At 42.9% G+C, this 288358-nt stretch overlaps 4 protein-coding genes, 2 long non-coding RNA genes and 1 pseudogene across 9 annotated transcripts in view; 3 read left to right on the top strand and 4 right to left on the bottom strand.

Annotated features, from left to right (window-relative positions):
• Positions 1–7354: 7354 nt before the first annotated feature.
• Positions 7355–29427, bottom strand: CNOT7 (CCR4-NOT transcription complex subunit 7). 3 transcript variants are annotated; one of them, XM_007495620.3, is made up of 7 exons: positions 29257–29427; positions 24783–25001; positions 23268–23461; positions 18454–18615; positions 14495–14639; positions 12027–12137; positions 7355–8979 (listed from the first exon to the last, which is right to left on the bottom strand). In XM_007495620.3, the coding sequence occupies exons 2-7, from the start codon at positions 24897–24899 to the stop codon at positions 8851–8853; spliced, it is 858 nt and encodes a 285-aa protein (XP_007495682.1). In that variant the 5' UTR covers positions 24900–25001; positions 29257–29427; the 3' UTR covers positions 7355–8850. The 3 variants fall into 3 exon arrangements, with proteins under 3 accessions (XP_007495682.1, XP_001364122.1, XP_056659379.1); XM_001364085.4 differs by lacking the exon at positions 29257–29427 and adding an exon at positions 28948–29110; XM_056803401.1 differs by lacking the exon at positions 29257–29427 and adding an exon at positions 27453–28405.
• Positions 29428–29531: 104 nt separating this feature from the next.
• Positions 29532–65524, top strand: VPS37A (VPS37A subunit of ESCRT-I). Of its 2 annotated transcripts, XM_007495621.3 has the most exons (12): positions 29534–29866; positions 35400–35474; positions 40718–40832; positions 41799–41896; positions 46109–46331; positions 47052–47122; positions 59541–59668; positions 59749–59807; positions 59889–59957; positions 62559–62702; positions 63571–63650; positions 64199–65524. In XM_007495621.3, coding segments are annotated over exons 1-12 (1218 nt in total). In that variant the 5' UTR covers positions 29534–29711; the 3' UTR covers positions 64200–65524. The 2 variants fall into 2 exon arrangements, with proteins under 2 accessions (XP_001373789.1, XP_007495683.1); XM_001373752.4 differs by having other exon boundaries at positions 29532–29866; positions 63571–65524.
• Positions 65525–67888: 2364 nt separating this feature from the next.
• On the bottom strand, positions 67889–191816 carry MTMR7 (myotubularin related protein 7). The gene is made up of 14 exons (XM_007495622.3): positions 191377–191816; positions 146842–146964; positions 144523–144685; positions 119486–119643; positions 108172–108300; positions 106864–106998; positions 94554–94686; positions 86373–86482; positions 85634–85759; positions 83684–83733; positions 82447–82647; positions 81199–81339; positions 73245–73371; positions 67889–70404 (listed from the first exon to the last, which is right to left on the bottom strand). Exons 1-14 carry the CDS (start codon positions 191398–191400, stop codon positions 70051–70053), a joined length of 1974 nt encoding a protein of 657 aa, XP_007495684.2. The 5' UTR covers positions 191401–191816; the 3' UTR covers positions 67889–70050.
• On the top strand, positions 70396–82613 carry LOC103103826 (uncharacterized). The gene is made up of 4 exons (XR_001622738.2): positions 70396–70693; positions 77974–79266; positions 81082–81305; positions 82480–82613. It is a non-coding gene; the product is annotated as an uncharacterized LOC103103826 (long non-coding RNA).
• On the bottom strand, positions 139692–143789 carry LOC103103946 (roquin-2-like; annotated as a pseudogene).
• Positions 191817–278951: 87135 nt separating the features above from the next.
• On the bottom strand, positions 278952–283968 carry LOC130455131 (uncharacterized). Its single transcript, XR_008913054.1, has 3 exons — positions 283526–283968; positions 281823–282022; positions 278952–280920 (listed from the first exon to the last, which is right to left on the bottom strand). It is a non-coding gene; the product is annotated as an uncharacterized LOC130455131 (long non-coding RNA).
• Positions 283969–284002: 34 nt separating this feature from the next.
• The window catches only part of SLC7A2 (solute carrier family 7 member 2), a 65396-nt gene continuing 61040 nt past the window's right edge, over positions 284003–288358 (top strand). The window contains exon 1 of the mRNA XM_007495618.3: positions 284003–284185. The gene's annotated coding sequence lies outside the window, so the exon portion shown is untranslated. The remainder of the gene's footprint in view (positions 284186–288358) is intronic.

Genomic DNA, 288358 nt, shown 5'->3' on the forward strand with positions numbered 1-288358 from the left:
CCTAAATCCTCCTCCCCTTCTACCATCTCCAGGACTGTTGAGGACACCACTATCTTCCCCTCCTTCAGGTTCATAACCCAGGAGTCATCCTGGATCCTCACGATCTCTCACTGGGCACACGGCCAATCTCTACTTCTGCAGCATCTCTCCAATATGCTCCCTTCTGTCCTCTGACACCACCCCCATCGTGGATCACGGTGCAGGTCTTCACCCTCTGACACCTGGATTATTACAGTAGCCTCTGGTGGGTCTCTCTGCCCCGAGTCTCTCCCCACTCTAGAGCATCCCCTACTAAGCTGCCATGGGATTTTCCTACAGTAAAGTCTGATCTGGCCATGTTGCTTGCCTGCTCAATAAACCAATGGCCCCCTATCCCTTCCATGACTGGATCTGAAGCCCTCTGCATTCAAAGTCCTGTAAAGCTTGCCCCCAGCCCCCTTTCTAATCTTTGTACAATGTACGTGCCCTACGTATGCTGCAATCCCAACGACACTGGCTTCCTTGCCCTTGCAGAACGTTTTCTCTGGCTGAACTCCATACCTGGGGCCTTCCCTCCTCCACCCCAACCCTGTTCTCCTGGCTTTTTTCAAGTCCAAGAGAAAATCCCACCTTCTGCAGGAAGTCTTCCCTATGCTCTCAATTCCAGGGCGCTCCCTCCATTACATATTTCCTAATTTATGCTATCTATGCCTGCCTGTTTGCATGTTGTCTCCATTCAACTGTGAGCTCCTTCTTTTGCCTTTCTTTGTATTCCCCATATTTAACACAATAACTGACACATTGTAGGCATTTTTTCTCTTTAGAAAGTATTTTATTTTTTCTCAATTACATGTAAAACCATTTTTTTACATTTAAAAATATTTTTCAGTTTCAAATTTTCTTCCTACCTCCTTCCTCTCTCCTCTTTATGAGATGAACAATTAGAAATAGATTATATATTCAGTCATGCAAACATATTTCTATTTTAGTCATTGTGAAAGAAAACACAGGACCCCCCCCCCCCCGAAAGCAAAGCCAAGACAATTAAATAAAAAGTATACTTCAATCTGCATTCAGATTCCATCAATATTTTCTCTGGAGATGAAAAGCATTTTCATCCTAAGTCCTTCAGAATTGTCTTAGATCATTATATTGCTGAGAAGTCAAGTCATTCACAGTGGATCATTGTACGATATTGCTGTTACTCCGTATGTACAATGTTTTCCTGGTTCTGCTCACTACACTTTACAGTGCATCTGTCTTTCCAGATTTTTCTGAAGTCACCCCCTCATCATGTCTTATAGACAATAGTATTCTATCATAACCACATACCACAAATTATTCTACCATTCCCTAATTAAATGGGCATCCCCTCAATTTCCAATTCTTTGCTACCACAAAGAGAGTTTCTAGAAATAGTTTTTTACATATAGATCTTTTCCATTTGCAAAAATCTCTTGTGGATATAGCTTTAGTAGTACTATTACTAGGTCAAAGTATATGCAGTTTTATAGCCCTTTTAGGCATAGTTCCAGATTGTTCTCCAGAATGGTTGAATCAGTTCACAACTCTAACTTCTTCCTGTTCCAATTTTTCCACATCCCCTCCAAATTTGACATTTTCCTTTTCTTTCATATTATCCAATCTGATAGATGTATGGTAGTATTCAGAGTTATTTTAATGTATATGTCTCTCATCAATAATGATTTATAGCATTTTTTCATCTGACTATAGATAGCTTCAATTTCTTCATCTGAAAACTGCCTGTTTGTATCCTTTGACCATTGATCAATTGGGAAATTACTTGTAGTCTTATACATTTACCTCAATTCTATCTATGTAAGAAATGAGGGCTTTATCAGAGAAACTTGCTGTTAAAATTCTCCTCCCCATTGTGCCCCCACCCCTTCCTGTTTTCCTTCTGATCTTCTGGCTGATCTTGGCTGCATTGGTTTTGTTTGTGCAAAAACAACTCATTTTTTGGGGGGGGGGTCACAAATTCTTCCCTTATCCAATAGATCTGACAGACAAACTATTCCATGCTCCCCTAATTTGCTTATAGTGTCAATCTTTATGATTTAGAAATCATGTAATCCATTCTTCTATCTGCTTCTATTTTATGGGTGAATTTATCCCATTCACAGTTGATATCTGTATTTCCTTCCATCCTACTTTCCCCACCTTTTATCCTCTCTTTCTTCACCCTATCTTTCCTCAAAAGTGTTTTGTTTTTAACCACCATCTCCCCCAGACTGTCAAATATATATGATGCAGCATCTCTTAATTCAATCAAACTCATGGTATCATATTTAGGAAAATAATGTTTGAAAAAAAATTTAAGTGTGATGTGCATCCTTTCATAAATTGTCTCCTTACATGAGATACAGACTCTTCTGTGTTTATTTCTATGCCCATTATAGCTTCAGCCATCATAGACAGGTGATCAATAAAGGAAGCTGGATGTTCTCCTTTATTTTATACTAATCTGTCAAATTTTCCCCTAGCATTTGGTTTTGAGCACCACATTTTTATGGCTTGGAGCAACTCCTCCACAAATTTCCATGATGACAGGATTAGAGAAATCAAAGTCTTCCCTTTGCTCCTCTGTAGGTCAACTTGTCAGGGCAGTTTCTGACCTAGTCCTATCAATGAACTGGCGATGCTCATGGGGGCTAAAAAGTTCTGCCAAAAGAAATTCCACATCCTCAAAACTGGGTTCAAAAATTCGGAAAGCACGTTTCAGCTCCTTGTGAGTTTTATAGGGTTCATCAATAAACTTTGGAAACCTTTTCTTCATGGAATCTAATTTCTGGGTAGTAAACTGCCTAAGAACCTTTGAATGCAACACACTAGTTGTGTTAGAAATCTTGGAAATGTTTTTGAGAGGAAAGATTTTCTCAGCTTCACTATTTGCCTTAGTATCCTTGTCACTGTCATTGCCCTGTGCACTGGACTTTGCTTTCTTGGCCTTTCTGTCTTTCTCCTTAGTTTCATTGTCTGCCTGACCATTTTCTTTATCCTTTATCTGATCTAGCCCTTTTGCCTTCAGGAATTCTTCAAACATGTTCTTAACTAATGTCTCCAAGTTTGTATCCACTACCATGATCTGTGCTGTAGTTCTAGGAATCACACATCTGTAAATGTTTTTAAGATAGGTCACAGTTTGTATTGCAGCCATGGAAATGACATAGATCTGTGTCAGAATTTGCCAGAGAAGGTTTCTTTTTGAAATGGTATGTTGAGAATGAACATTGTAGTGTTGCTTATGTATTCTACAGAATCTACAATCATATTTGTCATTTTGCTATAACAGGATGTTGTTTTTTTATTTTATAGTATTTTATTTGATCATTTCCATGCATTTTTCATTAAAAACAAAGATCATTTTCTTTTCCTCCCTCCCCCCCCCCCCCCGTGGCCAACGCGTGATTCCACTGGTATCATATGTGTTCTTGACTTGAACCCATTGCCATGTTGTATAACAGGATATTGTAAATCCAATAGCCTGCAACAGCTGCCAGCACATCTACCCCACAGATCACTTGCTTAAACATCTTTGCCTTCAGGAATTGTGAATTCAGTCAGTTTGGGTGCCAAATTGTAGTAAGGGACTATTTTGACTGGTAATTGATAACTAATAGATCAGGTTGTTACCTACTTTTTCCTCCCTTTTCCTCCCCTCCCCCTTCCTTCTTCTCTCTTCTTTCTAAATCAATTCAGGGTGAGTTTATGATGTTTCAATTGAAATACTCTTTCTCTTCTTTATCTTATGTAAGGGGTTTATTTGGGGAAGACAGGAAAGGATAAAGAACAGAGGTAAGAGGGTTGGGGATTTCCCTAATACTGCAATGAGTCTCCATTTGGAGGATGGTGGAATATTTCAATTGGGAGAAATGGCTGATAGGTCTGGAAGTTCAGTCACTCCCACAACAGAGCAAATCAGAGAGAGAAAGAGAGCTGGTTTTTGTCCTTCTTTCTTTTGTCTTCAAAGGCAAAAGACAACCTCTCCTTTCTGTCATCAAGGTTAAAGACCTAACCCTTCAGTTGGTCTGTTCCTTCCTCCAACTGCTTTTCCCTGTCATATTCCAAAAAGAATACTCTTGTTTGAATGACAGCTCATCAGTCTCAGCTTTTCTTGTCTTTTTGCAAGCTTTCCCAATTTCTCTTGTCCACAAACTAATTGTTTTATTATCTGGAAGATCCGGACATTTTTGTAACAAAGGAGTTGGTAGATTTGGGAGAATTAGAAAATTTAAAATGGGAGAGGTTGGAATCAAGGGCACACAGTGCCTGGTTGACCTGGCAAGAAGTGCCTTTTCATTTTCAGAGTCTGTAGGAGAAAATGGGCGATGATGTTGAAAAGTTCTTAGATGTGAAAAGGAGGAAACTTACCATGGAAAGTCTTTAAGTAGTTTCCAGAAATGAAGATATTTTAGTTGGGGGGTGGGCAGAGGGGGCTGGGAGGAGCAGTAAGGGACTGAAGTGTTGGGGTTTTCCCCCCAAAGCTTACACAAAGTCAAAGAAAAGCTTTCCCAGAAAAATCTTGGGGTAAGGAAGAAGGCTGGCTTCACTCAGCACCCAATTACAAGGTTTGTCCTTAGTAAGAATTCTGCTAACCACAAAACACAAGGAGCTAACCCATCTGAATTTCTTCTATTAACTGCTGTGCCACAAATCACAGTTGAACATTGTTCTAGAATGCTGGTGTAAAAGAAAACCATTTCTTCACCAGAAAACACATGTAACACTAACATCTTCAATGTGTCCATGATCTCAGTGGTACAGATGTACTTGCATCCATTCTCTAAGGGCAAGCAAGAGGAAGGGGCGTGGAGGGCGTGGAGGAAACAGGAGAAAAGGGATATAGCACCCTACCAATGTTGGAGGTCCTTTGATCATAATTGGGCAACAGCTGAGCATCAACTAGCTCTCCACCTTTCACTACTACCTGGCCAGGTCCTTTCCAAATCACATCATCTACTAGAAGGTATCTTTGAGGCCACCTCTCTTGGGCTGGAAGTGTTTGGCCTCTTTACATCAACCACACACCTCCATTATCCACTGGATTGCCTGCCATTTCAATTCACCAGAGATTATGGTGTTTCATGATGTGTATTTGTTAAATCATGAAAGAATCTTGGTATTCAAAACATGAGCCTTTGCTTCTGTTCTAGAAGCAGCCTGGGATCAAAGGGGTTGCAGTTTCCCAAATACAATCTAGCCCATTTCTTTTCTTCCTCTGGCTCATTTTGGGTAATTTTTTTTGCAGTAACCATGTTAAGAGGAGTACATAGATGGATCATTTTAATGATTTATCCCCTCGACTACATATCAGTCTGGACGATGGGCACTTTGCCCATTTGTTTTTCTTTGTGGAAAAACTATACTGTTGAGTGGTTATGGATTACCTTAAAATTCTGTGGCATTTGGAGATGTGGGGCAATTAACGTACAATGCCATCGGTGTACAAGAGTACCTCATCATCTTTATGGAATGTTGCTGTTATTTTTGGACTACATACTGGGCACATTCCATGACAGCATCTTTATCTCTTTTGTGAGTTCGTCTGCCAAAATTTTAAAATCCTAAGATTAATCTTTCATCATTATTGCCTATGGAGGAATCTTGGGCAACTTTAACATATTCTCAGCTTCCTTGTTGGAGAAGTGCCATTAAGCCAGAATTGTGCACTACTGAATCCACTTTAAAAAAAATAACAGTAAATACTTGTATTCTCTGTATCTCAGTCAATTGTGTAATAGTGATGTTTGCTGTATGAAGTCTCATTTCCTTCTCAGTTTTATCAATATACCTTCATGTTGGGATATAGACTTATAGATGAGAAAACAAGAAGAGTTCCAAGTTAACTACCGCCTTTCCTTAATGGTGCCATGCATGCTTTTGCATTTGTTTGGTACAATTTCTTTTAACAAAGGACCCCTAAATGCTTCTCCCATAGCACTGATTTCCTCTTCTATATAAACTTGTGCATATACTTCAGTCGCTAGTCCTGCTGTATCTACTACCCATCTCTACTTCAATGTTTGGCCAGTTGGGGCCTGAAACTCAAGTGACCAGTAAAGAAGTTACAGAAGTGTTGAATGACCTATTCCAAGTAGGGGCAATTCCTTGTCTTTCCTGCTTAATATTTAATCTCTAGATGATCTTGCTGTTAACCTATTGCATCGTCTTGGGATGGAATCCTTATCGTTACTGTTCACCATGCATTGTAAGCTTTGGCAAGAGAATTCACCATATAAACTGTCAGCCCTGGCAAGGAAAGCAAGTGTTTGCTGAAGGGAAGGATTTGGCTATTTTCCTGAAATTTGCCTTCACTGCTTTTACACTGCTGGCAGCCTCTTAAATCCCTTCCTTCCAATAGGAGCTTAGACATGATACCAATGACTTTCTTAATAAAGAAATGTCACCCCATCTGCAATGCATTTAAAGAAGACAATCATAAAGGCCATCATAATACGAGACTCCAATGAGATCTACCAGTCTCCGTTCCTCCCACTGGAGGCTACGTTCTTAACTCAAATTCATTTGCTCGATCCCTTTACAATTCTTCATCCCATTCTGTTCTGATGTCCACTTCAGAATCCCAGGCTCTCCTGCCAGAGGAGCACCACCAAGATCTGTCCTAGGGGCACGGGCCCGACACCAACACATGCCAAATGCGAGAATGCCTCATGGTCTAACCTCAAGGCTTGGCTACGACTCAACAATGGGATAGCAGTGCTCCTCTGGTTTCTGGCCCCGCCCACCTACAAAGGGCAAACCATCTTCAAGGCTGAATGAAACGAACGCCGATTTGTGGGTTAGACGCCGTGAGCTTGACTAGGAGCTCTGATGTTCACCAGCTATGTTAAGCTCGGCATGTCATGTCTCGTTATCTGGACCGTGGTTACGTTTGCACGAGGCCTCATCACCTCTCCTCATGTCATGTCAGACACCCAGTCACAGCGGGAAGCCATAGACGTAGAATTAGACATACATGTATATATCTAAAATTGTTTAGCCTTGGTGTAATAAAAGCCTTCTGGCCATGGTATTTAGAACCATCTGGTGACTGGCAATGTAGTGTACGGTCCAGTTGATGAGCACTGGTACTCCAGATCTTCCAACAGTACTCTTGGCGATTTGGGACCAAGTGTCCATTCTTTGGGTCTTGGACCTCCCTCTCATCCAAAAGAGGAGAGGTGGACTGACTTGGAGGGCCGACTGTTAACATATAGAAGGAGGAAGGCTACCGAGAACTTTTTTCACCAGGGGAGTGGAAGTGTGTGGCTAAGGTTTGCAAAAGGTCCCTAAATATCAAAAAGAGTCCCCCCCCCCCCAAAGGCATTTGTAAAGAAGACCACCAGTCAAGTGATAGATGTAAGAAAACATTTTTGAAGCCTTTATTTACAAAAGCTTTAAAAACAAATAATACCTTCTGTTTTGCAAGTAACTTTTCTGAAGGACCACCCAGTTACAGCATCGTAACTCAACAAGAATAGGATGTTAAAGTACGAGGGAACAAGCCAACCTGGCAAACAGCTAATACGACTCGAGTTAAGTGCAGGTAACACACACACAACATGACTTGCTGTCGATCGTCATTTCTGAGTAGCCTTTAAGTTACCCATTACCAAAGTATTCCTTCCTTCACATGCTCTGGCCTGCTCACATGCTCCTGTCTACATGGCTAAGAAAGTATTTCACAGTTATTCTGTCAATATATAGAAAATATATTGCAAAGATATACACACAAAATAAACAAGCATTACACTCCTCAGGTGACTTTATTCACGCTAACTTGTCTTGTCGTTTTGTTGTTTTACAACAAATCTCTTCATCATTTTCGTCTTTGTAGCAACTACAAAAGCATAATCTCGTCTCTTCTAATTTAATTTGGTATAAGACATACCTAAGGTGACTTGCTCTCTTTGGACTTACTGACTTGTGGAGTCGCCAAAACAAGGGCTCGGTAAATAAGACTCTATCACAGGGAGGGGGGAGGGACAGCTGAGGGGTTGGGGAGGGAGAGCGCGCGAGGAAGCGGACCAAGGCAGAGGCGCAGCTGCGCCACGGGGGTGCCGGCAGCTCTGGCCCGTGGGTGGAAAGCTGCCGCAAAGCACTTCTTCAGTCCCAAAGCCCATTCAGAGTCCGAGACTGATCCGAAACCCACCAGGCCCGGTGAGCAGGGTTCGTGAAGCCCCAGGGACAGGCAGCGAGCGGGGCTCGACTCTTTAGGAGCCCCTCTTCCCTTGTGGGAGAACTTTGCCGAGTCAACATTTTGCAGCACAGTAAATTGACTCTGTTCCGTGGGTCCAAAACAAGAGAGTGCTGTGTAAAACTGGCAAATGATCAACTTTCAGGCTAACAGCAAGGAAAACCCAAACTTCTGCTAAAACGGTGGATCTGAGTCACTCTCTAAAGTGCAAAATTGATGGTCCACAATCTCAAATAGCTAAAACTCTTGCATACTGGAAGGGACAGACATGAAACAGGGCAATAAGTTACAGTCAGTGCTTGGTAATCTGGGAATGGGGGAAGAGGTGTGGGGTACAAACTAAGACCAACTAGATATGTTTACCAAAAGATTGAGTATGATACGGATGTTCCCCTTGGCCACACATGCTTGCTAACAGATGGATTAATTACACAGCCAAATTTAACCTGAAGACTCTTCTACTTATCAGGATCTGTGGAAGGAATGGTCATAATTAGTACTGAAAGACAAAAGAGAAAACGGTTTGAGAAGGCAGGGTAAAAAAAGAAAAAGCCTTATTGTCTACTGTCCAAGGGATTTAACTGGAGATAAAACCTATATACAAGCACATGTGTAGCTCCAAACTCCAAGGCCTCTTGTCCATCCATTTCATGTCATGACTGCTTGCTGGCCTCCTCTTCATAAGCATTCCCCGTACCATTCTGCACATAGGAGGAGCCTGAACCAAGGCCGTACAGGTGTCCACAATACTTGGCATCGTCGATATGATCTTCAAAGAACATCTGAAGGGGAATGGTGAAGAAAAGGACAGCTTAACCCAAACCGCCTCCCAGCAGCCCGTTTCGGCAGGTTTATTCACTACTCACAGTCCGGGCCAGCTACACAGGAGGCTACCATCTGGGTAGCGCAACCCAGCCCCAGTCTGCAAGTGAACAACACATTAGGTCCATGAAAGCAGACAATGGTGCCCTCAAGGGCCTGGAGGTGCCAGGTAGCAAGTGAGCAAGGGAATCTTGGAAAGGGATGACTCCTGCCCAGCAGCAAGGGGGGGCTGCAGAAAAGCTGGTGTGTGGCTCAAGGAGGGCAGATTTTTGACAGGGTTTAGGCAATGCTGCCAAAAGCACTAGGAACTTATTGCAGAGCTGTCTGGGAAATTTAATGTCAAATTTGTAGGCAACTACAAAGGAATTTGCAAGGCTGAGTTATACCCTTCATTAGTCCCAAGAAAGGCCCATATTTTCCCCAAGTGGGCCTGCAGTAATCTTGAGAAGAACCTAGACTGTGTTAAGTACAAAAATAGATGCTCTCCCTCTCTGCCCCCTTCATAGAGATCTCATTAAAGGGGTTTGGTCTAAGTTCTATCCAATTCAGTCACTTGTTCAGTATCACTCATTGACTGCTTCTTGGTAAGAAAATCCACCATATTTGTGTCAGGTTTCCCATTCTTTGGTAAGCTAAGAAATTTAAAGCAACCCAATTATTGTCAGAGAATCACCATTTTAAAAAATTACAAAAATGAAACATGAAGCAACACTAAAGAATATGGTGATTATGCAAACCTAGTGGGGATATTTTCAGTCAGAGGTAATGTGGGGAAATGGAAAGAGCAAAAGACCCAATGCTATTAGTCAGAGACGGTTAGGAAGTTCTGTACCCCAAATTAGGCTATAGTTCCCTCTTCTGTAAAGCAAGGAAAGAAATATTTATAATACCTACTTCTTAGGGGGGGGCAGCTGGGTAGCTTAGTGGATTGAGAGCCAGTCCTAGAGACGGGAGGTCTTGGGTAGCCTCCGACACTTCCCAGTTGTGTGACCCTGGGCAAGTCACTTGACCCCCATTGCCTAGCCCTTTCCGCTCTTCTGCCTTGGAACCAATACACAGTACTGACTCCAAGACGGAAGGTAAGAGTTTTAAAAAAAATACCTACTGTGAGGGTCAGATACTTATAGCCCAGATCTACAAATGAAGACATTCAACTTAAGGGGTTAAAAGACTTGTCTATGACTATACATGCCAGAGCAGAATTTGAACCTTATTCACACTGCAGTGTACATTGCATTGGAAACCCTACACAAAATAAGGAATCAGAATTATCATTTGACATTCTTCCCTTAATCCCAAAATAGACAAAAATTTCCAGGTAGAGATGGTTTCCTGAAAAATTAAAGTTAAAATCAAATCAGAATACAACTAGGGCAGGCAGCTTCTTAGGGGAAGCCTCTGGCTAATCTTTGTGAGAGATAGAACACCATCAATTGACTTGAGGGCTCTGGGGTTTCATCATTTCCCAATGTGAATGGTCCTTGGACTAGCACAGAATACGCTTTTATCCTTCCAAGGTTTTTTAAACAGTTCATGACTTTTTTACAAAGCTATTTAGGCTTAGATTTTTATCCACATTCACATCTCTTGCCAAAATGCCTTCTTACCTGCCTTCCCAATGTTAAGAAGATAAATGTGCTAATTTCTTTTCGTGGTCCTTTTAAATGAGCTCTCATTTGGCTAGTTGGTGACTATGATCTGATCCTGTTTTACTTCCCCCTCTTTGTCTCTTTTCTCCTTCCTCATATACTGCTGAAAACAGCTTGGAGTTAAGAAACCATGCTAATGAGATGCCCTATAATATTCACCCCCCATGAGGCTCTCCCTGCAGCAAGTCAATCCCTCTAGTCCATACTAATTAATTCTCTTTTCATTCAAACAGAATTTTCTTCTCTCCTCAAATCTTCCAGCCCAAGTCTTCTTCTGTTCTTTCCATTTGCATAAAAGCCTGGTCCCTTAATATCTTATCTGATGACCTCCTTTCCAGACTCTAAAAGCAACCCTTCTCTGCCCAGACCCCTCTCTCTAGAGGCATCCTCAAACCCACTCATTCCCTTTAGTCTTCTCTAACAGATAATGGCCCTCTACTATTGCTCTCCAACCTCTAATTTTAATCCTAATATTTAGTACGTACTGAAACCCTTCTTCATTTACCCTTCTGCTGAGTACAAAAATGATTTCCATGACCTTAAACAGCCCCACTAGAGCTTCCCATCCCTGCTAACGGTTCTTTCATTCCCTTTCTTCACTTTTTTAAACATTCCAATCTGGCTCCAAATGTCAGGTTCCTTTTACAGTGTTCTAATGGCATCAAGTTTCATCTCTCTACTGAAGCTGCTCTCTCCAAAGTTAGCAATGATCTCTTACTTAATTCTCCATGGCTTCGCAAAGGTAGTCCTTGTTACCCAGAAGCCCCCACCCTTCCCCAAATCCCTGGCCACCTTTAAGACTCAGCTCAAAGATGCCTTTCCAGGTTCTGCCTGCTGCCAGGCAGGTTACCTTCCATTGACTATAAATATATATTGATTGTGTACTCTTTACTTATATACATTTTATCTCTTTCATTAGAATGTAAGCTCCTGGAAGGCAGGAACTGCTCCCCTTCCCCTCTCTGGGTTGTTTTTCTAATTTACCAAAGGAAGGCATCAGACTAGGTCATGTTGTTTTTTGTTCTGTGCCCACTTGATGGTGAACCTTTTGAAGACTGAATGCCCAGACTGCAACCCTCAGGGCTGCATGTGAGCCCCCCTCCCCCCTTTAGCCCTGACAACAGGGGAGGGATGAAGCACTTGGATTGGGCTGCTGGGCAATGAGGCAGATCATGTTGAGAATCAGGTGCAGTGGAGAGGGGGAGGGGAGCAGCCCCTCCAGCATGTGTGTCATAGGTTTGCCAACAGGGATCAAGAGCAAAGTATCTGCTCCCCATAGGAAACATTTGCCAGGGAAAAAAAGGATTTGAGATGCCCAACAAACCCAAATGAATAAAAAGGCAGGGAGTTCTTCATACTTCTCTCATTTTGAAAAAAGCCATTCCTGTCAGTAAGGAATCAGATCCTGCCTGGTGCTGTGGGCCTATCCGCTCCAACTCAAGTTGCTCAGCGACTTCCTGCAGTCCACCCTACAAGAAACAGAATGGCGGCTGTCAGCAAAAGAGGCACATTCACCACCAGGTGCCTGACACAGAGACCCACTCAATGAAGGCTGCAGGTGAAAAATAGGAGAGTGGGTGGCCGATTTCCTGAGTTCAGGATCCAAAGAGAATGACTTACCTGCACGTTTACAAAATATTTGAGAGTGATAAAGACAAAGGGCACTTGCATTGTGACTGACCTTCCCCCAGCACTTGAGGCAGCAGAGCTGTACTGCCTGAAAGACCCAGAATTCTGATGAACACAATAACCCCAAACAATCCCAATGAACTTGCTGCCCACCTCCCAAAAAGAGAAGCAAGGGGGATTTAGTGCAGACTGGGACCAATGTCGGAGTTTATTTTGATGTTTCTAAGGGATTTTTCTTACTTCCTCAATGGGAGAGAAGGGAAAAGGAAGGGAGAGAATTCAGATCTGAACACAAAATCGAGAGTAGAAAAATTAGTTACCATGACCCATATCTGCAATGTGGTCCAATGGCAGTGCCCTTCTCCATAACAGGATGGATTAATATTTAAGAACACTAGAGCTGGTGTAAGACTGCTAGGATTCAAATCCTAACTCTCCCATTCACTAGCCAAGAAAACCTTCTAGCTCTCTGGACCTGTTTTCTCATCCATAAAACGATGGGCTGGTACCAGATGACCATCCTAAGGTCATATCTACCTCTTAATAATAAATAATAAAACAAGGCTGGTCCATGAAATCAGAGGGGGAAGCTTACATTATCCTCCTGGGTAATCTACGACACAAGGAAGCACCAGAAAAGAGAAATGAACCTATTGGTAGCCATTTCTGTCTTTCTTGAAATACAGCTTCCTGCTAGAAAAACAGACATACATTCAAGGCTACTGAGAGATACCACAAAATGCTGAGAAATTGTTAGTGACCCTTAGAGGCAGCAGGTTTTGATAAAGAATATATTGCAAAATATGTGAGAGTGAATGTGGGGGAGCTATAACAGAAGTTCTAAAGATCTTGGCCCTGCCTGTCCAAATCCCAAAGTTTGCCTTGTCCAATCCTGCTGAGAATGAAAATAGTCCCACAAAACGATACCCTGTGGGCCCTGACTTATACAGCACAGCCATCAGGAAACAGAAACTCCTCCCCCCTGGCATTTAAAACCTACAGTAGGAACAACTAGATAGCACAGTGAATACAGTGCCAGGCCTGGGATTGGGAGGACCAGAGTTCAGCAATGGGCAAATCACATAACCCTATTTGCCTAGCCCTTGCTTGCCCTTCTCTCTTAGAGCTCTTAGAGGATTTAAAAACAAAAACAAAGCCTATAGTAGCTGCTCCATCCTTTTTCTTTAAGAGGACTGGGCCTCTGAATTCAGGGAGAATACTGAGGTCCCATGGGCTTTTGCATGTAGTAATCACATTTTAAATGTTTCTTTCATTCACCTGCTACCAACTCTTTTCTCCCCAATACTTCTAAAGTGCACCCCCCCCACCCTTGTCATTCCAGTCTCTAGGGAAGAAATGGCCCTGCAAATGAGAAAATGTTTGCAAAGCAGTGAGTACAGTGCCTCGAACCCAGTAAAGACCAAGTAAATCCTTCCTTCCTCTTTGTCAAGGCCAACCCCTCAATACACACCATATTTTCTGTTTCATCTTCAATGTCCCTTTCCTTGTCATCTACAAACATGCACCTCAATTTGCCTCTGCTATCTCTCTTCTCTGCCATTCATAGCTGTAGATTTACTGGGAGCCCTAAGGAGCCACTGTCTTCGCACCCCTCTCCTGCCATCCCTTCTGAACCTCTCAGACTGGTTTCTGAACAGACCACATTGACACTGTCCTTTCAAAGGCTGTCAACAATCATGGGTTTACTGAATCCAACAGCCTTTTTTCTCATCCTTCTTGCTTGCTTTGGACACTGAAAATTTTCTCCTTCTCTCATGACATTTAACCTCTCTTGGGTCTCCTCTCCAGTTTCTTGCTATATCACCGCCACCCTTTGCCTCATAGGTCTGAACTGGGGAGCTGCTCTGGCTCTGGTTTTCTCTCTCGGGCTCTCCCCTTCGTTCCCTTAGGTTCAATCACAACCCCGATACACAGAACCACTAACTATATTTCCTTCCCAGACTGCTCTCAAACTCTAAGCCCCTGCCACTTTCTGGGTGGCCCTGGCCCATCGCCCTCCATATTCCTGGGCTGGGCTCCCAGCACAAGTACGTGCAGGCAGGAGCACCTACTAGCAGTTTGGGGTCTTCCTCAAAGAGCTGTGTTAGGATCCCTGCTGGCCAGGACCCAGCAAACTGAGCTGAATGGCCAAGAGCAGACTTTGAGCATCACGCTGCCCCTGCCATTAGGAGCTCACCTTGAGGTTCTTGCAGCTCTTCATGAGGTACTTGACATCATAGATGACTGGGAAGAACAATCGCAGGATCTCAAAGAAGTCCAGCTCTTCTTCAGGTAGGTTAGAGTTGGTCAGAATTTTGATCAAATAGCCAAAGTCATAACCACTGCAAAAAGGCCCAACACAATAGATGGAAAAGATGAATCCAAAGAATAAATGGGAAAGCTCCTGTAAGTCTGCCTCCCACTCACAGACTTTTGTGATTTGGTGTCCACACCCACCCCAACTCTCCAACTTCAGGATTTGCTGACCAGTCTGGGGGTGAGCTCTTCGGACCTCAGCTAGGATGGTGGTCAGGTCAGTTGGTAGGGCTGGCCTCAGTAGGCAGCTCCCTACCGGGGCCTTTGAACACATGTATAGCGTGGAGAGGTCCTGTGTGAGACCTCAGAAAAGAAATGTGTTAAATGGTTTTAAGTGAAAAACTCTAGAATTGAAATCCTCCTGCAAGAAGGTTCCCATTTCTGATAAGGTTTGTTGTATTAGGCCACTGGGGATTCATTCTGCAGACAAGCCTCATCAACAGTCACCTTTCTCAGCCTCATTTCCTTGTTATTAAGTGAAGATGCAGGAATAGATCATCATCTCTAAGGGTCCCTCTGGCTGTGGTCCTGGGAGAATAGGGCAGCAGGTAGCTTACAATAAAGTAGCCTCTCCACTCTTTCTCCTTGCCTGGAGTCTTTCTAATGTGTAATCTGCCCATCTGACACATTTTTAATTCCTCTTCCTATAAAATTTCCTGCCTTCTTACAATCTACAAGATGAAGGCCAAATTCCTTCAGCGTTCAAGGATGGTTCTGAATCATTTCATCAACTGCCTTCTTGCCTTCAGAGCTGAGCTTTCTATGTGCCATCATCCTAGACTCTCCCTTTCGCTCATTTGCCATCTTTATCTCCTTTCCAAGAATCTAAGTCCAACAGAATCTAAGTTTTGTCTCTCATCATGACCAGAGAGGCCTTCTCCAAAGATTTGTAGAACAGAGTTTTACCCTTTCCTGGCACTTTTGGTAACACTATTCAGAAGGGACAAGCTGCCCACTAAGACCATAGGGGTCCTGATGGAAAGGTGTAGAATGTTCTCTCCTCCAGTGCCTTGCACAAAGCAGGAATTCAAGCCACCTATGAAGATCCTGGATACTGCTTTTTTGGACAAAAAGTGGCAAATATAACTGATGTTGGTTTATAAGGCAGTAAAATTTTGTCATCTAACTGGTTGAAATATAACAGCACTTACTTATTTTTCACTAATGAAAGAAAATTATTTTCCTGGCTAGATTTTAAAATCTAGATAAAATAACAGAAATTTATGACAGTGCCTTTTTGCAATTCAAAAACTATAGATTAGTGAAACATAATACATTTTATTGAAACATAATAGCAAAAAGTCCAAATAGGCCTATCTCGTAATAATCTCTAGATTTTTCATCTTCACATGGCTACTATTCCATCCACTACAGTTGCTAGTACTCTCTCACTGCACAGTATAGGACTGTGAGTCTTGCCCTGACAAATGGGTCCAAATCCAGAACCCTCCTTTCCCCCAGGCCCCTAAATCTGACATCCTATCAGATTCTCAGAGTCATGTGCAGTGTGGCTTTTAGTGCTTGGGCCAATACACCTCCTTCTCCAGGGTTAAAATACTATTTCCCAAATCTGGTGCCCTTGGCTTAGGGTCCTCAAAAACCATGCTAGTGCAGATAACACAAAGGAATAATTTTATTATTCAACATACTTCGTCTCTCTCCTTCAAAGCTCAGACAATGCCACAGTTCTCCAAGTGACTTATACTAGCTGCACTAACTAGTGTTACGAGTTTGACCTGGAATGCAGACCTCCTGTATCCCAAAATCAAACTGGAGCTGCCTCGGAGACAGCCCAACACAGATAGATGGAGATAAACAAATATGGACCAAGCCCATGACTGCAGTGTCACAGACCAACAAAACATCTGAATAAAAAATTGACAGCATTCAGAATATATTATTTAAAATATGGACACCTCAGGCAAGGCTTCATTTTACATACAAGTTCTCATTTTGCAGAAATTTGCATTACCCAAACCTGACTTAAATAATTCTGGAAGAAATCTACACTCCCCCAAACTACCAATCTTCCATAGAATACTGTATGTTCTCTCTCCATCCCTGCCCCTGGTCTCCATGCTCTTTGCCACCCCTCACCCCCCCAAAACCTTCCAAGTGAAAGCAGGACAGTTGTGTGAAGAGACCACCACCACCACCACTACCAGATGGATGGCTTGCTTCTGATTTCTGGTATGGAGAGAAGAGATCTTTCCCCCTTGCCACCTACCCAGGTCAGTCTTCTGTCTGTGTTCAGGTACCATATATGCCCTGCCCCCAGGCCTCTGAACCATGTGCCAGCTACATGGGCAAATTCTCTTTACATAAAAACCACTTTCTCAGAGGCCTGAGCAATGACCAGTCTACTTATGTAAAGCAAGAAACTGTCTATAACACCTCTGTACATCTTCCCCTTCACTTTAGAAGCATGACCTAGACTTGAACCAAGAGATAACATCAAGACTGTGTGCTTGAGGAGGTGCCAATTACAAAAGTACTTTTAGTCCTAAAGTTATTAAAGTATTCAATAGTAATTGGAAATGGATAGAAATGAAGATTATGGTAGAAAATTACCACAATCACCCCATCCCCTTCCCCTTCCTGACTTCACTGGCCCAGATACTATGAATCATGGTAGTTTCGGATCCACACCATATCAAACTTGGCTATCAACAATGCCCATGTCCATGGCTAGACACACATGCCTTTTAGTCAGGATGCTGTCCTATGGACATTTTAGGTGTATGTGGGAGACTGGATCTTTTTTTTTACACCTCTGTACTAAAAACCATGTTAATTTGGTGCAGTTTCTGAATTTCCAAAGTCATACATGTTCTGATGGCTGCCTGCAAAACTGCCAATTAGAGGATGGGAATGTTCGGAGACAACTCTGAGGCTGATGGAAGGATTCCAAATGACTACTTGCTTGCTCAAGGGAAATTGATACTGAGCAAAAGAAGGCAGCCACCCAAATTTCCAATAATATTTTTTTTAAAAAGGAGACCTGAGTCATGCAGAATGCATCCCAGAAAGACTTTCTTTTCTAGAATACAAAAGGAAGCCACAGAATGTCTTCAAACTGTGAAAAAATGCAATCACTGAATGTCTCTTTATTCCCCCCTATAAGAATAGTATTATAAATAGTGGATGGGTTCCCACAGGAGCCTTTAGCTCCTAATACGTGGCTGAAGTGCAGCAATACTGAACCTAACCATCATTCTTCGAAGGAGGAAATTCTGTCGTCCCCAAGGTATGTCCTCTACCCTTTAGAAACTGGCAGTTTGAAAGACATCCAGGAAATTATGAACTAAGAACGTAGCCTCTCCAGAGGACAGCACAAAGGTAGCCAATTGGTCCTGTTTTTGCATTTGTCATATGCTCATCCCCTTTCCTATGCAGATTTCTAAGTCTTTGGACACAATCACTTCTAATCAAGCAAACATTTTGTTTTTTAAGGTAGAAATTTGGAGCTTATGTCTATATTTTTAGCACTTAACCCAAGGATTGGCCTACAGTAAGACTTCAGACAGATTTACTGAATTTGATTGGTTCAGATGACCTCTGCAGTTTGAGTTGGCAGCTCTTCCCATGCTAACAAATTGAATCAATTCAATAGGAAACTATCTATTCCCCTTCTCCCTGGAAATCCGCTGCAACAATCTCATAAGATACTTTTACAAAATGGTACCTTGATAAATATGTTTATGGAGTTAAGTTTATCTCTTTGGATGAGGGGAAAGGGAAGAGGAGGAGAAAAGGGAGAGAATGAGAGGTAGAGAAGAAAGAGGGAGAAGGAGATAAAATGGAGGGGGAGAGAACTGAAATTTTCCAAACTAACTTTACCTGTGAAATGAAAGCCACTTGACCCCCTCACACAGCACAACACCAGATGTCATGAGAAGTTCTGCAAAATACTGTGTTTCAATCCCTTCTTCCTCATGCTTCTTAAACTGGATCCCTGATGTTGTCAGAAGCTCAATGGAGTCCTGGGCATACATGTCCTCCCTGGAGGGGAAAGAACAAGCCGTTTCAAGTGTGATGATGCTCAATACCACATTCATCAATAAATACAATTTAATGATGGGCAAAATGGGTTTTTGGCTTACGGCCAACTATTTCAAAATACACAATAGAAATGGAAAAAGTACAAACCAAATGTGAAAGCCATTTTTCTATATTACAATAGCAATTGAAATTTGTCAAATAAAAAGATCCTACATTTTGTCTCTGAAGTCAGAGGATCTGGGTTTGAATCCCATGTTTGACCCTATAACTACCTGTGCATAAACAATCATTTTTTGTTTTTTCTTTTTATTCTGAATTTACATATAGAAGCATTTCCATATTCAGAATAGAACACAATTGTATACATAAAACTAAGGATCTTTCCTTTGCTTGCTTTTCAAGTACCTAATGTCATCCTGCAGCTTTCAAAGATGTCCTCCTGCTGGTCTGTGCTTCTTTTTGGCCTTCCTTCTGTTCTCCTCTCTGTATTTTTAAAAAAGATGCCTCAATGACCTTTTCTTCCCCATCTCTCTTTCCCTTCCTCTACCCTAGCTTTATTCTGTTGATCCTCCCACACTGCAGAAAAAGAAAACAAAAATTCAAGCTTATCAATTAACTATCTTCCTTCCTTATCCAAAGTATGGGTAGACTAATCTTCCAGGGGGAGGGAGGGAGAGAATGGGCCTTAGATATTTCTGTCTCCTCCCCACACTTTAGGTAAGCAGGAAGAAAGAGTCTCCTAAGGGAAACAGGAATATGAAGTAGAGGCAGGTGGACTCAATCCTCCTTGTCAAGATGTTGGTACAGAGAAGATAAACAATTAGTGCTTACAAATGGATTTGGGGATGGACCTTGAGGACAAAGCTGGATGCTTCAAGGAGAAAAGAAGCTGCTTGTTCTCTCAAGAACGTGGCTGAAATGTCCACAGAGACTGCTAGGTGTTTATTCCAAGATGCCAAATATTTATGGGACCATACATTGTAGGAGCCAAGAACTGGAAATAATGCACCAGAAGCCCCCCAATCAATCATGGAATGGATAAATGAGTTGTAATGCACAAAGTAATCACTAGAGAAGCTCAGAAGGACCTATCTTGTCAATTTGATTTACATACCGTTTGCAACCCCCCAGCCCCGCTCCCACCAAGTATCACAACCACCCCATACCTTCTTCTTGGCCTGTGATAATGGTCTCCCAAACAGTCCCTGTCCTGTTCTCCTATCTATCCTCCACACAGGTGCCCTCTAGTCATCCCCACTCTCTCCATCTCTGCTGGTTCTTTCCTACCACCTATAAACATGCCCACCCCCACCCCCAAATTCTGAAATAACTCTCAGATGACCTTTCTATTTCTGCTATCATCCTCCACCTCTTTTGCCCATTTTAGCTAAACTCCTCGAAAAGGTTGTCTCCTATTAATGCCTCCACTTTCTTCTCACTCTCTTATAACCCCTTCAAATATGACCTAGAACTTTATCATTTCATTGACTAATAATCACTTAGTTGCCTTTTATCTCTTTCTCCTACACTTCTCTTGTAGCCTTTCGCAATGATGACCACGCTCTCCTCTAGTTTTTGGGACAGCCCCCACCCCCACCCCACTTCTGCCTCCTTTGCTAGTTCTTCCATATCATGCCCACTAACTGTGAGTGTCCGACAGCATGGATTCAATGACCATCTCTATGCTGATGATTCTTGCATCTATTTATCCAGCCCTAACCACTTGGTTGCCTTCTATCCAGGCTTACTTCTCCACTTACCTACCGGATATTTACAACTAGATGTTGGATAGTCAGCATAAACCTGGCATGTTCAAAACTCATACACTGACACAGACACAGACACAAGAGCCTTCAACCAACAAGCATTTGTTAAACATTGTCTACGAGCCAAGCATTGTACAAATACAAGATCGAGAAAAACCTTTTCTCAAGAGTTTGTATTCTACTGTGGCAATAAAATGTAAATGGCACAGTGGAAAGACCACTGATTCCGGAGTAAGGGAACACAGAGTAGACATTATAACTGGCAAACTATTGGAATGATGAGTCAACAATAATACTGAAATTTATACCTTGAATGTTGTTCAAAATGGTGTATCTTCAAAAGAAACAGAAGTCTGGAGGAGGGTGGGGTTTGGAGAAAATAACAGTGAACTTGGTGTTGTGCAAGTTGAACTTGAGGGCAAAACTATATGGGGCAAATTGGTGACCAGAGAGATGAATGCTAGATAACAAGGAGACATCTGATGAGAGATGAATTTAATGCACAGAGCTGATTAAATCACACGTGCAGAAGAAAGGAGGGCATGGAACAGAGTTCTGGGACTCTCATTCACAGGGAATGCAGTATACATGATGGCAATGGGTCAAGACTGGAAAGAGCTGAGAAAAGAGCGGGAGGTAAGGAAACAGAAGCAACAAGCATTCTATAACTTTTTCTGAAGGATAGGAGGTCAAGTGAAACCTTCCCCTGTTTTTTAAAGTGAAGGAGATCTAGGTCCATTTGAAGGCAGCTAGGGAGGAATAAGACCATAAAGAAAGACAATTAGGAAGTTGGGGATAACTGAAGTTATCCCTTGGACAGAAGCTAGTGTAAGGAGATAAGCAGAGAGAAAATTGACAAGGGAAATAGAAATGGCAAAAAATCTTTCTCAGATCCTGAAGCAAAAGAGAAGATGAGGAATGATACTGAAGGGCAACTAAGGGGTACCATAGCGGATGGGGTGTTGGACTTGGATTCAGGAAGATATGTTCAAATCTGGCCTCACCCCTACTAATTGTGTGACCCTAGCCAAGAAGTTACTTTATCCTCTCCTATAAAATGAGAATAGTACCATCCTCCTAGGATATAATGATGAGATAATATTGATAATATAAAAATGCAGTTCTTACTATGATGTTAAGGTGATTCAAACATGGAATTGAGGTGAAATGAGAACTCACAAAAGATGGCCTCAATGTATTCAGTAAACTATAAATTGAGTTTCTCTATTGAGATCAAATGGGAAGTTGTTATGGTTTGAGAAGCAGTTTGGAAAAGTTCAGAATGCTGAAGTTGGTCAGAGAAAAGTCAATACTGGTATGTGGGTAGCCAAGAGTTGCTAACACAAATCCGTCATCATCTGGAGTGCAGTTTATAGCACATCTTCCACCCAGGGCTGGGTTGTAGAAGAGTATCATTTATGACAGGATGAAGGTACAGGGGTTTAAGAGGGAGCTAGATCAGGGACACATCCTGGCTAAGGGAGAGAAAGGGAGACTAGAGGTTGTAATGAGTGTTTAGGAGGATAAGGCACAGGAAGAATTAGAAACTAGAACAATACTGTTTGTCCTGGCAAAGAATGAGAAGAAAGGAGGGTGCCAGTGGACTAGCATCTAAACAAATTGTGGCTTACAGATCTGAGAGAATATGAACAATCTAGAGAAACCCAAGAAAACTTTGACAAACTAATGAATTCCAGAGGAATCAGAGCCAAGACAACAATTTATCTGATCACAATACTGTAAAGGAAAACAACAATCAAATCCTCCCTCTGAGAGGTTCAGACAATAACAGTAAAATACAGCAAAACCTACTTTCTGACTCTTGGGATTGAGTTGGTGGGTTAGAGGTACAGAATAAGAAACACCTCAGATGAGACTAACAGTTTGATTTGTTTTACTTACTTGTTTTTCTTGACTTTCTATTTAAGGAAAAAGTAAGGGTAAGAGGTAGGAGTCATTAAAACTATGTCTTTAAATAAAACAATGAAAAAAGTTTTTGCAGGCAGCTTTGAAACATCAGGTAAAACGTCTTGCTATTTATTATGAAGCATTTCTTTCTCCACATGGAGCCAGAGATGGAGTATATAGTTTATGTTTGATTCATTAGGAATCTATAAAGATAAATACAGTGTATTTTGGAAAGACTGTTTCTAGTGATGACTAAAGAGGAAAAAGGAAAAGAATTATTTTTATTTTTTAACAGACTGAATTTAACTCCTCTTCAGAAACATGAGGAAGATTAAGGATTTTCAAGTGGACTGAATGGTGAAATTGTATTTCTTTAAGTAAAGAGGAATCATCTGCTATTTTACTAAGCACATGAAGTGAACGGCTTTGAATTTTTTATAGCAAAAATTTTGTAGTTATCTATGCCTTTATTATTAGTTTTGTTGATAATTTGCACAAAACTCTTGGGGTTGTCTCCCCAATTAACTAAATGAATATTTAAGGCAAGGAAATATGGATTTGATAAAGTTTACTAGTGAGAAAAACATCAAAACACACTTCAGGATTGCTAGACTTCAAAACAACAAAATTAAATAGACGAACAAATCAAGTGATAGGTTAAGAGGTGACATAAAAGTAAGGTTGGTAGATTCTATAACCTTTTGAAGGGTCATCCAATGTAACTGCTATGGTTGTGCTGAGTTGGCTTTTTGGTACTCTTAAAGTGCCTACATACTTATCTAAACCTTAATGAAAAAGTCAGCTTCAGTTTTGAAGTTCTATTTTCTAAAGAATTTTAGGATTATCAGCCTGTTCAAGTTCAATTATAACCTCCAAACCAAAACCAATCTCCCTCACTCCCACAAAACAAACCCCCCAAAACCCAACCAAACTTCCAATAACTAAAAATCAAACCTTAGGTTAGTTTTTAAAACTTACGTTAAATTAAACTTGAAGTTGAATTGCCATGTAGATGTTCCTGGAGGGTATTCTCCTTGCTCATTCATAAATGTCAATCCAAGCTGAATTATCTTTAGCAAGTCTACATTACATCTCAAAAGTTGGTACTGATAGTCAGCATTACTTCTGAATTCTCCAATGGGTCTTGCAACCACACCTGGAAACTCAGTGTCCTGTAAAATAGTTTAGAAATTCACGATTTGTTAAAATGATCCAATCATTCTTAAATTATTTAATCTTTAAGTAAAAAAATCCTTTTTAGGTAATACTTTGCAATTAGGATGCACACGAATGCTTTTGTCAATCAATGAAATACTTAAAACCTCTTTAAAAATTTTTAATAATGGAGAATTGCATCCTTAAAAACCCCAAACGAGATCTTTAAGGTTCAATTTCTTGGGACTTTACTATTTCACAAAATCTCATGGAGAAAGCACATAGGATATTTGTCAAAGATAATAAAACATTCAATAGTTGAGGAGGGGAGGGAAAAAAAAAACCACAGTTCAAATCTTCAGAGGGTTAGGTGAAACTAGGGTCATTTCCTACTACTGTACTAAGAACCCAGTTCTTTCAAGCATTAGGGCTGAACGCCAAAGGGTCAATTCATTTTAAATTTCTCATCCCTTTTCAAGGTAATGCCTAAGTTGGTATTGCTGGCTCTCCTTAAATTTTCTTTGGCTAAAACAGCATGTTTTATTCCCCAAAAAGAACAGTATAAAAAGCATTCCAATCCCACCCACTCAACTCTGTAGGAAGTATGTCTTCTCCCATGTTCCCACTCCTTACTGGTGAGGGAGCAAAACCTGTTTCACGCATTAAACAGTGGGTTAAGTCTCATGCAGGATTGGAAAATAACTGAGTTCTGGTAATCTTGAAGCTTGCATTTGTTATGTGAAAGAAAAATCATTTAATGTTCTCCTCCCTCTCTCTCTCTGCAACGTCGTGGGAAATAGAGATATACTGCATATCCATCTAAAAAAATCAAAGAGCTTCACTGATGAGCAGAATACAAGTCTAAATGATATATTCCTTCATGCTAAGGATTAACCAAGCAGTGAGATATTTAAAGAATCAGAGAAAAAGGTCTCTAACAGATTGGTTCCTCTATGGAAGATTCAAAGAAAGATAAGCATCAAACAGTTGATCTATGCCTTTGATCTATGGAAAGAACAGTAAGATCAAAGAACCATCAAAGAAAAGAAATTTCTAATTGTTGAGGATTACAGTTTAAGTAACAACAACAAAAAGCACTACACTTTTTTTATAAGCAGAAAAGCCATTTGGATAATTTTCACTTAAAGAACATCTAAATGAAAACAAAATGAGCTGTGACCTATGTTTTAACATAAAATTCCAACACTTGAAATTATTCTCTTTTCTACCACTCACATCATACACATTAAAGAAAATATACAAGCCTGACTGACAAGCAATTTTATCAAAACAGAAATAACAAAAAACATGCAATAAGAAATTGGCTCACGAGCATACCATGGCAACATAATTATACTTCCGTATAACTTGACGAATTTTCTTCATCTCGTCATCCAGGTTGCAAGCCCAAACTTCACAAATTCTTTGGCTATGATCTACGGTCGCTGCTGGCATAGTGGGAACGCAAAGGGTTTAGATGCCAACAAGCATCAAAATATTATACTTGATTGAAGAGTCGTTTTATAAAATAAGTTTTCTTATCCTTTATTTTTGTACCTAAAACATTTAAAAGAGCATATAACACAATTTCAGTAAGCGTTAATAAATCCTGGCCCAAAAGATATCTTACCCAGTAAAGCTACTGGAATAATTCTACTTATAAAGACTACCCCTAATCAGAAATAACCTAGATTTTCCCTGACTTGCACCTCCCAACTGTACGGAATGTTCACATTCTGATAAAATTATACTAACTAGCTATGTGACCTTGGACAAGACATTTAACTGCTTCAATTGTAAAAGGAGAAAGGGATGGGCTAGGAAGAGTCCAGTGAATTAGAATCACAAATAATATTGAGAATTCAGAATCCATCTGGAAGTGAAACCATGGAATATAAAGGTTCTTAACAAGGAAATGCTCAATTTCAGTTAGAGGTCAGTGAAAATCAAGTTGGCATTTCCTCACCCACCCAGGTCCACAGAACCCCTTGAAATCTATCCAGACTTCAAACAAGGTTTCTTATCTGCCTGTCCAGGGTTCTTTCCATTATACCAGTCAGTCCATAAGCATTTATTAAGTGTATACAATAAGACGTGATGAACTAAACATTGAGGACACAAGAATTATAGTCTTAAGGAGCTGTAGCCCTCAAGGAATTTGTATTCTAATGATGGGGGGAGGGAGAAAAAAAATACAGATAAAGTATAAATGGAAAAGTAAACTCAGCTGGAAGGCAAGCAGTGGAGGGTGGCTGAGGGAGCACTAGAAAAGGCTTCTCTCATAAGGTAGGATTTGAGCAGTCTTAAAGGAAGTCAGGATGTCTTCTAAACATGAAGGACTGCCAGTGAAGAGGCACAGAGCTGGGCCATGGCTCGTTATGTATGGGGAACAGTAGGATGGCCAATGTCACTAGATATACATGGAGGAGGAATAGAGAAAACTGGAGAGGTAGGAAGGGACTAGAGGCTGTTAGTGGGCTTTAAAAGCCAAGGGATTTTGCAATTGATTGTGAAGGTAATAAGAAACTACTAATTTCCCGAGTAAGGGGTACGAGATTTGGGTTTTAGGAAGATTGCTTTGGCAGCTGCCAGGAGGCCAGACTATAGTGGGTAGAGACTCAAAGGAGGCAGGGAGACCGACCAGCAGGCTCTAGCAAAAGCTAAGATGTGAAGAGACAAGGGCCTACACCAGGGAGGAGAATGCATGTGTGAGATCTTACAAAGGTAGAAATGAAAGGGTTAGTGAGGGAGGCAGCAAGGAGAAAGCCATGGTTGTAAGCATGGGGAAGTGGGAGAGTGGTGTATCCTTGGCAATAATAGGGAAGTGGAGGGACTTGAGGCCTGAGACTTGCTTCCCGTCCCCCTCCCCCCCAACCAGTTACTAAAACTCTTTTTTAATACTAATTTCATTTCCAACTTTCTAAAACAAGGAGGTTCAATGTGGAAAATTTCAAGGACCCCTTCTAGTGTCAACACGGAGAGTCACAACTAGGAAGATTTAGCTCACTAAAGAAACATAAAATTTGGACCATAAACTAATTTGCAGTGTTCTGGTTTTAAATAAAGCCATAGATAAAAGGAGATAGGTCACAGGATATTTTATTAAATGGCTAAACATGAAGACCTTGAATGAGAGATGATAGGGGCACTTAGGTGGTAGAGAGAACACTGGGGCCTGTACTCACAAAGACCCCAGGTCAAAGCCAGTCTCAGACACTGCTATGTGATGTTGGGTAAGCCACTTAACCTGTTTGTCTCATTTCCCCCAACTAAAATGGGTATAACACCTACTCCCTCCCAGGGTTTTTGTGGGATCAACTGAGACAATACTTAGCAAAACTTAGCACCATGCCTAGCACAAAGAAGGCAGTGCATGCTAACCATTGTTATTAACTGCTCTTCCATTTTTGAAAGTGACATTGCTTCATTTCATAGAGAAACAGACAAATCTCTTTAACCTAACAGATGAACTGAAAATTAAAAGTAACATGGAATACAACTAATTCTGCAAGTTACTCTTCCAGGTACATATTATTAAAATCCCAGAATCTCACAGCTGGAAAGAACCATGGACGTTGCATCCAGCCTGACCATTTGGTCATTTCTATCATGAGAAACTGAGGTCCAGCAACCACCCAGCTTTTTGTGCTAGACATACCATTTAGAAAACTAGGCCCCCAGACTCAGCTCAGTGTCCACCACATAAATGAAAGGACTAAAGGACATTTAAGATATGGCCTGTTCAGGGAATGACTGCTCACTTCTCCCGGAAACAAAGGCCTACCTTTTTAACCCTTACAATAACACCTGCAGTATCTTAAGAGCAGATCACTCAAAACTGCAATGGGGAGACACCCTGCAGCACACTCCCAGGAGAAAGTGTACACAGGGGCAATAAAGACCTTACTGAAGGCATGTCTAACCTGAGAAAGAGGGTCCCAGAATGGAGTACCGCAGAGAGAAAGCCCAACCCCCCCCATCCACTAGGGCAATAGGTTGGGGTGACACCTTTAGCGACATCTGTACCCATCCAAGGCAATTGTTCCATACAGGAGGAGTGCAGAAATATGTTACTTTTAAGTCTGGGCCATTCAATCTTAGTGATGACAAACGAGGAGTTAAGTTCTATTGAATTCATCCAAATATTATGCTTAAAAGTAGGCTGTTGCCTTAAAATAAGACCCCTTTGAAAGGGGGGAAAAAACCCCAACCTAAGGAAGTGAGCATTGAGGTGATTCCATTGGACTTTTAAAATGGTTTGATTTCCTTATTTTTTAAAAACATGAACGTTTAGGAGAATCACAAAATCTGAATTGGAAGGGAAGCTCAGAGGCCTCGATTCAGTTTTGAACTTGCAATCTAGTTTCCCTTTTGATCTCTTTTCTTGGATGCATTTAGACAGGATTCTGAGAAGGGCTTCCCAGGAATGCTCAAGGTGTGCCTTCCTCTAGTCCATCCCGCCTATGTCCGGTAAACACTAGAAATGGTGCGAGTGAGGTTAGCACCGGCGTTGGCCAGGCCCTCAGTCCAGATGGAGTGACGGAGAAGAGCCCGCGAATGCTTGAAGAATTCGGGTCTTTTCCTCCCAGGCTTCAAACAAGGCCACGTTATTCCCCTTCTCCGGTCTGTGGCCCCAGATGCCTCCGGCTGCAGGGGTTTCCCCTTTACCGGCCTCTCGGGTGCACCGGCCCCTCCCCTTCCATCCCAGGCCCCTCCTCCCGCCTCTCTGGGGCCATTGTCCGTTTCAGTGAACGGAGGACCAGAGACGCCCTGGCTGCACCGATCCCCAACCAAGAGCCGAAAGCTCCGGGGCCGGCAGGATCCACCGCAGAACGAGAGTCCCCTCCCCCTTCTCTCTCTTCAGGGAGTACGAGCAAGAACTATTTGGGGAGGCTCCGACATTAGGTCTGTCCCGGCCCCACCCTCCCCAGTCCAGAAGCGCCGACGTGTCGGGCGGGGGCCCGCCGCAGCGGGGAGGGAAGCACCGCCCCTTGGGGCGGAGCCGGAGGGAGGAAACGAAGAAGGTTCGGGAAGGAGGGAGGGGGGAAAAGGCAGAGGGGAAGGCTCGGGCACACCCACCCGTCCCCCCCTCCCCGCCAACAGTCATAAATAACCCCCACTCCCCGGCACCGCAGCCTCGGGCCAAGGACAAGGGACAAGGACGGGAGGATCCACCCCCCCACACGCCGCGCGCCACCGCACGTGCACCCCCCCAAAAAAGAGGGACGGTTCTCCCCATTGCCCCTCTTTATAGGCGGGGAAAACCAAGGCGCGGCGGGGATGGGGGGGGAAGAGGGAGGAAGTAGCCAGTTCACGACCCGGGAGGGTCTCCCATCCCCCACTTGGTCCCGCCCTTCCCCCCACCAGGCGCGTCCGCCCCCGCGCGGTTGGGGGAAGGGAGGCGGGGCAGGAGGGCCCGCCCTACCCACGTGGCCCCGAGGAGGGCTTCCCGGAGGAGGCGGCGGCGGCGACGGCCCCCGCTAGTCTCTGATCTGAGCTGTACCTGAACAGGGATGCCTTGGACCGCGGCCTCGGCCAGGAGCCATCCAGCCTCCGCTTGCATACCTCCAGAGACGAGGGGCTCACCTCCCGGCCTGGCCGCCCTCCGCGCCGGGCCCAGGCCCGCAGTACAAAGCCCTGACGTCATCGGCGCGCGCCCCCTCCCCTGCCGGCTCGCTCCCGGGCCCTGCGCGCGCCCTTGCTCCACCCCTCCCCCTCCCTGGTGCCCGCGCGCTCCCCCCACATTACCGTGACCCTCCCCCACCCCACCCCGCCCCGCGTGCTCGCGCGCCGCGGCCCCGGGCGCGAGGACCTCCGCTGGTGCCGATGCGGTCGTCGTGCTCCTCCGCCTCGTCCTCGCCATAGAGTCAAGCCTCAGCGGCGGCCCCATAGACGCCTCTCGCCGGCCCGGGAGAAGGGGGCGCGGGAGCCGCGCGGCGCCACCTCTCCTCACAAGTCCGGCGAGGCGCTGCACGATGACGTCAGCCCGCAGCGTGCAGCGCGATCCCGAAGCGCATACACGCAAACACGTACGCTACGCGCTGCTGCTCACCCTACGGGCTCGCACGCACGGGGTCGGCGCAGGCGCAGGAGGAGGCGCGGCGGCGAGTGTGGGTGGGGCTCAGGCGCAGGAAGTGGCGGCGCAGGCGCAGGAGGAGGCGCAGCGACTGCGGCGGCCCCCTCCCTGAGTGAGCGAACCCCTGGGCTTGACATGCCCCGGCGGCCCCGGCAGCCGCCTGTCCGAGCTCGCGGGGCCTCGGCCCAGGCATGAGCTGGCTCTTCCCGCTGAGCAAGAGCGGCGCGTCTCCCGCGGCCGGAGGCGGAGGCGCGGGGGGCAGCGGCGGTGGCGGTGTTGGGGGACTCACCAGCCTTCAGCAGCAGAAGCAGCGGCTCATCGAGTCCCTCCGCGCCGCGCACGCCAGGTGGGCTCGGGGCACCGAGGGGGCAGGAGGGCGGGCGGGCCTGGGGCAGATGATCGGGGGGACCGGATCTAAAAGTCACGACGAGATTGGGGGACGTCGCTCCCTCGCGAGCCAGGGAAGGCTGTCTCAGTTTCTTTTTCTGTCAAATGAGGGGTTCAAGGCTGGACCTCTGGAGAACGGGGGTAGGTGGCAGTCCTTGGCCACAGGCTTGAAAACTCGGGGTTCGGCCCCATACAGGCCGGGGGAGGATCATGGATCCCGGACAGGACGCGGGCCGCGTCCAGGCTCTTTTCATCTTCCTTGGGAAAGGAGTGAAAGGGTCTGCAGCCAAAGGCAGCTGCTGGGGGAGGGGTGGCAGGTACTCCCTCCCCCTGCCAAGGAGTTGGGCAGGCTCATGTCCCCTAGTTCAAGTCGGGCCTCATACACTTAACGACCTTGTGACCCTGGGTGAGTCACTGCCTACGGTGTGCCTCAAGTTCCTCACTGTCACGGGAGCTGGAGAAAGAATTGACCAGCCCCTCCAGGATCTCTGCCAAGGAAATCCCAAATGGGGTCCCAGAAAGTCAGGCAAGATTGAACGACTCCCAGGGCCTGCCCGCCTCTGGAGGCTCCTCACATAAATGAAACACCGCTCCTTTAGCTTAGAAACAGCTCCTGGGAGAGGGAGGCTGGTGGAGCTGAAGCCCCAGGGATTGGCCATTGGGTTCCCCTTCTTGAGGTTCTTTCTGATGAGGACCAAAGGGCAAATCAGCAACGCTGGGGGGAGTCCCAGCTTTGGGCTTTCAAAAGGAGAAGCATTTCTTTCTTTTCTGTAAAGCAGAGGCAGTGAGAGAGGTGGGTTTTAATATTAGAAGGAAGGTACAATATGGCTTGATGAAATTGTGTCAACATTAAATTTGCTCTTGGTTAGCACTGAATTTAACAGCCAATAACAGTATTTTTGTAGTATTTTGGGCAAGGTTTGCAAAGCTCTTTATGTATATAATCTCCTTTGATCCTCAGCAGTCAACAGAGGATGTGTGGGTGCTTTGATTCTCCTCATCTTACAGGGAAGCAGAGAGGTTAAGTTACCTGCCCAGGGCTACACAATATAGTGTTCCAGGCAGAATTCAAACTCATTTCCTCCAGACTGTCAGATCTCATTCTCCATCTCCTTCACCTGAGATTCAGTTGTTTGTAGAGCATCTTGTATAATAGTTTGGATTCTCTGGAAAGTTTCCACATTCATGCTTTGACTGTGCACCTCTCAGGACACTTGGGCCTAAGTCTGGTCAAGAAAAACACCCTGATTTTGGCTTCAGAAGAAGACAAGTGGCTCCTTAAATCAAGCTTCCTTCTGTTCTTCTTTGCAGGGAAAAGATGACCTTTTCCACCAAGGCCAGCTCCTGTGTACCTGCTCTCTAGCCTTCTGCCTCCAACCTACTTGATAAAACCTCATCTCCTTAAGAACTTTTGTCCTGTCAGTCCTCTCTCTCCTCCCTGTGCCTCTCTATCATCAGCCCCTTCTCTGGGCCTCCTTCCTCTCTTAATCTGGCTTGGGCCCTGACTACATCTCTGCAGAATGCTCTGATCTTCTTAACTACTATGGCCCTGGGCAGAAGGATGAGCTCTCAATCTCTGGGGTTGTCTGAATGTCCCATTCTGCTCCTGCCTGTCTGACCTCTCTTGTAAACGTCTCAAGTCCAGCACTTCCCATATCATCTTTTCCCCTAAGCCCACTCCTCCCTGTAACTTTCAAGGATACCACAAGACTTGGACACTGGTGGCCTGATTGGCATGCTGGACTTCTCACTCACCCCACAAAGCCCATCAGTTGCCTTCATCTTGTTTCTCTCCACAACTGCTCTTGCATACATCCCCTTCTCCGTCAATGCACAGCTGTGATGTTATTCGAGGTTCTTACTACCTCTTGTTTGAATTGTTGCTTCTCACTTTCCTTTCTCCATTTTCCATGTAGTCCCCCAAGTGACTTTCCTGACACCCAGGTCTGACTGCATTACCCCCTTCCTCCTCAGATACTCCAGCCTCTCCCTGTCACCTTTGTGGTCAAGCACAAAATGCTCCTGCCTGCCATTGAGAGCTCTTGGTGTCTTTTTGTACTTCTTAAACATTTTGCAGACTTCTTAAACATTCCTATCCACAGTTTTTGTTGTCTTTGCCTTACTGACCTTGTCCCTCACACCAGACTTTCCATCTCCAGGTCTGGTTTCTGCATTGCCCATACCTGGAATGCTCTCTTCCTCTCAGCATGGAGGAGTCACTGGTTTCCTTCAAAATTCCCATGCGATCTACTTGCTCATCTTAGTTATGGCTTTCCTTCCAAAACTACCTTGAAATGATTGTGTGTGTGTGTGTATGCAAATGTGTGTGTATACATATTGATGGCTCCCCAATTAGAATAGAATCTTCTTGGGGCAGCTAAATGGCTCAGTAGAGAGAGACCAGGCCCTGGACATGGAAGGTCCCAGGTTCAAACTTAACCTCAGACAACCCCAAGTGTCTCACCCTTCTTGCTCCTAGGGAAGGGTTTTTTAAAAAAGAAAAAAAATTAGAAATATCTAACCCTCTCGAGGGCAGGGACTGTTCCTGTCAGTTTTATCTGGTACTTATCGGTTGTTACTGATTTCTTTTTCCTTAGTTGGCCCAAAAGACAAATTAATAGCTTTAGCAATGTTTTCAGCAATAGCTGCCTCATTGAAATGTGTAGACTCTCAGAATATGTCTCATGCCTTTTGACATATTTCTTTTTTTTTATTATTTAATTATATTTTATTTGATCATTTCCAAGCATTATTCATTAAAGATATAGATCATTTTCTTTTCCTCTCCCCCTCCCCCCATATGACATATTTCTTTTAAGAAGGAACTTTTAAAAGTCTCTTATGTTATATCAGCTATGACACCCTTATCAGTCATCATTGTTCTCTGAGCTGTCGCCATGTGCTCAGTAAGCTCAGTAAATAGACCCAGAGCTAAATACCAGAAATACACAGTAAAGGGAAAAGAGCCCCTACAATCTGTTGGGGAAGCATGAATGTAACATGAAAATAATTAGGAACATGTGTGATCTAGAGAGGGGACCAACAAAGGCCTTCTGCACAAGGGACATTTTGCACTTGATTCTTTTTTTTTAAACCCTTACCTTCCATATTAGAATCAATATTATGTATTGGTTCCAAGGCAGAAGAGTGGTAAGGGCTAGGTAGGCAATGGCGGTCAAGTGACTTGCCCAGGGTCACACAAGTAGGAAGTGTCTGAAGCCAGATTTGAATCTAGGACCTCCAGTCTCTAGGCCTGGCTTTCAATTCACTGAGCTACCTAGCTGCCGTGGAGACTGATGGATGTGAGAAGGGAGACCATGCTAGGAATGAGGGGCTAGAGTACAAAGGCATGGAGGAGGAGACACAGAATAAAAAGTGTGTGGAACAGTGTGTTTGTATTGTGGAGTATGTGGAAGAGAAGAACAGGAGGGGGCCTCTTGCCCCCTCCCCCCCAAGTTTTTACATTTTATCCTCGAGGCAATAGGGAGCCACTGGAGTTTATTGAGGGATGGAGTGACATGATTAGACCTACAATGGATAAAATAGTTTTGACAGCTGAGAGGTTGGTGAGGAGAGGGATCTAAGAGGGAGGGGAGCCACCTTTCATTAAGCACTGATTGTGTGCCAAATGTTAGGAGTGCAAATACAAGAAAACACTCTGGAACCTACTCAGAATGTCCTTGGACTCTCCCAGGGGAGACAAAGCAGAGGCAGGTGCTGAACTAGGATTGTGTCTATAAGTTGAAAAGAAGAAGTTTTACACGGGGATATTGTCAAAATGGAAATGATGCCTTGGTTTGGGCAGTGAACCTCCTGGTCCTAGTGCCTGGGCTTCTGGGAGCACCTTGTAAGGTGAGGAGAATGGGGGAGGTTCAGAAGTTAGTTGTTGAAAGGGTATTGATGCTCAAAGGAACATCTAGGGTAGGCTGAGCTTTTACAGAGGGAAAAGAAAAGAGAAACTAGGACAGAGCATTAGTAGGGACACTCATGGTCAATGAGTGTCTAAGAATTTTTTTCATGTAACTCCCCACCCCTAAACACCAAGGAAATGGGTAAAAATATTCCTGCCCTCAAAGTTCTACTCTTAATGTATAAACAGGAAAACCAGTAAAAGAAAACCAGTAACTGCCACTTGGATCCTTTCCATTCAGATTTACATTATCTAGTATTTGCCCACGGTGACTGCTCCAAGCCTCTTCTCTCTTCAAGGTTTCCATCCCAGACCTCTCAGAGGTCCCAGATCTCTCAGAGGAGGTCCTTGACCCAGACTCAATTGAGAAAATTGATGCCATTTGCCATTGAGCTTTCTTCTGTCTTGATGACAGCTTGACCTTCCCTGTGCTCTTCTCTGACTGGCTGCCTAGACAATCATCTGCTCGAATCCTCTAGTCCTTCAGGCTCTCCTACCTGATATTCACCTGCTTGATGCTCACCCAAGATTTGGGAGTTTCAGAGTATGCAGAGGGACAATAGGCAGGATCCCTTGAACTAAAAATCTGTGAAGGAACCATCAGAGGGTTGGGATACAACCAAGACTTGGGTCTTAGGCTGAAGAAGACAGTGAGGAAGGAAAAGGGCAATGGTCAGAGAGGACCAGTATGGATGCCCAGAGAACACACCAACCAGATGAGATGGTTAGATGACAAAAAAGATGGAAACGAGCTGGTGGTGAATGGATATGTGGCATGCTGTTCTGAACATAGACAGGTGATCTAGAATGTGAAAGTGGATGGAGAGGGAGACCAAGCAGGAATGGCCACAAGGATTTGTGTTTAGCTGTGGTGAGAAGAGGAGGCTAAAAGATGAAAGGAATGAGATGGTGGTAACTGATGAAAGACAGAAGCCAAATGTGTTCAGTGCTTACCTTGTCAGGAAGTACAGGACATGCAGATATATGTCTGCTTACTTTCCATGCCCTCACACGAGGAACACAAGGTACTTTTGTTGAGTCTTGAAGGAAAATGGGGATTTTGGAGATTGGCAGATTGTTCATGTTGACACATTTGACTCTTGCACCACTGTTAAAAACCTTTAGGAAACATGAGCAATGGGAGAGGGCCTGCAGGGTAGAGAAGAACATATAGAAGACCCTTCTTTCAAACCCTAGGCCAGTGAGCTTGATTCAAATTCCTGGGGAAATTCTAGAGCATATTAAGTCAAACAAGTTAGTGACTAAGAAGAAGGTATCATGTCCCCAAAGATCTGCTGGGCTTCATCAAGAGGAGACTCTACCCTGAAGTACCAATTGCCTCTTTTGACAGACAAGATTAGGAAATGGTTAAAGGAAAGGTATAACTTGGATAACTGGACTGGGTTGTTCTTTCCTAGACTGTTATCAAAGTTGTGGACAGTCAGTTTTTCATTTGATTCTTATAACCAGTCTTGAAGCTAGTTGATAATAGAATGATTTCAGAGCCAAGTAGCTTGGCCAAACCTCATGGATTTTGCTTCTTTCCAGCATTAATGATGTTTTTCTGGCTTTTCTTCAACAGTATAGCTGAGATCCAGAAGGATGTGGAGTACAGATTACCCTTCACAGTAAACAACCTCACAATTAACATTAATATGTAAGTAATCCATTAGAGTTCCTACTTGATTTTCCTTTCCTCTTAAGTGGTGATTTCTGCTAACATTGAGTATTGGGGGTGGGGGGTGGGGGGTGGATGTTGCTGACATTTATAGGTCCAATGTTTTAGATGAGTTTGTTTGAAACACAAAAAGACTTGTGGGGTAGGTGCTACAGGAATTGCCCCCAATTTACAGATGAGGAAATGTAGTCCAAAGATTGTTACTTGTCCTTGGTCATATAGCTGGTAAGAGATTTCAACTCCTTGAGAAGTCTCCAATAGGTGCTTTCCCTTTCTCTCCTCACTCTCTTCTCAGGCCCTTACAATCTGCTTTCATTCCATTGAAACTGCTTTCTCAAAAGCAACCAATGATCTCTTAGTTGCCAAATCCATTGGTCTTGTCTTTCTGCAATCTTTGATGCTGTGGATCACCCTCTCCTCCTTGATGCTCTCTTCTCTTTTGTCCTTTTAGGACACTCCTGGTTCTCCCCTACCTCTCTGACCACTCCTTTTCTGTCTCCTTTGCTGGATCTTCTTCCAGGATATGCCTGCTTACTGTGGATTTCTCAGGGCTCTGTTGTGGGCCCTCTTCTCTAGACTGCTTCACTTGGGTATCTCATTGACTCTCATGTCTCCAACTGCCTTTCAGACAGCTGACTGAATGTCCAGTAGCTGTCTTAAGCTCAGCACATCCAACATATTATTCTCTTTCCCCCTAAGACCCGACCCCCTCCACTCCCTTTTACCTTCCCTGTTATTGTTCAAAACAGCTCCCCACTCCCAGACTTTTAGGCTCTCAACTCAGGAGTCAGCCTGAATCCCCCCCCACCCCCCTTAGATCTAAACCATTGCCAAGGCCCATCAAGCTCACCTGGATACTCCCTTTTCTCTTCTGACATTCTTCCTCCCCACCCCCAAAAGCAGGTCCTTATCACTCCTATTGAAGTAGCTGCTGGGAAGGTGTTTTCTCCTCTCCAATCCATCCTCTGTTCAGCCACCAAAGTGATTTTCATAAAACATAGATCCAAAGACATCACTCTTTACTCAGTAAACTCAGTGGCTCCCTTTCACCTCCATGATCAAATATAAAATGCCTTGTTCACTAAGCCCCTCCTCCCTTTCCAATCTCTTTACCCTTTTCTCCCTGACACATTCTTTGATCCAGTGACACTGGCCTCCTGCCTCTTACACCAACAAGATCCTCATTCTTTCAGATCCAGGTACACATGGGCTGACTCCTATGCTCTCCCCCCTCATCTCTGCCTCTTGGTTTCCTTCAAGTCCCAGCTAAAATCCAGCCTTCTTCAAGAAGTCTTCCCCAGTTCCTTCTGATTCTAGAGCCTTCCCCCTCCTAATTATTTCCTGTTTTCCCCATCTCTAGTTTGTTTGTGCATATTTGTTTGCATGTTGTCTTCCCCATTAGATTGTGAGCTCCTTGAGCACTGTCTTTGTCCACTTTCTGTATCCCTAGTTTTTAACATAGTGCCTGGCACGTAGTAGATATGTAATAAATGCTTATTGATTGACAGATTTGAACTTTGGTCTTCCTAACTTTAGGAAGCAGCCTTTGGTCCTGTCTACCATGCTATCTCCCATGTACTTAGACTTACCTTGTTTTAAAATTGAATGTAAAAAACTTATTAAATGCTTACCGTCAAGTCCCAGCTAAAAGCCCAGTTTCTGGCACCAGATCCTAACATTTGGTAACTTCGGGACCACTGTTAGCTCCCTAGGACCTTGTGATTAATCCTGGTGAAAGAATTTCCCCTAAGATGATGAAATCACAAATGAGCCTCAGAATGTAGCTGCCAAGAGGCCCGGCTCCTGCCCTCAGGAGCTTTGTGATTTTGCAAAAGAATCAGATGTCCACAGATCATGGATCTAAAAATTAGTATGCACTCCTTATATACAAGAAAGATCAGACAAGAAATAAACAATTGCAGAAAAGGAGTCAGGGAAGACTTGGGATTTGAAGAGACAGCATCAGTATTCTGAGATGTCAGAGAGTTCTGTAGACATTAAGGCCAAACTTGTCAGGTGCATGCTGGGAGGAAGAAAGGCCACAGCTAAGAACTGAGGAATGTCTCAGTTTGCCTGGCACTGTACGTGGAGGCTTAGGTTGGGCCCTGACAGAGGCCCTTCAGAGAGCAAAAAATATTGGTGTTTTTGTTTTGTTTTGTTTTTTTATCATGTAGGAGGTAGGGAGCCCCTGGAGGTCTTTGATCAGAGGTATGTATCTGGAAGATGACTTTAGCCTCTGTAGGAAGGATGAATAGAAAAGGTGGAGAGGGAAGAGGAGCAGAGTGGTTGGTTTGAATGAGAGCCTCCTCCAGGTGGTGGCATTGTGAGCAGAAAGGCTGATAGAGACTTTAGAGAAAGAATCAACAGGGCCTGGCATCCGGTTCCTATTTCCTCTTCTCTTTCTGTTAGTCCATCAACAACAACTATAGGCCCAAGGGTTACTTTTTAATGGAGACAGCCTAGACATAGTCAATTATACACAGAATGTTGGTGAACCTATGGCACCTGTGCTGGAGGGGGCTGCTCCCTTCCCCCTCTCCACCACACCTGAGCACATTTCTCCCATCACCTGCCCTTCTGTCCAGCAGCCCAGTGGGAACACTTCCTCTCTCCCCTGTCTGGGGTAAGGGCGAGGCTTACTTGTGGTATTAGGGTTGTAGCTTGGGCACTCAGGCTCTAAAAGGTTCTCCATCATTGGTATAGATGGAAATAGAACACCTACAAACACATACTGTATGGTTGAAACACAAGGCACAATGGGAGCAAGGGCATAAGCAGTGGGGGAGGAACAGGAAATGTCTTGTGGAATTTGGAACTAGGAATTTGGCTGAGTAGAGAAGTTAGCTGGTCAGATTTGGGCTTAAGGAAAGCATTTCGGAGGACAGATTTGGACAGGGAGGGACCAAGGAGGAGGCTATTGCCATGATGCTGGTGAGAACTGCCCTGGGCTTAAACTAGAGGGGTCTCTGTGCAAGGGGAAAAAAGGGTCTGTTGCAAGAGATATTGTAAAGGTGGAAGCTCCAGGATTTGGCAACTGATTAAATCTGGGGAGAAGGAAGTGGGAGAAGTCTAAGATAATGCCTAGGTTAGAACTCTGGAGGTTGAAGCCTAGTGGTATCCTCAGTTACGAGAAAGGGTGGGGTAGGTTGGAGAATTTAAGGCCCATTGGATTGATGATGTTTCCAGGACATCCAGTTTGAAAGGTTCAGTAGGTATGTGGGGATGCAAGACTGAAGCTTAGGGGAGAGAGTGGGGCTGGATATGTGTGGAAGTCCTCTGCATAGGGGTGCTGGTCAAACCTAAGGGAGCTAAGAGCCTTAGGGAAGACCCCCAAGTAGAGGGGGTGATTGGAAGATGAGCCAGCAGAGGAGGAGAGTGTGATCAGCAGTGTCAGAAGGAGTAGAAGCATGAGGCCTGATAGCTCCAGAAAGGGTAGAGATGAAGTGATGTCATGATGTGCACATCCTTAACAGGGCAGAGGCCAACAGACAGGCAAGTGTTGGGAAAGAAGAGGAAAAGTTCAGTTTTCACTGTATTCAGTTTGAGGGGTTGGCAAGTCAACCATGTAGGAATGGCCAGTAGAAAGCTGGAAGCATGGGGCCTTTAGCTGAGCAATAATTCCCCCATTAACCACGTCCCAAAATCAACCATGTCTCCAGCTGGCCTCTGTGCCCATCATTTCTCCATTAGGCAATGGGCATCCTGCTTCATCCTGAGATCTCTGGAATTGTGGCTGCTTGTTGTGTTGGAAAGCTGGCCTTTTCCAAGAAAGCCATCGGAAGGATGGAGGGAATGCAGATCGTAATCAATGGGATTCTGGATGTGTGTCCTGGAATGGAAAGCCAGATGTCCTGGGTCCAGCCCTCTCATTTTATGGCTGGTGAGGCTGTCTCGCTTTTGTGCCCTCACCTTGAGACTAGAGGAGGGCAAAGTGGGGCATGCCCTCCCCCATCCCCCCATCAGAGCTGGTTGCCTTGAGAGATACATGGGACTTCAATTTTTACTTCTTGCTGTCTGGGAAATCCTTCTAGTAAGCTTCAAAAAGACTATTAGGAGTCGTTTGACCTCAGTGGATGCATGGTGGTTGGGCCTGTACCTTGCCGGTATTTCCTATGTGTTTAGGGCACAAAGAGGTAGGTGAGCCCATCTCCTTGGACTTCACGATTCCCTTCATTTACCTGCAGTCATAGATGACCAAGAGGAAGGCTGGCTTAAAGCAAGGGCTTTTAGCCTTCACTGAGTAAAGGAGCCCAGGGGCCCTGTTTCAGAATCATGTTTGTAAATGCCTACAATAAGCACATAGGGTTTCCAAGGAAACAGCAATTCAATTGAAATAGTTACCAGTTTTTTTTCTTTAAACTCTTTCTGTCTTAGTAACAACTCAAAAGACAGAAGGACAAAGGGTTGGGCAGCAAATAAGGTTAAGTGACTTGCCCAAGGTCACATAGCTAGGAAGTATTTGAAATCAGATGTGAACCCAGGATCTCCCAACTCCAGGCCTGGTGCTATATCCACTGGGCTACCTAGCTACCCCTCAGTTATCAAATTAAATTAAAAAAAAAAAGTTCCCAAACTCTTGGCCAAGGCTGTTAGTCCTACAGTTGACTGAGTTGACATTCACTGCTGAATCAGATGGGATTGACAATTTTACCCATATTTGAAGACAAAACCACAGACCTCTTAAACTATTTATTGGTAGGTTTAATAGCCATACAAAACAGGGAGCAAAACATTACCCCAAACAAAGAAAGGAGTCAAAGCCTGCCCTGCATTCTCCTCCACTTTTGTGCCTACAAAGTGCCATTCTTTAGCTTGGACTTTCGATTTAGGTCTTTCAAGTAATCCAATTAATGAGGGTCAGTTTGGCCAAAACTTAACCTTTCCCACATATTTTTGTTTTTTTGGTACATTGAAATATATTAGTAAAACCCTTTGGCAAATAGCAGAAGTGCTTGTGTGCTGCTGTTCCCAGAGCAATGCCTGGCAATGGAAAGTGCTGTCAATGAGCTGTATGACCTTGAGCAAGTCACTAACCTGGAAGCTTTGGTTTCCTCATCAGGGAAAGGAGAGTGGAACTAGTGGGCTCTGACTGCTCCCTTAAACCTTACTTTCTTCCAGCTGTGGCAGGCCAAGCTGTATTGTCATTGATTAGCTCTAGGAGCTGTGTGTGTGTGTTGAATGTAGGACTTACCATGTCTTTTTCTTCTGTTCCACCCCCCTAGCTTGCTTCCTCCTCAGTTTCCTCAGGAAAAACCAGTGATCAGTGTTTACCCTCCAGTACGACATCATTTAATGGACAAACATGGAGTGTACGTTACCTGTCCATTAGTAAACAATGTAGGTATACGGGATTGGTTAATCCAAATGAATAGGGAAGTCCTGTTAAATAGTGATAAATCTGAAATGTGTTTAAAATGTGGCATTTATGAAATTGGGGCTTTGGAAGGCTTTGGTTGGGTCTTAGTTCTACTGTGATGCTCAAACATTTGTATAAGTTTCATTTCCATTTTGCTGTCTTCCTTTCACCAGTACCATGGTGGCAGGTGATTCTTTCTTCTGCACCTCTGGGTCCGAGAGACCCTTTTTTTCTTGGAAGGATTGGAATCAGGTGGTCCCCTACCATAATTTTAATATACCTTCCTGCACAGCTAACTTAAGGAACTGTGCCTAGGGTACATCTCCCTTATCATTGAATCTACCTTTGAGTTACTAGAAATAGTTGATTAGCTCTTTGATTGGTTTTTGTGGGATGGTCTAGGACCTGCCCAGCTCTTAATGACTTATCTGAGTTCCCAGCAACTGGCTGACAAACCCACTTTAAACTGCAGCAATCTGTGAGTTGTGGTCAGCAATCATGACTGCTTTTGACCCTGCATCTTGTATTTCTGTCCAAACGAGTCAGAGGACAAACATGTTGCCCTCTCTGGTGTCTCATTGTCTGTGGATAGAGTCAGGGTCACCTGTGTTCTTCTGGGCCACAAAAGTACAAGAGTGGGCTGGGTCTACCAACCTGGATGTATGAGTGGTCATAGAGGCCGACTGTCCAAGGATTAGCCTGGCAAGGCTTATAAGGGGGAAAGGGGTTATGTTCTTGACTGACCACCACAGCTCTAGAAGACTACTAGAGAGTTGTGTCCTTTGCCAATGAGGGAAATCCCCACCCTAAGGAGATGAGGTTCTTAAAGGATAATCTGAACTCTGAGGGAACTTCACTATTTTGGTGACTGAACTTGGGTAAGCCCTGCATGATCTTTCAAAGATATTGTCTAAATCCCCTAAAATATTATGACACTTATCTTTCAGTTTACAATGCACTCAGACCTTGGAAAGATTGTTCAGAGTCTCTTGGATGAGTTTTGGAAGAATCCTCCAGTTTTGGCTCCAAGTTCAGCATTTTCATAGTAAGTATTAAAAAAAGGTCTATTATTATCTCTAACAAGTTTGGGTTTTGGCAGGTTTTCCGCTGCATTTGGAAATGTATTTATCCTATCCCAATAGTCCTCATCTTTTAAATAATTTTCATGGTAATTAAGTCTCCTGCTGGAGGAGAATCATTGCTTTTCCTCTTTCAACCAATTTTTCGATTAAAGCAAAACTCCAGATGCAATTTGGTGATGGGCGCAGGGTTTTCTTGGTGTTGTTGAGGCTGTTTGACTTTAATAAGAAAGCTATTTTTTAAAAGTTTTTTTTTAATTTAACTTTTTAATTTCAATAAAAATTTCCACATAGGCTTTCCAAAATTATATGATCCAAATTGTCTCCCTCCATTCTTCTTTTCCCCTTTCCTGGAGCTGGCAAGCAATTCAATTTTGTATTATGCAAAACATTTCCATATTATTTGTTTTTTTAAGTGAATAATTTTTTAAAACCAAAACATTTGTCCAAATAAATACTTGAAAAATCATATGTTTTCATCTGCATTCCTACTCTTTCTCTCTCCTAGTTCTTTCTTTCTCTGGAGGTGGATAGCATTCTTTATTGTAAGTCCCTCAGAATTGTCCTGGATCTTTGTATTCTGTTAGAGAAGCATCACTCTTTAAAAAAACAGGTGTGAACCCATTTTTTTCTATATCATTTCATCCAGAGACCTTCCCTCCCATATGCACCTACCCCAGTAAGGAAGAAAATCATGGAAAACCTCTCTTCCTGAAACTTTTGGTCTTGAAGCATTCAGATTAAGTAGATATTTTCAATGCAGGCAAAAATACATTGGGCACTTCAGGTCTGGCCATTGCTTAGCAAAGTTTATTAAGCCGTTACTATGTGCCAGCTGTTGGTACTAAGCACTGGGGATACAAACAGAAGCAGAAAGAAAGATTATCCTGCTGATATTAGAATCAATACTGTGTATTGGCTCCAAGGCAGAAGAGTGGTAAGGGCTAGGCAATGGGGGTTAAGGAACTTGCCCAGGGTCACACAGCTAGGAAGTGTCTGAGGCTAAATTTGAACCCAGGACCTCCCATCTCTGGGCCTGGCTCAATCCACTGAGCCACCCAACTGCCCCGGATGCCCTTCTTAATCAGAGATTCTGGGAGGAACCGTCCAGTCAAAAAATGAGGTTGCAGGAACAGAGGTTTTTCTGTTTCAAGAATTCCAGGGCTGGAGGGCAGAGTGCCCAAGGGTTAGTCCAGCCCTGAACCTGCTAGGGAATAAGCAGCAAATGAGGGTCAGGGTCCTTGGATTATATTTTCTACCTTGAGGGTGGGATTCCAGGTCCATGCTGAATCCCAGGGTAAAGGAGTTAGAAGAGACAGTTTCCTTTAGGGGGATTTCTCCCTGCCAAGGGCCCAGAGGAACTGTGCAACACCTGGAGCAAGTCAGGATGGTTGCCTTTGGAAACATGTTCTCCTAGATCCAAGCAGAGGAACAGTACTGTTCCCCAATATTAATTAAATGACGTACTTGGGAACTTGGTCACTGCTGAAGTCACTGAGACTTGTGGCTGACCTCCAGTGGTGTCAAACTAGATGCAAGAATGGAAATGGGGGGGGGGGGGACTGTGAGGGGGACTGGCTAAGCAGCAGAGAGGTTGTTGGTGTCCTAGGAAGAAGACCACCTGGGCCCCACTGATTTGCTATTATCATAATCTTTAGATTCCGTTTGGCTGATTTCCAGTTAGTGACCATGATTCCTTTTCAGTCATTTAATCAGCAAACCTTTAAGTGATTTTTATGACTTGAGCATGGTGCTTAGCACTGGGATTGCAAATAAAAAATATTTCCGCCCTTATGACATTTATTTCTGTTGGAGATGATAGGATGAAAGGTGTATATTAAAGTTTTCCTGTGTATCAGGAATAATATCCAATAAACTCATAATCTAGGTGAAATGGGCGAATATTTACAAAAACATAAATTGGCCAGATTAACCTTATCTTAGAAAAAGAAATTGAACAATGCAAATGAACTCATAAGAAGACCAGATAGATTTACAAACATTCTATCAGACATTTAAAGAGCAATTAACTCCAGGCCTGGATCACTGTGTTGCTGAGTGTAGCTAAATCTTTTACAGTTGCTCATTGTACACTATTGCTATTGCTGTGTACAGTGTTCTCCCAGTTATGCTTTTTTCACTCTGCATCAGTTCCTGTAAATCTTTCTGCTTTTTCTGAAATCATCCTGCTTATTTCTTTTTTCTTTTCTTTCCTTTTTTTTAAAACCCTTACTTTCCATCTTGGAATCAATACTGTGTATTGGTTCCAAGGCAGAAGAGTGGTAAGGACTAGGGAATGAGGGTTAAGTGACTTGCCCAGGGTCACACAGCTAGGAAGTGGCTGAGGCCAGATTTGAACCTAGGACCTCCCATCTCTAGGTCTGGCTCTCAATCCACTGAGCTACCCAGCTGCCCCCCTCCCCACCCCTTTATTTTTCTTGCCTTTTTCTCCCTCTTTGGAACATGACTGATAGTGCAAATATGTTTTGCATGACTTTGTATAGTGGATATTATATTTCCTCTCAGCAGGTGGGAGGAAGAGAATGTGGAATTGAAAATAAAAATAAATCTTTAAAGAATATCAAGAAATCTGTTTCTCTATATCATACTTTCTCTCCTAGGAGAGATTCTTAACCTGGAATCTATAAATATTGATGCCAAAAATATATTTATCTTTATCTCAGGGTAATTGATTCTTTGTTTTATTTGTTTAAAAAGATTATGAGAAAGGAGTTCATAGGTTTTACCAGTCTCCCAAGTGGGAAATGTAACCTGGAAAAAAAATGTAGAACCCTGCTCAAGGAGAAAAAGAGATGACATCTCTGGAATCAATGACTGCCTTTGCAAGCTCTTAGAATAGACAATGTCAGAGTGGCATTGCCAGCTAGAGGGACAGGTAGTAGTAGTAGTAATAATTAGCATTTTTACAGTGTTCCTATGTGCCAGGCACTGTGCTAAGCATCTCACAAAATTTTTTGTATTGTTTCTAATGTGTTTTTTTCCCAATTCAATTTTTCACTTTTGTTTTCTAACATTGTGCATTCCGTATTCTACCTCTCCCTCCTTTCCCCCATAACTGAGACTAGTAAGCCAAAAGAAGAAAGAAAGTGAATGTTCTGCTTCAGTCTATGTTCAGATTCCACCAATTATGTCTCTGGAAATGGATAGCATTTTTCATCATAAATCCTTTGGGATTGTCTTGAATCCTCATATTGCTGATAATAGCTAATTCACAGTTGCTCTTCATATAATATTGTTACAATGTATATTTTTCTGGTTCTCCTTACTTCCTTCTGAGTCAGTTCATATAGGTCTTTCCAGGTTTTTCTGAATTGCTCATCATTTCTTTTAGCACAGTGATATTCTCTCACAATCATATATCATAACTTGTTTGACCATTTCCCAGTTGATGGGCATCCCCATAGTTTCCAATTCCACCATAAAAAAAAAAAACTGCTATAAATATTTTTGTTCAAGTAGGTCCTTTCCCCTTACAACTTAAAAATACTATCTTATTAGATCCTTATAACATCTTTGGAAGTTGGTGTTATTATGATCCACACTTTACAGATGATGAAACTGAGGCTTTAAAGCTAGTATCTGAGATTGGATTTGAAGTCGGATCTTCCTGACTCCAGGTCTGGTACTTTTAACTACTGGACCACCTGGCCAGCTTTCATCAGTGAGGGAGTGATGAAAGAAGACTGGTCCTCAGGCCATTTCTCTTCTCTGTGAATTAGGATGTTAGAATGATGCAGTCTGTTTGTTCAAGGTCTTTTGTTGGATAGGGAAATAACATCCACAATAAGGCAGAGGGAAGTTGCTAGTAGAACCTCAGAGTTGGCTCCCTGCCTTGATCACAAAGTAATATTCATCTTCAGAGAATCATATTTTTTAGTGTGCAATTAGTCCACTTTGTGCCTATTTAGAACATCGAGTTATCAAGAGATTGAGTTGTTTCATTTTTCTGGCCTAAAAGCTACATATTGTATATTATCATCTGTGGCTGTCTCTCTTGGATGGTTTTGCTACTTTATCCTTAGCTAGAATGTCTCTTGAGAATCTACCATCTTATTTGATGTCATTTTGATGGAGTCCAGAAATAAGAATTTTAAGGAATGGCCGGATCAATTTATCTCTAAATTCTAACCTCATTCTTGGTCTTGGTTTCCCTCCAGCCTGTACAGTAGCCCAGCAGGAATGCCTCCTTATGCTGCTCAGGGTTTTCCATTTCTTCCCTCATATCCTCCACAAGAAGCAAACAGATCTATGGCTTCTGTTCCAGTTGCTGACACTGTTTCTTCAGCCTCAAGTTATTCCACACCCAAACCTGCTGCTCCTTCCTTTGGTTTCCTCTCCAATCTGCCATTGCCTGTTCCCACCACAGATGCTCCAATGCTGGTAGGTATCTCTGACTACCATGTTTCTCCAGTATCCTGACTTGTCCATTGAAGATACGTAGAATTCCCGTTGGTTTGGAAGTTCTCCCCCAACCATATAGTGACTGGGATTTTTAAAAATCACTGATTGTTGTGAGGTTTCTGAAAGTAGAGATAGGAAAAGCCAGAATGAAAAACAAACAAACAAACAAAGCTGGGCCCAGGAGAAGAAGTCTTACATTCACTTATGTGCCCCTTGAGTGAAGCTGCAGCATGCTAGGCTCTACTGCTCCAGAATCTGTGGCCAAGGGCCGATATAAAGTGAGATCCACCATTCCACAAAAGAAGCTATGTCTGAGAAGGCTTGGAACTTTTGACCATTGGACTTAAGGTTCATCAATCCTAAAGCACTGGGTCAGCACCAGTTGTTAAATCTTTTAGCAGGTGCCAAAAAAGCCCCTCAGGTTTCAGTGTCAGCCTTTCTAAGCCAGATTGTCTTTGGTGGTGGTAGGAGTCTCTCGGAAGCCGAGGATGACGATTGTCTTTGTGCGTGAAAAGATTTAAGTGGGAAAGTCGATGCACAGAGACAGTCCCACTCTCTCGGCGTTGGAAGCCTGGGTCCAGGGGCACGAAAAGTCGTTACACCTGGAGACTTCCTCAGCTGCATTGAGCTCACAGTAAAGCCCTGTAAAGCCCTTAGCAGTCCAGATTGTCTTTAATGGCACTGTAACCTCTTTTTTAGACAGGCCAAGATGGGTGTGGTTATAAAATGCCCGAGATCCCTGATGCATTTCCAGAACTCTCTGAACTCAGGTAAACGCTTCAGACTTCTCATTAGTCATTCTATTATGCATTAATACAAAGCAGGTCTGTCTTGAGTGAGGCAGGAGAAATGGTCTTCACTGTCTGTGTCCTATAACTTAGCAGAGTCAGGGCTTTTTCTGTGTCAGGCACTGGTGCTAAGGTCTGAGGCAAAAGCAGTCTCTGCCCTCCCAGAGCTTCCAGTCTAATGGGGGAGACAGTCACAGAAAGAAGGCCCTCACCCTGAGAGGGACGGGGAAAGTCAGGCCTCCCACAGAATGTGGCATTGAAACAGACTTTTGACAGAAGCCAGGGGTCAGTCCAATAATTGGCCTTTTATAAAATCAGTGTTTCCTTTTAGTAGGCATTATTAGTGCCCATTGCTGACTGTATTCTGGTCTGTATACCTTCTGTAGTTACCCAACTTTACAACATACAGTCATTAAATACCTACTGCATGCTAGCTCCTGGGCTACAGTGTAGATACAAAATGAAGAAAAAAACTATGTGGAGGGGGAATCCGGAAAGGCATCCTGTAAGAATTGGCACTGGGCCTAAAACTAGGGAGTCCATTGTGTGTCTTGGGCGAAGAGTAGGAGTGCTGGAAGGGGAGTCATATATGATTCCACAGGTGCAGTGACCTAGCAGGCTTTCAGTGCCAAACATAGGGGCTCTAGCTAAATCAGAGATTTATCGGAAGGGGAATGAGCTCTGGTGGGGCCTGGGGATGATGATGAAGATGATGGGGAGAGGGAAGAGACTTGAGGCAGGGAGAGCAGTTAGAATTAGGCCACGGCAGGAATCCAGGTGGAGTGATGAGAGCTGTGTATTAGAGAAGTTAAGGATGACTTTGAGGTTGTATTCAAAAGACAAGACAATCTCTGCTTTCAAGGAGCTTCCATCTTAATAGGAGAAGACAACAGAAACAGTAATGATGGCCGGGAGGGTTATGGTCAGGGATGCTGAGTGTAGCTATGGGAATAAAATTAAAATTATCCATATTTTTCAATATTTTGCCATGTTTACATGATTCATTTCCTTTCCCCCCTCCCCCATTCGACAAGCAATTCCACTGGGTTGTACAAATGTTATCGCTCGATACCTATTTCCATATTATTCATTTTTGCTATAGAATGATCTTTTAAAGCCCAAACCTCAATTCATATATCCATATAAACAAGCGATAAGTCCTATGTTTTTCTTTTGCATTTCTGCTCCCATAGTTCTTTCTCTCAATGTGGATAGTGTTCTTTCCCATAAGTCCATCTCCTGAATTATTGTCCTGGATTATTAATGCATTGCTACTAATAGTAAAGTAAACTTCTACAATGTTTCACTTTCTGTGTACAATGTTCTCCTGGTTTTGCTTATTTCACTCTGCATCAGTTCATGGAGGTTCTTCCAGTTCATATAGAAATCTTCCAAATCATCATCCCTTATGGCATAAGAGTATTCCAGAGCTATGGGGAATTGAGATTGGATTTCAGTTTCCAGAAAAGAAAAGGGAAATGCACTGTGATGATAGGAGAGCACACCTAAGATGGCAGTCTGGGAATAGTCGTCTGGGCAGAGATGACTCAGCTTTCAGCAGAGAGAGAATGTAAAGGGAAAAGTAAAGAAGGTCTAGGGCAGAGCCTCAGAATAGACCCATGGGTTAGGAACAAAACCTGGGTGATGACCCAGGGAGAGACACTAAGGAGGAGGAGTAGTCGGGCAAATAGCAGAACCCAGAGAAGATAGGAGAGGTGTCGATCTGAAGCCTGAGGACTTTTTATTGGTAATGTAGACAATAAATGGAATCCATTGAAAATATTCTGATCTGAATAAAAGGTCGCAGTCATTCATGGAATACCCTTGGGCTTGATAATGTTGAGTGGTGGGCATATAAAGACACATGAAGTAGTTCCTTTGGGAAGCCCCTGCATCGTGCCAGGCCCTGGGGGATGCCTCCAGCGTATCCCATTCTATCAAGGGACATAGATAGTTTGTGTCTACCAGAGGATGAGGCGGAACCCATAAAAGCCCCTTGGAAAGAGAAGCACTAGCCAGCTGTTAGCAGGATACAATCCAATAGACATTTATTAAAGGCCTTTGATAGCACTGTGCTAAGCCCATGGGGAAACAATTAATAAAAAGAAAAACAGCTTTTGCCTTCAAGAGCTTACAATCTAATGGGGAGACGATATATGAAAGGAGGCAGGAAGTGAGGATGTGGAGGGGGCCACAAAGCAATACCCTAGGTACCCAGAACAAGGGCATCTAGTTTGATGGAGTGGAAACCACTTAGGGTAGCTGATGCAGAGTGGAATGCACTAAATTCAGGGTATTCCCTGTGTAAAGGAAGGCTTTGGGAGGAGTTTGGTATTCCACCCTCCAGTTGAGGGGAGAGGAGGCTGAGGGTGATAATGTTATTAGTCCAAGTATGAATTGGCATAAGATCAGGAAAGGCTTTTTATAAGAGTCTTAAAGTAAGAGAAGTTTATACTTTTTCCTTTTTCACATTCTCTTCTTGCCTTCACATCCTCTCTCTGATCCATCGAAAAAGCAAGAAATATTGATACCTGTTATACATGTATGGGCATGCAAAAACGGTTTCCTTATTAACTGTGTCTCTTCACCCCTCAAAAAAGACCAAAAAAAGGGGGGAGGGGTGAATACACTCCAGTCTGCCTCTCTCTCTGGAGATGGATAGCATTTTTCATCCTGAGTCCTTTGGAGTCAGAATGGGGATCATAATATCGATCAAAATGATTAAGTTTTTTCCAAGTTGATCATCTTACAATATTGCTATTACTGTGTATAATGTTCTCCTGTTTTTGCTCACTTTACTTTGTGTCAGTTCATCTAAGTCTTTCTAGTTTCTTTGGAATCATTTGACTTCTGTTTTGTTAGAGCACAATTGTCTTCCTTCACAATCATATACCACAACTTGTTCAGCCATTCCCCAATTAATAGACATTCCCTTAGTTTCAAATTCTTTGCCACCACAAAAGAGTATTTTTGTACATGAGTTCTTTTCCTCTATCTTGGATCTCTGGGTTACTAACCTCATAGTGGTACTGCTGGATTAAAGGGTCTGCACAGTTTTATGACCCTTTGGGCATGATTCCGGCTGTTCTCTAGAATAGTTGAATCAGTTCATAACAGCATCAACAGCGCATTAGTGTCCCTAGTTTCTCTCATCCTCTTCAGCATTCATCGTGGCATTTCCAATTTTTTGTCTACTTTTCCAGTCTGGTGGGTGTGAAGCAGTACCTCAGAGTGGTTTTAATTTGTATTTTCTCCAATTACTAATGATTTCAAACATTTTTTCACAAAATTGTAGATAACTTTAATGACTTCATTTGAAAACTGCCTTTTCATATCCTCTGACCATTGATCAGTTAGGGAACAGCTAAGCATGTCAAGGATCCTAATAGGTGGGAGGTAAAAGGGAAGAACCTTACAGGCCTGGAGGACAAAAAGGAATGGAGGTGGAGGGACCTGTATGTAACAAGACCACCAGTTTGCTTGGACCATGGAGTATGGAAAGGAATGATGTAGGAGGTCCTCAGAAAGCTTCTTTTCTCTTGGGGGGCAACCATCATGTGGACACAAAGTACTAATGAGTAGGTAATCATTTTTGCTTTGGGAAGTGGTGCAGGGCCATGTAAGAAGTGGTTCTCTTCTGACAGCCTTGAAGGGATTTGGGAGGTCTCAGGAGGAGGGAGATAAAGGGAGGAGCATTCTGGCCTGGAGAATGGCTTGTTTAAAGTTACAGGTGATAGCTATATTGCAGGGACCTCAGTGGCCATCTAGTGGAATCCCCTCAATTTACAGATGAAGAAGCTGAGGCCTAGAAAAGTAAAGTGATCTGGTTTTTTGCTTTTCTAATTTGTTTGAGATGTGATTTTTTTTTGTCTGTTATATCTTCATTTGGTCTGTGGTATAAGAGGTTAATCTAGATTTGATTTCTGTCCACTCATACTAAGTCAGCATGCATTTATTAAGTGCCTGCTCTGTGCTGAATGCTAGGGATCCAAAGAAAGGCAGAATATGGCCCTGCTCCACTGATGGAATAGGGGAAGACAGGGAGCTTATCCTCTATGGGACAAGCTGGGGATTAGCCCAGAGATAAAGCAAGGCTCTTGCAGAAGCCACTGTTTTCCCTAAGACTTAAAGGAAACTGAGAGGAGATGGACAGAAGGAGGGAGACAATCAGAATTGGGATGGATGGATCATCTGATATGAGGAGCAGCAAAGTCCCTGTCACTAGATCATAGAGTTCATGGAGATGTATGAGAACTGGGAAGGAAGGGCTTTAACTGCCATGCAAAGGGTTCTCTGCCTGATCCTAGAGTTAAGTGGAAACTGCTGAAGTTTATTGACTAAGGGGTGATTTAAGCAGCTGAGGAGAGGATAGCCTGGAATGGGGAGGAGCTCTGAGGTAAGGTGATGGCAATGCCCTCCCAGGAGGGGGAATGAGAGCAGGCTGCTTTCTATTTTTCCAAGTGGTTTTGACCTTCCTTTCCCCAGTGTTAGGGTCTTTGGGTTTCCTCAGACACTATACTGTTCTGTTTGTTTGCTTCCCTTGAGCATATTTTTAACCAGTGCCATTTAACTTGGTATGGCCCTTTTCCAGGTCACTTCTTTTTACTATTTATCTTAAGTTTCTAGATAGTTCCTCTAGATAAGTTTTATCACTGTTTTCTCTCCTTCCTTATTTTTTTCCCCATTTTAAAAAAATTGTCATGCACAACACATTTCCATATTGGTCATGGTTGTAAGAGCAAAGGCATACCTAATCAAAACCCCAAAATAAAACCAAAGATATGCTGATGAGAAAGACAACTCCAACAGATCTTTCTCTGGTGGTGGAGAGCATTTCCCACCAGGCTTTCAGGATTGTCCTGGATCATTGCATTGCTGAGAGGAGCATGTTTTCACAGATAATCATTGTCCAGTATTGCTGCTTTTTGGGTACAGTAAACTCCCAGTTGTGCTTATATTGCTCTGTATCAATTCCTACAGATTTTTCCAGCTTTTTTTGAAATCATCTTGCTTATCATTTCTATTAGCACAATAGTATTCCATTACCAGCACCTACTACTGTAAGGGGTAAAAACAAAAGGGTTGGCCTAAATTTATCAGAGTGTGGTCTCTAGGAATTAATTCATTCCAAATTATTTTTTAGCAATTTATTTATAAAATATAGAAAGAGTGAGAATAGAAAAATAAGAAAGAGAGCAGAGTAAGAAATCTAGCTTAATGAGCTAGACTATTTGCTCAAGCCCTGGCTTTACTCTGGCAGGGAACCAGAAGCCCAGCCGGAGGGCCTACGGGTCAATTAAAGAAGGGTTTTAGCCACAAGATCAGGGCCCCCTCTGGAGGCTTGTACCTCTCAGAACAAACCAAGGAAGGGAGTCAGCTTTTTTCACTCACCCATGTGGTAGTCTTAATAAAAAGCAGTCCTCAGCTATAGCTCCTCCAAGGTGAAAGTCCCAGCTTGAACTCAGAACTCCCGAAGCATGAAGAACTGAACTCACAGGAAGTTGTAACTACTTTTAAAGATGCTTCTTTGCATCACTTCCTGTACCTTCCTCTACTTTTATGTGGACCAATTATAGTTTTGCTTAGGACTGCCCAGGGGGCAGTCAGTGGGTTCTGATTAATCACCCACTTTCACATACATGGGTCACAGACTTCCCTGTAAAGATTAAAATTTAGGGGAGAGGGGGAGACTGAGGCAGGTAGAAATTAGTTTCTCTCTGCAAGGAATATATATTTTTTTAGAGGTTTATTAAAGGTTAAAGATTAAGAATATACAAGTAAGAAACATGTGCCTAGGCCAGAGGCCTAGACAAAATAACCTCACATCATGGAAGAGACGCCTCTGCTCCAAACAGAAGTCCAAAAAAAAGCCGAGCCCTTCAAAAGCCTTTGCTTAAATATCTTCTCGATCTCGGCCCAGGTGAGATTACAAGGCATTCTGGGGAAGTGGAGCAAAGGCTCATGGGGATTGTAGTCCTGTATTCGAGTCTATTTTTTACATCCCCCCGTGTGATCATTTGTGGAAAAATTAATTTTTCCCCAAAAGGATCATAAAAACATAATAAACTTAAAAGATTACAATAGTGTGAGGATAAGAGAAAAAAGAATAAAACCAATAATTTCTGAACACATTGACAAAAAGCCATTAGGGGGCAGTCCCCTTTGGCATAAAAGTATACATACAAATAAATGTTCAATCAACCACACCCAAAGTTCAATTTTGTGCAACTTGTGGTCTGGAGGCTTCTTCATGGTGGCTTCTCCAACAGTTCAGTTCTGGATTCAGAGAGGTAGCATCTTCTTCACCTAAAATTCTTCTCAAAAGGAATTTAAACTTTGCAATTTAAATAATGATATTTTTTACATTCCCCCGTGTTGTGGGTGATTGAAAGATTCAGAATCAGTTAGGGATGCATGGCTGAGGTATGAGGTATATGAATCAATTGGCAAGAGATATTAAAAAGACACCAGAAAATCCAAAAGAAAAGAAAAATTTCTGGATGAAAATATAGACTATCAAAGTCTTATGTGTAAAAATTCCAAGTAGAAGAAAAATAAATCTATAACAGGTCCTTGAATCAGGGCCCAATTAAAATGATCTAAGCAATGATGCATTTATCCAGTCAGTAGCCAGGACTATAGAAAATTACCACACTATGAGAGGCAGAAAAAGGGACCAGATTATAGAAGCCAAGTAGGAGCCAAGGTTCCGGGAGCCAAGTTTGAGGTACTTGGTAGAATGTGGAACAAGGAAGACCTGCTTTTAACGCATGTTAAACAGCCGCAACCTTGAACCCCAAACACGTTCAAGCCCTCTTTGTCTAGGCTCAAAGTGAAATCAATTTCACCAGGATTGGTTGGTCTCTTTGACCTTATGCTCTATTGGCACTATGCAGTGGCTCTTTTGTGTATATCTTGTCCTGGAATCAGACAGAATCTTTAAGCAAAGTCCCATAATTTATTTAAATAATTAGTGGCATCATTTTTATAGTCACAAGCTTTTTTTTGGGCATGCATTAGCAAATGTATCTTAAACTTGTAGCACTGAAAATCAAAGGGTTAAAGAAGATCTTAATACTGGTGACATGTGCTTCAAATATAAAAAGGAGAGAAAAAAATAATTAAAAAACTGAAAAAGTATATTGCACATGTAAGAAAAATATAATAATAAAAGAGCTTTAAAAAATTCAAAAATATAGCTTATAACCATTGACACTCTGTGTCAGTTAAGAAAATATAAAATACAAGGCTTTCTCACAAAAAATGAGATCCATTTCCTCTTTGTATCTGGCCATGATCACTGTGAGTAGAAGGCAAATGAATTGAACAAGGTTAACAATTTTTTTTCATCTTTAAAAATACAGTAGTAGATATCAAAATCCCCAAAATTCTCAATAGCCCAATTAATTACAATAGCAAACAAACACACTTTCATATTTCACATAAGTTGCTGTATGACATTTTTAAAACCTATGAATTGATGGACATTTGTCACAATTTTTACAAACATAGCAATCCTTCAACCTTGGTATTTAAACATATTTTTTAAACAAAGTAAAACTCATCTTGGGTTTAGAACATAATCAAGAAATCTATATATCATTCTGGTAGAAGTAAAATAGTGAGCTAAAGAGCATAAATAAAGGTGCTCCTTTTGGAGGCTCTTTAAGGGTACAAATGCCCTGAAATTAACTGCCCAACTTCCATTCACATGTGGGAAGGTTGGGGTTTATAAAATACATTTCACTTCAGCTAATGGGCCTTACCTCGTGGTAGGGGCAGGCAAAAATAACCAGATTGTTAAAAAAAATTCCAAAAATCATATTTAAAAACCCTTAAAATCAAATCATTTGAGGTATTTAGCACATTAAAATTCCAAAGGTTGTTAATACAATTATAACCAGTTCTGGAGTCCATCTATCCTCAGCAAAGTAGAAAAAAGCTGTTTTTTCATATATGGGCTTATTCACAATATTTGTTCAACACAGTTATAGGGGAAAAACAACAGAATTTCAAAACTCAGTACATTCAAAATAAATTCAATCAACCTTCAGTTCACAGAATAATATTCAATCCAGTAATATATGAACTTAAAATCACAAAGTTAAACCTTAAACAAAACAATGCAATAGAATACAGAGATGTTTATAAACCATTGGAGTCTGAAATGCCTTAGAATGTAGCCTTTAGTCTCTTCAAAGTTCCTTGGGTTGTTTTTTCTTGTTTGTTTGTTTTTAATTATCCATTTAAATGTCTATTGTCCGAAGGTAGAGTAGTAAAGGCTAGGCTATGGGGTTCAAGGGATCCGTCCAGGGCCCCATAGCTGGGAAGCATCGGAGGCCAGATTTTAACTAGAGACCTCCCAGCTCTGGGCCTGGCTTCCAGTTCGCTGGGCCACCCATTTTCCTCCCCAAAGTTAAAGTTGAATCTTTGGGCTGAGTCTGCTCCCAGACAGGCAGGTAAAATCAATGAAACTGCCAGAAGAGTCAAAAATCCTTTTAAACAGCCCATTGTTTTTAGGTTTCTGTTTGAAAAGTCTGTTTCTTCTCTCTAGTCTTTTCTCTCTTTCCCCTCTCTGATCCCGCAGTGGCCAATACCCCCAGCCACGTGGTGGCTTAGCCTAAGGGAAAATTACGGTCTCCTTTCCCTCTGGTCTCTCCCCTCCGCCCACGTGGCCAATACTGTTACCAGCTGGTCGCAATGAGTCCTCAGGGGATCTGCTCCAAGGATCTGGGTGATGAGCCGGCTGGGTCGGGCTCCTGGGTCTGGGGCACAGAAATAGGCAGGCAGCGGCTGGTGAGAGGCCAGGAGCAGGAGCGGCTGCGGGGGTGGGCAAGGCCGGGACCAGGTACCAGGTGAGGATGATCAGGGCTGCAGGCTGCAGGCAGGAAGCGGCGGGGCCGCTTTCTAGGTACTAGCTATTAAAATTGAATTTAAGATCAGAAAAGAAATCAGAAGACTGAAAGTTCTTTTTCCCATTAGGTCGCCATAACTGTAAAGATTAAAATTTAGGGGAGAGGGGGAGACTGAGGCAGGTAGAAATTAGTTTCTCTCTGCAAGGAATATATATTTTTTTAGAGGTTTATTAAAGGTTAAAGATTAAGAATATACAAGTAAGAAACATGTGCCTAGGCCAGAGGCCTAGACAAAATAACCTCACATCATGGAAGAGACGCCTCTGCTCCAAACAGAAGTCCAAAAAAAAGCCGAGCCCTTCAAAAGCCTTTGCTTAAATATCTTCTCGATCTCGGCCCAGGTGAGATTACAAGGCATTCTGGGGAAGTGGAGCAAAGGCTCATGGGGATTGTAGTCCTGTATTCGAGTCTATTTTTTACATCCCCCACTTAAGGATAAAGTGGGGTATATACATTTCTGGTGATTAAATCTAAAAACGGGCAGGGGAGAGTTAATCCCATCTTCACACCACAATTTGTTCAGTCATTCCCCAGCTGATGGACATCCCCATAACTTCAAATTCTTTGCCACCACAAAAAGAGCAGCTACAAATATTTTTGTACAAGTGGGTCCTTTCCCCTTTTCTATTATCTCTTTGGGAGACAGCCCCAGTAGTGGTATCACAGGATCAAAGGGTATGCACATTTTTATACCCTTTGGGTGTTGTTCCAAATTCCCCTCCAAAATGATTGGATCAGCTCATATCTCCACCAACAATGCTGGGAGAACTAGCAAAGGGCCTCTCTTGGGCATGGGGAGACATAGATATTTATGGATTTGAGAAAGTTAAGGGTGCAGGGCTTAGGTAATCTGGGACATGTCTCATTGACTGTTCCAGGGTGGGAAGTAACTGGTTCCCATGATTGTTTAGTTCCTAACATGATACAGACAGTATAGGTCCAGAATAGTAATCCATCATGGACCTGTTGAGGTCACAGCAAAGGAAGTAGCAGTGTCCGGTGAAGTGGAGTTCCAGTGGGTACAGAGGAAATGGGGAAAAGGAGTTTAGGCCTATCAAGACATCATTCCTGATGACCTGGAGGAATTCCATGTGAACTGGAACGACCTCTAGGAATTGATGCAGAGATACACTGTGGCACAATCGAATGTAATGGACTTCTCTACTAGCAGCAATGCAATGATCCAGGACAATTCTGAGGGACTCATGAGAAAGATGCTATCCACACCCAGAGGAAGAACTGTGGGAGCAGAAATGCAGAAGAAAAACATGATCGATTATGTGGTTCGTTGGGGATATGATTAGGGTTTTGATGTTAAAAGATCACTCTACTGCAGATAAGAATAACATGGAAATAGGTTTTGAACAATGATACATGTATCACCTAGTAGAATTGCTTGTCAGCTATGAGGGGGGAAGGAAACAACATGAATCATGTAACCATGGAGAAATATTCTAAATTAATTAATTTTTTAAAAAGAATTATCATTCCTGCTTTGTGTTTTATATAAAAAAGGAAAAAATGAGGATAGAAGATGATGAAGGGAGGGAGGTTTAGGAGAAAGGTCATGAGTCCAAGGGGAAAATGGGTGGGGGGGTTTTTTTTTGTTACTTTTTTGTTTTTGTTAAACTGCTTCCTGCTGAAATGAGGCATTGTTTGTTAATGGGGTCTCATGATTCCTTCTCCATCCCCCAGTAGGAGTTGATATAGATGTTGCCTGTAAGATCTTAATAAACTAGCCACTAAAGTGATTGTATGATGTAGGAATTGGGTTATTAGTGGGCCCAATAGTAAGGAAGATTATTAGGGTAAGTAAAGGTATAATAACCATGGAAACTTGTCCCCAGGAATTATGATTAGGTATTGAATCTTTTTAGGCATGTAGCCCTATCTCTTGGATTTAACTGTGGCTCTCACTACTCTTGTTGTGTTGATAAAGAAGCATTTAGAAAGAGACAAAGGTCACCTGTGTCCCAATTTTGTCACATCCCCTCCAACATTTACCATTTTTCCTTACTGCCATATTGGCCAGTCTACTAGGTGTGAGGTGGTACCACAGAGTTGTTTTAATTTGCATTTCTCTAATCAAGAGGGATTTAGAACATTTTTTCATGATTATTTTTTTTAACCCTTACCTTCCATCTTAGAATCAATACTGTGTATTGGTTCCAAGGCAGAAGAATGATAAGAGTTAGGTAATGGGGGTGAAGGGACTTGTGCAGGGTCACACAGCTGGGAAGTGGCTTGAGGCTAGATTTGAACCTAGTACCTCCCATCTCTAGGCCTGGCTCTCAATCCACGGAGCTACCCAGCTGCCCCCTTTCATAAGATTATTGATGGCTTTGATTTCTTCATCTGAAAATTGCTTGTTTATATCCTTTGACCATTTGTTAGTTGTTCTCTCCCTCTTTAAATGAATTCTTTGGTAGTTTGATTGGTAAGGCACTGAATACATAAGTTAATTTAGCTTTGCCATTTTTATTATTGGCTCAGGTCAATTAACATTAAATTATTTACATTTGTCTTTATTTCCAATAAAGTACATCTTGGAAATGGTATGGAGAGAGGGCAGCCCAGGGCAGAGCTGTTTGGATTAAAATTCTCTGGAGACTGTATCTTAATTTATAATTATTTATTTATTAAGTAATAAAAAGTGGATCCGAGAAAGTAAAGACCTCTAGCTATGTGTAGTTTGCATTTGCCTTAGCAAGTCTCCAAGAGCTGGGTCATACATACCTTCTCATTGTCCATTCCCAGCCCCCAAAGCTCTTCCATCTTATTTTAGTGATGTCCCTTTCCAAAGCCCCTCCAATTGGAGGACTCCTCACTCTGGGGAGGAGTTGGGTCTTCTAGATGCAAGGGAGTCAGGAGTGCTTTTGAATGCCTTCAGAATGTGCATGCCCATTCCTCTCTACCCCCACTAATTTATTCCAAGGGTGGGAAAGCTGCAACTTAATTTAATCAGAGGATGACTTCAAACTTAATGTCAAAACTCACCCTTTTAAAAATCCAAAGTTAATCTTGGGGCTCCAAAGAAAAGGGTACAGGCTAGTGTTAAATTTTCACAGAACCTTAGGGGATACCCATGGTTGGTGAGCAAGAGTTAGAAGAATTAGGGAGAAAGAGAACCAAGCGAGGGCAGCAGTGTCCAAGGCTACAGAGGGGAGGGAGAGGGAGAATTAAAAGGTAGCCATTAAATTTGGCACCTGGAGTGGGAGAGGTGCTAGAATAGAGCTTGGGGGTAGCTCCATGAAAGGCAAGATGCCAGTGAGAGAGAGCAGTTTCATAATTATTCAGAGAACAAGGGGAAAGGCTGGTACATGGGATCAGAAGTTCAGAAAGCTCCCCGAGATGGATGCTCAGAAAAGACCATTGCCCCAGGGAGTCGTTGGGATATCCCTAGTGGCTAGCAAAGGAAGGATTGGCTAATCTACTTACCCAGAGTGGGTCATTGGTCCTGATGGGTTTTCCCTGTGTGCTCCCAGCCTGTCACAATTAACAGATATGAATGAACAAGAAGAAGCATTCCTGGAACAGTTTTCGACTCTGCCTCAGTTGAAGCAAGTCATTACTGACAAGGATGACCTGGTAAAGAGCATCGAGGACCTTGCCCGTAAGTCTGGCCTCTCCCCACATTTGGGCTTCTGGAAAAGTGCATTCCGTGCTGGCTTAAACACTGGCTTGATTTTGCAGGAAAAAATCTCCTTCTAGAGCCTAACCTGGAAGCTAAAAGGCAGACGGTCCTAGACAAGGTTAGTTTGTTGATTTTCCTGAAGAAAGAAAGGACAAGAAAAGAAAACAAATGCCCAATACGTTTTTCTTTGTTTCTTTAGTATGAACTCCTCACTCAGATGAAAACGGGCTTTGAAAAGAAGATGCAGAGGCAGCATGAACTCAGTGAGGTACTTCTTTACCTCTCTTTATCTGTTGTCAGATTTTGGGTTTAAGACGACTGACTTCAGGCCCGTTAGCCTTCCTTCCTTATCATCATCAGAACGTGTTATGGTAGCCTGGGAAGAGGAGTGGTGAACATTTTCAGCCAATCTTGAAATAAAACAAAGAGGCAAAGCTCCAAGCCAATAACAGGTTATTGAGAGAGACCAGTATCCCTCAGTAGAGCTGGGTCATTCAGTTTCCTCCCACCTAAGACAATTGAGTTTTCGTTTATCCCCTAATATTACATCATTCTAGATCCTATCCCCAGAGTTGACCACCAATCCTAGTCTCAATGGGCGGGTGATACAATTAGAGACAATGGAAGGTAGATATATTTTCTAGCAGTGATTGGGTGTTATCTTCTTGGAAGAGGTGCCTTGGCTTCTTATTGAGTCTTGGTTGGTTGGGATGGCCTTCAAGTTGACATTTTAGCAGTGTCCCTTGGACAAGAGTTCAGCACATTTCCAAGGCCTCCACCACTCATCATCTGGACATGCCTTATATAAGCTTCCACTTACTTGATGAATCACATCCTATTGCAATGCTAGCTTATGAGAAAAGGAGAAAGTAGCTAAATTTACTGCATAATTTAGGCTTTTTCCTTACAAAATACAATTACTGGATTTCTATTCTTCTTAATATAATTCTCACTAATTACGCATTATCCCAGATTAATCACTTATTGTATCTGAATACTAATTGTGATAACTGGGGTCTTTCTTAAAAAGAATCAGGGGGTAGTAATTCTTCCTCTTCAGATGAAAGCCCCTCGCCCTGTGTATCGTAGAAGATAGAGTTTCTCCCTTTTTTTCCTTTTTTTTAAACCCTTTCTGTTTTTGTAATGACTCTTAAGACACAAGGACAAGGTTTAGGCAAATGGGTTTAAGTGAACTTGCACAGGGTCAGGGAGCTAAGAAGTGTCAGAGGCCAGATTTGAACTCAGATCCTCCCAACTCCAGACCTAGCTTTCTATCCACTGAGTCATCAAGCTGCCCCTTGAGTGGCCTCTAGAGTTTCAGCAGACCTTCACCACAGGCAACCTGTTATGGCATTTGGTCTGATGCCAAAGTCTAGAGTATTGAAACTCTGCTAGTGAGATCCTAAAGGGCAGTGTGCAAAGGGCTACCTTGGGGCCGTGGGATTTAGAGTTAGAAGGGACCTGAGAGACAGCAGAAGTGTCCTGATGCTTCTGAATAAAGTAGACCTGTTCATAGCCATGTCTGATCTCCAGAAGGTCTCATTCCAGCAATCTTGGGGATCCCTCAGCTCAAGGGCTACATTTAGCGTGGGGCTCTTTAAGACCTCGACCTTCCATCCCATCCCCTAGTTGCTGGTGCCTTACTCCGAGGTTTGCTTGTGTCTACACTGTGGGTCTGGATTTGGCCAGTGTGTATGTGGTCTCTTGTTGTTCTGTGAGGCCCCAGAGGGCAGTGGCTTTCACTTGAGCCTTCCCAAGAGGTGCACTCACTGACTGACGACCTGATGCCTGCTTGGACACTTTACCCCCTTTGGAGTCGGGAGCACTGTTCTTCCTCAGTTGCCCTGGCAGTGCCCTTTTATAGTCATTGTCTGAGGCCTGCTCACTCAGTGTGAGCAAGCCTGAGGCTGGGCCCACTTCCCTTCCTGATATCTGCCTTCCTTGATGGTCTGACCAGCGCTTGTTGGCCCAGCTGAGTCTCTGTGGATGGCAGACACATGTAATGTGTGTGTCCTACATCTGTGTGCACGTGTGTCCGACCCTACCTGGCCAAGTGAACATTCCTACCCACATAACCTGGGAGTGTGTCAGACTCCTAGTAGCCAGGATAATCTTGGAAATCTGCCTGCAAGCCCAGCTTGTTTGTAGCCTTTCCTGTTTCTGTTTATGGCTCTGCCTTCATCATCTTTAGCTTTTCATTTGTCCTAGATGTGTCTAGCCCATCGGGGCTCCCTGCTGTCCAACCTGGATTTGGAGGCCTTCCTCTCCTACATCCTCTTGACATTCACTGGACTCTGTTCTGTTGGCCTTCCATGGCACAGCCATCTCTTCTCCTTCCTCCACAAAGCCTTTCTAGAAACCCCCTCCCAGTTGACTAGAGCAGACATAGAGCTCCCTGAGATCTCAGTGGCCCCCTGTCTGACCTCCTGTTTTATGGGGACGGGGGGGGTATTTCACATGTTTGTATTCCCATGCCATTAATGCTTCCTTGAATCCTTGGCACCCCATCTTGGAGTTAACGTGACAGCAGCATTGCCAGTGGCTTTTGACTCTTCTTTCTGGAAGGTCTGTTCTCTGGTCTGGAAGGAACATGCACACCTGTACACAAACCCCTCTGGGCTGTTAGATACGGAAGGGGTCAGACCTTCAGGTCTAGGCGTTTGAGACTAGACGACACATGGCGTGAGATGTGATTTCCATCCTGTCTCACCTTTTAGAGAGCGAGGAGCAAACAGGGTCCAGGTTTGGAGAGTCACTGATACTGCCACCTGAGAGGCTGTCTACCCACCAGACCTGGGCTTCCACCCAGGCAGGGAATTCTGGAGAGGAACCTCAGCCCAGGCACTCTTCTTTGCCATCTCTCTTGCAGAGCTGTAGTGCAAGTGCCCTCCAGGCGAGACTGAAGGTAGCAGCCCACGAGGCCGAAGAAGAGTCCGACACCCTTGCGGAGGATTTCCTCGAGGGCAAGATGGAAATAGATGATTTTCTCAGCAGCTTCATGGAAAAGCGAACCGTACGTACCAGTGTGCCACCATGACCTGGTAACCAAGGATCACTGGGCTGGGCTCTGAGGGACAGGGAGGGGATGGTGTGTACTTGTGAGTCTGGCAACCTCTGAGCCCCCTTTTGAAGAAACCCTTACAACTGCTTGATCACATGGGTCGATGGGTGTGTATGATTGGGGACGCAGACTAAACGATCACCCTAGTGCTAACGTCAGCAACATGGAAACAGGCATTGATCAGTGACACGTGTAAAACCCAGTGGAATTGAGCGTTGGGAAGGGCAGGGAAAGAACATTATTCATGTAACTGGAAAAATATTCAAAATTAAATAAATAAATAAATAAATAAATAAACAAACTTTTTAAAATATTGGCAGAGGCTAGAGGGGTGATCCATTCTCTCCATCAGGGCCCCCTGTGTTGAATGGAAGTCAGACATTGCTGACCTGGGATATCTTCAAGAACTTCCCAAGTGAGCTTGGACTCCTCCCTGTAGTTTACATCGAATGAGAAATAGGCCCATCAACCATTCCCCAATTGATGGGCATCCCCTCAGTTTCCAATTCTTTTCCACCACAAAAAGAGCTGCAAGACCTGTCCCCTTACCCCCTCTTAATTGACTCTGCAGGGGGAAACAAGGTTTGCCTTCATCTTCATAGTGGCAGAGAATCACTTATGTTCATTTTAAGCACACAGAGGCTTGCAGAGAGGAAGAGGAGAAGGAGGTTTTTCTCCTCTGGAATGGCAAAGGTGAAGGGATGATCACCCTTCACACAGCTTCGAAGCACATCTATTGCTTCTCCAGTTTTGGGGGGCCCGAGCTGTCATGACTTAGGGATGGGAAAGATGACAATGGGTCTTCTGTGTTTCCCTTTAGATTTGCCATTGTCGAAGAGCCAAAGAGGAGAAGCTTCAGCAGGCAATGGCTACACACACCCAGTTCCATGCTCCTCTCTAGTAAGTGTTTCATCCGGTGCTTTCCCTTAGGCCCTCCCACTGTTGCCTGTCTTCCAGAGTGACCTCTGACTCTGCCATGCTATCCTGTTAGCATGGCTGTGGGGCAGTGGCACAGGGCATTGGAGAGAAAGAGAGGAGAGACACAATGGACTGGGGGCGGGGTGGGGTGGGGGGTGGGTGGGCTGTGGCCATACAAAGGGGTTTTTCCTGGGCTCTGAACAACCTCATGTTTGTGTGTATGGAGGGAGAAGCCCTTTGGGTTGTACTTGTTTCTTCCTGTCAAACATGCCCCCTCTGCTTCCTCTTCCTCCCTCCCCCCCCCCCCCCCCACACCCAGAGGATTCCGGAGCCCCTCCATGTTTCTGTCTCCACTAGAACAGCCCCAGGCCTACCCTCTTGGCTGGCCACAGGGCTTTTGCCAAGAGGACATTCACTAAGTGCTTCTGGGTTGTTGGAGAAGGTTCTTCAGGAGAGAACAAGCTAGTTGCCATCCATCTCGTTTTGTGAGTGTCTTGTCAAGTACATTTTAAGGTTTTGTTTCTTTACAGATCTTCCTGAACACATGAATTGCCAAGAGAATAATGAACAATCCCAATTAAGCACATTTTCAATCGATGTGATTTTCAAACAGGCATCTCATCCTAATGGTTGTATTGTGTTGTAGAGATTAACTGTAGCCATTGTGTAGAGCTGGGCCTGATTCTGCACCAATTAGGATGCCTTTTATTATCTTGGTTTGAGAAATCCTTCTGCACTCTTTGCACTAAAAATATCCTTTGTATTTATTGTTGATAAAGTCTCTTATATTTAAGTTTCTGCTGCTACTCCCTGCTTATTAGAGATTAAATACCTATGCATGGAATTTTGGATAAAGGCGAGTGTTTTATAAATTCATATTCTTGTAAATTCATATTTTTAACTGAAATGGACTGGTTTATTTATAAAAGAAATTCCGGGACTTTTTTGTTTTTTCCTCTTATGACCTTTTTTTTTAAGTTGCTTTTTGGGGGAAATGGTCATTAAAAAATCCTTATTGGAAAAATTTTGTTCCTAAATGGTCATGCCAGCTTTTAATCAGTATAGAACCATCTGGCAGGTCACAGTGGCATGGTGGTAACTCTAGTTTGGAGCATGAACTCCAATGGCCCCTGCTCGGAGCCAGCCCAGCCTGACCCTGGCAAGGCAGCTATCCCTCAGTCCTCCAGGGATCAGCCTCACAGAGCTACAAGAGGTGGCTCCTCCTCAGAAGGCTGGATGCCCCCTGGATGGCTGCTTTCTCTTTGTGTTGGGTGCTTCTGGCCAGGTATGATCCGTGCCGGAGCAGGAAGAAGGACCCACCATACCTTTGAAATCCCAGAAGAGCCAAGGAATGATTCTGAAGCCAGTATCTCCTCTGCAAATGTATTGGTTTGATGTTCTATAGGAAAGCTGTGGCCAGGACAAAAGCCCCACGCACACCCCATATTCAGGAAGCCTCCAGGATGACCAGCCAGGCTGGTTTGTTTGCTTTGAGGGCTTTGTGATGAGACACTGCTCATTTGGAATGAGTCTTCTAGAAGGGACCCTCTGGACATAGACAGGCCAAACATTCCTTCCCTAACCTCTGTCATCAATGAGTTTTACCGCTAATTGGAGACCGGGGGGAGCCATGCGGGGTGGCTGGCAGGCAGGGGATTCCTGAATTTGAAGCCAGAGGAGCCGAGTTCTTCCCTTGGCTGGCGCGGCCTTGCAGGATGACCTGGAGTCAGGCTCAGGCCCTCTGTGGGCCTCACTCTGTAGAGGACGTGCCCACATGGATAAAGCGAGAGGTTGGACTCGAACCTCTCGCTCTGTGATCCTGAATGAATAAAAATCATGTATACTTTTCTTATAAAGGATGACTAACTGCATTTGTTCCCTTTTGTCATTCTCAGCCCCAGGGCTACACCATGAAAGTGGGCCTTTCAGCCTTCACTGTGCTGTCCCTGGGACTTCTTGTGGAGCAATCAGGCCCACTGATAGATTGTAAGAGGCGGTGTGTGTGACCCCACAGCCTAAGGGCCTTCAGCAAGAGGGGTGGGGCTTAGGGCTGGCAAAGTGACGTGCCTTCTGCATGGACCTCAGGTGGCAGGGATGGGAAGGCCCTTGGCTTCATGCCACGCCACGCCTGAAGAATCAGAGCCCAGAGCCTACGGTCAGCTCTGGTCTCCAGAGGGCAGAACCAGGAACAGGAGCAAGAGGTGCAAAGCAGCCAACTTAGGCTTGGCACCTCGGGACATCTTCCTGGCTCTTAGAGCCATCCACGAGGGAGATGGGCCGTCCGTAAGGTGCAGGGTTCGAGTGCAGATGGGATGAGGGGTGATAAAGAGGAAACTCCTATTCAGGGCTTTTGGGCCTCTTGAGCTTCAATGGATGGATGGATAGATAGGGCAGGAAAACGATGGGTTTGAGCATGAATGAGCCTCCTGCTGCCTTGCGTCAGACCTGTCCAGAGTGCCCCCTCAGCCCTGGTGTGGTCGGGCTCACTGCAGGCCAGTTCTAACTAGGGGTAAGTGGATTGACTGATCCTATGATAGTGCTGCCCTTGAGAAAGAGCTGTTCTCAGCCCTGGGCTCTGGGGAGTGGAGGCACTTGGTCTGGCCTCCCTTCCTCGAGCTTGCGTTTAGCCATCAAAGCTTCACAAGAGTTCGGCTTCCTGATAGCCGGTGAGCAGAAGTGACCAGAGGCTCTTGGCCACTACCAAGAAGGGCCACATTAAGCAAGGTGCCCAGAACAAGTCTGTAAGTCTTCGCAGGATTAAAGGCACATGGCTTATTGTCTTCAGTGGTTTCCCATGAAAACATTGCTGGGGAAGGGGCCAAAGAAGATGGCCATCCATTGCCTGATACCATTCACCCTCCACAGCGGGAATCCTTCAGAGGAGAAATGTCAGGCTGGGTCGAGGTTCATGAAAGTCACAATTGGGGTCTTGGGCAGCTCAGGACAACTTTTATTGTTTAAACCCTTTCCTTCCACCTTGGGATTGGTACCACGGATCTGTTCCAAGGCAGAAGATCGGCAAGGGCCAAGCAATTGGGTTGACTTACTCAGGGTCATGCAGCTAGAAGGTATCAGGCCTGGCTCTATCCCCTGAGCCACCTAGATGCCCCTAGGGGACCACTTCTAAAGGCTGGCTGCAGGGGCGAAGACTCCCTGAGCAGAGCAGGATGGACCCTGTCTGAACATCCCTGAGGCATGCTTGGATTTAGGGGGCGGGGGTTGCACTGCTGCTGCTGATCCATGGGGCTACTTGGAAGATGAGATGAGGGGGTCAGGCCAGTAAGGTGATACTGCCCATAAAAACAGCACAGGCCTTTGTGCACGTTTCATTCTCACCAGTGGAGTTCTGAGAATTGTGGGAAATTTGAGCTTTGGGGAGGATGCTCTTCTGAGGAATCACTGCCAGGCCATGGCCCTTTCCCCATGCAGCTCGTCCTTCACACAAGACTTCTTAAGTTTCCTGGCACGGACAATTTAACTTCTTCATGTAAAGTACGCCCCAGAAGCCCTTTGGGGGGCCTCCATTTGAATGGTTGCCCTCGCCAGCTCCTGCCATCCTTACACAGCCTCCTGAAAATCACTGACAACCCTGAATGCAGTTTCTGGCAGCTACCTGGCCTTTTGGCTTTGGGCCTGGAAAATCAGTCTCAAGTCTGCCTAGTGCCGCGCAGAAGTAGACAGCGGGACTTTGTTGAGAAGCTGAGTCTGTTATCGGGTTCCAAACCTGAATGCATTAAGAGTGGGCCTGCCTGGCCTAATTGCTGAGGAAACTAGAGATGGCATCCAGAGGGTCCTGGCTGCCAGGTTGAGGCAGGAATAACCTTCCCTCAGAAAAAGGGGTCCTTGGCCTGCCCAGAAAATCGAGCATCACCCTGGGGGATAACGTGGGGCCTCGGGTGATCCAAAGGTGTCAGTGCTTTCAGTGTCTCTTAAGGGTTAATGTAGAGCACAGGATCCATGCTGCATACATCACCAGCCAGACATTTAAGTTAACCAACGTTCAATCGACCTTTAACATTTGGGAATGGCTCAGAGGCTTATGGTAATGGCTTCATGGGAACAGAATACATCTGGGGGTAAATAAAGGTTTCCCTTAGTCATGGCTGTCTCATTGGGCTATTTCCTTGGGCCTGTAGTCCCATCTGGCCTTTAAAAAGGCGGGTGGCCTTCACGATTTCTTTCCTTTCAATTTTGCAGATTTATTTTATGTAGAAATAAAAAAGAGTGAACTATGTCTTTAATGCAATTTAAAACATCCACCCAAACAGCAGCTTGCCAGTCAGCATTAGAATTACCCAATCTGCGGAAGTGAGACTCCCAGCATTCTGAATCTACAATTCACATTTTTCTCTGTCGATGACCCTCAGTGAAAACTTGATGAAGGGCTACCTTTTACAAACGGATCATTTACCGATTCTGACACTTCAGTAGGACTCAGGTTGATCCTGGTCTCCAAGGAGCTCTTCACCTACTAGGCCGGATTTTAGAGTGAAGATGAAACAGAGCAACAAAAAGGACTGAAAAGCATTCTGCAAGGGAAAACCAAGAGAGTCGGCGGCGTCTGGGGGAGCCCAGAAGACGCGTTCCCATGCCAAACTACATCACAAGAGGTAGAAAGCACCCAGGGATGGAGTTTGGGGTTAGGAAATAACAGCCGAATTGGGGATTGCTGCACTGTTCAAGATGCGTCCAGAATGGAGAAGACGGCCCCAGAGCCCCTCCCGGGGGCCAGGTAAGCCTTGGGTTCCTGAAGCCAGCACCGACCACATCGACATGGCGCTCCTGGCTTCCGGGTGGTCTACGCAACCCCTCCTGGGATCCAGGGAGTCGGCCAGGCCCCGGTACCATCCCTTCCGACACCCCGGCTTGGCTAAATCAAGCACCACCTACTACAGTGGAACTTCCTGGCGGCTCTGCCCCCAAACTCTTCCCAATACCTAGAATTCTCGAAACGAAAGAGCAGTGCCATTCACCGACTGTGGGTCGTGTCTGCTCCCTCCAGATGTAGGGTGGGAAGGGGTCAGGGCGTCCGAGGTGCCTCTGCCAGGTTGCAGTTGTGCCACTCCGAAGCAGAGCCCTGCCACTGAGGTAACTTCACCTAACTGATGGGGTGGAAGAAGCTTCTCCAGGGTCTGGGGTTAATCGTGGCATAGAGTGATGCGGCCAGACAAGTAAGGGAGGGGAGGCAAGCTGCTGATTGTCACTTCAGCGTGGCTGTTCAAGTCATCAAATGCCTTCACCACAGAATCCTGCTTCGGGCCAGCTCCCCCCGCCAGCCCTTCGTCCCTCTGCCCCTGGGCCCTGCTTTAGGCAGCCACGTACGAGCAGGGCTAGTTTAGAAGAGGAAAGTGGCTCTTGCTAATAAGCTCTGGGCAGGATTCTCATCCCGGACTCCCTCCACCATACAGCTTCCCCCCGACGTCACAGGCCCTTCTCAATCTCTTGCCTGGATTGCCCCCTTGTGCTTTCTGCCTCTCCATTTTCCACCCAGCTGCCAAAAGGCTCCCCAAAGCACCAGGGTCCTCGGCTCTAAACCCTGCTCTGAATCCCTGTTGCCCCTAGGATAAGAATACACATTCCTCCACCTAGCATTTAACTGGTACCCCTAAGCTGGTTCCAACCCACCTCTCGCAGCCTTATTCCCACGAGCCCAATAAACTTGATATTCCATTTTCTGCACCTGCATCTCTCCAAACGCAGTCCCCATTCCTGAAATGTATTCAAGGCTCAGCTGTGGTGCTACATCCACCAGGAAGCCTTCCTGGATTCCCCCTCCCTAGGTGTTAGGGCTCTCTTTCTGCTTCAGTAAACTTCAGTTTGCTCACTTGCTTAGAGAGGGCTCCCTATTAGTCGGTTGTTTGAAGACAGCCCTCGTGCCCTGTAACCAACAGACATTTAATGTCTTCTCTCCCCCCTCAAAGTGCCCCCCCCCCACTTTGTGTCTGTTTCCTCTCTTGTTCTCCATCAGGACCTCTGGAGAATTTTTCAAACGATCATGATTGTTTCTTCGAGTTGTTTTCAAGGGTTTTAAAAGAAGTTTAAGTGCACGTAACCTAGAATTTGTAAATCAAATGTGAGACGGCAATTACCGCGGGCGTTTTCTACTTTGAATCCCAGTTCCCAGAGTACTATGATTTATGGTTATACATTCATTTCTCTACCTTGATTTTCATTTGCTACCTAGAAGGGGGAGGAAGGCTTCTGCCATCTGGAAAGGCCAAAGGCGATTTTCTATGCTCAGACAGCATAGAAACCTTAAAGTTTGCAGCCCTGGCTGCGGGACCCCATTTCCCGCTCTCCTTGGCCATTCCATTTGGGATTGCACAACTCCCCTCTTGCAGGAAATGTTTCCTGTTTCTGGCAGTCCTTTAGCATCTGGGACTCAGGCAGTGAGGAACACGGCCTCATCGGGATCAGGGTCCTTGCCGCTGTCTTCACTGGGTAAGCACTCGCCCCCACTCGGGGAGCGACAGCTCAGGTCCTCTACGCCAGACTCCTGGTCACTGTTGGTGGAGAGATCAGGATCTGAGCTCTTCAAGTTCTCCTGCGTGAGAATCAGGGCGGAATCATCATCTCCTTGGGAAGGGCTCCGGGAGGGCAAAGGCTTTAGATGGCCGCCGGAATCCTGAGGGGTGTTTACTACAGTGGGGGTCGTCAAGGCAGACAGCCCGGAATGTTTGCTGTCTCTCTTCCCGGGCATGTGGCTCAGGGGAATCTTGTGGATTTTTTCCAGCCTCTAAAAAGAAAAACATTTCAGTTGGGGTGACGGGTATTTTCCCTTTCTGCCTATCCACTCTATCTGGCTCAGGGAAAGGACTAGAAAGGACACCTGCCTGTCACAGTCACAGAAATTCAGCCCAAAGGGTTGAACCCACAGCAGCACACTTCCCCACTTGCCAGCCAGCCTTGACTCGAAGATCTAGGACTGCTCACAGCTCAGAAACTTGTCAACAATACGACATCCGGGAGAGGGGAGGGAAGATGAGGAGGAGACAATATGGATCCTATAACTTTGGAACACTTAGGTGAGATTTTGTTATCAAAATAATTTTAAAGAGTAAGCTCCCATACGACATCAAGCGCTTTTCCTCCCTCCAAAGAGAATGTCAGATTCTTTTCGTACATGGCAGCCTTCCAAGTATTTCAAATCGGTGCCTTTTCTATTTCTATATAATAGCTAATAACAATCTAGCATTTTTCAAGAACTTGAAGGTTGGCAAAAAAAAAGCACTTTCAAATATGATCTTATTGGATCCTCATGGCAACCCTGAGAGATACTGTTATCATCCCCATTTTACAGTTAAGGTAACTGAGGCAGAAGTTAAGGAACTTGCCCAGAATCACTAGTAGTAAGGAAGTACACACACACAGACATACACTGTTCCAAGAGTATATTGAACAACATTCCATGAGATTTGGGGCCTCCCTCTCTGACTTATTTGGGGAAATTCTTATTGGTTTCCTTATTTCTCAGAGATATTCCAACAGGGATGCAATGCTTAAAGGCTCAGTCAAGAACTGATCCACAGACATGGAGCACCTTTTACAGGTCTGGACAAGTACCTGCTTCCCTCTAGGAGAGTCCTGGCAAGCCTTGGTCATCCGTACCTCTAGCCCTTGATAAGTTTTACACAGGCTTGAGCCTCTCCCTTCTCTGCTTCAAAGCCTGTCTACAGAACAGCCCATTTTGAGGGCATTTGCTAGCCAATGGAACCCAGAGGTCAGCACTTCTCCAACCTCTAAAAATTAGTCCCGGAACAGAAGCCCAGGACTCCCAGGGCAGCCTGTTCTACTTCTGGTTAGCTCTAGTTGATAGGTAGCCCGTCTTTCTATCAGGCTTAAATCTGTCCTTGGAAATTCCCCTCATTGCTCTTGGCCAAGCACGGTGAGCTTCACATAAGAGCAGACTTTTACAAGTGTATCTCTGGCCAATCCTCTGGAATCTTTCTTCCCCCAATCCTCTGAGAGCCTAACGCCACCCTAAAGTATGTGTCTGTGTCTCTTTCTCCATTCGGTAACAAGCCAGCAGAGAATGGAAGCCTCCTGGGGGCAGGGATGTTGGCATTTTGGTCCTTTCTATCCCAGGAGCTTGCCCATAGTGAGTCCAGGATAAATATTGACTGAATTGGTTTTGCATTGTATCCAGCTGGTGCTGGAGGGATTCTCTGATTCCCTCTGAGCAGACAGAAGCACAGACCACACAAGGAGGAAGACTATCCCCAGGCCTGAAATTACTTTCAGTGTCAAGTCAGCAAATGTTCATTGAATACTTATTGTGTGTGTGTGTGTGTGTGTGTGTGTGTGTGTGTGTGTGTGTGTGTGTGTGTGTGTGTGTGTGTTGGGGTCAGGAAGATATGGAGACAAACAAGGAGCAGTCTCTGCCCTCCAGATGCTTACATTCTAAGTAAGGAAACACAAGATTAGGTAGGAGGGAAGAGCCTCAACCCCTAGAAGGGCAGGAATCAGGGAAAGCTTCCTGAGGGAGGGGGCATGTAAGCCCAGCCTTGAAGAAAGCTAAGGGTTCTAAGAATCAGCAGCAAGGAGGGAGGACATTGCCAGCCTGGGAGGAGCCTCTACAAAATTAGAAGCTCCAAGTCCCCTACAGTTAATGTCAAGTAGACCAGCCTGGCTGCAAGTGGAGAATCCAAAAGCACACATTAAGGGCCCACTTTGTGTCCTGCGCTCTCTAGGAACTGGGGACACAAAGACAAAAACTGCACATAAAGCGTGAGAGAAAAAGTAATGGACGACCAGCCTAGAACGGTGACTAGAGACAGGCCCAGAAGGTCTTCACTTCCAAGCTGAGGTGTCCCTTTGATCCTGGAGGCAATAGGAAGCCACTGAAGATTCTTGAGCAGTGAAGGAGCATGATCTGGAAGATGATTCGGAGAGCTGTGGGAAGGAGGAATTAGAAAGGAGAGGAGAGGAGGGGGATGCAAGGATCTAACCTGAAGAGTCAATAGAGATCAGGTATGGGGCAATGGGAGCTAGACTTGGTTAGTGATGGGAAATGAGAGGTGAGGAAAAAGAAGGATGACTCCAAGATTGAGAACCTGAGTAACTGCAGGGATCATCTCACCCTCAAGAGAAACAGGAAAATTAGGAAGGGGTGAGATTGGCTGGTAATACAGGACTGGAGCTTGGGCAAGGAAGGAAGAAGGAAGATGTCAATTTCAGTCATTAACATAGGGATGATGATGACATCACTGAGAAAAAGGAAGAAGGAAGGGAGGCAGGAACAAACGGTACTAAAGTGTCTGAACTGGGGTTTGCCATATTGGTGTAACTGATCAGTCGGCAATCACAGAGTGAGTGTGGTTGGGGATGGGGAGAAGGAATGGAGAGTAAAGTCAGATAAGAAGGCTGGAGAGGCAGGATGAGTACATGACTATCCCTAGGCAGGCAGAGAGGTCACCAGTGGGATACAGCATGCCCCGAGACAGCAGCCTTGGAGTGAGTCTCTTGGTGGCATACAGAATGGAAGGAGGGCAGACAAGGCCATGGAGAGGCTGGTTGGCCATCCACAAGAGAAGGTATCATGGCCAAAAAAAGCCACTGGCTTCAGGTCCGTGTTACCTCTTCTAAGACCTGTAGCTCCTCCTCCAGTTGCTGTGTTTCCTCTTTCACAGCCATCAGGTAATCGGTAACTGACTGTCGAGGTTGCATGCCCTTTTCAAAGCGGTTATACATTCCGCTCCAAAACCTAGAGAGGATAGAAGAGGTTCAGTGGTTATTGCCAAGACATTTTCTGGTTCAAAGTTCCATCAGAAGCATCTGAAGGCAGTTTCATGCACCAACTATATATTTGATGGAAAAGAAAGACTTCCCACTTTTTGAGAAGCTCCCTGGGGGAGGAGTGAGGGATTCTGGACTTGGAGAAGGAATGCTGGGAGAGCTGATAGGCACGTCTCTGGCACCTTTTCTCAAGACATTTTGAACAAGTCTTAAAAATAGACAGAGACCAACAATTCACACCATATGCCAAGACATACTGCCAAGTGGTCACTTGATTTAGACCTAAAAGATCACATTATAAATAATTTAGAGGCAACTAATGAAAAAATATGAAGGAAGGAGATCTAAGCATGCCAGTTCTCGAATTATACTATAAAGTGATAATCATCAAAACAATCTGATACTGGTTAAGATATAGAGTAGTAGATCAATGGACTACATTAGGTAATCGTCACATGATAGTTAATGATCATAGTAGCCCAGTGTTCAGTAAACCCAGAGGTCCAAATTTTGGGGGGAAGAACTCACTATCTGACAAAAACTTCTGGGAAAACTGGTAAATAGTATGGCAGAAACTAGGCACAGACCAACATCTCATACCATATACCAAAATAAAGTCAAAACAGATACCTAGGGGGCAGCTGGGTAGCTCAGTGGATTGAGAGCCAGACCTAAGGATGGGAGGTCCTAGGTTCAAATCTGACCTCAGACACTTCCCACCTGTGTTACCCTGGGTAAGTCACTTGACCCCCATTGCCTAGCCCTTACCACTCTTCTGCCTTGGAGCCAATACACAGTATTGACTCCAAGACGGAAGGTAAGGGTTTAAACCCCCCCCCAAAAAAAACCAGATACCTACTCTAGGAATAAAAGGCAATACCATAAACAAATCAGGGGGACATGGAATGGTTTACCTGTCAGACTTATGAAAAAGGAAAGAATTTATTATCAAAAAAGGCATAAAGAGCCTTGTGGAAAATGAAATTAATACTTTTGGTAACATTAAATTTAAAAGGTTTTGTACAAAAAACCCCAATGTAACCAAGATTAGAAGAGAAACAACACATTGAAGGGCAGGGATTTATTTATAGCACGTCTCTGACAAAAGCTCTCATTTCTCAAATATTTAGAGAACTGAATAAAATTTATAAGAATACAAAGCATTCCTCAATTGCTAAATGGTCAAATAATATGAACAGGCAGTTCTCAGATGAAGGAATTTAAATTATCTATAATTGTGTGAATAAATGCTCCACATCACTATTGATTAGAGAAATGCAAATTGAAACAACTCTGAGATACCACCTTACACTATCTAATTGCCTAACATGACCAAAAAGAAAAACGATAACTATTAGAGAGGATTTGGGAAAACTGGATCACTAATACACTGTTGGTGGAACTGTGAACTCATACAACTAATATGGGGCCATAAAACTATGCATGCCCTTTGACCCAGCATTACCACTACTAGGGCTGTGTCTATCTTACCCCCATCAGAATGGTAAAGTTGAAAATAATTATCTAGCTTTTATATGGAATTTTAGGTGCAAAGCACTTGACATGTTATCTTTCTTGATCTTCATAACAACCTTGAGAGGTAGATTCTACTATTATCCCTATTTTACAGATGAGGAAACTGAGAGAGATAGAGGTTAAGTGACTTGCTTAGGGTCACATAGTAAATGTGTGAGGAAGGATTCAAATTCAGGTTGTCCTGATTCTAGCTATTATGCCAGATTTTTGAGGTAACTGTTGTTCAGTCCTTTCAGGTGTGTCCCATTCTTCCTTGACTCTGTTTGGGGTTTTCTTGGCAGAGATACTAAAATAGTTGGCCATTTTGTTCTCCAGCTCATTTTATAGATGAGGAAATTGAAGCAAACAAGGTTATGTGACTTGCCCAAGGTCACATAGCTAGTTATTGTCGGAGGCTGGATTGGAAGTTGGATCTTCCTGACTCTAGGCCTCACACTCTTTCCACTGCACCACTTAGCTGCCCATATTATGCCAGCTAGCTGCCTCAAAAAAAGGAAAATAACAAAAGAAAATAACAAATGTTGGGAGGGCTGTGGGAAAACAGGCATACTAATGCATTGCTGGTGGAACTGTGAAATAGAGCAGCCATTCTGGAAAGGAATTTGGAACTTTGCCCCAAAGTTACTACTAGGCTATGCACACCATTTACCCCAGCAATAACTGCTAAACTTATAACGCTGAGAAGTCAAAGAGGAAAAGGATCGATACATACAAAAAGATTTATAGTGGCTCTTTTTGTGATAGTAAACTGAGTGGGTGCCCATCCCTTGAGGAATAGCTGAACAAATTATGGTCTATGAACGTGGTGGAATACCACTGTGCTGTAAGAAATGAAGCAAGAGATGATTCCGAGAACCCTGGAAAGACTTGTATGAACTGATGCAGAAGGAAGTTAGTAAAACCAAGGGAATGAAGTGAATACAGCGAAGTGAAGACAAATTTGAAAGACATAAGAAGTCAAATCAATGCAACCAATAATCATAATATTAGGGGCTTCATGAAGGCAGCATGTTTCCTGACAGGGAGATGGACTCATAGTGAAAAATCAGCCTTTTAAAATTATTATTAAAATTATTTAAAATTATATTATTTTAAAATTATTATGACCAGTGTGGGAATTTGTTTTGCTGATACAAAAGCTCTTAAAAAATTTTTTTTATTGGAGGTGGACTAAGAGGGAAAGAAAATACATGCTTGTCAATTAGGGGGGGGGAAAAGGTAAATTGAAAGTATATGGTCAATTAACTGGTAAGCCAAAGAGAGTACTGAAAAGCCGGATTTGAAAGTAGAATGTTGATCAGCTAAAATAAGAAGCCAGCAACTGTTTCCTAATTTTTTATTTTGTTTTCAGCTCAAGCTAATTTGCTTTGTTTTGAAGCAGCCACACAGGAGTCTCCCCATCACTTAGGCTTAGAGGAAAATGCCCCGGATGGTTTGTGACATGGGTCACTTGTACAACATCCTTCCTCTTCCTCTCCTGGTTCCTTAGAAATTAATTCCCATGAAAACAGATGGCCAGGGCTTGACCCAGAACATGTAGCCAAGGAGCTAATAAGCTCGAATGTATCTAAAGCTTAGGATACAGCTGAGTGGGTTTAAAGGGATTTTAGCCAAACGAGCCAAAGGTGCTGAAAATCGAATAAAGTAAAACATTCTCAAGGCTGCAGCCCTCCTCACGCCCATGACGCTGTGTGTTACTGGAGCATGTGCCCTGGTGAGGTCTGCTGTCCAAGAACATGGCAACCCAGAAAACAAAGACAGATTTAGCACATCTCTTGGTCCTGGACAGAGTATGCCGTAGATCACCCAGTTTCTAGAGTATAACTATTAACAGAGGTTGGGACTTGTGAGATGCCAACGCAATTATCTACAAACTGCTATATGTTGGCAGGAGCAGGATCATAGTGACATACTCTGTGGACAGAGAGTGGACACAATAGGGTTGGTCAGGAGACACATTCTAGACCCATCTCACACACTGGAAGAGCATGGACAAGTGATTTTTCAAGTTGGGGCTCTCAAAGCTTCATTAAAAAAAAAAAGACTAATGATGCTTGCATGCAGTGGTCATCATGCAAGCTGCTGTGAAAGGTGGGTGTATTTAGCCAGCGGATACTTGATATTCATCACGAACCTCTCCTCCCTACCACTTTATTTCTGTGGATTTGATCAGTTACACTCAGTCATATCAATTAGTTGAATTTTTAAACCTAGGAACAGGTTTAATATTTTAAAATAATGTTAAAATAAAAAATAAAATAAATGTTAAAATAATTTCAGGTCACCAGGACCCCTTCCTTTGCTCTTTTATTGAGTTTATTTTAAATAAAAAGTTAGAAGTATAATCAAATAGCTCAGAGCCCCCAGTTAGGAAAATTCCTACCATTTAGGCACATGTTTGGTTCTCTGACTTCATTTAAATTTATCTCTAGATTACCCTACTCTTTGTGACCAAGACAAAAATTCAGGTCGCCAAAAAAAGGGGGGGGGTTTAAAGATATAAGTAGAGTATATTATAATGTCTGTTAATGAACAGACACAGGAGAGGATTTGGGGAAGGAGCATACCTTTTCTTGAAATTTCCCTCATTCTTAATGAAGCGCTTAGGTAGTAAAGTAGATAGAACCTTGGATTTAGTGTTAGGAAGACCTGAAGTCAAATATGGCCTCAGACACTGTGTGACCCTAAGCAAGTCACTTAACCCTATTTGCCTTGGTTTTTTCATATATAAAATGGGAGTCATAATAGCCCCTACCTCCCAGGGTTCTTATGAGGATCAAATGAGATAATAATTATAAAGTGTAAGCACAGTGCCTTATACATAGTAAGCCTATATAAATTTTTATTGATGATGATGATGAAGTGGGTATAACTTCAGCCAAAGCCTTCTGCTCTGAGATATCCATAGGGACCAATGGCTATATCTCTCCTTTCCTCACCCTGGCTCAGCATCCTGTGCCTATTGCCCCTGTGCCACCAACTATGGGCTCAGGCCTGGAGGCCCCCTTCCTTCTTCTTGGTCTTTCTCTTAAAGGCTGTCTTGAAGAACTCTGGAATGAGACTCACATTTGTCTTCTGCCTAAACAAGTTGATGTTCCCAAATCACTCTGCAAATTGAGAGGGGAACAATGGCCCCTCCGAACTACCAAACCCAAGATGTTGGCTGCTCTCCACTGCTATCAGGCTCCCTGCTCCATGGCAAACGGCACAGCACATCAAGGAGTTTGTCTAAAAAGTCGGGGAAGCCACAGTGACGAGGAGAGGCAGCTCATATCCTCTTCGAGAAGCAAATGAAGGATCTGTTTGAGTTACTCTTATTCTATAGGCTCAAAGGCTGCGGCAGACATCAGTTCAAAATAAATAAATAAACCTTAACAAAGAAACATCATTTTATGGAGGATGCTGTAGCTGCAGCCCAAACAACCTGGTTCAAACCCTCAGTCTCTCTTAGACTAGCCACACAGCACTGGGCAAGTCCATGACTCAGCCTTACCTTCTGTCTCACAATCAATACTAAGTATCTACTTCCAAGGCCCAAGAGTGGTGAGGGATAGGGAAGGGGGATTAAGGGTCACACAACCAGAAAGCATCTGAGGTCAAATTTGAACCCAGGACCTCCTGACTTCAGGCCTGGCACTCTGTCCACTGAGCCACCCAGCACAGACTTGTGACCTTTCATTCAAGCTCCAGCCCTTGGCACAGTGCCTGGCATGCAGAAAGCACTTAATGCTTGCTGATTGTTCCCTGATTGTCCTCATGACAACAGCAATGTTTCTATCAGAGCCTGTGTTACACTCTCTGTGGCATTTAAGCTCCACACTGTAAACTTTAAAAACTACTCCACCCTACTTAGACCATTCTTTAGGGGAAGATAAAGTTGTGATCTCCTGATTGAACAATGAAAGTACTTAGTTCTCACCTTATAGTGAAGCTAGAACTTTAAGCTAAGTCTATTTTTAGATCTAATACAAAAAGGTGTTAAGTAACTATAAAGGTTAAATTAATCACAAAAAGGTCAAGTAACTCACAAAAGGTGAACTTAACAAAGAAGTGTTAAGTAACTCTAAAGATATAATCAAATCAAAGAAGGTGAGAACTAAAAGTATGGGCAGTTCTGGAGAAAAAGCTTTTAATGTGATTGGTAGATGTGAAAATTTAGAGGAGGAGACACAAGGATGAAAGGTATGTATATTTGAAATTTTTCGTCCTTCAAGGGGACTCACTCTCTCTCTCTCTTTCCCTGATTGGCGGTGGAGAGTTAGCTGAGAGTTGTGTGCTGAGCCTTTCGGCATCTTAGCATGGCTACAAGCTATTGTCCAGTTTGGTGGTGAGTTTCTGGCTGAATTTTTCTCCTTTACTTTCCAACTTTTTCCTCTCAGAAGCTTTTAATCTTCTTCAGAGACCTAGAGGCGAGGAGTTTAAAACTCCCCCTGGCATAGGCCAGGTAGGAGAAATCTTATATCCTCTTTCCTCCTCCTTAAATTCCTTCCTTCTATATTAATTAAATTACCATAAATTTCCAGGTTGACTTGGGTATTTTATTTGGTGACCATTTAAATCTAGATTTAAAGTCACAACCCTAAAATTATCTGACAAACTGATGCTCATCCTTCAGGCAGTCCTCCCTCCCCCAGACCTCAGAGAAATTGGATCCTCTCCAAACAAAGGATGTCAAGCCTCCTGATGGGTGATAGCATCCCCTGGTCCCAACATCTCCACAGCCTAGACAGAGCCCTTGCTGGCTGGTCTGTACCCAACTCTAAGCCCTCTAGGTCTGGGGCCATGATCAAGCCAGTTCTGCCATTGTTCCTGGATGGGGTATGTCAACATACATATCATCCTGTTAGTAACATTCCTTGTGCACATCCTACACTAGCCACCATTTCCCCAGGAACAAAAGCTCCTTGCAGGCAGGGATGGTCTTCACTTTTGTGGCAGAATCCTCAGTTCTAGGCACAGAGTAAGCCCTTAGTAAATGCTTTTTTCTCTCATTCATTCATTTTGTTAATAATTGTTTTTATTAAGCAGGTGTGTGCCAGGCACTGTGAAGGCCTTAAGCCTAAACTGCTTCAGACCCAAAGAAAGGGGGAAACAGTCCTTGTCCTCAGGGAACTCATAGTCTACAATAAGCAAACACATAGGCACAAACAAGTTAAACATAGGATAAAGAGAAAATACTCAGCAGAGGGAAGAAACTGGCATTAAGAGGAATGAGGGGGTGGCTCAGTGGACTAAGAGTCAGGCCCAGAGATTGGAGGTCCTGGGTTTAAATCTGACCTGAGACACTTTCTAGTTGTGTGACCCTGGGCAAGTCACTCAATACCCATTGCCTAGCCCTTACTGCTCTTCTGCCTTGGAATGGATATACAGTCTTTATTTTAAGACAGAAGGTAAGGGAGAAAGAGAGAGAGAGAGAGACAGATAGAGACAGAGGCAGAGGTAGACAGAGGAAAAAAGAAAGGAAGGAAGGAAGGAAGGAAAAAAAGGAAGGAAGGAAGGAAGGAAGGAAGGAAGGAAGGAAGGAAGGAAGGAAGGAAGGAAGGAAGGAAGGAAGGAAGGAAGGAAGGAAGGAAGGAAGAAGAAAGAAAGAAAAAAGAAAGAAAGAAAGAAAGAAAGAAAGAAAGAAAGAAAGAAAGAAAGAAAGAAAGAAAGAAAGAAAGAAAGAAAGAAAGAAAGAAAGAAAGAAAGAAAGAAAGAAAGAAAGAAAGAAGGAAAGAAAGAAAGAAAGAAAGAAAGAAAGAAAGAAAGAAAGAAAGAAAGAAAGAAAGAAAGAAAGAAAGAAAGAAAGAGAAAGGAAGGAAGGAGGAAGGAAGGAAGGAAGGAAGGAAGGAAGGAAGGAAGGAAGGAAGGAAGGAAGGAAGGAAGGAAGGAAGGAAGGAAGGAAAGAAGGAAGGAAGAAAGAGGAAGGAGGGATGGAGAGAAAGAAGGAAGGGGGAAGGAGAGAAGGGAGGAAGGAAGAAGGAAAATCTTCTAAATGAAGGTGGGATTTTAGTTAAATCTTGCAGGAAGTCTGGGGAGCCAGGAGGCACAAGTGAGGCTCAGGGGACAAATAGTGAAAACATAGAGTCATTCATTCTTTTGTTCATACATTGATTCATATTCTGTATCTAAAGCTGCATTTACATTTTTGTGTCTCCCTGAGTTCTACTCTGAGCTCTACTTTAAGTCTCCCCAGAAGCTAAGCCTGGTGCCCAGCTGCCAACAAGTACTCCATAAATACTACTTCTGCCTAGAAACGATAACGGAGGAGTTTTCATACTTGTACATGAAGTTGCAGGGGCTGGTTGGGGGTCGAAGAGTCCCCTGAGCCTGGCTGTGGTCCGCTCGGAATAGAGGATTCAGGTAGTCAGCCCGATTCTTCCACAGGTGAGCCCATAGAGAGTGTGTCCGTTCTGGAATCCTGAGACAGAATGAAGAAAATCCACCTGAAATCCTTCCCAGAGGGCAGGGCATCTCCAAGACTCAGAATTCCTGAGACGGAGGAGAGACTTTCAAGGCCACTGAGTGCCCCCCTGATTTTACAGATGGAACCCCTGGAGGGAAAGAGGCCACACTTTTCTGTGACCACATAGTCAACTAAAAGGCAGAGCCAGAGCCAGGCAGAGAACCCAGAGTTCCTGACTGTGTCCAAGGCTCTTCCCAGTCCAGGCTGCTTCAGGCAGAGGATGCTAGGCATTCTGGGGTCCGTCTTCCACTGAAGGGTCTAATGAGTTCTCTCAGAGGTCCCAAAATAACTAAGCTTATCAGAAGCATACAAACATGCAGTCACCAGGTTTCATGTGAAAATATGGCAAAAAATGGCTTTTGTCATGTTTCATAATGTGAAAAATATATAGGGAAATAAATAGAGGTAGTATGACCATACTACTGAATAAAGGGCTGGCCTTGGGAGGAAGAAGTCCTGGGTTCAAGTTCTGTCTCTGGAACATACTAGCTAAGTCATCCCAGACAAGACCTCTGAGTGTTCTAGACAGTTTACTTTTTAAAAAAGTAACCGATTTTTATTGATATCTTTTTATGTATATCATAAATGTTTATATATTGTAAATATATATGTATATTTAGTTTTTACATCAACTAAATCTTCTCCTGTATCTTTCTTCTTTCTCCATCAAATTAGTTAATAAAAATTTTCCCCATGACTTAAAAAAATTTTTTTTAAAGAAAAATAGGAAGAGGGGAGAAAAATCAGTAAACTTCATCAAAACATTATAAAAATTCTGGGCAACTTTCTAAAACCATACATGAAGGAGGAGAGGCTGATCTGTATCACTATGGATACAGATCTCACACTCGGACTGCCCCACTCTCACCAAATTACAGGTCTGGATTCACTTACTTGCTCCTGTCACCAATAAATATTGGCCGACCTCGTCTAGTCATGCTGCCTTCCATTCCAACCCCAATCCTCCCCAAAGGTCAACCTTGACAGGGAGCCAAGAAGTCTTAAGCACTTAATGGGGGCAGGCTTATTGGGTGGCTCCCAGAGGAATCCCAGGACACTTGCCTCAGCTCCTGTCTCTCCTTCTGGTTGTTACAGAGGAAGGTCCCGAACTGGCAGGAGTAGATGTGATGTTGAATGTGCACCAGAAACCTTTCATTGAACTCAAAGGCGCAGGGGAACTGCTCCATGAGCTGCCACACGCACTCAAGGAACTGGTCAATGACTGGAGAGATCTCCTTGGGGTCGCCATCGAGGTGGCCGTATCTGCAGAGACACAATGGGACATGCTGGTGTGACACACAATGGTGTGCCCATTGGGGAGAAGCCAACGAAACAGAAAGGAAGTGCCCAAAGCTGGCAAAGGGTAGACTCGCCCCAATCTTGTCTCCCAGAGCTCCATTACAATAAGTGAGCACCCAGAAAGAGAGAATGGCTGACGCTTCCCCTTCCCAGAGTAAAGTGCTCTTCTCACCACTGTCCTGTGGGGTCTGCAGTGCCATTATCATCATTCCCATTTCTGTATCTGGGAAAAGTCACTAAGCCTATAAGACAAGAGCCCTGAAAGCTAGCACAGCCCATAAAAGTGGAAATTTTCTCATATCATGTACAGTGCCGCATGCATCAAGAATGAAATTAAACAAAAGGTTTCTGAAGGTGCCACACTTATGACTCTACTATGCTGACCAGAGGAATGCAGGCCACAGAGCTTTCAGAGCCCCAGTCACTTTAGGTATAAAGCAGTGGGAATAAAATTTGCACGATTTATACAAAACTTGCATTTTTCCATGCCAGGGAGTCGTCGCAACAAGAAGATTCTTAATCTGGTCATAAAAAAGGACAGACATTTTTGTCCTAGATCCTCCACTTTCAAAGGAAAAAGGATCTTATAGTCTAACACCCTCACTCTTTGGCTGAGGAAGTGAGACTCTCCCTGAGAGGTGGAATGATTCACCCAGAGCTCCCCAGGATGAGTAGGTATGGCTGAGTCATGAGCAACACCAGTGGGGGCTCTTCCACCGTGGGCTCCAGCATCCCCAGAAAAACCAAATCTATCGGGCTCTCTGGCTAATTTTGGTGCTAGCCAGAAATGGGACTTTTTCCTTCCTGTGACAACCATGTTCATGACAAATGTTCTCTATACAGCATCTGCAAGAAGGAAGAACGAGCATCCTTCCCCGTGACAGAGAAGGACCCAGCAAGCCCTGCTATGGTAGGCTTTCAGGGAAGCATCTCTTCTCACATCTCCAAACAATGTCTGGTGTTACTGTTGATAGAAATCTAGGCAAAGGCAAAACCTTACCTGTGATTAAACTTGTGTCCAAAGGAAATCCAGTCTTTTTCAATTAATACCTATGACAGGAAGAAGACATAAGGGTCAGGCAGGGTGCAGGGCAGAAAAACATGGCATTGTATGTAGCCAGGTGAGTGTTGAAGGGATACTGAGTAGGTGACACTCACCCTGTAGCTCTTTGGGAAAAGTGAGACACCGAAAGAAGAACCCTTCCACTCTGGGGCAGGAGGATGCCCACTCTTAGCTCAAAGCAGGGCAGCAAGGTGGTCCTGAGATCAAATCTGGCCTTACACTTACTAGCTGTGTGACCCTGGGCAAGTCACTGAATCCTAGTTACCTGTTTTCCTAATGAGCAGCAGAAGGAAATGGCCAACCACTCTAGAGCCTTTACCAAGAAAATCCCAAATGGGGTCACAAGAGTTGGACATGACTGAAAAACTAGGCAATGATACCAGTGGAAGTGCAATTCTTTTTTTTTCCTCTAGTTTTTTATTTCAAGTTGTTATTTATAAATCTTATAATTATAATTCTTGAGTTATTGTATATTCATTTTAATTCTCACATTATCTTAAGAAAAGCCCCATTTATTCCTATTTCTCTAATGTTTTTTTTTTAATTTTAAACATTATTTTATTTGGTCATTTCCAAACATTATTCACTGGAAACAAAGATCATTTTCTTTTCCTCCCCGCCCTCCCTCCCACCACCTTTCCCTCTCCCATAGCCGAGGCACGATTCCACTGGGTATCACATGTGTTCTTGACTCGAACCCATTTCCATGTTGTTGGTATTTGCACTAGAGTGTTCATTTAGAGTCTCTCCTCAGTCATTTCCTCTCAGCCCCTGTAGTCAAGCAGTTGCTTTTCTTTGGTGTTTTTACTCCCACAGTTTATCCTTTGCTTGTGGATAGTGTTTTTTAGATCCCTGCAGAGTGTTCAGGGACATTGCATTGTCCCTAGTGGAGGAGTCCTTTACCTTTGATTGTACCACAGTGCATCAGTAGAAGTGCAATTCTTATTACAAAATTAGGAGCTGGATTTGAGTTTCTGTCCTCCAGCCAAGTCTTGAGCTCATCATTTTTACCTATATAAGCAATATAGGATGGGCCCACAACCATGGCCAATCTAGTAATCAAAGGGTGGATGTCACAGAGTGAGGGAATTCATTCCAGTAGGAAGCACCTTCAGGCAGTCAGAACTATTCTAAAGTGGAATCGCCTACTTTGATAGACAGTGTGGGAGGGACGGAGGGAAGAGAGAAAGAGAGGGAGGAAGGAAGGGAGAGAGGGAGAGGGGAAGGGAGGAAGGGAGGGAAGGAAAGAAGGAAGGAAGAGAGAAAGGGAGGAAAGGAGGGATGGAAGGAACAGAGGGAGGAAGGAAAACAGGGAAGAAAGAAAGAAGGAAGGAAGGGAGGGAGAGGTGAAGGGAGGAAGGAAGGAAGGGAGGGAGGGAGGAAGGGAGGAAGATAGGGAGAGAGGGAGGGAGAAATCCGTCATCTATACAGCACTTATTATGTACTAAGAGGGGATTCCTGTTCAGATATCAGCTGAACTGAATGTCCCCAGAGGCCTGTCCCTAACAGTGTTGGTACCTTGCAGGGTCAATGGCCATACTGAATGGGTTAAGAGTAATGTGTACAATTAGAGAAAGAAGTGAAAACAAGTTGTGAGGCTGGGATTGAGGAGGTGGCTTAGGGTTCCTAGTGCCTCAGTAGCCAGGCTCTGGCTTCAGTGAGAGAGAGAGAGAGAGAGAGAGAGAGAGAGAGAGAGAGAGAGAGAGAGAGAGAGAGGAGAGGGAGAGAGACAGACACAGACACAGAGAGAGAGGGCAAGAGGGAGAGAGAGAGAGAGAGAGAGAGACAGAGACAGAGAGAGAGACAGAGACAGAGAGAGAGAGAGGGGGGGGGTCACGGTGGGTTTCCAGGCCTGCTTTTGGTAGCCTTCTGGACAGCCAGGCTTACCATGAAGCCTTTCAGGGTGCGATAGTGAGGATCCAGGAGGAGGCTGGCCACTGAGCACACCTGGGCTGTTCGGTCCCAGCCATCTGAGCAGTGTACGAGAACGCTGGTCCCTTCCTCAGCCACAGCCTGAAAGTGAAGACAGGTGGACACAGTCATCTAAAGGGGGCGGGGGTTTGGGGCAGTGCTATGCAGAGGTGGGGAGCACCCACTCTGGCTCAGAGATGCTGGGATATCTAGAGAAGGTGGCTAGTTCTCCCCCTCTAGCAGAGAGTTCCTATGGATTCCTGAGGATGTATTCTGGGCTGGACGACGATAAGCTGCTGGCAGCCAGATAGTCAGGGCAGGAAGGGTTTTCCCCTCCTCTGGATGTCATGGGGGCTTATGGGGACATACCCCAAGCTTCTATATTTCTGATGAGAAATAACTGCATCCAGAACTAATCCTCCAGAGAGGACCACCCTGGTAGGAGCCATCACCCCTTCGGGGTCAGGCCTCCACCCATGCTGATTTCAGTATCTCTGACTCCTTAGTATATCACCCAGGAGGGCAGCAGACGCCACACAACTCTCCACTTTTGGTGGGCCTGGTCCTTGGATGGTGGACACAATCAGCCCCACACCAGGCTGTGGTTTAGAAGGGCCGGCCGATTTCCATGTGTCTATCCCCGTCTCCATGACCCCCAAGGCCATTTGCCCATGTGATTTCATGCAGGATGTCCATGACTGACAAAATCACTCACCTTGGCAATAAACACTCCTGCATCCAAGATGGCTTTGATATGCCTCAGCCAACCAGAATTCTCCAGGCCCCAGAGAAAGTCACTCATGGAAGGGGATCGCAGCTCACACACTAGAAAACAATCAGGTTATGATAAATACCAGGGTACCAGTAGCCCAGTTTCCAAAGGGAGCTCACTGCCTGGTGAAGTGGGAAGCTCAGGGACTGCTTCCCCATGTTACACATGAGGAAGATGAGGCACAGAAAGGCCATGTGATTTGGCTATAGCTGGGAGAGTTGAGAGTCAGGTCTTGGAGTCCAAAGACCCCGAATGACCTACTTCCAACTGAGCTATTCAAAAACCCTAAAAGACGATGCTGTGAAAGTACTGTACTCCACAAGTCAGCAAATTTAGAGAACTCAGCTGTGGCCATGATTGGGAAAAATCAGTTTACATCCCAATCCTAAATCAGGGTAATACTTAAGAAAGTTCAAATTATCAATTAATTTGGCTCATTTCACTTGCCAGCAAGGTTATGCTTAAAACTTTGCAAACTAGCCTTCTGCAGTATGTGAACCAATGCTGGTTTTCTTAGAGGCAAAGGAACTAGAGACCAAATTGCCAACATTCACTGGCTTATGAAGAAGGCAAAGGAGTGCCAGAAAAAACATCTACTTCTGCTTTATGGATGCCACTAAAACCTTTGATTATGGGGACCACAACAAAATGTGGCAAGTCCTGAAAGAGATGGAAGTGCCAAGTCATTTTCCTTGCCTCCTGATGAACCTGACTGCAGTCATGAAAAAAAAAGAAAGATGCTTGCTTCTTGTAAGGAAGGCTATGGCAAATCTGGACAGCATGCTGGAAAGCAAAGGTGTTGATCACCTTGTGATACAGATCTGTACAGTCAAAGCTATGGATTTTCCAGTAGCATTGTATGGTTGTGAGAGCAGGACTTTAAGGAAAGCAGAGCATCTCAGAATCAATGCTTTTGCACAGTGGTACTAGAGAAGACTTTTGAGAGTCCTGCGGACAGCAAGGAGACCAACTCAGTCCATACTTAAATTCAGACTGCTCATTGGAAGGACAAATACGGAAGCTGAAGCTTAAGTACGCTGGCCACATAATGAAGACCCTGATGTTTGGAAAGATTGAAGGCCAAAGGAAGAGGGGGTGGCAAAAGATGAAATGGAGGGATAGTGTCATGGAAGCAATGGAACATGAACTTAAACAGACTTGAAGAGATAGTGAAGGTCTGAAGGACCTTGCCCATAGGGTCATGAAGATTTGGGCACGACTGAACAAATGAAGAACAAATGAAGAACATATTACATATTAGAAAGTAAAAGTGATGACATTTTAAATATATTAACTCATTTAAAATTCCTCATTATGTTGACATAAGTAATATTTTAATGAAAATTTACTAATTTTCAAACAAAAAAACAGTGAGAAGAAATTGTTTTATGTATTTTTTGCAAGTCTTGAGTGCCTGGTTTAACAGAAGTAAACCAGATTCTCATTTCTTTTTCTGAATTCAATCTGTTCTGATAATATTGGTTCAGCTGTAGTATCAAAAGACAATCCAGCCATACAGAGATATGTTATTAGGAAAGGGGATTGTGTTTAATTGGCCAATAATGTCTTGATTTCAGGTCCGCATCAGGGACTTCAGGGTCCACAAACCACATTCTAAGAACCAGTAGTGTAGTCAGATATACATAAGACAGAGTCATTGGCTCAGTGAGCATTAACTGTTTTCTTAGTGTGCTTTTTATTGTTGTTCAAATTTATTTTGCACGTAAATCCAAAACGCATCTCAGGACTATTTGACCCTAAATTATATAGTTATTTGTAGTAGAGGGCTTTGATTTTCACCCTACAAAAGGACCAAAGACTTTTTCTTAGCCGGGTTCCTGTTATCTGGGTATGACTGCTATGACTAAAGAGTAACCATCCCAAGAGACTCTAGCTACTCTACTATACCCTAGTAGACTGTAGCTGAAATGGCTTAGGTGGTCCTGAAGAAAGGAGTCCAAAAGCCTTTTGCCATCAATTGGGTCTTTTGATCTATGAACAACGTTTGATTTGACTCCAAAATGTTCATTGATGCGTTATGTGATCCACCAAAACCAATCCTCTCCATTTTGGCTACCTTCTCCCAGCAGCTGCAGACCTGATGCTGGATACTGTAGGGAGCTAGGCACAAAATACATCACAATCTTTCCCATCATTTTTGTCCACAAGGTAAGGAGTGGAGAATGAGACTGAAAATAAAGTTGGCTGCTGGAGCTGCTGATTTTTCCCATTGTGATAAGTCAATGGAACGGCTACAGAAGCCAGGCCCAAGATGTAAGGGAGGAAAGAGGATTTAAAGTGGGCCAAGAATTTAAAGACGAAACGATACTCAGAGATTATCTCAGTCCCACTCATTGCCCAGAAGAGGAAACCAAGGGCCAGAGAACTGCCAAGAAATGCCAAGATCCAAAAGCAGTGTCTCTGACTCCCTTCAGAATTTCCTCCATTGCCCTACACTGCCTGCTCCTTTTCTCCTATAGTCCTTTAGTCTGCAAGTTCCTTGAGGTCTGAGACAGTCTTGTCTGTTTTTGTATCCACAATGCTTATCACAGTGCCTGATGCACAGTAAATACTTCATAAAGATTGACTGATTGATTGATCGATTGATTGATGGTGTGCTGGGCTCTGACCTAGGCAATGGCGACTTGTTTTCCCTAAAAGTAATACCTGCTTTCACCTTTTTTAATCTTCTTTTCAGAAACTGATATTAACATGTGCATGGGAAGCCAACTAGGTCCCCAAGGTTTTCTAATGAGCTTATTTTCAAGGAAGCAGCTGAAATGACTCCACCTTCTACCCAGGTCAAAAGATAACACAAAAAGCCAAGCTGGTCAAATGATTAATCCCCACAAAACAGATGGGCGCCCCCTGAGATTGAGCTGGTAAAACACTAACCTTAAGAGTCTGTTTGCATGTACTAGCCCAGGAGCAGTCAGAAAGGCCCATTTGTTTGTTCCTGGTACCAATTCAGGACCAATATTTACACACCTTTTTACTGAACAAAGTCCATCTCAGCTGTCATCAGAGGCACACATGCCTGCCCACCTGATGAGGAAGCACTCCTGTTGTCAGCTATCATGAAGACCCAGTTCTATTAATATTTGCTTTAAGAGCCGAGCTGACAATAACTGTAAGCCTGAGCCTAGACACAACATGGAGTAAACATTTGGGCTATCCACAATTGCTGCCTCTCAGTAAGTCTACAAACATACCAGAATTCAGGACAAAGAGGACTACTGAGCAGTTTGCCCATCTTTTGACTTGCTCCTGGGACCACTGGCCCAACACTAGAGTCAAGTCTATTGGTCCTCTCCCCTTGGAGAATCAGGAAGGAAAGACAAACAAGGATTTGGAAGCAGTGATGTCCATCTCCTTTGAGGCCTAGGAGATGAGAGACTTAGGTTCAAATCCTGCCTTTCACCCATTATGGCTGTGTGACCCTAATGAGTCCTTTCACCTCTAGGCAATTCTCTAAGCCTATAAATGACCAAAAAAAATCAGCCTGAACTCATCGAGAGAGCATCCTCTTGCACCCAGTTAAATCACACCTCCACCCTGACTAGGCATTATTCCAAAGGCCATTCTGAAAAGGGACTTTTCTCAAGAGTTTCCATGAAGGCTATGTTGGCCCTCTTCATTGTTGACTCTGCCTCCACCCTCATGACTCATGACAACCTCAAAGCTGTGTCAGGAAATGGCCTGAGTGTTGCTTTTTCTCCTACTCAGGATGGTATCACTTCCTTAAAAAAAGTTGGAGAGGGTAAGGGGAGAAGAGATAGAAATAAGCCCCAGCATGACTATCTTTCTCCCAGAGACCAAAGATGGGTCCTGGACACCAGACCCACCAGATATAGATGATCAAATGACCTTGACCAAAGTCATTCTCCAATGTCCCATTGTAGCCAGGAGGTAAACTAGAGTTCTCCAAGGCCAGGGAAGGTACTACCAGACTAGAAATCCTCCTCCTTCCTTTTCCTCCACTTGGCCTCCAGAAGATCAATAGAGGCTGTATCTAGGGCTAAGAGTAGAACATTTAGGGTAGCGGTTCTCAACCTGTGGGTCGCGACCCCGGTGGGGGTTGAACGACCAAAACACAGGGGTCGCCTAAAGCCATCGGAAAATACATATTTCCAATGGCTTTAGCTGCTGAGAAATCGTGCTACTTTACAGCAAGATCTCGGAAAGAACGGGGACCCTGCTGCTCATACATTGTACTAATATTAGTTACCTTTCAGCAGCCCTACCCCTATGAGGGGCGATGGATTTACCCTGTTGCCCGGAGACTGGACTCCAACAGAGACCCAGAGAGAGCACCGGGGAACTGGCTCCGGAGGATTAGGAATGAGTCCTTGAGCGGATAATGGAGTCGAGTAACCCCAGCAAAGTGAAGCCTCAGCGCAAGCTGGAGGGAGATGACAGGAAGAAGAAGGCAGCATCTGCGGACCCCCTACCCAGGCAGGACTTATCTCCCCCAGTGCTCAGGCTGCCTCCTGCTGGATTAATATTTCTCAACATATAATTAAATATTGTTTTTGTGATTAATCACTATGTTTAAATTATATTTGATTTGTAGCAACGAGAATACATAATGCATATCAGGTATTTACATTCCGAATCATAACTGTAGCAAAATTACAGTTTGGAAGTAGCCACCGTTTGGGGTCACTGCAACATGAGGAACTGTATTGTGGGGTCATGGCATTAGAAAGGTTGAGAACCACTGATTTAGGGCCTGAAAAGCTCACTATCAGTAAGCAGGCCCCTGGCTGGTGAAGTCATTGGCCTTGGCAACCCATGAAACCAAGACAAGTGCTAGATGGCCCTTAGCCCTGGGTAGCCTCTCTTCTGCTCTTCTGGTGACCAAGTAGAAGAAAAAAGAGAGGGCTGAGAGCAATCATAATCCCACAATTTTTAGATCAGCTAAAAATATTAACCATTACTTGTAAACATAAGATCTTGGTACAATGACCAGTCCGTGCTGCCAGAGGCATGAAATATTAGCTTTGGTGGCATTTTTTTCTATAACAAAGCCAGTCCAAAACAAGTGGCAACTAATTCAAAGTTCTTCTTGGAAAAAAAGTCTGGGGGGTGATAGGGAAGGTTTTAATATGAATCAATAGAAAATACCACTTCTGGGGAGACTTGGTCAAGAAGGCCACTATGGGGATCATTGTAATGCAGGCATTAATATACCCCTGAAAAGAGGAGAGGTAAAGAGATTCTACAAAGAACTCAATAATAAGACCCTCCAAATTGTATTACATAGACCTTCCTCTTGGGGGCTTGGATGCTAAGATGGGATAACAGAAAGTGGTGAAAAATATGCTTCAGCAAAGAGGTCAGAGGTTTGAAGATCATATCACACTTATAATATTGTGAATGCTTTCTTTGAGAGAAGAGACAAGAGGCCCTAAATAGGGGTGGCACCCAAAAATGACATAAAGAAAATGAAATGGGAAAAATTAGTAAATTTTAGATGGTAAATAATTAGTTACTGATATAGTGATTATTCCTAAACCAGTTATCCCATGTTCAGTCAGACCTTTGAACTGTTAGAACAAATTTAAAAGAGATGAAAAATTGGAATAAAGATGTTTAAGAAACATTGTTTCTGGGACGGTGTGTAAAATGGCCTGGAGAGGCAAGACTAGAGGCAAGGTAGGGAGACCAGGGAGGAGGCTGCTGCAATTATTGGGGGAGAAATGAAGAATGAAGGCCTGAATGAAAAGTGGTAATTGTGAGTAGGATCTGACAGATGTTGTGGAAACTGAAATGACCAGACCTGGCAGCAAATTGGATATATGGATATGAAGAGGGAGGAATTGGCATAATACTGTGATTTTGAACCAAGCAGGCTGCTTCAACAGTATTAAGAATACTTGGAAAAGAGAAGGGTTTTGGTGGAAAAGATAATGAGTTCAGTTTGGGACATGTTGAGTTTAAGATATCTCTGTGACATCCATTTCAAAATATCTAATAGGAGTTGGTGATCTGGGCCCGAAGCTTGAAGGGGAGACTGAGGCTTGATCTGTAAATGTGTGCATCACTTGCTTAGAGATGAGGGCTAAACTCCAGGGCACCAAGAGAATGCATGTGGAGGGACAAAAAAAAAGGGGGGACAGAGCCTTAGGGAACCTCCACAGCTAGGGAGTGTGAGATGGATCATGAACCAGGAATGGATACTGAAAAGGAATGGTCAGACAGGTGCAAGGGGGGTGAGTGGGCAGGGAGGGATATGAGTCATGAGAGCCCAGAGGAAAGATCTGGGAGGGCAGCGTGGTCAGTTGTGTCAATATAGCTGAAAGGTGGAGATGGATGAGGCCCGAGAAAAGGCCATCAGATGTGGCAATTCAGGAATCTTTGGCAACGGAGGGAGTAATTTCTATGGAATGATGAGGTTAGAAAGCAGATCTTCACAAATGAGTCTTCTATCAGGCCATACCTTCACAGTGACACAACTGGAAGGTACAATGAATCCAAGATCCCATTGAATTTCATGTCTATGGATGGCATTTGAGTCAGGGGAGTAACAAGCAAAGACTGACATGTGGGGAAATCATGCAAGATTCCTCAACAGATACAGAACAAGAGTAACAAGCGAAGCCTGACATATGGGAAAAATCATGCAAGATTCCTCAACAGATACAGAACAAGAGTAACAAGCGAAGCCTGACATATGGGAAAAATCATGCAAGATTCCTCAACAGATACAGAACAAGAGTAACAAGCGAAGCCTGACATATGGGAAAAATCATGCAAGATTCCTCAACAGATACAGCACAAGACATCACATTGTTTGATGATCCCCTAATTTTTCATTTTAGCCCAAAGGCATCCACCTCTCTAAGGGTACTGAGTCTCTGGGTATAGATAGTGAACTGCAGATAAACCTGTTTGTGAATGCCTCTGCCTTAGCCCCAGGTTATGGCTGGGCTTCCTAGATGAGACCACTCCAGTTTACGGGTCTCCACAATGACTCTTCCAACCCTGTTCTCCTCTCCTCGTCTCTTCCTTTCCTTTACAGAGACAACGAGGCCATTATTTTCTGTTAAGTTCCTTCTTCAACCTAATCTATCCCCAAAAGATATCTCTGGGAACTTTTGTTCTGTCTTCCTCTGCTTCAGTCTCTAGGGAAGGTGCCTATTCTCCTTGCTAAGGCCAACCTCTTTATTTGTGCACTCCATCCCTCTCTTTTGGGAACTTACCTCTTGTATCCTCTGAGAGCCCCTTTCTCCCTTCCAGACAGGCAGAACTCTATTCTCTATTCAAAGGTTCAGAGACACTGAGAGGATGCTGAGAGATAGACGACCCTAGGTAAAATGGTGTCCCTTTCACAAGACTCCTGCTATGGTGATATGGTAAGGGATAACCGCTGCTTTGTGGCCTTGTACTGGCTCTCCAACTTTGCTGACCTCTCTGTTGGATCAAGAGCACTTTGGACAAGTCCCTAGCCCTCCCTGGGCCTCAGATTCTGCATCTATAAAATGGGAGAGAGTCATGGAGGCACTGGAGTAGATGTCCTCTAAAGTTTCCTTCAATTCAATCCATCCATAATCCCATAATCCAATATATTCCCAAATAAATCCAAAGACTAACAAATGCAAGCTGAAAGGGGCCTCAGAGATCACCAAGTTCCTCCCTCTGATTTAATAAATGAACAAACTGAGATTCATAGACTTGCCCAAGGTCATGTGGCTAGTAATGAACAGAGCTGGGATTTGTGTAGTTAGAATTTTTTCCCAGCATCCCATCTACGTATTAAGCTGATGTACTAATGTAGGGAAGATATAAGTTTTGTGTAGTTCCTCCCTTGCTCTCTTTCCCTTATGTTAGTATGGTTAGCATAAATATGCAAATGGGATGCTGGGAAAGAGAATCCTGGGAAGCATATTCTAATTACATAGATTTGAACCCAGGTCCTCTGACTCCAGAACCAGGGTTCTTTGCACTGTCCAATGATGCCCCTAAATTCTTATTCCAGCGAAAGTACTAGAACCACAGGGATACCCTGCTCACAGGGCCCTGAGGTGATGAGGCCCTGCTGGGGACAAGGCCAGTGACCCACCTCCCCAGGAATCTCTGGGCCTCTCTAGGCTTGGGGAGGGCAGGGAACAGTGGGCTCACCTTCCAGCATTTTTTGCAGGCTGCTCCTCATGACATGGATGTTCTCAATGCCAATGAACTGAAACTTGATGTTGGCATAGTTATCCTCATTTTCATAGCCCTTGCCTGCTGCACGGTTGGCCATGGCGTTGAGCTGGAAGCAAAGCAACCCTGGTTACACTCACTTGGTGGCAGTGGTGGCCCTGAGAGGAGGAGCTCCACATGGACACGTGCATGTAAAGGTAGCAAACAACAAGGATACAGCTGAAAACTGGTAAGAAAAGGGGATGAATATTTAGAGGAAAGATTCATCTTTGTGGATAATGCCTCGAACTGGGTCCTCCTTGTAATCAGAAAAACAATCAAGCAAAAATCACGAGTTCCAGGGATGGTGCTTTGCCCATCTGTCTGCCCCTGCAGACTGTTGCTGCCTACCTGATAGCAAACAGAGGTATGTCCCTTTGTCCCTTCTCCAGGGAGATTCCTGGAGCTCCCTTTTCCTGTACGGTGTGACAGTTTATGTAGTCCCACAAAGCCCACTTACTTCTCTGAGCATGAGTTCAGGCAAGTCTTCCCACGCTCCTCTGAATTAGTCATATTTTGGAATTTTCAGAATTAATTTAAAAATTTTCCAAACAAGGAGATTGATCACCACTTTGTGGTTCTTCAAAGCAGCTAGATTCTATTTCTTTTAACTTAATAGTATTTTCCCTAGTCATCACTGATGATGATGATGATGATGATGATGATAGCTAGCATTTATAGAGCAGGTTAAGATTTGCAATGGGCAGCTAGGTGACAGTAGATAGAATGCCAGGGCTGAAGTCAAGAGGACTCATCTTCCTGTGTGACCCCATGGGCAAGTCACTTCACCCTGTCTGCCTCAGTTTTCTCAACTATAAAATGGGCTAAAGAAGGAAATTGCAAACCACTCCAGTATTTTTGCCAAGAAAACCTCAAATGGGGTCACCAAGAGTCATGAACAAAGAGTTGTTTCATGACTGAAACAACTGAACAACAACAAAATTAAAGTTTGCAAAGCACTTTACAAATCACTCATTCAAACCTCATAACACCCACGAGGGTAGGTGCTATTATTTTCCCCATGTTGCAGGAGAGAAAACAGGCAGAAGTTAAACTACTTGCTCTGGAGTCTGAGGCTGGATTTGAACTATTAGTTGGCCTGCCAGGCTGGTACTCTGTGCACTGTGACTCCTCCTAGCTGCCTCTTGGTAGTGGGTGAGCTCCATTTCCTCCGTGCAATGGAATGAAGCCATATGGCCACACAAACTGGCTCAGCTTCATCAGAAGGGTGAAGGGACCCTTGAGTCCTTTGAGTCATACATGCTCTTTCTTACTTGAAAGCTTCATTCTATTCCCTCTGCCAGGATGGAAGACCTGAAAACCTCCAGTGATTAGAAGGCACCTCCAATGGTTGTCCAAAGTACCTAGAAGAAGGGCTGGTGACATGGAGTAAAAACAAAGCCAAGCCTTAATGGCTTAAAGGGAGATGTGCATGGAAGAGCTGGTGCTGGGAAAAGCCTTCAGCGGAGGGCACGTAGGGACTCATGCAGTCTTTGTTTCGGAATGTCTGAGGGCACCACAATTGTAAACGCTAGAACTTGTTCATGACTTGATATGCAGATCCATCTCATTGCAGTTGGCTGCTGTGTCTTCACTTGACTACCAGGATCCTCAAAGGATCATCTCTTGGAGCCAAAAAATGGAAAAACTCTGCTTTTTGCCCACTCCACAACTTATGTGCCTAAAGCACAAAGCAGCACGATCTACCCCTCCCATCCTCTGAGAGAAGAGAATGGGAGGCCTGCAAGTTACAGCATGACAAAATCAAATGGATTTCATCAACCAATGAAAAGAAAAGCAGACTAAACTGGATGATTACTTGAGGGTCAAGACCTTTCATACTGCACACCAGAAGGTGGCAGTATTTCACCTACCATTGGAAGGATCCCAGTTGAGTAAGATGGTAGTGCCTCAGAGAAGAGCTTCATGGGATTCTAGATCTGGAGCTGGAAAGCATCCAAAGGAACCAACCCCTCATTGTATAGAGGAGGAGACTGAGACATGGGAAGGGCATTGTTTCATCAGTCTAGAGCTGGAAGGACTTCCAGGGACTCTCTAGTCCAACACCTAGCATTTACAGAGGATGAAACTAAAGCTTAAGGAAATGAAGTGACTTGGGCCAACACACACTATATATCTCAAGCTGGAAAATATAAGACCCTGGGAGGTGCAATAGCTATCACTCACAGATTCACTTTCATGTACTAATTTTTCATTGTTTCTCAACTTTTTCCTACTATTTTTAATAGCAGTCTCTTTCTCCCTGTCTCTTCTATCTCCATGTACCACACTATATACTTTATAGACCTGGCTTCATAATTCTTTCCCAACCATGTCTGAATACTTAGGTTTGGCTCTAGAATTAATGGTGTTTTGCATCTCTTCTAAATCATTTGCTTGCTCAGTAGATTTTAGCTTACAATGAGAACAAGTGGAATTCTGTTTTTTTTAATCTATTTTATGTAGTCTCGTTGTCATTGACTTCATATTACTTCTTCAAAAAACAGTCTTTTATCAAATGTCCTCTCTTATGGCAGAAGGAGCATTGCCTAGTCTCTCTAGTTTCTCTCTGCACTGGTTTTGGTTTTGGTTAGCTAGATTTTGTGTAAGTCCTAACCATGTTGAGTTTCTTGATTTCCTCTATCTCTTTTTCTTTTAGATTTTTCTCTGTTGTCTCTAACTTATCTTTTAAGTCTTGCATTTGTTTATGCTGTTCTGTATGGTTATCATGGAGGTAACTAGCAGTTTCGTTCTATCAGACTGACTGTCATATTTAGGAAAATAGTGTTTAAAGAAGTTCCTTAAATGAGGGGTGCAGCCCCTCAAAAACTGTCTCCGTATGTGACTCAAAAACTCCTCACTATTTGCCTCTAGACCCAATATTGATTCTGCCAGTTCTGAAAGACGATCAATGTATGTGGCTGGATGTTCCCCTTTGTTCTGCATGACCGTATCAAATTTAGCTCATGAATTCAGCTTCCAGCAACATTGCTTAATAGCCTGGAGCAAGTCTTCCCTGCATTTCCTTAAGTAGGACATGCTAGTGGGGTTTGCAAAATCTAGATCTTCCCTTTGCTCCTCAGTGGGCCTACTAGTTAAGTTATTATCAGTCCTGGTCTTTTCAAGGAATTGCCTTTGCTCATGGGGGCTAAACAGTTCAGACAGGAGAAACTACATCTTCAAAATCAGGGTCAAAGATCCTAAAAGCACTTTTCAGTTCCTTCTGTGTTTTGAAAGGTTGTTCTATAAATTTTGGGAAACGCCTTTTTAGGGATTCAAGTTCCTGTGATGTAAATTGTCTATGGACTTTAGACTGTAGTACACCAGTTGTACTTGAAAGATTGGTGATCTCTTTTAATGAACAAATCTTTTCTGGTTCACTATCAGACATAGTGTCCTTGTCACCTTCATTTCCCTTGGCATTGACCTTATATTTCTTTGCCTTTCTTTCAGTTTCATTAGGTACACATCTGCCTGTCTGTCCTTAACCTGATCTAGTCCTTTTTCCTTCATAAATTCCTCAAACGAGTTCTTAACAATGTTTTCCAAGTCAGTATCAACCAGTATCTTTTCTGCCTTTTTGGGGATAACAAATCTATAAATCTTTTTCAAAAAGGTTAGAGTCTGTAAGGCTGCCATAAAGATAACATAAATCTGAGCCAAAATTTGCCAGAGTATCGGTTCAGTTTGAAAAGGTAATTGCAGTATAAACACTGTTGTGTTATCAATGTAATCCAGAGAGTCAAATATCATGTGGGTCATTTTGTTATAAAGTATGTTGTAGACCCAGAATCCACAGCTCCACAGATAATCTGCTCAAACATCTTTCTTACTCATCTTTCTAAGGGATTTTGTGGTTCAGTCATTTAGGGGTGCCAATCTGAAATAGATAGTAAATCTGAGGATGTATATTGATTGATTCTGGATAACTAATGGATCAAGGTTGCCTACCCTCCTCCCTATTTGCCTCCCTTTTCCTCCCCTCTCTTCCTTCCCTCTTTAGAAGCCTTTCAGCTTCCCCTTCCCCTTCCTTCAGTTTCACTCAGTGTGAACTATGATGCTTTAGAGAATATACTCTTTTCTCTTCTTTAACTCAAGTAAGGGTTTATTGGGGAAGACAGGAAAGGATGAAGAACAATGTAAGAGGGATGGGGTTTTCCCTATTATATACAGGAAGCCTTGGTTTGGAGGATATTGGGGAAATGGCGATTCTGCCATAACTGTAAACAGAGTCATTCAGAGAGATATGAGAACAATTGTTTGTCTTCTTTCTTCTTCTGTCAATCAGCCAGATAAGTATCAGAGATACAAATTAGCTTCTTCACCACCATCAGCCACACCAGCCAAAGCCTCAGCTTCTTCTCCACCACTCTGTCAGAAGTCGAAGGCTTAGTCCAGCCTCTCAGTGGTTGGCTTAGTTCTAACTGTTTTTACTGGTAATATTCCAAATGGAATGTTCCTTTTGACTGACAGATGATGTCCTTTGCATGCATGTATATTCTCTCTTTTACAGAGGCAAAGGGACTTAACCCAAAATCATATAGGCAGTGAGTAGAAGAGGTGGGATTTTAACCCAGCCAGGTCCTTGGACTCCAGAGCCAAGCCTCTTTTCCTGTCCTCCCAGGCCATGTGATCTGTGGGTTCCTAAGCTCAAGAAGATGGCAAACCACACCAGTATCGCTGCCAGGAAAACCTCCAATGAGGACAAAAAGAATTAGGCTGAAAAAATGACTGAGTGGAGCTCCAGATAGTCATGTGGCAAAAATTAAATTCCCCAACCCAGAGATAGAGTCTGAAAAAAAGAAGGGGCAGTTAGGTGGGAAAGGTTCATGATTTATAGCCAGCCTGGGCATAGCGTGTCAAGATAGTGGACATGGCAGCTTGCCCTGTCCACATACTGGAAACACCAATTTCTCATTCCTCCTCCAACTCCCACATTCCAAGGGTCTATGCTTTGTTGATCCTTCTCCCAGAGGAGGACCAGAACCCCTCCTAGGCTCACAGCATCACCTCACAACTTGTTATGATGAGAAAACCCTGATGGGGAGTCTCTCAGCATGGAGGTAGGCTGCTTCTTGGATAACAGACCCATTCAAGGCAGATCCCTAGCCCAAACCATTCCCATCTGGTAGGACCAGGCAAAATTTGGAAACTCTTCTCCATACCCCAACAAGATGTCATGTTTAGTTTTAGCAACAATTCTCACACAGTTACCTGCAGTGACCTACCCAGGCAGATTTTCCTCAGGCCCAGGGGCAATCTGGGGCACCTCAAGTTCAGAGAGGCATGGGCAAAGTCAAATATAGTAAGAGCAAGGTAACTAGGATGGAGAGGGGCCTGGAGACTACATCCCTTCATGAGGGAAAAGATTCAGGGGAGACACTTTGACTAGGGATCACTTCTGCTTGACTTCTGAGAGCAGAATAAGAAGCAATGGAGGAAAGATGCTGCATGGCTCCCTGATTTGCTGTATATCCCAAAAGAGAATGGGTAGCCTTGCCTAGCAGGGACTCAAGGTCTTCCAGGAGCAGTGAGGTGCCTCCTGCTTGTTGGAGATGTTGGAGTCTGGTCTTTGGTCAATCTGTGAAGTAATCTGTTATGATGCCCATTGTGTAGATGAGAACAGAGCCAGAGGGAGGGCCTCAGAGCACCAGCCCCACTTTTCAGTTATACCACAAAGCTTCTCTCTAGGCCATGTATGCCTGCTTTCTTAGCTATTCACATCTCCACAACAGTCTTGGGCACAGGTTATCATCTGGGACCCACCTCGCTTGGAGGATACACTCAAATCCATCAGAAGACACAGACTTACTACCCAAGATAACAGGGAAAGACACATGTCTTGCCTTCAAGGAAATGCAATCAAATGATAAGAAAGAAGCATGTTTCCTTGGCACACAGGAAACTTTAGTTCAAATCACTCAATTTGATATGTACTTAGTAAGCACCTACTGGGTGTCAGGCCCTGCTGGGGCCTCAAAGACAAAGAATGAGTCAAGCTTTGGTCTCAGCAAGTTTACACTCTGACCAGACCATGTAAGATAAGCTCATGTGCTGTCTCTGGAGTCACAGGGTCTAATACTTGGGAACTGTGTAATTCTGGGCAAGTCCCGAAGCACCTCTGGGCCTCAGTTTCCCTACCTGTGAAAGGAGAAGGTTGGCCTGGATAACCTACAAGAAGTTCCCTCTCAGTGCTTTCTCCAGGATACCTTCAAAGCAGAGGTGGCAGGATCAGCAAGACAAGTCCTAGAGGGGTATTCAAGGGGTCACCCATCTCCACCAAACCTGGACATAAGTTGACCTCAAGACCCTGGAACCCTGCCTAAGCCAACAGTAGAGCACCTCACATCCACCCCTTGAAGTCCTAGGCCTTGGCACAAACCTGCAGGGAAGCCAAGTCTTGGCTTGTTCAAGCCTGTGGTGAGGCCCCAAGCTCCATCATAGGGCAGTCCACAGTGCACTAGGCTGGAGTAAGCCCAGAGGGAGGCTCTGAGCTTCTGCCCAAGCCAGTAGTGAATACCCAAATGCCAGGCTAACCCCAACACAAGACAGTATCTGCCTTGCTGGTGCTAGCCTAAGAGGAGGCCCAGAGCCCTGTCCAAGCCTGTACTGAGGCTCCAAGCTCTGAGTTCTACAAGCTATCAGCAACTGAATTGGCAACGGGAGGTAACTAACTAAGCCCACAGGCCATCATATCTCCTTGGAAGAACTGAAACTTGCAGAAAACCAGAACTAGAACTGATGGTAGCAAGCAGCAAGGAAAAACTGAAGTTTAAGAGAGTTCTCCCTCTACCATGGGAACAGAGTTCACCTTTAAGATAAAAGTAAAAGTGAAGAAGAAAAGGCTGAAAAATGAAACACCTAACCATAGAAAATTTTATGGAGACAAAGAGGCACAGACTAAGTAGGGGACAGTGAGATCAAAGCAGCCACATGAAAAACTTTGAAGAAAAATGGGAGTTGGTCTTGGGCTCTGGAAGAGATCAAAAAGGAATTTAAAAATCAATTAAGAGAGGCAGAACAAAAATAGGGAAAAGAATGAAAGTAATGCAAAAAGAAAATAACAGTTTAAAAAGCAGAATTGACCAAATGGAAAAGGAGGTTCAAAAGCTCTTGAAAGAAAATTATTTTTTAAAAATCAGAATTGGACAAATGGAAGCTAATGACTTCATAAGACATCGAGAAACAATAAAACAAAATCAAAAGAATGAAAAAATAAAAGACAATATGAAATATCTCATTGAAAAAATAAATTACCTAGAAAACAGATCCAGGAGAGGCAATCTAAGAATTACTGGACTACCTGAAAGTCATGATAAAAAAAAATCTTAGGCATCATATTATAAGAAATTACAAAAAAAAAAAAAACTGCCCTGATATTCTTGAATAAGAGGATAAAATAGAAACTGAAAAAAAAATCACTGATCACTTCATGAAATAATATAATTCCCAGGAATATTATAGACAAATTCAAGAGATTCCAAGCCAATGAAAAAATACTACAAGTAGCCAGAAAGAAACAATTCAAATATCATGGAGCCATAGTCAGGATTAAGCAGCTTCTACATTAAAGGACTAAAAAACCTGGAGGCAAAGGAATTAGGTTTATGACTCAGAATCACCTACCCATCAAAATGGACTATATTCTTTCAGTGGTGTAAATGGTCTTTTAATAAAATAGAGATTTCTGAGCATTCCCAGTGAAAAGATCAGACCTAAATAGAAAAGCTGATGTCCAAATACAAAATTCAGGAGAAGCATAAAAATATAAAAATTAAAGAGAAAATTTAAGGGATTCAATAAGGTTGAATTGTTTATATTCCTAAATGGAAAGATACATGGTACATACACAAAAAATTGACCATGTAGTAGGGCATAAAAACTTCACAACCAAATGCAAAAAAAGCAGAGATAATAAATAATAAATTCATATTATGATTTCATAAAACTCAAGGAAAGACAAATTAAAAATTAATTGAAATCTAAAATAATCTAATTCAAAAAAAGGAGTAGGTGAAAGAACAAATTAGAGAAACAAACTATGATTTCATGAAAGAGAATGATAATAAAGAGCCAACATATAAAAATTTATGGACTATAGCCAAAGCAATACTTATGCTTATAGCAATAAAACAGGGGAAAAGGAGATTGATAAATGGGGAATGCAACTAAAAAAATTAGAAAAAGACCAAATTAAATCCCTCCCAATTAAAGACTAAATTAGAAATCCTAAAAGATCGAAGGAGAAATTAATAAAATTGAAAATAAGAGAACTATTAAACCTAATAAATAAGACTGAGTTGTTTTTATAAAAAATAGAGCATTCATTAATTTGATTTTAAAAAGTAAAGCTGAAAATAAAATTATTAGTATCAAAAATGAAAAGAATGAATTTACCACCAAATGAAAAGTAAATGAAAATAATCATTAAGAGCTATTTTCCCTAATTATATCACAATTAGAAATCAATGAATATTTTAAAAAACATAAATTGCTTAGTTGAACCAAAGAGGAAACAGAATACATAAATAATCCCATCTCAGAAAAATAAATTGAACAAACCATCAATGAACTCCCTAAGAAAAAATCTCCAAGCTCAGATGAATTCACTAGTGAATTCTAACATTTAAAGAACAACTAATCCCAATATTATATAAACTATTTGGTAAAATAGACAAAGAAGGGGTCCCACCAAATTCTTTTGATGACACAAATATGGTGTTGATGCCTAAGCCCGAAAGATCGAAAACAGGGAAAGAAAATTATAGACTAATGTCTTTAATATTGATGCAAAAATCTCAAATAAAATACTAACAAAGAGACTATAGCAATAAATCACAAGGATAATTCACTATGACCAGGTGATAGTTATACCAGGAATGCAGGACTGGTTTAGTATTAGGAAAACTATCAGCATAACTAACCATATCAATAATCAAAGTAACAGAAATCACAGGATTATAGTAATAGATGCAGAAAATGCCTTTGACGAAATACAACATTCATTCCTATTAAAAACACTAGAAAGCATAGGAATAGGAATAAATGGGCTTTTCTTTAAAATAATAAGTAGTATCTATCTAAAACCAGCAGTAAGTATCCTCTGCAATGAAGATGAGTTAGAAGCCTTCCCACTAAGATCAGAAGTGAAATAAGGAGGTATTAATCCCGAAATGCCATTAATTTCCTTTCAATAGAGACCCACTATGTGCAGCTGTTGTTCCCACAGGACAGACAGCTTTTGCTCTCTGTCTCTTCATCTTCTATGGGAGTGGGCACCCCCAAAGGTGGGGCCTTGGGGCCCAGACTAGGGCACTGGCAGGCCTAATCCACTCTCAGTTCTGTCTCTCACATAGGAAACATTCCCACATTTTCTTCCCAAAGATGGAGACTTGTACCAGGGCACCCTCCCTCTGGTCAGCTCAGTTCCTCAAGGAGGAGAATCTATAGGGGAGCTCTTTAAATGGACTAAAGTCCAAGCAGCCCCCAGGGGGCAAGTGTGCATACCCAGAGGGGAGAAATGGGGGGGGGAGAGAAAAGGGAGAGGGGAAGGGAGCTGAGAGTGAGGGACAAAGGACAAGAAGGGGGAAAGAGGTAAGAGAGAGAGGGGACATGAAAGAGGAGAAAGAAGAAAGTAAAGGAAGGAAGGGACAAAAGAAGAGAAAGGGAGGGAGAGGGAACAAGGAAGAGAGAGAGAGGGAGAAGAGAGAAGGAAGGAGGGAGACAGAGAGAGATGGAAGGGGGCAGAAAAGGGGAGTAGAGAGGGAAAGAGGGGGGAAGAAAAAGAGGGAAGAGAAGGAAGGAGCTGGGCAGAAAAGGGGGAAAAGAGGGATAGAGAAGGAAGGAGGGGGCAGAGAGATGGAAGGGGGTAGAGGGGGAAGGAGAAGGGCAGGGGGGGCAGAGAGAGAGGTTGGGGAAAGGAACAGAAGGTCAAGGGCATAGTTATTTGGCTCCTTAATGAGCCAGCATCAGAACTGTTATCTATCACTAAGAAGAAATAATCCCACAGCTAAAAATACTCCCCCAATCGGTGCCTCCTGAGGAGCTAAATCTGGGATTGGCCCAGCTCCGGTTGGCCCAGCATTTCCTTGAAGGTTTTCAGAGAGGAGCAACCTTGATGCCTGCCTGGCCCCTTCAGCTAGTTGCTAAGATGTGTTAACTGTACTTGTCCTGAACCAATTCTGACAAAACCCTCCGGACTCCAGGCCTTCTCCCTGGTGCCCAGAGAAGGCTAAAGTAGGCCTTCTCTGTCTCTGTCTATCTTCCTCTTTCCCCAAATCCTCCCCAACAGCCTCGACTCTCTCTCCCAGGGGTGTCTGCTAAGACGAGGCCTATTTTTCTACCCAGGAAGGCGATTTTTCTCTCTAGAGTTTTAAGAAAATCCAGTCAGGGTGCAGGGTTGGGGCAGCAAAGGAGCCTAAGTGGGAAGGGGCAAGGAGACTGCCCCAATTAGGGCATAAAGTTCTGGGTCAGTAGGGGAGGCCCAGGCCAAAGCAGGAGGGGAAGCTGTCCTGCTCTGGGGCTGGGCGACTCCTTCCTCAAGCAGGTCCTCTCTGAAAGGCCTGAGGAGAACTGCAAGCTTCCAGGCTCATGTTGATGCCCCAGAACACCCAGAACTTTGGGCCAGTGCAGAGAGAGTGGGGAAGAAACTGAGGCCTGGAGAGAACCAAGCTTATCAGAGACCAAGCGCAGAGAAGGGAGGGGCAAGAGGGCTCCTGGCCCATTGATGGACCCCTAAGGTAGACAGACAGTGTCAATATCTTATAGGAATCTGGTACTCACTCCCAGAGGATGCAGGTTATGCGTCTCCTGTAGAATCTTTCTTCCTAACTCAGCAGATCGGAGAAGAGCAGACCTGGGAGGGGTGGTGGTCCTTAAGCATCACCTCTCTCATTTTAAAGAGGAACTTGAGGATTAGAAAGAGGAAGGGACTTGCTAAAGGCCACACACTGAACAGGAGTGCCACACTTTAAGCCCAGGTCCTCTTGCCCCAAAGTCAGCCTTTTTTCCCCTTGAGCCAGAGTGGAAAATGTATCTGGTCTGTCCTAACCTCTACCTTCCTTGGGAGACAGCAGACTATTTGCCTTGATTCATAGGGAGAGCTATCCAAGTCAACAGCAATTCAAGCCCCCCTGGCCTTCCTTTTCTTTCTTCCTCACCCCTGCCCTAGGGTCATGGTATATATGTATGGGGGAGACTCAGTTTTTCCTTCCCTCCTCAATCTGGGCTGCCCAGACCCATCAGGCCCAACCATCAGGCACAAAGAACAACAAAGCTGTTCATACCACTTAGATGAGTTGGGCATCACCCACTACAAAGCTTCAGATGAGTTGGAGGACCACCAGGCCCTACCATCTGCAGAGCATCCTAAAGACCTTACCGTCTGCCCTGCTGCTACATCCAGGTCCCAGGTCTGTCCATTTAATTTGCCTGTGAACCCACCTTTCCATCTCCTCTTCCACTCATGTGTGTCTTGTTTCCCTCATTTAAAGAACAGATTATCTAATCTTTTTTCTTTATATTCCCAACATTCGGGACAGTGCTTGGCATTTCATAAATCCTTTGTCATCCTTCCATCTATCCTTTTATCCCACCATCCATCCATTGGACTCTTCTAGCCAAACATGCCTTCTGTGCCTCCTGTGTGCAGAGAGCTATACCTGGGGCCAGGCACACAAAGAAGAGCTTAGAGTCGACTTCCTGGATAATGGCTCTACTCTACCAACTAGAAGATGGTCCCAACCCAGTGATCTGCTGCTGACTCTGCTCCCAGGTGCTTCTGGGAGGAATGTCAAGTTCAGTGTTGGAGGATCCTAGGAACCAAGGTGGAAAGCTGGGAGGCTCTCACTGGCCCTCCTGTTCAACCCTTCATTTTACAAAGAAGGAAACTGAGATCCAGAAAGAGGCAGGGACTTGCTCAAGGTAATAAAGATGAAAAACAGGTCCTGGTCCTTTGAGTACACTCTCCCAGTGCCTCACTGCCTCATGCAGACTTCTTATCAGAAAGCAAGGTCCAACTTCTAGCTCCAACATCGAGCAATGGCCAGCTCCCTTCAGAGAGGATGGTGGCCCTCAGTGTGGGCAGCTGTGGCTACATTTAGGAAGTCATAGGTCCTGAAGTGATGAAGGAGCAGAACTCCAAGCCATTCTCCTGGGGCTGGACCATCTTTGTCCGATGAGCCCCCAAAGGGATGGATGGGCACTGTCCCCCCCTTTCATGAGCCCTTTCATGGATTGCTGTCCTCACCTTAGGCCGGGTGTCCACCACGTACATGAAGTCACTCCCTGGGTTGGCTCTCCTAATGGCCTGCAGCATCTGTTCATCCTCAAGACAGCGGGCACTGAAGCCAGACAGAGGCTGGCTGCTCCGGCAGATGGAGGCCTGGGGGAAGGAATAGAAACTCAAATCACTGAGGCTGGGTTTTGGGCACTGGATGAACCAGATACACATCGTACCTGAGTTGCCTCCTCATGAGCATCAAGGGGAACATCACTGGGAGAAGAATGGGCTCTGAACCAGGAGACTCCTGGGCTCCCATCCAGCATCTGACACACATTTACTGTGCGTCTTTAGGTGAGTTATCTCCTTCTCCTTTCTGATGCACAGAAGAGTACAGCAGCCTGGGAAATAACCCCACTGAGGAGTGCAAAGGGGTCCACCCTCCAAGAGCCTACGTGAGATGAGACTGCCAAGTAATTAAAAGCAAATACTCATCCACCAGGAGGAACGGTCTTCTGAGTGGCCTAAAGAGGCTGCATGTTTGTTCTGAAGGCGCTACCATCTTGGAAAACACACATGGATTCCTCTGCTGGGGCAGCCACTGGAGCAAGTTTAGGGCTCCCTCCAAATCCATCCCATACCTCACGGTTTCATTCAACATTCACTACCAGGGAGTATCAGCTCATCTGAACAGGGGGAATATCCTGTTTGTTCAAATCAGTCAGTGAGCTTTGATTCAGCACTTACTATGTGTGAGGCTCTGTGCGAAAAGCAAAGCAAAACAAAACAAAAAGGCAAAGGACTTGTCCAAAGGCACAAAGCTTGGGAGTGGCAGGGCCAGCTCTTGAACCTGGGGCTCCTGGCTTAAAGTTGAATGTTCTTTCCATTGAGCAGGTCCTTTAGGGCTTGGGACTTTTCTGATCATTTCCACCAATTCAACCCACCCTCCATGGACACCATCTTGGTCACTCTGAAACTCTCCTAAGAACCCAAGAACCCACTGCTTCTCTGGGAAGCCTGAGGAAGACTCTAGGAGAAGGCTCCTGCAACACCACTGGGACCTATTCATGGTCTCCCGGGGACCTGTGAAGAAAGCCCACAGCTCTCAAGTCTTTCATATTGGCCAGGGGCAAATGGAGGGTGGAGAGGTGCATCACCTCAGGTGGGCTACAAGTCACCAGGACACACACCTAAGTCCATCTGGGCCAGGGGTCTGGGTCAGAGCCCAGCTGCTCAACTAGGATTGGGATGACAGAGTCCAGCTCTGAGAGGAAGGAAAGGGGGAACCAGGACACAGCAGAACAAGGAGAAGAAAGCCTGGGACTCAAGACTCACATTGGTGTCTTTACAGTAATAAGACAGGGCAGGAAACCGCCGGCGGCTTCGGAATTTCGAGCTACCCACGATGATATGTGCAGTGGCTGACCTGGGGACATAGACGTCAGTGGGATACGAATCACAGACCTGTCCAACAGAACACAAAGATGACTTTAGGAAATCTACTTGACATCTGTGCGCTGAGACCCAAACATCAGGTCTCGGGATTTCTAAGTCATGGCGGCTGGCGGTGGGTTGGGACAGGAAGAGAGACAGAGACAGAGACTGAGAAACTAAATAAAACCTTGTAGGTCATTTAGTCCAAGACTTTCATTTGACAGATGAAGAAACTGAGGCTCTAAGAGGTTAAGGAACTTGCTGTAGGCCACATAGGTCACACAGCATTACCTGTGAGTTGGCCCTTTGTCCATCTCCAGAGGAAGGGCTAGCAGCAGACAATGGCTTGTTTTCTGGAAGAGTGGCTAGTTTATCCTAGAACCCTTCTTGTTGCTTTGACCCTGGAGTGTAGAGGACTCTGAGCTCATTCTCAAAAGCTGTGCCAGGACAAGGCCAGCTGAGACAGGTCTCTCCAGAATGCCTAGATTCAAAGTCCAGGCAAGGGGATATTTGCATGTCTGTGGTGTGAGAACCAAGCTGGCAATGGATGGCATGCCCCTCACCAAAGTCCTGGACTTCCAGTGAGGATCCCTTTGAGCCACAGCAATATAGGAAGGACTCTGCCAATAATAGCCCATGAAATCAGGGCTTTTTGGAAGTAGAAAATCAAATGTAAGGAAATATTCCTCTCAATGGAAAATGAGAAGCCATGAATTCTGAGTCTCCTCCCCACCTTCCCCACACAGATCATGCTCACTCCAAGTCTTAGGAAATCTTCTCTTTTCCAGCATAGTTCCCAATTGCTTTCCAGATTGGCTGTTCCAGCTCCATCAACACGGCCTTCACATACTTACTTTCCCACATTCCCTTCACCACTTCCCCTTTTGCCATCTTTGCCAGTCAGATTGGTGTGGGTATGGGGTAGAAACAGCATTGTTTTAATAATACTCTTTCTTTGTCCCTAAGTGTCTTCTTTTCTCCTTCCCTCCATCTACTCTCATCTTGCCCATCCCTCAAGGCCCTCCTCCTCCATAAGACCTTTTCAGACAAATCTAGCTTACGGGGAATTTTCTTTCTGGATTTTTCCTTCCCTTAGTTCTGATTTGCAGCTTATTCTCTAGAGTCATTAGGTGTTCATTTCCCCCTCTCATTTCATGGTAAGCTTTTGGGGAGCAGTAACCAGGTCCTACACTCCTTTTACCTCCCATAGGACCAAGCACATGGCAGCTGCTTAAGAATTAGAGTTCCTAGGGGGCAGCTGGGTAGCTCAGTGAATTGAGAGCCAGGCCTAGAGATGGGAGGTCCTAGGCTCAAATCTGGCCTTAGACACTTCCCAGCTGTGTGACCCTGGGCAAGTCACTTGACCCCCATTGCCTAGCCCTTACCACTCTTCTGCCTTGGAGCCAATACACAGTATGGACTCCAGGATGGAAGGTAAGGGTTAAAAAAAAAAAAGAATTAGAGTTCCCTCACTATTAAAAGCAGGACAGCTAAGGGATGCTCCATTTGCTACAGGAGAATTTTACTCCTTCAAAAGGTGGAATAGGGGCAGCTAGGTGGCTCAGTGGGCTTTTAAAAAAGGAAAGAAAAGAAGGAAAAGAAAAGAGAAAAGAGGAACATTTCATCCCAACTAACCAATTCATTAACCAAGACTGACTTTAAACAAAGTGCTCTTCACCCACAGTCCCCCACCTCTGCCAAGAAAAGAGATGCAGTCTCATTCATGCCTGTCCCTCCGAGCCAAGCTTGGTTATTATCTTTGTCACATTCATCCATGGTCATTTGGTCCCTGGCCCTTCCATTTCGATCATTGCACTTATTGATATTATTTTCCTCATTCTTTTTTATTAAATTTTACTTTTTAAAATTACCTGTAGAAAAATATTCATAGCTGCGCTCTTTGTGGTGGCCAAAAATTGGAAAATGAGGGGATGCCCTTCAATTGGGGAATGGCTGAACAAATTGTGGTATATGTTGGTGATGGAATACTATTGTGCTCAAAGGAATAATAAAGTGGAGGAATTCCAGGGAGACTGGAACAACCTCCAGGAAGTGATACAGAGCGAAAGGAGCAGAACCAGGAAAACATTATACACAGAGACTGATACATTGTGGTACAATCGAAGGTGATGGACTTCTCCATTAGTATCAATGCAATTTCCCTGAACAATCTGCAGGGATCTAAAAAAAAAATACTACCCACAAGCAGAGGATAAACTGTGGGAGTAAAAACACCACTGAAAAGCAACTGCTTGACTACAGGGTTGGAGGAGATAAGACTGAGGAGAGACTCTAAATGAACACTATAATGCAAACTCCAACAACAGGGAAATGGGTTCGAGTCAAGAACACATGTGATAACCAGTGGAATCATGCGTCAGCTATGGGAGAGGGAAAGGCGGGGGGGGGGGAAGGGGAGGGGAGGAAAAGAAAACGATCTTTGTTTCCAGTGAATAATGTATGAAAACGACCAAATAAAATAATATTTAAAAAAAATTACCTGTAGAAACAATTTTTGACCATTTTTTTCTGACACTTTGAGGTTTAGATTTTCTCCCTCCCTGAGGTGGAAAATAGGTTGATACCGGTTATATAAGTGCTTTTGTGCAATACATGTTTCCATATTTCCCATGTCAAAACTGAAGACACATATCCTATATACCATAAAAAATTTGTGAAGGATGGAGTGCTTTGATTTGCAAAAATCTCCTCATTCTTTGTACTTCACTTTGCATAAATTTCCTTGAAGACTTCCAATGTGTCTCTGAATTTTTTTATCCATCATCTTTTAGAGTGCAGCCATATTCCACAGCATCTATACCAATATGTTTTGAGCCATTCCCCAATCAATGGGCATCCACTCCATTACTAGTACTTTGTGATGAGCAAAGATGCTCTTCTAAATATCATGGTGTATAAGAGGACTTTATTTTTATCCCTGACCTCTTTGGGGGTATGTATTTAGCTATAAAATATTAGCATCAAAGGATATAGAAAAGTTAGTCCTTTTCTTAACATAGTTCCGACCTGCTTTCCAGAATGGTTGGGTCAATTGATAACTCCATTCACAGGGTGTTAATGAACCTGATAAGTCAAAACTCTCCCACACTGAGTGATCCCAACTTTGTTGTCTTTGCCAAGCTGCTGGGTCTGAGGTAGAACTTTCGAGTTGTTCTGATTTTTATTTCTTTTAACCTTAAAGATTTGGGGCATTCTTTCCTATGGTTATTCAAAGTTTGTCAATGTTCTTTTGAGAATTGTTTGTTCACAATCTTTGTCCATGTTTACATTCTGGAATGGCTCTTGATTGTAAATATTTGGGTTCATCCCCTATATCTTGGATATCATATCCTTACCAAAGATATTTAAGATAAAGATTTTTTTCCCTTAAGGGACGGCTTACCTTCTTATCCTAATTGCATTGATTTTGTTTGTGCATAAACTTTACAATTCCATGTAATCAAAATTAGCTACTAAATCTGTTGTGATTGCCTCTACCCCTTGTTCAGTTAGGAGCTCCCTCTTTAGCTACAGAAGGTAATTGGTCTGGTTCTCTTCTAATATCTTTTTTTTTGGTCTCACCTTTAATATTTCAATTGAGTGTACATTTTGAGATTATTGTGGTATGACATATTTTCCAGTTTTCCCAGCAGTTCTTATCAAATAGGAAGTTTGCCATGAGTAATTTATTTTATTTTTTAAAATGTATTTATTTGATTAATTTAGAATATTTTTTCAATGGTTACATGATCCATGTTCTTTCCCTCTCCTCCTCCCACCTTCCTCCTGTAGCCAATAAGCAATTCCACTGAATTTTACATGTGTCAATCCAGACCTATTTCCATATTATTACTATTTGCAATAGAGTGATTTTTAGAGTCTACACTCCCAATCATATTCACATTGAACCATGTGATCAAGCAGTTGTTTTTCTTCTGAGTTTCCACTCCCACAGTTCTTCCTCTGAATGTGGATAGCTTTCTTTCTCATAAGTCCCTCAGAATTGTCCTGGGTTGCTAGTAGAGAAGTCCATTACATTCGATTGTACCATAGTGTATCAGTTTCTGTGTACAATGTTCTCCTGGTTCTGCTCCTCTCATTCTGCATCAATTCCTGGAGGTCGTTCCAGTTCACATGGAATTCCTTCATTTTATTATTCCTTTGAACACAATAGTATTCCATCACCAACATATACCACAATTTGTTCAGCCATTCCTGAATTGTAGGGCATTCCCTCATTTTCCAATTTTTTTGCCACCACAAAGAGTACAGCTATGAATATTCTTGTATCAGTCTTTTTCCTTATTATCTCTTTGGGGTATAAACCCAGCAGTGCTTTGGCTGGATCAAAGGGCAGACAGTCTTTTATTTTTTTTTTAATTTTACTTAGTCAATTTAGAACATTATTCCTTGGTTACAAGAATTGTATTCTTTCGCTCCTTCCCCTACCCCTACCCTTCCTGTAGCCAACACACAATTTTACTGGGTATTACATGTGTCCTTGATCAGAACCTATTTCCATGTTGTTGATGTTTGCACTAGGATGATCATTTAGAGTCTACATCCCAATCATATCCCCCTCGACCCATGTAATCAAGCAGTTGTTTTTCTTCGATGCTTCTACTCCCACAGTTTTTCCTCAGAATGTGGATAGGGTTCTTTCTCGTAAATCCCCCCAAGTTGTTCAGGATCACTGCATTGCCACTAATGGAGAAGTCCATTACATTCAGAATTATCCTGGGTCACTGCATTACTGCTAGTAGAGAAGTCCATTACATTTGATTGTGCCACAGTGTATCAGTTTCTGTGTACAATGTTCTGGTTCTGATCCTCTCACTCTGCATTACTTCCTGGAGGTTGTTCCAGTCTCCATGGAATTCCTCCACTTTATTATTCCTTTGAGCACAATAGTATCCCATCACCAACATATACCACAATTGGTTCAGCAATTCCCCAATTGAAGGGCATCCCCTCATTTTCCAATTTTTTTGCCACCACAAAGAGCACAGCTATGAATATTCTTGTACAAGTATTTTTCCTTATTATCTCTTTGGGGTACAGACCCAGCAGTGCTATGGCTGGATCAAAGGGCAGACAGTCTTTTATCATCCTTTGGGCATTGTTCCAAATTGCCCTCCAGAATGGTTGGATCAATTCACAACTCCACCAGCAATGCATTAATGTCCCGACTTTGCCACATCCCCTCCAGCATTCATTACTTTCCTTTGCTGTCATGTTGGCCAATCTGCTAAGTTCCACTAGTGATTTATTAAATACTCTTGCTGTAAATTTTTTTTCAAACCCTTAGAATTCTGTCAGACTTCTGCTTAGAATCACTACTGTATATTGGTCCCAAGGCAGAAGAAAGGTAAGGGCTAGGCAATGGGTGTTAAGTGACTTGCCCAGGGTCACACAGCTAGGAAGTGTCCAAGGCCAAATTTGAACCCATAGCCTTCCATCTCCAGGCCTGGTTCTCTTTTCACTGAGCCCCTACAACTTATATACAGAAGGTGGAAACTATGGTAGGTTTCGTGCATGGCCTTGCATGAATAACCCGGGGAAAAAAAGTGAAGAATAAACTGGGCCTTGGGAGTAGAGATAGCCTGTTAACTGGCTCTTCAGGGGTGTGGGGAATCTGCACAGAGCATACTTTTAGATTTAATCTATATTATTAATATTCTGTCCATCACCTTTTCAAGTCTAGACAATCCAAAAAGCAACCAAGTTCTGGTTTCTGATTCCTGAGGTATAAATGTTCCTGTTGAACACTGAACACTTGGCTCTTAGGTGCTGATGTGAGCTGGGCTCCAACAGAGCTCTGCTTGGGAGGAAATGAAAAAGAGCCAAAAGGCTGTGAGTTATTTTTAAGGTTTATTGGAGCCTGATTGGCTGGGATGCTATCAGAGCAGAAGAGATGGTGAAGCTGGTCAACTCTTTTTTTCCTTTTTACTCAATATCTCAGCCAAGGAAAGTGACCTTTGGCCTGGAGAGGGCGGGACAGAAGATCTTCTGTGGAGGGCCTCAGTTATGTAGGATTGACCTTTTATTTTTATTTTTATATTTTCTTTGTTGCCTTAGAGAGATAGGGCTGTTTTTGGCAAGGTCTTGGCAGATTGGGACATGAGATGGAACTGAAGCAAGATTAACATATAGTCAAACTTTGGTCCAAAAGACTAACTTTAGCAGAATAAGATGAAAGGCAGCTGGTTATACATTAATTCATCTAAAAAAGATCTGAGAGTTCTAGCGGGACACGCATTAGTATCAGCGTCATTGTAATGCTAGCTGCCATGTCTAGAGTACTTTAGGGCAGCTAGGTGGTACACTGGATAGAACACCAGGTCTTAACCCTGTGGGTGTCAGTTTCCTCATCTGTAAAATGAGCAAACTATTCCAGAATCCTTTTCAAGAAAACCCCCAGAAGGGATCACAAAGAGTCAGGCATGACTGAAAAAACCTGAAAAACAGATAAAGCCCTTTCTCATTGGGTCCTTACAACCACTCTGGGAGGTTGGTGCCACTGTTCTTCTCATTTTATATATGAGAAAACTAAGGCAGAGAGACATCAGAAGACTTGCCCAGGGTAACTCAGCTAGTAAGGGCCTGCGGCAAGATTCAAAGCCAATGTTCTATCTACCCACCTCTTACTACTGGACACATATCCCAAAGAGGTCAAAGTGGGGAATTAGTACCTCAATACTCCAGGATATTTAAAGCAGCATCTTTACGGTAAGAAATAGCTGAAAATAAGGTGTGTGCCCTTTGGTTGGGGAATGGTTGAGATTGCGGTGGGTGAAGGAAATGACTGTCGTGTCACAAGGAATGATGACTGAGGAATTCCATGAAACACAACAAGCCTTTTCTGAATGGAGAAAGATCAAGGAAAGTCCATGGGCTTGCATATATGTCATATGCGAATCAGTGGAAGGAACTGGCAATGATTTTCCTCAAGAGGAAAACAAAATCCTCAGGGTGTTGTGAATTTTAGATTTACTCCACCCTGCTTAGTCTAGCAATCAGGAATGTATACACCCCTACTTAAGGATTAAGTGTTGAGAAGGATGGCCTATGACAGACATGTGCTAGCAAATGACAAATCAGAAACAACTGACAGACCCCCTGGGCTGTCCTAAGTCAAGCTTAAGCTACCATTGGTACATATGAGACGCAGGAAGTGATATAAAAAAACACTCTATATATTTCATGTCACTTCCTCTCTCTGGGCATTTTCGTGGAGAGGTGGCTCTGGTCTTTCTGGCAGTGGTGTGGCTCATGGCAGCATTTTGGCATTTTGGCCTGGGTCAGGTGAGGTGTCTTTCCTGAGCTCTCTCAGAGTTTAGACTGATTCCTTTTTTTACCCTTTACTTTTCCTAAGACACCATCCTCCTAGGAGGCCCTTCATCTCAGAGGAGGCCTCATGGCTGGAAGGTCTCTGAACTCCCCTTGGCTCAGGCTAGGCCAGAGAAATCTTATACCCTTCCCCCACCTCTCTTCTTCTTAATTCCTTCCCTCTATATTAATTAAACCACCATAAAATTCCCAAACTGACTTGAGTATTTTTATTGGGATTTAGAAATTAAAGTCCTGGTGACCAATTATATTTATATTTAGTCTCAACCCTAAATTTACCCCTTACAATGTGCAGGGGCACAGGAGAACCATTTTCCAGTGTTAGGTCTGTGAGACAGAGGCAGAACTGGACTTAATCTGCTTGACCCCAGAGGGTAGAACAGGAGTAGTAATGGGGAAATGGCCAAGAGGCCAATGTAGGCTTAATGTTGGGACAAATCTCCTCACACTGAGAGTCATCCAAAAGTGGAAGAGGCTACCTGAAGGGGTGATGAGCTCCCCATCCTTGGATAGCTTTAAGCACAGGCTAGGTGGCCACTTCTCAGGGATATTTGCATGGAGATTTATTTTGGAGTGGGGTTTCAATGACCCCTGAAGTCTCTACCAACTCAACTTTGTAATTCTGTAAAAGAACTGTCTATCCAGTGACAAGAGCAGTAGTAGAAAAGCCAACACTAAAGTCAGCTGAACTATAGTGAATTGTGATGGCCAATCTTGGTTCCAGAGGACAACCAGTGAGGTTCACTTTCCTACTTTGGGTCCAGAGGCAGGAGATTATGACTGGGGAATATGGCATTCCCCATCAGAAGAGAGAACTGTACCATCTGCATTTGCACCCCCTTTTCCTCTGTTACAAGAAAGGGTTCTCCTGGGCACTGATTGAGATGTCAAAATCCAAAGGTGAAACAACAAACAACAACCATAAAAGAAAAATATTAAGCCCCCATGAGCAAGTCATGGGAATTGACCTGGTTTATCCTTCAGTAATTGTTCCCTCTGCCTGTTACCACCCAAAGGGATTGATTTCCCTTCTAATTGATTTTCCCTCTAATCTAGACATTCCCCTCTAATAGAAGAGTTTGAATGAATGAGGTCTTACTCACTCCAGGCTGCCATATTAATCTAGCTCAGGGATCCAGCCACATCTCTCTACTCCAAAGCCTTTGTTGCCTTCTGCTTACTGTAGGGAATCCAAAGTCTTTTTGGTGACATTCAAGGCCTATTTTTTCAGAGCTCTCCACACTATTCCCTCCATCCATCTAGATCCCCCCTATCCTGTAAACATGCTGCCTTTTCTTTCTTTAAAAAAGGTCACATTAGGTGGAGTCAAGATGGCAGCGTAGAGACAGTGAAAGTTCAGACCTCTGAAAACCCTTCCTTACCAATTACAAACTAAATGCTCCTAGAGGACTGAAAATCAAACCTAACAACAAGACAGAACCAAGAAACCCTCCTGCTGGACTCAATTCAAAAGGTACGCCCTCCAAAAGTCAGAACTTGAGAACACTCAGGTTTAAGGGGAAGAAAGAAGGAAGGTCCTGGGACTCCTCCCCCACCTGGAGCGCTAAGCCTCCAGTGGCAGTGGGAACCTCTGGGCAGGCAAAGGTGCAGGTCTGGAAGGAGTACCTTGCGGGCAAAACTGTGCCAGGCTCAGAGCGTTGAACACAGGGAGTGGGGAAGGAGCTGGAGAGGGAGTGCAGAGCAGGCAGCCTGGTCACAGTGGTGGAGACCCTCTATATTGCCCCCGCCTTCCAGGAGGTTTTGGCCTCAGAGCACATCCAGCCCAACCCAGCTGGACTTAATCCCATGAAAAGTCTTCAGAGGTCAGGGAAAATCAAGCTTCAACACTCCTCCCCCATAGACTGCTGGACTTTAATCCAAAAAAAAGCTTCCAGAGGACAGGGAAGCTCAAGCTCCAACACCCCTTCCCCACAGACTGCACTGAGAGATCTTCTGACAAAGCTCCAAGAGGGGAGACTGACAGAAAACCCCAAAACCAAAAAAAAATGAGAGGAGCAAGCGCACAGACAACTGCAGGGAGTAAAGAAGGGGTAAATATGAGCAAACAACAGAAAAAGAAAAAAATACAATTGACAGCTTCTATGCCGGCAATGAACAAAGAGCAAATGGAACAGAAAAGAAGGATGGAACATCAAACAATAATACAGAAAATCCAGTGAATTGGATACAGGGTTTGGAAGAACTCAAAATACAATTCAAAACACAATTAAGAGAGGCTGAAGACAATTGGGAAAAGAACTTAAAAACTAAGATAAGTCATCTGGAGACAGAAAATAGTGTCTTGAAAGCCAAAATCAACCAGCTGGAAAATGAGGCAAAGGAGATGAAAGATAAGGCAAAGGAGAAGAGAGATGAGGTAAAGAGAATGAAATATGACCTCCAAAGAAAATCAGACCAGAAGGAGAAGGATGACTTAAAAAGGTCACATTGTTATTATTATTATTATTATCATTTTAAATTCATGATTAGAACTACCAGAAAGTTTACACTGAGAAGAGTCAGATGCTCTCTGTGCCTTCCCAGTGGACAACAACAAGATTCTATTCTCAGGAATGAGTTTCCAGAAGGTTTTCTGCCTTTGTTCTTGCCCAGACCATGCAATGGATGCTTTGGAATATTTACCACTACATTTACATTCAATATTTAACTCTCCACATAAGTTTCAGAAAAGCGAGGACCAGATCTCCTCAGAGCCCAAATCTACAGAAACTTCTCATTTATTTTTTAAAATTTATTTTTAAAAACAAATTTTTATCTCTCTATTATAACATTCATTTAAAAATTTTTTTGAGTTCTGGATTCTCTCCCTCCTCCTACCTATCGCAAAGACAAGCAATATGATCTCAATGATATATATGAAATTATGTAAAAAATATTTCCATATTAGCCATGTTGAATAAAAAAAAGCAAGAAAAATAAAGAGGAAAAAGTAGGCTTTAATCTGCAGTCAGATTCCCTTAGCCCTCTTTCTGGAGGTGAACGGCATTTTGAAACAACTTCCTATTAAAGTTTAAGCAAACTTGACATTATTACTATCACTCTAAGAATCTACAGAGTGAGGATTTACATCCCAGAATCTTCAGAGGAGATTGTCCAATCCAAATGCCTAACTTTTGGAAAAGCTGAGTTTCTTTTGTTTTGTCTTTGAGAAGGAGGTGGGCGCGGACATGGAAGTGGGTTCATTTTGTTTCTTTTGTCCAAGGTCCCAAAGCAGAGCTGGGGTGGAAGCCCAGGTCTCTCTCTGACTTCTAGTACTAAGCTCTTTTCTCTATGTAGCCCTGTGTCTTCAAGTTATTATTATTATTATTTTTAACCCTTACCTTCCATCTTAGAATCAATACTGGGTATTGGTTCTAAGGCAGAAGAGCCGTAAAGGCTAGGCTATGGGGGTTAAGTGAAGTGACTTGCCCAGGATCACACAGCTAGGAAGTGTCTGAGGCCTGATTTGAACCTAGGGCCTCCCATATCCAGGCCTGCCTCTCAATTCACTGAGCTACCTAGCTGCTCCCTTCAAGTTATATTTTTTAAAGGATGGAATAGATCATTCTCTTCCCTAAGAAGAAAGTAGAAGATCAACCACATACGTCTGGGAGAGAATAAGCATTTTTATAACAACTACTATGTGCATGAGAACACTGGCTACCTTGGAATTGGATGAGCTGTCCAAAAAATGCTCCAACCAGCCTTCCTGTCCTCCACTGCCACATAGCTCTTCCCCATAAATGCCTAGTTTTAGAAAAAGCAGAGGGGAGGTTCAATCAGAGAGCTGGGGGAGCCCTTCTCAAAGGCCTCCAAATGGTGGGCCTTCTTCATGACCCCTGTGCCCACCAACCTCTGCACTCACCCGATAGTCTCTGTTGACGTCACTGAGGTGCCAGCAGCTGTTGGGGATGCCCATGCGCTTGTACTCCTCTCGGAGATCCACCAGCCTCCAGCCTTGCTCCCGTTCTTCCTTATCCAGCTTGGGGTTGAAGGAGAAACAGAACAGCTCTTCATATTTCACTGAAAGACAGAGGTCAGAGTGTAAGACCCAGGCTGCTCCAGGCCCAGTATCCACCATGATGCTCTTGTTTTCCCATGAATGCTTGTGAAGGGCTTCCCTGAGGAACTGTTCTTCTCCTTCCCTCGCTCCCCTCTCTGAGGCCCTCATGAGTCCCATATTGATAGCCCCCTTCTGGAGCTTCCTTCCTTGCTTCATGACTAGTGTAGAGACAGAAATAAGGTCATTACACAAACAGTCTCCAAATTTTGAGGCCCTCCTAGGCATTCCAGGCCTCTTCCCATGTCTTAGAAAGAGCACTCCTTGCCACCCAGGCTTGGTGTCAGAGATCATCCTTCCTCCCTAGTCCTTGACAACGTCCAAGTCCTTCCCTTCCATTGAGCTCCATCCTGGCTGGAGCAAAGGAGAACCTAGTCCCCTTGGCCATGGCCCCCAGTGCTGGTCATGCCTTCTCCCTTTGGGAACTTGAGCAGTCAGTGCTCATGACCACTCTTGCCTGCTCCCAGGGGATACTGATAGCTTGTAATGAGTCATCCCAGGGACTGGCATCCTTTCTTTCACTGGAGCCCCATGAGCCCTGCTTAGAAAAGGGGAGCCTTGCTAACCATGAGACCTTCCCCCCTTTCACAGGAAGTATCCCTAGGTAAAGGAGGGGATACCCGGGCCACTAAGCCTGCCTAAAGATCATTGCCCCCATTCACCAGACCCAGAGACAGATGGAAAAAACAAGAAAGGACACGGGTAGGACAATGACAGTGTCCTCCCTGGTCTGCCAGAAGCTTCGGTTTCGAAGGAAAAAACACGACCCATGGGAGCCTAGGCTTCGGGCTGTAAAGTACAGGAGGCCATAGAGCCTAAGCCCCTTATTCTGACCAAGCATCTGTGAAGATTGGATTTGGCTATCTCCTCATTGTAACAATGAAGGTACTTAGCTCTTCCTTGACAGTGAAGATAAAATTGTAATCCCCTGTCTATTTTTAATCCCCAAAGTGTTAACTCAGTATTTAAAGTAGATCTACCCATTTTAACTACAAAAAGGTGTTAACTAACTACAAAAGGTGACACTCATTTCATACATTGAATGGGCAGTCCTGGAGAGGAGTGTCTGCTGTGACTGGTAGATATAAAATTTAGGGAAGGTGACACAAGAGAAAAATGTCTTTAAATAGAGGAAACAGAGGCACACGGAGAGAGATCGAAGGATCAGCCACTCGGAGCTGGACTGGAGATCAGTGACTTGGGTTTGGAGTGAAGAACAGTCACTTGGAGGAGAGACTGTAAGACAGACACTTTAGGAGAGACTGGAAGACAGACACTCAGACTTGGAGTGAAGACACGTGGCTGTGGAACTGGACCTCTGGAGGAGCTCATGCAGGAGACCTCAGACTGCTTTTCTTTTAGATGGTCACTGTGGTGAGTGTAAAGGCTGACTTAGTTCCTTGCCCTTCCTGGAGGTGTGAATCTTTGAGAAAGGCCCATTGTCTTGAGACTCATTCCCCTGGCTGGGGCTTAGAATTTCTACCTGGCTCAGAGGAGTTCCCCTGGCTGGGGCTTAGAATTTCTATCTGGCTCAGAGGAAGCCAGAGCTTTCTCTCTCCCCTTTTCTCTCTTCCTTAATATCTTCCCTCTATTGTAAACAAACTACCACAAATTACATTTTACTTTAGTAATTCATTTTGGGATTTAGTAATTAAATCCCTGGCAACCACCAATTCAATAATTCACTCCAACCATAAAAAATTTAACACGCCTTTTTAAGGGGGTTTTGGAGGGCAGGTCAGGCGATAGCTCACTTTGTATGGATCTAATTAGATGGGGAGCTCCTCCCAGGCAAGGCCCATCCTCTTGTACTCTTAGTGCTTAGCACAGCTCCCTGCATGGAGGAGGTGCCTGATTCTGTGCTGTGAGAGAGGACTTGGGCAGGGGGTTAGTCAGAGGGGAGACCTTCATCCCAGCAAAGAGCATGCCCAGGGCAGGTGGGAAAGCTTGGAAGATAGGCCTGGGGTCAGGAGGATAATCAATTATTTCTGGTGAGAGCCTCAGGGCTCTTCAGACACCTCCTCTGCTTTCTCCTCACTCTCTGGCCTCACCCTCGCTGAATTCTCTAAATGAAGAAAGCAAACTCAATCTTGCAATTGTCCTGTTTTTCTTTTGCACTGGGCCTGTGATTCCTCGGGGGTAGGGAATTCCTTGGGAAGCCAGAGCCTTCTATCCCAAAGAGGAGCATCTGCTGCTCTCACAGGCACAATATCAAGGAGGTTTGCCTGCAGCATACAGACAGTATGATCAGCCTGAGGCAGGACTTGAATTCAGGCTTCTGTCACTCAAAAGTTAGCTCTCTAGTTACCATGCCAGGCCTGCCTGTCTTACCCCTCCCATCCCCAAAGTAACAGCCCAAGTGTTGGGAATTCTAACAAGCAAAGCCCATGTTTCAGAGAACTAGGAATTCAGCTCAAGCTGGAGATGTTTTGGTTGCTTTCTGAGCCCCCATCTGTAGTGTTCTCTCACACTGGGCCAGAAGCCATGACAGCACCATCATGGAGCCCTCACCCTTGTAAAGATTAAAATTTAGGGGAAATGGGGAGACTGAGGCAGGTAGAAATTAGTTTCTCTCTGCAAGGAGTATTATATTTTTTAGAGGTTTATTAAAGGTTAAAGATTAAGAATATACAAGTAAGAAACATGTGCCTAGGCCAGAGGCCTAGACAAAATAACCTCACATCATGGAAGAGATGCCTCTGCTCCAAAACGGAAGTCCAAAAGCCCCCCAAAAGCCTTTTCCTCAGTTTAAATCCCTTCTCGATCTCGGCCCAGGTGAGATTACAAGGCATTCTGGGGAAGTGGAGCAAAGGCTCATGGGGATTGTAGTCCTGTATTCGAGTCTATTTTTTACATTCCCCCGTATGATCATTTGCAAAAAAATTAATTTTTTTTCCAAAGGATCATGAAAACATAATCAATTTAAAGATTACAATAATGTGAGGATAAGAGAAAAAGAATAAAACCAATAATTGCTGAACACATTGACAAAAAGCCATTAGGGGGCAGTCCCCTTTGGCATAAAAGTATACATACAAATAAATGTTCAATCAACCACACCCAAAGTTCAATTTTGTGCAACTTGTGGTCTGGAGGCTTCCTCATGGTGGCTTCTCCAACAGTTCAGTTCTGGATTCAGAGAGGTAGCATCTTCTTTACCTAAAATTCTTCTCAAAAGGAATTTAAACTTTGCAATTTAAATAATGATTTTTTTTTACACCCTGAAGCTTTGGTATGCTTGAGAAAAACACAAGAATCAAGGGGCTTTTAGTCATCGACGGATTTGAATCCTCTCAGATGGGATACAGGGCCAGAAAAAAAAAGAACTTTTCTAACTTTCTTTAATGCTCTAAGATCTTCCAGGGCAGGAAGTTGGTTTGTTTTGCTTTTTAAATTGTCACCTCCTTGCGCTCTTTGTGGTGGCCAAAAATTGGAAAACGAGGGGATGCCCATCAATTGGGGAATGGCTGAACAAATTGTGGTATATGTTGGTGATGGAATATTATTGTGCAAAAAGGAATAATAAAGTGGAGGAATTCCATGGAGACTGGAACAACCTCCAGGAAGTGATGCAGAGCGAGAGGAGCAGAACCAGGAGAACATTGTACACAGAGACAAACACACTGTGGTATAATCGAACGTAATGGACTTCTCCATTATTGGCGGTGTAATGTCCCTGAACAATCTGCAGGGATCTAGGAGAAAAAAACACTATCTATAAGTAGAGGACAAACTGTGGGAGTAGAAACACCGAGGAAAAGCAACTGCCTGACTACAGCGGTTGAGGGGACATGACAGAGGAGAGACTCTAAACGAACACTCTAATGCAAATATTAACAACATGGCAATGGGTTCGAATCAAGAACACATGTGATACCCAGTGGAATCACGCATCGGCTACAGGGGGTGGGGGGAGGAAAAGAAAATGATCTTTGTCTTTAATGAATAATGCATGGAAATTATCAAATAAAATACTATAAAATTTAAAAAAAATCGTCACCTCCTAGGCCTTGCCATGAAGGCAGGATGGGCAAGTGGACAGAGTTCTTTGAGGACAAAGTTCTTCTGCTTCCTATCTGCATAAGCCAGGGCTGAGCCCTTCATCTTGTGGGTGGCCTTCCTTTGGAAAGAAGGAAGACTGGGGACACGAGGAATAGCTGGCCTCTGATCCAGCTCTAAAACTGTAGTACCAGGACACTCCTAGCAATGACTCTTACAAGAAGGCTCTCTCAGATGCCTCAGGGCATCTAACATAGATGAAGGCTGCCTGTACAGCTGGGGAGTATCCTGGGGGGCACCTGGGGCCCTGCCCTTGTCTGAGCACTCCCATGGGCTCATCCTGCTCACTCTAAACCTACAGAAAACAGGCTTTTACTTTATTAATTATATATAATTATTATATAAGTTTATCACATAATTATAATTTATTATACATAATTATCGAATAATTACATAATCATAAATTACATGCACAATATATAAAATATAAATTTAATATAGAATTATAAAATAATTATGTAATCATAAATGATATGTAAATATATAATAAAACTAAGTATATGATTCTTAAATAATTATATAATTAAATTATATGTAAAATATGTCTATAAATCTATAAATAAGTATATAGTTATAGAATATTACATAATCATCAATTATATATAAATAGAAATATATAATTATAGCATAATTACATAATCATAAATTATGATTGGGGTGTCTGTCATATATAATCTCTCCACCAGGTGGTACAATCCTTAAACTACCAGCCAAGGGACTGATTCCAGCAGAGACTCTGAGGTGTAGCCGTGTGTAGTTGGGTAAGCTGGTGTGCCTACACCAAGGGGCTTTCCCCTGCTCTGCTCCTGGTCTGGCTATTTCTGGGGCCCTGGTTTGTCCCTGACACTGGTGTAGTCACTGGGCTCACAGCTATGGCCCAAGGCCTGCTCTCGACTCTCCCACACACATCAGTGGGTCCTGACCATCGGCCGCTCGGGGGGTCCAAGTCCCCAAGTCTTTTGCCATTTGCCCACATGGCACACTCTGCCACAGGCCTCTCTATTTTTGTGCCCTCCAAAATGCAGCTGATGAGAAATCTCTCTGGGCCACTGTCAGGGAATAGGGAACTCCATCACATCACTTCACTGAATCTCAGGATCCAAGAGTTGAGGGGCTCCTCAGTGGTCATGCCGTCTAACCAATGCTTGAAAGGAGTCCTCATTATCCCATAGGTAACATCTCAGAGGTTGTGCTTGAAGGCCTCAGAGGTGGGGGACGCTCAGCCCCTACAGGCCTTCCTCCCTAGTGTTATCACTTTGGGACAACCAGAATTTGGAGTCAGAGTGGCCTCTTCGCTGGTTCTGCTCCCTGGGGCCTCACAGAACAAGTCTAGTCATTTCTTCATAGGACAAGGATCATGGCTCCCTCCTTTCCTCTCCTGAGTCCTCTTCATCTTCCACTCTTTACCTGGCATAGATGCAAGACCCATTACCATTTGAGTTGCTTTTGCTGGACCCTCTCCAGCACATCTCTGACCTATTAAACTGTGGCCCCCAAAACTGAGGCCAGTATTCAAAACTGAGGTCTGGCTGGTGCAGAATAGAGATCGTCTGTCTTGCTAACAGCTCCATAGCCTCTTGATGCAGCCAAAAGTCCTTTCTTGGGCTTTGCCTGTGTGATCCTTCTGAGTATGTTCCCAGGACTGGGGAAGTGTGGACTATGTGCAGAGCCCTGTATCAGCCTCAGGGAAGATCAGAGGAGCACAGAGAGAAGAGCAGAAAGACCCATCAGGATCAGTTAGTTAGGACAAAGGGTCTATCCATGTGACCGTGGGCAAGCACGAACCCTCTAGGGCCCCAGTTTCTTAATCTATAAAATGAGGGACTCAGACTAGATAAATTTCAAGTTCCAAGATCCCTTCCAGTCTTAGCTGTATGTTCCCATGCCCTTAGAGAATATCTATTGAAACATCTAGAGAAGGAAACGAAGGTAAAAAGACATGTTTAATGTCACAAAGAAGGCGAATGGATGTCACATAGATGGTAAGTCAAGATTCAAAGCCGGGTCTTCCAATGCCAAACCTTCTCCTTCAGTCTTGTACCAGTACTCATAAGAAGCTGGCATGAGCCCAAGGAACCTTTCCACTGGGATAGTGAGAGACTTCTTTGGATTCCATCCAAAGACTAATAATCTTGAACAAGTGGTACAGGTCTCACCTTCTTTTTCCCAACCTCTATTTTTTTTTTTTAGAAATAAAAAGAGAAGTTTATTTTTGTTGCTGTCTGCAGCCACAAATTAATATATTTGGGTTTTTTGTTTCGTATTTTATTTTATTTTTTCCACTTGAATTAGTTTATTTAGTCAATTTAGAACATTATTCCTTGGTTACAATGATCACATTATTTCTCTCCCTCCCCTCCACCCACCCTTCCCACAGGCCATGCACAATTTCATTCGGTATTACTTGTGTCCTTCATCAGAACCTATTTCCATGTTCTTGTTTTCATTAGGTTGTTCATTTAAAGTCTACATCCCCAACCATATCCCTTCGACCCATGTATTCAATTAGTTGTTTTTCTTTGGTGTTTTTACTCCCACAGTGTTTCCTCTGAATGTGGATAGTGGTTTTTCTCCTAGATTCCTCCAAGTTGTTCAGGGTCATTGCATAGCTACTAATGGAGAAGTCCATTACATTCCATTGTACCACAGTGTATTAGTCTCTGTGTACAATGTTTTCCTGGTTCTTCTCTCACTCTGCATCAATTCCTGGAGGTTGCTCCAATCTCCATGGAATTCCTCCACTTTATTATTCCTTTGAGCACAATAGTATTCCATCACCAACATATACCACAATTTGCTTAGCCATTCCCCAACTGAAGGGCATTCCCTCATTTTCCAATTTTTTGCCACCACAAAGAGCATAGCTATGAATATTTTTTGTACATGTCTTTTTCCTTATTATCTCTTTGGGGTACAAACCCAGCAGTGCTATGCCTGGATCAAAGGGTAGACAGCTTTTAGCACCCTTTGGGCATAGTTCCAAATTGCCCTCCAGAATGGTTTGGATCAATTCACAACTCCACCAACAATGCATTAATGTCCCAACTTTGCCACATCCCCTCCAACATTCATTACTTTCTGTTGCTGTCATGTTAGCCAATCTGCTAGGTATGAGGTGATACCTCAGAGTTGTTTTGATTTGTATTTCTCTGATTATAAGAGATTTAGAACACTTTTTCATGTACTTATTAATAGTTTTGATTTCTTTAACTGAAAATTGCCTATTCATGTCCCTTGCCCATTTATCAATTGGAAAATGCCTTGATTTTTTGTACAATCGGTTTACCTCTTTATAAATTTGAGTAATTAGACCTTTATCAGACATTTTTGTAATGAAGATTGTTTCCCAATTTGTTGCTTCCCTTCTAATTTTGGATGCATTAGTTTTGTTTGTACAAAACCTTTTTAATTTGATGTAATCAAAATTATTGATTTTACATTTTGTGATTTTTTTCTAGCTCTTGCTTGGTTTTAAAGTCTTTCCTTTCCCATATATCGGACAAGTATACTATTCTGTGTTCACCTAATTTGCCTATAGTTTCCTTCTTTATATTCAAGTCATTCACCCATTCTGACTTTATCTTGGGATAGGGTGTGAGATGTTGATCCAAACCTAATCTCTCCCATACTATCTTCCAATTTTCCCAGCAGTTTTTATCAAATAGTGGGTTCTGGTCCCCAAAACTGGGATCTTTGGGCTTATCATAGACTGTTTTGCTGAGGTCATTTAGCCCAAGTCTATTCCACTGATCCTCCTTTGTGTCTCTTAGCCAGTACCAAATTGTTTTGATGACCACTGCTTTATAGTATAGTTTGAGATCTGGGACTGCAAGGCCACCTTCCTTTGCATTTTTTTCATGATTTCCTTGGATATCCTTGATCTTTTGTTCTTCCAAATTAACTTTATGTTTTTTTCTAATTCAGTAAAAAAGTTTTTTGGTAGTTCACTGGGTATGGCACTAAATAGGTAAATTAATTTGGGTAGGATTGTCATTTTTATTATGTTAGCTCGTCCCATCCATGAGCAATCAATGTTTTTCCAATTGTTTAGATCTAGTTTTAATTGTGTGGAGAGTGTTTTGTAGGTGTGTTTATATAGTTTTTCTCGGCAGATAGATTACTAAGTGTTTTATATTGTCTAGGGTGGTTTTAATTGGAATTTCTCTTTCTAATTCTTGCTCCTGAAATGGGTTGGAGATATATAGAAATGTTGATGACTTATGTGGGTTTATTTTGTGTCCTGCAACTTTTCTAAAGTTGTTGATTATTATGACTAGCTTTTTGGTTGATTCTCTAGGATTCTTTAAGTAGACCATCATATCATCTGCAAAGAGTGATAGCTTGGTCTCCTCATTGTCAATTTTAAGACCTTCAATTTCTTTTTCTTCTCTAATTGCTACTGCTAGTGTTTCTAGTACAATGTTAAATAATAGAGGTGATAATGAACATCCTTGTTTGACTCCTGATCTTATTGGGAAGGCTTCTAATTTATCCCCATTGCAGATGATGTTTGCTGATGGTTTTAGATATATACTGTTTATTACTTTTAGTAAAGGCCCCTTCATTCCTATATTTTCTAGTGTTTTCAATAGGAATGGGTGTTGTATTTTGTCAAAGGCCTTTTCTGCATCTATTGAGATAATCATGTGATTTTTGTAGGTTTGCTTGTTAATATGGTTAATTATGCGTATGATTTTCCCAATATTGAACCATCCTTGCATTCCTGGTAGGAATCCTACCTGGTCATAGTGAATAACCCTTGTGATGACTTGCTGGAGTCTTTTTGCTAGTATCCTACTTAAGATTTTTGCATCTATATTCACTAAGGAGATTGATTTATAGTTTTTTTTCTCTGTTTTTGACCTGCCTGGCTTTGGGAACAGTACCATATTTGTGTCGTAAAATGAATTTGGTAGAACTCCTTCTTTGCTTATTCGGTCAAATAGTTTGTATAATACTGGGATTAGTTGTTCTTTGAATGTTTGATAGAATTCACTTGTGAATCCATCTGGCCCTGGGGATTTTTTCTTAGGGAGTTCTTTGATGGCTTGTTCAATTTCTTTTTCTGACATGGGGTTGTTTAGGTAATCTATTTCTTCCTCTGTTAGTCTAGGCAATTTATATTTTTGTAAGTATTCATCCATATCACCTAGATTGCCATATTTGTTGCCATATAATTGGGCATAATAGTTTTTAATGATTGCCTTAATTTCCTCTTCATTAGAGGTGAGGTATCCCTTTTCATCTTGGATACAGTCAATTTGGTTTTCTTCTTTCCTTTTTTTTAATTAGACTGACCAGTAAGGATATTAGTCGGTTTTGCTGGGTGGTTGATTCTTGGTTGTAGACCTAGTTCCCTTGCTTTCAGGAAGATCATATTCCATGCCTTTCAGTCCTTCAGTGTGGATGTAGACAAATTCTGCGTTATCTTCACTGTGGTTCTGTGGTATCTGAATGACTTCTTCTTGGCAGCTTGTAATATCTTTTCTTTGGTCTGATAGTTCTTGAATTTGGCTATAACATTCTTGGGTGTTGTCAGTTGGGGATTAAGTACAGGAGGTGATCTGTGGATTCTTTCAATCTCCACTTTTCCCTCTTGTTCTAGGATATCGGGGCAGTTTTCTTGAATAATTTCCTGTAGTATGATGTCCAGGATTTTTCTTTTGTCATGGTCTTCTGGTAAACCAATGATTCTTAAATTGTCTCTCCTTGAACGATTTTCTAAATCCTCTGTTTTGTGAATGAGATGCTTCATATTTTCCTCAATTTTTTCATTCTTTTGGTTCTGTTTTATAGTGTCCTGTTGCCTTGTGAGGTCACTTAATTCTAGTTGTTGTGTTCTGGTTCTTAAAGACTGGATTTCATCCCTGGATTTTTGGTCATCCTTTTCCTTCTGGTCTGATTTTCTTTGGAGGTCATCTTTCATTCTCTTTACCTCATCTCTCATCTCCTTTGCCTCTTCTTTCCTCTTCTTTGCCTCATCTTTCATCTCCATTGCCTCATTTTCCAGTTGGTTGATTTTGGCTTCCAAGACGTTTTAGTTCAAGTGCCTCTGTTTCCAGATGACTTATCTTAGTTTTTAATTTTTTTTACCAATTTTATTCAGCCTCACTTAATTGTGTTTTGAATTGCATTTTGAGTTCTTTCAAAGCCTTTATCCAAATCACTGGGATTTCTAATTTATTGTTTGCTGATCCCCCCCTCTCTGTTCCGTTTGCTGAATAGAAGCTGTCTATTGTAATTTCTTTCTTCTTTTTCTGTTGTTTGCTCATATTTACCCCTTCTTTGCTCCCCGTATTTGTCTGTGCTCTTGCTCCTCTTATTTTTTTGGTTTTGGGGGCTCTGTCAGTCTCCCCTCTTAGAGCTTTGACAAAGGATCTCTCAGTGCAGTCTGTGGGGGAGGGTTGTTGGAGTTTGAGCTTCCTTGTCTTCTGGAGGCTTTTGACTGGATTAAAGCCCAGAAGTTCTTGAGGGAGGGGTGTTGGAGCCTGGGCTTCCCAGAGTTCTGAAGACTTTTGATGGGATTAAGTTTAGCTGGGTTGGGCTGGGTGTGCTCTGAGGCCAAAACCTCCTGGAAGGCTGGAGCAAATATGGAGGATCTCCACAGCTCTGACCAGGCTACCAGCTCTATGCTTCCTCTCCAGCTTTTCCCCACCATCTGTGTTTGATACTCTGAACTTGGCAGAGCCCTGCCCGCAAGGTACACCCTCCAGACCAGCTCCTTTGCCTGCCCTGAGTTTCCCACTGCCCCTGGGGGCTTAGCACTCGGGGGGGGGAGGGAGAAGGGTCCTGGGACCTTCCTTTTGCCTTCCCCTTAAACCCAAGTGTTCTCAGATTCTGGCTTTTGGGGGGGGCATACCTTTTGAATTGAGTCCAACAGGAGGGTTCCTTGGCTCTGTCTTGTTGTTAGGTTTGATTTTCAGTCGCCTAGGAGCATTCAGTTTGTGATTAGTAAGGAAGGGTATTCAGAGGTCTGAACTTCTGCTCCTTCTAGGCTGCCATCTTTGAAATAAAAGAAATGCTTCTCCCCAACCTTTATGCAAAGTTTTCTCAATGAGGAAAACAAGATCAAACCAAGGAAAGCTGTGAATGATTCATTATTGAGAAAGAAGGAAACATGATGTGAGGTCGTACATTTCCCAAGGCCATCATCAGGAAGATTTTGAAATGTAAAAAGGGCAATCCTAGGCTTTTTGTTTTTTTTAAACAAACATGGGGAAATCCCAAAGATTGTAATCCACTTAGGGAAATGCTGTGAATGAGAAACTAGGAACTTCAGGAGAACTTTAAGGGAACATGTAATGTTTTGACAGCATTTATAATGAACTGTTATTCTTGGAGCCAATTAGTGGGGACTGAAGAAAAAGAGAAAGAGGGGGTTTCTCCTTAGCTGAGACCGGGGACAGGAGCTGTGGGGTTGACTCCTTAGGTCAGAATTGTTCCCTAGCCCCTCTGTGTTGAAGGGATGGGTAAATGGGCACAGACAGAATAGCTGGTCTTAGTGAAAAGGGCCACCTGGGCCTCAGAGGCAGGAGAAAGCAGGAGAGAATTGCAGACACTGGAGAGATGGAGAGGGAGACAACTCAGCCCCACTGGCCTCAATATTCTCAGGACAGTAGGAGGCAAAGTCCTTTGTTGAAAGCCATCAATTGATAGGAATTTATGGAAGGAAGTTGGAGATAGCACATTGTACTGACCCACCATTGTCCTACTCTAGAACCTCAGAACCTCCCAGGTCAGAAGGACTTCTGAGACTTTTCATCCAAGTCACATAAGGATCTATTCTAGGATACACACTGCACCGATGGTGATTCCCCCAGTGAGGAGAAGGCACCCACCATGTCTGGATGTGATCCATTCTACATCATGGTTAGGTAGCTTTTCCTCACTTCGAGCCTCAGTGCTCCTCTTACACCTTCCAGTTATGGTCCAGGCAGTCTAGTTATGACTCCTCTTCCCCACGACCCCTGAAGCCAGACAACACATGCCACTCCACCCCCATGTTTGTCCCCAGGCCCTCCTAACAACTCTGTTGGAGCATGACCATAGGGCTTTTCAGTGTCCTGATGCTCAGAGTTTTTGATCCTTTATTTTACAATAAATGTTTGCTGAGAGTTCTGTTTTTGTAGCACCTTCATTTCCCAGTCACTGGATGTTCCTTTATCTCAATCCCTCCTAAGACTGGGGCCTCAAAATGAGAACAGTACTGTAGAGTCAGTCAGATGGTCAGATGGAGGTCAAATGAAACTAGGCTCACTGGACCTCTCTCCTCTGACTACTACAGGGGATCCCAGAGCAGCCCCAGATCTCCTTCCTGCTACCCACCTGCTGATACCTGCCTTGGGAGCTGGGAGTCCACTAATACCCCCAGATCATTTCCAGATGCACTGAGGCTAACCCTCATCTTTCCCAACTTGGTCCAAGCAAAGTAGATCTTTTGTAAAGTAAGTTTATTCCTATGTTTGATGTTATTTAATTAAAGTCAGCCTAACACTCTAGCCTGATGAGTTCCTTCTGGCTTTTGCCTCTGTCACTGGGAGTATACACAATCCTTCCTAACTCTGCCTCCTCTGTAAATTTGACATACTGTGCTTGCCTCTATCTATATCACTGATAAAACTGCTCAGTAGCATAAGACAAAGCCCAGAGATAGAGCTGAAAGTCATCTAGACTAACTCAGAGGAGGAAACTGATGATAGAGTGATGGTCACAGAGGCAGGATCTGAACCCAGAGTGGTCTTGCCACTGGACCAAGCACCTATTCTCTCTTCTTTGAGTTTGACCCTTCCACCAGTTCTGACAGCCCACACCTCTCCATCTTGTTCACACAAACGTCATTTGCTTTGACTTTTTGTTGGAATTCTGAAATTCCTTACAAAACAACTTCTTTTCCATCTGAACATAAAAAAAATGAGACAACAAAAACTCTCCAAGTCTTCCCTTTTGCCAAGGCTTTCTGCTCAACTCTACAGGGACAGAAAGAGCCCTAACCCAAATGCCTTCTCCACAGAAACTGCCCTCAATCTTCTTAGGGATTGCTTTTCTCTGGGCAAAGAACAAATCCTATTGAATCAATCTTCGTCAGAAAAACAGGTGAGATCCCACATCATATACCAAGATAAGGTCAACGTGGGTACATGATCTAAATACAAAGAGTGATGCCATAAGCAAATTAGAGGAGTGTCAAATAGTCTACTTGTCAGATCTATGGATAAGGGGAAAATTTAAGACCAAACAAGGGAGAGCATTATAAAATGTAAAATGGATACTTTTGGTTATATTAAATTTAAAAACTTTTGTACAAACAAAACAAATGCAACCAAGATTAGAAGGAAAGAAGAAATCTGGGGGAAACATTTTTTGTAGGAAGTATCTATAAAAAAGATGAATTTCTTAAATATATAGAGAACAAAGTCAAATATGTGAAAAATGAAAGTCATTCTCCAACTGAGAAATTATCAAAGGATATGAATAGGCAGTTTTCAGATGAAAAAATCAAAGCTGTTTATAGTCATATGAAAAAAATGCTTTAAATCACTCTTAATTAGCAAATGCAAATTAAAACAACTCTGAGGTACCACCTCACATCTGTCAGATTGGCTATAATAACAGTAAAGGAAAATGATAAATGTTGGAAGGGATGAGGAAAAAGTGGGACACTGTTGGTGGAGTTGCATGATCTGATTCAACCATTCTGGAGAGCAATTTGGAACTATGCTCAAAGGACACTAAAACTGTGCCTACTCTTTAATCCATCAATACTATTACTAGGCCTTGATCCCAAAATGATTTTAAAAATGGGAAAGGACGTATTTGTACAAAAATATTTATTGCGTTCTTTTTGTGGTTAAAAAAAGAAATGGAAATTAAGGGTTGCTCATCAACTGAAAATGGCTAAATAAGATGTGGTATATGATAGCGATGGATATTATTAAGCTATAAGAAATGACAAACAAGATGATTTCAGAAACATCTGGACTTATGTGAACTGATGCAAAATGAAATGAGCAGAACCAAAAGAACATTGTACACAGTGACAGAAATATTTATTGATGAACAACTGTGAATGGCCTAATTACTCTGAGTGATACAATAATCCAAGATGATCCTAGACATTCATGATGAAAAATGCCATCTGCCTTCGAAGAAAGAACTGGAGTCTGAATGCAAACTCAAATGTATGTTTCATTTTTATTCTTTTTTTTCCATTTGAGAACTTTCCCACCAAACAACAAATATGGAAAAATGTTTCAAGTGATTAAACACATAAAATCTGCATCATATTGCTTACCATCTCAGTGACAGGGGAGAGAATGGAGGGAATGATGGAGGAAGGATCAGAAGAAAGGAGAAACTCTGGAACTCAAAATCTTTTTTTAAAAAATGCTACAAAGGGCTTTAAATGAATGCCTCCTCTTTGATCCAGCCATTAATTGAGAAATGGTTGAATAAATTGTGTTATTTATTGATGATGGAATACTATTGTGCTGAAATGAATAATGAACTGGAGGAATTCCATGTGAACTGGAATGACCTCCAAGAATTGATGCAGAGTGAAAGGAGCAGAACCAGGAGAACATTATACAGAGACTGATAGGCTGTGGCACAATCAAATGTACTAGACTTCTATATTAGCATCAATGCAATGACCCAGGACAATCCAGGGGAACTTAAAAGAAAGAACACTGTCCACATCCAGAGAAAGAACTGTGGAAGCAGAAATGCATTAGAAAAATATATGATCAACCATGAAGTATGATAGGGATGTGATTAGGGTTTTGATGTTAAAAGATGACTCTACCACAAATATAAATAACATGGAAATAGGTTTTGAGCAATGATATATGTATAACCCAGTGGAACTGCTTGTTGGCTTTGGGAGGAGGGAGGAGAAAGTGGGGGGTGAGGGGGGATCATGAATGATGTAACCATGGAAAAATATTATAAATAAAATTTTTAAAAATTAAATTAAAAAAGTTCTATGTAAAAATTCTAAAAATTGCTTTTACATGTAATAGGGGAAAATAAAATATTTAGAAAAAAAGAAAAATAGGTTAGAGGCACAAGAGAATAGAGAGGAAGCAGTCACATTGGGCCACCATTGTGACCAAGTCTGGAGACTATAGATGGCTATTCTGGGCCCTTTCTCCAAATAGATGGAGGTTCTGGGCAGAACTCACCAATGGGAGAAAGAAGAGAGCAGGGGAAAATATAAATGAAGCATGGGAGCAAAGTCCAGAGAGTAACTATTTATCTTGTTAAATTTAATTGTGGTTGGACTATGAATATTTATATATGTGGTTTCCAGGATTTAATTTCTAAATCCCAAAATGAATTACTAAAGTAAATGGAATGTATGGTAGTTTATTTACAAAAGAGGGAAGATATTGAGAGAGAGAGAGAGAGAGAGAGAGAGAGAGAGAGAGAGAGAGAGAGAGAGAGAGAGAGAGCGCTCTGGCTTCCAATGATACCAGTTAGAATTTCTAAGCCCCGGCCAGGGGAAAAGAGTCTCAAGATGATGGGCCTTTCCTGGAGGTTTCATGCCTCCAGAAAGGTGGGGTCACTAAGTTAGCCTTTCACTCACCAATGGTGACTGTCTAAAAGGAAAGCAGTCTGAGGTCTTCCTCCAGGATTGAATTCCTCTTCCAGTCTCATCTCAAGTGTCTGTCCTCCAGTCTTTACTCTGAGTCAGAGTTCTTCCATCTAACTTGAATCGAATCCCTTCCATGTTCCTCTTTTTAAAGATCTTTTTCTCTTGTGTCACCTCCCTTAAATTTCACATCTACCAATCACAGCAGACGCTCTGCTCTAGGACTGCTCAGAAGGCAATTAATTGATTCTAATTCGTTACCCACTATCACACAGGTGGGTCACAGACCTCCCACCTCATGATTAAGTGGGAGATTTATACCCTTGGTGATCAGATCTAACATGGGCAGATCTTCCCACTCAACTTCAAGTACTGTGCTTACATTTCTGGGGATCAAATAGGGGATTACAATTCAGTCTTCACAATCAATGAAGAGCTAAGTATCTTCATTGTTACAATCTGGGGAGAGCTAAATCCAATCTTCACAATCTTATCTTCCCCCATGAAGCCATTGTGAAATTTGGCATTCCATGTGCTTGTGAATTAAATGAACCTTCCCAATAAAACCTACTGTGATTAGCTGGACCTGGGGAATTCCCATCTTGACCTTGGCATTCCCATAACCATCTGTAGCCATTATAGGATTTAAATTAATGTCCAACACTCCAGGAATTATATTTTTTAGAGTTTGTTAATAATCACTCAAAGTAGAAGGATTAAGAAGTAAAAAAAACCTAATTATTTAACAAAATTAAGACCACATGACTAAGTTCTCCTTGCCTGTTTAAAAAGCCTGCTCCACCAAAGCTGTGACAGGAAGACAGGAGAGTGAGAGATGGAGCTATACCAAATTTATATCCTTCCTATGTCAGCATGTAAAGGGAAGAGAGTGGGGAGCTGGGAATTTAGTTTTTAGGGTAACAGATTCTAATTACACACCATGTTACCTAATGTGAGCAAGCACACTCCCACAAGTTTGGCAATTTTGTCAGAATGGGACTAATGACAATGCAGACAGAGAAAATTACTTAAAAAGTATCAGGGGCTCAGACAGGGTAAGACATTTCCCCAAGGTCACAAAGCTAATAAATGTCAGAGGTGGGATCTGAACCCAAGTCTTCCTAACCAAAGTCCAGTGCCTTTAGATCAAAGCTAGTTTGCTTTACCTCAAGTATAACAAGCAGACAAAAGGCAGAAATCATGACCAAACTACCTAGAAGGGTGGATGTAGGCTTGCCTCTGCTGAGTAAGGAATGTGTGGAATGAAGGCGATGAGGCTTTGGCTGTTGAGCCAGGCATGGAGAGCATGGCCCCTCAGAGGCCCAAAAGGGGCACACTCAGCTGCTCAGAGGTATCTTCCCAAGATACCACCTTGGTGGCCACACTGCTGCTCTACTCACAAGTCTACAGAGGCTCCTCTCTGACCCTGAAAAAGGCACACGTGTCTAGGCTAGGCAGTCACAGCCTGTCTACACAAGCTCATCTCTCCCCACTGGAGCCTTCCAGTTGATCCAGGCTGTTATCATAACTTGTTCTCATCCTGTGTTCTTAGCTTGGTGCTTCTGTTCGCCACCACCAAGAACGCAAATGAACTCTCCCCATCTCTGCCATACTTCAACACCCCATTGAGTTCTATCCTTGTCCAAGGACCCTCCATGACCATTTATGTGAGTTTGGTGGCTATTAGGATAGGACAACAAGATGCTAAAAATGAAGACTCAAGGAAGACCTTTGAGTTACCTGGCTAGAGATATGTATTGAAAGGAGAGTACAGTGGACGGAATCAGGAAGATCTGAGTTCAAATATGACCTCAGACATTTACTATCTGTGTGATGCTGGGTCATCACTTAACCCTACATACATCAGTTTCCTCATCTGTAAAGAGCTGGAGAAGAAAATGGCAAACCACTCTAGTATCTTTACCAAGAAAACCTCAAATGGGGTCATGAAGAATAAGACAACAGTGAAAGAAATTAAACAACAACGGGTCTCACCAGGGGAAAATAGCAGACCTGGAGTCTAGTCAGTCCCCTTGGTACTGGGGTGACCATCCCAGGCAGCATAGCCAGCGCTGATGACCAGGGGCATGGCGGCATGACAGCCATCACCCCACTACTGAACCAGCACCAAGGGAGAGCTAAATGGAGAAGTACGGGACTCAATGCCTCCTCAGTAACAGGGGCAGGCAGGGATGGGGAGAAGGCTGGGCTGGGGGACAGGGCATGGCATTTCCAGAAAAGCACAATCCACTAATTTCTAGTAAACAGAAACTTAAATGAAAAAAAAAAATGAGAACTTTGGGCAAGAGTACTGGAGGGTCACCTGGGCTGGAACCCCACACCCTCAAGGGGACAGTCTCTTGAGAGGAGGGAGGGGAGGGCCAGCTCCTCCTGTTCCCTGAGGAGGGAGGACTGTTTGCTCCTCCAGAAAGCCTCTGAGCATCCCTGCTCTCTGTCTGTGCCTCACTGGCTCTCACCTTCTGTTCTACTGTCAGTCCCAAGACAAAAGAGTCCCGCCTCAATACCTGCCCTGGCTGGGGCACTTTCAAGTCTCAGAAAGCTCCTTTGATGTGTTCCAGCCTCCCAACCACCCTGTGGCAGCAGGCTGCCAGCATGATTCCCACTTTCCCTATGTAGAAACTGAGGCTTCTGAGAGAAGAAATTCGCTTGCCTGTGCCAAAAGTGTCACAACTCCCCTAAAAACCTGCCCTTCCTCTAGACACTCCCATTTCTAGGATAATAATAATCATAGCTGGCACTTTTGGAGTGCTTTAAGGCTGACAAAGCTCTTTATAAATATTTGATCCTTACAATAACCCTGGGAAATAGGCACTATTATTATCCTCATTTTACACATCTGGAAATGGAGGCGAGCAGATGATTTGCCCTCACTCAACTAGTATCTGAGGGTGGATTTGAATTCAGGTCTTCCTGACTCCAGGCTTAGTGCTTTATCCACTGTTATGCCACCTAACTGCCTATTTCTATTGAGAGAAGCACAATTCTCTTGGTCACCTCATCCCAACTCCCAATTATATCTAATTAGCTGCCAAGCATAGTTGTTCTTTTTTTTTTTTTAAGGTAACCAGGAAGGAGTGCCCTGCTTTTCTTTTCAAAATGTTGACTGCGATTTTAAGCTTCAAAGAATTCCATTTACAGAATACTTGGGGACAATCAGCTGACACCATTTATCTTCAGACAGTGTGTCAAAACCACCATTTCCAGTCCCATTTCAGCAGGGCGCAAAGCATTCTTGTTTGGTTTGGGGTTTGTTTGTTTTCAGTTTAAATGGAAGTCAGCTTAACGCTATGTTATTACACGTTGCACAGCCTTCTGAAACTCAATAGCCAAAGAACATGCAAAATTAAACGTGAACATGAAATTATGACAAACAATATTTAACCAAGACAATTCAATGAACACTTTCCCATCCCACGCCAAATTAACTGAAATTAAAAACCCAGCAACACCATCTAGTTAGTCATACAGAGTTTCCACAAGAAAGCCTAAAAGCCCCTGATTCTTTTGCCAAGTCATCGGATTCAATAATGTACAGGTGTAAATCTGCATTAAAAAACAGCCATTACATTAGTGCATAATTGATCAAAATTGTTAGAAACGATTCTGCATATAAAGCAAGAGAAGTCGATATCTAGTACATTAGCGGAAGGACTTGGGCACTTGGTTACATTTTTAAATTACTTACTTAAACAAGTAGCCTGTATATAAATACCAACAGTAATAAAGCGGAAATTATTCTTGGAAAAATGAGAATTTTTAAAAGCTGTAATGCTATATAGGCAAAGCACTGTACCACACTCCTACACATTATGCAGTATAGCAAAGCTAGTGTGTTAACCCTGCAGAAACTTAAGGCAAGATTGCCTACCTTCACTCTTCAAAATAAAAAAAAAATCTCATGCAAAGGTCCATAACAAAAGATAAATAAAGCAGCTGCAGTGAGAAGATGGGGATTCCTCCCTCAATGAACCAAAAAAGAAACAAATAAGTTCGTTATGTTGACTTTCGCTAGATGTATCATTGTAGGATCCTGCTAGTTTAATATAATTGAGTTGTTAATTTTTTTTTATAGAAGCCATTTGAAAGAAGAATGGCTCAGTTACTGCACCAGATTGCTACAAACTCATAAAAAGCTGCTTTAAGCTTAAGTAAAATGTTGTCCAAATTCCAATCATTTCTGGAAAGTGAACTTGTTACCCTAATAAAGTTAATTCTTATTTTCGTTTTCAGAATGCTAATGTGAGAGGGCTCAAAGTATCAGAGTCCACAGGAAATGGATGCCCCCAGTATTATTTTTAAATATATATATACATTATATAATATATAATATATAAACTAGTGTAAATGCTTCCATTGAGTGGTCACAGATTTCAAAGATGGACCTCCTTTCAGCTGTTAACCATCTTCCCATTTGCAACAGGCTTTAAAAAGTCATTTTTATCCTCAGACATAATATGAGCCATTTTCAAGATGAGATTGCTGACACTGACAGATGTGGTAACTGGCAGGCAACTTGCATTGCTAATGGATGCTGGGATTGGCTGGCTAAAGCAAGAAGTTACCGGCAGGACTGCTTTTTGTTCCTCTAGACTCACATGGTCTTCACCTAAACTTTGTCTCTTGGGCTCCACTGGTTCCTTTGGGTATTGCTTTAGTGGGTGGCCATTTTCCATTGTCGTTCCATTCAGAAGCTGATCATTTTGAGATGTAATAGCAAGTTGTATATCCAGAATCTCTCCTATCTGTTCACCTTGTCCATCAGGTTCATCAGTGTCAAGTGCTGAAAGCTCTAATTTAATATCTCTTTCAGGCTTAGTATCTGTTGTACCTTCTGTATAATCACTCTCTCCATTTCTCAATTCCATTTCCTTGCTTAGATTTAAGGTAAGGTGACTGGCTTCATCTAGGGAATTCCATTTCTGTTGCATGGCTAATGCATTGGCCTCTCTCTGAATCAATAATGAGTTTCTCTTTGCCTGCTGAAGTTCAATGCTTAGAAGATCTCCAGTACTGGAATGCTTTCTATGACTGGATAAATCAGTAACAATAAATCTATCCCTTTCTATATAGTGTGCTGAAGAAGTAGAATCAGAGCCATATGAACTCCACCTTGAATCAACAACATTGACATAGGGGACATAATCTGATACGCTGATGGGTTTAGTAGCACTTCCTTGGGAAGCAATGGCCTGAATAGGATCTGTGGTATGATAGCCTGTCCAGGAAGATCTGGAAATTGCACCCCATTTTGAGATAATGGTCCATCACTAAAAGGAATTATAGGATCTTCTTCTTTTGCCCTTCTCTGAGTTTCAAATCAATGTACTCTTCTCTTAACATCTCCACTGTCCAGATCCATTAACACAGCATTTGAATTAGCAATGACATCCTTGGGCTCTGAATCAATGGCATTTATACAAGAGCCTATGGTGCCACAGGGCCAGGGCAAATAATGGGAAAGATGATCCTCCTCAAATTTTGTACCACGTACATCATTTGCGTTCTTGGAGAACTCAGTTCGAAAGTCTACACTGAACAGAGGAGAAGGTGGTGTCAATGACTGTGTTGCCACAGGAAGAGTTGAAGAAACAAGGGGTGCTTTCTGGGTATGATATTGCACTCACTGTTCTGGTCTTCGTCTTAACTGATCCTCATAACTGGTCTTCAAATGACTACAAGGTTCCCTTGGTAAAGGTACGGTTGTCCTTGGCTCACTAGGTGGCTGACAAGCCATTGGATAATACCCATCTAGGGAACTACTATATCTTTCTTGCAAAGACATCTGATAGACAAATGCATCACATTCATTGGAGGTAAAGAATTGCTCCTAATAATGTCATCCTGTTGGCACATTGGTGGTCGCCAGATGAGCCGACTATCATACACAGGAGCATACATTCCAGAAGGTACTGGGGGAACTGGTCCATACAGCTGTGGAGGAGGGGGCTGGTAAGGAGAAGAATTCACTCGATCTCGAGGGGGAAATGTGCTGTAATGATCAGCACATGGCATGGAAGCAGGTGGGAGGGAAGATTCTGGAACATTATTGGACCTCACAAAACGAGGAACACAGCTGGTACCATTGGAGGTGGTGGGTAGTATCCTGCCTGTGGGTACTGTGGAACTTCAAAGGATATCTGAGGCCTTGGATCTGGAAAATACTGAATGCTTTCAGAAGGCTCTAGTTACAAATGAGCTGGATTTTGGAGGCACAGAATTCAGCTCTGTTCCAACAATAGGGGGTCCAGCTGAGGTAGCTGCTACATTACTTACAGGACTCTTGGGTGGAGAACCAATTTTATTTTCAGTTACAGATTCTGCAGATGCCCCAGAGATATTCTGACCACTGGATCCAACCTTCCCTACTTTCTTCACATTCTCCAGAGCTCTTAATGTGGTGTCAGCACCACTGGGAAACACTGTTTTCTGCATTTGAAATCCCATTGGTACTTGGAACAAGTTTCCCAGTTGTTTCAGTACTTCCTATGACAGAAATGACATTTCCAGCTGTGGTTGTGACAGTGTTATTTACACCAACTTTATTTAGGAGAGGAAATGTTCGTACAGTTGCTGTGATCTTTTTGTTTCTTAAACGATACCAAAATTTTGGGGGTGCAGCTAAAGCAGTCCTCAGAGGAAAAATTATATCTTTTTCAAGCTCTTCCTGAGAATGAGCAAATGTACAATTTGTTCCTCTTGGACACCCTCCCTGCTGTCGCAGATCTCGGCACCTACCAGTTTTATATTTGCTATTTGACTGAGGCTTGTTTAGCAGTCTAGCAGACCATTATTTCACTGTATAGTGTTGTGTTAGCTCCGGGGCACGGCTCGGATAAGGCTCGGCGGCCTCAAACTCCATCGGGAGCAAGCGGGAAAACCCTGTTGGCGTTGGTGTTGGTGGTGGCGGTGTAGGCGGCAGCGGCGGCCACAGCGGCGCCGCCGCCTCCTCCTCCTCGCGAGAGGCGGACAGGGAGGGAGCCCAATAGTTGTTCTTAATATTAAAAACGAATTTTATTTTTTGGTAAGTAATTTTACTTCCAAAACGAATTATTGGCATCTGAGGATATTGTTATTTTCTTTAGGAGAACTGTTTTGTTGAAAGAGCCACAATGGCCCATGGGAGCCCTTACCTGGAAACACAGCTCAGGACAGATGGCACCAAGAGTTTCCTCTTTCTCAGGGTGGGTTCTCGGAGAACCCAAGCCCACATTCCTGGCAGAGAGCTGGTTTAAGGGCTCTGGCACCATCAGCCTGGCCTAAAATAAGCAGGGGATGATGCTTGGGAGTGGGGTGCTCTTAGCTGTTTAGACACGTCCTTTTTGGTTCTGCAGCCTTGGCTTCTAACTAGTGTTTCTCCCACATTGGAGAATCTGGCTCAATCCCTCATTCTGATCTCAACCATCACAGCTGCTGCTGGCTGGCCGCACTGGCCTCCTTTGCTTGTTCCCACACTCACACCCTGATCAGACATGAATTCATAGTTACTGTGGGTTCTCACTTCTTTAGACGTCAGCTTGTCAGGGCTTCAGGAGAAAAGTCTCTGTCTTGACCAACTCTTCTTGGCTCTGGTGTCAGCCTGTCTATCTCCATCGATGAAGACTCTTGAGTAGCTTCTCCATTTAGTGGTCTCCCCTTTCACATTTCCACAATGAGGGCTGAGTGTTGTTTCCACTGAACTTCCTTGAAATCAGCCTCATCCTCTGTGTGTTAGGGAAGGGGGAAAGAGCTTGTCTCTCCAATCCAGGCTTCCACCACCTGCCCCAAAGGTTCTTCCTAGAGAACTTCCTTTCCCTGCCTTCTTGGAAAGGTTTCATTATTTTCAAAGCAACCAATCCCCCGATTTGTACTTCTTTTCACCAGCAGACTTCCCAAGTGGCTCTGGCCTTTTCCTCTCCCAGTGACCACAGCAGCTCTAGAAGTCCATGTGATGGTGGAAGGGCTGGCCTTGAAGATGCCACCTTATTTGATAGGCCACAGAAAAGAGCAATTATCAACTCTTACCTCAAAGACACATCTTGGTTCCATCCCCTTCTCTCTATTCACACAGCCAGTATGCTAGTCCAGGCCTTCCTCACTCATCACTGTAATAATGGCCCCGGCTGCCTGGGTGGTTTGTTGCTTCCAAACTCTTCTCCAACCATCCAACACACAGAAGTCGAGGTACGTTCTTGGAGAACCCAAGCCCACATTCCTGGCAGAGAGCTGGTTTAAGGGCTCTGGCACCATCAGCCTGGCCTAAAATAAGCAGGGGCCGATGCTTGGGAGTGGGGTGCTCTTAGCTGTTTAGACACATCCTTTTTGGTGCAGACATTTCCACCTTAGTCCTCTCTATCAAAAAAAAACAACTCAAATGCCCTAGGATAGTGATGTTGAACCTGATAGAGACCAAGTGCCCAAACTGCCCCCTCACACCACATGTGAGCTGCCCCCTTACCCCATGGTCACACTGTGTCTTGAGTTTGGGTTCTAGAAGAGACCGTATTATTCTCTTTGGGGAAGACTCTGAACATGAGCCATTCCTAAGCTTTATTTTATTTAAAAAAATTTTATTTTAGTATTTTTCCATGGCTCAATGATTTACGTTCCTAAACTTTATTTTAGAGATTTCCCTCAGAGTTCTTTTCCAGGGTAGGGATAGAGAAAGAGAAATCTGACTCTCTACTTTTGGAAGGGGGAGGCTACGTCCCCATGTACAGGATGAACCAGTTTAGGTGAGACCAGAACCAGAGGCCTTTGTAGGCCTTTGTAGGCCTCCACCTAGGCAAGATCACAATTAGTATTTAAACTGGCAGTAACGCCTACCTGGCCCTCTTCTATGCTCTGCTCTCCCATTGCAATGATGTAGTAAGTAAGCTAAGCGCGGGTATTATGAATGGGCTAAGCAGCCACGGGCACATACGTGGTTATTATTTTGTGTCCTTGATTTCTAATAATCTTTATTAAACCTCTTTTAAAATACATTTTTATTATTTGAGATATAATTTTAAATTTTACATTACCCTGGGAGAGCAATGGGGCAATTAAGTACAGAAGATCGTAACGGCGGTCGACAAGTATCTCAGGTTATTCTTGGGGAAAGAGAGAGACATGGGCACAGAGGCCACACAGTCAGGAGGGTTTGCTCCTGCCAAAGCCCCAGCTCCCAGCTCCCAGCCCTGGCCCCGGGCCCTACCTGGCCTGGCCAGCCGGAGGAGGGAGATGTATACATCCTGGCAGTCTCGCTCCTGAGGCACCACGAGGTGCAGCACCTGGAAATTCTTGCACCGAATGAGCAGTGGGCACCCCCCAGCCGTCGTCGCCTGCTTTTCAATAGAGGAGATCTCGCTGTGAAGAATCTGGAACATACAGTCACACGGTCAAGTCAAGGATAGTGAGTCTTTCCCAAGTATTTGCTGCTTTTTCAGCGAAGCACTAGCCGAGTTTCTCAGTGGCTTCTCCTGCCCCTTCACACTCCCTAACCCTATTCCCAACCCAGGGGCTCACACATGGCTAGGCAATCCTTGGTACTTTGGGCCTTGGTTTCCAAACCTGTAAAATGGGTGACTTACTAGATGGCTTCTAAGGCACCTTCCAGCTCTCTATCTAGGATCCTCCGAGTCAGGGCCAGGGTAAAGATTAGATTCAGGTCATCTCCTATGAAAACGGGCTGGTACCAGGTATGGCAGATGGATCAGAGGGAACAGAGAGCGGATCATGCCTGGGCGTCCATCAGGGTATTCCAGGGGCAGAGTTGGGTTGACACTCAAACCCAAGGTCAAACTGACCAGAGTGAAACCAGGTCATGAAGAGAAGTAGAGAAGAGCTTATGAGCTCGGTAATGGGAGGAGGGAGGGGAATGAAGAGCATCCCTGATGACATGAGGCATTGGTGAAATCTACCTGATGAGATTACAGAACAGGGCATGACCAAGACTCAGGAACTCTGATGATTGGCCAAGTGAGGTAAGGCTCCTCTCTTCAAGGTCTTGAAAAGAAAGTCTCTGTCTTCCTTTGCCCTTCCTTCCTCCCTAACCCCTCCCTTCTGCCCCATCACCTTCCTTGCTTTGATTTCTCCTGCCTTCTCTTCCCCTTTCTCTCCTCTCTCCCTCCCTCCTTCTCTTTCCTCTGATCTCTCCCTGCCTTCTTTCTCCTCTGTCCTCTCCTTGCCTCCTTTCTCTCCTTCATCGTCTCGGGGCTCTCAGGACCCACTCCTCACCTTTTCCAGAGTGCAGCTGAGGGGGCAAGGAAGGTGGGGATTCTCCTTTCCCTAGCCCAGGAGTGGTAATGATAACACCGAGCAGAAGCCCATGGTGGCTCTGGGTCTGCACGAGGTGTAGGGCAGCCGAAGGATGCCTCTTATGAGCCCCGGCGGCCTATGAGGTGGAGGAGGGATCTGGATTCCCCTCAGCAGTATGACCATGGAATCTCACCCAGTAGGCAGGGAAAAGAGGTTTTTCTGGGCCTCATCAGCTGTGGCAGCTGCTTCGTGGGGAACCCCAAGAAGTTTGGGAATTCAGAAGCTGGCCTGCTTAGAATGAACTCTTCTGGGGGGGGGGGTGCCAGACTGCTTGAGGCAGAGGTCTCTGGAAGAAAGTGGCCAGCCTACATGCCCTGTGTAGCTTAGAGTTGTCTGAATAGGATAAGTCTGGCGAAAAGGGGGCCACTGGTTCCCTGGCCCCAAGGCCAGTCTTCTAAGGGAGAGGAGAAGAGTCTAAACCCCAGGGTGGTGCTGCAAGTCTTGAGGAGGTTGTCTGCTAGGATCAGCAGGAACTTAATCTCCATCTTCCTTCAGGGGATGGAGAGGGAAGCCAGTGGGCTATTAGGGTTCTCCATTGGTCCAGGGGCTCCTGTGAGATCTAAGCATCTTAGTCATCTTCTATGAGGAAGGCTGTCTCCAAGAGTGCCCCACTCTCAGAGGAGTGGGGCCCCGCCAACCACTCTGAGGGAAACCCAAGCAGAAGTCCTCTCTAAGCTGGGCTTGGGAGGTTTTTTGGATTAAACTCCATTGGGGGGCCAGGGAGCCAAAGATGGAAACTGACCCTCTGTGGGGTCACCAGCCCCCAGGGATCAGATCCAATGTGCGTGGGCCCAGAGTTCCTTGAGTGAGGGAGAGGGCCTGAGCCATTAGGGGCATCAAAATAAAAAAAAAAACCCAATCAATGAGAGGATGCGGTGACTCCCATTTTACAGAAGAGCACTCCAAAGACCACCAGGGCATCTTGCATCTACGGTAAGTGGCTGGCAGTCCTTGAACCCAAACCCTCTTTCTCCCAATTCTATTTTCCTTCCCTGGAACCCCCTGAGGTCTCTGGCCTCGATTCACCAGAATGGTTCTGCTTCCTGCACTTCGTGGGGAGGAGCTTCCACAGGCTCCACCCCCAACCTTTGGCTGATGGAGGCCAACCCTCCCTTGGAGCATAGCAAGATGGCAGCATTCAGAAGAAGAAGAGGCTTTATCACGGGGCCACCAAGAAAACAAACCCGGACACGCTAACCAAGCCTCCTGTACGCACCCAGGTCTCTTTTCTGGTTTCAGGCTCGTTCTCCACAAAGATGACGTGGGTGGCCGTCAGATACAAAGTCCCCAGGACTGGCTTTTTGGAAGACGTTCGGTCCATCAGACGGACATTCTCTACCTGGACAGAGAAATCAGGTTCTAAGAGTGGAGCATCTGGTGCAAATGGAGTCAGTAAAACAAGTGCCCAACCAAAGCTAAGCACTTTCCAAAAGTGACTTCCTGCACATCCCTCACCCAAAGCTTGCCAAGCTATTCTGCTTCCTGAGGACCACCTCAGAGGCTGGTTCCCCAAATTCCACTTCCTCCCCTTCTCCCTCCTCCCTTTGGTCTGTGTTTTCAGGGAGATCTCAGGTTTTGAAGACAAGAAGAGCTGAATTCAAATCCTGATTCAAACACACTTTCTGGCTGTAGAAGCCTGGACCAGGTATTTCACCTTTCTGAGTGGTTAGCGTATCTGGTCTAGAGTCAGGAAAACTCATCTTCTTGAGTTCAAATCTGGCCTCAGACCCTTTGTCGCTATAAGACTGATGACAAGTCATTTCACCTTGTTTGCTTTGTTTTCCTCATTTGTAAAATAATCAGCAAAATTATTATTTTTTCAAGCTTTAAAAACATGTTAAAAAAAAAAACCCTGTAAAATAAGGGCATGGTAAACCACTCCAGTGTCTTGGCCAAGAAAAGCCCAAATGGAGCCATGAAGTGTGAGAATGACTGAAAATAACTGAATGACAAATCTCAGTTTTCTCATCTGTAAAAGGGACAACAATAGCATCTAATTCACGTGAAACAGTGTGTGTAAAGCATCTGGCAAACTTAAAGGCTCCTTCAGTGCTCCCCCTGGTTATGTGTTTTTGGGGGGAAAGATTTTATTTTCCCAATGACATGTAATAACTTTTCCACATACATTTTCTGAAGTTCTAAGACTACCTCCCTCCTGTGGGAGACGGTAGGTAATTTGATCTGGGTTGTACATATATTATCACATAAAACATATTTCCATTCAATATTATTATTATTATTACAACTAGGATCCTGACCCCTTCAGACCTATAAGGCTGCTCCTTTCCCACAATGCTCTAGTCTCCCTCCTCGTTATAGCCAAGGCCCAGTTTCTCTTTCCTCTAGCACCAGCCTTCAATCCCACCTCGGGCTTTGGGGTACTCTCACTTTTCACCAAGGCTGCTCATCACTAGGGCCCAAAATGGGTGTGAGGGCAGAACATGAGGTACAGAGGAAAGAGGAAGCCAAGCAGAAGCTTACTTGGTTGGTGTGGGACATTGGAATAAGATCCCAGGACTGGGAGTTGGATGAAGCCATACCTGGAATTTTACAGGTAAGGAAACTGAGGCCCAGAGATGGGAGTGATTTTTCTAAGATTTTTTACTAAAGTAAACAAAGCCTGTCTTTCACCCAAGGTCCTATGATTCCAAACAATGGGCTCTTTACTGTCACCCCACCACTGCAGAAATTCACTTTTAAATGGCCTAAAAATAAGGAACCCAAGGAAATCTCCCACAACGTCAGGCATCTATTGGTGGAGATGCTTCAGAAATACAGGCCTTCTAGTTCCTTCATGGTAGAGTTACAAACTGGGTTCAATCATCAGAAAAAAAGGAAAGTTTCCCCCAAGTGTTCCAGCTGTTTATCTCCGAGTTTCTGCTCCTGGTGCTCTATTTCAAGGAGGGCACTACTGTGGCCAAAGGAAAATCAGCAGGGACCAAATGGTGTGGCCCCACTATTTGTGAGCACAAAGAGATGGAGAGAAAACACCTGCTTGGTGACTGATAGAGGAGGGCAAAACAGATTATAGCCCTTGACTGTATAGGGACAGCTCTGGGCCAGAGGGATAGTCAGTAGGAAAATTCAGAGGAACACGTATGGAAGACCTGTACGAAGTGAGGCCAAATGATGAAGGCAGCACTACCCAGGCACCCCAACAACATAATAAATTGGCTAAAGAAGACGGGCAGGATTGGCGCAGCAACTAAAGTTAAGGCAAAAAGGACAATAAAACATCCTAGTCCAAGACAAGGGTCAGTGCCAGTATTGGAGTGCCCAAGTTGAAAGAACATTTTCCAGCCCATCCTCCTCTCTTTCCTAGGAATCTTGAGCTCCCTTCTGCATCAGTTCAGGGGTGACCTTCTCCAGGAAGCCCTTCCTGATTCCCAAAGTCTAGTACTTCTGCTGGCACTCACTGCTCTGCCTCCATATTGAATCCCCCAACAGAGTGCCAATTTTCCTTTTCCTTCTATCCTCAGTGCCTAGTCCTTTAGGGAGGCATCTGGATTGAACATAATAGCAGCTTATTGTAAAAAGGTTTATTTAGGGATTTGCTGGAAAGGAGCAGTTTTGTTCAAACAAAATGGATCCACAAAAAAGAGATCAAAGGGCTGCCTTTCTCACTGTTGCTTGGGATGTTCAAGGATGACTCTGTGGAATGGGACAAGGTAAGCTGAAGGGGCAGCTGCACGCCATCACTGGATTTTTCCATGTTTTCATCCAAAGCCTGGAGGCTGCTGTTGGGAAATTGCTTCCCCAAATGTGGCCACAGCCCCAAGAGTTCCCAAGTTTGCTCTCCTAGGGGAGACCAGCTGTCCGGGGGCCTTGTCGAAGGGAGAGGAAAGGGAGGGAAAGCCAAACAGGGAAACACCAGGAGAGCCTCCAGCCCTTGAGATGACTGCACTGACTTGCAATAAAGAATGTGACTTTCCCAGCCACATGGAATTATGTGAGAAACGAGGAACAAAAAAGTCATTTCTTTATTTTGGGAGCAATGACAAGCAATGGGGGCCAGGGGCTGGGCCCATCACCTGAGCCAGAGACATCATTCTGGCTTTGGAGCCAGAATGGGGTACCCTCAAGAGAATGCCTGCCCAGTGGCTTCCACACTACCCTCAGAAAACATGAAGTCTCCACCACGCCCAGGTTCCCTGGGGGAAAGTCTTTAATTCATCTGATACCAAGACCGTATCTGGGTCTTAAAGAGGTCCCAAGCAGGGGTGGAGGCTATGCTATGACTCCTCCCCCCGAAGTGCCTGGGACTGTGCTAAGCACACCCAACATCTGTTGTCTTTCATCTTTTATTTTCTAAGAGGACCAATGACATCATGGGAAGACATCTTGACTGGTGCATGAATTGGACCAGAGGGAGGCATAAAGGCCTCAGCCTCACCCTTTCTTCCAGGGCCATCCTGGTCCAGGACAGAAGTCAGGAGCACAGCTCAGGATGCAGTGGATGACGACAAAAGAAATAGCTATTAAAGCACTTCACATGTGCCCCACCAACAATACTATAAATGGCACTTTAAGGTTTGAACAGCACTTTTCAAGATCTCATTTTTTTCACATCACAACCCCGGAAGGCGGGTGCTCGTAGCATCTCCATTCCATAGATGAGGACGTGGAGGCTGAGGGTCAAGATGACGTGCCCAGGGTCACACAGCTGTCTATTTCTAAGTATTCGAGGCCGGATTTGAACTCAGGTTTCCACACTCCGAGCTCATGTGTTCTATGCACTGCTCTGTCAAGGGATCATGAGCAAGAAGAGAGCAGGAGTGACCAGGCGAGTGCCTGAAGCACAAGCTGCCGCCCTCTCTCCACCGTCCATCCCAGTGCTGCGTGCTCTCAGGGGACGCCTGCCTCCGTGTGTTCAGTGGGAATTGGGACCTGGGGTTTTGTTGGGATAAAGAACTTCTGGGGGAGGAAATGCTGTCTAATGCCTCTCAGCTTTGGAACTTGACTAAACGCGTCCAAATCACTAAGAAGAAGAGAAATGCCAATCAACCCAATAGAGTATGACTGTTTCATTAGAAATCGACGACAGTCCAATTCAGAGCAGCCTGGAACATGAGCGTGGCCTGAGGCAGAGTCAGGAGGACGAGACGGCATCATGTCCCTCTCTGGTACCCCGGCCACCTCTCCGCTGTCCCTCAGGGACTCTCAGCTTGGCACGATGGCCCCAAAGGTCTCTGGCTAACTTCGCCCTTTTTCTGATCCGAGGAGAAAGGGGTGGCTGGATACACGACTGCTGGTGCATGGTCTGAAGGTCCTGGGAGGCCTGAAGGACAGCAGCTGTCATGTCTGCTCTGCCACCTTCTGTGCCACAGGAAAGAAGACTGGCCCTCCCTCTAGGTCGGTCCTTAGGAAGATCCACCCAAATTTGGCTGCTAGATGATATAGTGCCCTGCTGAGATGAAACGTCGAATGGCTAACCCACAGTCCTCTGTACTGTTTTATGTCCAGAAAAGGTTTCCTTATTAGCTCTGCAGCTGCTTGGAACCATAATTATAATTTAAGACTGAATCCTATTAATTCCATGAATGCTTGCCATGATTAGCATTTCTTTCTTGTGTAGGAATAAAATACCTGTCCCAGACCTGATTCATATTCCACAATGAGTACCTCTTTCATACTTCTCTCCTACTAGGGAACCCCATTAGACTTCCAAGTCATAATGATCACTATAATAAGCAACATCCTCAGCATGCTGGGCTTGGGAGATTAATAAGCCATCAGAAGGAAGAATGGGGAGCCCAATTCCCCAACCAATTAAAAATCAGGCTTCCCCAGGATGGAACCTGCCCAACAAACAATAGTTGGGTATAAGACAGGAAAGGGCACGTGCCCCAGCCCTGTTCACCCAAATGAGCAGTTATCTCTCTGTCTCTATGCTAGAGACATATTAAAATACTCTCTCTGTCTCTCTCTCTCTCTCTCTGTCTCTCTCTCTGTCTCTCTCTCTCTCTCTTTCTCTCCTCTTTCTCTCTCTCTCTCTTTCTCTCTCTCTCTCTCTCCTCCTCTTTCTCCCTCTCCTCTCTCTCTCTTTCTCTCCTCTCTCTCTTCCTCTCTCTCCTCTCTCTCCCTCTCCTCTCTCTCTCTGTCTCTCTCTCTCTGTCTCTCTCTGTCTCTCTCTCTCTCTCTCTCTCTCTCTCTCTCTCTATATATATATATATATATATATATATATATATATATATATATATACACAAAATTGAATCACAGTCATTTGGTAGGGAACCACTAGCTTCTGGAGAGAACAGGAAAAGTGTCACGTTGAAGGTAATGCTTGAGTTCAGCTCTGAAAAAACTAGGGTTCATTAGCATGGGAAGTGAGGAGGGAAAGACCCCAGCATCCCCCCAAAATGAGGGATGGCTAGTGCAAGAACCTGGGGATGGGACATAGAAAGGATGGGCCAGTCTTGGTTCATTATGAGCTTTAACACTCCTGAAATGATTCTTTTAGGACTGGGTCACATTCAAAAATGGGAAGAGAACAGCTTTCATACTCTAGGGTCTAGGCCAAGGACCTTGACTTGGATTCCTTAGGACACTCTAGAATTGCAGAGAAGGGTAGAAAACATCCAGACGGAGAAACATATTCTCAAAATAGGAACTGAGCAGGTCTGACTGTTCCTATTCCCAGGGACCATCATCCCATCTACCCCCAAAACAAAGGGCTGGTCTCTTCTTTCCTGAATATGGAGTGGGAACTTCTCAAGAGCAAGAGCTATTTTGTGCCTTATTGGTAGCCACAGTTCTTAGCATAGTATGTGGCACACAGGAGACATTTAATAAGTGATTGCTAACTGATTGACATATCACGACTTATTCTACCTACCATAAACCCATCACAGTTCTCCAGGATATAATCACTTTTAGGGCCCTAAAGCTCTGTGGAACTGTTCCATGTCCTGCAGACATATGAATACCATAATGATAATAATAATAATAATAATTGGTATTAAAGAGATGAGTCATCCTTTTTGGAAATAGATGGAAGAAATTAAAGGAACTCAGTCATTTCCCAAAGGTAAATCTGCCCAGTCTCCCTTCTGCTTAATTCTAGGCCCAACTTGCTTTCCATTTGTCTCTGTCTTTCACTGTCTACTATCTGTTTAGGGAGATAAAGAGCACAAAGTAGCTCTCCAATATAATTTTATGTTATTAACTGAACAACAAGAAGTCTCCATCCACGTCGTTTTTCCTCTGTGGATGGTTGTCCAATGCTTCTTCAGAAGACACGTATATCTTTCAGGAGGCCCAGTTCTCTTTCTGGGTTTGATTCAATTAGCCCAAGGTCATCTGATAAAGATCCAGCAAAGGAGACAGAAAGAGCAGTCAGAGAGGGTGGAAGAGAACTAAGAGATGGTGATGTCACCAAAAAACTAGTAAGAAGAAAATATTAAAGAGAAGAGAAGGATTGACAATGTCAGAGGCTACAGAGAAATCAAGAGAGGTGAGAACTGAGAAAAGGCCATTGGACTTAGTACGAAGAGATCATCTGGAGACAGTAATTTCTAGAATGAAGAGGTCACAAGACGGACTTCAGAGACTTGAGAAAAGAGCGAGAGGAGAAGTAGAGGCTCCTGTCACCGACATAGGTCTCAAGGCTAGCCATGAAAGAAAGAAGAGATATAGGGTGAGAGCTAGTTGGGATGGAAAGGTAAAGTGAGGGGGTTTTTGAGGGTGGGGGAGTCAGGGACATGCTTCTAGGCAGAGTAGGGAAATAGTTGGAAGACAGAGGTAGATGGAGGATAAATGACAGAGAAAGGGAAAGTAGAGGGGATGACCTTCTAGAGAAAACAGGATGGATGAAAAGAAATCATTTGTGTGGGTAGAGGATTGGCCTTAGCAAGGAGAAGGGCCTCTCTTCATGTGAAGCAGGAGTGAAAGAGGCATAATGGCAGAGGGCATTTGAGTGATGTAAAATGAGGAGGGGGAAGAAAAGGAAGTTCTTGGTTAACATCAAATTTTTTTCAGTAAAAGATGAGACAGAGAGGGTAGGAGGAAGGAAATCTGTAGGAGCCGGAGGGAGAAGGAGTTTGGAAAAATTGTGCTGAGTGGGAGAGTGAGTCACTTGTGGGGAGGAGTGCTCAAAGATCATCTTGCCACCCTGAGGAACCAGTTTAAATTCAGTAATGCAAATCTGTAGTGGACCCAGGCAGCCTGCTTTCATGGTTTGCTCCCAAGAATCAACCCAACGTGGAGAATGGAGCCTGAGGTACATCCGTCCCATGATTAAAGACACCTTAGAATGGCCAGATGGAACCCCATGTGCATGGAAGTGGGGCCAGCTGGGTAGTGAAGTCTATGTGGCCTAGAGAGAGGAGAGGGGCCTCATTGCCAGGCTTCCCCTGTATGCCACTTGTGGGTCATCTGTGGCCCTACCCTTCTCTTGGCAGAGATAGAGGATGACATCAAGGGGCAGTGAGTTCTTTTAAAGCACAGAGTGAAAGTGGCTAGCAAACACTGGGCTCTTTCTTTTCCCTTCTGGGAAGTTGAGAACCAAAGCCAGGTCTGGGGAGCTCTGACCAACACCAGCTACTCTGATCCCTGACCTCTTGGAGGATGAGTACCCTGGTGGTTTGGGGTGTGGGCATTTTCTGGAACGCTGCCTCCAGCAAGCTCAGGAGACAGAGGACTGAGACTTCAGTTCTTCTGAGACTCCAGACTAGCAACACTAGACCAGAGAGAGACTACAGAAAAATGAAAGCTTGAGAACCTAAGGAGATCCCTCCTAAGAGCAAGGGGGCCAAAACAGCTATTATGGAAAGGAATGAGTTTCCCATCCCTGGAGGTCTGCCAGAGGTGGAAGACCCCTTTGTCCAAAATGCTGTCTAGCATATTTCTGCTCAGAGATTACCCAAAATCTCCTAGTCTACATGATAGAGGGAGAAGATCTGGTTACTAAACAACTATGTGCCAGGCACAGCTAAGACCTAGAAATACAAAAAAAAAAAGTGAGAGATTCCCATTCTCCAGGAGCTCACACCATCTGCCAATGACTAGGTACTAACAAGACATAACAACATCAACTGAAACCACATTCAAGAGAAGAGAATGGCTCCAGCACCTCCTACATAGGAGGACCAATCCAAATACCAAAGGGAAGGTCCCATGCCCTGTCTCTTATACCATGTTACCTCAGGAAGGACCATTCTGGCTTTAATAATATCTTCAATTAAGGCCAAAGTTCAACTGAAAAATGGTGCACATAACCACAGCACAGCGCAAAATGAGCCATAGTCTTCAGCTGGTTCCAAGTTGCCAAGGTGCTGCCACCCACTCACCTGAAAAGACCAGAAGTCAAGCACAGGCTATCTCTTTTCTCTTAGAACAGCAAAATCCAGGTACAGAGCTAGGCAGTTTCCTCACTCCCAGATGGAAGATGAGACTCACAGCCCCAGGCAGATGTTCTGGCTAATATTCTGCCCTGGAGGGGCCCTTCACCTCCCTGGAAGGCCATGATCAGGGGACATCAAGGGTCACAGTCAACAGGGTACATGGCGTAGCTCCTGAGTAGACAGTACACTTCTTTAGGCAAGGACTCTATTCCTCTAACCCAAGGTTCTGCATATAGAAAGTGCATCATAAATGTCCACTGATTGAATGCAGCAGAGAAGTTCAAATTAGTGCCTCAGTTTCCCCCTCTGTAAAGTGAGGGAGCTACACTGGATGTTTGCCAAAGTCATAGGATCATACATTAGAGCTAGAAGGGACTTTAGGGTCCACCCCACCCCCCATTTTAGAGAGGAGGAAACAAGATCAAAGAAGTCATGTGATTTGCCTAGTCACATACCTAATCACTGTCTAAGATGGGATCTGAACCCCCTGTCTTCCTGACTCTAAGGCAAGTGTCCTTTCCCCAAAGCCACACTGCCCTGGAAGATCCCTTCTAAACCTAACATTATGTCATAAAACAAGGCCTCTAAGGAGAAAAGGAACTCCTCAACTGAGTTTTCTTTTTTTTTCCATTTTAGTTAGTTTATTTAGTCAATTTAGAACATTATTCCTTGGTTACAACAATCACATTATTTCCCTCCCTTCCCTCCACTGACCCTTCCCCACATACAGTTTCATTGAGTATTACTTGTGTCCTTGATCAGAACCTATTTCCATGTTGTTGATATTTGCACCAGGATGTTCATTCAGAGTCTACATCCCCAAACATATCCCTTCGACCAATGTATTCAAGCAGTTGTTTTTCATCTGTGATTTTTACTCCCACAGGTTTTCCTCTGAATGTGGATAGTGTTTTTTTTCTCATAGATTCCTCAGAGTTGTTGAGGATCATTGCATTGCCACGAATGGAGAAGTCTATTACATTCGATTGTACCACACTCTATCAGTCTCTGTGTACAATGTTCTCCTGGTTCTGCTTCTCTCACTCTGCATCACTTCCTGGAGGTTGTTCCAGTCCCCATGGAATTCCTTCACTTTATTATTCCTTTTAGCACAATAGTATTCCATCACCAACATATACCACAGTTTGTTCAGCCAATCCCCAATTGAAGGGCATCCGCTCATTTTCCAATTTTTTGCCACCACAAAGAGTGCAGCTATGAATATTCTTGTACAAGTCTTTTTCCTTATTATCTCTTTGGGGTACAAACCCAGCAGTGCTATGGCTGGATCAAAGGTCAGACAGTCTTTTAGCACCCTTTGGGCATAGTTCCAAATTGCCCTCCAGAATGGTTGGATCATTTCACAGCTCCACCAGCAATGAATTAATGTCCCTACTTTGCCACATCCCCTCCAGCATTCATTACTTTCCTTTGCTGTCATGTTAGCCAATCTGCTAGGTGTGAGGTGATACCTCAGTTGTTTTGATTTCCATTCCTCTGATTATAAGAGATGTAGAACACTTTTTCATATGCTTATTAATAGTTTTGATTTCTTTAACTGAAAATTGCCCATTCATGTCCCTTGCCCATTTATCAATTGGAGAATGGCTTGATTTTTTGTACAATTGGCTTAGCTATTTTATAAATTTGAGTAATTAGACCTTTCTCAGAGGTTTTTGTAATGAAGATTGCCTCCCAATTTGTTGTTTCCCTTCTAATTTTGGATGCATTATTTTTGTTTGTAAAAAAACTTTTTAATTTGATGTAATCAAAATTATTGATTTTACATTTTGTGATTTTTTTTCTAGTTCTTGCTTGGTCTTAAAGTCTTTCCTTTCCCATATATCTGACAAGTATACTATTCTGTGTTCGCCTAATTTGCTTATAGTTTCCTTCTTTATATTCAGGTCATTCACCCATTCTGAGTTTATTTTGGTATAGGGTGTAAGATATTGATCCAAACCTAATCTCTTCCATACTGTCTTCCAATTTTCCCAGTAGTTTTTATCAAATAGTGAGTTTTGGTCTCCAAAACTGGGATCTTCGGGCTTATCATAGACTGTCTTGTTGAGGTCATTCACCCCAAGTCTATTCCACTGATCTTCCTTTGTGTCTCTTAGCCAGTATCAAATTGTTTTGATGACCATTGCTTTATAGTATACGTTGAGATCTGGGACTGCAAGTCCTCCTTCCTTTGCATTTTTTTCATGATTTCCTTGGATATCCTTGATCTTTTGTTCTTCCAAAGGAACTTTGTTATGTTTTTTTCTAATTCAGTAAAAATGCTTTTTGGTAGTTCACTGGGTATGGCACTAAATAGGTAAATTAATTTGGGTAGGATTGTCATTTTTATTATGTTAGCTCATCCCACCCATAAGCAATAAATGTTTTTCTAACTGTTTAGATCTAGTTTTAATTGTATAGAGAGTGTTTTGTAGTTGTGTTCATATAGTTCCTGTGTTTGTCTTGGCAGATAGATTCCTAAGTATTTTATATTGTCTAGGTTGGTTTTAAATGGAATTTCTCTTTCTAATTCTTGATGCTGAAATGGGTTGGAGACATATAGAAATGCTGATGACTTATGAGGGTTTATTTTGTATCCTGAAACTTTGCTAAAGTTGTTGATTATTACGACTAGCTTTTTCATTGATTCTCTAGGATTCTTTAAGTAGACCATCATATCATCTGCAAAGAGTGATAGCTTGGTCTCCTCATTGCCAATTCTAACACCTTCAATTTCTTTTTCTTCTCTAATTGCTACTGCTAGTGTTTCTAGTACAATGTTAAATAATAGAGGTGATAATGGGCATCCTTGTTTCACTCCTGATCTTATTGGGAAGGCTTCTAGTTTATCTCCATTGCAGATGATATTTGCTGATGGTTTTAGATATATACTGTTTATTATTTTGGGAAAGGCCCTTCTATACCTATACTTTCTAGTGTTTTCAATAGGAATGGGTGTTGTATTTTGTCAAAGGCTTTTTCTGCATCTATTGAGATAATCATGTGATTTTTGTAGGTTTGCTTGTGAATATGGTCAATTATGTGGATGGTTTTCCTAATATTGAACCATCCTTGCATTCCTGGTATGAATCCTACCTGGTCAGAGTGAATAACCCTTGTGATGACTTGCTGGAGTCTTTTTGCTAGTATCCTATTTAAGATTTTTGCATCTATATTCATTAAGGAGATTGGTCTATAGTTTTTTTTCTCTGTTTTTGACCTGCGTGATTTTGGGATCAGTACCATATTTGTGTCGTAAAATGAATTTGGTAGAACTCCTTCTTTGCTTATTCTGTCAAATAGTTTGTATAATATTGGGATTAGTTGTTCTTGGAATATTTGATAGAATTCATTTGTGAATCCATCTGGACCTGGGGATTTTTTCTTAGGGAGTTCTTTGATGGCTTGTTCAATTTCTTTTTCTGATATGGGATTGTTTAGTCTATTTATTCCTCTGTTAATCTAGGCAATTTATATTTTTGTAAGTATTCATCCATATCACCTAGATTGCCATATTTGTTGCCATATAATTGGGCATAATAGTTTTTAATGATTGCCTTAATTTCCTCTTAATTAGAGGTGAGGTCTCCCTTTTCATCTTGGATACTGCCAATTTGGTTTTCTTCTTTCCTTTTTTTAATTAGACTCACCAGTACTTTGTCTATTTTATTTTTTTTTTTTCCCAAAACACCAGCTTCTGGTCTTATTCATTCAATCAATAGTTCTTTGACTTTCAATTTTATTAATTTCTCCTCTGATTTTTAGGATCTCTAATTTAGTCTTCATCTGAGGATTTTTAATTTGTTCACTCTCTAGTTTTTTAATTTGCATGCCCAATTCATTGATCTCTGCCCTTCTTAATTTGTTTATATATGAACTCAAGGATATAAATTTCCCCCTGAGTACTGCTTTGGCTGCATCCCATAGGTTTTGGAAGGGTGTCTCACCATTGTCATTTTCTTCAATGAAGTTATTAATTGTTTCGACGATTTGTTTTTTTAACTAATCAGTTTTGGAGAATCGTATTGTTTAATTCCCAGTTAATTTTTAATTTACTTCTCCATGTAACCTTACTAATTATTATTTGCATTGCATTGTGATCTGAGAAGGATACATTTATTGTTTCTGCTCTTTTGCACTTGTTTGCAATGTTTTATGCCCTAATACATGGTCAATTTTTGTGAATGAACCATGTGCTGCTGAAAAGAAAGTGTATTCCTTTTTGTCCCTATTTATTTTTCTCCACATGTCTACTAACTCTAATTTTTCCATTCACTTCTCTTACCTCTTTCTTATTTATTTTTTGGTTTGATTTATCTAGTTTGGATAGAGGCAAGTTCAGGTCTCCCACTAGTATAGGTTTTCTATATTTAATCGTTGAGCTCCACTAGTTTCCCCTTTAGAAATCTGGATGCTATGCCATTTGGTGCATACATGTTGAGTACAGATATTTTCTCATTGTCTATACTGCCTTTTATCAGGATGTAATTACCTTCCCTATCTCTTTTAACTAGATTTATCTTTACTTTGGCTTTGTTAGATATCATGATTGCGACTCCTGCCTTCTTTTTATCAGTTGATGCCCAATATATTTGGCTCCATCCTCTTACTTTCACCCTATGTGTATCTACCTTCCTCATGTGTGTTTCTTGTAGACAGCATATAGTAGGGTTTGGGGTTCTAATCCACTCTGCTATTTGCTTGCATTTTATGTGTGAGTTCATTCCATTCACATTGAGAGTTATGATTACTAGCTGCGTATTTCCCAGTATTTTGATTTCTACTCCTGGTCCTGCCTTTTCTTCTTTCACTATTTCCTTCTACACCAATGTTTATTTTTAGTCAATCCCCCTAGTTCTCACCCTTATTTTACTTCCCTTTCTATCCCCCTCCCTTCTTATTCCCCCCTTATTTGCCTTGGGGTCTTTCTAAAACTATCTCCACCCTCTCCCTCTCTGTTACTGCTTCCCTACTCACCAGTCCATTTGTTACCCTTCTACTCCCCTATAAGGCACAAATCTATTGTCTGCCCCAATGGATTGGATTGTTCTTCCCTCTTTGGGTCAATTTCAATGCACATAAGAATTGAGCATTTCCTATCTCAAACCTCTTAACCTTTTCAGTGTATTGATGTTCTCCCCCCCCTCCTGCCATGAGATTCTTTGTGACATATAAATTTAACCCCTTTTGTTTCTTTTCCCATTTCTTTTAGTATTAACCTCTTTTTTAGCTCTAGTTGTATATACACACAGGCACACACATGTATGTGTATTTATGCATACATATATCTATATACCTATTTATGTCTTGTCCTTTCATCCTATACAGTTTGTCACTGTTCTCTTTAAGTGTAATTCTTCTAGCTGCTCAGTTGAAAACAATTTTTAAGAGTTACCAATAACCACTTTTCTTATAGGGATACATATCATTTTAACTTAGTCTCTTAGAAAAAGTGGGTTTTTTTGTTTTGTTTTGTTTTGTTTTCCCCCTCTTTTTAAAATTACCTTTTGATGATTCTCTTGAGTTCTATGCTTGGGCATCAAACTTTCTGTTCAGGTCTGGTCTTTTCTTTACAAATTCTTGGAATTCTTCTATTTTGATGAATGACCATACTTTCCCCTATAAGAATATAGTCAGTTTTGCTGGGTAGTTGATTCTTCCTTATAGATCTACTTCCCTTGCTTTCCAGAATATCATATTCCATACCTTTTGGTTCTTCAGTGTGGATGTGGACAGATCCTGCGTTATCCTTACTGTGGTTCCATGGTATCTGAATGACTTCTTCTTGGCGGCTTGTAATATCTTTTCTTTGGTCTGATAGTTCTTGAATTTGGCTATAACATTCTTGGGTGTTGTCAGTTGGGGATTAAGTACAGGAGGTGATCTGTGGATTCTTTCAATTTCTACTTTTCCTTCTTGTTCTAGAATATCGGGGCAGTTTTCTTGAATAATTTCCTGTAGTATTATGTTGTGAATTTCAAAACTACTCCACCCTATTCAGACCATTCTTTAGAAGATTGGATTTAGCTATTTCCTGATCATTAACAATAGAGATATTTGGAATAACAGAATCAGGTCTTGGAAACTACAGTCTCCACCCTACTCAGTGTAACAAGATTAGGAAGGGCTGCAGCAAACTCAAGATTTAATTATTTGAGAACATGGCCTTCAACAGACATGTGCAAAAAAAGGACAGACCTCTGGGAGGTCCTAGGTCAAGCCTGAGCCACCATTGGCACATGTGAGACACAGGAAGTGAGATAGAGAACAGTCTCTGGAGTTCTCGGGACTTCCTGTGAGGAGGGCTAGAGTCAGTTGGAGGCTGGTGCTTGAGGTTGGAGGAACCCCGCAGATTGCTTTCCTTCAGATTGGTCACATGAGTGATAAGGGCTGATCCCTTTCCCTGCCTTGGCTATCCAAGGCCTTAAAGCCCGCTTTGGCTCTGCCTGAGTCAGAGTAGTTCTAAGTTAAACATCTTTCCTTCTGCCCCCTTTTCCTTCTCTCTCTCCCTCTCTCTCCCTCTCTCTTCCTCTCTCTCTCCCTCTCTCCCTCTCTCCCTCTCTCTCCCTCTCCCTCTCTCTCCCTCTCCCTCTCTCTCTCTCTCTCTCTCTCTCTCTCTCTCTCTCTCTCTCTCTCTCTCTCTCTCTCTCTCTCTCTCTCTCCCTCTTATACTTTCTTCCTCCTGTTGTAATTAAAACACCATAAAAATTTGGCAGCTGACTTGAGTGTTTCATTGAGGAATTACATAAATGAATTCCTTAGCAACCTTAAATTAATATATATCAGTCTTTTAAAGTGATTTCAAAATTAGAATGTCCAGGCATTTTATTTTGTCATGGTCTTCTGCTAAACCAATGATTCTTAAATTGTCTGTCCTTGAATGATTTTCTAAATCCTCTGTTTTGTGAATGAGATGTTTCATATTTTCCTCAATTTTTTCATTCTTTTGGTTTTGTTTTATAGTGTCCTGCTGCCTTGTGAGGTCACTTAATTCTAGTTATATTCTGGTTCTTAAAGACTGGATTTCATCCCTGGCTTTTTGGTCATCCTTTTCCTTCTGGTCTGATTTTCTTTGGAGGCCATCTTTCATTCTCTTTCTCTCATCTTTCATCTCCTTTGCCTCATTTTCCAGCTGGTTGATTTTGGCTTTCAAGACACTATTTTCTGTTTCCAGGTGACTTATCTTAGTTTTTAAATTCTTTCCCCAATTGTCTTTAGCCTCTCTCAATTGTGTTTTGAGTTGCATTTTGAGTTCTTCCAAAGCCTGTATCCAATTTGCTGGGATTTCTGTTTTATTTCTTGCCTACTCATGTGTATTGTTTGTTCTTGGTTTGTTGCATGTGCAGAAGCTGTCAATTGTAATTTCCTTCTTCTTTTTCTGTTGTTTGCTCATATTTACCCCTTCTTTGCTCCCCGTATTTGTCTGTGCTCTTGCTCCTCTCATTTTTTTGGTTTTGGGGCTTTCTGTCAGTCTCCCCTCTTGGATTTTTGTTAGATCTCTCAGTGCAGTCTCTGAGGGAGGAGTGTTGAAGTTTGAGCTTCCCTGTCCTGTGGATGCTTTTGATTGGATTAAAGACCAGCAGTCAGTGAGGGAGGGGTGTTGGGACTTGGGCTTCCCTGAGCACTGAAGACTTTTGATGGGATTAAGTTCAGTTGGGTTGGGCTGGATGTGCCCTGAGGTCAAAACCTCCTGGAGCAACATGGAGGGTGTCAGCCATTCTTACCAGGCTGCCAGCTCTTGGCTCCCTCTCCAGCTGCCACTTGTGTTCAAGGCTCTGAGCCTGGCACAGCCCTGCCCAGAAGGTACACACTCTAGACCAGTGCCTTTGCCCGCACAGAGGTTCCTGCTGCCACTGGAGGCTTGGCACTCTGGGTTGAGGGGTGGGGTCCTGGGATCTTCCCTCTCAGCCCAAGTGTTCTTGGATTCCGGCTTTTGCAGGGCATACCTTTTGTAGGAGGGTTCCCCAGCTCTGCCTTGTTGTTAGGTTTGATTTTCAGTCCCCTAGGAGCATTTAGTTTGTGATCGGTAAGGAAGGGTTTTCAGAGGTCTGAACTATTGCTGCTCCTAAGCCTCCATCTTGACTCCACGTCTCCCAACTGAGTTTTCTGGTAGAACTGAGACACTACTAGCCATGGTGACTGAGCCCAGGAGATGGATGGACTGTCCTCTCACCCAACAAAGCAAAGGCTATTTATGACACATGAATCACATCTAGAGCTTCAGCATTATGATAGATGTTTTGTCCACATGGTGTAGACCTCCACTGAAGTCCTCTCTGAAAGCACTTCACAAGATATAAGAAGCTTCACTGCTACAGGACTAGTGATGACCAATGAATGTATGTTTTGCCTATGGCCACTGATGAAAGCATCAAAAGAGTGGAGGGGCAGATTGCTGGACTAGAGAATCTGAAGAATATAAGAAAAGCTCTAACTAGAACCTTCTGCTATGTGGAACATGAGAGGGAGAAGCATCTCAGAGCTCCAGACCAATCCTTGGGCTTAAGCAAACTGTCCTGAGAGAGCACAATGCTTTCTTAAAACTCTGCCAAGACTGACTCATTGCTAAAAGAACTTGTTGCTGCTTCAATACCCCAAGACTAAAAGAGCAACATCTTGTCCAGCAGGAAGAGTTCTGAGGACCTGAGCAGGAACAGACAGCAGAACTTCATCCATGCCCAGTATGATGTCCATTGTTCTTTAAAGATTCTAGAGACATGAAAAGATCTGAGTGCCCAGGCACGTGGGCTTTCCTGCTCATGAGCCTCTAGATGAGCATCTAGAAGCCTATGTTCATTCTTCCCCATAGAAACTGCTTGTTGGTGGCAAGTGTGACCTAGATCTATGTGTGTATACATACCCACACATATAATTCCTGTTTTTGTCTTCTCTTGAGGATATGTTTTGGTTATTCTTGCTTTTGCAAGAATTTCATATTTAAGTCAACATTTTATATTAAAGTCAATGTTGTTGCTATGACCGATTTTATATAAATGGAAGTACACCAGTGGGGAATTCTACTACAGGGGTGAGTAGCAGCCTTCCTTCCCCCAGCTCTATCCCCAGGATCCAGAAAGATGATTTGAGTTGAAGCTGTATGGTGGTTTCTCTAATGTATTAAAGTGGGTACAGATAAGAAGAATGAGTCAGTCCCAGCCAAGGAAGAGAGAGAGCAAAAAAAGAACTGATGGGTGGTGCCATACTCAAACTACATTTATTAACTGCAAGACCCTGGAAAAGGCATGACCTCCCTGATCTCCACTTCTTCGGGTATAAAATGAAGATAATAATAGTTACCTACATCCTAGGATTATAATAAAAATCAAATGTATGTGAAGAGCTTTCCAACCATTGAAGCACTAGATAAATATTATTATTATCCAAGTGAAGCCAATGTGAAGCCTGCTTCACAGGGATAGTATTAAGAGAGCAATTAATGAGTTATGGTGTTATGAACTTTCTTCATCTTCTCTTGACCAGGAGAAAAGGAAGCCAACTTGCTTGTCTAGCATCTTCTGCCCTGGTAACATATCACAGAGCATGAGTACATGGAAATACTTAATGTCCTTTATAGGTAGGCATCCATGTAGTTTGGTGGAAACACTGAGGTAGAGTCCAGTTTTACTTTTTCCCTCTGACCAATTCTTCTTGAGTCACACAAGGAACTTTCTGACCAGAAATTCCAAAATGACTTCATTTGGGGCACACATCTTTGGAAATGATCTCCAAATATCCAGGAATTTCCATATTTACCCAAATTGGCCCAAAATGATCTAAATGTTGATTAATAATGCTCCCATCTCTGGCCAGCTTCTTTTGGAAGGAAAAACAGTTGCCTATATTGGTTAATGTGTAAATTAACATTATAAAAATAACAACAATCAGACCAGTAAAAGATGGTGCAGTAACAGACCAGTTCTCTCCTACAACTACTCCAATAAAGCTCAAGGATGAACACCAAACAGCAGTGATTGAGAAATCCAAGGAGAAATCACAGTGGGTCATATTTTGAGCCCACATCAGCAGAAAGAGCTAAAGGCCTGATAACACTGGGAAAGGAATCCAGCCAAAAAGGCCCCATGCAAAGCCTTCTGGAATGGGGACTGGGTTGGGGAAGCTGGCTGCATACTGGGGCAAGGAACAGAGTCATAGATCCAACCCCCCCAAAAGATTTGGGCTATGTATCTGAGTGCATAAGCAATAGAAAAAGTCATAAACCTGCTGTCTATGATTCTGAACTTGTGAAGCATCAAATCTAGGGCCAGCCTCCATCAGTATCATCCTGATTCAAACAGGGGACTGAAGACTGAAAAGCTCAGATGAGGTAGGCAGAAATAAGATTTCACTCTAAATCAGCCTGTTTATAACATACTGAAAGTTTGTTAGTGCCTTGGCCTGAACTGACCCATAGCTTTGAAAATGATATTCGAAAAGATAAAACATATAGGCTTACATACCCATAGAAGGCAGTCCTCGGACCTCAGAGAATACAAATGAGGACTAAACAAGGGTCTGGTATTCCTTTCAGAAGTGTGTAGAGTCTGCCCCTATTAGAAAGTCCCAGTTTAGGAAGTAAGGACAGAAGAATGAGTGAACAGAAGAAGACACAGACTACAAAGAGATATTATAGACCTTCTCTCTTCTCAGAGGCCATAGATGGTCACTAGAGAGGAGACTGGTAATATTTGTGTTAAGATACAACCCCAGAAAAGAAAAGAAAACCACAACATCTATAAGGCTCAATAGTTTTGTCTACAATGTCAATTAGAATTCTTGGAAGAAATGAAGTGAGAGTTCAATAAAGGATATTATAAATGAAATGAGAGCTTTGTTGAAAGAAATTGGAAAGAAATAAGAGCATTAGAGAAAAGACTTGTAAGAAGAACTGGCAGCTTGATGTGAGAGTATAAAAAAAACCTCACCCAAGCCAGAGGCTCTCAGAAAATTATCATGAACTAGTCAGAAGTTAATGACTACATTATATAATAGGGCATGTTAAAATAAATTCAAAAGTGTGAAAAATATAAATATAAAGAAATTTAAGCTATCTCATATTAAAAAAAACAAATGACTTGGAAAATAGGTCAAGGAGAAAAAAATCATCAAACTACCTGAAATCTATGACCATTAAAAGAGCCTGAACATCATATTTCAAAGAGATAATGAATAATGACTAAAAGCTTCTCAGACCTATTAGAACTAGAGGGCAAAATGAAAATAGAAAGAATTCACTAAAAGAAACCCCAAAATGAAAGTTTCCATAATAACCATCAACAAAGTCTGGAGTCAAAGAAAAACACTGCAACAGCTAGAAAAAAGAGCTCAAGTATCAAGGAACCAGTTAAGAATGCACAAAATTTGGCAGTTGTCATAATGTAAAAGAGGAGAGCTTGGAAAATGCTATTCCAAAAGCCAAAATATGCAGGCTTAAAACAAAAAATAACCTAATCAGAAAAATGAAGCATAATCCAGTGATACCAGCCCTTTGGCTGTTCCATGAACAAGATCCTCCAACTCTTGACTCCAGTCATTCTTTCTGGCTGTTCCTCTTGCTGGAAATGCTCTTCCTCCTCTGATCTGACTCCAAACTTCCCTGGCTTCCTTTAAATCCCAACAAAAGTTCCCCCTTTCTAAAGGAAGTCTCCAGCCCTCCTTAACCTACTGTCTTCCCTCTGGAATTACCTCCAGCTTATCCTATATACAGTTTGTTTGTATATAATTGTGTTTTTTTTTTGTACAAACAAAACCAATGCAACCAAGATTAGAAGGGAAGCAACAAATTGGGGGGAATGTTTATAATAAATTTCTCTGATAAAGGTCTAGTTTCTCAAATATATAAAGAACTAAGTCAATTTTGTATATAACTTTTTGCATGTTGTCTTTCCCACTAAATCATTAGCCCCTCAAAAGCATGGATTGTTTTTTTTCTTTCTTTCTGCCTGAAGTGTCTGCCATATATTAGGTACTTAATAAGTACATACTGACTGGCTGACTCAGAACAAGACTACTGTTATTGAGTCCTCCTCTCGCACTTATTATCTATGCAAGCTTGGGCCAGTCATTTCTCCCCTCAAGACTGCAGTTCATCCAGCTGAAGAAATTGGATAAAATAATCCTTAAAGTCCTTCCCAGTTCTGTGTGAGGAAGGAGTCCTAAGGACTTTGTACAGTTCTCTAGATCATCTAGCATTTTATCAGAGAACTGAGAACCAAAACTTCTCCCATAAGGCTGGTGACTGTCTCTTTTACAGAAATCACCCGAAAGGCTAGATTTAGTCATTCTGAAGAAGACCTGAATTTCTCCAACATGGCCCAAGAGTCCTAAGAAATAATCTGGATTTAGATTGGGAACCAGACTTGTTCTATGGATGTAGATGTATTCTCTGCCAAGCTGACAAACCCTTTCCCAGAAATACTCCATGGCTAGGAGTCACAGAACACCCTCGTCTCAGAAGAATCAAAATTACAAGTGACCCGAAGAATAACATGGGAAGGACACAAAGAGGGTGTCATGACAGCCAAGAAAAATTCGTGCCTGGGCCCTGGACCTCAGTCCTTTCCTTCTCTCCATTGGCAGCTGTTCCCTGTGAGACCCCAGCAAGACAAAATCAGACTCTAAGAAATCTGCTCTTGATGCTGCCTTAGTAACCTTGGGCAACTCATTCCTTTCTGCCTATTTCAATTTCCCCATCTGTACAATGGGCTAAGTAACCTTTAACGTACTCTCCAGCTCTTGATCTGTGGTCCTCTGACTGTGGAAAGCAGAGAAAGGAAGTCAGACTCGCTTGAACCTGGGCAGACCCGATTCATACTGCTTAGCTTGAGTCAGAGGTAAAGGGCCCAAAGGACTCTGGGATTGACCAGGCCACAGGCATACGGGCAGTTGGCTGAATCCCAGTGGCCTATCCTGGTACTCCAGGCTAGATGCGCTCAGCCTGGTGCAAAACACAAAAGCTGAGATGGAGGATGAGGCTAAAATAGACGGTGGCAGGGGGCCTGGCTCCTTGAGGAATGAGAGTGCTGTGAGTTCTCAGAAACACAGAGAAAGGAAAATGGGAGGGAGAACTGCAGCAGGCAGGCCTGGCAACCTATGCTGCTCATAACTAAAGCTCAGGATGCCCTGCGCCATTTACAGCATCCCGGCAGCCTCCAGGGAGCACAACTGGAAGGAAAGATGGTCCCAGAATTTACGCATTTCACTACCAGCTGGACCTGATACAGAACCCCACCGGGTGGAATGATTGTCCATGCAGGAAAGGAGATGTGGAGAGTCTAGAGCAGATGGACGGCCCTGTAGAATCAGCCTCCCAAAATGGCCTGCTGGCCAAGGCAGCAGTCGTTCCCAGCCTTGGGAGTCATGCCATATTAGGAACGGAGACGGATATCCTTTGGAAGTGAATATTTGGGTCGGGGGTTGGGTTGAGTTTCTACAGAGGTTCTGACCCTTTGGACCATGTGGCTTGACAGATAGCTGAGAAAGGCCTGATGGCTTGGACCCACTTCCTTGGCCTACAGGGTTCTGGAGAAACCATGGGCTGATTTTTCTGTGAGCACTAGTGCTGCCAACTGGAGCTCACTGCTGGCCCACGGAGCCAGAGAGAGGGGTGGAGGCCGGGATCAACTGAATCTTGGAATCCTGGCACTCCCCAGCCTCACTGCTCCATCAGTGCCAGGGGGGAAAAGAAGGACAGAAAACCCAGGCGTGGCAAAGCCTCAGTCTCTGCTGAGCCACCAGAGATGCATCGCCACACCTTCCTGGTTCCTTGCTCTAGGGGCAACAGGACGTCTAGGAAGGAGGGATGGAGGGAGCCTGACCTCGCAGCCCAGAACAACTGCAGTCCCCCAAGACAGACCCGGGCTTGCTTTTCTACTTATGAACACGTTCATTCCTTCAGGCATGCATAAATTTATTCCAAGAAGTCAGAGCCCATGGCTCCGGATGTCTACACACAAATACACAGAAACCGGGTGACGAGCAAGATGAACACAGCTTGTACACAGTAGGGGTTTAATCAATGCATCTTGACTGACTGAATAAATGAGAGGGCCTATTGAAAGAAGACAAAAACAGATATCACCGTTTGCACTGGGATGAGACATGACTGAAATGAGGCTCTGAAGAAAGTCTTATTCCAAACAAACAGGATGGTCATGGGAGTAGAGGGCAGGAGGGTTGGAGGAAGAAGGGGATTCTTCGATTTTGTTTTCTTTTTTAAATTAAATATTATTTTTCCAAATGCCAAGCCTTTATTTTCCTCCCTCCCACGTTATTGTACATTAAAAAGTTCCAGTATCAAAGCTTGTAAAGGCTCTTAGGGGCTCTCTCTTGCACCCCCCTCATTAAGCATTTAAGGCTTGGGGGACTTGCCCAAGGTTACACAGGCCTTACAGAATCAGAATTTGAACTGGGTTCTTTGTCTTCAGAGTCACTACATATATTTCTGTGAGGAAATGCAAGAACCAAAGAAAAGATTTTTCAAGAGAGAGAGTAAAAACACTGAAGATGAGCAACTGCTTGACTACAGGGGTGGAGGGGACAGGAATGAGGAGAGACTCTAAATGAGCACCCTAATACAAATACCAACAACAAGGAAATGGGTTTGAAGCAAGGACACATGTGATACCCAGTGCAATCGTGCGTTGGCTAGGGGAGGGGCGGTGGGAGGGGGGGAGGATAAGAAAAGGATCTTTGTTTCCAAGGAATATTGTTTGAAAATAACCAAATAAAATAATGTTTAAATTGGAAAAGAGAGAGAGAGAGAGAGAGAGAGAGAGAGAGAGAGAGAGAGAGAGAGAGAGAGAGAGAGAGGGAGGGAGAGAGAGAGAGAGAGAGAGAGAGAGAGAGAGAGAGAGAGAGAGAGAGAGAGAGAGAGAGAGAGAGAGAGAGCATTTGAGTAAAGATCAGTGAAGACAATGAAATAAGGTATGCTGTCTCCATTCCCACAACAGGAGAGGGAAACATAAAGGCAGTCAAGAAAGAGATCACCAATCCATCGTGAATGATGGAGGAGGACACCGAAGGGAGGCTTTCAAGTCAGAGTTAACCTCACAAGGGCAGGGTGGGCAAGACACGACCAGAAATTACATCATGTGAAAAACCACACAGGAGCCATGGGGAGTGAGGAGGGTGACACAACAGCCAAGAGAACTACTTGAAAGTTAGTCTGTCCTGGGCACCAAGCCTCTGGAGAGGAGACTCCCCAAAAGACTGCCCTGGTCAGACCCAGTCTGAGGTACTACTATGTTTTGATTTGGGAGACATATTTTAGCAAGGATGTAGACAGAAAGGGCCCCACTAGAAGAGGAAATCAGGAAGGAGACTAATCTAGGATTCATTGAAGGCACTGGGGCCATTTCACCTGAAGGAAAAAAGACTCTGGGGGCCTTGATGACGATCCCCAAATATCTGAAGGGCAGCCCTGTAAATGGAGGAATTAAGTTGACTTTTTTAAAACTAGGAGCAATGGGTATAAATTACTACAGAAGAAGGCATATGATGGATAGAAAGGAAATTTCCCCAACCATAAGAGCTGCCCAAATGAACAGCTCCAGGAGAAAGGTAGAGAAGGACGCCCTCTCACTGGGGGCCTAACACAGAGCTCCAGGAGGCACTTACAGAGGATGTGATTGGAGAGTTCCTTGAAGAAACAAGATGGATTTAGACATTTCTAAGGTCCTTCCTATCTATCTAGATTCCTGGCTCTGGAAGGTCATGATGATGAAAGGCAAGTTTGGGCAACTCTTTGCACCAAGCTTTGAGGATGGGTCCAATGACAGATTCTGGGTCTGTTATCAGAGGACCAGGCTAGCTAAGTACCAAGAGGATAGGTGATGACACTGTGTCTACAAAACCCTGAGGCACAAGGGGATGTGATGCTATTTGTCCTTCATTTTCAAAGAAGGCCAATGACATCACAACCAGAGATGGCTTGGATTTTAGTGTCTCTCTGGGTTACTCACCCACTTTTGGTGTCCACCTGTCTGTCACCCAAGAAATCACAGATTCCTCACTGAGGAAGGGATCAGGAAAAATGGGACTCAGGTTCAGTGACTGATCAAAGACCCCAGCAAAGGATGGCGGAATCAGAATTGAGCCTAGGTCTTCTTCCTCCCCAGATATTCCCACCACAGCACAAAAGATGAAAGGGGTCTGGAACATAATAGAATTTCTATCTGTTCCCCATCCTTAGTCAATATGGAAGTCATGTACACTGAGGATTCAAACTAGCTTCTAATGACTGAAAGTCCCAGGAGGAGAGGCATCTCTGTGGTTTCATATCCTATTTTATCTTTATGGTTTCCTCCATATCCTGCACCATGTGACATCACTAACTTTCCTTCCCAGCTTGGCTAGCATTTACGTTTCTCTGGGAATCTGTGATAAGCCAAATTTTATTAAAGGATTAAGAAAAGAAAATAAACACAGATTAAAAAAAACTAAGTTGTCATTGCCTGCCATCAAATGTTCAGGAGGAGTTATTTTTAAACTACTTTTAATGACTTGGGTGGGAGAAGGGGGGAGTTTGTGCCCTGGGAAGTGAATTTATTCCCAAAGGCATCAAATGGAGAACTGAAGGACCTGGGGGGGGGGAGGCATTAGGAGAAAAACTAACCCAGGCTGTTTCTGGCCAAAGAAATCTGGGCCACAGAGAGCTGTTCTGGGTGACTCTTCCTGGCCAGCTGCCAGTGGCCAGGAATTACTTTATACATTGTGAGGCTAGGCCATCTGATCAAGATCCTGGAATTAATACACAGGTCACAAATTATTCTGTTCACACTTGAAAGAAAAAAAAAGTGGGTATTAGTTTTTTAAAAGACGAAATGTATCCTAGTCATAAAAAACCCTCTGTCCTTGCCCCCCCAACCCCATTCCTCTCCTCAAGAAAATTCCTAGAAAAAAAGTTGCTTTACAAAAAAACTACATTGTGACTCTATTTTGTCACCTTACACTCCCCTCTCAACCCCCTGTCATTGGGTTTCTGACCTCCTCACTCAAATGCAACCATTCTCTCCAAAGTTACCTGTGATCCCTTTCTGGATGGCCCAATCTGCAAACCGTTTCTCAGTCCTCCATGTTGTATTTGTCACTGCTGACCTCCCTATCCTCCTCCTCAGGCTTTCCTGACCTGGCTCTGTCTCAGCTCTTTCCCTACCCTACCAGATATATATATCTGGCCTGGACCCTCTTCTCTCTGTACATATTCTTTCTCATGGTGATAATGAAAATATTCTTGCCTTGTCTGCTTCCTGCACACTTGTGGTTTGTCAGCTTTGGTGATCAGCACCATTGGCATTTCCAGCAAGTAGGGTATTGGTTTATCTCATCTGTACTATTGTACCTTGCCTTCTGATAATACCAGAAAATTCAGGAGCCCTGCTCAATGAGTCAGTAAGTACTTATTAAGCACCTACTATATGCCAGGCTCTGTGCTAAGCTCCAGGGATACAAAAAGAGGCAAAAGACAGCCTCTGCTCTCACTGCCCTGTCATCCATGTCACTGATGACTCCAAACAGTGCCAGCTAACCACCCTTTGCTGCTACCTCTGCTATCTCTTAGATTCCCTGGGACAATCCTACCATATGACTGTAAGGATAATTTTAGGGTTGTGACCTAATCTAAATTAATTTGGTTGCCAGAGAAAATCCCAAATAAAATACCCAAGTCAGTTTGGAAATGTATGGTGATTTTAATTAACATAGAGGGAAGGAATTAAGGAGAAGAGAGAGAAGAGGGTATAGGATTTCTCCCACCTGGCCTGTGCCAGGGGGAGTTCAAAGACCTCTGCCAAGAGGTCTTTGAAGAAGATTAGAGGCTTTTCTAAGAGGATAGTGTTTGGAAGGTAAAGGAGAAAAGAATCAGCCTAAACTCCAAGAGAGCTCAGTGAAGATGCCTCACCTGAACTAAGCTTCTTCCAGTATAGTATCAAGGAAAACTCATTGCCAAAACCGGACAATAGCTGCCACCATGCCAAGATGCTGAAACGCTCAGCAAGCTGCCGCCAGAGCTACCTCTCCACAGAAAGAGACCAGAGAGAGGAAGTGAGGTGAACTATATAGACGGTTTTTACATCACTTTCCTGCATCTCACATGTACCAATGGTAGCTTAAGCTTGACTCAGGACAGCCCAAGAGTCTGTCAGTTGTTTCTGATTTGTCATTTGCTAGCACATGTCTGTCATAGGCCATCCTCCTAAATACTTAATCCTTAAATATGGGTGTAGACATTCCTGTTTTTGTTAGACTAAGTAGAGTGGAGTAATCTAACGTTCACAATCCCCTCTGATGATAATTGGGAGACTAGGCTCCCCAATTAATCACTAAACATAATCATCCTGTACCTCCAAATTTTCTAACTGCAGGTGCATACATAATTTCACCTTCTAAGAGGAAATTACAATAGTTATATAGAAGAAGGAAATAGAAGAAAGACAGACAGCAAAACCAATATTTGCTGAGCACATTGACATTGACAAAAAACAGTTAGGGGGCAATCCCCTTTTGGCATAAGAGTATACATTCAAATAAATGTTCAATCAAAACTTCAGTACAATCAACCACACCCAAAGTTCATTCTGGATCTTCTTGATGTAGTATAGGTTTTCTGGCATCTTTCTGCAATAGTTCATTCTCTGGATTTAGGAGTTAGCAAGCTTCTTTCCTTGAAGATCTTTTCTCTAACAAAATTTCAAAATCTTGGATTTTTATTAAAATACACCTCTCAAGAATGAATCACTCAACCACTCAGTCATTCAAGTCCAGTTGGCCTGGGCAAACAAAGCCCCCTATACATTATCCCCCTGGATGACATTTCCTTATTTTGGTTGTGTTTTCCCCCTCAAGACATGGACAATGGGCTTGAAGGCAGAGATGGTACACTTGCAAACTTATTGAAAAGTGGCGACTTCCGGTTAAGATGGCGGCTTAGAGAAAGCTGAAGTTCAGATCTCCGGAAAACCCTTCCCTACCGATCTCAAACTAGAAGCTCCTAAGGCGCCGAAATTCAAAACGATCAACAGCACAGACCCTGGGAACCCTCCTCCTGGACCTGGACCCGGTTCAAAAGGTACGGCTCCCCTTAAAAGCCAGAACCCGAGATCCCTCGGACCTCAGGGGTAGGAGCGCAGAGTCCAAGGCTCCCGGAAGCGGCAGCCGCGCCGGGCTCAGAGAGCAGGGTCTGAGGAACAACAACCCTCAGGGTCTTCTACCCAAGTCCCAGTCCAGGTGAAAGTTACTGCCTGGGGCTTCCGCTGCAGAGAGCCAGTCGGTCCGGGTGAAAGTTACTGCCTGGGGCCTCCGCTGCAAAGAGCTGGTCGGTCCGGGTGAAAGTTACTGCCTGGGGCCTCCGCTGCAGAGAGCTGGTCAAAACAACAGCAACCCTCAGGGCGGGCAAGACAGCCTCACGGGCTGGATCCTGCTATCCAAGTCTCAGTGAAAGTCTGTGCTCTCGGAGCTTGGGGAAGCGGCAGCCCATCCCCCCGCAGGCCGACGAAACAGCCTCACGGCCAGCGATTCTGAAGGCAACTTCCGGAAATCGAGCCAGGGGGAGAGTGTGGCCTCGTGGTCCGACCCTTCCATTCCAGTTCCAGTGAGGCATATTCAGTTTAACCCAGGGAACGCTCATAGAACCAACATCTGCCCAGGACTAAAGCCTCTGATCACCAGACAAAGACAAGAAAAGCCAATCCTCCACGTTCAGAGATGACAAACTCCACAGAAGCACCGAAGCCCCAAAATACCAAGAAAAATAAGAAGAAAGGGGCGACTCTGGACACATTCTATGGAGCCAAAATACAAAATACAGAGCAGATAGAAGAAGATATACAAGAAAATTCTCCAAAATCTTCCAAAGGAAATAGAAACTCTCCACAAACCCATGAAGAATTTGAATCAGAAAGGACCAAAAAGATGGAAGCCCTCTGGGAGGAAAAGTGGGAAATGATGCAAAAGAAATTCACGCATCTACAAAACCAGTTTGACCAAACTGTAAAAGAAAACCAGGCTTTAAAGCAAGAACTAATAAAGCAAAGCCAAAACACCAAGAAATTAGAAGAGAACATAAAATATCTCACCGACAAGGTGATAGATCTGGAAAACAGGGGGAGAAGAGAAAATTTAAGAATAATTGGACTCCCAGAAAAGCCAGAAATAAACACCAAACTGGACATGGTGATACAAGATATAATCAAAGAAAATTGCCCAGAGATTCTAGAACAAGGGGGCAATACATCCACTGACAGAGCTCACAGAACACCTTCTACACTAAACCCCCAAAAGACAACTCCCAGGAATGTAATTGCCAAATTCCAAAGCTATCAAACAAAAGAAAAAATCCTACAGGAAGCCAGAAAAAGACAATTTAGATATAAAGGAATGCCAATCAGGGTCACACAAGACCTTGCAAGTTCTACTCTGAATGATCGTAAGGCATGGAACATGATCTTCAGAAAGGCCAGAGAGCTGGGTCTCCAACCAAGAATCAGCTACCCAGCAAAACTGACTATATACTTCCAAGGGAAAGTATGGGCATTCAACAAAATAGAAGACTTCCAACTTTTTGCAAAGAAAAGACCAGAGCTCTGTGGAAAGTTTGATACCGAAAATCAAAGAGCAAGGAATACCTGAAAAGGTAAATATTAAGGAAAGGGGAAAAATGTTATCTTCTTCTTTTACTCAAACTCTCTTCTATAAGGACTACATTTATATCAACCTATGTATACTAATATGTGGGGAAAATGTAATGTATAAATAGGGGGTAAAGAAAGACCAAATAGAATAATGGTTCTCACACAAAGATTCACAGGGGAAGGGGAGGGGAAGAAAACTCCTATAAGAAGGAGAGGAAGAGAGGGGGGGGGTTTACTTAAACCTCAATCTCAGGGAAATCAACTCTGAGAGGGAAAAACATCCAGATCCATTGGGATCTTGAATTCTATCTTACCCAACAAGGGTAAGGAGAAGGGAAAACCAAGGGGGGGAGGGGGAGAGGGAGAACAAAAAGGGAGGGAAAGAGAGGGGGGAGGGGGAGGGAACAAAAAGGGAGGGACCAAAAAGGGAAACATCAAGGGAGGGGACAAGGGGGACTGATTCAAAGTAAATCACTGGACTAAAAGGTAGAGCCGAAGAAGAAAAGGTTAGAATTAGGGAAGGCAATCAAAATGCCAGGGAGTCCACAAATGACAATTATAACTTTGAACGTGAATGGGATGAACTCACCCATAAAACGTAGATGAATAGCAGAATGGATTAGAATCCAAAACCCTACCATATGTTGTCTTCAAGAAACACACATGAGGCGGGTTGACACCCACAAGGTCAGAATTAAAGGATGGAGTAAGACCTTCTGGGCCTCAACTGATAGAAAGAAGGCAGGAGTGGTAATCATGATATCTGATAAAGCCAATGCAAAAATAGACCTGATCAAAAGGGATAGGGAAGGTAATTATATTTTGTTAAAAGGGACTCTAGACAATGAGGAAATATCATTAATCAACATGTATGCACCAAATAATATAGCACCCAAATTTCTAATGGAGAAACTAGGAGAATTGAAGGAAGAAATAGACAATAAAACCATACTAGTGGGAGACTTAAACCAACCATTATCAAATTTAGATAAATCAAATCAAAAAATAAATAAGAAAGAGGTAAAAGAAGTGAATGAAATCTTAGAAAAATTAGAATTAATAGACATATGGAGAAAAATAAATAGGGATAAAAAGGAATACACCTTCTTCTCAGCACCACATGGCACATTCACAAAAATTGACCATACATTAGGTCACAGAAACATAGCACACAAATGCAAAAAAGCAGAAATAATGAATGCAGCCTTCTCAGATCACAAGGCAATAAAAATAATGATTAGTAATGGTACATGGAAAACCAAATCTAAAACCAATTGGAAATTAAACAATATGATACTCCAAAACCGTTTAGCTAAAGAAGAAATCATAGAAACAATTAATAATTTCATCAAGGAAAATGACAATGGCGAAACATCCTTTCAAACCTTTTGGGATGCAGCCAAAGCGGTAATCAGAGGCAAATTCATATCCCTGAAAGCTCATATTAACAAACAAGGGAGAGCAGAGATCAATCAATTGGAAATGCAATTGAAAAAACTCGAAAGCGATCAAATTAAAAACCCCCAGCAGAAAACCAAATTAGAAATCCTAAAAATTAAGGGAGAAATTAATAAAATCGAAAGTGATAGAACTATTGATTTAATAAATAAGACAAGAAGCTGGTACTTTGAAAAAACAAACAAAATAGACAAAGTACTGGTCAATCTAATTAAAAAAAGGAAGGAAGAAAAGCAAATTCACAGCATTAAAGATGAAAAGGGGGACAGCACCTCCAATGAGGAGGAAATTAAGGCAATCATTAGAAATTACTTTGCCCAATTATATGGCAATAAATACACCAATTTAGGAGAAATGGATGAATATATACAAAAATACAAACTGCCTAGACTAACAGAAGAGGAAATAGAATTCTTAAATAATCCCATATCAGAAATTGAAATCCATCAAGCCATCAAAGAACTTCCTAAGAAAAAATCCCCAGGGCCTGATGGATTCACCTGTGAATTCTATCAAACATTCAGAGAACAGTTAACCCCAATACTATACAAACTATTTGACATAATAAGCAAAGAGGGAGTTCTACCAAACTCCTTTTACGACACAAACATGGTACTGATTCCAAAACCAGGCAGGTCAAAAACAGAGAAAGAAAACTATAGACCAATCTCCCTAATGAATATAGATGCAAAAATTTTAAATAGGATACTAGCAAAAAGACTCCAGCAAGTGATCAGAAGGATCATTCACCATGATCAAGTAGGATTCATACCAGGGATGCAGGGCTGGTTCAACATTAGGAAAACCATCCACATAATTGACCACATCAACAAGCAAACTAGCAAGAACCACATGATTATCTCAATAGATGCAGAAAAAGCCTTTGATAAAATACAACACCCATTCCTATTAAAAACACTAGAAAGCATAGGAATAGAAGGGTCATTCCTAAAAATAATAAACAGTGTATATCTAAAACCAACAGCTAATATCATCTGCAATGGGGATAAACTAGATGCATTCCCAATAAGATCAGGAGTGAAACAAGGATGCCCATTATCACCTCTACTATTTGACATTGTACTAGAAACACTAGCAGTAGCAATTAGAGAAGATAAAGAAATTGAAGGTATCAGAATAGGCAAGGAGGAGACCAAGTTATCACTCTTTGCGGATGACATGATAGTCTACTTAAAGAATCCTAGAGATTCAACCAAAAAGCTAATTGAAATAATCAACAACTTTAGCAAAGTTGCAGGATACAAAATAAACCCACATAAATCATCAGCTTTTCTATATATCTCCAACACAGCTCAGCAGCAAGAACTAGAAAGAGAAATCCCATTCAAAATCACCTTAGACAAAATAAAATACCTAGGAATCTATCTCCCAAGACAAACACAGGAACTATATGAACACAACTACAAAACACTCGCCACACAACTAAAACTAGACTTGAACAATTGGAAAAACATTAACTGCTCATGGATAGGACGAGCCAATATAATAAAAATGACCATCCTACCCAAACTTATTTATCTATTTAGTGCCATACCCATTGAACTACCAAAATACTTCTTCACTGATTTAGAAAAAACCATAACAAAGTTCATTTGGAAGAACAAAAGATCAAGGATATCCAGGGAAATAATGAAAAAAAACACATATGATGGGGGCCTTGCAGTCCCAGACCTCAAACTATATTACAAAGCAGCAGTCATCAAAACAATTTGGTACTGGCTAAGAAACAGAAAGGAAGATCAGTGGAATAGACTGGGGGAAAACGACCTCAGCAAGACAGTATACGATAAACCCAAAGATTCCAGCTTTCGGGACAAAAATCCACTATTCGATAAAAACTGCTGGGAAAATTGGAAGACAGTGTGGGAGAGACTAGGAATAGATTAACACCTCACACCCTACACCAAGATAAATTCAAAATGGGTGAGTGACTTAAACATAAAGAAGGAAACCATAAGTAAATTGGGTAAACACAGAATAGTATACATGTCAGACCTTTGGGAGGCGAAAGGCTTTAAAACCAAGCAAGATATAGAAAGAATCACAAAATGTAAAATAAATAATTTTGACTACATCAAACTAAAAAGCTTTTGTACAAACAAAACCAATATAACTAAAATCAGAAGGGAAACAACAAATTGGGAAAAAATCTTCATAGAAACCTCTGACAAAGGTTTAATTACTCATATTTATAATGAGCTAAATCAATTGTACAAAAAATCAAGCCATTCTCCAATTGATAAATGGGCAAGGGAAATGGATAGGCAGTTCTCAGATAAAGAAATCAAAACTATTAACAAGCACATGAAGAAGTGTTCTACATCTCTTATAATCAGAGAGATGCAAATCAAAACAACTCTGAGGTATCACCTCACACCTAGCAGATTGGCTAACATAACAGCAAAGGAAAGTAATGAATGCTGGAGGGGATGTGGCAAAGTAGGGACATTAATTCATTGCTGGTGGAGTTGTGAAGTGATCCAACCATTCTGGAGGGCAATTTGGAACTATGCCCAAAGGGCGACAAAAGAATATCTACCCTTTGACCCAGCCATAGCACTGCTGGGTCTGTACCCCAAAGAGATAATGGACACAAAGACTTGTACAAAAATATTCATAGCTGCACTCTTTGTGGTGGCCCAAAACTGGAAAACGAGGGGATGCCCATCAATTGGGGAATGGCTGAACAAACTGTGGTATATGTTGGTGATGGAATACTATTGTGCTCAAAGGAATAATAAAGTGGAGAAGTTCCATGGAGACTGGAACAACCTCCAGGAAGTGATGCAGAGCGAGAGGAGCAGAACCAGGAGAACATTGTACACAGAGACTAATACACTGTGGTATAATCGAACGTAATGGACTTCTCCATTAGGGGCGGTGTAATGTCCCTGAACAACTTTCAGGGATCCAGGAGAAAAAAAACACCATTCATAAGCAAAGGATAAACTATGGGAGTGGAAACACCGAGAAAAAGCAACTGCCTGAATACAGAGGTTGAGGGGACATGACAGAGGATAGACTCTAAATGAACACTCTAATGCAAATACTATCAACAAAGCAATGGGTTCAAATCAAGAAAACATCTAATGCCCAGTGGACTTACGCGTCGGCTATGGGGGGTGGGGGGGAGGAAAAGAAAATGATCTATGTCTTTAACGAATAATGCTTGGAAATGATCAAATAAAATATATTTAAAAAAAAAAAAAAGACATGGACAATGGGCTGGGCTTCGGGAATAAACCAAAGGCCTCCCTTCAAGCTCACAGCATTGGTGACAGTCTCCAAAAGCTAGCCACAGAATCAAGGAAACATGTTGTGGGGACTTTTTTAAAGTGTTGGATTCTAGGCCCAGATAGAAGGTGGGTCTGTCACAGTCTTAGGAGTGTTCACTTTTGTGTCAATGACCACTTTGGAAAAGATGGAAGCCTCAGATCATTGAGCAGGGAAAAAATGAAGGGGAAGAAGTTGGTAGTTCCTCAGTTGGCCAGTGAGAAGTTAGGGCACACATATCAGGGGTATCAGGAGGAGTGAAGCATTACATAGATGGAATTAGGTGGGCCTCATGGAGGGCTCTGGTCTCATTAACCAATAATGGAAGCAGGAAAAGGCAGCTATTAGCTCCCCTATGTATCAGCAGCCCCAAGTTTTGGCCCCTAAGGTGGCTTACAAGGTTTCCATTTTTATATAAAAAGGTCTCATTTATGATGTCCACTAGAAAAATTTCAATTTTTTAGTTTCCAGGAATTCCAGAGAAATGACTGGTCAAATGGGAGGGTGAGAGGATTGGGAAAGCCTATTTCTTACCTCTACTTAGGATGGGAAAATCTATTTTCTATAGGAAGTAGGTGGCTGCAAAGAAAGGGACGATGGTTGGCATGAGCTGAGCATTGTCCCAATTTTGGACATGGAGAGATCCTCCCCACAGCATAGGGGTTTGAATCAAAAGAACTGAATCATGATAAACTGCCTAAGGAAGCAGACAACAAATCATCTTAAGTGTTTTCCCCCTCCTAACTAGTATTCCCATTGCTGAAGAGGCCTGATTTAATGGCTGACGCTAAAAGAAGACCTGGGAGCTTTGCTTGGAAGAATTGATAACTTTCTCCTAGGATTTTCCATGAGAGTGCTGACTGAGTTACAGATGGAGAGTGGAGGAGACTTCCACAAGGGTGAAGGAGAAGAAGCCTCAGTTTTCCAATGCAGCTACATGTACTTACTCAAATTCTCTCTCTAGAAAGCAGCATCAATTCCTCTACATTCACCAGTCCAAGAAGGTCTGACACTTAGCACAGGATTGGTACTCATTACCCAAATCTTACATAGGAGCACCAACTTTGGGGCAAGAGTGTAGACCTAAGAGATGCTGCAAACAGTAAAGTTGGGTTGACTGTGACCCTGGGGCAAACTAAAAGGAAGATGTATACAAGAGTCATGAAGAATGGGGAGATATGGATGGGTTAGAATATAACAGTCACAGTTCTAACTTCACAGGATGGCAGAGACTCCCTTTCAACACTGTTATTGGAGATGATAATAATAAGGTAAGAAAACACAACAAAAGGAATAAACATTGGCAAAGAAGAGACACAATCATCCTTATTTTGGGTCCTCCCAGCCTTTTGCCTCACCTTGGGCAATGGCCTCTCAATTTACCTCCCTGCCTCAAGTCTTTCCCCTCACCAGTCCATCTCCACACTACCTGCAAAGTGATTCTCCTCGTCTGACCATGGCATACTCAATAAACTCTAGGAACTCCCCAAGGTTTCTTCCAGGAATAGTCAGTCAATGAGTGTTTATCAAGTGCTTCCTAGGTGCCTAGGCACAGGAGATACAAAGACCAAAACATGTTCCCTGCCCTCAAGGAGCTCCCTGTTTACTGGGAGAGACAATGTACAAAGAGCTATGCATATAGAAGAGATACCAAGGATCAAGGAGAGGAAATCCCAGAAGAAAGACTCTAGTACTAAGAAGGATCTGGAAAAGCTTCTGGCAGAAGGTATACATGTGTGTATGTGCATATAGATTATATGATACATATGTGTGTGTGTGTGTGTGAAATGCAAAATCATCTCAGAGGAAAGGCTCTAGCACCGAGGGAGGGAGGAAGGGAGGGAGGGGCTAGAAAAAGCCCTTTTGAATAAGGTAGGGTTTGAACACATGAAGGAAGCCAGGGAAGCCAGGAGAGAGAGGTAGGGAGGAAGAGCATTCCAAGCATGGGGACAAACAGTGCATTATGTAAGGAACAGCAAGGGGACAGACTAACTGCATCATAGAGCAGAGAAAGGAGGGTAAAGTATAGGAGGACTGGGAAAATAAGCAGTAATCATCTTGGAAAAGGCTTTAAATGCCAAGTAGAGCATTGATTATGTGATCCTGGAGGTCCTGGGAAGATCAGACTGGCACTCAGGAGTATTTCCTGGGAGATGGGCTGGGGTGGGGGGATGTTACGAGGCAGGAGGACCAATGAGCAGGACACAAGAGATGATGAGAATGTAGCCCCATCTAATTTTTCCACTCTTTTCACACAATACTCTCCTCCCATACTCTATGGTCCATTTGAATTAACCTCTCTGTTCCACACACACAGCACTCATATCCTTTTGTCATGCTTTAACTCCCTCTTCACCTCTGCCTCAGTCCCTCACTTCCTTCAAGAATTAGCCCAAGCATTGTCTTCCACACAAAGGTCTTTCCTGGATCCTCCCAAATACCAGTGTTTTCCCTTCATTAGTTTTTCATTTAGTATATGTTCAGTATACATCTATGTTTGTACATCTTCTCCTACTCAAAGGAACAGAGGCTCCCTGAAGGCAAAGACTATTCCATTTTCCTCTTTGTATATGCTCAGACCAGTGCCTGGCAAATAGCAGGGGTTTAATAAATGTTTACTGATTGACTGACAGCATGATGATTTCCCTAGAAAATCCCAGGGACTCAGCCAAGACAGTAATTAGAGCAATAACTTCAGGAAAGTGGCAGGAGTCAAAATAAATCCATGAAAATAATCAATATTTATCAATGGAGAAACACAAAATGCAGGTGGAAAGAATACAAAGGAAAATGTCATTCAAACTAACTATAAAATATCTAGAAACCAATCAACCAAGGCACATGCAAGATATAAACACACCCATACAACACTATGTAAGGGAACATACTTCATAATGTAACAATAACTTAAATTATATAATAATATATTATGTATAACTTAGTAACAAGATTGGGTACACCAACATGATAAAAATAATGATACTCCCTCAACTAATTTATCAATTGAGTGCTATACAAATTAAACTGTCAAAGGAGGGTACTCTCTAGTGAGATCATAATAAAGCTGATATGAAGAAAGTAAAGGTTTAGACTAAAAGATATGAGGGAAAAAACCTAGTAGGAATAAAGAGAGGGACAGATAACTTGAAGACCTAAAAGTATACTATAATGAAGAAGGAATTACAATATTGTAATCAGGTAGTCCTGAATTCAGAGCAGACACTGACTAACTGCATGACCTGGCCATGTCACTTAACCTTTGTCTGCCTGAGTTTCCTTATCTGTAAAACAACACTTACCTCTCAGGGTTGTTGTGAGGATAAATTTGCAAATCTTAAAGCAATATGCAAATAGTCATTATTATTACTCTTAAAAGTATTATCAAAATTATTTGGTACTAGTTTGAAATAGAAAAGATAATGGAGTAGAATAGATGAAGAAGAATCAGAAGCAATTAAAATCAATGACTAACTATTTAATAAACCAGAGAACATAGATTACTTGGAGAAGAATTCTATCTGACAAGAGTTATGGAGAAAACACAAGCGCAATTTGGCAGAAATTGAGCTTAGACCAACATCTTATACCATATGCCACAATAAGCTCAAAAGGGGGTGTGATCTAAATATTAAAGGCCAAACAATAACAATAAATTAGAAGATGACTAATGCTTTCTTTGGAGAAATAGATAACAGAGGAATGAAATCAAAAGAAAAAGGATAGGAGAAGAGAGAGGAGAACTTACATGTTGACAATTCATGCCATCTATGCCCAAACACTGAATCCTAATCTCAAAGGATAAAGATCTGTCTCTACAGAGGATGATCAAAAGAATATTCCTTCAACTCAAAAGATTACTCCATTAGAGAAACTAAAAAACAATGGCACAATGACATCATCACTGGACTACATATCCAATCTCTCATTTTTCACTTGCCACTGCTGCTTTCAACCAGACTATTAACACTTCAAAAGAGTTAGGGTAGCGTCTTCCATTTCTGTTGCTATGAACACAATAAGCGCCTAATACATGTCTACTGAATTTTATTTTATATCTTCTCATGACCAAAGACTCCTCCAATATCCAACACCTAGTCCTGACTTTATATATGGTCACTCAATAAATGATGAGTGATTTCAATAAAAAAATAAACTAGAAGAGAATGATAGCAAATGTGACTTTTTTTTTACCATTTATGATTAATGGAAAAATTCCTAAGCAAACAAGGTATAGATCCAATCGTAAAAAATGAAATAAGTTCAATTACATAAAATTGAAGCTTTTGCATTAACAAAATCTATGCAACTAAGATTACAAAGCATGTTTTCAAGTGGGAAAAAGGTTGTAGTCCCTAGTTCTGATAAGGGTCTGATATCCTAGATATAAAGAGTTAACACAAATAATAAAAGATAAAGTAATCCCCCACTGGGTAAGTGATAAAAAGACAGTTCTCAAAAGAACTATAAATTATTAACAATCATCTGAATGACTGCTCCAAATCACCAGTAATAGGAGAGATACAAATTAAAACAACCATTAGATTTTTGTCAAAGTTAGAAGTACAGAAGAAAGACAGGCACACAAATACACAATAGTATAAAGCTTCAGGTGGATTCAACCATTCTAAAAAGCAATTGTAAATTTTGCTTAAAATAGAAAGGAAGGGGTGCTAAAATATCCATATCCTTTATCCCATAGCTACTACTGTTAAACATATACCCCAATTAAGTTAAAGACAGAAAGGAGGGTTGCAGGAATACCAAAATATTCAAGCAATATTTTTAAGGTGGCAAATAACTAGAAACAAAGGAGATACCCATACCTAGGTTAAACCAATGTGATATATTAAAAGTAGATAAGTTAATCCGTATCCAAAGACATTATGATTATGAAGAATTCTGAAAATCTCGTGACTGATGCAAAGTGAAGGAATCAGAACCAAGGAAACAATATATACAACAACTGCAACAATGGAAATAGAAAACAAAAAATGAAATTGAATGCTATGTAATGATAACAACCAAGGTTGGCCCTGGAGAAGAATAAGGGATATATCTGGAAATGAAGCCAGTGTAAGGAGGAAAGAGTTAAATAAAGCCATTTTTATAAAAGAAATAGGAGCTGGGGTGGTGGTAGTGATTGGATAAAGGGGCTGTTTCCAAGACCCCAAGGGCAAATAACACTATGGTCATCTCAGCAAAAGATACAAGTCAAGGAGCTCCTACATCAGCATCCTTACCACTATCCCAGGCCAACCACCTCTCAATCATTGACTAGCAATAGAGTCATGTTAATATTCCTAGGTACTCTGCAGGGACTGTGCCACAGGCTCCAAGTTCTATTTGAAGAAAAAGAATTTTGCTTTCATTGAAGCCCTGAGATCTCCAGGGATTGGGGAGATGCTAACAGCAAGAAGCCTGAGCAGAGGAACAGAGGAAGGAGGAAGGCTATAGGCTTACCCATAGCCTGAATGAACTGTGGAAGGAGGGGACAAGAAGGGACAGTCACATGGGGCATCAATGATGTAAGACTTCAAGGTCTAGTAGACTTAGAACAGGAAGCACCCTCCTTGTATGGAAGAGAAAATGAATAGTCAAGTGACTTGTCCAGTAAGCTCAATGGTCTTCATGGTCTTCCCCCGTTATGCTTTTGGGGTTCTGGTTGTTCATCATATTCTAATACAGAAATCTGAAAGGTCCAAATAGTCAAACCTTGCTCTCTTCCCAGCCAAACCTAAAAGATATGATGGAAGGAACTCCAGGAAAGACAGTGATTCCTTTTTTTCTCCTCCCTCACTGGCTGGTGACAGCAATCATATCAGTCAGAGAATTGATAAACAAAGAGCTTGGAAGAGGAAACCAGTGCCATCAAGGAACTAGGAAGAGAAAAAGAACAAAGATATTCTAGACATTGTTCAGGAAAAGTCTGGTACCTAGAGAGGTTGATAAGAAAAGGAGAGAGGAGAAGAAGAAAGGGGAGAGAAGAGAAGTGATGCTAGGAGAAAGACAGAGAGAAAGAGACACACACACAGAATATGACTCTGGATGAGACATCAGGAAAAGCACTGAAGATACAAAGACCAAGTGAAAAATCTTGTCTTTAACAAGCTTATGCTCTATAGGGGCAATATAACACATGCAGAGATAAATCTAGATATGATTACTCAAAGACAGAGACAACTTAAACAGCTATTCTTCTTACAGAAGGGGTAGTGAAGAAAGAAAGGGGGGGCACTTTGACTCTGGAGGTATGAAGTTCAAATCTAGCTTTGGACACTGATTACCTGTATAAATAACCTTGGTTAAGTCACTTTCTGCACATCAGTTTCCTCTATAAAATGAAAGGCTGGACTACATGGTCCTGGGACTACATACCCTGACTTGGTATGGAGGATATCAAAGTCCGTTATGATCCCAAGACAACATGCATTCCAGGAATGGGGCAAGGTCTGTGCTGAAGTAAGAAATAGATCAGAGAACAAGTAATTCAGTCTGGCTGATAACAGAATCTAGAAAAGCAGAAACCAGGTTTTGAAAGGATTTAACATCTCAAAGAGGAGTTTGCATTTGATTCCAGAGGCAATGGGATGCCTTGAATCACTGGAGCATAAATTTAGAGCTGGAAGAGATAATATTTTAGTCCCTTCACTTTACATACTCTCTCTCAGTGACCTCATCACCCAAATCTCCATGTCCTAGCTCTGGTCCTACATCATCAACCACTTCCTGGACATTCTGAACTGGTCCCATGAGTAACTCAAAATCAGCACATCTCAAACTGGGGCCTTCCTGCCAAGATGGCTGCCTAGACTCCCCCTTCCCCAGCCAAGTCCTGAAGATCACACTAAAATGAATAACAATCAAGAAATCCAGTAAGAGCTTGATCACATGTGTTAATGGGGATATGACTGGGGTTATAAACCCTAAATGATCACCCTAGTGCAAATGTCAATAGGTCTTGACCAAAGACACATGTAAAACCCAGTGGAATTGTGCGTCAGATATGGGGAAAGGGAAGGGAAAGAACATGATTTTTGCAATCCTGGAAAAATGGTCTAAATTAATTAATTAAATAAAATTTAAAAAAGAAAAAGAAATCCAGTAAGAAACTATAATAAGGGACATGTATTATGCCAAAAATGCACAAAATATTAGCTAGCTAATATTACAGGGTTTTTTTTCCAGTAATTTGGTGGGGAGGTGTTCATCAGTGGGGTAGTGATAGTGATGCCAAGAAAAGGATTATTTTGACTTTTTAAAAAATTTATTTATTTATTTATTTCAAAAAAATATTTTTTCCCATTTGAATAAGTTTATTTAGTCAATTTAGAACATTATTCCTTGGTTACAATAATCACATTATTTCCCTCCTTCCCCTCCACCCATTCTTCCCGCAACCAGCACGCAATTTCATTGGGTATTACTTGTGTCCTTGATCAGAACCCATTTCCATGTTGTTGTTTACACTAGGATGTTCATTTAGAGTCCACATCCCCAACAATTTGCCTTCAACCCAGGTATTCAAGCAGTTGTTTTCTTTGGTGTTTTTACTCCCACAGTGTTTCCTCTTGACTTTTTTTTAGAAGAAAAGGAAGTTCAGAAGGAAGCCTAGACCAGCAGGACAGTTTTGAAAGTAACATATAGAATGTATTCAAGACTTTTTTTTAGTCAGTGGGAAATGGAAGTTCAAGGTTTCCTACAAAATCCTCTGTGTTCTGCTGGTGGGGTGGAAATGCTTTCTTGCATAGGTGAGAGTTTAAGTTCTGAATAAAAGCCAATGAATCAACAAGTTAATGCTCAAGATTTCCCTTCCTTCCTTTCCTAACTTTCCTTTTTTTGTGTTGAGGGCATCACCATCTTTCCAGTCACCCAAGTTCCTGACCTCAGTATTACAGACTCGTTACCTTCCCTCCCCAACCTCCCCACAACTAGAGTTGCCCAATCTTCACATGTCTCTCATCCATCCTTGTCTCCCCTCTGACAGTGCCACAGCCTAGCACAGGCCCTCCATATCTGAACTACTGCAGTAGCTCATTCCAGTTTATCTTTTGATCAGCTGTCAAATCAATCTTCCAAAAGAGCAAATCTTACCATGTCACCCTCACCCCACCCACTTTATAAACTCCAGAGATTCCCTCTTGCCTCAAGGTCTTAACATAAAATCCCTGCCTGGCTTTTAAAAGTCCTTTGTAACCTGGTCTCTTCCAATCTTTCCAGTCATCTCTCATCTTCCACAAACTCTCTGAATTCACAATGTCAGTCTCCATACTGTTCTTAGAGCATGACATTCCATTTCCCATCTGGGTCTTATCAATGGCTCTTCCAAATGCCAGGCAGACTCCTCCTGTACATGCCCTACCTTCTAGAGATCCCACTCTTCTTCACTGCTGGTGCCTTCCCTCTGGGATTATCTCCCATCCTTGCTCTGGATGTGTCCTGTAGGCACAGTCATTCACAGGTTGACTCTGCCATTAGAATGTGAGCCCCTGGAGGGCAGGGAACATGCTTTTGCCTTTCTTTGTATCTGTGGCACTGGAAGAGTGACTGACAGAGTCAACATTTAATAAATGCTTTTTGCCTCACTATCTATGGGAGAACCAGGACAGGTATTCCAATGGGATAAGGATGGCCAGATGGGCTGAAATCAGCAACTTTGAAGAGAATGCTCACCTCCAGCAGACTGCTCAAACTTCCAGGCAGGGGGTAGTTTGGGGTGCAGGGTCCTCATAACCCAAAAGCTTTTCCCTCTAGCTTGCTCCCAAACTTCCAAAGTCTCCCCTTCTCTTTCCTGTCCTGGCCACACTGAGGCAAGATTCATTTCAGACCCCTTGCTCCTGGCATTTCTGAGCAGATAAAACTTTAGGGTCCTTCCTACAAGCACTACTCAATGAAGCACTAACATCTCCAGGCTAATGGAGAAATCTTCCTGAAAAATTAATCTGTGTTAAATAACCTTTGTCCAAAAAAAGCATTCACATCCACGAGCACACCCTTCCTGACCTTGTATTCCCAAGAGGCAGGCCTGCAATGGGGTCATCTCAGGATAGAGCTGTTTCTGGGCCTGAAACCCCACACCCACTCCTGCTGCTCAATAGGAATCCTTTCAGGGAAGCAGCAGAAATTCAACCAGGTCACCAGGTGGGTGAGGAGAGAAGAGGCGAGCAGACAGAGCTGCCTCATTCTTTCCTGACTGCTTTGGAGTCTAGGACCCAGAGCCAGAATAAAAGGGCTTGTCCCCTTCCCAAATCAGCCAGACCAAGCCCCTCATTGAAGGACAGACCCATGACTCAGTAACAAGCATGAATGAGGTGCCCGTGGTGGCCAGAAGCTCCCATTCTATCAGGGCAAAGATGTGTCTAAAGAACAAGTGGTACGGCCATAGAAGAGGTGAGAGATTGGTGAATGGAACCCATGATACATCCTCATTCCAGTGAGGATGGAAGCATTGATTTAAGTTGATTTAATTGATATAAATTGATTTAGTTGATATAATTGATTTAAGGCCTAAGGCCGGGGGTGGTGGGCACAGCTGGTAGGGGGAGAGCATTACCTGTGCATAAGCATCCCAGAGGACTGAAATGTCCGAGGACAGCAACTACAATGCTCCCATTTTACTGAAGAGGGGACTGAGGTCATAACCTCCTCATACGGCTCAGGTTCTACAGGAGGCAACTGAAGCTGGGGGAATGGGATTGATTTCCCCCAGGGGCTCCCTCTTGCAGAGTGCCCACTTGCTCTCACCCTCCTCTCTCTGCTCTCCCCTCCCCACTCCCATAATATTTTGGTGCTATATTCTCCCAGGAGAAGTAAGCTTCTTGAGGGCAGGGCTCACACAAACCCCCCTCCCCCAAGCCCAAAGGCACGGGGTTTGCATTAATTACACACTGATGGCCTAGAGGGGCTCGGACCGGCAGGAGGTGAGGGCCCTTCCCTTCAGCCCAAGCCTGAGTTGGACAGCTCCGCCCGCTGGCAAACCCAATTAGGAGGGATGGGATTAATGTGAAAATGAAACTGCCAGGCCAGGGCAGGAGTGTTGGGGAGGGAGGGTCCCAGGCGCTGCCTGGTGGGAGCAGGGCCGCCGGCCCAGAGAGCCTTGGGCTGCTCATTCAGGCTCCTCTCAGGCCCGGGCAGATCCTGGAAGGTATCTCCCACGTCTGCAGCTCCCTGGCCTGGGCCCGCTAGTTAAACAACAACGGAATCCCTGGGGTGGAATCCATCCATATAGCAGAGCCGTCTAGGGTGGCCTGGCACCAGCAGCCCTAATTCTCTTCCTTTGGCACAGAGGGAGGCACGCACTGCCCAGGAGCTAGAGCCCTCGTGTCCCGCCCTCTCTTTTCCCAGGGCAGTCCCCAAGAGTGGGGGAGGGATTTTCCAGGCCTTTCCCCCAAGCCGGCCGGTGAAGGAGGATGGGAAGGAGAGGTCGGGCCTAATCCCCAGCCCATGAACATCTCCACTGGCGACCCCATTGCAAGTGACATTCGGGGCTCTCCAAGCCCTGCCCCCCGGCCCAGACCGTGTCCAGCCTGGGCAGATCGGAGTCCTCCCCCGTCCTCTTGCAGTCAGGGTCAAAGGGACGGGGCCGAAAGAGAGCAGGCCTCGGCAGCAACCCAGGGGATGCAGGGCTGGACCACGGAAGGGATGGACCACGGGAAGGATGGACTCTGAGAAGGATAAACCACGGAGAGGGATGGACCACGGGAGAGATGCAGGGAGCGGAAGAGGGCCAAAGCAGGGTAGGGCAGGGCAGGGCAGGGAGAGCGAGGGATGCCCTCAGGGGGCACGGAGGGAAGCGTCGGGGCCTAACGCCAGGGGCCGAGGTCGTGGACACCCATACCCACACATTCCCCTCCCCCCGACCTGCTAGGGGGCTGAAGCCAGCAGGGGCGCCCCGAGGGACAGACCCCAAGCGCCTGGCACCCGGCACTGCTAGCACACCTGTCCCCGGAGGGCGTGGCGCCGGCCCTGGGTAGCGAAGGATGCTGGCTCCCACGCTCTTGGGCCCGCATCCCCCTGCCGCTGTAGCCCTACCTTAGGCGTGCGGATGTGCTCCATGCTGCTGCTGGGTGGGTGGCCGCCCGGGAACCGCGCTCTAGGCGCTGGGCTGCAGCCACCTGCGCCTCCTGCCAGCCAGGAGGGGGAGGGGAAGGGGGCCCGGGCGAGAGGGCGGGCGGGGGGAGGGGCGTGTGCGCGTGCGCAGGCCGGCAGCAGGCAGGCAGGGGCGGAGGTAGGGTGGTCCTCCGCTGCAGCCTGCTATCCTCCCTCCCGGCCCCGCCCCGGCCGCAAAGGATGTTCAGCCTCCAGGTACGCTGCGGCCGAGCTGGCTGGCGGGAGCAGGGCAGGAGGAGCTTCTCTCGGGACTGCCCGTGTGCCCTCATTCTCATGCCCAGCTCCTGCCGGGGATGCAGGGGGAGGAAGGATGCTCTGGTGATCCAGGCTGAGGCCATGCCAGCGCCAGCCACTCGGAGGATGTCCTGCCCCCTGGCTGGAGGCGATTATCCTGCCCAGGAGAACGGAGCGATCACTTCTTGGCACCTGCAGTGGCCCTGCCTTTCCTCGCCCTCCTATTTTATGGCTAGAGCACATTTCCTTCCTGCCCTCTGATTTAGGGCAACAGAACCAGGGGGTCCCCCTTCATGAACAAATCCTTGGATTATGATCAGTGACCCCTGGATTCTGAAGTGAAAAAGCTAAATGATTCATCCTGTCTTAAACAGGAATGTTTACAGCCCCTTCTTGAGGACTTCCAGTGAGGGGGGACGCATTAGTTCCAGGGGCAGCCCATTCCACTTGAAGACAGACAGCTCTAAATATTAGAATGTTTCCCCCTAACATGGAATCATAGGAGAATAGGTTTAGAGTTGGGAGGGACTAAGAGATCATCAAGTCCCCCTTTCATTTTGCAGATGAGGAAACTGAGCCCAAGAGAGGCAAAGGCCCTTCTTTGGAGTCAGTCAACAAGCATTTTTCATGAGCTTGCTATCTGCTAGAAACGGAACTAAATTCTGGGCAAAAACTTAGTCCCTACCCTCAGAGAGCTCAATATGTAATGGGGGAGACAACATCCATACAAGACATACCTCCCATTCATAAGAGGTAATCTCATAGGGAGCTGCCAAAAGTGGGAGGGAAGAAAAGGCACAAAGGTATCTGAATTAGAACTCAGGGTTTCCTGACTCCTGCATTCTAGCCACCATATTTTCTTTAGAAATGCTAGCTATTGTTGTTGTTCATCCTCTGAAACCCTGAAGGAGCTTATGTTCTATGTAAACCTTAAAATTTCTTAGACTTATAAATGTTGGAAATTTCACCATTGGGAAATTTCATACTTGAAAAATTTCCTATTGATAGTGGGTCTTGGCTATTGGAATGTGAACCCCATTGGCATGAGAGTTTCCTCCTCCTCCCTTCTTAAGATTACTTTAGGACAGAAACCTTTTGCTGAACAATGGAAAGGACTTTGACCTATGCTTAAGCATAAAACAGGAATTTCTTTGAGTCATGATTGATTTTAGAATTGATACAATGGAGATACTTGGAATCAATCTCCACCCTACTCAGTCCTAACAGGATTGAGGAAGGGCTGCAGCATAGATCAAAATTTAATTATTCCAATCTCTACCCTACTCAGGGTAACAGGATTTAGGAAGGGCTTCAGCAAAGGATCAAGATTTAATTATTTGAAAATATGACCTTCAACAGACATGTGCAAAGCCAGAGACCTCTGGGTGGTCCTGGGTTAAGCTAGAGCCTCCATTGGCACAGGGAAATTGATGGACAGTGATTGGTAGATGTGAGAACTGAGGGGAGGGAACTTGGATGGTTTCCTTAAAGATAGAGGGCTCTGAAGACTCAGGGTGGTGGTTGAGGAGTTTGTCTGAGTGGTTGGAGTGTGCTCTGAGAAGCTTGCTCTGAAGGAAGCTGAAGGTGGGGGCCTCTGAGACTGTTTCTCCATTTTGGTCACGTGAGTAATAGGGACTGATCTCTTTTCTTTGCCCCAGCTATCTAAGGGCTTGGGCCTTTTGGCCCAGCCTAAACAGAGGGGGTATTTAAGCCCTATTCCCTTCTCTCCCTTTTTTCTCTCTCTATCCCTAATTCCTTTCTTCCTCCTATTTGTAATTAAACTCTATAAAAGGTTGACGGCTGACTTGAGTTTTCATTTAGGAATTACATAGCTGAATTCCTTGGCGACCTTAAATTAATATATATATCAGTCTTTTAAAGTGATTTCCTTGTCACATCTATCAGGAGACAATACAGCCTGATTTGGCTGAGAACCCCATCCTAGCCTGCCTGCAAGGCCTCTCTGAATGTCCCCTGAAGCCACTTTAGCATTTTACCTATCATGTCACACTTGGGACTTGTTAGAAGCAGCTGGCTGGTGCAAGATATTAAAATGCAAGGCTTGGAGTCCGGAAGACCTGAGTTCATATTCAGCCTCAGATACTTACCAGCTGTGTGACTGAAAAAATCACAACTTCAATTTCCTCAACTGTAAAATGGGAATAATAATAGCACCTACCTTGCAGAGTTGTTGTGAGGTTTAAATGAGATCATATTTGTAAAGGCAGAGGGCCTGACCCACAATAGGCTCTTAATAAATGCTGGCTTCCTTCTTTCTTTTCCCTTCATGAAAAGGTTGCAACTGGACCTAAAACCCAAGGTCTTTTTTCACAAGAAATAGCTATTGCTCCCCCATCCTTTACTCTGGAGGTTAATTTTTTTTTTAAGTAAGTTTTTATACTTCTCTCTGTTGAATTTGCTCTAATCTCTCTAGCCTGGCAAGGTCTATTGAGATCTCAATTCTATGACACCCCCACACACACCTCCTGTCTCCACTGAGACTAGGGCTCAGTTCTGAAACCCCAGGGCTTTGGTGCCAGCCCTTTTTTTCCTTTTTTTAGTCTTTATTGATCTCTTTTGTTTTCACATCACTCTCATTTCCAAGTATAATCCTTCTTCCTTCCAGAACCTGGTGAGCTATCCCTCTCTTGTAACAAAAAATAAAAATAAAAAAGGACAAAAAGACAAGCAAACTCAACCTACCCATCAATTGTCTCTAATAGTGTGTGCTATATCACACCCATATTGTCCCTCTTCTGGAATAAAACGGAAGTCTATTTTTCTAATTCCTCTTCAAGGTCAAGCTTGGCCAGTAGCAAGGTCTGTCTTTGACCCTTTTGTGGGGAGAGTGCCTAGAAGGTACTACTTTGCTTCTTTCATTTGTGAGCAGGAATCTTTGAATAAGGGGGAAAAGGTCTAAGTGTGGAGAAACCATCTCTCAGATAAAATATGAGACATTGATAAGAGGGCTGTACAGATTTAGCCCTCCAATGAATACAGCAAAAGGAACATCTGTTTGAAGGTGAAAAATAACTGAAGCAATGATGGCTACGGGACTTTGTGGTTCCTCCACTCATGTGCCTATGGCTGTTTTTAGTGTTTTAAAGGTTAGAGTAAGACAAGTGTAAAACAACTAACTTTTTGGAAACCATAGGAAGATAAGATATAGATAGTTCAGTTCATAACTGACAGAAATGTGGATTTCTGGGTCACTTCTAAGAACCTGGGAGAATTTGACTGGAAACTTTATGGTACTAGGGCTCTCTGGAAATCCTAGATCTGCAGAGATGAAGACATATTTCCATGCATGGAAGTAGGAATAAAAGTGGCCATACACACAGGGGTTCTATACTTAGAAAGGAGGGAAAGAGGTATGGATATTTTAGTTACTTTCTTAAAAATCATAATTCCAAATTGTTTTCCAGAACAATTGGACCAAACCATGGTTATGGAAAAGAATTAGTATGGTGTTCTTGCCTTTTAGTAGCCCCATTCAATACTGACTTTTTTCATCTTTCACTACCTGTGCCAATTTCCTGGATATGAGGCAAAACCTCACAGGTGACTTGATCTGCATGTCTTTTGTGATTAGTATTCAGAACAGTTCTTCATATGGTTGCTTAATAATGTGCAATAATTCTTTTCAGAACCACTTATCAATGTACTTTGGCCACTTATCTCCTGGAAAATGACTCTTGGTCATATACATTGGCATCAGTTACCTGAATCTTATCTGAAAGATTTGATGCTAAAGTTTCCCCCCCCCCAAAAAAAAAATAACACTTTTTTTCTTATCCAAGGTGCATTAATATTTTTTACACAAAAGCTTTTAGATTTCATATCTAATCTATCTTTTGACATCACCTCTATCCTGAAAGTATGCCTAAGGATTTTCCTCCTGTAAAGATCTCTGATCTTGTACTCTTCTAATTTTTCTAATGTTCATTATATTTTTGGACCATGAATCCATTTTGGACTTATTTGTGATTTACAGTATAAGATGTTGTTCTAACTTAAATTTCCACCAAATTGTTTCCATTTTCCACAAGAATTTTTGTCAAATAATTAATCCTTCTCCCAAATAATTGATGCCTTCATATTTATTGAACACTGCAGTTATTGGATTCAGTTGTTTCTGATACTTTCTTAGCTATTCTTTTCCACTGATCTTTTCTATTTTTAACCAAGTTCTCATACTTATGAAAAATATACAAAACAACTATGGATAACACAGAGCTATGCAAATTGCCTGTGGGATACTTCTATGTAAAGACACAAGGACAGTGTTTTAATCAAGCTAGTCTAAATTAGTTCATATACAATGGCATTGGGAAATGGGAAAACCTCATCATCCTGCAAGATCCCATTAGTCTTCTATCCCATCCTCTGTACACATACACACACACACAAATACATATATGTATATTTATATATAGAATGGAGTCATGAACTTTAAAACTTCCATTTAAGAAGGAAGCTCAGCCAGGATCTCATTTCTTACCAAGCTATACTACTTAGGGACTTCTCTGAAATCTCCACTATACCTTCCCCCTCTACCTTTTCAGCTTACTTTTGTGTGTTGTTTTCCCCCATGAGATGATAAGTATAGGAACTATAGAGTGTAGAAACTATCTTCCTTTTTTTAAAATTTATATCTCTGGTGTTTAGTAGAGTACCTGGCACATAGTAGGTGGTCAATAAATGTTTGGAGACAAGTCTCCAAGTCTTCTACCAACAATATTTCCATACACACAAAGAAAAAGTCCTTGAAAGGCTGAGGCCTGAGAGACCCAGCACTGCCAGCAGAAATTTCTCCTCAGGCAAAAGATGTTAGTCCAGGGGGGTCAAAGACAATCACTCCCAGGTCCCTGCTATGACTCAGCATCAGAGTAATGGCTTAGGCAACTTACATCTATTAGCACAGACATTCAAGAGTTAATAAATAAGCAACATTTTTCTGGATATGTGCAGGAAGACAATACAGAATTATCGGGGCAAAACGGTAGCTCTCTTTGAATGTGAATGTATGTTGGACTCCATGAGAGGCAATGATGTAAGGAAAAGATGCCCTTGGATAACTCCACAATTTAGAAACTCCATATCTTGCTTTGTTTGGTCCACTCAACTGACTCCTCCAGCCTCAATTTACTACTTTGTAGTGAATACTACACATGGACATAATCTCTTTCACTCTGTCTTTTCTCCCCAATTTATGATACTGAGATAGCCCTTCTTTTGGCCAAGGTAACTTCTCTAGGATGCCCTCTGATTGGGGAATGACTGAATAAATTGTGGTATCTTTTGGTGATGGAATACTATTGCTAAAATAAAAGGATAATGAACTGGAGGAATTCCATGTGAACTGGAAAGACATCCAGGAATTGATGCAGAGTGAAAGGAGAACCAGGAGAACATTGTACACAGAGATGGATACACTGTGGCACAATTGATTGTAATGGACTTCTCTACTAGCAGCAATGCAATGATCCAGGACAATTCTGAGGGACTTATGAGAAAGAATGCTATTCATATCCAAAGAAAGAACTGTGGGAGCAGAAACACAGAAGAAAAATAACTGCTTGATCACATGGATCGAGGGGGACATGACTGGGGATGTAGACTCTAAATGATCACCCTCATGCAAATATTTTTTTTTTCTGTTTTACTTTTTTTTTTTTTTAAATATATTTTATTTGATCATTTCCACGCATTATTCGTTAAAGACATAGATCATTTTCTTTTCCTCCCCCCCACCCCCCATAGCCGACGCGTAAGTCCACTGGGCATTAGATGTTTTCTTGATTTGAACCCATTGCTTTGTTGATAGTATTTGCATTAGAGTGTTCATTTAAAGTCTATCCTCTGTCATGTCCCCTCAACCTCTGTATTCAGGCAGTTGCTTTTTCTCGGTGTTTCCACTCCCATAGTTTATCCTTTGCTTATGAATGGTGTTTTTTTTCTCCTGGATCCCTGAAAGTTGTTCAGGGACATTACACCGCCCCTAATGGAGAAGTCCATTACGTTCGATTATACCACAGTGTATCAGTCTCTGTGTACAATGTTCTCCTGGTTCTGCTCCTCTCGCTCTGCATCACTTCCTGGAGGTTGTTCCAGTCTCCATGGAACTTCTCCACTTTATTATTCCTTTGAGCACAATAGTATTCCATCACCAACATATACCACAGTTTGTTCAGCCATTCCCCAATTGATGGGCATCCCCTCGTTTTCCAGTTTTGGGCCACCACAAAGAGCGCAGCTATGAATATTTTTGTACAAGTCTTTGTGTCCATTATCTCTTTGGGGTACAGACCCAGCAGTGCTATGGCTGGGTCAAAGGGTAGATATTCTTTTGTCGCCCTTTGGGCATAGTTCCAAATTGCCCTCCAGAATGGTTGGATCAGTTCACAACTCCACCAGCAATGAATTAATGTCCCTACTTTGCCACATCCCCTCCAGCATTCATTACTTTCCTTTGCTGTTATGTTAGCCAATCTGCTAGGTGTGAGGTGATACCTCAGAGTTGTTTTGATTTGCATCTCTCTGATTATAAGAGATGTAGAACACTTCTTCATGTGCTTGTTAATAGTTTTGATTTCTTTATCTGAGAACTGCCTATCCATTTCCCTTGCCCATTTATCAATTGGAGAATGGCTCCTCATGCAAATATTAATAATATGAAAATAGGTCTTGATCAATTACACATGTAAAATCCAGTGGAATTGCTCATTGGCTATGGGAGGGGGTGGGAGGAGAGGAGGGAAAGAATATGAATCATGTAACCATGGAAAAATATTCTAAATCAATTAATTAAATAAAAATTTTCAGAAAAAATTTTAATTAAAATTTTTTAAAAAGGTAACCCCTCTGCATATGTTCTGGGTCCCATCCTCTCCTCCTCCAGCAGACTTCCCCTTTTATCATCCCTCCCCTTCTCAAATCTTCAATTTCTTTCTATCTTCTGGTTCTTTTTCTATTGCCTTTAAACATACAAAAGTATCCCTCATCCTTGGAAAAAACCACCACTGATCCCTGCTGTCCCTTCAAGTGTGAACCTTAAAAATTCTCAAACCCTACTTCATAAGGTTAGGATTGTGAACCTTAGAAATTTCCCAGACCCTACTTCATAAGGTTGGATTAAGACCATTCCCCATTGGGACCATTCTCCATTTGGGCAGTGAAGGTACTTAGATCAGGAATGTGAGACCTCTACTCCACCCCTACTTAAGTCTGCCCTAGGGGAAGATAAAGTTCTAAACTCTTTGCTGAACAATGAAAAGTACTTAAACCCATACTTATAGTCAGACAAAAAGTTCTTTAAGCCATGCCTATTTTTAGAACTAATACAAAAGGGTGCTAAGTACCTATAAAGGTCAGGCAACTTGTGAACTTACAAGGAACAAAGAGGTGAGAAACTTACTCAGAGATTCTAGTCTACTCAGGTGTGAATTACTCAAAAGATTAGTCGACTCAGGTGTGAACTAAGAATGGTCTGTCCTTTGAAAGACGTCTACTGTGATTGGTAGATGGGAGAACTTAGGGGAGGTGACATAGGAGAAAATTCCCTATATAAGGAGATGACAGTCTCCTAAGAAGGAGGCAGTCTCTAAGGAGTCTCTTGGAAGAGTCTCTAAGGAAGCTCTGAAAACAGTTTGAAGGAGGCTGACTCTGGCTGGAACTCCCTCTGAGGAGACTCTGTCCCTCTGAATCCTTGCTTGGACAGATCTTGTGGTGAGTGATTAAGGACTGACTGATCTCTCTCTTAAGACTCAGGTCTAGCCATGTTGGCTTAAGGCCCTTCATATTTATTCCTTTCTTATTCTCTCTCTCTTTCTTTAATTCCTCATTTGTATGAATTAAATTCTCTATAAAACCCAGTTGACTTGGGTATATTCATAATTGGGAATATTTCCCTGGCGACCACCTTATATTTGATTTGAAAACAAGACACTGTAGTGAAAACATATTTTCTGCGGTCACAATTTACTCATCCACTCTTTTATCTACTACAATTTAAGTCTTCCACTATTTTAACTGCCACAGTTTATGGCCTCAACTATTTTAACTCTTACACAAGTCAGCATCTGATATCTGCCTTTTCTCAGCCAAACTCCTAGAAAAAAATAATCTCTATTCACGACTTCCCTCTCACTAATTCTTCAGTCCATTACAATCTGGTTTCCAAACTCATCACTCAACTGAAGCTACTCTTTCCAAAGTCACCAGTCTTCTCTTAGTTGCCAAATCTTATGGCTTTTTCTCAGCCTTTATCTTTCTTGACCCATCTGTAGCCTTGGACACTGTCAATTGACTTCTGTTTAGCTTTTAAATCCCTTCACAACCTGACTCCAACCTCTCTTTCTAGTCTCACTGGACATTTCTCTTCCTTGTCGCTCTCTGATCCAGCCAGACTAGTGCTTTCTAGCTCTCCATCTGGGATTCTATTATTCCAAAAAATATGTGGAAATAGGCTGAAAGGAGAAAAAAAGGTGAGTCACTCGATCTCCCTAGGCCATTCTATTTCTGCTCATGAACTAGCTTCTGTTGGCATTATAGTGGGCCAATTAAAGGCATCAGAGCAGATTGCCTCCTCTTGTTGGCAGGCAGAAAGACCTCCCTAAATAAATGAACTCTAACTGTCAGGAGGCCCTATGTAACAACCAGTGAGATGAAGAGTCAATTTGTCCCAGGAGCTCCATTCAAGTTTTCACCAAAAGAGCAGGAGACAGAGGAATGCAGGTAGGGAGGTCAAGAGAATTTTGCAGTGACCTACAGAGAGTGTGTTGTGTTTGTGTTTCTGCTGGACCAAGGTACACTGGTCTGTGTGTGTGTGTGTGTGTGTGTAAAGGCAAGCAGATTCCTGTCTTCAAGGAGAACATTAAAAGTTTAGGAGAACACTTCTCTGTGCCCTAAGTTATAAGGGACAAAAGAAAGTCAGTGTGGCATTGTGGCTAAAGAGTTGATCTTGAAGCCAAGAAGGCCTGGATTCAGGTCCTACCTTGGATATACTTAACCTCTAACATACTGGCCTAAGTCCAGGTTCAGGCCACCCACCTTCTGGCATCTGGATTAGGCCTGGATTCAGACCACCCACCTGTCTTCCCCCCAGAGCCTTCCCATGGAGCCCCGTGTCAGCCTCTGATCCAGGCCCACCCACATGCTGGCCTCTGTCTTCACCCCAGAGTCTTCCCAAGGAGCCCATAATCAGGCCACCCACCTGCTGCTCTCTGTCTTCATGCCAGGGCCTTCTCCACTGTTCCCAACGAGAGACCATTCTGGACCAGACCCAATTCCCAGCTGGCTTCTGCCTCCTGCCCAGACATCCCCAAGCCATGCTTCCTCTGATCCTACCTGCTTTGAGTTCAGTTTCTCTCCTGGGCTTCATGGAGACACAACACCACCACTGGTTGTGGGAGTGGGCCTTGAAGGGAAGCCCTAAAAGGCTATTCACCTGACTCCCTGAGCTGATTTCTCTCTAGCCTCTCTGTTTCAGCTTAGTGCCACCTTCCCAGGCAAATGGTTCTGATGCCCTGGCTGTCTTTGGACAAACCTCATCCCCAGTCCTCTGCTGCCCTCTCTCTCTTACTCTTATCTGCCTCAACCAGATCCCTTGGTGCCCCTTTCAGATATACTGGAGAAGACAAGGTTCAAGGAATCACTTTTAGCATCTTGTGTCTCCTCCTCTAAATTTTCACGTATACCAATCACAGCAGACGCTTTTCTCCGGGACTGCCCATTCTTTAGTTCTCACCTTCTTTGGTTAGATTTTCTCCAGGACTGTCCACTCTTTAGTTCTCACCTTCTCTGGTTAGAGGATATCTTTTGATTCCTTTTCCCTTAGTCTCAAGGAGGCCACTTTGGCCAAGGCTTTTAACTCCTGCCTGGTTCAGCCTGAGCAGGAATAGTTTAAATTAACTCTTTCCTGCCTCTCTCTCTCTCTCTTCTCCTTAATTCCTTCTCTCTATATTAATTAAAATCATCATAATTTCCAGCTGACTTGGGTATTTTATTATTTGGGATTTTCCCTGGTGACCAAATTAATTTAGATTTTTAAGTCACAATGCTAAAATTATCCTTTACAGTGGCAATGACTCTGCTAATTGTTTACAGATTTTATCTCATTTGATCCTTACAACAATAATGAGAAGTAGGTGCTGTAATTATCCTTATTTTACAGATAAGGAAACAGAGGCAAACGGAGGTGAAATGACTTGCCCAATATCACACCTAATAAGCATCTGAGGTCAGGTCTTTCTGATTCCAGGCTCGGCACTCTACCTACCATACCCTGTACCAGGTACAAGACACCATGCTGGCTGCCAGGACTACAAAGGCCAAAGAAACAGCCCCAGTCTTGACAAAAGAGGTTGTACAAAAGAGGTATAAAAATAGACTTGAGTCCAGGACTTCAATCCCCAGAAGTCCTTGCTCCACTTCCCCAGAATGCTTTGTAATCTCACTCAATTCTCACCTGGGCCGACAGCAAAATAATTATGTAAAGGGTCTCTGCCCATGGCAGGGGCTCTTCTCTTCCTGGCTCTGCTGGCAAACAGACTCATCTCATGAGGTGAGTGGAATTTGGGTGGGCCTCATGGCCCACCTATCACATGCTTCTCTTGCTTGTATTTTCTTTAACCCTTGACCTTTAATAAACCTCATAAAAATAATACTCTTTGCAGAGAGAAACTAATTTCTACCTGCCTCAGTTCCCTGAATTTTAATCTTTACACTGGCAAAGTGACCTATGGGCATTTAATAAGTGAGGTCCATATATCTGAGGAGAGAGCCCTATGAAATGAGGGAATCACAGAGGCTCTGAGCATGCAGCACACACTGGGTATCCTCTGCCTATCCAAAGTTTGCTCCAGCCCTAACCATCCCCATGGGCCTCTGCTTTCTGTAGCTCATGGTTGGCCCAAGTGTTCCTCAGGGCAGATCCCCAGGGCTTGGAACTTGGCAGCAAGTGCTTGATATATGTTTGTATGGACTGCTGCCTATAAGCTTCCTTTCTCATCCTGTACCAAGTGTTAAAAGAGTTTTCTTAATCTCTCCCTCTGTTTCTTTAAGAGGCAAGGGAGCAGAAAGATGTCTCAGTAAGAACCTCTTAACTGACAGTCTTCTGTGTAAGAAATCTGTAGATTCTGTTACCTAGGAGTCTAAGGAGGTATATAAGGGAAGGAGCAGTTTGAAGGGGGCTTTTGCCTCTGTCTGTCTTTGTCTTAGGCAGAGTGGCAGTTGGGCCAATTGACAATTGAAGTAGAGGAAACAGATTTAAGGAGGTTGGAGTTTGATTAATGCTTATTGATTAGCAGGTAGATTAGATAGGTAGATAGATAGTTAATAAATTCTTAGATAGACAGTATAGGATTTTGGGCCGGGCCTGGCCCAGCCAGAAGAACCTGACCTCAAAGGCATTTAGATTAGGGGGTTTAGAAAGTTTAGTTAGGATTGGGGTTTTAGGTATAGTTATAAGATATTAGAGTAATATTCTCACTTTCCTCCCTCCTATATCTTATCCAAACTTCTCTTCAAAATAAACTAAGTGTTTTGTGTTTTACCATTTTACTGCTCTCCATACATTTGTCAAACTCCTACCCAAAATTTAACTCTTCACACAAGCATGGGTGCACCTTTATTAAGTGACTACTGTGTGCTAGGCATTGTGGTAAGCATCAGGGATAAAGAGGAAGGCAAAAGATAGACTCTTACTCTCAAGGAGATCCTAGTCTATCAGAGGAGAAGATATGACCATCCTTGGTCCCATCTACAGGGGAATCGATGAGACTCAGCCACTGTCTTACTGACTTTACCCAGGATTCCTTATGTGAGGTGGTAAAGGTGGGAGTCAGTGTAAGGAAGGAGAGGAAGAGAGAAATATTCGGGGAGTGAATGCTGAAATCTAAGCCATAAGTATGTCTAAAGGACCAGGCCCATAGGAAACAGAAAGGTGTCCAGATCATAGATGGCTGGACAGGGCTGGTCCCAGGATGTAGCCAGGAACCTTCAGAGTCAGAAATCTACAGCCCTTGGGCAGGGGAAGGCATGTTTCTTTGGTCAGCAGCAACACCATCTCCATTCCTTTCTCTGTTCTGCCTAGAGAAACCCAGGACATAGTGAGTGCTGCGAAATGTTTAACAACCAGCTGGTGGATATACACAGGACACATTTCTGAGTTAGATTTGCATCATCAACATTTTCTCCATCACTTTCTTAAGTCTGGACAATCAACAAAACATTAAGTCAAGCCCTAATTTGTATCATTTGCCTATTTCTTAGGTATAGACGTTCCCACTGAATATTTAACAACAGAACTGGTATGAGCTTCTTGCTTCTGCCCTACCTCACAAAGTACTGTTTACCCTTCTCTGGTCCCTGAAAGTAGTGTGTACAAACTTCTTTGTTACTAGTAGCTTTCCATTCTGATTATAGAGGCAGAAGGGAGGAGTGGTTGGAGGGCTGGGTTCAAATCCTGATTTCAATTCCTTCCTGCTGCATGGCCCTGTACAAGTCACTTAACTATTGTAGATCTTCATTTCCTTAAAATGAGGGGACTAGATTCAAAAGAACCTTCTAGGTCTAGATTTTAAGAACTTAATATTTCAAAAAATATTCCTATCATAAAATATACTCACCAGTAATTCAGACCTTCCTTAATTTTTATGTGCACAAACTGGGAAACAATATTCATAACAAAAACCTCTGACAAAGGTCTAATTACTCAATTTTATAAAGAGCTAAACCAATTGTACAAAAAAATCAAGCCATTCTCTAATTGATAAATGGGCAAGGGACATAATAGGTAATTTTCAGTCAAAGAAATCAAAACTATTAAATAAGGACATGAAAAGGTGTTCTAAATCTCTTATAATCAGACAGATGCAAATCAAAAGAACTTGGAGGTATCACCTCACACCTAGCGGATTAGCTAACATGACAGCAGAGGAAAGTAATGAATGCTGGAGGGGATGTGGCAAAGTTGCGACATTAATGCTGGTGGAGTTGTGAATTGATCCAACCATTCTGGAGGGCAATTTGGAACTGTGCCCAAAGGGTGCTAAAAGACTGCCTGCCCTTCAATCCAGCCATAGCACTGCTGGGTTTGTACCCCAAAGAGATAATAAGGAAAAATACATGTACAAGAATATTCGTAGCTGCGCTCTTTGTGGTGGCAAAAAATTGGAAAATGAGGGGATGCCCTTCAATTGGGGAATGGCTGAACAAATGTTGGTGTTGGAATAGTATTGTGCAAAAAGGAATAATAAAGTGGAGGAATTCTATGGAGACTGGAACGACCTCCAGGAAGTGATACAGAGTGAGAGGAGCAGAACCAGGAAAACATTGTACACAGAGACTAATACACTGTGGTACAATTGAAGGTAATGGACTCCTCCATTGGTGGTAATGCATTGATCCTAAACAACCCAGAGGGGTACAGGAGAAAAAATACTATCCACATCCAGAGGAAAAACTGTGGGAGTAGAAATACAGAAGAAAAACAACTGCTTGAATACATGGGTCGAGGGGGATATGGCAGAGGAAATAGACTTCAAATGAACATCCTATTGCAAATACCAACAACATGGAAAGAGGTTCTGATCAAGAACACATGTGATACCCAGTCAAACTGGGCTTCGGCTATGGGAAGGGTGGGTGAAGGGGAGGGAGGAAAATGAATTTTGTAACCAAGGAACAATGTTTGAAATTAAAAATTAAAATTAAAAAAAATTTTATGTGCAACTCAACCCCAAAAGAGCTCTAAAGGTTTTAGAAACTTAATTTGTTTTAGAAACTTAATTAGGAGTTTAAGATCAGAAATTTGATAGAGATTCAAAGTTGCATATTCAAATAGAAATGATTTAATTAGATTATCTTAACAAGTGTCTGAAAGAGAGAAGGACACTTTTGTCAAGATACACTTGGTAAATGTACCCTAGATGGGTAAAACCTGAGATGGGAAAACTGGGTTCTCCTTCCCCTGGCAGGCAAAGGGTTTTGAAAGGGAGCCCATTCACAGAAAAGAAGGGAAGAGTTAGTCTCACTGGCATGGGTAAATAGAAGTAATGCCTGTGTGACCTGTCCTGCTCACCACCACCCTCTGGAATTTATAAGTTCTTGCTGAGAAGGCATCTATCTTCTATGCCCAAGGATACTTCAATTCCCCCCCAACCCTAACCCTATTTGGTCCACAATAGAACTTTAGCACTTTTCACGATTTTTAATATATCACATGTGAGTTAAGATAACCAGGTGAGAAGGTAACCATGAGTGATGGGCTGACCCCAGCTCTTCATAGAACTAGAAAGCACACTTGATTCCTTCCCCTAAGCCAGATCTTTGTCCCACTGTTCATGAGAGGTCCTCAGGGCTTCTGGTCAGTTCCCTATCTAGTTTCTCACACAGCAAGAAATCCCTGCTGAAAAGCGGCTCCTTCCATGTTTTTTGCAGAGTCCTTTTCAACTGTCAAAGGATCTCAACTCTAGAGGCTGCTCTCAGTTGAGGTCTCATCCAAAACCCTGTGGTCTCCAGTGGCCCATGGAGATTTGGATGCTTTTCAAACACATGCAAGAATTTCCCCACTCAGATTCTTCCATTTCTCCTGGGGCAAGTGAAACATCTCATTGGGCCCAAAGCCAAAGAAAAGTTTCCTTAGGGGATGGGGGTAGAGATTGCTTGAAATTATAGTAACTTCAAGCATTGGGAGAGGCAGTAAGATGTGCTAAGTCTGATGGAGTCCATGCTGGCTTTAGTGTCAGTGAAACCTCGCTTCAAATCTTACCTCTGACAGCCAACTGTGTAGGCACGTCACTTAAACTGAACCTCAGTTTCTTCAACTCTTAACTGTGTACAAGAATAATTATGGTACTTATGTCATTGGGTCCTTGTGAGTCTCAGATAAGATAATGTATGTAAAATGCTTTCCAGACCTAAAAGTTCATTCAAATTTTGTAATCATCTAATACATGTATAATCCAGTGGAATTGCTTGTCAACTCCGGGTGGGGGAAGGGAAGAGGGGAGGAAGAGAACATGAATCATGTAACCTTGAAAAAATTACATGTAAATCTGTTATTTGAATAAAATAAAGAAAAAATAGGAAAAAAACCCCAAATGTTGTGCTCATTATCATCATCAGAATCTAATCAAAGAACCAGCTTAGTAAATTGAATCATACAGAAATCAATCTATGGATCAATAAATATTCATTTATTGAGTGGCCACTACATGCCAGACCCTAGGAATGCAAGAACAATGAATGAAATAATCCTCACTCTCAATGAGCTTATATTCTTTTAGGTGAGACACTCTCTCTATCTCTGTCTGTCTCTCTCCCTCCTTTCTCTTTTTTCTCTCCTCTTTCTTCCTGTTTCTCCCTCTCTCTCTTTCTACTCCCTCTCTTTTCTCTGTCCATATGTTTCTATATGTGTGCGTGTATGTATGTACATATTATATATATGAAGAATAAATATATAGAGAGACTATTAAGTATACACAAAATTTGGGAGAGATCAGGTAAGACTTCACATAGAAGGGGATGCTTAAGTTGGGTCTTGAAGCAAGTGAAATATTCTAAGGGAGAAGAGAGTAGGAAATACATTCCAGGTATGGGGAGTGGCCAGTACAAATGCACGGAGGTGGGAAATGGAATCTTGTAAATGGAGAACACTCTGGATTGCTGAGTGTGAAAGGGGAGTATTCAGTAACGAGACTGAAAAGATAGGTTGGAATCAGATTGGGAAGGGTTTTAAGAGTCAAAGAGAAGGAGCTTTTGTTTTATCCTAGAGACAATGGGTGAGGGAGAAACCTGTGCTTTAGGAAAATTATATTGGCAGCAATGTGGTGAACAGTTTGGAGAAGGATGAGATGAGATAGAAACATTTAGGAAGTCACTATAATTATCTAGACAAGAAGCGGTGACGGTCTGAGAACAAGGTGGCGCTGTGGAAGTGAAGAAGAAGGACCAAATATCTATGAGAGATTTTATAGTAGGAGAGTTGGAGAGATTGGGGGTGAGGGAGAGTGAGGAGTCAAGCATGACACTGAGATTGCAGCCCTGGGAGTCTAGAAAGATGAGGGTGTCTGTGACAAAAATAAGAAAGTTTGGGAAAGAGGAGGCATAACCTAGTCATGGAGGGGGGAAGTAAAGGATTCCATTTTGGAAATGTTGAGTTTGAGATGTTTCTGGGACATATATATATAGAGTTCAAGGTGTCCAATGGGCAGTTGATGATATGGGAATAGAGACACTGGGCCTGGATATCTTTATCTCGGAGTCATCTTTGTAGGGGGATAATTGAAACTATGGGAAGTGAGGAGAAAGAGCAATTAGGAGAAAAAGGTCCAGAGCACAGACGTGGGAATCATCTATATTTAGGGGCATGATAGTTGCTCTAGGCCTTCAGCAGATTCTCCAAACAGTCCTAGTTTGACAATTGTGACTTCTTCCTTATGTTTCACAGTTTTGCCAAGATGGCAGTCTTGCCAGCTGTGTAGGCTGCCTGCATTCAAAGTATGGCTGGTAAAACCTGGCATCTTCCTATCCACACACATGGTTATCATCTTATGCAAGGTCTCTTCAAGGCCCACATCTTGGGCTTGATTAAAAAACTATGTTTCTTGGATCCTTCCCGAAAGAGAGTGTCCACCTCTACCCCCGCCAGGATCAGATACATCCTCATGTTGGTGTGGAGTTGACTCGATCTCTCAAAGACATTTCATCCAAGCCATAGGGGAGTTACCTTCTACTTGCTTTTTCTTTCTCAAGGTGAGAGAACAAACAGGCTGGGTTTATGTCGGTGGCACGGTCAAAGAACAAAGTAATCTACTTAATGGAGGGAAGTCTGAGAGTCTGAGTCTTCATGACCCCATGGACCATGGTACACCAGGCCCTTCTGTCCTCCACTGTCTCTCAGAGTCTGTCCAAGGTGGTATTCATTGTTTCCATGGCAATATCTGTCTATCTCATCCTCTGCTGTCCCCTTCTCATTTTGCCTTCAATCTTTCCCAACATCAGGGCCTTTTCCAGTGAGTCCTATCTTGTGGTCAAAGTATTTAAACTGTAGTGTTAGTGTTTGACCTTCCAGTGAATAATTTGAATTAATTTTTTGATCTGACCAATTAACGTAGTCTTAACTAGCCTCCCTCTCTGGTGGCACAAGAGACTTCAGCTATATAAATGTAGCCCTCATACATAGAGTTCCCAGTGACTAACGAGGCTTCTAAGTTTCTCAACATGAGATTCGAACATCTGTTCTTCATAACTCCCCAAAAAAGGTGATATCAGTCATCGCTCCTCCTACAACTCTCCATAGCTTCCTAGCAAAAGTCTTTGCCCAAGAGTAAAACCTTCTCTGCTTGAATCTTCAGCTGAGTACTGTGAAAGAGGGCAATTCAGTCAGCTGGGGCAGGAAACATAATTTCTCTGTGTGTTGCTCATTAGACACAGTGCCCCCAAAAGAGGTGTGCCTTCCCTCTGAGGCCTCTTCTGGGATTTAGTGCCCACTAGCCACACCAGCGTGAGACATGGGAAGATGAAAGCCCAAAAGATGCCATCTGTCCCTCTAGGTTTCCAAAAACTGGGTCTTCTGCCTGAGGAGGTACTTGCCACAATTCTGGATGAATAGGAAACTATCTCAATGTGTAGAATCCTCTCTATGATATCCCTGACAAATAATCACCTGGACTCTACTGGAAGACCTCCCAATGGTGAGAGTTCATTACGTCCTCAGATAATCCACCACACACACACACACACACACAACCTGCCAAAGTTCATGGAATTACCTCCCTCCTCTCAACAAAGAGGTAGGGATCTATGAGAACGATATTGCATAGACTGTCAGGTAGAACCTGCCTGTGGGTAGTTTTTGTTTCACTGTTTTTCTGATAGAGGAGGGGTTAACTCAGTGTATGTTAAGGATAGAGGTTATTTCCAGAAATGACTGTATCAATGCAAAGCATCAATAAATCTTTTTTGGTTTAAGTTGATATAATCCCCACTTTGCTTTGGACTGCCTGTACTGAAGTTTAAAATTGACCTCACACCTAGTTGAAGTGAGGCTCACAGGGAGAAGAAGATGACTGGCCCCAGTGGAGGATGCCAGGAATACACCTCTCTCTGTCTCATGAGTCACCATGAAGCCTACTTCCTTTAACATGAACGCAGGTGACAAAACAACCTTTAGCCATAATAAAATGAACACATCCTGACTCAAATTATCTGCATCTTCCCTAGCCCTCTGGGAATGGGAGGAAAGCTGGGCTTAGAGTCCAAGAACTTGTGTTCTGATACCAATCCTGTCCCTAAAACATGCATGACCTTTGGCAGTCTACTTTGAGGGGGCTCAGCTCAGACTATGGGATCTCTAATATCTCTTCCACTTAATGAGACATTTAATCAGAAAAAAAAGTTGAACAACATCTAATATATGTATATTACTTTATGTTCTATATATATATATAATATATATATACATGTAGAAATACATACATAGGGTAGACTTCCGGTCAAGATGGCGGCTTAGAGGCAGCAAAAGTTCAGACCTCTGAAAACCCTTCTTTACCGATCACAAACTGAATGCTCCTAGGGCACCGAAATTCAAATTGAACAACAGGACAGACCCGGGGAACCCTCCTTCTGGACTCGGATCAAAAGTTATGGCCCCCAAAAGATCACTCGGATCTAAGGGGAAGGCAAAAGGAAGATCCCAGGACCCACCCCCCCAACCCAGAGTGCTGAGCCTGCAGCAGCAATGGGAACCTCAGGGCCAGCAAAAGGGCCTCAGGGCCAGCTATTCTGAAGGATGCACCTTAAAAGCAACCTGAGCCACTCTTGGGGGTGCCTAACACAGATGGCAGGGAAACAGAGAGAGATGGGGGGAGCCTGTAGCCCCCTGGCTGGGTCCTTCCATCCAACACAGACTGCAGAGGAGGTTATTTTTGCTTTGGGGCTCATCCAGCCCAAACCAGCTGAACTTAATCCCATCAGGAGCCCTCAGAGCTCAGGGAGGCCAGGACCCCTCCCCCCTTAGAGTGCAGGGTCTTCTGAAAGAACAGAAACCTCAGGGCTGGCAAAGGCACTGTGGAGAATGGACAACTTGCCTGGGGCTAAAGCCTCGGACCATCAGCCAGATACACTAAGAGCCAGTCCTCCTGACTCAGATAGAGATGGAAAACAGTACAGAAGTACAAAAACCTCCAAACACCAAGAAAAGCAAGAAAAAGGGGGTGACTTTGGACACATTTTATGGAGCAAAAATACAAAATACAGAGGAGATAGAAGAGGAAACACAAGCAAATGCTCTGAAACCCTCCAAACGAAATGGAAACTCTCCACAAACTCTTGAAGAATTTAAATCGGAAATGATCAAAAAGATGGAAGCCTTTTTGGCAGGAAAAGTGGGAAATAATGCAAAAGGAATTCAACAATATGATGCATGAAAAAACGCAACTACAGAAACAGTTTGACCAAACTGAAAAGGAAAACCAGGCTTTAAAGGTCAGAATCAGGCAACTGAAAGACAATGATCTTGCAAAAAGAGCAAGAATTAATAAAGCAAAGCCAAAAGACCAAGAAATTAGAAGAGAACATAAAATATCTCACTGACAAGGTGATAGACTTGGAAAATAGAGGAAGGAGAGACAATCTGAGAATAATTGGCCTACCAGAAAAGCCAGAAATAAATAGTAATCTCGACATTATAATACAAGATATATGAAAGAAAACTGCCCAGAGATTTTAGAGCAAGGGGGCAATACAGGCATTAAAAGAGTTCACAGAACACCCTCTACACTAAATCCCCAAAAGATAACTCCCAGGAATGTAATTGCCAAATTCCAAAGCTTTCAAGAAAAAGAAAAAATCTTACAAGAAGACAGAAAAAGACAATTTAGATATAAAGGAATGCCAATCAGGGTCACACAAGACTTTGCAATTTCCACTCTGAATGACCGTAAGGCATGGAACATGATTTTTCAGAAAGGCAAGAGAGCTGGGTCTTCAACCAAGAATCAGCTATCCATCAAAACTGACCATATACTTCCAGGGGAAAGTATAAGCATTCAACAAAATAGAAGATTTCCAAGTTTTTGCAAAGAAAAGACCAGAGCTCTGTGAAAAGTTCGATATTGAAAAACAAAGAGCATGGAATACCCGAAAAGGTAAAATATGAAGGAAAGGGAAAAGGAGAAAAAATGTTATCTTTTTCTTTTATTCAAACTCTCTTCTATAAAGACTACATTTATATCAATTTATATATATTAATATGTGGGGAAAATGTAATGTGTAACTGTCAAAAATTATATGCATCATTAGAGTAGTAAGAAGAATCATGCATAGGGAACGTTTGGGGCATCAAGGTGATATGGAGAAAGGGGGGGATAGAAAGGAAAAGGGAGGGGGAATCGTTGATGGTACTAAGATATACTCCAAGAAATAGGGGGAAAAAACTAAATAGAATAATCTTTCTCACACAAAGATACACATGGGAAGGGGAGGGGAAGAAAACTCCTATAAGAAGGAGCGGAAGAGAGTTTTTACTTAAACCTTACTCTCAGTGAAATCAACTCTGAGAGGGAAGAGCATCCAGATCCATTGGTATCTTGAATTTTATCTTATCCAATGGGGTAAGGGAGAAGGGAAAACCAAGGGGGGGGGAGGAGGGAGGGAACACAAAAAGGGAGGGAAGGAGAGGGGAGAGAGGGAGGGAACAAAAAGGGAGGGGATAGAAAGGGAAACATATCAAGGGAGGGGACTAGGGGGACTGATTTAAAGTAAATCACTGGCTTAAAAGGTTATAGCTAAAGAAGAAAGATCAGAATTAGGGGAGGATATCAAAATGCCAGGGAGTCCACAAGTGACATCATAACTTTGAACGTGAATGGGATGAACTCACCCATAAAATGTAGATGAATATCAGAATGGATTAGAATCCCAAACCCTACCATATGTTGTCTTCAAGAAACACACATGAGGTGGGTACAAAAAACATAGCTATAAATATTTTTGTACAAACAGAACCTTTCCCATTTTTTTAAATCTCTTTGGGATACAAACCTAGTGGTGGTATTGCTGGATCAAAGGATATGCATTCTTTGCCATCCAGAATGGTTGGATCAATTCACAACTTCACCAGCAATGCTTTAGTATTCCAATTTTGCCACATCCCCTTAAACATTTATTTACTGTCATATTGACCATTCTGTTAGGTGTGATGTAGTACCTCCAAATTGTTTTGGTTTGCATTTCTCCAATCAGGAGGGATTTAGAACATTTTTTCATATGATTTTGATAGTTTTGATTTCTTCATCTGAAAACTGCCTATTCATATCCCTTGACCATTTGTCAATTGGGGAATATTTTATTTCTTATACATTTGACTTAATTCTTTGTATATTTGAGAAATAGACCTTTGTCAGAGAATTTTGATATAAATCCTCCCCCTCCCCCAGTTTCTTGCTTCCCTTCTAATTTTGGTTGCCTTGGTTTTGTTTGTACAATCCCTTTTTAATTGAATATGATCAAAATTAATCATTTTATATCTTTTAGTGTTCTCTGTATCTTGTTTGGTCTTAGATTCTTCCCTTCCCCATAGATATGACAGGTATATTATTCCATGCTCACCCAATTTGCTTATACAATTACTCTATATGTTTAAATCATATAGTAATTTTGAATTTATCTTGGAAGAGGGTGTGAGATATTGATCTAAACCTAATTTTTCCCATACTGTTTTCCAATTTTCCCAGAAGTTCTTGTCAGATAGTGGGTTCTTATTACAAAAGCTGGAATCTCTGAGTTTATCAAACAATAGATTGCTGAAGTCTATTCCATTGATCCACCCTTCTATCTTTTAGCCACTACCAGATTGTTTTGATGATCACTGCTTTATAGTACAGTTTAAGATCTGGTACTGCTAGGCCCCCATCCTTCACATTTTTTTTCATTAATTCCCTTGATATTCTTGTTCTTTTGTTTTCCATATGAATTTTATTATTTTTTTAGTTTTATAAAATAATTATTTGGTAGTTTTATTGGTATGACTATGATTATTTTAAATAAAATGTCTCTTTCTATTTTCCTATTGGACTTTGTTAGTAGCATAAAGAAATGCTGATGATTTAGGTGGGTTTGTTTTATATCCTGTAACTTTGCCAAAGTTGTTAATTTTTTAGTTCATTTAGTTTTTTAGTAGTTTTAGTTTAGTTCTTGGCTGATTCTCTAGGATTTTCTAATTATACCATTATATTGTCCACCAATAGTTTTGTTTCCTCAATGCCTATTTAATCCTTCAATTTCTTTTTTCTTGTCTTAGCTAGACTTAAACTAGCATTCCTATTGTTCTGTACTGAATGATAGTGGTGTTAATAAGTTTCACCCCTTATCCTATTGGGAAGGTTTTTAGTTTGCCTCATTACAGGTAATGTTTGCTGATGTTTAGATACTACTCATCATTTAAAGGGAAAGCTCTATGTCTGTGCTTTTTATTACTTTTAATAGTGTAATCTCCCCAATCAATCATTTAACATAAACAGCTTATACTTCTAAAGATCTTCTAGCTACAGGTGCATATAATATTGCATTTTTAAAAGGAAACTTCAATAGTTAGAGATAAGAGGGAAATAGAAGTCTCCTTTGGCATAAGAGTTTACATTCAGAATAAATATATTGAACCCTCTTCAGTTCAACCAATTACATCCCAAAGTTCATTCTAGATCTTCTAATGCAGTGGAGGCTTCTTTATGGCACTTTCTCTGAACAGTTCATTTTCATGATTCAAGGAGTTCATGAGCTTCTTTTCCTGAAAATTTTCTCAAAAAATTTTAAGTCTTGGATTTTCTGAAAATTATACAATAGGAACGAGTGTTGTTTATTATCAAACAAGCATCTTTTGAAATAATCATTTAGAATTATTTCTGGTTGTTTTCATTTATTGTTATGGCCTATTATGCTCATAGTTTTCCTAATTATGAAATAGTGCTACATTTCTGGTGTAATTCTCCCCTGGTCACAGTGTATGATCTTTGTGATATATTGTTTTAATTTTTTTAATAGTATTTTATTTAAAAATTCTGTATCAATTTTTGTATCAACATTCATTAGGAAAATTTGTCTATAGTTTTCTTTCTCTATTTTTACTCTTTCTGGTTTAGGTATCAGTATCATATTTGTGTCATAAGAGGGATTTTATAGGAATCCTTTACCTATTTTTCCAAATAATTTATATAGAATTGGAATTAATTGTTCTTTAAATGTTTGGTAGAGAGAAAGAACATGAATCATATAACCTTGGAAAAATATTCTAAATTAATGAAATAAAATTTCCAAAACAAATAAATAAATAAATGAGTGTTTGATAAAATTCACTTGTGAAACCATCTATTCATAGGGAATTTTTCCTAGCAAGTTCATTGGTGTTTTCTTCCATTTCTTTTTCTAAGATAATGTTATTTAAGTATTTTATCTCCTCTTTTGTTAATCTGAACAATTTATATCTTTGTTAATATTTAGCCATTTTACTTACATTGCCAATTTATTGGAATATAATTGAGTAAAATAGCTCCTGATAATTGCTTTAATTTCATCTCCATTGGTGATGTACTTCATTTTTGATACTTGTAATTTGTTTTTTTATTTTAAATTTTAATTTTTTAATTTGTTTTTTTTTAATCTAATTAGTCAATGGTTTATATATTTTGTTGCTGGGGGTTTTCACCATAAAACTAGCTCCTAATTTTATTTACTAATTAATCATGTTTCTTTCTTACTTTTCAGTTTTATCAAGCTGATTAATTTTTAGGATTTCCAATGTGGTGTTCAATTAGGAGGTTTTAATTTGTTCTTTTTCTAAGTTTTATAATTCCATACCCAATTCACTGATCTGTTCTTTCTCTGTTTTATTAATGTAAAAGAACTGTACATCTTCTCCTAAGAATTACTTTGACTACATCCCACAAATTTTGTTATGTTGTCTCATTATTGTTATTCTCTTTAATGAAATTATTGTTTCCATGATTTGCTCTTTGACCCACTCATTCTTTAAGATTTAATTTTTCAGTTTCTAATTAATTTTTAAGTATATGTTTCCAAGGACATTCGTCGAAGATAATTTTTATTTCATTATGGCCTGAAAAGGGTGTTTTAATATTTCTGTTTTCTGCATTTAGTTGTGGTGTTTTTATATCATAGTAGACAGTCAGTTTGTGTGGATATGCCATGTACAACTGGAAAAAAGGTATACTCCTTTCTATTCCCTTTCAGTTTTCTCTAGAGGACTCTCATAACTAACTTAAAAAACCCTATTTGTCTCCTTAACTTCTTTCTTGTTTATTTTATAGTTAGATTTATCTAGTTCTGAGAGAGGAAGTTGAGGTTCCTCACTAATATAGTTTATTTTATCCTGCTGTAACTCTTTTAAACTTTCCTTTAAGGACTGGATGCTATACTATTTGATACATATATGTTTAATATTGATATCACTTCATTGTCTATGGGACCTTTTAGTAAAATGAAGTTTCCCTGCTTATTTCTTTTAATTAGGTCTATTTTTGCTTTAGCTTTGTTTGAGATCATGATTACTTCCTTTGCTTTTATTTTTAATTTTGTCTCAGCTGAAGAATAATAGATTTGCTTTAGACTCTTATATTTATTCTTCACATGTCTCTCTGTTTCAAGTATGTTTCTTGTAAACAACATATTGGATTCTGGTTTTTGATCCATTCTGTTTTCCACTTCCTTCTTATGGGTGAATTCATCCCATTCATATTCAGAGTTATTATTACTAACTATGCATTTCCTTCAATCCTATCCCCCCTTCTCTCCCTCCCTCTTTCTCCCCCTCCCCCTCAATCTCTGTCTCTGTCTCTCACTCTCATCCTCCTCAAATACCTTCCTCAATCTACTCTCTTTTCTATCAATCCCCTCCTCTTCTCTTCCCTTCCCCATCTAATTCCCTGTTGGGTAAGATGGATTGCTATACTCAGCTGAGAGTGTATATTATTCCTACTTTGAACCAATTCTTGTAAGAGTTGGGTTCAAGTGTTGCCCACCACCACCACTCCCATTTTCCCCTCCATTGTAAAAGATTTCTTTTGGGACTCTTATGTGAGACAATTTTCCCCATTATTCCTCTCACTTCTTCCTTCTCCCAATGCATCCCTCTTTCTCGTCCCTTAATTTTATTTTTTTGAAATCATCCCATCATAGTCAACTCACACTCATGCTGTCTGTTTATGTACAATCCTTCTAACTGCCCAAATAATGATAAATCTCTTAAGAGTTATAGTTTGCATCTTCCCATATAGGATGATCTCTTCTTAAGTCATGTATTTGAAAGTCAATTTTTCTATCAGCTCAGGAATATATGAAAATTTTCCATTTCCCCAAATTCCCAATTTCTTCCATAAAGGATCATATTCAGTTTTTCTGAGATGGATATGTTATGATTAAAATCCTCTGGAGATTCATCTTAAGTTATAAATATTTATTAAATAATAAAAAGTGAGTCAGAGAAAGCAAAGGCACCAGCCACCAAAGGCCAGCTGTTCCCTTATCTCCTCCTTGAGCCAGCTGCACTAGCTCCAACTCAGACTTCAGGCATGATTGTTCTCCCTTACCCAGCCCTAAGTCATATTGTGCATGCCAGCACTCCCCTATCCAGCCCTGAGCCAGACCACTTGTGCTGGCACTCTTCTAGCCACCTCCCCCCAACCAGCTGCATAGCCAGACCACCTTTCTATCCACAATGCCAAAGTGAGAAGGCCCAACGTCTTTCCCCTACTCCAATTTGTGCTTCTTATGGTGTCCTTTTCCCAAACCAGAGTACTCTACCCTCAGTCTGGTCAAGAGGCTAGTCTTCTGTATACCAGGAGTTACCATATATAGTCTTTAGAATAGTCACATAGCACTGATATAGCATTTACTTGTATGATAAGGAGGACCCCATCCATTGCCTCAGAGAGGTACAGTCCAGAGGTTCAGAAGTAAGATTTTTGCTTTAAAATCAAAACATTGTCTCAGGGTACCAAAAAAAAAAATAGAGGCTAGTGTTAAATTTCCTCAGTTAAAATCCTTGTTTCATTGCCCTCCAGAATATCATATTTCAGGTCCTCCAATGTTTTAATATACAAGCTGATAAAGCTTATATTATCCTAACTGTGGCTCCATGATATCTGAATTGTTTTTTTTCTGGTTGCTTGAAATATTTTCTCTTTGACCTGGAATCTCTGGAATTTCACTATAATATTTCTGGGAGTTTTCATTTTGGGATCTCTTTCAAAAGGTGACTGAGGGATACTTTCCATTTTTATTTTACCTTCTGGTTCTAGGATATCAGTTTTCCTTAATAAATTATTGAAATATTATTTCAGGGCTCTTTTTTTGGATTGTGGCTTTCAGCTAGTTCAATAATTCTCAAACTACCTCTCCTCAACCTATTTTCCAGATTAGTTGTTTTTCCAATGAGATATATCACATTTTCTTCTATTTTTAAAATTCTTTTAATTTTGTTTTATTGTTAATTCTTATGACTAGAGTTACTAGCTTCCACTTGCCCAATTCTAATTTTCAAAGAATTATTTTCTTCAGTGAATTTTTATACCACCTTTTTCATTTGGCCTATTCTGTTTTTTGAAGCATTCTTATTTTCAGTAGATTTTTACAATTTTACTGTTTTACCATTTTAAAGTGTTATTTGATTCTCTTTTCATGGTTTTCTTGCATCACTCTCATTTATTTTCCCAATTTTTCTTCTACCTCTCTTATTTGATTTTTAAAATCCTTTTTTAGCTCTTCCAAGAAATCTTGTGGAGTTTGTCTCCAATTCATATTTTTCTTGGAAACCTTATTGGTAGCTGCTTTGATATTATTATCTTCTTCTGGATTCTATCTTGATCTTCCCTGTCACATAGTTACTCGTTATGGTAAGGTTGTTTTTTGTTGTTTGTTTTCTCACTTTTCCAATCTATCTATTGACTTTTAATTTTATGTTAAAGTTAGGGTATGTTCCTGGGGTGGCAGGGGCACTGTCCCAAACTTTAAGCCTTTCATGCTGTTATTTTCAGAGTTATATCTCAGAGTTTGTGAGTTTTCAGTGTGTCCAAGGTATGTTTATCTAAGGAGATGTATTAAAAATGGCTTTCTTGGCTTGTTCCCCCTATGTTTACCTGGGAAGGGACCTTTTTTCCCTATGGTCACCAACACTAACATTCTTTCTGGCCCCAGGACTACGGTCAGGTCCCCAACTCTCCTGTAGCCTCTACTGCTAGTACTCCATTTCATCTTGGAATTGAGACCAGGGCCCCTACTCCCCTATGAGTAACCAAAGGCACTCTTCTGTGCCCTAGAACAACAACTAGGTCCTTGCTCCCCTGTGTACTGTCTCTCCTTTTGGCCTTGGGACTGTGACTCAGAAGCATGTATGGGCAATGAAAGACCTCAGTGCCAGTAAAGGATCCCCTGAAATCTCCTTCTGACTACTTGTTAGACATAGCCCCCCACGGTCTGTGGGTGAAAGTTCAGACTGAATGTGTTACTTACATCCAGGATGCCCCACCCCAACCCCCTGCCAGTGATACAAACCTTTCCCATTGACCTCCTTAGCTGACTTGGAATGGAAAATTATTTTAGTCAACATTTTGTTGATTTTGCTGCCTTAGAATCCAACTTAAGGTAATATTTTCCATGTCACTCTTTTGCTTAAGAATCATTAATGGTTTCCCACTGCCTTTAAGGTAAAATCTAAACGCATCTATTTATTTTTAAAAAATCTTTACCTTCCATCTTAGAATCAATATTGTGTATCAGTTCCAAGACAGAAAAGCAGTAAGGACTAGGCAGTGGGGGTTAAGTGACTTGCCTAGAGTCATACAACTAGAAAGTGTCTGAGGCCAGATCTGAACCCAGGACTTCCCATCTCTAGGTCTGACTCTAAATCCACTGGAGTCATCTAGCTTCCCCTACTTTTATTTAACATTTAAAGCACTTTACAAGTCTCCAGGCTCTGTTTTCTAGGATAATGACACATGAATCCTACTCACAAAAACTACTCTCCATATCTATTGATCTTGTTGCTGTTCCCTGTGCTTAGCATTCTATCTCTTGTCCCCATGCCTTTGCCCAGGCATGTCTTCGAATGCTCTTCCTCACTGTCACCTCTTAGACATTGGAATGGAAGGTGGGTCAGAAACAGTATGGACCTGAAAATAAAATAAAAATCCAATTAAAAATAAAATATGTAAGTTGCTATCCAAAGAAAAGAAGGGAAACCTCTTAGAGCACCTAATCCTTAGCTTCCCTTAAGGATTGTATAATAAAGCAGTTCCTTCAAGAAGCGTCTCCTAATTGCCCAAGTTCAACAGAAATATGAATTTAGAACTGGAAGGGACAGAAGAGATCATCAGGCCCCCTACTCATCTCATTTCAGTTGAGGAAATTGAAGACCTGAACAGGGAAATGAAGACTCTTGGAAGATGGCAAGAATTTGGTCTGGGGCATGTGGGAAGAGGGAGCATTCTAAGTGGGGCAAATATAAGAAAGCACAAGACATACACAAGATACACAAGGCAGAGATATTGAATATTTTCTTAGAAAACCTTTTTCCCCTAAAGAAGCTATGATGAGGGGAAAGTAATGCTTTGGGTAAGGTTACACATCCCAGAATAATCTCTGCTGCTCAAAATCCAGAAGGCAAGGCTGAACAAAATGTCCCAGAAAATTATGAGGTCTAAGGACTGCTGGATATAGAGCAGAGGATTACAAGTAGCCAAAGAAAATGAAAGAGGTCACATTGTCATTAAAACACAAGTATTAGACCACTGGATAGGATCACCATATGTACCTGATCTCATTGGTTCCCATGGATTTAATGACCATCTCTGAGCTGATGATTCTCAAATCTACCTAGCCTGTGCCAACCTCTCCCTCCAATCTCCCATCTCCAACTGCCGTTAAGACATTTTGAACTACGTGTCCAATAGATATCTCAAACTCCATGTGAGTAAAACTGAATTATCTTTCTTGCAAAACTCTTACCTCCTATCTTCTCTATAACTGTTGAGAGCAACACTCATTTTCCAGTACCCTAGACTCAAAACCTAGGAGTTGTCCTGGATCCTTACTATCTCTCACTTCTCACATCCAATTTCTCTTTTTTTAACCCTTACCTTCTGTCTAGAATCAATACTATGTATTGGTTCTAAGGTTGAAGAGTGGTAAGGGCTAAGCACTGGGGGTTAAGGGACTTGCTCAGGGTCACACAGCTAGGAAGTGTCTGAGGCTACATTTGAACCCAGGACCTACTGTCTCTGGGCCTGGTTCTCAATCCACTGAGCCACTCAGCTGCCCCCCATCCAATCTCTTAAGAGCTGCCAATTGCACTCCTGGAATACCTCTCAAATACACCCCTTATCTCCTCTGACACTGCTCCAACCCTGGCAGAACCTCATCACCTCAAACCTGTCTATTACACTAGCTTCTAGGGGCTGTGTCTGTCTTGAGTCTCTCCCCACTCCAGTATATCCTCCATTCAGAAATTAAAATGATTTTCCTACAGTACATATTAACACTACTCAGTAACTTCCATTGGCTTCCTATTGCCTCCAGGATCAAATACAAAAACCTTTACCTGGGATTCAAAGCCCTTCTTACCCCAGCCTAGCCTCTTCTTCCCTTTCCAGTCTCCTTCCACCTCACTCCCTGCCCTGTACTCTTCAATCCAGTGACTGGCCTCCTTGCTGCTCCTAGGTCTCGTCTCCAAATATTTTCTCTGGCTCTCCTCCACGCCTGGGATTCTCCATCTCCTTGTCTCTGCCTCCTGCCTTTCTTTAAGTTCCAACTAAAATCCCACCTTCCCCAGGAAGCCTTTCCCAATCTCTCTTAATTCTGGTGCTTTCCCTCTTTTACTTATTTCCTTTCCTATCCTGTGCGTAACTTGTTTGCATATATTTGTTTTCTTATTTCATCTCCCATTTCATTGTGATCTCCTAGAGGTCAGGAACTGTCTTTTTGTCTCCTTGGCACTTAGCATGATGCTTGGCACTTAATAAATGTCTATTGACTTAACTGACCCCTCTCCAATGATCCCACAAAATGGTCAACTCACTTATAGATCATAGACTTAAAGATAAGGACATCAGAAATCACTGAACCCAAAGCCCTCACTCTACAGAAGAAGACGTTGAGGTTCATGGAGGTTAAATGACTTTCCAGGGTCATACAGCTAGGAGGTCTCCGAGATGGGATTTGAACCTCATTCTTCCTGACTCCAAGTCTAGTTGCCCCATCCACCATACATTGATGCCTTTTCTTGGAGACTTTCAGTGATGAAGAGACCACTGTCTCCTGAATCAACTCATTCCATTTTTTAATAGTTCTGTTTTTTAGGCAGTTATTTCTTACAGTTGACACAAAAGCTGCCTCTGCCATTGGTCTCCCCTAGTCCTGGTGCCGCCTGTAGCAGAACAAGTCAGCCGTCTTCTCTAGGACATCTAAGATCTTTCAGGTCCTTTTCCATTCAAAATCCCAGGATCCCAAGATGGTTCTTTGCAGCATACGCTTCAGATGAGAGAGAGTTAGAAGGACATTGGCATCAGACTGACCCATAGCACAGTCCTGCAGAAAGCCTCAGAACAGCCAACAGGTCAGCCAGACCAATGGCAATGGCCCATTGACACTGTGCCTCAGAAGGTACCCAGAGGGCTTTTATCTTCCCATAGCTATAGGTTGATCTTGAGCTAACAGGTAAGGAGGAGGCCAGGGTGAGGACCTGTCGTTTGCAGAAAGAGTCTAACTAGGAAACTTGATGGTCTTTGGGGAGGGAAAAAAATATGTCCAAGTTTAGCTCAAGACCTATGTCAAGCCATGCTAAGAATAGAAGAGGGGGAAAAGGCCACATCATATTCTTAATGTTGGACGAGGCTCGTGTGAGGCAGCTGCAAATCTTCATTTCTCTGCAAACAATCCCACACCCTTATTCACCCCAAAGAGCTCTACTAAAAACAGACTCTTTTTTTCCTGTCACAGAATCCCAGAATTTTGGAACTAAAAAGGTCCTTCGAGATCATCCAGTCCGACTGCCTCATTTTACAGGGGAGGAATCTGAGGCCCAGGGAGGGACAGGGAGCTACCCAGGTCATCCAGCTAGTTCGTGACAGCCCAGGGACTCAACCTTTGTCCCCCAATTCCCAGGCTGGAGCTCATGCCACTCACAAGCCCCCCCCCCTTTTTTAACTATTTCCTTGATAATTGCTTGGACTCATAACCTGAGGAAGCACATTGGGTCTCTGACATTTGGAAAGCTCAGTTAGTGAGACTGCTGGATCCAGCTCTGAAGATGAGGGCTTCTCTATAGGTCACCAGGCTCTGAGACCTCAAGCCTATGGTGATGTCCTTACTCTAGACTGTTTGCTTTCTCTGGACATATTTCCAGTTTCATCTGAGAGCTCTGGCCCAGGAAACCGAAGACCAGAGCACAGAGTCGACCTCTGCCCTGACTACCTGGGTGGCCTCAGGCAAGTCACTTCATTTCACTGGGCCTCAGTAAGGGGGTGGCACTCCATGGTCTTGAGGTCCCTCCTACCAACTCTAGCTCTAGGATCCTGGCATCCTCTATTTTGTCATTCCCCATCCAGCCCATCAGGGCCCAAGTGTGTTGCTGCCACCTCTGCTACAGCTCCTGCTAATAGATTGCTTGAAAAACAGGAACAAATAGATTCCTCCTTCCATCTATCCTTTTTAGTCATTGACCTCCTATCAGGTGCACCTATGGCGGCCTTTGTTGTTTAGTCATTAAATCAGGTCTGATTCTTTGTGACTCCATGGACATTGTCCATGGGCTTTTCTTAGCAAAGATACTACAGTGGTTTGCCATTTCCTTCTCCAGTGTGTCCCCATTTATAGATGAGAAACTGAGGTAAATAAAGGTTATGTGACTTGTCCAAGGATACCCAACTAATGAGTGTCTGAGGCTGGATTTGATCTCAGATCTTCCTGACTCCAAGCCTATCCATTGTATCACCACCTGCCCATGGCTGCCTTTGGGATAGATGCAAAAAGATCCCTGGGACCTTTTCTAAGGCTTTATCTTGTCCTGCAGGCAACTTAGGCTCTAGAGGGTCACTGTCAGCTCTATAAAGTCTATGAAGGCTTCAAATGTGTTATAATGATGATATACCTACTACCTGGGGACCAGAGAGGTCCCACTGGCTCCAAGGTGCAAATATCTGTGGCATGGTTCCCCATGTCTAAGATGGACCTTGGGCCTGGGCTGCCATTTCTACTTTCACAGCAACAGTGGCAGAAGGGTAGAAAGGGTGACCCTCAGTCCACTTAGAAACATTGGCTTAACTAGAGGCACTCTAAAGGAAGATCTTCATTAACTGGCCAGCAACTTAAAAGACTATGGGAAGGACCACCACAGAACAACACTGATGTTCTCTCAATGGACAAAGTCAACAAACAAGAAGAATTTGGAGTTCAATGGAAGGAAGCCCTGGGGTTCTCCTTGGACAAGCAAACAAAAAAGACTTGCCTTGTTGGTTTTGGCAGGCGCCTCATGTTTTAAAAAAATAAAAAGAGGGAAAGGGATATACTCTGAGGGGGAAGCTTGGACCCGGAGGTATGGAGAGAGGGAACAGGGAAGAGAACTCCCTACTCCACAAAACAGGGTTCAGGGGAGACAGCAGATGTAACAGGTTGGCTCAGAGAGAGGAGAGGGGGTTTGAAGATTCCCCCCCTTCTGTCTTCCCTCCTTAGCTAAAGCTGCTCTCCCCAATTTGCTCTTGTCCTTCTTGTCCCCCCTCCACTACTCAAGACTGTAACAGTTAAAATTTAGGGGAAACTGAGGCAGGTAGAAATTAGTTTCTCTCTGCAAGGAGTATTATATTTTTAGAGGTTTATTAAGGATTAAGGATTAAAGAAAATACAGGATAAGGAAAACGTGCCTAGGCCAGAGGCCTAGACAAGACCTCACCTACATTATGGAAAGAGCCACATCTGCTCCAAAACGGAAGTCCAAAAAAAGAAAAGAGAGCTCAAAAGCCTTTGCAATCAGCTTAAGTACCTTCTCTATCTCGCCCACCTCAGAATTCTGTGAGATTACAAAGCATTTTGGGGAAGTGGAGCAAGGACTTGTGGGGATTGAAGTCCAGAGTTCAAATCTCAATTTTACAAGACCCAAAAAGTCTCCCCTTGATCTATTCACTCACACTCAGTGTGGGGAACAGATAACTTTTAATGTTAACCCAATCAGGTACTACAAAAGGAAATAATGGGCAAGGAAGAATGGGAAAAGGAAAGTGGGAAAAGGGGGTCCCTGTCTCTTTCTAAACCCTTTTCCTCTCTCATCAAGTTTCGGGGGGAACTCAGACCTTGGCAGCCTGAGCCCCCTTAGAGAAAGTCAGGTTGACTCACCCCTGGGCAACAGGAGCTGAGGTAAAGTCTGTTCATGTTTCTCTTCAGAAGTCCCTTCAATTAGGGAGTATTGGGGAAAAGATTTCCAGTCACCAGCAGGAAAAATGGGTAACCCTCAGGAGAAAGTCTTTATCCAACCTTCTCTCTTCCACATCTCAAGACGGAGAGACCCTCACTGCTCTCCAGCCAGAGTCTTCTCTCCTCAGGATTTCACTCCTGGGGCCCTCCCCTGTAAGGTGATCAATTTCATATACTCTTCAGTCTGGCATTTTTTCTTTAGTGCCAGTCTCTATCACAAATCCTCCATTTCCTATTGTTCGCGTGGTGCCACCTTGGCCCACGCCAGTTACTTATCTTCTATGTTTATTCTAATCTATCTATGCTACTTATTGTTCCCATCTAACCTCCCCCCTCCCAAAATAATAAATCTTATCCTAATCAGTCTATTTGCTAATCTAAATTCCTATCTTATGCTAAGACTGAGTTGTGGGAAGAGGGTTAGGATTATGTGCCAACAAAAATTTCTTACAATATTACAATTTCTTAATACAAAAGTCATTTTATTGCAATCAATATAACATTCAAATCTTAAGTAAAATTGAACTATCCTATGCCTTATGCTAATTCCAATGTAACAATTCATAACATTTATATGTATATATATTTATATATTAACTTGTATCTAATGAAATCTGATTTATTCTATCCCTATGTTACCTCTCTAGTTACAATATTCCCCTTTCCACCCTAAACTACTCTGTCCCTGTCTATTAATGGTTAGTATTTTAACTCTTCTTTCTATCTATATTACTGGATTACATCATTATTTTATACTATATATATATGTATATATATGTCTGCTATTTTTACACATTTACATATGTCACATGTTATTTACATACATATATACATATATATCTTCAGGTAGTAGAGATCTATTTACAGATATACAATTCATGGGTTGTCCTTATTTATGGCACAGCCCCTAATGTCAATGTGAAGTTTGTTCATGTTTTAAATATGTTGTGGTGGATGCATATTTATTATAATGTATATGTGGATATACTTCCCTCTATGTGAAGTTAATATGATCAACAATTAATCCTACATGGCCCATTTTCCTGAAGTTCATTTCCCATAATGTCTTTGATTCAAAGTTCTTTCTATTTGTCCATGTATCTTCCATCCTTTGGTGTTGCTTGAAGTTTGTCGCAGGTCTGGGGTGCCTTCTCCTTTATAGGATACATTCTTGCCTGTCGTCTCACCTGGAAAGATGATCTCAGGTATCTGGAACTACAGGAACATGCATGTGTGTGAGATTAACATGTGTGTGCATGTAAGAGTGAATATTTTGATGCATGTGAGTGAGACTTTATATAGGATGTTTGTTCCATCCACATGAGTGCAAGTGAGTTTTTTTTTTTTTATGTAATGAAAGTAGGTAACTTTCATAATGTGTGACTAAGGTGATTATTCTATTCCTATGTGGTTGATTGTAGAGGTTAATTATATTTTAGTCTAGACTTGACATCGAAATTCATATATTGGTTTAATAATTCTAAGGGATTCTAAATCCACCCAAATAAACTCCCATGTTCCACAAGCAACCACTTCTCCTGTGTTTCACAGGCTACACTAATCCTCCCTGATCTAACTAACCCAAATTTATACTGTCTATCTTGGGCATTATTCTATTTCGGTTTCATGTAATAACTTTTGTTTGGGTAAGATGCTCCAATAGCATCTTGGATGTTTTTCATCTACATTTACTGGGGTTCATGGACTTGTCTCAGTTTTTTTTTTCATCCTGGGCTTGATATTATGGGCTTAGGGGTTTTGCTCCAGAAGCTATTGCTGCTTCCATGGATTTCAGGTCTGGGGTCTCCTGTTCTCTAAGTCTGAAGTGAGAGCAACACTGCTTGCTATTAGAGTCCTGCCTCCCATAGTTTTTATTATATACTTTTCCCTGATAATATGCATTTTGACCTTTCTCATCTCTCTTATTTTGGCCCTGTTCTTAGTGATGTTTCATTGGGCAGTTTCTTACTATGTGTCCTTAATGAAAACACAAAAAGCAAGTCCTGGTATCTCTTTGCAATCTCTGTTGACTTTGGGGTGTCTGTCTATACTGTGGGGTTTGTCTGTTAAATGTCTTAATTGTAGCCAGGCTTTTAACCTCCTCTAATTCTTTCTGTCTTAATATTTCAGAGGTCTCTTGGAGCTTTTTCTTCAGATCATTCTTTTCTTTTTCTTGATCTACTTTGTTATCATGAAGATAGGTGGCAGTATTTCTAAGTTCATTAAGTGAGATGGTGTCAAACTTAGGGCAATAGTTCCTGAAGAAATTCATCAAGTGTTTATCACAGTCCTTGAGAAATTGCCTCCTCATGTGAACTTCTGCTTCTTTTGAATCAGGGCTAAAACCTAACAGTCCCTCAGTTTTTTCAATAAGGCGATCAATAAATGTGCTTGGGTATTCATTTTTTTCTTGGGATAATCTGTCAAATTTTCCCCATGCATTGGGTCTTTCTGACAACTGCTTCATTCCCTGCAATAGATCCTCAGCATTTTCTTAAATAAGTCATTGATCTTGGATTAGAAAAACCCAGATCTTCAAAAACTTCCGGCCAGCTTGTGAGTGAAAAATCTTTTCTAGTTTGCTCAATAAAATTTTTATGTTCCTGGGGTGTAAAAAGTTCAGATAAAAGAATTTCTACATCCTCAAAATATGGTTCATATAGGCGAAATGCTTTTTTTCAGTTCTTTAATAGCAAGATGAGGCTCCAATAAAAATTCAGGCATATGTTTATGTAAAGACTCTAAGTCATGGGTGGTGAATGACTTATGAACCTTTGCATATAAAATGCCAGAGTTATCAGTGACCTTAGCTACATTGTGCAAAGGCATAACCTTTTGAACCTTTGATGCACTAGCAAGATTGCTAGCAGATGCATTAGTTGGTGCCTGTATGTTATTGGCAAGGTCATTTCCCCCTATTGCACCTAATGGTGTCCCAGTATTAGTATTAGTAACTATATCATCCTTATTAGTCTGTCCCATCTCCTCGACGGTTCCTGTACCCATGCTTTGTTTTCTCTGCATGTAATCCTGGCATATCTCAGTTATAATAGGGATATGACCAAGCAATGTCTCTAATCTATTATCAATGACTAGAGTATGCACAGTTTCCTTTGGGAAGATCAGGTTAGCACCAGTTTTGACATTCTTTAAGATGTTAATCACTACCATGAACACAAAATAGACCTGGGGTATGATTTGCCAGAGGTAATTTATGTCTAGATAGTTCATTGGCAATTATGTCCATCCCATAGTCATCATATTGGTTAATGTTTCCAGAACATTGTCTATCATCCCTGTCATGGTATTATAAATGATACAGTAGTCCCAATAAATGGCAATTATTCCTAGCACAGTCGACTATAGTATTAGTTGTAACATGTTCCCCATTCGATCTTTTCTAGGCTCTGTCAGGAGTTAACAGTTAGAAAACGTTTGTTGTCCCCACAAGCTTTGCTTCTAGCTAGATAGGATCCAAGATGGCAAGATCCTATAAGCTGACAGCTCTAGTACAGCCTCTCTTTTGCAATAGACACTCTCTCAGTATTGTAACTGACCAGTGTGTCAGTTGGTAACTGACTTGTTCTCCACCCCACCCCCCCACAAGGAATCAAGATTTTTTTGATCCTGTGTGGAAACTGCTAGGCAGAGTCAGTGACAAAGGCTGCTCCCTCAGGAGTTGTAATTGACAACTGACAGTTGGTGGCAGTTGGTAACAGTCACTAAAGCTTTTTTTTTTAATAAATTGGGTCCTTTTAAATCTGGGGTGCCAACTGTTTTTCAAAAATTGTTTTAAGTTGGAGAGGGAATATACCCCAAGGGGGAAGCTTGGACCCCGAGGTATGGAGAGAGGGAACAGTGAAGAGAACTCCCTACTCCACAAAGCAGGGTTCAGGGGAGACAGCAGATGTAACAGGTTGGCTCAGAGAGAGGAGAGGGGGTTTGAAGATTTTCCCCCTTCTGCCTTCCCCCCTTAGCTAAAGCTGCTCTCCCCAATTCTCTTGTCCCTCTTGTCCCCCCTTCACTAGTCGAGACCCAAAGGTCTCCCCTTGATCCATTCACTCACACTCAGCTTGGGGAATAGATAACCTTTTAATGTTAACTCAATCAGGTAATACAAAAGGAATAACAGGCAGGGAAGATTGGGAAAAGGAAAGTGGGGAAAAGGGGGTCCCTGTCTCTATCTAAACCCTTTTCCTCCCTCCTCAAGTTTGGGGGATCTCAGGCCTTGGCAGCCTGAGCCCCCTTAGAGAAAGTCAGGTGGACTCACCCCTGGGCAACAAGAGCTGAGGTAAAGTCTGTTCATGTTTCTCTTCAGAAAGTCCCTTCAATTGGGAAGTGTTGGGGGGAAAGATTTCCAGTCACCTGCAGGAAAAGTGGGTAACCCTCAGGAGAAAGTCTTTATCCAACCTTCTCTCTTCAATGTCTCAAGACGGAGAGACCCTCACTGTTCTCCAGCCAGTCTTCTCTCCTCAGGATTCCACTCCTGTGGCTCCTCCCCTGTAAGGTGATCAATTCATATACTCTTCAGTCTGGCACTTTTTCTTTAGTGCCAGCCTCTATCATACCTCAGAGTATGAGGAACATTAGTGACTGAATCATCCTTGCAGAATTCATGGTGAGAATAAGCAAGATGAGCACCATGCTGAAAGCCAGCACTTATACCCAGGAGGAAGAGAAAGAAAAGTCTCTAGATGACTCTAAACCAAGTTACCACTTAGACATGTGGATGTTGACTTCACTATGGAGGTAGCACTGGGCAGGTAGCTCAGAGTTCCAGGAAATGGAACTCAGGTCAGAGAGACAAAAGAAACCAAAGGCATGGAGACTTCCGTGAAGCCTCATGTTTATATCTTTTGGAAACTTTCTTCAAGATGAGCATCAGACAGCACTGGTTGTGCTGAGTGCCAGAAAGATCTCATCAGAAATTAAGTGACTGCTCTTTCCTACCAGAGAGGACAGGACAAATTACAGAGTCTCGGAGCTCTGGGCTTTTACACCACTGACTAGTTAAAGCTATGGGCAGATGTGACCTCAGGTTAGAAGGAAAATTTCTTTCTTTCTTTTTTTTTTTTTTGGTTTCCAATTTGTCTATTTCTCCTCTAAATGTTACTATCTTCTCTTTTGTGACTTTCTCCAGGTCACCCAGCTATAAGCATGTCAGAGGTAGGATTCATATCTAGGTCTTTCAGACACCCAGACCACAGTCCTATCCACTCTACTAGAATGGATAATCGGTCTCCTTGAGGGCAGATCCTGTGGTTTTGCTTTTTTTGTATCCCCAAATCTTAACAGTGTCTGGAACATTTTGTTGTTATTGTTCAGTTGTGTTCAATTCTTTGTGACCCTTGGCAGAGATACTCAAGTTATTTGCTATTTTCCTTGCCATTTTATGTATGAAGAAACTGAGGCAAAATAGGTGAAGTGACTTGCCACTTTGTATCTGAGGCCAGATTTGAAGTCAGGGAGATGTTTTCTTGACTCCAGGCCTGGTACTCTATTCACTATGCCCCCACATTCTCCTGTAGGCACATAGTAGGTATTTAATAAATGTTTGTTTCCATATACATTGTTGATTCATATTGAGCTCTATGAAAAGTAAAACCTTCAGAATTTTTAATATACTGCTTTTTAGCCATAGTTTCTATAGATTGCATTTGTAGATGACTCTTTTGAATTTAAGAGTAAAAATTTATTTACTCTATTGAATTTCATCTGTTGGATTCTATAATAAATTTAAATCATAACTAGAAAAATAAAATAAAATAAATGTTTGTTAACCAAACTGCCCGGGGTAAACACTTAATTTCCTGGTGAAGTTGAGAGGCGTGGCCACTAAAGGATCATTGGTTTAAAGTGTGATGTCACTGTAATAAAATTTTCTAAAAAATACACCTACAGAGGATGTTTATCTTTTTTCCTCATTCATCTGAAGGACTGGCCTCATTTTTTTCATCTTGCTCCTCCGAATTAGTAGGATCTCTTCCTTTTGGCATTGTCATTCCCTATTAAGTGACTAATCCCATTGAGAAACCTGGTAAATCCCTTGTACTTCCACAAGTATCTAACTTCCTCCAGAAGAGAATTTTAGGTACAGTTAGGACAGAGGGAAGGCCCCTCCAGAGACCCTTTCCTTTCACCTTTGGAACAGGCTCTGCAATGAGCTGCCCTGGTAGGAAATTGGAGGCTGCACCCCAGATGGAGACTTTTCCAGTCCAGCCATCCTGCCTCTCACCTCTGACCAGATAGCAGGGCCCAGGCAGCACAGGCATTTTGCTATTTGATGTGCCACTCCCTGCAGCCTGCCCCCTTCTAGTTCCTTTCCACCTCTCTTTTGGAGAATCACATTTGTGGGACAATCCTGGTCCAGAGAAAGAACTGTTGGGGTCGTCTTTCACATCCATGTATTTACGGTTTTATTCCCGCGTTTGGGGTATGTACAAGTTTGCTCTTATAACAATGACCAATATGACAATGTCTTTTGCACGACAACAAAAAAATGAGAAAAAAAAAGAATCATAGTAAAATCAGCTTTCCTATGTCTGCCAAGAGGGTGAGACCATCTACTTTTGTAGGACTCCAGAGTTCTTGTGTGTCCAAACCATGGGCTGCCAAGGCCTAGGATCACTCCCCTGCTCCCCCATACCTATCTGTGTCAGCCTCATCCTTCCCATGTCCCTACTTCACCATGCCCTGGGCTTCCCCATCAAGCCAAAGTCATCTCTTTATTGGGAGATGAGGAGGAAGAGTAATTGATGCAGTGAATCTTTAAAAGCAAGAGACAAGTTCTCCATTGCCTCTTGGACTCTTTGATGCCAGTAGTCTTTGAGCCATTCCTATGAAGGAGGAAGGAGAAGCAGTTTACCTTCTCTCCCATGCCAGCTTCCATGTGGCCACAAACACCTGGCAGTTAAGCACATGCATTTTGTTTGGGCGAGACTAAGACTGAATTTATTTTGTTTCCTTCCTGAGGACAGGTGACCAGATAGCAATCATAGGTCCAGGCTGGATCTCTGAGTCTTAGCTGACTCAGGGGAAGTGTCTGCATCAGTGAGGACAACCACTAGCAAAGGAGGAGACCAAGTGCTAGCCTCACTGCACGGAACATGTGGCTTTGTGGATTTGGGGGCTCATGGGTAATAAAGCAAAGGTGAAATAGATCAATGTCAATTGTACAGTCCTAGAAAATGCTTTGTTTCTTGATGAGGTTTAAATCTCAACTTTCTAGAAAAGTATAACAGTTGTTATAAGTTACTGAATCCTGTTTAAATCTTTCTGTTAACACATTAGTGTTTCATGTTTAGCATTTTTCATTATTTATAGGAAATAAATACCTATCCCATACCTGATTCTCGCTGTACATAGAGCACTCTTCCACTCTCCACTTTTAGCATGCCATATCCATCTAAGGACCAAAAGCTAACCCAGAATAGGGGGTGTAAAGAGCCAAAGATTATAGAAGAAAGAGGGGGATCCTTTGGTTAGAGGCAAAACACCCCCAAGCCTGAACCTGGTCCAGTCACCACCTGGGTGGTCTAGAGCTAAGAGCATGTCTTTAGTGATGAGGGAAAAGACATCCATAGTGCCCCAGATCTTTGGGGCCAGCAGCAGTTCTAATTGTTAGATAGGAATCAATGAATGAATGAAAAAGGATTTATTAAGTACTTACTATGAATTAGGCACTGTGCTAAGTACTAGACAACACTGTTTTTTCTCAAGAAAGTTATGTTTTATTAGAGAGACAAGATATGGAGGGGAGTCAGAGCCTGGGAAGTAGTTTTCATCTCAAGAGTCCCAGAGATAGTAGGTGGATTCAGAAGGTCATTGATCTACACACCTTCCCTAGAAAGAATAGTATTGATTTGTTTGGGGTGGGGGGAAGGGGAAAAGGAGCATTTATTATAGTGTCTCCAATGTGCCAGGCACTGTGCTAAGAGCTTTACAAATATTTTCTCATTTGATTCTCACAACAACCCTTTGAGATATGTGAGGATTTTTCCAGTTGAGAAAACTGAGAAAAACAGAGGTGCATTCATAGAGCTAGTGTCCAAATTCAGATTTGAACTCAGGTCTTCCTAACTCCAGGGTTAATACTCCCTGCACTGTCCCTGTCTAGCTGCTTTTGATTACTGTATCCAGGACAAGGCATAGCCTGAGTGGTCAGTTGGATGGATTGTGGAGCCTGGTCAGGGCAAAGAATACAGTAGATACTCCCTCACCAATCCACACAGCTAAGCCCCAATGCGGGAATTCAAAGCCAAATGGTTTGTGTCCTAGTGATTGAAGACTTTTACAATAATATTCAGGGGCAGGTAAGTGGCTCAGTGGATTGAGAGTGGATGGACAGATCTAGAGAGTCCTGCATTCAAATCTGACCTCAGACACTTCCTAGCTATGTGACCCTGGGCAAGTCACCTAACCACTATTGCTTAGCCCTTACCATTTTTCTGCCTTGGAAGCCATATACAGTATTGATTCCAAGATGGAAGGTAAAGATTTGTTTTTGTTTTTGTTTTTAAAGAATGTTATTTTGTTATTATGAACTTAAGAAAAGCTTGATTAATTCCCTTCCTCACTGTCCTTGGATTTCTATGTTTATTTAAAATGAGCTGAAGTGCTCTCAGCTGTTTCTGGCTCCCATGGAAAACCCTTTAACCTGTCAAGGATGTGAGCTTCCTGGAAAGATCATATTCTCCTGTTTCCAAACATTTTTATTTTATAATCAGCAGATCATAGCTGAAAAGGACCTTAGAGGCCATCCAGTCTAGAGGCCATCAGACTCAAGCAATCAAGCCCATGAAACTCCTGAGTGTGCCCCAAACCAGATGAAAATGTAATTGGGAAATCTTGAACAAAATAAATGAAAACACAATATAAAATTTGTCATTGTTTAGTCTTTTCAGTTGTGTTTGACTCTTTGTGACCCCATTTGGGGTTTTCTTGACAAAGATACTGGATTGCTTTGCCATTTTCTTCTCCAGCTCATTTTATAGATAAGGAAACTGTGACAGGACAGTGACTTGTCCAGGGTCACACAACTACTAAGTGTCTGAGGCCAGATTGGAACTCTAGAAGATGAGCCTTCCTGACTCCAGACCCCATGTCCTATCCACTGTACCACCTAGATGCCCATTTGGATCCTAAGGTTTTAGCAAAGTGCCTGGAACACAACCGTTGATTAACAAATGCTAATACTAACTGGCTGCCTCAATTCTTCCTCCATAAAAGAGCTAAATATGGATTAGCTGATTCTGAAGTCCCTTCCTGGGGAAGATTATAAATCTGTGAGCCTATGAAATCACTGTTGGAAGCAGCCCGAGGCTAAAGCCCTTAGGGATTGAGTCTAAATCTATCTAACCTATGAAATGAGGAGATTGAATTAGATGACCTCTAAAGTCCCTTCTAAGTCTCCCAAAGAAAGAGGAAAAAAAGAACATAGTGATTACTTTAGATTTATCTTCTCTTCCCCTGATTTTCAGAGTTTTATGAGAAAATACTTCTCTTAATCTTTTACCATCCTCTGTAGTACTTTACCAATAACTGTATTCTAAATCCATGTACATGACTTCTACCAAGCTGAAATGAGATCCAAGTATCTGATGGCTAAGGAGAGAAGTTATGGGGCTCATTTGGCCTCACTGTTGTGGCAATTTGTTTTTACATTAGTTGATCTTTGACAAAGAAATGATGATTTCTTTTTCTTCTTCAAGGACACTTCCCCCTAGTCCCCATCTTTCAATATTAGCCACTGATAGAATGGTTAATGCTGTTAATCTTGTTCTCAGCATCTCCCTTCTATCTCCTTTTCCATTTTGTTGGTGATTGTGGCTTTTTTTCTAGTCTTGCTATTCAAATGTCAATCTGACTACACAGAAACCCTTGATTCTGACAGTTGGTGGAGCCTCAACATTGGCATACACAACCATGACCCCTCTTGCTGCTAATTTGATGCACATCCAGACTCTGGACTCATGAACTTCACCTTAGGTCAGGGTTCAGAACTTGGCCAATCAAATATTTCAGAGCTTAGCAGACCTTCCTCATGACTTGGGCTTAAAAATTTCTGGAATTCATGATGCTTCATCATCAGAGCTCCCCAGATGCTACTCTTTCTCTATGGCAATAGGACCCAGGGCTACACAAGTTCTCCAGGTAGCTTCATAGGGGGGAAATGTTTTGCTCTAGAGCTCAAGTTTTCTCTCTCACTAACTCAAAATTCAGTCATTCACTATGAATACAAAATCAGCTCCAAGTGTCTGCATCCAGATGCTCTTCCTCCCTCCTTTAACATATTTCCTATTATGCTATATCTACCCTGCATACACTAAGAATCTCTCCTTCTTTCCCCCCAACTGGCCTTGAGACCAAATTTTGTACCACCAACAATAATCACCTAACAAAACAGCCAAAAGAAGAATCTACAGAGTAACTTATGACAGAAGACAACTCTTAATACTCTGTTTTCCTTGTATAGTTATTTGCCATATTCCTGGGGTTCTCCATGTTAACATGCTCAGTTTGAAGTTCATACTTTTGGCCTCCTGTGAATGCTTAAGTTTCTCTGCAGGCATCCTTAATGAAAATATGTGACATGAACAGGCAGAATTTCCCGTACTGTTTCTTAGAGCAGACTATTTCTTTATAGTCGCTGTAACCTCTGAGTCATAGTCAAGAATTCTGGGAACTTTTCTTGCCTAATTTCCTGAAATATCACAGTCAAATGTTCTCTTCTTCACAGTTTTCAGAAAAACTTAGAATACTTACATTTTCTTTCCTTGATATGTCCTCTGTCCCTTTTGTCTGCATAAATTCTAATTCTGTTTACAGTTGTGTAACTTTATGGGCTCTTTTGCTGTACTTTTTTCCCTTAATGGGAAAAAAATCTATTTGTTATTGAGCTAGATGTTTTCTTTAAGTTTTCTATTGATATGTCTAAAATATTAAGTTGTATCATCATTTTGTCCTGAGACAAGTGAGTCATACTCAATTGCTTCATTATCCCATTTGGGGTTTGGCTTACTTACAATGTTTCTCATGCTATTTTAGAGGATAAAATGTTGCAATGTGGGATGTATGAGAATCATTAAGTATACTCACAACTGGTTGGAGGACCAGGCACCAAGAATGGTCATTAATGGGTTCATGCTAATATGGAAGGAAATTTCTAGGCAAAGTAGCTCAAGCAAGAGTTCTGTCTTTGATCCTGTGGGGCTCCACATTTTTTTTTCACTGGATCAGTTGAGGTCATGGATGGCCCACTTGTCAAATATCCAAATGACATGAAACTGAGAGTGATAAAGATAGTAATTGTATTAGATCTCATCAATGGAACCCCAAAGATCTCAGCAGACTAGGAGTCTAAGAAGATCAAATTTAGCAGATATAAATGTAAAATCCCACAGTTAACTCTTTTAAAAAACCCTCACTCTCTATCTTACTATGAATTCTAAGACGGAAGATGTCAAGGACTAAGTGACTTGCCCAGGGTCACACAGCTAAGAAATATCTGAGGCCAGATTGGAATGCAAGATGTCTCAAATACAGACCTGGTGCTCTATTCACTGTGCTCTCTACCTGTCCCCATAGTTAACTAAAAAAAAAAAAAACTATTTCACTGTTATAAAGTTGAGGAGTACAGCTAAACAAGAAATTTGGTGAAAAAGTTCTGGGAATTTTAGTGGGCTGCAAATTCAATAGAAGTCAATGGAATCATCTGGTGATCAAAAGACAATGCAGGTACTGATAGTCCTCTTTGTAGGAAGGAAGAACCCTGACAAGCTGGGGTGCACGTGGAGGAGGACAGTCAGGCTAATGAGGACTAGTGGCCAAGTTGTACAACTACTAGAGGGAAAAACTGAGGACATTTAGCCTGGAGAAGACCAGACATTAGAGTGACATGATAGCTCTTTTCATGGGAAAGAGAGATTAGGCTTATCCTTCAAGAAGTATTTCTTTAGCACCTACAAGGTGCCAAGATCTGTCCAAATTTCATGTTGCTCAGCCCTAGAGGGCAAAAGGTCTAAGTTGGAAAATGGGACATTTTTTGCTCAAGGGAAAGAGAAATTTCCTAGGAACTAGATGTCCAAAAGTAGAATGGGCCACCCCAGGAGATATTGGTGACTCCCTTAAAAGAAAATTTTAGTGAAAGCTGTATGGTCACCAGTAAGGATATCACAAACATTTCAAATTCCTTCAATTTATTTCCATCTGGCTTGGTATCTAGGCTCCTCATTCTTCTGATTGTCCACCTCTGAACATGATTATTTCCAAAATCTGGTCCCTACAGCAGTGTTCAGAAGTGTAGGGAAGCCCTAAAATCATTTAGACAAGAAGAGATAAGGGTGTTCTGGAAAATGTTAAGCAACCAGCTCTGGGGGGGGGGGTGAGGGAGAATCTATTCATGATGTATTTTTAATCTGCATTAACATTTTTCCATCATTTTATTACAACTAGACCAACAATAAAAACAACAAATCAAGCCCTGATTTTTTTGTTTGTGGATTTCCAAGATGTAAATGTTCACACCAAACATTTAAAAATTGGTTCTTGCCAGCAGGGATGAGCTGGCTCCAGCACACCCCTCAGTGAGACCTTAAATTAGGGTGGTTTCAGTAGGACTGCAAAGACAGAACAAGAGGGGGGGGGGATTGACAGATGACAGACACTCAAACTGAGTGTAGGATGTGGGAGTAAGAATCAAAGATGATTCTCTTCCAGGTTTTGAGACTCAGGAGTTGGGAAGAACAGAAGAAACAGGGAAGTTGAGGCAAAGAACCGGTTTTGTAGATGATAGTGTTCATGTCTGCCTTCCCCTCAAAGATGGGGAAGTGGATGCAGTAAGGACTCTCAGAGATATAGCCATCAGTGCTCAACTGCTCTAGGATAGTAAATCAGGTCCCCAGAACAAGGCATTAACCAAGGGACACACACCTCACTCATGTCCCCTACCCTACAAACCCACTGTGACTATGCAGAGAAGGCTAGTAGGAGTGCTTAGCAATCCATAAGAGTATGACTAGGGGATAGTGGAATAGTTTTTGCCTCAAGCATAAGGGCTCAAAAGGATGCAGATATGGGCATTTGCTGTACTGAGTGAAGGAAGTTTGGACATAACCATATTTTGTCTGAGTGCAATCCTTTGAGGCATCATTTGTCTGCTGTGCCTGGTTCCTAGGGCTCCTGCAATATGAACCTGCCATTGTTGATCTTGGATATGTTTCCTAGCTCAGGCATTGGCAGATTTTATTTAATTTGGGTGAGCTGCAATGATGACTGCCTGGCTTTGAAAGCCCATCTCTTGCTTCTGGCCCCTCACTGTAGAGGACATTGTTCTGAGACTGCCTTGCTCGGACTAGTTGACTCGGTGGACACTAAGGCCCAGGTCAGACCCAAAAGTGTCCTCACCCTGGCCCCTATTCCCAAGAAGAGCCAAAGGTGTAACAGCAAATTGGCAGCTTCAGTCAGAGCAATGGTCTCCAAAATGGGCCCCCACAAAAAGGTGTGTGATCAGCCAATCAAAGGTAGGGAAGATGGGCTCATCACGCCACCCAATCTTTTTGTGGCTGTTGTAATTGACCTTATAGTGTACTCTGCATTCTAAAGCAGTGGCCAGTATATAATATCCCTTGTTTCTCCACCTCCTTGATCCCCAGGTGGGAAGTCTTTGAGAAAACAGAATATATTCAGTGCCTTCTCTTTTCCTATTCTCTCTTCCTTTTCTTTTTTAAATAAAAAACAGACTTTCATTGCTGACTTTAGTTTTAACGTCACCTAGAGTCCCCTTTGTATTTCTTCTCTTCCCCATCCCAGGGAGCCATCCCTTATGACAAAGGTCTTTCAAAAAGTAGAAGAGAAGGAATTTAAGCAAAAACTGATGAACACATCAAAAGAAAGAATATAGCATTAGATGTAACATTCCACAACTATGGAACCCTCTTTGTCTTTTCACATCTCATCTCAGGACCAGAGTTTGTTCTTAAGAATTCGGCCACATTCAGTTTGCATCATCTTTCTCTGGTTCCTTCTGTGAAAATTGTTCTAGTTACTGTGCCTATTGTTTCCTTGGCTCCGCTGACTTAACTCTGCATCAGTTCATAGAGATCTTTCCATACTTCTCTGTTTCATGACACATATTTTATCACCTTTATGAATTTGCTGGGGATGAGTCTCAAGATTCTTTCATTTTGTACTTCTCTTATTAGTAGTGATCTCAATCATCCTTTCATGATAATTAATAGTTGGTGATTCTTTTGAAAACTCTTTGTAGCTTTTGGTGATTTCTCTATTGGTTTTTGATCATATCTTTCTGTTAGTTGTCTAGATATTTTGATATCAAATGAATATTACAGATATGTATGTGATACAAACATTTCCCCCAATTAACTGTTTTCCTCCTTATTGGAGATATAATTATTTTGTTTGTGCAAAAGCTTTTCTACTTCATATAATCAAAATGACTGGGTTTTGTTGTTTTCATTATTCTAAATGTCTCTATCCTTCTTTGGTTACCCACAGCTGGGAAAGGTTTAGAGTCTCTTTTTCTTTTAACTCTTTTTTATATAATAATCTTTGATAAATTAAATTTGTTTTCCAATTACCAAGCACCTGCCCTTTCTGCTTCCCACCTCCTTCCTCCCCCTAGGAAAAAGAAAGAAAAGAAATCCTGCAACAAACATGTAGAGTCAAGCCAAACCCATCTCCACCCTGGCCAGGTCCAGACATGCCGGCCTCCCTCTGCTTGTCTCATCAATCACCTGTCAGGAGTTTTTGAAGTCATCTGTCATCTGGAGTCTTGACTATCACTGCGTTGATCAGAGTGGTTTGTCTTCACCATGTTGTGCTTGAATAAATTGGTCTCCTATTTTTGCTCACATCATTCTGCCTTAGTTCAAAGAGATGCTTTCCTCTCCACCTCACCCTCCTCTGTTTGTGTCTGTGCCCCTGATTATGTGATGTCACAAGCCCCAACTCCCTGTTCTTCCCCTTTCCCCTCAGTGTATCATCCCACCCTCTCTCCCTTTGCTTCCTGCTTTTAAGAAAATCGAGGCAGAACAAAAATCTTCCCTGGTCCTCCATTTAATCTGACTGCTGCCAATGTCACAGTTCTTAGGGGATATTTGTATTTGTATGCTCCCCTTTCCCCCCATTAGAATGCAAACAATTCAGATAAAGTGTTTTCTGATTGCTCTTTTCCATTTACTTTCTTCCATTTTTCTTTAGTCTTAAAAATCTCCAAATTTCTCATAAATTCTGATTTCATCTAAAATGCCTGGATGTCCTCTCTTTCATTCAAGATCCATCTGGGCAAGCAGCGGATAGAGCACCAGACTTATAGTCAGGAAGACCCGAGTTCAAATCCTGACCCAGACTATTACTGGTTGTGTGACCCTGGTCAAGTCATTTAATGCTATTTGCCGTTGTTTCCTCATCTGTAAAGTAAGCTGGAGAAGAAAATGATAAGCCAGTACAGTATCTTTTGCCACAAAGAATCAGACATGATTGAATGATTATTATTATCACAACCTCAGTGCTATCCTTTATTCTTCTCTTGCATTCATTCCACATACATAGCTAAGGTTTGCCGAGTCTATCTTCATGACACATTTGTGGTATATAAAAGAGATTTGACTCTCTTCTCTCCCCTCATACAGCCACCACCTTACATTAGAGCTTCTCGCCCCTTGTCTAGACTGCTCAAATTGCCTCTCAATTGGTTTCTCTGCCTCGTCTGTCCCTGCTCCAATCCATCCTCCCATAACTACTAAAGTGATTCTCCTACAGCTCAAGTCTGACCTTATCACCTTCCTCCCCACTCAGTAAACTCCCATAATCCTCTATTTGGCTCTTCATAGGCTGAGACCTTCCTCCCTCTCCAGGCTTCTTCCTCTCCACTCTTCCACATGCCCTTCCATGCCACCCAGCTTTCTCCCACAAGGCCCTCTCTCTCCTGACCCTGCACCTTTACCCTGGTTCTCCCCTTTTTCCCAGACCTCAAATGCTTTCCCTCCTCCTCTCTGCCTCACAGCTTCCCTGGCTTCCTTTGAGACTCAGCTCGAATCCTGCCTTAAAGGGCAAGAGATCTTTCCCAGCCTTCCACCCCGCCTGCCCTGAAGTCCCATCATTCTATCTCTTGTATATCCCAGTATCCGCATGTCCCCTTCCCCTGAGACTACAAGGTCTTCGTGGCCAGGGACTGTTTTTTATCCTTCTTTGTGTCTCTAGGATGTAACACAAGGCTCGACACATAGTGCCTGCTTAATAAATCTTGTTTGGGTGAGCAGTTCTCCAAGCAGGCCACTGCCCAGCTGTCCAGGGGATTGTTCTAGAGTGGATTTCTGCCCACAACACTCCCCCGCTCAGTAAACTTCAATAGCTCCCTATTGATCCTAGGATCACATATTGTTTCCTCTTCTCTCATCCTTTTAAGATGTCTACTTTTGTCAAGTCCCTAATTAGCAGTCTAGTAGTAAATATGTGTAACTTGTAAATACCCATGTGTGGGGCAGAGCTGTGCTTTAAAAGGTTTTCCCATGGGCATGTGGGATCTAAAACATTAGAAGATCAGGGTTCTCGAGGATTCCTGGACAGCAGCACACATAGAGAGAGGAGTCCAGGACGCCCTGACCTTCTGTGTGGGATGTTCCCATGAGTCCTAGCCAACTCCTGCTACATTGCTTTCCCACACGGCTCTCTGCAAGGCTCCATGTGCAGCCTGAGCTAACAAAGCAGAGCAGGGCTGCCTGATTCTTGTTCCACTTAATTATGGAATCACAGAAAGTTAGCGATTGAATTCACAGAATCCTAGGAGCAGAGAGCTAGAACTGGAAGGAGTTGAGGCCAGGAAGTAGAGCCTCTTTGTTTTACAGATGGGGAAGCTGAGGTATCAGGAAGGGAAGAGGCTTTCCCAAGATCATATAGGGAGTAAATGACAGAACCAGAATTCAAACTCGGGTCTCCTGACTCAATTCAGGACTTTTCCCTGAGCCATTCTGCCTGGCCCAGAGCCTACCCGTGTCATTTTACAGAAGAGTAAACTAGGACTAAAAGAAAAGGTTGGGGCATGACATGATGACAAAGCCATGGGATTTGGACTCAGAGAACTTGGATTTGAATCTGGCATTTCCCTCCTGCTACCTGTGTGACCTTGCTATCACTTAGCAGGGCATTTCCCACTGACTACACTCGTTTGGGGCTTCTTTAACTTTCCACTAGGCCCCAGGAACCTCATCTTTGGGAAATCTCATCATCCAGCAGGATCCTATGAGCCTCATATGTACTCTCTGACCCATTCGGAGGAGGGCAGAGCCAGGAACTCCTCAACCACCATTTAAGAAGTATGGCATCCAACAAACTGTCTGTACTCATTCTGAACTTCTCCACCATGTTCTTGAGCTAGGTACTTTTCCCATCTGCCCCCACTTCTCCTTTCCCCCTTTCAGCGTTCTCTTCTGTATTGTTTGCCCCCTTTTGATTGTAAACTCCTTGAGGGAAATAGCTGCTTTTCTTTTTATACCTGAATTTCCAGCCCTTAGCAGTGTCTCAGGCATACAGTAGAAGCTTAATAAATGTTTATTGACTCTATTAGTGGGTTAATGCTTCTACTCAAGGCAACTTTGGCTACTCTCTTTGCAGATTAATTCTGTTTTATTGCTCACACCAGTTTTCTTTGTCCCTGAGTCTCTGAGTGTGTTCCCAGGCCACTCAGAGAGATAGACAGTCTGTGGCTCAGGGGACACAGAAGATTAAGAATTGCCTTTGGAGCCAAGCCAGCCTTGGCTCTAATCTGACCTTGAGCAATTACTAGCTGTGTGATCTTGGGTAAGTCCTTTCTCAAGAGACCCAAAGAAATTACAGGGTGACGTCTTGACTTGTGCATAAATTGGATTTAAGTGAGGTAGGATTATACAAAGTTGTCAGCCTCACACTCTCCTCCAGAGTCATGGAAGTCCAATGGCAAGACAAAAATCTGGATGACTGGGAATGGCCCTAAGATGCAGTTGATGACTGTGGTATCTTTGATGTAGTCACCTGCATGGCCACTAGAACAAATTGTTCTCATCTGCCCATTCTTCTGGGAGAAGTCTTCACATGCTTGGGGTAGACGTCCCCCTAACTCATCGATGGGTTTGAAGCCTGTCAGTTCCCTTCAATCTGGGTTAACCCATCTACCAAAATGATTTTCTGGGTTGTGGTTGCTGCCATGCTACAGCTTCTTGGAGCCCCAGGTGAGAGTTGGGTGACAGATATATGAACAGTTCTTTAAAAGCCTAGATAAGCCCTCACACCAGAGGTGTGTGTTCTCCTCGAATACTCCACACACTGGTCATTGGGAGAAAGATGTAATATATGGAGATGGCAGTCTATTGCACAGGTGAATCAGAGCACTAGGATGTCAGCCTCTCGACTCCTCCTCTGTAGCTCACCAAGACAGGATGATGGGGATGGTGAATACTTCAAGTCCCCATGGGGCTTGATCTTCCCCCTTATAATTGGACACAAATAATGGGATTTAGGTTAGGCAGAACCATAACTGGCTAAAACTGTCTACCTAGATAGTTTGAGAGTCATATAGACTAGAAGCCACTGGGTATGGTTTCATAAATGTAAAGCATTATTCTATATTTCTTTATTTTTAATGGGGCAGCATTATATCAAGCTGATTGGAAGCAACCATTGTGTCTGGGGTGGCACTTTGGAGCCACTATCATTTGTCCATTGACTTCTCAAGGATAATTGGGGGATTATACTTCTAGGATGGGAATTTGTTATCTTTTAGTTTGCAAACGTTAGTGAGAATCTGGTATGTAATGATGGTCACTTAACCTCATCCTTCTAGGTATTCAATAGATGCCAAATTTTTGCAACTTCTAGTGAAATATCACTATTTTTTTCCATTCTGTGTAGAATTTGCATTGGCTAGTAAGTCCAGCCTCTCTTTTCCTCATATCAATGACTTGACCTTGCTTGATTAGCATTAGCTTCTTCCTTTTTCTGTAAACAAATCCACATGGTGTCAATCATTTGTCTGACTCCATTCATGCTGACAGATCATTGTGTAGGTTTAATAAATTCTAGTGGCTCCCTACCACCTTTAGGACAAAATTTAAGCTCTTTTAAAGCTTTTTACAAATTGGCCCTGTTATGGAGGGATTGTTAAAGGGAAGAGACAAGAAGGAAACAAATATTTTAAGTTTATTGATGGAAAGGGAGAGAAAGGAAGGTAACAAGGGAGAAGGAAAATTTCTTAACCTAATCCCCAAACTTAAATTCCCTTAATAATATCATAATTGCTAACTTATCTAGGTTAAATAAGTTAAGTTTCCCTCCAAACAGAACCTTACAACCTGAGTCCAGTAAGTGAGCCAAGTTCCCAGAGGAAATGTCCAAAGTAGGTCCAGGAGAGAAGTGGTTCTTCTTTGGTCTTCTGTCCAGCTGCCAGCAGCCAGTTCAAACAGGTTTTTCTCCTCTAAAGCTGGTATCAAACAAAGGACCAGAAAACTTGGAGAAAGATGGATCACAGCTAACTCCCCAAACTTCCCCCAAAAGTCTGTTTTTTTTTTTTAGTTGGGACCTTGGAATCTTGCTCCAGGCTCCCATGTGATTGTCTGTCACATGTCCCTGTCAATGAAACGCAGTTCATTTTGCAGAATCATTTTGCAATCTTCCTTTGCTTACTACATTCCCCCCTTTGCACAAAGCCCAAATCGTGTTGAAAACAATATTTTGGCATTTGTGCACAACCTAAAATACTTACCAATTTTCTAAACTAAGATAATACTAACCTATTCTAGGGAATTTAATTTGGAAAAATGAAAAGGAATTAAATGATGAACAAGTACAAATGTGAAACAGAAGCAAAAGCAAAATAAGCAAATAACATCAAAACAAAAGATTGTTATACTTAAAAATAAATAATATTTCCTGCTACCCAGAGGTATATATTTTATAAAGTTTATTATGAAGGATAGACAATTATTCCTAAGTAACCTGGCTGCATGGAGCCTAGCCTGGCAGTTCCTTTCTCATTTCCCCTCACCTCCTGCACTGTCTCTTCTCCTCATGCTTCTCCCATGGTCTTCTCACCAGTCTCTCCCATCTCTGCCCCCAACCTTAACTTTTCTTGATGTACAGAATGTATGCCGATGCAAGCTGATGCAAACCTGGCGCAACTGTGGTATGTCAGGAATGTTTGATGGACATGTAAAGTTACTCAGGAAGGGGGAGGGGATGAGCTTCCTTGACACAAGATGAACATAATTTCCATGCAAACGTCAAACTCAAAATACTCTTATCAGCTAATACAGAATACTAGAACACTGGACTACTAACATCAAACTTAGAGGAAAATTTTTTGAAAATTACAATAAATACAACATTGCATAAGTTTTACACTGAAAATCAAACCAAACATTAAACTCACTTATGCAAATACATGTAACAATTGATATAAGCTATGTGCATAATTTATACATATATAGTACATACATACAATATATACATGTATGCTATACACACACACATATATACACTTATATACACTTCACATTTCCACGTGTTACATATATACATATACAATAATACAATTAATTTACAATCCTATTATACACACCATTTACGTATATTTACATATTTATTTACAATTTTTTTTGATATGTGATGTTTTACGTTATTTGTACTGTGTAAAGTATAATGTAGTGCAAGTCAGTATCTAATTTTCTTATCTTATCTACTTAATCCTACCTAACTAATTCTTATCTTCAAAATTCTTCTAACTAGATTTCTACACTTAAACTAAATCTAAGTATCTAACTGTTTTGTTAGGAACTAACTTATCTATAGCTAATTATAACAATGTTAGTACCCTAACTACACATTGTTTTATTCATTTAAGTGGTGATACAATGTAACCTAACCATGTTCATGTTTTGTTATATTGTTACTTTTGCTATGTCATGTTGTTTTGCTAGTATAATATCAGTGTTACTGTTATGTTAGTATTATGTTACTGTTGCATGCAATTTATACTTACTACTACTTCAGATCTTTTCTTCTTTTCTCATCTCCTCTTGCTTGAAGAATTCTTCTGCAATTCCATATTAGTAAATATATTTGTGTTTGTGTGTGAATAAGTGCTATGTTATTATGTGCTATAATACGTTACCCCAAATTAATTCATTAGCCCATTTATCCTGTAATTCTCTTCATTGCAAACTTCCCCAAATTTTTAAATTTATGTTTTCAGTCTTTTAACAATGTCCATTAATTCCTGAATTCTTCTCTTCATTTGCATTGTCCTCTTCTATCCTCTTCTGCTGGAATGGTCCTCTCCTTACTGATCTTTTTGACTGCAGACTCAATTTGCCTGATGATTCTAACTTTCTGCAATCTCTTCTTCATTTTCTTCTTCAATGATTTGTACATTTCCATTATTAATAACATGTGTTAATTTTATATGTGAACAATGATACCATGAATCTCTACCCAAAACTTTTACTGAAGATGGAGAAACTAATACAACAGTGTAAGGACCTAATCAACTCTCTAGTGTTGTTGATGTTTTAGCAAAATTTTTGACATATACCATATCTCCTGGTTTTTAATTATGAAGAGAATAATCCAAAGGACCAGTTATTTTTTCAGTTGTGACCTTAGAATCTTGACTCAGGACCTCCTGTCTTCAAGCCTGAGTCTCAATTTACTGAGCCACCAAGCTGCTCCCTGAGTGACATGCCTTTAACAGAGAACAGTTTTCCAAGAAGAAGATACCTTTAGCACACACTCAGAGTTCTGTTCTCCATAGCTGCAATATGTGAATAAGCCATGAATACATAACAGAGTCAAAAGTTTAACAGTATTCAATAAAGGAGGCATAAATACCTCAGAGTAACCAATTTCATAATTACCAAATAAATAATAAGTTAGTCTTTCTAGTCCTAACCCTGGGCTTTTTTTGACCCATCTTTTTTTGCTCTTCAGCCAATATATTTTTCTATATTCATTTAGAGATATTTTGGAGGGAGGGGAGCCAAGTGGTGAAGGCTTCATATTGAATAGATAATAATTCACTTGGGGTCTATTTGAAGAGGTCATTTGGTGTTTTTTCCACTAATGAGTATCTTCTTTTGAGAAAGGTGAGATCAAGCTTCCATCTGAGAAGAATATGTGAGGTTCAAGCTAATAATTATGATTCTTATCTAGGCCTACTGTTTTCAGATTTAGCAAAACAAACCTTCAGAGATCTGTCATCTCCCTTAATGGACACTTCTCTTGTTCTTTATCTCAATGATTGTACAAGCTTTCCCACTTTACATGAGACATATTTTACATATTTTATCCAAGTCGCATTCTCATTTTGTTGGACTTGAGACAACCTGAAATTTTCTTTACCCTTCTTTGATAAAGTTCTCTTTATCCTCCAATGTCTTTGTCCATCAGTCCTCTATAGCAAAAATTTTGATTAAAATTAAATTAGTTATGTCATTTTTGGCACTGCTTTGACTCCTCAGATAAACCTAGCCTTTTGGTTTTTACCTTCAGTAGTTGCCTGAAGATGTCCAAAATTTTGCCTGTACTTTTGTTTTCTGGGTTCTGTTCCATGTGTTACTTTTTGCAACCTTTAAGGAATACGGTTTTCTATCATACATATTGTCAAAATCTTCCAATGTCTTTCTCCAATAGCTCTCTCAAGGTGGGTATAGTGGCATTCCATGCTTATCTTTAGTATTCCTTCATCATACCAGAGGTCTTTTCATGGTCTTTACTAAGTCAATGGCCTGAAATATCTTTGCATCCTTTGCCAATTACTCTGTATTTTTCATGATATTTCTAGCAAATTTTGTTAATTGATTTTTGAATTAATAATACCAAACTCAAGAAGGATTTTTTCAAATTCCAAACAAAGCATTTCAGAAATCAGTATTGTTTTTGACATCTATGTTATCATTGGACAGAATTTGGGGAGCTGTCTATAAGTGAAGATTTTCAATGCCTCTAGGCCCAAGTTGGTGAACCTATGGTATGCGTGCCTGAGAGACTATTCTCTTCCCCCTTACCACCATGCCTGAGGACATTTTTTCACTTCACCGGCCCCTTTTCCCATAAACCCAGTGGGAGCACTTCCTCCCTTCCCTGTCTAGGGTAAGGGAGCAGCTCACATGTGGCATGAGGCTGCAGTTTGGGCACTCGGTCTCTAAAAGGTTCACCATAACTGTCCTTCAGTTATTCCTCTTCAGGGTTAAATAATTTAACATAGCATTTAAGTAATTAAGGGAAAAGTTAATCAAACCATTAGTAGAAATAGCAAACCAATAATTGCTAGGGACATCACTGTGCCTTTTTCATACTAAGACAAATCTAATAAAAAGGAATTTAATAAAAGAATTTTTAGAAAAGTTAAATATGATAAACCTGAGACAATTACAGAATGGAAATCATAAGGATAAACATATTGCCAGGAATTTCACAGCACTTTGCCCTCAAAATATGACCATTTGGTAGGGCATGAAAAAACCCATAACAAAAAAAAGCACACTCATTAAACATATCCTTGACAGCAGCTAGGTGTTGTTGTTATTGTTGTTCAATTGTTTCAGTCATGCCTAACTCTTTGTTTTGTATTGGTTCCAAGACAGAAAAGTGGTAAAGGCTAGGCAATGGGGTAATTTGTCCAGGGGCACACAACTTGGAAGCATTTGAGGTCACATTTGAACCCAGGACTTCCCATCTCCAGGCATGGCTCTTAGTCTACTGAGCCATCTAGCTGCCCCCAATAACTAGAATATTTAAACAGCCCAGCCCCCAAAATCAAAGTTGAATAAGGTATAAATGAAAACCCAAATTAAAAACCCAAAGCCCAGATGGTCTTATGAGTGAATTCTTCCAAATAAGTGAGGAAAAATGAACTCCAATATTACATTATTTGGGACAAAAATAGAAAGAGAAGGTATCTTAGCAAATTCCTTCTATGAGACAAACACAGTTCTAATAACCAAATCAGGGAGAGAAAGAGCAGAGAAAAAAACTGTAAATCAATATCAGTAATGTAAAAGGGAGGTGGGTTTTGGGGATGTGATAGGATGAATTGTAATGGGCCAGTATCGGGTCAATGTTGTCCTGCTTCCACTTGTTTTATTTTGCTTCAGTTCATGTAAGTCTTTCCAGATTTTTCTGAACTCTTCCTGCTCATTGTTTCTTCCAGCACAATAGGATTCCATTACAATCACACATCATAACGTACTCAGCCATTTTCCAATTCTCTGCCCCACCGAGAGCTGCTTTCAGTATTTTTGTATCACAGAGAAGATGCTGACCTGCATGAATAGAAGTTCCCTCCCTCACACTGATGAAACCATAAATCTTGTCCCTATCTCCTTAGTCCTTTGGATGGAGGTCAAACAGAGGCAGTCCTGACCCAAGGCATCATCCTAGAGTCAAGGTTTTGAGGTCCTTTGCACTGGTAGATAAAAATGATCATTTTGGATAATTGAAGAAAGCCACAGGGGACAGCTAAGTGGTTCAATGGATAGAGAGTCAAGTTTAGAGACAGAAAGTCCTGGGTTCAAATTTGACGTCGGACACTTCCTACCTGTGTGACTCTGGTCAAGTCATTCAACCCCTATCACCTAGTCCTCATCACTCCTCTGCCTTGGGACCAGCACACAGTATGGATTCTAAGATAGAAGAGAAGAAAGAGAAGAGAAGAAAAGAAAGCCAGAGAGCTTCAGGTCATCTTCTGCAGGCTCACTGAAAACATCCTCTGAAATACACCTCCAGGAATAGATAGACAGTGTGGTGGGCTTAATGTGTGCCCATACTGTTGCCACGTGATTGTGATGCTTTCTGAAAGGCGTTCATTCTCAGCGTTTGCAGATTAGGATTTGCTGTGGCACCAGCTAGTAAGGATGATGGTCAGAGCTATTTATGGTTGTGGTTGTAGACAAGTTTAGTTGGTAATCCCAGTACAATTGCAGGATTGGTAACTTGTGAAACTCTCAAGGATACTTTAAATCCTGTTATTTGTAGCATAGAGAGTTTGTTATCTGTCAGCCCCTGGAAGAAACAGCTTGACTCTGCATAATTCTGGCCACCAGGTTGTGTCATACAGGGTCATTAGGTGTTTGTCATGGCAGTGTAGCATGTGTGCACATGGGTCCCTCTGGATGTGACTGACAAGGAGGCATGAAGAGGTAGACTTCGGTTTCCTCCTCCCACAGAGACACATGAAGAGATATCTTTAGAATCTCTCCCCCCACCCTTCTCCCAGGGAGACTCTAATTACTGCCAGGCATGGAACAGGAGCCTGGGCCACAAGGCTGGCCACTGTTCTGCTCTCCTAACAGAGGAGTTACCAGGCTAGAATCATATCAAACCATATCTGGAAATATTATTTATCCAAAGGAAAAATGGTCTAGGTTCAGGCTACTCAACCCATCACTATCTTTTAATGAGGAAGGAGTGCTCCACACTAGACACCCAAAAGCTTACCTCTCTCCCATTGAATACTAGTGGTACAAAGTAGGACACTTTCCAAGTCAAGGAGAACTCTGTCTCTTTGATACCCAGAATGTCCTACTAGGATCTTGAGGAGCAGAATTTATTCCCATCAATGCTGACATTCCAGCGAGTAGCAGAGGGTCTAGACATACCGAAGCCAGTGTCCACTTTTCTATGGGCACCAACCACTTCCCTGGGAAATTTTAAGCTCTCCTTGGGATATCCCATGTATGGATTAGTTTTATCACCCAGACCACATAGGCCAAGCCACTTAGCTGATGATCAGGAGATGGAGGAATTCTCCTTTCTGGCCCAATATTGCCTTGATCCCCTGATAAGTAACTGCTGGCTCAGTGGATAGAGTGCCAGGCCTAGAATCAGGATAGACCTGAGTTCAAATCTGACCCCTGACACTTCCTAGCTGTATAACCCTGGGCAAGTCACTGAACCTCTGTTTGGACTTGTTTGGACTGCTGATCTCTATATGGCCTTGGTCAAGTCTTCTCTGGCTAGGTCTTAGTTCTCTGATCTGCATAATAACAATAGCTGGTGTTTTTTAGCAGCTTAAAGTTTGTGAAGGACTTGACATAGGTCAAATCCTCACTCTGAAGTAGATGCTATTGTTGTTCTCATTTTACAGAAATGGAAACTGAGACCTAGTGAGGTTAAATGATTTGCCTGGGATTACACAGCCAGCATATATACATGGCAGGATTTAAATTTCATTCTTCATTCCCACAAGTCCAGTACCCTCATCCACCTAGCCACCTGTAAAATGAACGGGGTTGAAGTGGATGGACTCTTAGATCTCTTCTGCTATAAACCTCTCACCCTGTGAACTATCAGCATCTTCATAGTCAAGATATAGGGTGGGAAGGGATCTTAGAGATCATTCAATTCCTCCTCTATCATGTTACTCTTGTAAAAACTGAGACATTGAAGGCTTAAACTGTGTGGCACATCATTAGTAAGGGGGAGAGTTGGTATTTTACTTCATACTATGCCTTCCTAGTGCACTGCCCAAGGAAAATTGATTAGTCTTCTGGGGGAAACAACATGGGCATTTCCAGGGTGAGATAACAAGCTCTGGCTGTTCCCAGTTGGATTCATCTGCACCACTGACCACCTTTCTGAATTTAGACAATGATGTCATCCCTAGGACACTGAGCCTTTCTCCTGTGACGTCCTTCTATGCAACTCAAAGAAGATGTTCCACATATACCCTGAGCTCAGCTCTGAAGGGAACCCCACCTCCTTGACACATTGCCTGTTGTTAGGGCCAGGGGAGCCATGTTTCTGAGGACAACTTTCCTTGATTTCAGACAAAGGCTCTGTGGAGGTGGCATGTCAGCAGCCTGCAGTCCAGTACTACCAGAGGATGGCAAGCATAGGAATGGGCTGCTTATATTACATGTGATTTTATCAATCACCTGGCTGGCTTTTTCTCTAAACAGGCTAATAAGGATTTGAGAAATCATTGCTTTTTTGTTGTTGTTGTTAAGCAATTGGACGTGGCATTTCTGACTGCAAAGACCCTAAGAATCATGCATTTACTGACTGTGTGATTTGGGGATGGTCTTTTCCCTCTTCTGCCATAAAATGAAAAGGGGCTAGGGGCAGCCAGAAAGGTTCTTCTCAGCTCCAAGTGTGTTTGATTTTGAAAAGATTTGGGCAGAAGTAGAAAGCTCACCACAGGTAGTCCTGGAATGAGAGCTGTGGATGAGGCTAGGATACAGAGAGCCCCATAGAAAGGACGGGATATCCTGAAGGAAGAGGGTTCAGGTAACCCCCTGACAATAGACAAAGAATAGCCAATCAGAGCTTTCTAGGAAGCAGAACACACACACACACACACACACACACACACACACACACACACACACACACATTTCTCGATTGCTCCTGTCAATCAACATTTAACCAACAGGAAAAAAAATTAAGGGCTAGGCTTTCCCACCAATTGCTGAAGCCCTCAGTTGGGCAGCTCAGCTGGCCCAGGGCCCTACAGTGAGAGCAGCTTCCCAAGCCCTCCCCCACCCTGGCACTCCCCCGCCCCCTTCACGCCCCTTGGGCTGGCTAATCACAGGCCAGCACATGGGGCTGACAATCAAAAGCTGGGGCATGGGGGGCCCTGCCAGCCTAGCCTGACTTTGTTTTTCCAAGGCCTCCTCAGAATTTTGCATTTGGAGTCAGCCTCTCCCAGGCCACAAAGGTGATTATTATGTCCTTGGCCTCAGCAGCAGACGACTCCCTTCAGGCCCAGTCAGGCTCTGGAGATGACAAGGAAAGCAGCCACAGCAGACCCAGGCATAGAGGATACCCCTGTTCTGGGGCCCTGACCCAGAAGCACCCTCTCCCCCTCAGGTGTCTTTTCTCACTTGTTTGACTCTGAATAATGTACAAATGATTGGGACACATGCCATTCCACCCCTGCTCTTTCTCCAGAACCTCTCCCCTTCCACAATCGTCCCTCTGTTTAAATTCCCAAAGGTTAATGGACAAGCTGTCCTGGGCCTGCACCTCTGTTTGCTCAGTGGTCACCAAGCAGGGCCCATTCTCTGTTCTAACAACCCTCCCCTCACACACACACCTAAACCTTGACCCAATAATAGGAGGATGCCTTCTCCTCTCCTCAAGGGGCAGGGATACTCTGGCCTACTGTGCCTGCCCAAATTGGACTTACAATATGGGAAGTGGAAGATAAGTTGGGAAGAGGTTTCAAGCCCTAACTCTTCTTCTTGTTGTGTGACCGCAGATAAATCTCACGACCCCTCTAAGTCATTGTCCTCCACCACAAAAGGAGGTGACTGTACGGTTGAATCTCTAAGTCCATTTTCTAGCTCTCGCTGCCAGGAGCCAAGATCCTCTCTGAGACTCAGTTTCCTTATCTGTAGATAGATAGGGATCCGTTAGGATCATCTTTCATGGAAGTTCTTGTAGGCAGTCCAGTGGGTATAGATATGGAAACCATGTGACTGAGTAGTGCTGGCCAGGGTGCTTGGGGTCTTGGTCTCCCCATGTGTAAGATGAAGAAATGCCTTCCAGGAGTCTAGACCTAGGTATTCCCCAACAGTCATAGGACAATGACATGGTCTGCTACAAGTCATAGGTCGATGATGGTTAGTTACTGAGACACTGTCCAACCAAGATCTCAAGGCTGTTCTGTGCAGAAGACTAATTTGGGGCAGAAATTGGAAAAGGATCCCAGCTGTGCCACCTATAGGTCAGAGTGCAGAAAAGGGGTCCTAGAACCCCCAACAGTCTGGACCCAGGGGCCAACTCTATGGAAGTGAAATTTGCAGTGGAAGGGAACAAACCCAGGATTTCACTAAACGAAGGAACTCCAAGGACCAAAAAGACACAGGTGAGAGGGGGAGTGGGGTTCATGTAAAATTGTTTCCTGAAGAATAAAAAAGGTAAGAGAGACACATGGTTTTAAGCAAAGACCAGTTCAATGGTGTCAGGCATAAAGTGGCAGTGAAAAAGAAAAATGTGATGCTCACAAGCAGACACACTTTCATTAACAACCTTTTAGTAAAAGTTTAAGTGTCTCCCTTGATTGCTGTGAAGCTCTACTGGTAGAGCTCAAAATCTAGAACTAAGATGGGAGAGCCTCCAGGATGAGCCAGATACGCAGGCCTCAGGACAAGAACCAGCCAAGTTATCGGCAGACAGCAGGAAGATCAACCTGACCTCAGCATTTGATGAAGTGATCCACATCATAGGAGAGATGACATGGGCCTCAGAGCAGGAAGTGTCCCACAGAGGAGCTGAAGTCATTTCTCTTCGCAGCAAAGACAAGGCTTCATTGTTTTGAAGCAACAGAGTTGTGTGAGAGAAATTCAATTCAATTCATTTCAGCACACGTGTTAAAGCGACTTCTTTCAAGGTCCAGCTATGATCCCAACTTCTTTTTTTCTTTTTTGTTTTGCATTTTTTAATTTAAAAAAAATTTTTACCAATTACATGTAATAAATTTCCACACCAGTTTTGCAAAGTGATGTGATCTAAATTGTCTCCCTCCTTCCTTCCTTCCTTCCCCACTCCTGGAACTGGCAAGCAATTCAATCTGGGTTACACATGTATTATCACACAAAATATTTCCATTTTTGTAAAGGAATTTTTCATTTTTGAAAGTGAATAATCTTGTAAAACCCAAATCCTAAAACAAAAACCAAAATAAACAAGTAAACAATCACATGCTTTGATCTTCATGCTGGCTCTAACAGTTCTTACACTCTATGTGGATAGCATTCTTTGTCATAAGTCCCTCAGAATTGTTCTAAATCACTGTATTGCTGAGAGTAGCCAAGGCTATCACATTTGATTGTTCCACAATAGTGCAGTTACTGTGTACGGTGTTCTCCTGGTTCTGCTCATTTCACTCTGCATCCGTTCATGTAGGTCTTCCCAGTTCTTTCTGAAATCCTCCTGTTCATCATTCCTTATAGCACAATAGTATTCCATTGTCATCATATACCACAATTTGTTCCACCATTTTCCATTTGGTGGACATCCCTCTCAATTTCTTATTCTTTTCTACAACAAAAAGCCACTATAAATATTTTCGTACAAGTAGGTGCTTTCCCATTTTTACAATCCCATCTTCTTCTGGAAGCTTCCCTATCCCCTCTTAAAGTCTAGTGTCTTCCCTCCATTAATTATTCCTAATTATCCCGCATAATATAGCTTGTTTGTATTTTTTCTTTTTTTGCTTATTATCTTCCCCCATTAGATGGTGAGCTCCTGCAGGGCAGGGACTGCCTTTTACCTCTTTCTGTATCTCCAGCACTTCTTGCACAGTGCCTGGCTCATAGTAGATGCTTAGTAAATGTTAGTGACAGAGTAAGTACTTACCTAATTTCTTGTGTGTACATGCTTGTCTGCAAGAATCCTCCATTAGGCTGTGGACTTGAGAATCTCTGGATTTTTTGTTGTTGTTGCTGCATCTCCAGTGCTTAGCACAATGTTTGGCCCATAGCAGGTGCTTAATAAATGCTCACTGATACCAAATACTATAACAACTAGAGTAAAGAGACAACATGAAGAAACAACGCTTGTCCTCTCTTTTTACCAGAGGGCAATCACTAGCACCCAAGCAAGTAAATGAAGATTAATTTGAGGAGGAAGAGGGCACTGTCTAGAGAAGTAAGGGAAGGCTGCCTGTAAGAGGTGGCATCAGAACAGAGACTTGAAGGACAATATGGATTCTAAAAGGTGAACCTAAGAAGAGAATGAATTCTAGGCATGGGTGTGGGGATAACCTATCAAGGCAGGAGATGGAAAGTTTAATCAAAGAGAGAACAAGCAAGTTTGCTTAGAATAAAATATGAGTGAAGGGAAGTGAGATGAAATCAAGTTGGAAAATGGGTGAGAATTGGATCCTAGAGGACTTTAAATGTTAGAAAGATAGGTTTATATGGTACTCTAGAGGCAATAAGGAGCTCTTGAGGATGTTTGAGGAGAAGAGCGGCAAGGTTGAATGTGTGTTTTGGGAAGAAAATTCTTTCATCTGTATGAAGAAAGAATCAGAGAGGAGGCTGATTTAAGTAGGTCAATTCCAAAATTATTGCAAGATTCCAATCTCCAAGGGAGAGGCAATGAGGGTCTGATTTAGGTTGCTGATATATGAAGGGGGGATGGGGTGGAAAGGGAGGTTGGGTTTAAGAAATGTTGTGGAAATAGAGCTGACAAGATCTGAAAACTGATTGATGTGGGCAAGTCAGGGAGAGAAAACCTCTGAGATCTCGAACCTGGGAGTTAGGGAAGATGGGGATGCTGGATGCAGAAATAGGGAAATCCAGAAGAGCTCTGGCCTGAGAAGTAAGGACACGAGATACTGGTCCTAGCCCTGCCAATACGTGGTTGCATAACCTTGGCTCAGTCATATGGCTCCTGTGGGTCTCAATTTCCACCTTCTTAGATAAGTGTTGGATTACATGGTTTCTGAGGTCTTGTCCAACTCTCCCATTCTAGGTTCTATGTACGTCGTCAAGTCAAATCAACAGGATTCGAATACACTAAGCACTAGAGGTACACAGAAAGACAAAAGGCACTCCCTGCCATTAAGAAGCTCCCAGCCCAATGAAAGAGACAACATGTAAACCGCCATGTACAAAAAAGGGATTGGCAGCACTGACTGGAGATAACCAACAGTGGGAAGGCACCAGAAATAAGGGGGATCAGGAAAGGCTTCTACATACCTACAGAGCAACCCTCTGCCCATATCTCTGTCCAACCCTCACTATTAAAGGATCCACCAACCAAGTGAGGGTCTGCCTCTGCCATGGCATGCTCTCCCCTACTGACCAGCCCATCTTCTTCTCCAGTCCTCCATGTCTCCCACAAGGACAGCCTTTGTACCATTGGTTGAGTGTGCTATAGGAAAGGTAGTGTGCTATTGTCCTGGATAAGAAGCCAGCCTCAGAGGCATGAAGATGAGAGTTCAAGTCCCAACTCTGACACAGACTGCCTGGTTGACCCCTGACAAACATCCTTCCCTCTCTGCCCCAGACAACTGTCTGGGACAGGACTAGGCATTGAAGAATAGTTGCCAATCTGCAGAGGTCAAGGGCATTCCCTCTACAATGCAATCATGAGTCTAGTCCACTTCTGGGCTACTGTGGTATAGCCCTCCATTTTGACTCTTTGGGGATGACACCGTTCTATAACTGGCCACCGAGCATTACCAGATGATCATTGATCAGGAAGAAACTTGGGATATTACAAATATTGCACAAGGTCAAGGACAATGAGAACTGAGAAAAGGCTACTGTGTTTGGCAGCTAAGCAATACTTTTTTTTAAAATAGCATTATATTTTTCCCTGGTTGCCTGTAAAAACTATTTTTAGCATTCATTTTTTTAAATTTTGAGTTCCAAATTCTCTCCCCTCCCTCCTTCCCCTGCCATCTTGCTGAGACATACGCAGTGTGATATAGGTTACACATGTACAATCATGGAAAACAAATTTCTATATTAGTCATTTTGTAGAAGAAAAATTGAACAAAAAAAGAAGAAAGTGAAAGATGGTATGCTTCAATCTATAGTCAGACTCCATTAGTTCTCTCTCTGGAAGTGGAGAACATTTTTTATCATGAGTACTTTGGGATTATCTTGATCCTTGAATTGCTGAGAATAGCTAAGTCATTCACAGTTGTTCACTGTTGTTACGTTGTTCAATATTGTTGTTACCATGTACAATGTTCTCCTGGTTCTGCTCATTTAATTCCGCATCAGTTCATGTACGTCTTTTCAGGTTTTTGTGACATCCTTCTGCTTATCATCAATTTTTATGGCACAATAGTATTCCTATACCAGATTCCATTTCATATATCAGCACTTGTTCAGCCATTCCTCAGTTGATGACCTTCATATTTTCCTATTCTTTGCCACTACAAAAAGAACTGCTATAAATATTTTGGTATGAATACGTTCCTCCCAGCATGCACCTTTTTAAAAATATCGTATTTTAGTCTCTTCAAGTTACACACCATGTAATGGTATTGCTGGAACAAAGGCCAGGAAGTCTTAGATTCCTTTGGGAATAATTCCAAATTGCTCTCTAGAATGGTTGGATCGGTTCACAATTCCATCAGCAATGTTATTATGTCCCATTTTTGCCACCTCCTCTCCAACATTTATCATTTTCCTTTTCTCTCATATTAGCCAATCTGAGAGGAGTGAGGTGGTACCTCAGGGTTGTTTTAATTTGCATTTCTCTAATCAATAGTGACTTAGAGCATTTTTATATGACTATTGATAGTTTTGATTTCTTCTTTTGAAAACTACCGTTCATATCATTTGACTATTTTCCAATTATAAATTTGACTTGGTTCTCCATATGCTTAACAAATGAGACCTTTATGAGAGACACTTGTAAAAATTTTACCCCAATTTTCTACTTTCCTGCTGATTTTAGTTGTATTGGCTTTGTTTATGCAAAACCTTTTAAAGTGAATATAACCAAAAGTATCCATTTTATATCTCCTAGTGTTCTCTATCTTTTGTTTGGTCCTAAATTCTTCCCTTATCCATAGATCTGACAGGTAAGTCATTCCATGCTTCCTTTATTTGATTATGGCATTAACCTTTATGTCTACAATTTGTACCCAGTTTGACCTTATCTTGATATATAATATTAGATGTTGGTCTCTACCTAGTTTATACTATACCATTTTCCAGTTTTCTTAGCAGTTTTTGTCAAATAGAGTCAGTCTCAAAACTTTGACTTGGGAAACATTAAATTACTCTGCATTAACTACCATGTATTGTGTTGTCAACTGGGTTTTTGAGATCCCTTTCCTCTGAGAACCATCCTTGGGGAAGCCCCAGACTGACCCATCTCAGACTGAACAACAGACCTTAAAGTACTTAATGATCCCAGTTTAGGTGGGACTCATAGATGCAGTCAGATGTTAAGTACCCTTTTTGGCTTAGAAATTTCCTCCATTGCATGAGATCTGTTCCCAAGAAAATCAACACCTGTTCAGGAACCATCCTTTTTGTGTCCATTGTGGTAGATTGCTGTGCCCTGATACCCCAGCCTCTTTCCCAAGCCTGCTTACAACCTGCCAATGTATGTTTACTGCACTTAGTTCCCCAAAAGATATATAAAATCCCTTTGTTTTATTATTCTTCAGAGAATCATCTTGTGTGGTGATCCTCTCAGAGACTGTTCCCAGAGTCCCAGAGCCCATGGCTCTGTGTGGTTTTTAGGTGCTCGACTGTTTTCCCAATTACATGGAAAACAACTTTTAGCATAGATTTTTCAAAATTATAAGATCCAAATTATTTCCCTCCTTTCTCTCCTTCCCTGAGATGGTGTAATATATGTGTGATCATGCAAAACATATTTCTATACTGGTCATGTTGTAAAAGATACTCATATGAAAATAAAACCCCAAAGTAAACACGCACAAATAAGATACAGTGAAAAATAATGTGCTTTGATGTGCATTTAGACTCTCTCAGTTCTTTCTTTGGAGGTAGATAGCACTCTTTCTTCAGAATTGTCCTGAATCATTGAATTGCTCAGAATATCTGTCTTTTATAGCTGATCACTGTAGACTGTTTAGTGCTCTCCTGGTTCTGCTTACTTCACTCTGCATCAGTTCATGTAGGTCTTTCCAGCTCTTTCTGAAATCATCCTGCTCATCATTTCTGATAAAGCCATAGTATATTTATATGGGTACATGATTTGAGATTTTGGTTTTAAAAGATTGCTCTATTACAAAAATGAATAATATGGAAATAGAATGTGATTGAAAATACATTTATAATCCAATGAAATTACTTGTCAGCTTTGGAATGGGGAAAGGAAGAGGGGAGGGAGACAAGAATCATGGAAAAAATTTTAATAAACATAAAAAAAATCAATAGCATTCCATCACCATCATATACTACAATTTATTGTCATTCTCCAATTGATGGACATTCCCTTGATTTCCAATTCTTTGCCACCACAAAAAGAAATGCTATGTTTTTGTACAAATACGTACTTTTCCCCTTTTTAAAAATCTCATAGGGATGTAGTTCTAGGAATGTTATCACAGGGTAAAAGGATATGGTTTATAGTCCTTTAGGCATAGTTCCAAATTGCTCTCCAGAATGGTTGGATCAGTTCACCACTCCACCAACAATGCTTTAGCATCCCAATTTTGCCACATCCCCTCCAACATTTATCATTTTCCTCTACTGTCATATTGACCAATCTGATAGCAGTGAGATGGTATCTCAGAGTTGTTTTCATTTATGTTTTTCTAATTAATAGTGATTTAGAACATTTTTCATATGACTACAGATCACTTTAATTTCTTCTTCTGAAAACTGCCTATTCATATCCTTTGATCATTTGCCAACTGGGAAATGACTTATATTCTTATAAATTTGACTCAGTCCTCTATGTATTTGAAAAATGAGGCTTTTATCAGAGAAATTTGTTGTAAAACTTTCTTACAAAAAATTTGCTGCTTCTCTTCTAATCTTGGTTGCATGGGGGTTTTGAACAGAAACTTTTTTCAAGTAATAGATTTAAAAAAATATTTTAATTTATATTTTGTTTTTATGTCACCTACATTTCCTATTAGATCCTTCTATTCTTTCCCTTCTTTTCCCCCTCTTCCTCCTAAAGAGCCATCTGGCCATGGGCCCCTGGAAGCCTGAAATCCTGCTCAGTCTCTTGCTGTCTGTGGGTCCCTGGAAGCCAGAGCCTTTCCTGGAGTGCTGTAGTCATTGATGGGCACACACAGACTGGTAGTCTGTGGCCACAGTGTCTCCTGCCTCTCCAGGCCTCATTCCAGCAGTGGCTTCTTTGTTTTCTTATCTAGCCACGCTCCCAGGGCAGCTCATCCCCCTCTCTGAGCACTTGTCCCAGGCCAGTGCCCAGAGGCAGCTCTTGCTCCCAGAGCATCCTGGGTCAGCAAAGTGGGCTCTCTGTATAAGAGAAGTGTGTTAAAATGAGAGAAAAGGAAAAATATTCAGCAAAATTCAACAAAATGTCAAAAAAAAAAATCCCGACACTATATATAATGGTCCCATCTGTGAACCCTTCCACCCCTCAAACACACACCTCTGCAAAGGTGGGGAGAGGTATATTATAATACTTCTTTGGAGTCATGCCTCTTTGAAATTGGGCAGCATTCATTTTCCATTGTTTTGTGTTTATCTTTGGCATTTACATTGCTATAATCATTGCATACACTATTTTCCTGATTTGTTTCTGTCACTTTACATTAGTTCATGTAACTCTTTATATGCCTCTCTGTATACATCATGTTATTCATTTCTTAATACATAATAAAATTCCACTTTATTAATATACCATAATTTGCTTAACCTTCTCTAGTAGATGGGCATCTACTTTGTTTACAATTCTTTGCTTCTCTAAAAATGTTGCTAAAATATTTTGGTGTATATGAAACCTTTGTGGGTTTTTGTTGTTGTTGTTAATGATCTTCTTGAAGTCTATGCCTACTAGTGGAATTTCTGGGTCAAATGGTATAACCATCTTAGCCACTTTTTGTTTGCTTTCCAGAATAGAGGTGACAAGAGACAAGCCTTGCAAAATCAGTCTTTATCTCTTTACATCACACTGGTAGGACACATATAACTTGATGGCAATCCTTATTTAAGGATTTGTTATCCTTTAAGAAGAGACCTTGGGAGCAAGTTATTTCTGAAGGGACATGACCTTTAAATATGGAACAGGTAGCAGAGAAATAGTATCACAAAAGGAACAGACATTGGGACAATCTTCTGACATGTCAGAAAATGCTGAGTAAATTCAAGCAAATATATGATGACAAATGTATGAACTTATTATTATTGAGTCACTATGTCTGTGGATTTCTTCCTGCCAATAATAGAGCATTCTTTCTTTCCTTACCATTACCCTATTATCTAAATGCTTAACCTTATTCTAATATGAAACTTCTGAAAAAGTATTTTGAAATAAGTGACACTGCCTGCTGAATACTTTTCTAACTTTAAGATCAACGGATCTTTCAACTCACATCCTTCTGATTCAAAGACTGTTGCTCACTCCAACTGAAGTTATAAGTTCTGGGATCAAAAGGCTCCTTCCCAATGGGCTACAATGATTTTAACATTTTTGTTCCAGAGCAAAATTTGGCACAAGACAGAACCATTCTAGAATTCATTAAAATGGGGTTTAGTTCCAAGTGGCATAGTAGATAGAGTGTCAGACCTAGAGTCATTAAGACATGAGTCTGAAGTAGCCCCCAAAAGACCAAAGATGGAAAAATTAAAAAGAGATAAAGCAGATAGACCCCTGTCTACATTTTTAGGGGACAGACCTGGCTTCCCTTCCCGTCAGGAGATCAAGCTGTTTATGCAGATAACAAACTGGTTTCTGCTTAGCTTGGGTGGCAGGAGACAAAGAGGAATTTCAGGAATATCAAAGGGCCAGCAAATTAACATTTGGCTAAGTGAAGATAAACACTCCTTGGATAACAGTCCCCTCATAAATCTAAGAATTGTTCCCCCATCTTGGACCCCACATTCCTGTGTTAAGGTTTGTTGTCAGATAAGAACTCTGTAATGTATATAATATGTTCCTTAATGTCAAACCAGCACAGTTTTCCATTAGGGAATTCTGTCCCAGCTGGTAGATTCTTTATTTCTCTCTTTTATTAATAAATTATGGTTCCAATAATTGAAATTCTAGGTGTTTGAACTCATTTGTGAAGTGTACCACTTCAAGTTCAAATCCTACTTCAGGGCTGGCTCCATGACCTCAGGCAATTAAGTTAAGCTCTCTGAGTCTCTAATTCTCTGTAAAAAAATGGGGATGTTAATAACAACACCTCCCTCACCAGATTATCATAAAGATCAAGTCAGATTATCTATGCTGAATGCTTTGCAAATCCTCAAATAGTATATAAACACTGGCTGTTATTATTTTTATTATACCCCCAAAGGGCACAATTTGGAGATGGATACACATCCTTGACCCTGAAGATAACATTAAGAGATGTCACTGTCTTCTCACTGAAACATTGATGTATCAAAGGACACACAAGGAGCCCCTTACCCTAAGGCCTCTCCTAATCTTCCTTTTTTATCAAGTTGTTTGTCCTCCCTTCTCCCATCCCATCAAAGTTGGGTTACCTTGTGTTTCCTTATCAGTGTTATTATTATAGTATAATTAATAAAGGTTTAATTTAATTTTATTATTATATTTAATATATTAATTTGTATATTAATATCTTTATATTTATTAAAATCTTATAGTATAAATCACATATCATTTTCATTATATTATCATTATTGATGCATTGTGTTATATATAAATTATAATGATATCATTATAAATATATTATATTAATTATATTTATACTATATTATATTGTACTATACTATATTGTATTTATTATATTATATTATACTCCCTACTTCATAGAATGGTAATTTCTCAAGTACAAAAAGGCTTCATTTTTAAATTTTTCTTATATTTTTTTGAAAATTTTATTTAATTAGTCAATTTAGAACATTATTCCTTGGTTACAAGAAACATACTTTCCCTCACCTCCCCCATCCCTTCCCATAGTTGACATGCAAATTACAGGTGTCCTTGATCAGAACCTATTTCCATGTTGTTGATATTTGCACTAGGATATTCATTTCAGGTCTACATCCCCAATTATATCCCACTTGACCCATGTAATCAAGCAGTTGTTTTTCTTATGTGTTTCTACTCCCACAGTTTTTCCTCTGAATGTGGATAGTGTTCTTTCTTGTAAATCCCTCCTAGTTGTTCAGAATCACTGCATTGCCACTAATGGAGAAGTCCATTACACTTGATTGTAGCACAGTGTTTCAGTCTCTGTGTACAATGTTCTCCTGGTTCTGCTCCTCTCACTCTGCATCACTTCCTGGAGGTTGTTCCAGTTCACATGGAATTCCTCCACTTTATTATTCCTTTGAGCACAATAGTATTCCATCACCAACATATGACACAATTTGTTCAGTCATTCCCCAATTGAAGGGCATCCCCTCATTTTCCAAATTTTTGCCACCACAAAGAGTGCAGCTATGAATATTCTTGTACATGTCTTTTTCCTTATTATCTCTTCAAGGTAGAAACCCAGCAGTGCTATGACTGGATCAAAGGGCAGACAGTCTTTTAGCACCCTTTGGGCATAGTTCCAAATTGCCCTCCAGAATGGTTGGATCAGTTCACAACTTTACCAAAAATATATTAGTGTCCCAACTTTGCCACATCCCCTCCAGTGTTCACTTACTTCCCTTTGCTGTCATGTTAGCCAATCTGCTAGGTGTGGGGTGGTACCTCAGAGTTGTTTTTATTTGCATCTCTCTGATTATAAGAGTTTTAGAACACTTTTTCATGTGCTTATTAATAGTTTTGATTTCTTTATCTGAAAATTGGCTATTCATATCCCTTGCCCATTTATCAATTAGAGAATGGCTTAATTTTTTTGTACAATTGATTTAGTTCTTTATAAATTTAAGTAAATAGACCTTTGTCAGAGGTTTTTGTTATGAAGATTTTCCCCCAATTTATAGGTTCCCTTCCAATTTTGGTTGCATTGGTTTTGTTTGTACAAAACCTCTTTAATTTAATTTAATATAATCTAAATTATTTATTTTACATTTTGTTATTTTTTCTAACTCTTGCTTGGTCTTAAAATCTTTACTTTCCCAAAGATCTGACATGTATACTATTCTGTGTTCACCTAAATTACTTATAGTTTCCTTCTTTATATTCAGGTCATTCACCCATTCTGAGTTTATCTTGGTGTAGGGTGTGAGATGTTGATCCAACCCCAATCTCTCCCACACTGTCTTCTAATTTTCCCAGCAATTTTTTATCAAATAGTGGATTTTGGCACCCAAAACTGGGATCTTTGGACTTATCATAAACTGTCTTGCTGAGGCCACTTACCCCAAGTCTATTCCACTGATCCTCCTTTCTGTCTCTTAGCCAGTACCATATTGTTATAATAGAGTTTGAGATCTGGGACTGCAAGGCCACCTTCCTTCACATTTTTTTCATTATTTCCCTGGATATCCTTGATCTTTTGTTCTTCCAAAAAGCTTCATTTTGGATCCCCCATGCCTAAAAGGCAGTGTAAAGTAGTAGACAGAAAGGTGGCCTTGAGGCTGAGATAACTTGGGTTTAATTCCTGCCTCCAACATTTCTTGACTTAATGGTTCTGTACAAGTCGGCGAGGGTCTCTGAGAGTTCTAGGCAATTCTCTAAGGCCACTTCCAAAAATTGATGGGATTTCCTCACCTTGGATTTCTCAAAATCAATAAAAATCACAGGTACCATAACTCTCCACTCCCTAGTATCTTCCTCACAATAAATAAAAGCTTAACAATGTTTGTTGAATGAAGCAATAAAAAGTGTTCTGCAATTTTTACATTTTTAAAGCCAAGTTTACTTGTGATCTCATCAGTCTTTGGTAGCTCTATTATTCGGGGTTGGGAATGATCTTCACCAGCTGCAAAAGCTGAGACTATTGTCTCTTCAGTGGCCCAGGCGCAGAACTCCAGGCACCCATTCGTCATTATGATTTCATATGTAATTTGCAAATAAATAGCTATGCGAAACTCACTATGTGGAACCTTCTGAAAGACTGTAGCTCTTAAACTGGCACCTCTCCAGATTTTTGTGGTTTCTGCAGTAACTTGATTGCTCTTGCAACATCTCTGTCCAGTGTGAGTGGCCCTACCACTGTCAGCGCCACCATGTCTGTGGTGGAAGCTCAGATGACTACAGGGACTTTTAAATTTAATATAGTCAAAATGATTCACTTTCCATCTTGTAATGTTCACTCTCTCTTGTCGGGTCATAAAGTCTTATCTGTAGATCTGCCAAGTCAACTATTCCACATTCCCCATATTTGCTTATGGGATCCCCCTTTAGGTCTAAACCATGTACCCATTTTGGCCACATCTTGGTATACTGGGTGTGAGATACTGGCCTCTCCAGAGCTTCTGCCATATTGTTCTCCAATTTTCCCAGCAGTTTTTGTCCAATAGCGATTTCTTGTCCCCAGAGCTGGGATCCTTGGGTTTGTCAAACATAAGGTTGCTCAGGTCATTTACCCCATATATTGTACACTCCGTTGAGCCACCATTCTATTTCTTAGCCAGTACTAGATGGTTTTGATGATCGCTGCTTTATGGTTCAATGTGAGGTCTGATGCAAGTAGGCTACCTTTGTTCACATTAAAAAATAAAAGAAAAAACCCTTATCATTTTTTTTAATCCTCACCTTCAGTCTTGGAATCAATACTGTGTATTGGCTCCAAGGCAGAAGAGTGGTCAGGGCTAGGCAATGGGGATTAAATTACTTGCCCAGGATCACACAGCAAGGAAGTGTCTGAAGACAAACTTGAACCCAGGACGTCCTGTCTCTGGGCCGGGCTCTCCATCTACTGAGCCACCCAGGTGCCCCCAACCCTTATCATTAGTCTTATAATCAATAGTATGCTTTGATTCTAAGACAGAAGAAGAGAAAGGGTCAAGTGACTTGATCAGGGTCACTCACTGCTAAGAAATGTCTGTGGCCACATTTGAACCCAGGACCTCTCATCTCCAGGCCTGACTCTTTATTCACTGAGCCACCTAGCTGCCCCTTCACATTTTTTTCATTAAATTCCTTGATATTGCTATTCTTGACCTTTTGCTCCTCCAGATGAATTGTTATTATATTTTCTAGCTCTATAAAATCTAAAAAATAAAATATAAAAAAATTGGGGGATAGTTTTATTGGTATGACACTGAATAATTGGGATGTCACTAATTATTTTGGATGGAATCGTCATTTTTATTATATTGGCTCAGCCTACCTACCCAGGAGCAATGAACATTTTTCCAATTGTTTAGGTATGTTTTTATTTGTTTAAAAAGTGGTTTGTAATTTTGTTCATATAGTTCCTGGATTTGTCTTGACAGATAGACTTCCAAGTACTTTATATTGTCTACCATTAATTTAATTGGAATCTCTGTATTGCTGCTGGTTTTTGTTGGTAATATAGAGAAATGCTGATGATTTCTGTGGCTTCATTTCCAAAACCCTTTTAGTTTGACAAGTCCCTACAGCAGACTTAGCAGTTAGGAGTGTAAACTGTAGAGCAGGAAGGGAACTCAAGTCATCCAGCCCAATCTCATCTTTTTACAGATGAGGTAAGAACCTGATTTAAAAACTCCCATTTTATAATGAAAAAAAAAAAAACACATATGATGGGGGCCTTGCAGTCCCAGACCTCAAACTATATTACAAAGCAGCAGTCATCAAAACAATTTGGTACTGGCTAAGAAACAGAAAGGAAGATCAGTGGAATAGACTGGGGGAAAGCGACCTCAGCAAGACAGTATACGATAAACCCAAAGATCCCAGCTTTTGGGACAAAAATCCACTATTCGATAAAAACTGCTGGGAAAATTGGAAGACAGTGTGGGAGAGACTAGGAATAGATCAACACCTCACACCCTTCACCAAGATAAATTCAAAATGGGTGAGTGACTTAAACATAAAGAAGGAAACCATAAGTAAATTGGGTAAACACAGAATAGTATACATGTCAGACCTTTGGGAGGGGAAAGGCTTTAAAACCAAGCAAGATATAGAAAGAATCACAAAATGTAAAATAAATAATTTTGACTACATCAAACTAAAAAGCTTTTGTACAAACAAAACCAATATAACTAAAATCAGAAGGGAAACAACAAATTGGGAAAAAATCTTCATAGAAACCTCTGACAAAGGTTTAATTACTCATATTTATAATGAGCTAAATCAATTGTACAAAAAATCAAGCCATTCTCCAATTGATAAATGGGCAAGGGAAATGGATAGGCAGTTCTCAGATAAAGAAATCAAAACTATTAACAAGCACATGAAGAAGTGTTCTACATCTCTTATAATCAGAGAGATGCAAATCAAAACAACTCTGAGGTATCACCTCACACCTAGCAGATTGGCTAACATAACAGCAAAGGAAAGTAATGAATGCTGGAGGGGATGTGGCAAAGTAGGGACATTAATTCATTGCTGGTGGAGTTGTGAACTGATCCAACCATTTTGGAGGGCAATTTGGAACTATGCCCAAAGGGCGACAAAAGAATATCTACCCTTTGACCCAGCCATAGCACTGCTGGGTCTGTACCCCAAAGAGATAATGGACACAAAGACTTGTACAAAAATATTCATAGCTGCGCTCCTCTTTGTGGTGGCCCAAAACTGGAAAACGAGGGGATGCCCATCAATTGGGGAATGGCTGAACAAACTGTGGTATATGTTGGTGATGGAATACTATTGTGCTCAAAGGAATAATAAAGTGGAGAAGTTCCATGGAGACTGGAACAACCTCCAGGAAGTGATGCAGAGCGAGAGGAGCAGAACCAGGAGAACATTGTACACAGAGACTAATACACTGTGGTATAATCGAACGTAATGGACTTCTCCATTAGGGGCGGTGTAATGTCCCTGAACAACTTTCAGGGATCCAGGAGAAAAAAAACACCATTCATAAGCAAAGGATAAACTATGGGAGTGGAAACACCGAGAAAAAGCAACTGCCTGAATACAGAGGTTGAGGGGACATGACAGAGGATAGACTTTAAATGAACACTCTAATGCAAATACTATCAACAAAGCAATGGGTTCAAATCAAGAAAACATCTAATGCCCAGTGGACTTACGCGTCGGCTATGGGGGGTGGGGGGGAGGAAAAGAAAATGATCTATGTCTTTAACGAATAATGCTTGGAAATGATCAAATAAAATATATTTTAAAAAAAAAACTCCCATTTTACAGATGCAGAAACTAAGGATCAGTGAGGTTCAGAGGCTTACCCATTGTCCCACAGCTTGTAGATATCAGGGCCAGTAATCAGTTTTTGAGCCCCGAGTTTCATGGGCATTCCATTCAATCATGCTTCCTATTAAAGCCAGTTGGGGTGCTCTATTCAGGAAAGCAAGTGAGAGATGCATTTAGAGCTCTTTTTTCATTTAACAAAGTTTTAAAAAATTTAGTTGCTTTTGGTTCTTTAATATAGCTCCCCAGGGGCTTCTAGGTAGCTAGAAAGCTAAGACATGACCCGGGTTCAAATCTGTCCTCAGACACTTTCTGGCTGTATGACCCTGAGCAAGTCAATTAACCCCAATTACCTAACCCTTACTGCTCTTCTGCCTCAGAACAGATACTTGCATCAATCCTAAAACAGAAGATAAGGGTTTCAAAAAGAAAAAGAGAAAGCTCCCTGGACTTCTGGTGAAATGAGGATCTACCATAAAAGCTGGGATCTGGGAAATGCAACTTTTTTGGATAACTATTTTGTTTTATGTGTTCTAAAATATTACTTGACCAAGGAGTGGATTGGCTTCACCTACGTGCTAAAGGGTCCAAGACACAAAAAGGTTAAGAAGCCTCGTTCTAAAGGAATCCAGAATAAGTAAGCCCTCTGAGCTCCTCCTTCTTATGGAGGGCATCCATCAGTCCCAGAGCCTTACTCTCCATGAGGGTGATTCTGCCTGACAGATGGACGTTGGGGCCATCTTAATTCCACTCAACCATGGACTCAAGTGAAGTAATGAACTCAGCAAAATAATGAGCCGTCTCCATGTCGGAGCAGAGGATTCTCGCCACGCTGCTGCCACAGTGTCTAAGCCCATTGGCATGGCATGAAGGGGCACTGTCAAATCCAATTCCCCCAAGATGACCCATTGGGCAGAACATCAAAGACTTGGGACAGACAATTAGTGAAGCAGGATTAGAGGAGGCACTTGGTTCAAAAAAGATTACTCCTTTGCTATTCTGATGAGCAGGCATGAGCAGCTTGCTAATGAATATCTTATTGGGAGGGTCTTTCCTCCCAGAATGGTAATACCCCTGGATGAGTGATTGCCCTCACGATGAGCACAGTCCGTCACCATATGGGTCACTTTCTTAAAAGACCTCTAACGTGGTAGCCTCATAATTCATTGAAAAAATACACCAATGAGTGGAGCACAGCTAAGCCCAACAGTGGATGGAGCAAGTTGCGAGTGCCCAAGTTTGTCATCTGATTGAACTGGTTTCTCAAGTTCATAATCTTGGAATTATTCTGGACTCCTCCCTCTTCCACAGCCTACTACAAAGCTGCTGTCTCTGCCACCACAATCTCCTTGACATCTGACCGCTTTTCTCTTCAAACACAATTCCCCCTAATTTCCTCTCATCTCTCTCCTTAACTCATTTCAGTCTGGCTTTGAAACGTGTCCCTCAGCTGAAATCCAGGGTGCTCTGTTCAGGAAAGCAAGGAAATAAGAGATGCATTTAGAGATCTTTTTTCGTTAAACAACATTTTAAAAAATTTAGTTGCTTTTGGTTCTCCAGTTACCCATAATCTCTTGGTTGCCAAATCTAATGGCCTCTTCTTCAATCCTCATTCTCCCGGAACTCTCTGTAACCTCCTCACTACCCTAATCTCTTCTGACTTTTCTCCTACTTATCCGACCACTCCTTCTCTGTCTCTCTTGTTAGATCTTCACCCAAGCCATGCCTTTGAGCATCTTTGAGCATCTCCTGAGGCAGGGTTGTTTCATTCTTCGACCTTATGTTTCCAGCAGCTAGCACAATGCCCAGCCTGTAGTAGGTTCTTCACAATGCACATTGATTTACTGGTTATTGTACAAACAATTTCCCCTGAGACATAGCCTCTGGGGATGGCATTCTAGAGTTCTGGTTGCTGGGAGATTTTTCTTAGACACAGATTGTAGGGCCCCAAGTGACCGGCCATATAATTAGCAGCCTAGCTAGAGTCCTCTTGGTTTGGGCACTCCCCGCACTGGGCAGATATCAAGGTCTCTTTCAATCTGCAAGTGTCTGGCCAGTACCAAAACATTCATCTCCTTCCCCCTGGGTGAGCTGAGCTACTTCCCACTCAGTAAGACTAGTTAGCTCACTCTCATTTAGAAAACATCTATTAAGTGCCTGGGTGCAAAGGAAATTACTGGCTCAATTCTGAGTCCCTATAGTCTCTATCTCTATATATACTCACTATACTCAAACACTATCTCCTTGGATGGAATGTAAGTTCCTTAAGGGCAGGGGCTTTTTCATTTGGCCAGCCCTAGACTCTGGCTTTTAGCAGGCACTAAATAATAAGAGTGATTATTGGTCGATTCCCTAAACTTCATTGTTAAGAAGAAAATAAGAGGAGGGCCACTGGGTTGCACAGTGGTTAGAGAACTAGTCTTGGAGATGGGAGGACCTGGGTTCAATTCTGAATTAAGGCAGTTCCTAACTGTGTGACCTTGAGCAAATCACTTAACCCCAGTTGCCTAACCCCTACCACTCTTTGGTCTTAGATGAATACTAAGATAGAAGGTAAGGGTTATGAGAGACAGAGACACACACAGAGAGAAATAGAGAGACAGAGAGACAAAGAGGGGAGAGAGTCCATAGTTAGCAATGATGGAAGGCACAAGTGTGGCTTTTTTGAGGGTGTTAGACACAAGCATGTTTATAGGCAATAGGAAAGCAGCCAGTATAAAGGGAGAGAATGAAAATAAGAGTGGGGATGATAAAGGAGGCAGCCTGCTCAAGAAAACAGCATAGAATGGCTTATTCATGAAGGGAGACAGAGATTTGTGTTGGTGAGAAAAAGGGTCACTGCCTCATGTGAGTAGAGGTGAAGGAGGAGAAAGTGGCATGATGTGAGATGAGGAAGAGAGATTGCATGGCAAATAGCCTCAACTTTTCTGTAAAATGTGAGACAAAGTTCTCAGCTAAGAGGGGAGGGGGGAAAGACAGGAGAGATTTGAGAAGAGATGAAAAGATGCACTGTGGTGAAGGGGGGAGTGAATTAATTAGAAAAGTATAAAAGAATTGCCTAGCAGCAATGAGGGCCCAGTTGAGATTCTGTAACTTAAAACAGTAATGGACCCAGTCAGCACCATTTTATGATTTTCTTCAATGCCATTCATGAATAGAAAAAAGGCAGTAAATGGTGGGAGGGATTCAAGGATGGGGTTTGACAGGGCAAGACTAATGAAACATAAAGGGCCAAAAAATTTGAGAGAAAAGAATACAGAACTGAACTGGCTCACCATTGAGTCAAGATGGAGAAGGAGGAAAAGTGTAGCCAGTTCAAGGATGATAGGGTAGAAGACAATTGAAGGATGCAAGATCTGGAAGTCATGGTGAGGGTGAACAGTTTTGGAGTTGCAAGGTAGTGGAAAAGGCAGAGTAACAACAGATTATAAACAGATGAAGGACTTTCAGGGTTCTAGAACATGGAAGTAGAAATTGTGAGTGATAGAAAGATCAAGGGACGGCAAGACCATTTCTGTGTATGGCCAGGGTGGGGTAGAAGAAGTAGGTCTTGGGAAATGAATAGGTTAAGAAACTGGGAAGTTAGGGTATTTGAGGGAGCATCAATCTATATCTTTAAATCCCCTAGCATAAAGGCAAGAATTAAGGAAGAGAAAAAAATTGTGAACCAGGAACCAGACTCATCGAAGGAGGAAGGAGCTAGAGGTGTATATACAACAGCAGATGAAGATGTGAATTGAGTAAATTTAAAGGAGGAAAGGTTACTAGGTGAGTGATGTAGGAAGAAAACAAGGAAATAGCAGTGGGTAGTATTGTGGTTCCCTCCCGTCAACCACTGAATCAGAGGAAATAAGTGGGAGTGAAGCCAGTGTTGAAAAATGGGGCCAGAAAGGATGCTTCTACTTTGTATCAGAGCATGTAAATCTTCCCATGTTTCTCCGAGTTCTTCATATTCCTTTCATCTCCCAGACCACTATTCAGTTGCATTCATATACTGTAGATTTTTTTCACTCTTTTTTGCTGCTATAAAGAGAACAGCTATGAGTATGAACTCGTGTGTCCTTTAAAGCTTCCACTTCGTTCCCCTCCCTGCTATAATAAACCCATATTGGTTTACTGGATGTTTCTTCCACTTGATACTCTACCGCCCATCTCCATTTCTTTTCATTGGCTGTTCCTCATGCACTCTCTCCTCCTCCCTTCTGACTCTTGAAATCCTGGGTTTCCTTCCAGACTCCCCTCAGGTGCACTTCTAAATAAAGCCTTTCCTGATCTCACCCTCCCCACAAGTTGTTGATGGCCTTCCTTCCATAGCCACCTTTTTATATAGTCTTTATATTTTCATGTCTTTTCGTGTCTCCCTAGTTGGAATGTAAGCTCTTTGAGGGCAGAAACTATTGTTGCCTGAGTATTCTGTGCCCTCTGGAAGCATACCTGCTGACGTCTCCGTTGTCTAGCAAATTATTAAGAAAAATATGAGGAGTCTGTAATCTTGAGTCCTTCATCTCCCCTGAAGTGAAAACTTAGCCTGTTTTCCTTGAATAGAAATCTAGGGAGGGATCCTGATTCTCAGACTTTTCAATAATCAGAGAGCTAATTTGCCTGATTATTGGTCCAAACCAAGTGGTGATGGCTTCTGGTTCAACCTGACTGAGGTATTTCTGCTCACCTTTGACCTGATTGAAAGGAAAGTCCTTAGAGGAATGACTAGGTTGGAAGGAGATTTTTCCAGGGGAGGACAGATCTTGACATTACTCTTGTTCTGTTTAAGCAAACTAAGAACCCCTATTTGTCTTAGATTGCTGTGGAATGGGCGCCTTCTGTTTCATCGTTACTTTCAAGCATCAGTGGGCATTGCTTGGACTAGCAGGGGAAGCTTTGCCCATTTGGATCCCTCTCTGAGTTAGAAGGACTGAATATTGAAAATTGCCTCTGACAGACCTTGGCTAAAACCAGAGAGTTCAGAAGGATTTGTTTCTCCTCCTATGGCACAGTGCCTGGCACATGATAAATTCTTAAAGTGCTTTAAAAAATCCTTAGCTTTGTCTTAGAATCAATACTGTGTATTATCCCAAGGCAGAAGAGCAGTAAGGGCTGGGCAAAGGTGATTAAGTGACTTGCCCAGGGTCACAGAGCTAGGAAGCATCTAGGGTCAAATTTGAAGCCAGGACCTCTTTCTTTTTTTCTAGGCCTGGCTCTCTATCCATTGAGCCACCTACCTGACCCCTAAAATGCTTTTCAATGGATGGATATGTTGGACCTAGAAATAAAGATGTTTCTATCTTTTACTTCCTTGGTTAATAAATTCATTAGTGGCATCCTGGAGTCCAGGAGTATAAGTAATTAGTTGATTTCTTTGGGCATTCCACTCCAACTGACTAGATGGGTTTCCTGAGAGGCCATCCTGTGCTACTGCTGGCTGTATGTGTCCTCCAAGCTGTGTGTGAGATCTCTGAGTGAAGTCAGGAGAAAGGTAAGATCTCAGCTCAATAAAGGAGAGAATAATCTTAACAAGGACATCCATTCTAAGCAGTTTCAGAGAACAGGTTATGCTGGAGACATAGGAGCACGTTAAGGGGCCAGTCTTCCCCATCTGTACCTGGCTCCAGAGTGATCTGCCATTCAGAATTTATGCCTTCACTCTTTTGCCCACTTCTCTTTCCCTTCTTTCCCCCCCCTTCCTCCTTCTCCCTCTCTTCTCTTTTTCTCCCCCCATCCTCTATATTTCTTCTTCCTCTTCCTCTACTTCCTCCTCCTCCTCTTTCTCCTCCTCTTCTTCTTTCTCCTCCTCTTCCTCCTCCTCCTCCTCTTCCTCTTCTTCCTCCTCCTCCTCCTCCTCCTCCTCTTCCCTTCACATAAGGCATATGCAAGACAAGAACACAAGTATCTTGGCCAATGGCAGGCTGAATCTATTCTAAGTACCCAGCGTGCAATGTCCCAAGGCTTTTCCACAGGAAGCTGCATGGCCCACCTGGACTAGGAGTGGGCTACACTGACAGAATCCTAAAGGGCCAGAGCCATTCCTGGCTTCACCATGAGTGAGTACATTGTGGTGTACCTCCAGTACCACCCGCCTCCAGTGTCAGATGTGGTTGGGACATCTTTGCCAATTCACTTGACGAAACCTTCCACTTGTCTGGTCTGCCTCTCTCTGAATGAGTTGAAAGCATGGTTTCATGTGCTCATTTGTAGTTTGTAACTTTGCCCTTAAAAACACGTCAAGTCTTTTGGCCCCTTGTCTGCTGGGAATCTTTTATCTCCCCCATTTCATAGATGAAGAAAGTGAAACCCAAGCAGCCTGGCTTCCAGTAATAGAAAGTCACAACCATGTCTTTTCCCTGGGGCAGAATGCCCACTGGACCTTAGTTCCACTTGCCCCTGGTGCCACATCTTTCTATTTCAGGAATTTCAACTTGAAAATTCTCAGTAAATGTCCCTTCCTTCTTCTTTTCTCCCCCTCCTCCACCCCCACCCCCCTAGTGGAGCAGTCAAATGTAGGCTCTCTGAGATTGAGGACTGTTCTGGTTTTATTGCTGTATTCCAAGTACCTACCCAGTATGTGGAACACAGTAGGTGACAAATAAATGCTCCCTGAGTGCAATTGCATTGACTATACCTGACTTCTACACAGCAGGACAAGACAACTTCCATGTTGTGATCTAGACAGGGAAGGTCTTGGGGTCCCCTTTCTCTAGTGCTCTGGAAGAGTATAAAAGGGGCAAATAAATCCCTAAGACCTCTCTCTGGTGTTGTTTAGTCGTGTCTAACTCCTCATGACCCCACTGGGGGTCTTCTTGTCAGATACTGGAGTGCTTTTCCATTTCCTTCTCTAGCTCATTTTATAGATGAGGAAACTGAGGCAAACAGGGTTAAATGACTTGGCCAGGGCTACACAGCTAATGTGTCAGAAGTCAGATCTGAACACAGGAAGATGAATCTTAATGACTGCAGGCCTGGCTCTCTTGGCTTCATTCTATAGCTCATGCAGTGACTGGACTCTAGAACTAGGCTGAATGAATGAATCCAAGGACAAATAAATAAATGAATGCCTTGTGAAATAAATATTTAGGAAATGCCTTATCACGTGCCTGGTATTCTAAGCCCTAGGATGCAGATACCGAAAACATCATCCTTGCCACACCTTCTGGCCATGCTGCTGCCGCTGGGCTAAGTGGGGAGATGGGAAGCTTGCCAAAGCCTGGTCCTTCCAGCACTGTGGGGAATCACTAGAGTGGCTGCCATGCAGGGGAAGGCACTTGGAGAGAACTGGAAACCCCCCACAGTTGCTTGTCTTCTCTGAAACTCAGTTTCCTCACTTGTAAAACAGAGCCAGCCTATCTATACTCTCTCTTTCCTCCCTAGGAGATGACTGTGACACCCATTTGCCTCTAGGGTGTCTAACTATGCTGTTTGGACTGGAGCCAGAGGGCAGAAGACCTAGAAGTGATTGGAAGGGACACCCAATCCAACCCAGGAATGTCATAACAGGGGAAACTGAGACCCCTGACAGCCCAAGGTCACAGAGCTGGGACTGAACCTATGTGTCATGCCTTGGACAGTGGTCAGCTTTTCCATTGCTACCTTCTCTCTTCCCTCCCCAGCTACATTCTTCATTACAGCCCCAGACCAGCATCCCCCCTCCTCTCTGATTGTTGGCCTCAGTGATATGCAGACTTCTCACAAGAAGCCATCCCCAGGATCACACTGGAGGTGGGATTCAGAAGCCTCTGCCAGGAAGAATGAGAGGAAGAGTTCCCATGTTGACCTGGTCCCGCCGTGCTCTTCTGGGCCATGCCTCATCCCTGCTGGGCAGCCAAGGTAAATTTCTTTTGACAGGCCAATCTGCATTTGCTGGAATCTCTCTGGCAGTTGGCTTGTGTGGGTGTGTGGAGTATGGAAAATATCCTGCCACAGAGTCCCTTGAAAGTCCCTGTGAGAAAACCTTGAGGGGCCAGATGTATTTCCTGCTATCACAGCAATGTTTCCAGGAAATACAGTCATGTTCTTTTCATGGGCGTCATGTCAGTGGGACATTGTAAGGTTGGCAACGAACACTATAGACATTATCTGTTGGGAGTCCCTCTACAACCCGGGAGAAATATACTACAAGTGTTCTCTCCATTTTACAGATGAATGAATTGAGACTCTGAGAGAGGAAGGGATCCTCATAGGCAAGATTGGAAGTTTTGAGTCTCTTGACTCTAAGTTAACTCCCAGTCTCTTGAGCTCTAACTAAACTAGTACATCATTATTTCCTTCTAAGTAACTTGTAATCAGGAGAGAACTGAGTCCAAATCCTGCCTGTGGAACTAGTTGCTTAGCCTCATCTGGAGAGAAGGGGGGGGGCAGAAAGGGAGGAAGAGAGGGGGAGAGAGAGAGGAAAGAGAGAGAGGAAGAGATAGAGAGAGGGAGAGGGAAGGGGGGAGAGGGAAGAAGAGATGCAGAGAGGGAGAGGGGAAGGAGAGAGGGAGGGAGAGAGAGGAAGGGAGAGAGGGATGGAGAGAGACAGAGGGAGAGAGGGATGAAAAGAGACAGAGGGAGAGAGAGGGGGAGGAGGAGGAGAGAGGGAGAGAGGGGGAGGGAAGAGTGGGAGAGAAAGAGAGAAGGAGAGGGGAAGAGGGGGAAGAGAGAGGGATAGGAAGAGGGAGGGAGAGAGAGGGAGGGAGAGAAAGGGAGGGAGAGGAGGAGAGAGAGAGGAAGAGAGGGGGGAGGGAGAGAGAGAAAAAGAGGAGAGGAAAGGGGAGAGACAGACAGATAGAGAGATAAGGAATTAAACAGGAAGTACCTTCACAGAGTGATTGTGAAGATCTCCATGGCTATAGGAAATGGCCCAAAAGACAACTCAAGAAGGGGTGAGGTCCAATGTTATTCCCAAGGTCATTCCAATCCCATAATGAGTTTTAATTCAACAGTTAAATCTATGGTGTAAACCTGTAGGGCTTTGAGACACCTTTCTGCCAATATAGGAGGAGAGCCAAGGCCTGCCCATCAATATCCCAAATATAAAGTGAGTGTGGACAAGAGCCCCTTCTGTGGAGTGGGAAGCATCCTTCTGGCCTAAGGGGATCAGGGAAGGCTTTGGCAATTTAGACCTTTCACCATCTAGTGCTTCCTGCCTTTCTACCTTGTCTCAGTGTGGCCCTGGGGATAGAACTCAAGAGCCCAAGAGAACAGTTTGGTTCTTGAGCCCCAAAAGTCCTGGCCATGGACAAATCACTTACCATTTCTTCAGTCTTCTCATTGATAAAATGGGGATAAAAATCTTCCATACCCTGCTTTCTAGGGCAGTCCAGGTAGATTTAGGAAGGGGTCTCTCGCAGATCATCTAGTCCTAGCCAAGTCAGCAAGTCAGCAGTTTTCACTGACTGTCCCTCTCCTCCCAGGGCCAGGGGAGGACATCTCTACCTCCTGGCCTTCCTCAAGTTCCAACTAACATCCCTCTTTGAACCCTGGTGCCTCGTTTTCTTTCTCGTTTATTCTGTATGAAGCTTAATTGTACCAGTTGGTTACATGCTGTGTCTCCCATCAGACCAAGATCAGGCCCTTCTTTTGCCTTTCCTTGTAGCCTTTGCAAAGTGCCTGGCACAGAGTAGGTGCTCAGGACATACTTCTTGAATTCTCCTCATGACAATCCTTCAAGTGAGAGACAGCTCTCATGCCCCTTTATTCCTTCAACTCATCCTCTTATGACATGGACTCAAGGCCCTCTGACATCTTGGCCTTCCTCTCCAAACTTTCCTGCAAGCTAGCAAAATTGTAGGTGTGGTCTGACCAGAGCAGAGGTCCCAGGGGCCATCTCCCCTCAGAAGCAACTTCCCTGGGTGGGTCCTGGCTCACTCAGCCCTCACACCCCTTTCCTTCCATGGCATCTTTCCTGGGAATGTGATCTATGCAGGATATAAAAAAGGCCAGTCCTTGTTAAATGCCTTTTCTAGTGCAGGATGGGAAGGGACAGACACAATTTGGAACTTATTATACATCAAAAAAATTAAATTTAAAAAAATAATAATTAAAGCAAGATAGTGAAAAAGGGAATGAGAATGATTGGCACAGGAGACCTGGGAGCTGCCCCTTCAGAAGCAAGGTAAGGAGGGAAAGAATCCAAGGTGACTCCAAAGTCTAGAACCTGGGTAGTCTGGGAAAATTCTGCTCTGGAAGAGCCCCAGCCCCCAGACTGTTTGTATGGGATGAGAATCTAAGTCTAGAAGCTGCTGCTGCTGCTGCTAAAAGTGAATCATCCCCCTCCAGGAGGCCTGTTCATCTAGGATAATCAGTGATGGGAAGATTTGGTTTAAAGCACCTTCAGGGCTTTGGAGGAAGGTATGGAATTCTACACCTGTAAGCACATGTCAATTCCTGCCCAGTGTGCATGTGCACACACACACACACACACACACACACACACACACACACACACACTGCTTCTCTTTCTCTAGACATGTGCTTTGGATTCCTAAATCATTCCCACTGAAAGATAGTCAAGAATGGGTCTTTCAATGAATCCCAAGTGACAGGAAGCCACATGCGGATTAATAGCGTTACCCATTGGTATAGAGGGCCCAAAGGCTAGGGGGTTTACCAAGGCAACAATATTCTCAAAAGAAGACTCTTTTCCCTGCGAATGATAGTCCACATTTTCTTTAGCCAAATCTGTGTTAGCTATGGAAGCCCATAATCTCATCCTGCAGCCTTGAGAAGCAACCTGGGGAAACAACATAGAACCATCATGGAACCAAGACCTTGGGAGCCTTCTAGGACAGGTTGGATCTGAGCTCAATGGCCACCTACCCAGCTGGTGGCCATCCAGCCTTAACCTGAAGACCTCCAAGAGGGAGAGCCCACTACCTCTCAAGGCAGCCCCTTCAGTCTTCTTCCCCCTCTTGTATCCAGCCATACAGGCTAGACTTGTGTCTGTAACTTCCACCTCTTGTTTCCCATTATTGTGCCTCAGGGGCCAAGCAAAAGAACTCCAGCTGAAGCCCCCCAGCTGTCCGGACTGCAAGGACTGGGACTTGCTCTCCTGGCTTAAGGTGTGTTGGTGGGGATTCATTGAACATACCTATTTCCTTGTATTAAAAGGTGTGAATAACAGTTGAAAGGTTCCTAAATGACTAAGGGAAAAGAGGCAGGCCAGAAACCCACCACATTCAACCCCCCCAATCTAGGTACCCCAGGAAGAAGTTAGGTCATTGTAGGAAGAAACCTGCAGTTGAGATATCCAGAGACAAAACCTAAGGAAGTAGCTGATGCTAGGCCAGGGCTCAATAGAAATGCACCCCCAAAGATGGCCCACAAACCGAAGGAACTCAGATTCCTAACACAAGGCCAACCCTATCTGTGAGCCTTGGCCAAGAAGACTCAAGATGGGAATATGACTCTGGGTGTCCTGATCAGGAGGAAAAAAAAAGGGGCTGTGGCCAGAGGGCTCAGGGGAGGGTATCCAAGAACCAGAGGTGGGCTGGGGGAATATGGTAGGAAAAGCACCACACTGAATGCTTGGGGGAGCATTCAGGAATGGCTTAAATGGAAGCAGAGTTCACTTTTTGGTGACTTCTTATTCATTCATAAGGACTTGCTGGTTGCTAGGGGAGAAGTGATGGAAGATGTGATTGCTTTTTCTTCTTGAAATTGGTGATAGAGAGGAAAGGAAATCCAGGTATTCTCTCCCAAGTACCCTCCACCTGGGGAGGCAGTTTAAAGGTCCCTTCCAGCTTCTATGATCCTATGACTCTGAGCAAGTCACAACCTCTCCCTTCCTGAGGAAAATTCCCTAGAATCTGAGGCAAATAAGTTAGTCTGGTAGAGAGGATTCCCCTTGTTTGAACTCGCTGGTCCTTGGAGCATTTGAACTTGGGCGAAATCCTGGGCTGTCTGCCTCCCTTCGTCCCCAGCTGCTCACGGCTCTGATCCCATGAAAGGTGTGGAAGATGTGTAGAGGCATAAAGTGGATGAGGCCTGCCCAGAAGGAGAAAGAGATGGGATTTGAGTTGGGGCTGCATGCACAGGAGATCCAGGAGCCTTTGAGGGACTGTTGAATTCAGTGTCTGTGTTTCCCTTTGTTTGGGATGAAAACAAGCAGCCAGTGGTTAGGACCATGACTATGATCTTAGTAGACATTTCTAAAATCCACCATGGCCCAATCTTTATGACCGCCTCCTGTCCTTCCACAAAGGTCACCAAGACAACCATCATTCTGTATTTCAGAAATATGTGGTCAAGATTGGAGCAGCTCGGTTTACCCTCTTGGGTAAACATTCTTTGATTTCAATAGACAACTCTTCTTGGCATTGCCCTGGGGCACATGTTTTCTAGCTGTACCCACTTAGAGATCAACATCACAGGTCGAAAATAATAGATCACACATTCCTAGAGCTCTTTAAGGAGGACCACGCTCAGTCCCTATATGCAACTTGTCACTGCTCTTCTCCAGTAGCATCCTGTGACTGGTAGGGTCAAATGCAAATACTGATTGGGCATTTAAAGCCATTCACACAAGCTCCTCCTTCCACATTGCCTTTCCAAACTGACCAGCATCTCCCCACTTGAATGGAAACCACAGTGCAGAAGGTAAATCCTTGAGGCACTCTTTGTATCCACCTAACCCACATGCCAACACTCAACACTCCAGGCCCCAAATGAATTTAATTTCCCCATAGGGAGAAAGAGTGGAGGGAGTCAATTAAGAGGGATCTTGTAGGGTTGTGTTGGCGAACCTACGGCACTCATGCCAGATAGGGCTGCTCTCCTCCCCCTCTCTACTGTGCCTGAGGACATTTCTCACATCACCCACCCCTCTGCCTAGCAACCCACTGGGAGTGTTTCCTCCTTCCCCTGTCTGGAGTAAGTGGGTGACTCACATGTGGCATGAGAGTTGCAGTTTGGGCACTTGATCGCTAAAAGTTCATCACTGTTGTAGGATATCTTGTTCAAGGTCTCCTGGCTATGAGTACTGGGCCTGAAATCCAAGTCTCCTGATGTCCAGTGCAATTCTTTCCACTCTCCCGCAAATCTGGACAACAAAGGAGTTGATGGGAGGGATGCCCAGAGTGACAAAATACTTTGAGGAGGAATGGAGATGAAATAGAGTCATTGTCTGGGAAAGCAAAGACTGACTGCTCCTATCCAGGGGTGCTCAGGCCATGGGCATCATTTCTACCAGACTCCTCATTTTCCAGAGGAAGATCAATGGACTTGGTCGTTTGGTGGTTACAGGGTAATCTAGGAAATCACAATTTGTGGAAACAAGGAATGATTTTCTCCAAAGCTTTGGAAAGTAAAGCAAATTGTGGGAGGCAATAAAGTGCCCTATAAGCAGGCAATCAGTTAGGGCAAATTCTGAAGCAGGAACCTGTAGGAGAAGCATTCAAGCAAGGCAGCTGGAAAGCAAGGGCTGCCGCCATAGCTTATAATAAGCCAAAAGACCAAAAAGTCTGCTTGTTGCTCAGTGCTTGGCAGTCCAGCTGACTGTTCCAGCTCCAGAGATGAATGGGACAAAGGAGAGATGATATTGAAAGATTTCAAGCAGAAATCTCCCTTAGTCCTTTGGGGCACCTATTCCCATTCAGCCCCCCAAGGCTGCTGATTGGCTCCAAGTGGTTCTGGAGGGCTAGAGAAACCCAGATAGTGTCCAAAAAGGCTTCCTTAGCTCATAAAGACATTCCTTCCAGTCTGACTTCACCCCTCCATCCACAGTCATCAGACCCTCAGAAAATTCCCAGCACTTTACTCTGGGACTGGGGCTGTCTGAATAACAGAACTCTGGAAGAAAAAGGATTGGCTAGTTAGGGTGAACGCAGGTGGGTTTTTGTAAAATCATCTGTACAAGGGTGGAGGAGGTCTAGTGAAGCAGGAGGGTGTCTGAAAAGGATCTGGAGGTCTGAACGGACTGCAGACTTGAGGGTCAATGGTGTAAGAGACAATCAAGAAGTCTGGGCTGCATGAAGAGGGGCCAAGCCCATGAAAAAGTAGGGATAGAGGGAGACATGATGCCCCATGTGGTCTGTTCTTCTCAGATCTCCATCCCTGGAGCAGTGTATTCAGAGACCCCAATGAGCGGTGGAATGGATGGGAACAGTGTTAGCAAAGGGGGCAGGGAGCACAATGTCCAGGGAGGACTAGTCTGAGGTTGGTCCAGAGAAGATGCAAGGGGGAGAGGTCGGCTAGGCTGCAGGAAGAGTCAAATGGAGACTCCATTCGAGACTGGGAGACTGAGGAAGTCCAGAAAACACCCCCCAATTGTCCGAGCTGGCTCAAAGCAGCGCGGGCTGCCTGGCCCTGGAGGGGAGCCGAGGGAGGCAGGGAGATGGCAGCCTCCCTTCCCTTGGAGGCCTGGGTGCCTAGGTACCCAGTCCCGTGGAGCAGGGAGTCTTTTCTGGACTGCATTGAGTCACTGAGAGTCCAAGGTGGGAAGGGGAGTTGTGAGCAGAGTTTCTGACTGCAGGAGTGGCGGCCCCAAAGGAAAGCGTCCTGTCCTGGGGGGGCGGGGACCCTGGGCTCCCTAACTGGACAACAGCTCTTCGCCCAGGCCTGCGGGGCGTGGGGGAGAACTAGCCACGTTTACCCGAGATGGCCCGCAGAGTGGTCAAGGCGACGCTCAGGGGTCCCCCACTTCCCGGCTAGGGTCCGGATCTCGGGCTGAGGTCAAGCGTGGGGGGAAGAAGGAGGGAGACACGTAGCGCATCTCGAAGACCGATCGGGCTCTAAAGCCCAGGATCCAGGGAGGAGGGCGCCCCGGCTCCTCGCTCCCTACGCGCAGGCTAGCCCCCAGCCGGGGACTCCGACCCCTGTCCACCCCAGCCTAGCCCTGGGCCAGCCAAGAGAGGTGGCCGGAATGGGGGGAAAGGGGGCGAGGGGGGAGCCGAGATACGACTCCCAGACTAGTGAAGGAGGGAAGGAGGGGTAAATTTGGGGGAGCGGCTTTTCCTCTTGGTGGTAGGCAGCACTGGGCCCGACCAATGGCCGGTCCGTTCCCGCCCCGGCCCGCCCCCTCCCCGCTGACTCTCACCCACCCCCCTGGCCCGAGCCCCAAGCCGACACCGCTGCCGCGCACACACTTAAGCGCCCGCCCTCCAGTCCTCGGGCGGTATTGCCTGTCTGCTCGGCTGTCTGTCAGTCCGTACGTCCTCTCTCCTGCTCTCCCGACAGAGTCTCGGCGCGAGGAAGTCATTCAGGCAGGCAGGGAGGCAGGAACGGCGAGCGGCCCTGCGCGGTCCCTGGTTAAGTGAGTTTGCCGGGACCAGAGGGAGAGGGTTAGGGTTCGCGCCTCGGGACAGCGGCGCTGTAGGGCAGGGAGAGCACTCCACTGGGGGGCTGGGGGGATGGGTCTGTCCCACTTTCCCCGGGAGTGGGACTCTGGAGCCTGGGTCGCGTCTCCCCTCTTCCTTCCCCGCCCCGCGCCTGTCCTCGCGGCTCCCGGGCGCCGTTGGTTAAATATAGCCTTGGGCTCGACTAGTCTGGGAGTAGGGTGGGGGGCGGAGGCGGCGGCGGCTGCGGCGGGCGCCCCTTCTCCTCGACTGGCAGCCTGGGGGCTGTGCCCTCGGGGCGCCGAGCCGAGTGTCCGGGAGGGTCTGATCCTGGGGCAGGGGTGGGATCCCTGGAACCACACTCCGTCTCTGAGGCCCCGACAACCCTCCCGCTTGGGCCTGCTCCTCGCACCAAAGTCACTGAGTTTCCACGTGCCTCAGTTTCCTCTTTTGTAAGAAGAAGGGGCTGGACTAGACCTTGCTAGCTATTTCTAGCAGCTCTAAATCATTTCATCAGCTCCTTAGTTCCTTCTCTTTTGGGGCTTACATTGTGTGGGGTGGGGGCAGCATCAGTAAGAAATGCTGGGAGTGCCCCCCCCACTCCAGTAGTGCTCAGGCAGAGAGGGAGCCTAGCGGAAAGGAGCCTTTCCCCCCACCCCCACCCCCCATTGAATCCCAGGGCCCCTTAGCTGGCTCTTTCTAAGATGGTTCATTATTATTCAGATGGGACAACTGCCTTCATCGCTGTTTGGGATCCCAAGTTAGAGACAATATAAGATGGATAGAGGAAGGCAAAAGGTGGAATGAGAAGGTTCTGGCCCTGGGGGGCAGAGTTCCAAGCGCCCTGCAAGACTGTGTCCTTTGGGCAAGTCCCTGGATCTTCCATGCTGAGGGAGAATTTGGAAAAGGCCAGGGCCAGGAGCCCCCAGGGGCTCTGGGGCTGAAGAAGGCACTGCCATGGGAGAGCCCAGCCTCCTAGGGTCTTGACCTCTCTTGCCTTCTCTTCCCCATCTGCATCAGAATAATGCCCAAATCCATGCCCAGGATGGTAAAGGGCTTTGGAGATCATCTTGGACCAATGACACTGGCAAAGACCTTACTTCAAGGAGGGGAGGGGGCAGGAAGGGCTGGTTCCTTGATAAAGACACAATGGCTGTGTGGCCTTTGGGCAGGTCCTGGAATCTTCTTACATTCATCTTTTAAATGAAGGGTTTGAACTCAACTTTCAAGATCCCATCCAGCCTCCAGCCTTCTTCACAAGGATCCAGTGAAAGTGTGGCTTCTCTCTCCCTCCTTCCTGGGTGCCAGGCTTGCCCCAGATACCCCCAGCAGTTGGCAGGGGCTTACTAAAGGTCATTACTGTTACCTATGAGATACCAGACATGCCTGACAAGTGCCTGTTTCTTCATCCTTGCATTGTCTCAAATCTAAATGTTTGCTGGGTTCAGCATCACTTTGATGCTGCCTGGCCAAGAGGAGAAAATTTAGTTCTGCAAGCCCTGGTATGATGTGGCCCACCATAGATGTCTGGATTTGACCCACATCTTTCCATTCTCTCCCCATGTGCCCTGGCTAGAGACACAGCCAGAAAGAGAGCCAGAACACTGGTAGGCTCTCCAGGCCATAGTAGTATAAGCCAGAAGAAAGCCCCTCAGACTTGGGGTGAAGGAAGAGAAGGGAAGATCCATCTCTAAAGTGCCTTTGCGTGCCAAGTATGTGCTAAGTGTTTGACAGATATTACCTCCTTTGATCCTCAGCAATAACCAAGGTAGGTGCTAATATGATCCCCAATTTATAGGTAGATATTAAGTGATTTTCCCAGAATCACACATCCACCAAGTGTCTGAGGCTGGATTTGAACTGAGCCTTTACTGACTCTAGGACCAAAGTTCTTGGCTAGCGTTTGAGACAAAAGCATCCATGAAGACATCTCTGGACTTAGGAGGGAGCACAGCTCCCTCTTGAGTTGGTTGGCCTTGCTTTGGAGCCCCCACTCTTCCACCTAGCTAGCTGGGTGTCCCTTTGAAAGTTGTTGAACCTCTCTTGGTCCCAGATTTCTCTTGCTTGTGGAGGCTTCTTCCCAGCTCTGCATTGCTCTGATCCTTCTGTCTGAGCCTGGAAGGATGTGGCTGCTGCCTCCTCCCCTTGCTTTGAACTGATTCTATGGCCATATTAGTCACTCAGAATGTGAGTTGTATGGCCACTGGCCTATGGGTATAGGCTGAGGGCAAGCTGAGGGAGGAAGAATGGACCCAGGGAACTGGCCCTGCTTCAGCCTTCCCAGACCACACCCCCTGGCAGCCTCACCTTCACTGTATCTTAGAATTCCCAGGGTACAGGGCAGGAGAGAGAGGGCCCATACAACTAGCCATTCTCCCACACGAGACTGGCATTGGTCCAGCCTCCAGGCCCAGCACTCCATTGGCTCTGCCATGCTCTGGGGAATCACCAGGGTCCTCCAAGCATCTGTATGCTAGGCACGGGGGATACAAAGAAGGCAAAAGATGGTTCCTGCCTTCAAGGAGCTCCTGGTCTACTATGGTTGCTTGGCTTAGTGGTAGAGGGCAGCTAGGTGGCACATAGGATAGATGGATCATGATGGATGTGGACTCAGGAATTCCCAAGTTTAAATCCTGCCTCAGAAACTTCCTAGCTGTGTGACCTGGGCTAGGTGATTTACCTAAAGTTAGGTGATTTACCTAATGCTGTTTGCCTCAGTTTACTCATCTGTCAAGTGAGCTGGAGAAGAAATGGCAAACCACTCCAATATCTTTACTGAGAAAACCCCAAATAGGGTCCCAGAGGCAGAGCCAACTGAAAGGACAGAACCACAGGGTAGCTGAATTTGGGGCCCCTGAAGGCCTGAGGTCAAATACGAGCTCTGCCTTGAGGGAAGAAGAATCAAATCAAATCCTGCAGGGCAGAGCTAGGTAGGATGACAAGTGGCAGAAGTTATAAGGAAGCTCAAGGAGAGAAAACAAGGAGGGTCTAGGAGGAATGAGCTGCCTTGAGAAGGGGGTAATGAAGACTGCATTCCCTGGAGGTTTGAAGCAAAACTAGGGGGGGATCCCTTGTTGGAGAGGGGACTTTCATTCAAGTGTGATGGTGTTAGAGGCCTCAAGGCCCTCCCCACTGAGGATCTGTGAAGTATAGGTGGTTGATGACCAACCTTGGAGCGTGGAAGACCAGCTCTGACCCATGCTGGCTATGTGACCCTGGCCAAGTCACTTCACCCCTGAGTGCTCCAGGTCACTGTAATGCTAATTTGCAGAGAAGGTACCAGCCTGCATGGGTAGAAGAAGTCTCCTCACCTTTGCCAGTGATATCACAAAGTTGACTCTATATCAGGAATGCATAGATACTTACCTGTTGCGAGAAAAGGTTAAATGGTTTGGGGTTCGACTTCTTCATGTGAGTCTGTGGGTGAACTGGGGGCTAGCATCCAGCTCTGCTTGCTCTGGGCGTCAAGTTTTGTAAGCCCTACCACCTTGCAGCAAGGGCACTTTGCTCTTCCTGGGCTCTGCCAAATGTTCCCCTGGTGGATGTCAAACCAACAGGTGAGTGTGATCATTCTCCCTGCTTGGCCTTTTCCGTTTCAGTCTTTAGACTGAAGAACTGGCTCGAGCTTACTCATAAGAAAGCTTCCAGTCTCTCCAAAGTTGAGGCAAAATAATCAGAAGCAGAGCCCTTGTTCATTAGCCTGCCTCCCTTTCTGGCTGGTGGAGAGGACCAAAGAGGACAAAGAGAGTGCTTGGGGGAGCCCTAATTTCCTTGGACCTTTCAGACAGGCTGGAGCTGGGTTCCTGTTTCCCCTCTGTCTTGCAGTGCTGCCCTCCTCATTGAATGAAGGACAGATTGGCACTAGTGTATGAGTTCATTGGGAATGAGATTTCCCAGCAGTCACTCAATGTACAGAGGACTTGAGGCTGATCAGCAGCAGAGCTGGGCAGCTCATAGCTTGCCTCTCCTGTTTGGATTCCCATAGAATGACCTTCCTTTGCATCCTCTTCTAAGGAGCTTCTCCTTGGAGCTCCATGTCCCTGGAATCTGATTCCTTCTGCCTTGGGGAGATGAAGGATTTCTTCCTTTTTTGCCTCTTTTCAGCTTTGAGAGAGAAACAAGCTGGTGGTTAAAGGGAGCAGGGTGGAAAA

The sequence above is a fragment of the Monodelphis domestica genome, chromosome 6 (genome assembly GCF_027887165.1).
Source record: "Monodelphis domestica isolate mMonDom1 chromosome 6, mMonDom1.pri, whole genome shotgun sequence".
Classification (NCBI taxonomy): domain Eukaryota; kingdom Metazoa; phylum Chordata; class Mammalia; order Didelphimorphia; family Didelphidae; genus Monodelphis; species Monodelphis domestica.

What these genes read in the sequence shown, in the direction of transcription:
- VPS37A (XM_001373752.4), top strand. Translation starts at nt 29,712, where the DNA reads ATGAGCTGGCTCTTCCCGCTGAGCAAGAGCGGCGCGTCTCCCGCGGCC. An exon ending in CCAAGTTCAGCATTTTCATA is followed by an intron (nt 41,897 to 46,108) that starts GTAAGTATTAAA and finishes GTTTCCCTCCAG; the next exon opens with CCTGTACAGTAGCCCAGCAG. An exon ending in CCACAGATGCTCCAATGCTG is followed by an intron (nt 46,332 to 47,051) that starts GTAGGTATCTCT and finishes CCTCTTTTTTAG; the next exon opens with ACAGGCCAAGATGGGTGTGG.
- MTMR7 (XM_007495622.3), bottom strand. Translation starts at nt 191,400, where the DNA reads ATGGAGCACATCCGCACGCCTAAG. An exon ending in GCACCCTGAAAGGCTTCATG is followed by an intron (nt 83,734 to 85,633) that starts GTAAGCCTGGCT and finishes TTCCTGTCATAG; the next exon opens with GTATTAATTGAAAAAGACTG. An exon ending in AAGGAGAGACAGGAGCTGAG is followed by an intron (nt 81,340 to 82,446) that starts GCAAGTGTCCTG and finishes ATTCTGTCTCAG; the next exon opens with GATTCCAGAACGGACACACT.
- CNOT7 (XM_007495620.3), bottom strand. Translation starts at nt 24,899, where the DNA reads ATGCCAGCAGCGACCGTAGATCATAGCCAAAGAATTTGTGAAGTTTGG. An exon ending in AGTATAATTATGTTGCCATG is followed by an intron (nt 23,462 to 24,782) that starts GTATGCTCGTGA and finishes ACTATTTTACAG; the next exon opens with GACACTGAGTTTCCAGGTGT. An exon ending in AAGTGGCTTTCATTTCACAG is followed by an intron (nt 14,640 to 18,453) that starts GTAAAGTTAGTT and finishes GCCTTTTTGCAG; the next exon opens with TGGTTATGACTTTGGCTATT.